At 53.3% G+C, this 265507-nt stretch overlaps 12 protein-coding genes, 1 long non-coding RNA gene and 3 pseudogenes across 47 annotated transcripts; 6 read left to right on the top strand and 10 right to left on the bottom strand.

The window, feature by feature from the left end:
* Window positions 1-17352: 17352 nt before the first annotated feature.
* SLC4A3 (solute carrier family 4 member 3) lies at window positions 17353-31197 on the bottom strand. Of its 9 annotated transcripts, none has more exons than XM_016156846.2 (23): window positions 30629-30806; window positions 30327-30470; window positions 29815-29980; window positions 28948-29228; window positions 28664-28782; window positions 28095-28294; window positions 26363-26511; window positions 26026-26206; window positions 25444-25579; window positions 24985-25168; window positions 24473-24572; window positions 23800-23984; window positions 22926-23151; window positions 22540-22758; window positions 21995-22143; window positions 21606-21800; window positions 20927-21145; window positions 20576-20665; window positions 19894-20060; window positions 19171-19424; window positions 18679-18908; window positions 18336-18509; window positions 17353-17679 (listed from the first exon to the last, which is right to left on the bottom strand). In XM_016156846.2, exons 2-23 carry the CDS (start codon window positions 30375-30377, stop codon window positions 17602-17604), a joined length of 3753 nt encoding a protein of 1250 aa, XP_016012332.1. In that variant the 5' UTR covers window positions 30378-30470; window positions 30629-30806; the 3' UTR covers window positions 17353-17601. The 9 variants fall into 9 exon arrangements, with proteins under 9 accessions (XP_016012332.1, XP_016012333.1, XP_016012337.2 ...); XM_016156847.2 differs by having other exon boundaries at window positions 18679-18848; window positions 30629-30805; XM_036237194.1 differs by lacking the exons at window positions 17353-17679; window positions 30629-30806 and adding exons at window positions 17712-17992; window positions 31103-31197.
* A 9945-nt stretch (window positions 31198-41142) lies between these two features.
* LOC107516768 (serine/threonine kinase 11 interacting protein) lies at window positions 41143-55582 on the bottom strand. 2 transcript variants are annotated; one of them, XM_016156852.2, is made up of 25 exons: window positions 55484-55582; window positions 55232-55317; window positions 52978-53183; window positions 52701-52775; window positions 52398-52493; window positions 51904-52011; window positions 51714-51785; window positions 50529-50655; window positions 50145-50248; window positions 49955-50050; window positions 49699-49740; window positions 49345-49479; window positions 49068-49152; window positions 48180-48515; window positions 47823-48028; window positions 47415-47531; window positions 47147-47324; window positions 45215-45445; window positions 44991-45094; window positions 43857-43954; window positions 43577-43755; window positions 43277-43358; window positions 42981-43051; window positions 42246-42493; window positions 41143-41537 (listed from the first exon to the last, which is right to left on the bottom strand). In XM_016156852.2, exons 2-25 carry the CDS (start codon window positions 55290-55292, stop codon window positions 41388-41390), a joined length of 3207 nt encoding a protein of 1068 aa, XP_016012338.2. In that variant the 5' UTR covers window positions 55293-55317; window positions 55484-55582; the 3' UTR covers window positions 41143-41387. The 2 variants fall into 2 exon arrangements, with proteins under 2 accessions (XP_016012338.2, XP_016012339.2); XM_016156853.2 differs by lacking the exons at window positions 55232-55317; window positions 55484-55582 and having other exon boundaries at window positions 52959-53133.
* Window positions 55583-60123: 4541 nt separating this feature from the next.
* Window positions 60124-64123, top strand: LOC107516689 (annotated as a pseudogene).
* A 7728-nt stretch (window positions 64124-71851) lies between these two features.
* Window positions 71852-71970, bottom strand: LOC118614212 (annotated as a pseudogene).
* A 132-nt stretch (window positions 71971-72102) lies between these two features.
* On the bottom strand, window positions 72103-74985 carry INHA (inhibin subunit alpha). The gene is made up of 2 exons (XM_016156797.2): window positions 74459-74985; window positions 72103-73120 (listed from the first exon to the last, which is right to left on the bottom strand). The coding sequence occupies exons 1-2, from the start codon at window positions 74727-74729 to the stop codon at window positions 72288-72290; spliced, it is 1104 nt and encodes a 367-aa protein (XP_016012283.2). The 5' UTR covers window positions 74730-74985; the 3' UTR covers window positions 72103-72287.
* Window positions 74986-75481: 496 nt separating this feature from the next.
* Window positions 75482-101969, top strand: OBSL1 (obscurin like cytoskeletal adaptor 1). Of its 9 annotated transcripts, none has more exons than XM_036236734.1 (21): window positions 75482-76822; window positions 78288-78557; window positions 78642-78893; window positions 79059-79361; window positions 79530-79826; window positions 80766-81038; window positions 82232-82504; window positions 83149-83421; window positions 86477-86749; window positions 87519-87794; window positions 87869-88156; window positions 88342-88617; window positions 89246-89515; window positions 89673-89945; window positions 90952-91218; window positions 92161-92273; window positions 92829-92985; window positions 93150-93311; window positions 93636-93740; window positions 94057-94326; window positions 101885-101969. In XM_036236734.1, exons 1-21 carry the CDS (start codon window positions 75811-75813, stop codon window positions 101926-101928), a joined length of 5727 nt encoding a protein of 1908 aa, XP_036092627.1. In that variant the 5' UTR covers window positions 75482-75810; the 3' UTR covers window positions 101929-101969. The 9 variants fall into 9 exon arrangements, 8 of the variants coding, with proteins under 8 accessions (XP_036092627.1, XP_016012275.2, XP_036092628.1 ...); XM_016156789.2 differs by lacking the exon at window positions 101885-101969 and adding an exon at window positions 94946-95080; XM_036236735.1 differs by lacking the exon at window positions 88342-88617.
* Window positions 95212-101708, bottom strand: TMEM198 (transmembrane protein 198). Its single transcript, XM_016156798.2, has 5 exons — window positions 101350-101708; window positions 100817-101021; window positions 97718-98293; window positions 96479-96681; window positions 95212-96099 (listed from the first exon to the last, which is right to left on the bottom strand). The coding sequence occupies exons 2-5, from the start codon at window positions 100980-100982 to the stop codon at window positions 95962-95964; spliced, it is 1083 nt and encodes a 360-aa protein (XP_016012284.1). The 5' UTR covers window positions 100983-101021; window positions 101350-101708; the 3' UTR covers window positions 95212-95961.
* Window positions 101928-106823, top strand: CHPF (chondroitin polymerizing factor). Its single transcript, XM_016156796.2, has 4 exons — window positions 101928-102516; window positions 103526-104099; window positions 104613-104792; window positions 105116-106823. The coding sequence occupies exons 1-4, from the start codon at window positions 102203-102205 to the stop codon at window positions 106373-106375; spliced, it is 2328 nt and encodes a 775-aa protein (XP_016012282.2). The 5' UTR covers window positions 101928-102202; the 3' UTR covers window positions 106376-106823.
* A 118-nt stretch (window positions 106824-106941) lies between these two features.
* Window positions 106942-128299, bottom strand: ASIC4 (acid sensing ion channel subunit family member 4). 4 transcript variants are annotated; one of them, XM_036236739.1, is made up of 11 exons: window positions 127350-128299; window positions 112445-112589; window positions 112227-112354; window positions 111876-112038; window positions 111317-111373; window positions 111151-111179; window positions 109909-110228; window positions 108614-108705; window positions 108458-108537; window positions 108019-108123; window positions 107381-107833 (listed from the first exon to the last, which is right to left on the bottom strand). In XM_036236739.1, exons 1-11 carry the CDS (start codon window positions 127929-127931, stop codon window positions 107720-107722), a joined length of 1815 nt encoding a protein of 604 aa, XP_036092632.1. In that variant the 5' UTR covers window positions 127932-128299; the 3' UTR covers window positions 107381-107719. The 4 variants fall into 4 exon arrangements, with proteins under 4 accessions (XP_016012285.2, XP_036092632.1, XP_036092630.1 ...); XM_016156799.2 differs by lacking the exon at window positions 111151-111179 and having other exon boundaries at window positions 106942-107833; window positions 109909-110062; XM_036236737.1 differs by lacking the exon at window positions 109909-110228 and having other exon boundaries at window positions 111151-111232; window positions 127350-127978.
* Window positions 128300-135772: 7473 nt separating this feature from the next.
* Window positions 135773-142940, bottom strand: GMPPA (GDP-mannose pyrophosphorylase A). Of its 3 annotated transcripts, none has more exons than XM_036237121.1 (13): window positions 142606-142940; window positions 141817-141877; window positions 141620-141717; window positions 140590-140693; window positions 140118-140304; window positions 139709-139768; window positions 138502-138632; window positions 137364-137498; window positions 137155-137252; window positions 136940-136986; window positions 136634-136726; window positions 136341-136509; window positions 135773-136035 (listed from the first exon to the last, which is right to left on the bottom strand). In XM_036237121.1, the coding sequence occupies exons 2-13, from the start codon at window positions 141854-141856 to the stop codon at window positions 135935-135937; spliced, it is 1263 nt and encodes a 420-aa protein (XP_036093014.1). In that variant the 5' UTR covers window positions 141857-141877; window positions 142606-142940; the 3' UTR covers window positions 135773-135934. The 3 variants fall into 3 exon arrangements, with proteins under 3 accessions (XP_036093014.1, XP_036093013.1, XP_016012355.1); XM_036237120.1 differs by having other exon boundaries at window positions 142129-142940; XM_016156869.2 differs by having other exon boundaries at window positions 142511-142939.
* A 178-nt stretch (window positions 142941-143118) lies between these two features.
* On the bottom strand, window positions 143119-145531 carry SPEGNB (SPEG neighbor). The gene is made up of 5 exons (XM_016156870.2): window positions 145440-145531; window positions 145177-145304; window positions 144559-144866; window positions 143791-143932; window positions 143119-143632 (listed from the first exon to the last, which is right to left on the bottom strand). Exons 2-5 carry the CDS (start codon window positions 145302-145304, stop codon window positions 143494-143496), a joined length of 717 nt encoding a protein of 238 aa, XP_016012356.1. The 5' UTR covers window positions 145440-145531; the 3' UTR covers window positions 143119-143493.
* A 2216-nt stretch (window positions 145532-147747) lies between these two features.
* Window positions 147748-202534, bottom strand: SPEG (striated muscle enriched protein kinase). 9 transcript variants are annotated; one of them, XM_036236596.1, is made up of 43 exons: window positions 195701-195778; window positions 194636-194678; window positions 193772-193801; window positions 193064-193153; window positions 192644-192980; window positions 188593-189896; window positions 186660-186803; window positions 186097-186279; window positions 177154-177329; window positions 176818-176906; window positions 175766-175941; window positions 173000-173260; window positions 171734-171892; window positions 171445-171634; window positions 171115-171338; window positions 168690-168809; window positions 168345-168449; window positions 167534-167740; window positions 167001-167124; window positions 166706-166881; window positions 164448-164560; window positions 163870-164038; window positions 163528-163624; window positions 163200-163400; window positions 162068-162125; window positions 161400-161477; window positions 161115-161293; window positions 160575-160601; window positions 159770-159922; window positions 159561-159603; window positions 158477-158545; window positions 156225-158211; window positions 155739-155870; window positions 153030-153146; window positions 152710-152877; window positions 152475-152597; window positions 152143-152364; window positions 151399-152020; window positions 150679-150918; window positions 150363-150586; window positions 149446-149521; window positions 149072-149221; window positions 147748-148776 (listed from the first exon to the last, which is right to left on the bottom strand). In XM_036236596.1, the coding sequence occupies exons 1-43, from the start codon at window positions 195731-195733 to the stop codon at window positions 148584-148586; spliced, it is 9612 nt and encodes a 3203-aa protein (XP_036092489.1). In that variant the 5' UTR covers window positions 195734-195778; the 3' UTR covers window positions 147748-148583. The 9 variants fall into 9 exon arrangements, with proteins under 9 accessions (XP_036092489.1, XP_036092490.1, XP_036092488.1 ...); XM_036236597.1 differs by having other exon boundaries at window positions 192821-192980; window positions 195701-195776; XM_036236595.1 differs by lacking the exons at window positions 193772-193801; window positions 194636-194678; window positions 195701-195778 and adding an exon at window positions 202021-202485.
* A 5837-nt stretch (window positions 202535-208371) lies between these two features.
* DES (desmin) lies at window positions 208372-215385 on the bottom strand. Its single transcript, XM_016156858.2, has 9 exons — window positions 214738-215385; window positions 213722-213782; window positions 213505-213600; window positions 213194-213355; window positions 212931-213056; window positions 212295-212515; window positions 211003-211046; window positions 209383-209465; window positions 208372-209175 (listed from the first exon to the last, which is right to left on the bottom strand). The coding sequence occupies exons 1-9, from the start codon at window positions 215310-215312 to the stop codon at window positions 209134-209136; spliced, it is 1410 nt and encodes a 469-aa protein (XP_016012344.1). The 5' UTR covers window positions 215313-215385; the 3' UTR covers window positions 208372-209133.
* Window positions 215386-236400: 21015 nt separating this feature from the next.
* On the top strand, window positions 236401-248270 carry LOC107516778 (aspartyl aminopeptidase). Of its 5 annotated transcripts, none has more exons than XM_016156874.2 (15): window positions 236401-236507; window positions 237130-237223; window positions 237310-237398; window positions 237500-237613; window positions 237841-237966; window positions 238191-238321; window positions 238611-238677; window positions 238794-238901; window positions 239604-239681; window positions 240681-240764; window positions 241760-241920; window positions 242306-242381; window positions 242468-242569; window positions 247600-247767; window positions 248131-248270. In XM_016156874.2, the coding sequence occupies exons 1-15, from the start codon at window positions 236502-236504 to the stop codon at window positions 248179-248181; spliced, it is 1455 nt and encodes a 484-aa protein (XP_016012360.1). In that variant the 5' UTR covers window positions 236401-236501; the 3' UTR covers window positions 248182-248270. The 5 variants fall into 5 exon arrangements, with proteins under 5 accessions (XP_016012360.1, XP_016012363.1, XP_016012361.1 ...); XM_016156877.2 differs by having other exon boundaries at window positions 242306-242345; XM_016156875.2 differs by lacking the exon at window positions 236401-236507 and adding an exon at window positions 236729-237033.
* LOC118614658 lies at window positions 244086-244204 on the top strand (annotated as a pseudogene).
* Window positions 248271-254422: 6152 nt separating the features above from the next.
* On the top strand, window positions 254423-256518 carry LOC118613830. Its single transcript, XR_004955941.1, has 2 exons — window positions 254423-254686; window positions 255161-256518. It is a non-coding gene; the product is annotated as an uncharacterized LOC118613830 (long non-coding RNA).
* Window positions 256519-265507: the final 8989 nt, after the last annotated feature.

A 265507-nucleotide genomic window follows, 5' to 3' on the forward strand; every position in this document is an offset into this window, starting at 1 on the left:
GACTCGAACACTGCAGAGCCCTCTACCTACGGTCTTGCCCATTAACCAACAAACCTCGATTCTCCTAAATCAGGAAGGGTGGAGTTTTCTTGCTCTCTCCCAAGTCAAAATGACATAGGTCACCACAAGGCTTTGGGGAGGTGAGAAAAAAGATTCCAGGAGCATATTCAAGCACTTGACTTTGCTTTAAGAGGAGATCATTATTATCAAGAGAAAGATGCTCATCTTTTACACCCTCCGCTCTGGGATGACCAGAAAAGCCAGTCCAGGACCCAGAGGTGGGTCTTCCGAGAAACTAATGTAGCCCCCTCCAAGACCCTGGGCAGGGAGTGGGGGCTCGCCAAGGACAAACAAGGTCAATGGTTTTGTAAAATTTGCAAAGGTAAAACATCATTGTGTTCCTTTTCTTAAAGAAGGCTACCACGATAGTATAAACCTCAAGACCCATAAAATTTCATTCCACCCCTGCCCAGACCTGGGACCATGCCCACAGCCACTTCTTTCTACACATGAAGGCATGCCACCAACTCTAATTGGCTGGCGCACTGACCATGGAAACCAGAGGGTGGAGGAGGGAAGAGTGGGAGCCAGGGAGGGGACAGAGCCAGAGGGGGGAGGAGAAAGAAGGGATGTACTGAGAAGCCCACCCTCCCCCACAAGGCTTCCAAGGGGACTGGTGAGCAGCAAGGCAGAGAATGTGATACCAAGTTCCTTTGGACTCACAGTGTAGTTGAGGCAACATAGTGCAGTGGAACCAGACAGCCTTAGTTCAATATGAGCTCTTCCACTTACCAGCTAGGTGACCTTGCGCAAGTTATTTGACCTCTCTGTGTCACAGTCCCCTCATTACGCAAATAATACAAGGAGCTACCTCATCGAATTGTGAGGTTGAATGAGCACATGCATGTAACATGCTTAGAACAGTGTGGGGCATATAAAAAATGCTACATGGTGACAGTGCCTTCCTGTTCTCTTAAACATCAGATGCATAGCCAAGGCATTCTGTAGAGCAAGGCCAAGGCCACTGTCCATTTCGTCACTCCAATCACCTTGCAAATGGCAACACTACCTTCTTAAAAACATCCAGCAACCAGCTCCCTTTACCTACTGTGTACTTTCTACACCAGCCATAGAGACCTGTCCGTCTTCCAGCTTTGTCCCCACTTCCTCTCACCTCTACTTCCCTTTCCGGCTGGTGGCCGCCTACTCTCTGCCATGATCAAGTCATGCTCCTTCCAACAGGAATGCCTTTCACCCTCCTCTCTACATCCAAATCTCTGAATTCCTATGACGCTCAGGTATTTTCTTCTCTTTCATTCTTCCCCTTAATGATTGCCCTCTGGCTCAGTAAATAAAGCAAGCATCACTTTGTATTTCATGGCAATTATCATCTGAGCTTCTGCCAAAGAATGAGAACATAAAAAGGAACAGGTGCTGTGGTGGTGGTTACATATATCCTCTCATTCATTCATTCATTCATTCAAACAACAATTATCAGGTGCCCACCCCGTGCTTAGATTCTATAAAGGGGCACAGTGTTAGCTAGAACAGTGAGCATCAGGATCACCCAGAGGACTTGTTAAAGCACAAATTCCCAAGTCTGGGTTTGGCTCCATAAACTCGTATTTGTAACAGGATCTCAGATGATTCAGATGGTGCTGGTTCAAGACCACGTTTTGAGTAGCATGTCATGGAAGGCAGACCTCACTCACTGGCTGAGCTATGATGATTCATAACTCATGGTCATCTCCCAAGCACTGGTCACTCGCCCAGGCATGCATTCCTGCCCGCGTCAGAGTATCTGCACATGCTCTTTCCTCTGTAATACTTTTCAACCTTCCCCGCAACCCCCACCTCCTTCCACCCTTCCTTACATAGCTGGCTTGTCCTCATCAAAAAGTCTCCCCACCCCAACACACACACGCACACACATGATATTCTCTATTTTTGCTCTCTATTTGTCTCTTTCATAGAACTTTCATGATTTGTATTTCATAATTCGTTTACTTGTCTCTCCCACTGGAATAGAAACTCCATGACAATAGGGACAATATCTATTTCATTCTTCTATGCAACCCCAGTGCCTTGCACAGAGTCTGAAACACAGTAGGGTCTCGATAAATATGTTGATTTATTAACTAATTACTTTGAAAAACATTCCATGAGTACGAACTCTGTACCAGGCACTGTTTCAGATCCTGAGTATACAACAGTGGACAAAACTGGCCAAAACCCCTATTCTTGGAACATACGTTTTTATGGGGGGAGATGAATAATAAGCAATGAGCATAACAAATAACTAAATTGTATAAGCAATAAGGTGTTAAGCACTGTGAAAAAAATAATAATAGAACAGACCAAGGGGAGCAGGAATGATGAAAGCGGGGACAAGATCGCAGGCTGAGGGTTTTAAATCAGTCTCTTGGAGAAGGTAACATTTGCGCAGAGACTCGGGGGTTGAGGGAGTTTGCCATGGGGATGCTTTTGGAAAGGCCAGCGTCAAGTCCCTAAAGAAGCACTGTGCAGTAGAACTTCCTGTGATGATGAAAATGTTCTGTACGTTCACGATCCCATATGGCAGTCACTAAGCACACGTGACTGGTGGGAATGGAACTGGGCAGCACAGCCCTACGGCATGAACGTGTGGAGTGCAGATGCGGCAGAGGGGAGTGGGGTGAGCGGGAGTAGCTGAGCTCAGAAAGGTCAGATAGGATCGGAAGGACCTTGCAGGTCATCTCAAGGACTCCAGCTTTTATTCTGAGTAAGATGAGAGGCATTAGAGAATTCTGAGAAGAGAACAGATATGATATGAGTTATGTCTGAAAAGATTCGTTTGGCTGCTGTGTTGAGAATAAACTGCAGAGAGATAAGTGGGGAGCTGCTGGAGGCAAGAAGGTCAAAGATGGTGGTGAATCAGAGCAGGAGAGTGGTGGTAAAGAAGATGCTAAGTGTCAGGGTCTAGATATATTTTGAAGATGGAGCCCAAAGGATTTCCTGGCAGGTGCTGATTAAAACATATATTAAGCTCCTAATATATGTCAGGCGCTAGCTATGAACTTCATCTAAGCCAGATTTGCCAAAGAAATGTCACCTAGGCTTTGACCGGTACCAACTCTTCCTAAGACAGATAGCGCTACGGGGCATTTCTCACTCTCGGCGTCCCACAATTTCGTCTTCGAACATTGCCTCTTCAGATCAGAGCCAATACAGCCTGCTGGCACCATGACATGTGTTGTTATTATTATTCACCCAGCATCACTCCATGGTATGAACATGAAGAAAATAGATGACTCAAGTCTTACATAAATCCTTCATTCTCCTGTTTTATTCCCCTGTCCATCATCACCTCCTCATTTATTTTTAATATTCAAGTTTTGCATCCAAGGCCAGGTCAGCTCTCTGGAGGACTTCCAGCCTCCTCCCCCTGCATCCCCGGTCCTCCTCCTGAGACCCGCACAGCCCAAAGATGGGAAATTGAATCATTCGTCTTTTGTAACCATATGGAGAAGATGTAGTCATTACCGTTGTCGGCATTGTTGTCTTCGGAAGCTAATTAAGACAATTAGCTATTTAATACCAAAAACAATTAAGCTAATTGAAATAAACCATATGCAGTTTACATCCTTGCATGGACCAAAAAAAAAAAAAAATTAACATGCGGCGAGATGGTAGCACGACAGACGTTCTGGTGCCAAAATAAATCAGGGACTATGGGAAACGAAGACAGAGGTGTCTGGGCACCCAATCAGTTTCCACCATAAAATGTTTCTCAAAACATTTGGCTTGATTTTTGGAAGTTTCTTCTATATTGGAAAAAAAAAAAAGTATATTCCTGCCCAAATGTTTCTTGCAGGCTGTAAAACAGTAGAATCACGTTGTTCTCCTGCCTCCGACTCAACTGCATGGCTGGCTGCAGCGTCCGGAGACACTCGGCAGAGGGAAGCATCCTGCTCAGAGGACCTCTGAAGATTATCTGTAAGTTAGCCAGATCTGTAGGTAAAAAAAGGGTTTTCCCATGGTTTTAGGTTGTGGCTGGCAGTGCTAGACCACATATATAAATTCCACATAGAGGGCGAGGGACCGAGAACAAGAGGAAGGAAGAAAAGTTGTGGAGACCAGAGGAGGCTCCATAACGAGTGGGTATTTATCTGGAATTTTTTTGGCTGCACATGCCAAAAAACTCAAATAGAATTTGCTATAGCCAAAAATGGAATTTAGCTAGGAAGGACGAGCTGTAGGAAATAGGACCTCAGGGGCTCTCAGGGATGCAGACCAAATAAGACTATTGTCTGTCTGTCTGTCTCTCTCTCTCTCACATCTGCCCAGCTCTGTGTTGGCCACACTCTGGCTGCAGAGAAGCCCTCTTTTTGTGGCAGTGAGCATGGATGCTGCCAGTGCCAACTTATCAACCCTAGTAGATGAAGAGTACTCCTTATACCCAGTGTCCAAGTATCCCTTGTTTGTGCATGCCAATGGACCGGTCATTATAACCACAATATGAGATAGGATGGTTGACCAAATCCCTATCCACAGGACCATCTTCTCCTTACTCCCATCCCACCCATGGCCAAACAGAAAAGCAGAGAAGAAAAGTTTGCTGGAAGAAAAAAAGCAGTGATCCCTAGATCACCATGCTAAAGACAGGATCAGAATTTGATGGATAGAGTAGAGAGGACATTGACTAAGGGGAAATGTATAGGTATCTGAGCATTCTTAAGGCTCCATTTTTTGTAGTTCCACCATTCTGCCATTCATCTGCTGAATATTCAGAAAATAAGATTGACAACCAGGATTCCTTTCCCTAGCATCCGCTTTGCTCACAATCTACAACTGCCATGTGTAAAATGAGAATAGCAATGAAGTAGAGAGGAAATAGACTGAAGAAGAAACAGCCTTAGCTTTTCCTTTTCTCACAACTGATCTCAGTCATTTTCCATTTTTGATGGACATTTGTTATTTGGTTGGGGGTAGGGATGGTCATCCAGTATCTAAACCCACTTTCTATATTTGGGAAATTCCTTACCTTATAAGCAGTGGTGTCCTGCTAAAAGTTTACCAACCTGCTATGAAGGGAGGGGAGACCCAATTTGCTCATTTCTATGGTGTAGATTCTCCCACTGTGGCTGATTTTCAGCTGTCAACATGATGTCATTGAATGCATTGCTAGGAAGACACTGTAGGACATCATTCTAGAATATCTCCACTATACAGGTACAACAAGCATAAGTCACTTTAAGAACACAAGACAATAGTAAAAGTAATAAAATAATAGGAAGTGACAAGTTTGAATATTAAATACAATTAACATATTTAATTGAATTTATATAATTTACTTTTTTAAATTAAGCTTTTTTTCTGAGATCAATATCACAGCAAGGATACTGACCTTGACACAGCCAAGATATAGAACATTGCCATCACAATAATGATCCCCATTCTGACCTTTTATGTCCACCCACATCCCTCCTACCCACATTCCCTCTTTAATCCCTGAACACTACTAATCTGTTCTCTATTTCTACAATTTTGTCACTATAAGAATATTATATAAATGAAATCATACAGTGTATAACTTTTGGAGATTGGCTTTTTTCACTCAGCATTATTCTCTGGAGATACACACAGATTATAGTGTGTACCAAAAATTCATTTCTTTTCATCAATGACTAGTATTCCAATTTATTTAACCATTCACTGAGTGAAGGACATTTGAGTTATTTCCAGTTTGGGGTTATTGTGAATAAAGCTGCTATAAACATTTGTGTACAAGTTTTTGTGTAAACATAAGTCCTCATTTCTCTGGGATAAATGCCCAGGAGTGCAATTGTTGGGGCATATTTAACTTGCATGGTTAGGTTTTTAAGAAACTGCCAAACTTGATTTTTGTCAAGATGGCATAGAAGGTAGATGCTGTGCTCACTTCCTCTCACAATCGCATCAAAATTATAGAGCGACCATCATTGGGAGTCACCTGAGGTCTCGCTGAACAGAAGTCCTACAACTGGGGGCACACATAAGAGGTCACCTAGAGACTGGTAAGAGGGGCAGAGATGCAGCCTGGTCCACAACCACTTGTGGCCACTGAGAATTGGGAGTGTCATCTCGGCTACAGAGGCCCCTCCCAGTAGGCCCTTGGACCAGTACACCCAGTGGATTGCTTCCACCAAAGCTGGAGACCTAGAGCTGAAGCACTACCCAGAACTGTATCTGAGGAGGACACACCCAAAGATCAGAGTAGGCAGGTACCAGAGCCCTGCTAAAGTAAATCCTCCATAGGGTTGACCTCTCACTGGCCAATCCTCACAACCAATCAGCCCAAGGGTCAATCCCTCCCATCAACATGCAAACAGCAGCCAAGGCTCAACTATAATAGGAGAGCACACACAACCCACACAAAGGACATACCTTGAGAGCCTGGCTCAAGTGACCAGGAAAGACTGTGCCACTGGGCCCAACCGGACACCTACTACATAAAGCCACTCTACTAAGACTGGGAGACTTAGGAGCCCTACCTAATACATAGGAACAAAAATAGGGAAATAGCCAAAATGGGGAGACAAAGAAATATGTCTAAGATGAAAGAACAAAATAAAGCTTTAGGAAAAAAAAAAAAACTAGACAAAATGGAGACAAGTAATCTACCATATACAAAACACTTGTTCAAAATACTTGTTCCTATATTTTTTATAGTTTCAAGTTTTACATTTAAATCTGTGATCTATTTTGAGTTCATTTTTATATAAAGTATAAGATTTAAGTCAGGGTTCATCCCCCTACTATGGATACCCGATTGCTCCAGTATCATTTGTTGAAAAGGCTATCTTTCCTCCATTGAATTGCTTTTGGACTTTTGTCAAAAATCAGTTGTGCATATTCGTGTGGGTCTACATCTGAGGTCTCTGTTCCATTCCATGAATCCATGTGTCTTTCCCTCCACCAATACCACACAGTCTTATTACTGAATCGATATACTAAGTCTTGAAATCAGGTAAACTAATTCATCCCACTTTATTCTTCTTTTTCATAATTGTTTTAGCTATTAGTTCCTATACCTTTCCATAAAAATTTTCAAATATTCTTGTCTATATCTACCAAAAAAATCTCGCTTAAATTTTAATAAACATTGCATTAAAGTTACATATCAATTTAGAAAGAACTGACATCTTTATGATATTGAGTCTTCCAATCCACAAATACAGTATGTTTCTCCATTTATGTAAATCTTCAATTTCTTCTGTCAAATTTATGTAGTTTTCAGGATATAGACCCTCTACATCTTTTAGTAGCTGAAAATGGTATTGTATTTTTAATTTTGGTATTGTGTTTATTGCTAGTATATAGAAACACAATTAATTTCTGTATACTTACCTTGTATACTGTAGCCTTGTCAAACTCACTTATTAGTTCTAGTAGTTTTGTTTTGTTTTGTTTCTATAGATTCCTTAGGGTTTTCTATGTAGACAATCATGTCATCTGCAAATGCAGACAATTTTATTTCTTCCTTTCTGCTCCGTATGCTTTTTACTTCTTTTATTTTCTTGCTTATTGCACTGGCTAGAACTTCCAGCACTGTGTTGAATAAGGTAGATGAGAGAGGACATCCTTACCTCACTCTCAATCTTAGTGGTGGCACATTCAGTCTCTCGCCATTAAGTATAATGTTAGCTATAGATTTTTTGTAGTTACCCTTTATTATGTTGAGGAAATTTCCCTCTATTTCTATTTTTCTGTGAGTTTTGATCATGAATGGATGCTGAATTTTGTCAAGTGCTTTTTTCTGTATCAACTGATATGATGACTTTTTTTAACATGGTGATTTCATTGATTGATTTTGAGTATTGAAACAACTTTGCATCTCTGGAATAAACCCCCTACTTGGTCATGTATTATTCTTTTTATGTGTTGCTGAATCATATTTGCTAATTTTTAAAAAGATTTTTTGTATCCATATTTATGAGGGAAACTGGTCCTTAAATTTCCCTTCTTGTATTATCTTTGCCTTGCCTTGGTATCAGGGTAATACTAACTTCATAAAACAAATAAAGGAGTGTTTCCTCTTCTTCTATTTTCTGGAAGAGTTTTTGTATAAATGGTGCTAATTCTTTTTTAAATGTTTAGTAGAATTCTCCAGTGAAACCATCTGGGTCTAGAGATTTCTTTTATGGGCATTTTTAAATTAAGAATTCTATTTCCTGAATTGTTATAGGGCTACTGAAATTATCTATTTTATATTGAGTGAGTTGTGGCAGTTTGTGTTTTTTGAGAAATGGTCCATTTCCTCTAAGTTGTCAAGTTTATATGTACAGATTTGTTCATAGTATTCCCTTATTAGTCTTTTAATGTCTGCAAGCTAGGGAGTGATATCCTGTTTCATTCCAAATGGTGGTAATTTGTGTCCTTTCTCCTTTTTTCTTTGTTAGTCTTGCTAGAGGTTTGTCAATTTTATTGACTTTTTAAAAGAATCATCTTTTTTTTTCATTGATTTTCTCTTTTTTCTGTTTTTTTCTGTTTGTCGTTTTTGGATTTTGGTTTTACTAATTTCTGCTCTTACGTTTATTATTTTCTTCCTTCCATTTACTTTGGTTGAGTTTTCTCATCTTAAATCTAGATTCTTGAGGTGGGAGCTTAGCTTATTGATTTGAGACTTTTCCTCTTTTCTACTATTTGCATTTAGCGCTATAAATTTCTCTCTCTGCACTGCTCATCTACATCCCTCAAATTTTGACATATTGTATTCTAATTCAGTTCAATGACTTTTTATATTTCTGTCAAAATTTCCTTTTTGACTCATGGATTATTTAAAAGTGTGTTGTTTCCTTTCCGAGTATTCAAAGATTTTTCTATTATTGATATTCCAACTTGATTCCATTGTGGTCAGAGAACAAACTGTATGATTTAAGTTTTTTAAATTGGTTTCAATTTGTTTTATTGCCCACGATATGGTCTATCGTGGTATATGCTTCATGAGCACTTGAAAAGAATATGTATTCTGATATTGTGGAATTACCGTTCTATAAATGCCAAATTGATCCTATTGGTTAATGGTGTTGTTGAATTCTGCATCCTTTCTGATTTGTTATCAATTGTTCTATCAATTGTGGAGAGAGAAATGTTGAAGTCTCCATCTATAATTGTGATTTGTCTGTTTCTCCTTTCAGTTCAGTTTTTGCTTTGCACATTTTATAGTTCTGTTGTTTGGTGCACGCCAAACATTTAGAATTGCTAAGTCTTCTTGGTGGATTATATCTTTTATCATTATATAATTTTTCTCTCTGCCTCTAATGGCTGAGTAATGGTGAAAGTTCTGACTCTCCACTAGGCCTCCTCGGAGACCTGCTACGTGGATAGGAAAGCCCAGGTCTCCTACTTGGCCTTCTATGACACCCCGCAGCAGGGGAGTGGAAATGCCTTGTCACGATCTGTCAAGGCTGGAAGTCTAGGCTCCCCATTCAGATTTTGTTAGCATAGGTGGGGATGGGCCCACAGTTCCCTGTGATGTTTGGAAGTTATCATCTGAAAGTTTCCCGTCTCGCTATGTTGCTCCTTTCCTGGTCCTTTGGCTAGAGAGAGTAGATTTTTATTGGAGCTTTTTTTGTCTGCACTCATCAGCATTTCTAGTCAACAGCTTCTTCAGCTCCAAGTATGGGAAATACAAGGCAAAAAGAAATCCCAAGGAACTCACCAATGGATTTTTGGGGTCCCAGCATCTCTAGCTGGTCTGCCTTCTTCTCTCCTCCTTTCAGAGTCTTCTCATGTTTCTCTTATATATAATGTCCGGGGGTTTTAGTTGTACTTTTTTTTTTCCAGGAGGAATAGGAAGAACTACACCTGCTACAACTTACATTTTAATAACAGTTGTGTTTAATACTTGGCTCAAGTCCCTGAAATTTTAACAATAGGCTCTCATAAGCTGGCTCCAAGGCGCCATTGCTGTGAGTCTCAGAGGGAGTCAGAGCCACTTCCCACCACGGAAGCTGAAAGGCCACTTTCTCTTTTCCAGCCTTCCCTGCAGCTGGGGCACAGGCACAGGACACAAGTCACCCGGGCACTTCTACCTGAGACCTTGGACCAGGTGCTAGCAATACAGAGAAGCGGGATAGTAGAAAATTTTCTGGTGGCCATTCCAGGGGCAACACGGCAGCAATGCCCATGCCGGCACCCACCGCCAGAGGCCCAAACTGGCATCTCAGGCTCAGTGGTGGCAGCTTTTTTTCTCTCCAAGCTTTTTCTCCTCCATGTCTTTGACTGTGGTTCTGACCACTATCACTTCTGAGCTGGATTTTCCCAATGGTTCTGTGAGTAGCTTTTCAGCGCTTTGTTTCTACCTAAACTAACTAGAGCTGGCTTCTGTTAGATGCAAATAAAAATTCTGACTGATGCACATTCCACTGGCTCTCAGACCCCTCTGGGAGACAAAAACCTTAAGCTCCACCATGAAATGTCCTTTCTTATTCTTGCTCAGGGAAAATGATTTGAGGAATAGCTTACAGCAAATGGAACGGTGAAACTCTACCTAGAAGGGCTTCCTGAGAGGGGCTTCTAGGAGCCCAAGGCCATCACGACTTAACGTGCTATCTTAGTTGCCAAAAACACTCATCAGCTATTCTGACCCCCCACATAGTAAGCATAGACTTAATTATAGTCTCTCCTCATGAGATGAACAATTTGGCATTGGGCAGAACATCCTAAGTAACCTGAACTTGGGAATGAGACAATCCCTAGGACACTAAAATCTATTTTCCCTTCTCCACTTCCCACTCGCCCTCCTCCCTCCTGCACCACTGAAAACCCACTCACTGGTTAGAGGAAAGGTTTTACGTCCTCAAGGGTGGCTTTCATGCACAGAAAAGACCACTCATAGCTTTACTTGGGTCTTGAAAATTAGTATTTGATTTATTAAATGTATAGTTTTGGGAATTTATGACTCTTCTTTAAGCTTTTAAAATCAGCTTAGAAATCTTATTATCCTATTTATAAGTCTAGCAAATATTAACAATCGCTTTGAGAGGGCTTTTGATTAATGTTCAGTCCCATTTATACACTTAGTTAATTAAACCTCTTCAACATTTTAAGCAGCATTTATAAATTTAATATATTCAATTCCTTTTTAAGTACTTCATCTGACTGAGAAAGCTTCCCAAGTACTAAAGGGACTCATAGATTTAAAAAATTAAGTGCACAGAAAACAATGAAACTTAAATTCTCTTAAATTTCCAATCTATATGTAAACTTACGAAGATTTAAAATCACAAATCTCAACCAATTATTCAAGTACAAACATAAAAGTAGAATATTAAAAATAGTCTATTATTCTAATAGACAAATTCTCTTTAAATTTGCATGTATATAATGTATCGTTGGCATGTACTGAATGCTTGCGTCCCCTGCCCAAAATTTATATATTAAAATCTTAACCCCTAATGTGATGGTGTTTAGGAAGTATGGTTTTGAGAGGTGATTAGGTCATGAGGGTGGAGCCCCCATGAATGGGATTAGTGCCCTTATAAAAGAGACCCAAAGAGCTCCCTTGTCCCTTCTAGCATGCGGACACAGTGAGAAGACAGATGGCCGCTTATGAAATAGGAAGCAGGCCCTCACCAGACACCTTGATCTTGGACTTTCCAGCCTCGAGAACTGTGAGAAACAAATTTGTCATTAATAAGCCACCCAGCCTATGGTATTTTGTTAGAGCAACCAGAACAGGTAAAACAATAAATATGCACATTTTATTTTAACTTGAAAAGACAGATACTCCTTAACTTATAATGAGGCTAAATTCCTATAACTCCACTGTAAGTTGAAAATATCATAAGTCAAAATGCATTGAATACTACATTGCAGAGTGTCATTCGTTTACCTTAGTAATTGCGTGCTAGGCTGGGAGCCGTGACTCACTGTTCCTGCCCAAGATCACAAAAGAATATCACACTGCATATTGGTAGCTCAGAAAAGATCAAAATCCAAAATTCAAAGTATGGTTGCGACTGAATGCATAGCACTTTTGCACCATCGTAAAGTCAAAAAATTGTAAGTTGAACCACCGCGAGTTGAGGACCATCTGTATTAATACTATGATTTTGATTCCCTTAAACACTTGTGTGCTGAATTTTAAGCTTGCCCTGGGCTATTAAGATGTCTACCCATAAGGGAGATAATTTCCTCCACTCTATAGAATACCTGATGAGACTGCTAATCATTGAGAGATTTTGTGCGCATGCTGACTGAGTCCTCACTGGTGACTCTATGAACTAGTCAGGCCAAGGCCCTATCTCCTGTCTCTAATGTCCTAACTTAAAGATGGAGGTTGCTGAGGAGACCAGTCTCTTAGATAAAATTAATTGACTACAAGTTTCAAACTACAATTCAGTCTATAACCCCCATCCTGGGCCCACCCCTGATTTTGCATTTATTTGACCCTTAAGGTATGTAACAATATATTTTTCCATCTAAGTCTAAAGAATCCTGCATTCTTTTCAGATGCTTCTTATCCTTTGGGACTGCACAGTTCTTATCTGATCGAATTCTGGTTACCTCTCAGAGCCTCATCTGATTATTCAGTCATGAATCCCAAAGTCTTTCTCCAAGGTCATTGCTCAGCCCCATCTCCTCACCCTACCTCACTCCCTGTAGTCCCTGAGTTCCTAATTCCCCTGGGAAAAGAAAAGTGGGCTCCCCCAAGATCTATGCTCCCTTCTACCTGGGAGGCTAAGGAAAAAGTTCTAAAGCCAAGTAATTTCCCCCAGCGGTTGTTTGGTAGTTACATGACACACAGCCTCCTTCTTCCCACCCTTCCAGGGGCAAGCACTGCAGTGGTCAAGGTCTGTTGGGAGAACAAGGTCCACTTAAGAGGTACTAGAGCCAAACCCCTTATCTCCCAAAAGGATGAGGGGACATAACCAAGGCACTCAACCGCAATGTCCTCAACAAGGGTCAAGTCAGCAGAGGCAGGAAGGAACTCAAATCACAGCCCCAACCAACCAGCCCAAACATTACAGTGTGCTATGGAGAGCCCTTGGGTTGCTTGGTAAACAGAATGGAACTAGGCATGTTTCCTGCCCTTTCTAAAATAAACATACATGCCATTTATTTGCATTTCTATGCTAAAGAGAAGTGATCGTAAGAAATGACTTTCGGCTATAGTGGGAATGAAAAGTAGGGCTGGGGCCCAGAGAGCAGAGGCTGAAGGAGAGAAAACGGGGCAGAAGGGAGGCCTCCAGGAGTCCTGTCCTTTGGGAAAGCTCTTCCAAAAAACGCCTGTGCCCGACGGGCCCTCCTAAAGCTAGAGTGAAGAGCTGCTCTGGCCCCCCATCGCTAATTTTGAGGAACCAGTGGTGAAGCAGGAACACACAGCTATGATGGAAAACAGGCCTCCCTGCTAGCTCGAGTCCCAGCTCCACCCCTCAGGCTCCCCATTCATCCTCGTCTTGTCCTCTACGGCTCCTGGGGCCTCCGATGGCATTTTCCTTTTTCCGCCTGCCAATGCCCACTCATCGGCCTAGTATGCAGGATCACCAATCTCTCTCCTTCCACCTGGCTGAGAAAGAAACCCACGACGTCTCTTTGGGTTTTGAGGCTATGATTACTAACTGCCACAGAGAAACTGACAGCCGTAATTGAACCTACCAAACATGATAATCAGACATTTCCAGAATTCCTTAAAAGTTCTACTGGTGTTGCCTTTGGCTTTCATTGGATCTTAAATGGGGCAGCATCCTTGATTTCTTGGCCCTTCCTCTCTGTCACCTGCTCATCCCCCTGCTCCCCACACACCCCATGATCAAGCACAGGTGTTATTTGTTAGAGATACAAAAAGAAAAAAAAGCTTAGGCTGGGTCTCTGCCCATCTTACAGCCTAGAAGGGAGACAGGCAAGGACAAGTCGTGGGCGTGCAGAGAGAGGGGACCCATGCAGGCATGCTGAGAGAGCCTCACATCAAAGTCTTGTCTCGCATACTCCTCATGCTCCGTCCTCCCCACCCCACCCCCACTATCCCAGCAGCTCCCCTACTTCCTCCCTGTCCCCCACCTCATATGGTCCTGGTAGCCTTGTCCCAGGAGCCCCCTGATCCTCCTCCAGGCCCCCAGATCCAAGTGGAACTCACCCACCACTCAGAGAACATCCCAACAGCTGTCTGCTTAGTCGGCATTTGACAAAGAGTTGTTTGACAAAAAAGAAATATTTCCAACTAAGGTAAAAATAAATCCAGCAGAGGTCTCAAATATTAAATCTTCATTCTGGAACATAAACTCTACAAATATTGGAGTTTGTGCTTTGTGCAAAAGGTGAGTTATGCAACTGAATAGATTCTCTCTCAGACAATTATATAATTTATTTATCTGGAAACCAAACTCCTCATTCTGGGTTTCCTATCTGCCATACTGATTCACTCCACTGTTCAGTGCTTGCCCAGAACCTGTTTTGTTGTTTTCAGCAACAGCTTTAAGCACCAGCTATATGGGCAGCGTTTGGTACAAGTGCCCTTGAGTTCTGTTTTGCCCTTCCATGGCTGCTCAGAATTCCCTTTGAGAGCTCTAAGTGTCAACAGACATGATCATTATTCAAGTCACCTGATAAGATACAAGAAAAGATGTCACGCAGGCTGCCAAACAGGACACATTATTGCCAGGTTCTGTGCCCTAAAGGAGGGTCCCAGAACAATCCAGGCAGATGGTCTGGGAGCTCTGACAGCCAGAAGCTTTCACGAGGGCATCAGACAACTCTGGTGAGCTGAATCCTCAGAGAGGAAAAAGAAAATGCCAGCCGCCCTCTTCGCTCAAAGTAGAAGAATGAGTTAGCACTTCTCTGGGCCTGAAGTGGGCTTGAACTTGTCCAGGGATGATGAAAGCTTTGGGCAGCTGCCCAAGACGTGGCCATAACCCCGCTCAGAACGCCACATGAGGAGGGGTGAGATGGCAATGGGCCTACTATCCTCCTTATTGGAAGGATGCTCTGCCACCTTGCACATGCCCACTTGTCAAGTTACTGCCAATCTAAAGCAGCCGGCAGTGGGGCCTGTCACTCAAACAGCCCGCGGCCTTTAACCCATCCCTTTACTCCCCAGATCCGAGCCACCAGGGCTGGATAGTGCTCTTCTCCACTTGTTCCCCTGTACACCTGGAAGAAGGCCTCTGTCAAGCTGCCCAGGAGTATGCCCCAGGAGTATGAGCTTGGAGGGTCAATGAAGAGAAAGTCAGAGGAAATGGCTTTAGGACAAACTCTGAATGTCCCAAATGGAATGATCTCTGATTGCCCAGGCCCCAGGCCAGGCTGGCTCCCTACCTATAGGTTTGCCACGGTCTCAACATCTCTCGTTTTTCTCTCTCCCATGCCTAACCCGGCCCCCACGGACACTCCTTCCCTCTCCCATCCTTCAAGGTATCCATTCCTGGCAAAGTTTTGGGTTGCTGCAGTCCCCTGCGTGCTCTCAGAGCCTCCACAGCCCCCACCCCTGGGTGAGGAAGAATCCCCCCTAACCAGGCCCGGCTCAGCATGTGTTTTGGACAGCTCTGCCCTCCGCTGCTTAAATACAGGCAAATACAGTCCGGGGACAGGGGGCGAGGGGAAGGCAGGTGAGAACAGTGATGGTCGTCATGGCTCCAGGCTCTTAGGCCTTGTTTATGTTCTTCAAATTGAGTGACATGCTCACTAGCCAGAGGTGCTACCTTTCACTAAAATTTTTCACCTGTTGTTCTGAGGCCTCAGGGTGTAGTTATACCAGAGGCCGCCCAGACACACCAGCCAGGACCAGGGCTCATTAGGTTTCCCAAGCCCCCACCTTCTATTTTCTCATTTTCCAGTTGAGGAACGCCTACACTTCTCAGCTATTTGCCAAGCAGAGATGACTGACACAAGCCCTGTCCAATGAAGAGCGGACCCTTCCTGGTTTCGCTCCTCTTTCTTTCAGGGGCTCAGAAAGAGATAGTTCCCTTCTGGGAGTGCGCAGGGGCTTGGGTCCCACATCCCCTAGAGCAAACAGGGAGCCTGCCCACACTGAGGCTCAGAGGGGGACCAGGCAACCTTATCTAGGGCTCCAGGAAGGAACGCAAAGCCTCTCTGCCAAGCCGGTCTGCATACCCCCGTCCCCTCTGCATCTTCTCTGCACGCATCTATGCTCTAGGTTTTTGCGTTTTACCTTTGCCTTGCTCCTTGGCGAAGCTCCTCTGAAATTCCACGTGGCCTTGTCCAATGTCAGGGAAAAGGGATTTTATCCACACTTAGGCCAAGGGAGTTGTCAGAGGCCAGATGCTGTTAGAGGCCATTGTGGTGCCAGAGACTAAGAGAGCCGGAACGAAATGAAATGCTTAAACCTGGGTGACAATCCAGGACAGCTGGAAGGCTACAACTCTTCCTTACGAACACCAGCCTCACGGTGGTCTGCCCCTTCTCTGCGGACCAGCTGCAGAGTTCTAGCTGTTGGCCTGAACACCTGGGAGGAAACTGGGGAAAAGGTAAGGCAGCAGGGTCGGCTCTAGAGGACACGGCTAATGTGGAGATTAGGGATCCTGGCTGTGGATGTTCACTGCCGCCCAGGCCTGTGGAAACTCCACTCATCTCTCTGGACCCCCTTGTCGGCCAAGGAGGAACTGAATGTGCTTGAATGGGTGGAATCTTTGACCGCAGAGGGTCCACCAGGTGGCAGTGCTGCTCCTGCCCGCTAGGGGCAGAGCCTGCAGTGTGAGAAAGCTACCACCAGAGGGCAAAGCAGAGACAACCGGTTCCACTACGCTGCTGGTTGCCTAGCAACTGTGACGCAAAGCGCTCCCAGTTTGCACCCGCCTCAAGGCCTCCAGGTTATTTCTGGCATAACAGACTTGCACAAGGAGTGGCCTCAGGAATCCCAGAACTGCTTCTCTTTTAAGCAGGGAGACACTAAAATGGTCCAGGGACCCCAAATCCAGCACCACTCTGGCGCCGAGGGGATTGGGTTATCCTCCCCACTACTTGGAATGCGGGGATTAGGAAAAAAAGATGAACGTGTGTCCTTCTCCCCTGTCACTCCACAGCCATTGGGAAAGCTCTGATTTCCCTAGTGGCCGAAGCAGAGAAACCACCTCCTTCTCCCCTTTCCCACCCTCCCCCATCTAAACGGGGCCAGGATTAAAGGCTAGTGACCTTGAGCCAGACCTTGAGCCTCTCTGCTCCTCAGCTGCACTTCAGCAGACTCACCGGGGTGATGATAAGGCCCAGCTCTGACCTTCTGCGGTCTCGATTCTCTCCCTTTCCCCTAAGAATTCTGTCCTTGCCTCAAACCTCTCCCCGGTTTTGATGACCCTGAAAAAAGAATTCCTCCAATTCCAGACGGGTAAGTATGACCTGAGAAACCAAGACGTGGAACCAAGAAAGTGAAGCAGACACGAGACAAGGAGTGTGGTTATAATGAGCTCAAAGCCTGTGATGGTCTGATCTGTGAAAGGACCCGGGTGAGACAAGGTCAGGGCCCCAGGCAGAGTCACGGGGCCCCTGTGGCCGAGGCATCGGTAGTGGTTCCAGGCACGTCTCTAGGTCAGGAGGAGCCCGCTGGCCCTGGGGCTGGGTTCTGACAGGGGCCCAGGTGTCGGTCACTGAGGTGTTGGGGTCTCTGAGGGGCACCACGGTGGAGAATCACACAGGCATGTGCAGCTCATTGTACTCATCCTGGCCGTCCTCGTCGAAGTTTGGTTCAGCATCTTCCGAGTCCAGCTGCAGGAGGAGCAGAGGTCACGGGAGGCAGGGAAGCACACACACGCGTGCCCTCCAGCTCCTCCCCTGGACAGCAGCCCTCACTGCTCCCAGACCTTTCCAGGCCTCACTGTCTGGAGAGACCACGACCCCAGATTGAAGCGGCTCCCTCAGGCCAAAGCCTTCAGGTCATCTTCCCCAGTGACACTTCCTGATAATAATGTTAGCAGCTGCCACACATGAAGTGCTTTCCTGGGGCCGGTCCTAGCTTCTGCGGTAGGTCCCTCTGCAGACCATGTTTGGGTGGATGATTTGCAAAAAGATGTCCCTTCCTCTAGATAACAAAAATAAGACTCAAGAGGAATTTTAGCTCCACCCCACCCCCACTGGTTGTCCCTCGGCTGTGTGCTTTTGTTCTCCAGCAGCCCTGTGCATTCATTCTTTACACCAAAGCGTTGTACTCAGGACTTTACCTGAATCACTGTTTAATCCTCACAACAATCTTATAAGGTAGAATCTATTATTAGCCCCATTATACAGATGAAAACAAGATTTCAGCGGTTACATAACTTGTGCACAGTCACACCACTAGCAGGTGGTGCAGGAGAGAGTGGAACCCAGGTCTCCCTGATTCCAGGCCCAGCCACCCTGATGCTGCCCCGAGCACCAGCCCTTACCGCCTGCAGCTCCCTGTCCTGAAAGAGCCGGGGCAGAAGGCAACGCCTCAGAGGCACCGTGAGCAGTAACAGGAAGGGAAAAGCGAGCGAGGCTGCCGTGGACTTGACCACCCAGAGCAGTGCAATGCAGCCCAGCTGGATGCAGGTGAACAGGTGCATCCGCCATGTCTTCACCTGGAGAACGGGCATCAGATCTCACCACACTCCTACCCACATCTCTGGGGACTCAGATGCCCGGATCCCAGCCCACCTTCATAGTCATCCTGTCCATCTCCGACCCAGGAATCCCTCGGAACCACCCCCCAACCGCCTGTCTCCCCACCGCCACGCTTCCTGGCTCTACCTTGGTCACATAGGGCTGCTCGGGATGGTGTTTTGCCGGCATGAGAATGAGCAACAGACGCTGGGACAGCTGGATACCAGACAGTGACGTGACCCCCATGTACAGGAAAATCCCAAAGAGCACGGCCAAGGGGATCCGGCGCAGCACAGCCCCCATGACGATGGACAGGCCTGGAGGAGGTGACACAGACCTACCTGACCCCTCAAACAGCCCTGTGAGGATGAGCGGGCCTGAGGAGGAGACAGGACATGGACCATCTAATTGATCGGCTGGGCCTCATCACCATGAACAAGAGAAGATGGAATAGGATAGAGCACCAGGAAAAGGCTTGAGGGAAAGGAGCTTATGGAGGGTCCAGAGCAGGGCAGAGGCTCGACAGTCTCATTTAGAGATTTGGAGGGGACCTGGGCCAAGCCTGGGAGACAGAGCTGATTTAAGGCCTTGGGGTCCAAGAAGGCAGGGGCCGGGGCCTCGCAAGGTGGACACTCTCACCTACGAGGCTGGCGATGAGCACCCCGGTGACTCGCTGCTCCCGCACCTCCTGAATCTGGGGCTTGTCACCAGGCGCAATGGCAGTGCGCATAACAGTCAGCGCGTTGACGTGGGTGACCGAGCGGACGGTGGCGGCCGTGAGCCAGGGCAACCCGAACAGCCCACAGAGCCCACCCAGAGAGCCAATCAGCAGCAGGTCCAGGTGGAAGCCAGAGCCTTTGAGCAGCCTCCGAGCCTTCTGACTGACGATAAGACTGCAGGAGAGGACAGACGGAAGCGGGCTGAGTGTCCCGGCAGGCAAGCCAGCGGCAGGGCGAGGCACACACGGCGGGGGGCAAGGCAGCGGGGGGAGCACGTGCAGAGAAGGGCTCTCCCCAGGGCCTGGCAGCTTCCTCTTCCAAGTTCCCAAACTGAAGTCCTCACATCGAAGTAAATTTGAGCCAAATTCCTATACTGTGGATGTTTAAAATACCACAAAAGCCAGATGCCAGATCTCACCACGTTACTGTGGTTTAACCAAAATGAGATACGTGTGAGCATCGCTGAGTAAGAGAATATGCTGCTGTGCTCAAAGACTGTCAAATGTCACCCTGTAAACGGTGGTGGCAACAGAGATATCACGTCAAAGCACCACAGGGAAACTGTGTCCCGGGGCGGTACCCCTTTGCTGCCAACCCCTCCACTCTCCACTCCTCCGCCCACGGGCCCCTCAAGCCCTCTCACGCAGTGATTTGTGTCTCCATGAAGATCAGGATGAGGACCAGGAGGGCTGGGACGGCGGCTGCCACCATCATCCAGGGCGGGAAAGGGCGGGAACTGCCCAGGGGTGGGATGAACCATGTACGCTTATCGGGGGAGGTCACCGAGAGCCCCGTGGGCACTGTCAGCTTCTGCATGGCCAGAAGGAAGACGGGACTCAGGGACACTCCATGCTAGGAACCCAGGCAGCAGCTGCTCCCATGAAAGTGTGTGTCCCCAGTACCAGGGAGCCAGGGAACTTGGGTGTGAACGGGTTTGGGGGAAATTAGTTTTGCATCCTCCAAAGTCCTGCAAGGATCCAGCAGAGGACAGAGACCTTCTCCCCAACCCCCAGAGCTGCCAGAAGAACTGCTGTGGGAACACCCGCCATCCTGCCCCCAGCCCCCTACCTGCTCCCCCAGGAGTCTTGACTAAGGGTCATTTATGGCCTCAGATCCCCTAGGTGGCCTCCTGAGCTGGATCGTGTGGCTGTTTCTGAAACCCCCAGCCTGCCACCCCTGCGGCCCCAGCAGGCCCCTGCCACGACACTAGAGAAACGGGGTTCCAGCCCCGATCTTGGCTGCCGGGGCAATGGGGACGTGTCACAGCATGCCTCTCAAGGCCCTGGGGGAGAACGAGCTGCCGGAGGGGGTGGAGGCTCACTCACCTGCGTGTAGGTGTCTGTAATGGAGTAGTCCACCAGGACCATGACCAGAATGGAGATGGGGATGCCGAAGTCCCCGATGATGCGTCGAGCCTCGAGAGAAGGGAGCAAAAGGTGGAGACGAGATGAGGGTCAGGAGACCAGCGTGGGGCCGATCACCCCCGACCACTCCGGGGTCTGACCTGGCGCCGGAAGTTCCCTAACCTGTCCCTTTAAACCCCATGGGCGCCAGCCCCATCCAGGCAGGCATTTCTCTCCTGATTAGACTTCGCTGGGCCTTCGATGAGGGTCGGGATGCACAGACTTGGTGTAGGTCCATGGGCGGACCAGGCCCCATCCCCAGCAGCCATGCACCTTGCCACCCAGGAAGCGGCTGTTCCTGAACTTGCGGAGGAAGAAGGCGATGAGGAAGGTCCCGAGCATGAGGATGAGGGACAGCAGAGCCGTGTTGGGCTGGTTCCTCGGGCCTGGCGGCCCCTCAGTAGTAGGCAGGGCACTCCCATTCAGGTCCAGCCCAGCCTCCAATGCTCCTTCAGGGGGGTAGAATGGCAGCAGTGGGTGCTCCATGAACACCTGTGAGGGTTACAAGGTTGCCCCAGTGCTCACCTGAGCAGGTGAGCCTGATTTCATCACCATCAGTAACACCCATGAGGGAGAGGACCGGCCCCTCACATACCTGACCAGACAACAGTAACACAGAACATGCAGCTACATCACACACACCCCTCTGCAAAAGGTGCCCTGAGGACACCCAGCCCCATAGGACTGACAGCGCCCCGTCTTTCACATACCTGTGCGAGTGCGTCCTGGAGTTCTGACCGATACCCTGTGAGTTTGACTCCTTCCCCTTAAGCTCAGACCTAATCCGGGGTGCCCCCAACTCCACAAACCCACACCCAGCAGAGCCCCCCTCGTTGTGCCCTCTGCCCCCAGTGCTCCGTGCAGCCCCCTCCCATGCTCTCCTCCCCAAGGCGCTGCCCAGCACCTACCCATCTACACCCACCCCGCCCCCAGGACCTCTCTGGACCTCCACCTTATAGAGCTTGTGGAAGGTCTCGTAGATGAAAATGAGAGAGATCAGGAAGGCGAAGATCTCCTGGGTGAAAGGCGAGATATAGCGGACCAGGAAGCTACCCTCAGCGGCCACCAGGGCAAGGACGAAGACCACCAGCCAGAGGCCAACCCACACCCGGCCGGTGAGGTACTCCAGGTCCTGGGCTTGGCAGAACTGGCGGCCAGGAGGGAGGGGTGGTTACCCACAGCAGTCTGCCCCGGGCATCGGGGCCCCACAGAATGGGCAGGGGTCTGCAGGGAGGTGGAGGAGGAGGGGGAGACTGCTGGGAGCTGTAGCTGGCCTGAGGGACTGGGGCCAGGCAGGTGATCCCTGGGGGAGGGGGGGGCGGGGGGGGTCAGGGCTGTCACCTTGAAGAAGGCTTCTTCAAAGACCAGCAGCGGCCCTGAGAAGCCAACCACAAGCAGCGGCTGGGCTCCCAGCAGAGAGAAGAGGACTCCGAGCACTGCGGTGGACACGATCAGCTCGGACACGCCCATCAGCCCCTCGGTCTTCTCCCCTGGGAGAAGGGTCAGAAGGAGCCGTAGGGTCAGCAGAGTCAGGCAAGGGTCAGCGGGATGGCCCTGGCCCGGTTCCCACCTGGCCCCTCTTCCTGATCAGCTTACCCTAACCTGAGGGCCCAAAAGAATGGAGCGGCCGCCCTCTTCCATCCCATCCCTCCCGCCCCCTCATCACCAGCCCCCCAAAGTGATCACAGGATCCCCCACCCCTTCTCGCTTTATAGCGCCCCAAAAGTGATCCCAAAAGTGATCCCTAAATCCCCTGACCCGGCAACTCAAGATGGTCACACGGAAGTCCAGGTCCTCTCACCCCTGAGCCCCGAAGGCGATCGCTGGGGCCCAGGAACCTTGCCGGGGACACCGAGCCCCTTCGCCTTTCCTTCGCTTCCCCTCACCTAGCAGCCCCCCAAAGGTGATGGCGGGGCTGAGGGCGGCGAAGTAGATGAAGAGCACGGCGGCCACGCACTGGGAGTGCAGAGCGTCCCGCAGGTCGCTGGGGTAACGCGGGTACCGGCGCTTCACGTCCCGGACAAGCCCCCCAAACACTGAGCCAGTGCGCCGCAGCGGGTCATCTTCAGGGGTTGCCTCGGAGCCCCCCAACTCCACTGACAGCTCTGGGGGAACAAGGTGCTGCTGGAAGGCAGGCCAGGCCCTCGTGCTGGGAGGCCCTCGACCCGTCCCTGCCTGGGCCACTGCGAGTCCGGGTAGGGCTGGGGCCGGAGCCGTAGGGGCCGTGCGGGGGAGCGTGGGGTGGCGGGCGGGGGGCCCCAAGGGGGCTGACCTTTCCCAGGGGCCACACAGCTGCCCCGGGTGGTCATCTCCACTTTGGTCTGCTCACGCTCCCGCCGCTTGCGCAGCAGCTCTCGCTGGAAGGCGGCCACCGAGCGCAGCAGGTCCCGCCCCTCCACCTCCGACGGCGGGATCACGATGCTGCCATCCAGGAACTCGCTGATGGCGCTCAGAAGGTCCTGCCGGTCGTCGGCCTGGTAGGCAGCCTCGTGAAACAGCTGGGGACAGGAGAGCAGGGGCTGAGCCGGCCCAGGGGGCCCCTGGGAGGAGGCTTCAGGGAGCAGGCTTCAGGGAGGGGGTGTTGGGACGTCCAGCAACATACACGGGTCCGGTCCAGTTGTCCAAATTCTGACTCACAGCCCTGCTGGCCAGCGAGCAGCCACAGCCCTGAACGCTGCCTCCTCCGAGGGCCCTCTAGTCCCCTGGGAGCCTTCAGACTTTTCCACGATGCAACGACTAAAGGGGCAATGCCTGGCAGAGCGGAGCGCCTACGCCCTGTGGGTTGGCGAGTATTCTGACCATCACCCCTGGCTAGAGGACCCTCCTGTCCAAGTCCAGGAGAAGCCGCCGCAAAGACCAACGTCGCCAGCCCTCCCGTTCAGGTCTCATGTCACGTCCAGCACTTGGGGGTCTGGGCTGCTTCTCCCCCTGCATCCACCTCCGCATCCCACAACCCCAGCTGTGGAGGGCCCCCTTTTCTCCCCCCGCCCAGCAGCCCTCTCCACCACGCCAAAGCACTGCCTCTACCCAAGAGGCCCATTAGCACTGGCATCTATGGGCGCCCTGGGAGCAGTGAGAGGGACAGGAAACAAGGAGGGCCAGGGGAACAGGCCTAGGGTGCCAGCCCCGCGGGCTACAGGACCAACCTTGTCAGACATGAGGGTGGCGATGGAGCGCCCGAGCTCATGATAGTCAGTGCTGGTGTGACTGGGCCCCAGCATCACGAAGAGGAAGCGGACGGGCACGGGGACCTCAAGCACAGACTCCAAGAGGACAGCCTCACTCAGTCGCACGAAGGCCGCTGCCGGCTGCTCCAGGAAAGGCACACAGCCTGCGGGGAGAGTGAGGCACAGGGCGCTGGGCAAAGGGGCGTGCCCCGCACGCGAAGGCCTGGGATGGCCCCTCCACACCAGGCGGGACTGTCTCAGGCCATCACGTACAGCGGAACCGGTTGTGCACTACATAAAGAAATCCCAACCTAAAGGAGACTTATTCATCTACGTGTTGGTGTATTCATCTCGGTTTACCAACAGATGGAAAGTCAGGGTCTTAAGGAAGGGGCGCTTTTTTTCAGATTCTCACCAAGGTGGTACGGGGACTAGCGGTTGTCCAAGGTAGCAGAAAGCTGGAAGGGAAGCAGGCAGAGAACTGGGGAAGAAAGGGCGCGGGGCAAGACGGGCTGTGAGGAAGAGCATGGGCAGGTGGGGGCCTGGATGGGGCTGGGGGAGGCAGCCTGCAAGCCAGAGCCTCGGATCAGCCAACCGCAGTGGAGCCGCCCGTGCTGCGTGGCCCCTGCGCCCAGCGCCCGGCCCTCCTTACCCACGAGCACCACGGTAGCCTCGGCGTCCTCAGGGATCTTCTCCAGCAGCTTCAGGCTTTTCCCCCGGTGACTGTCTCCCCCAGGCATGTGGAGGGGCTTCTGAGGACGCAGAACTGGAATAGGGCTGGGACCCAGACCCGAGGCCGTGGCAGGCCCTCCCTGCCCTTGCCCCAGCCCTGCCTCCTCCCACCCCAGCCAGGGTGGGGACTGTGGGTGATGTGCCCCACATCAGGAGGGGACCAGCCCAGGATCTGGACCCCTCTCCCAAGTCCCCTCTCCCCCCCCTCCCCGCCACCACAACCACCTCAGCCTTATCTTGTTGTTTTAAATGGCTCCCCTGGATCTGCTACATCATCCCATTTAAACTTCCTGTCTCCCCAGGGTAGGGTTCCCTCGTGCATGTCCCCTATAGATCTCCCACATGCCCAGTACGGTGCCAGGTGTCCACCTCCCTAACCCACTCAATGAAGCCCCCTCCGTCCCCCAGCCCAGGTCAGAGCTCGCGACTGACCTCCTTAGCATCAGGATCATGAGGCCAGAGCGGGGCGGGCTCCCCCAGGTCGTCAGCCATGGTAGGCACCGCTCCATCGGGGCCGTGGCTGGGGGTAGGGTGGTGATTGCCCAGGACCGAGTTCACGCTGGAGCTGGACGTGTTTCGGGGAAAGAAGCCACTGTCCTTGTCATCATTGGGGTGGCTGGGGAAAGGGCAGAGGGAGCAAGGCAGGTTAAGAGAGGCCTTTGGTGGCCTGAGGTCATGAGGAAATGAGAAATGGAGAGTCAGGGCCTCTATCCCTCTGCCTCACTGTAAGAAAGAACTTTCTAATGGCTGGCGATGTCCAAAACGAATCAGGAATGAGTTCCCCGTCCATTGGACTATTCAAGCAGAACCTGGAGAGCCACGCAGAGAAGTCTGTATCCCGGGAGGGGCAGCTGAACCAGGAGGGCCCCTCCCAGCACCCCACCCGGTCACCTGTGCTTCAGTAGCAGGGTACGCAGGACACTGGCCCTGTCCTCTGGCCGAATCTGGTCAGACACAATCATCGTCTCCACCACGAGATGTGCGATGCCTGGCAGAGTGGTCTGCTCCAGGTCCAGGAGGGCAGCTCCTAGGGGCACGTCAGGGGAGCAGACACGGCCCCGTCAGATAGTAAAACGCCACCCCCCCAGCTGCCTCACTGCCCCAGGGCAGGCAAACGTGCTGGGTGAGCCAAGCGCCCAGGACGCCCAGGCAGATACACAGTTCCACGTGGCCATGACCCAGCCAGAGGAACGAGGACACGGCTCCTCCTCGCCCAGGGAGGGGAGTCATTTGCTGGTTAACTCCATGTGGACTGATGCCTACTCTGCCCCAGGTACAGTGCCAGGGACCAGGGCATAGTCCAGGCCTTCAGAGCTTATAACTCACAGGCAGTTGGATTCCGCATCCCCGGAGTGGCAGCCAGACCTTGCCTGACTCCAGGGAGTGGTGCCCAGGAGCCGGGCAGCCCAGCACAGGCTCTGCAGTCTGTGAATAGGGCATGCAGCCCCAGGGCCAGGCCTGCAGGGTCCCTACCGTGGGCGATGGTCCTCCTGAGCTCCAGGAGGCTGCGGAAGGACAGCGAGGCCACGCGGGGCTTCCCCCAGCGCTCCGTCTCTTCCTCCACATCCTCCTCAAACTTGATCCAGCGAGCCGTCTCCCGCCAGTGGGGCTCCTGGCTGCGGTCCAGCATCAGCTCGTTCAGCTCCACAAACACCTGCGCGGACACCAAGGGTGAGGGCCTGGGCGCCACCAGGTGGGACCGGCTATCTTGGGGACATGGTCACAGGGCAAGGTGGGGAGGAAGGCAAAGAGAAGCTCTGGGAAGGAGAGGCCAGAGGACGCTGCGGGCCCGCCCCCTCGGGTCCTGTACCTCGTGAGGTCTCCGGTCCAGCTTCTTCTTCTTCTTCTTCCTGCGCAGGATGGGAGCCAGGCCGCCGGGGCTGCCCCTCCCACCCTGTGTCCGAGATGGCTTCTTCACTAGGTGCCGCCGCATACCAGGGTTGTCCTCCAGCCGATGACCTGCGAAGAAGGTAGGCTTAGTGGTCCCAGAGGTCCAACTTGGGGCCTCAGGGCCATGGCCAGTCTCTCCAGACCCCTGCTCTGCTCAGCCAGTCCACTTGGTGGGTGCCACAGTCACCCAGGAGCCATGTCAACAGGGCCACCTTGTCCAATGTGGAAACAGGCCCAGAGAGAAGGAAGGACTAGCCCAAAGTCACAGGCGACCAGTAGCCAAGCTACAGTAAAAAAGCAGACCCGGGCTCAGTCCACGGCCCCTGCCACGGCCACTGCCGCTCACTTCGGAGTGTCATGACTTACGCCAAGCCGCCAGACCCCGGGCCCCCCGCACTTTCCCTGAGCCCTCTCTCTTGGCACCCACGTCTAACCCCATAGGTACTCATCGGAGCAGAATCATGCAGAGCCTCTCTCCTTGCCTCCCCGCCTGCCCCTTCCAGGCCAGGAGCCTGGTTACTCACAAGCTGGTCCCCCTGCCATGGGGCTCAGCTGGCCCCTGGTGGACTCCCCCAGGTCACAGTCCTCAAGGTCCAGCACAAACATCTCTAAGTCCTCTGAGGCCAGCGAGTCTCGAGGGCTAGGGGCCGGAGCCATCCCGGAGCCCTGGCTCTCGGCATCCCAAGGCCCAGGGCTCAGTGTCCCATTGGGCTCTATGACCTCCTCCCGAGGACTCGTCATTCCCGCAACAACCAAGGCCTCGGCCCCTGCTCCCTCCCAGAGCCCCAGCTCTCCCCAGAGGAAGGAGCCTGGACAGGAGTGGTGTTCGTCTAGCCAGAGCTGGAGGTGGCTGGGCCTCTCCACCCTGACTCTCCACGTCCCCGTCCCCGGGCCTGTTGCGGGCTGCTTCCAGCCCCCACCCATGATCTGTAAACACGCCCTCCCCCTGACCTGCCCCCATCCTTGCCACCACCACTGCTGCTGCTGCCATCGGATTGTTCCTGTCCCTGTCCTCAGGCCCTGGCAACTTTCCATGACGTATTGAGCTCAAAGCCCTCCTCCCCACCCCCGCCTACACACTGAGGTTGCAAGGGGGAGGAGGGCGGGGTCGCCGATGCCCCTGGCCCAGGCGCGGAGCCCCGCGGGTGATGACAGGTGGCACAGAAACCAGGGCACTGATAAGATGGAAGGAATGTGCCGAGATCGCGGCCAGGTCCGGCCATGGGCGCTGGACAGGCGCGAGGTGGCCCCTGACACAGGGAGAGGCAGGGCCTGGCAGGGCGGCTCAGACTCAGGGGGCTGCTGTGACGGGGTAAAGAGTCCGCCCTGAGAAGCAGAGCTTTGGGTGAGGAGGGACGTAATGACATCTCCAAACATCACGTGGAAGAGGGCCTTATGCCAGGGGTGACTCAGAGGACAGAATCAGGACAGAAGGGCAGAAGTGTCACGAAGGGAAATCTCAGCTCTGGCAACCAGAGGGGTGGCTTAGTGAGGTAGTGAGCTCCCCATCACTGGCCACATTCCAGCAGGTAGGCACACTGCAGAGGAAGCTCAGCCCTGGGTAAGGGAGAGCAAGAGCCTCTGCAAGGTCCCGCACAGACTCAGCGCTCATGGGAGTGGGCCGTGGGGGAATGCCACAGGGTGTCACTCACTCTTCATGTCGTCCAGGTCCGCGGAGCCCAGCATCTGGGCCTCTGCTTCGTCAGTGGGCACCTGCTGCTCTGGGCCACCCAGGCTGCCCAGGGCACTGCCTGGGCACAGCCGCTCCCGCAGATCATAGCTGGCTGACGGGCTCCAGGGCCGGCTCTTCTCCCCAGCAATTCGGGAGGCCCGGGCCCGGGGGCTGGGGGAGCTGAGGAGGCAACACGGCAGCCTTGACGTGATGGGGAACCGCAGCGGAGGTGGGCCAGGTTAGGGGGTTCCTTTGCGTTCTGCTTGGGGCAGGGCCTGCAGTGGCCCCCTGAGCACCAGACACAGGCTCCTCCTGGGCAGAGAAGGAAGCTCACCTCCCCCTTCCTGTCCCTTCCTCTCAATCCCCGTCCTCCTCTTCGCTTTGACACCCCCTCTCCCACTTGGCCCTCTGGTTCTCTCTTCCTCGTCAATCGTCTGGACGCCGCCCCCTCTGCCCCCTCTTCCCCTTCCTTCTTCCTTGGGGTCAGAGCTGGACACACTCTCCAAAAGGAGGCCGGGACCCCCTCTGGGCTGGGCTAGAGGCCAGTACCTGACCAAGTGCTGGGGGCTCTTGTCGGAGCGAGGGTCGCCCGGGGGCAGGGGCTTGGTGAAGGTGGCGGCCCTCACCGAATGGCCGGGACTGTCGTCTTCGTCACTTCCGATGGAGAACTGTAGACAAACCAGAACTGTGGACAAACCAGGGCCCCTGGGCCCCTGCCCCAACTCAGCTCCCAACCCACTGCCCAGCCCGGCCCAGGCCCCGTCTGCTGCGGGCTCCCCTCCTCTCCGCACCCCTCCCCCGGCCGCCACCCTCCTTCGGGGGCAGACCCCTACCTTTGCTTTCTGTGGGGACCCCGAGGGTGGTGGCTCCACAGGCTCTGCCTCAGATTCCCCTTCCTCCTCCTCTTCCTCCTCCTCCTCATCCTCCTCCACCCCGGCTCCCCTCTCCTCCTGGATGGGAGGGGTCCCCTCCGAGGGGGCAGCGGAAGTCTTCTCCTTCTTCCTCTTCCCCCTGGTTTGCCGGGCAGAGGTGGGGGGCAGTCGCCGCAGCTTGTGGGGTGGAGGCAGGCGTGCTGAGAGCGGGTGGTGGGTGTGGTGGGATGTGTGCCGGTGAACTGAGGGTGCAGGAGAACCAGTTGAGGCCCCCACAGCAGAATGGGACCCCATACCACCCTAGGGGCACACACCTTATTCTAGCTCAAGGCCTCAAACAAGGGCACCCTAGTCCTTTCTCCAGAGCCTGGCTCCCCCCAACACCTGTGTCCATGTCCTGTCATTGGTGAGGCCTGGTAGAGGGGGGGGGACAGGAAAAATGGGGGGGGGGTGTCATGGGGCCGGGGTGGGAGGACACAACAGAGCAAGGAAAAGAAAAGTAGAATCTAAAAGCTAGGGAAGGAAGATGCACAGGCAGAGGAACAAGGCCAGGCGTACGGCAGCGCCGTGGGGAAGATGAAGGCCACTGAGGGAGGCCTCAGGCCCATCTCCCTACAATTCACCTGAGACTGGGGCCCAGCTCCCCTGGCAGGGGGACAGGCAATGGGTGAGTGAGGCAGGATGACCGTAACATGGTATGGTGGCCCAGCACAGCATCCAGCACATGATGGCGCTGGGCGACCAAGCCCGCGGTGAGCACGGTGATGGCGGCAATGAAGATGAGGGCGGTGAGGGCGGCCACGCTCGGGGGGGCCCCGGGCTACCCACACTCAAAGTCCCGCTCGCTGTAGCTGCGGCTGGGCTTCTCGGGGTCCCAGGCCGGGGGCTTGCTGATGAGATCCCCAAACCTGCTCACAGCCAAGGTCTTGCCCAAGTCATCATCCTCCTCCTCCATGTCTGGACTCAGAGGGGGCTCCTCCAAGGGCACCCGGACCTGCGGGCTCAGACAGCCTCTCCTAAGGCCCTGGACCCATGAAGGCTCCGCACACCCACCCCAACTCCAAATCCCGGGTGGGGCCTGGGGGACACCAGCAGGCTCCATCTTCGACAGCCCCTTCTCCCCAGACCCCAGGCTGGGGTCAGCACCCCAGGATCCCAGGGTTAGGGAGAAAGGTCAACAGATCTGAAAAAAATAGCAAAAGACCCCCTCTTTCTCCACACCCCCACCCAGCCCAGATCCATCCCTGGATCTCGGGGTCCCAGGGTGAGCCAGAGGACGCCCCTCTCCTTGGGGTGCCTCCGCCTGCCTCCTCTTCCCCCCACCCCTGCGCGTCAGTCACCTGGGGTAGGGGGGAGGCGCCCCCGGGCGGCGGGATCACTCCGTTGGCCATGGCCGGGGAGGCAGCTTCCGAGGCTCTCGCTCACTGAGGGACCCGTGACCCGGGTGAGAAGAAGGGGGCGCTGCGGGGGCCCAGCGAGGAGCCCTGGGGGAGGAGGGAGGGTCAGAATCCCCGCGGCCGCCCTCTCCCCATCCCTGGCGCGGACCTCCCGCCGGCCCGAGCGCCCATTAGAGGCCCCGCCACGCCCGGGACACCCTGGGGCCCGGCTCCGGCCCGCCGCTCCCCGCCCCGCCCTGCGGTACCTCGGGGCTCCGGAGCGTGCGGGGCCCGGGCCGGCCGCCGCGCCCCATTTCCCTCCCGCGCTCGCTCCGGGGCCTGTCGCCGCGCAGGGCAGAATGGCCGGGGGCGCCCGCGGCGGCGGCGAGCAGAGCGGGCCAGGCGGACGTAGGCGCCGGAGCCCGCAACCCGCGGCTCCACCTCCTCGCTCTCGGCACCGCAGCTCCGCCGCCGCCGCCGCCGCCGCCGCCGGGCCGCACAATGGGAGCGGGCGGGCCGTGACTCACCCCGCCCCGGCCCTCCCGGCCCCCACGCGCGGGCCTCCGCAGCACCCCACCTGCCCGCCAGCCCCTTCTCCAGGCGCCCCACGCATCGCTGGGGGCAGGGGCACAGCCTTCCAGTCCCCCAATCCCAAGATTCCCACCCCCACCTTGCTTTTAGACTCCCTTCCCCTCAAGAGCCCTGGAGGCGACCCCTCCGCAGGCACAAGCCCCTCCAACCTTGGAAAATGAGCTCACTGCACGGGGAAGCAGTCCCGATATAGCCCCAGATGCCCTGCTTCTGCCACAGGGAACCACCCAGCATTTGACCTTGGTACATTACTTCCCTTCCCCCCCCTCCCCCGCCACCATTTCCCCACCTGTAGCCTGCCGGCCTAGTATAGCAGGGTTCCAAAGTTCCACCCAGCTTTAAGATTCTGTGGCTCAGTTTCCACATCTCTCTGTACCCCCTACTCCCCAAGGAAACATCTCCTTTTCCAAGAATAGAAGTTTCTGGAAGGAACTACTGGGTCCCAAATTGACCCTCTGGGATCTCGCTGAAACTGGGCACCAAGTGCAAGGCCATGTGCACAACAGCCCTCAATAACATGCCTTGACCCTTACAATGTGTCAGGGAATGTTTTAAGTCCTTTGCTGCAATTAACTTATTTAATCTTATTAATATCTCATAAGATAGGTAACACTTATCTTCTATAAATGAAGAAAGATCACTGTAAATAGAACATGCATAAGCATTTTTAAATTTTAATAAAATGTCTAGCTTAGGAAAAAATATGCCTCGAGGCCGCTTCCTTGAATCCTTAGGAAAAGTTAAGAGGATGTCGGGGGAGAGCTTGGCATGGAGCTGATGGGCAGGGGAAGGTGGAACTGGCCAGCCTGAGAGAGGGGAAAAAAACAGGCCGGGGATGGGGGGGCGGGGGAGGCTGGCCATGATGTAGCTCCGTGTAGACAAGGTTTCACCCTGTGACCTCGGACGTGTATTTTGCCTTCTCCAACCCCAGGAAGATTTTCTAGATTCAGAGCTGCACAAGGGGGCGAGGGGGAGGGCAGCGGTTTGTCTGTCCAACGCCCTGCTTTAGGCCAGCAGCCCGGCGCTGGGACCCGTCTCAGCCTTCCCACGCCAGGGTTCAGAGAGACTTGTCAACCTGCCATGGCCACGGCTGGGGAGCAGGGTGCCAACAGGACATCACCGTGTGTGGAGGGCGACTCGCCACAGCCATTTTACCACTCCAGGCCTCTTTCACTGAAAGGGATGTGCTTGGCCCCTTGTCTCGCAGAATGTTGAGGGGATGAAATGAGACACCGGGGTGGGAGTCAGCTGTGTATAAGCAGAACATGTGAACTGTGCCCCAAAACTCAACATGTGAGACCCACCGCTTATGAGCTGACGTGTCCCCCCAAAATTCATATGTCGAAGCCGTAATCCCAGTACTTCCGAAGGCGTGACCTTATTTGGTAATAACGTAGTTATGAATGTTAAGATGAGGTCATCCTGGGGTAAGGTGGCGCCTTTTCCAAGATGACCGGTGTCCTTATAAAAAGGAGAATTTGGGCACAGATGCACTCAGGGAGAATGCCCTGTGAAGACTGGAGTTAGGCCGCGCCAAGCCAAGGGACCACTCGAAGCTGAGGGGGAAGCCTCAAACAGACCTCCCCCTGCGCCGCAGAGAAATCAGGTGACACCCCGACCTCAGTCTTCCAGCCTCCAGAACTATGAGATAATAAATTTCCGTTGTTTAAGCCACACTGTTTGTGGTGCTTCGTTACAGCAGCCCCACACACTAAGACACCATCCCGATCCCTTATCGCTCTTAGCCAGGTAATTTGGTTCCAGGCCTCTTCCCTGAGTATTGCTTAGGCAAGGCCTTCACTTCCTCAGAGATAAGCAAGAGGCTGGGAGCCTTTCCCAGTGGACACACTGCAGAAGGCTCTCTGGTCCTCAGTCCATCTCCCACAATTGGGTCCTGCTCCTGGCCCCAGTCTCCTACCCTGTAAAGTCGGACAGCAGCTACTTTAATACCAAGACAGCCTGGGGAACGGAAGGAGGGGTCTTGCCAACCTGGGACTTCATGTACTGGGCCCCGGACACTGATGCCTTACGGGCACCACAGAGCTGGTCCTCTGAGGTCCAACACCTCCCCAGGGAGCATGTTGAGCACATGTCTTGGTCTTCCTGGAGCCCTCAGACTCCCATCCTCTCCCCAGCTGTGGACTTTTACACACACACACACACACACACACACACACACACACACACCTCCCGCTCCTGTCAGCAGATCTGATCTCTAGCCTTGCAAGCCCCTTTCTCTCCTAGCCCCTGAGATGATGGAGTGCAATCTCCCCTCAAAGTATCTTTAGATACCCAAGTTCATCTCTCCTTTCAGGATGCAGATGGAAGAGATGCTGACGGCCACCAGTTGTTTCGTACAGGCTCATCCTATTAGACACCAGTGTATGCTTTCATTATTCCCACTCTGATCTCCTGGCATCCTGGAGGCTCTTGCACTGTGAGCTAGTGCCTCCGGTGATCGTCAGTCCCCTACAAGGTGTTCCCGATGGGGTCTTTCTTCATTCCTGCGACAAGAGTGCTCCTTACATGCATAAAGGATGGCCACTGTGTGCGTGTCTGTGTGTGTGAGAGAGAGAGAGAGAGACGAGACAGAGAGAAAGCGTGTGTGTGGCTGCCCTGTCAGCTCCTAGTTCAGAGCCTGTAGATGCTCAAATAGTGACAGGAAAGGTAGCAGCAAAGGCAGAGACTCAGAGCGACCCCCTTGCACCCTCCTCCGCAGCCCAGTCTGACTTGAACATCCCCACCACGAATTTCCCAGATGAACTTTTTAAGGAGTCAGCATCTTTGCTACTAGAAGTCGCATAGGGGAGTGGTTAAGCATGGCACCTGGAGCCTAGCAGCCTGAGTTCATTGCCCCGCTCGCTCTGCCGCTTGACAACTGCATGACCTTAAGCAAGTTATTTACCCCCTATGGGCCTCAGATTTCCCCATCTGTAAGATGGTGATAATAATTGGCATGTTAAGAGGATGAAATGAGTTCACCCATATAAAACAATTACGACAGTGCCTGGTGCATACTAAATACTCAATAAATGTTAGCTAGTTTCACTACTACTACAAATTGAAGACACACAAGTACCAAAAAGCCCTCAAGAAACTTGTAATGTGAAAAATGACGAATGTACATACCAGGAAAAAAAAAATGGAAGTTGGTTTACATTTCCAAGGACAATAAGTCTTCCAGCCAAATTGAAGATGACAACCATGGAAATGTATGGTTGAAATGAAAGAAGACAGAGAGATCAGAATCACTTTTATCTCCACCAGGGCAGCTTCTGATACCCCTTGGCCAATGGACCAATCTTTACATTTGTAACCCTAACATAGCAGGCTAAAGAGTTTCTGGAAGATGGTAGGATGTGGGCTCAGGTAGTCCCAGGTTGTCACTTAGACTGACCTGGAATTCTCTTTTGTCAAGACTTGCTCCATACGCCAACAAAGCAGAGCACCCAGTGCTGTTTGCTGCTGACTGGCCTCGTGGTGAGTAAGACCTTCCTTTTACAAAAGAAGTAGCATGGCATTGAGAAAGACCCTGGACTCTGGAGTTAGAGATGCTGTGTATTTAAACTACCAGTTCAATGGTTGGCGTAGAATAAGTGCTCAATAAATGTCATTCTTATTATTTACTACTGTTGTTACTCTGCAGTGGTTTATACTTGTCATAATCCATGTGTCCCTCAGGAAACTTGGACTCGGCTTTGAAACAAATCCCTTCTTAGGACAGCACCGCCTGTCCCTGGAGGTCCTTTCACTCCTGTAAAGCCCACCTTTCAGCTCCAGAGGTACGGATTCATCTGTGGCCTGGGTGACATTCTGATATATGAAGCTATGTCCCCCCAACACCATCCAAGCAGGTAGCCTGCTTCGAATGTTGTCGTTTGAGGGGATGTGTGGGACGAGAAGCCTGCAAGCCTTTCTGCCTTTTGCCCATCCAGAGCCAAAGTCTCAGGAAACCTAGGGAGGTTTGCAGAGGAGGAAAAGGAAAGGGTTAATGAGAGTAGATGGCCAGAAGCTGAGAAGAGACTGGAAAAGCAAGAGTTTGTCCTCCCCAACCAGCAAAGCGAAAGCAGAAGGATGTTTCCCCAAGGTAGTGGGAAAACAGAGGGGTTCAGGGAATGAGCGAGGCTCATGAGTCCTTCTGGGGTTTGAAATAAAAGGTGGTTTTAAAAATGCTGTAAAGTGATATTTCACACATACCCAAGAGTGTAAACCAAGACCCACGTGTTCGCTCTATAGTCTACACCAGGCGTTGGGTATACATGGGTAAAAACAACCTGATAGAGTCCCTGCCCTTGGGTAGCTTACAGACAACAAACAAGGACGTAAATTTAGAATTACAGAATATGGCAAATACTATGGAGGGAAAGCACTGTTACAGAGAACACTCAAGCAGCGTAGTTAAGGACATGCTCTGTACGAAGGAGACAAGCAAACCTGGAAGAGAAGGAATGCACCATGCAATGCAAGGTGGGCTGGAGAAGCAAGGGAGGGGAGAGCATTCTGGGCGGACGGACGAGCTCAGGAAAGGCCCCATGGATCTGTGCAGATAGTTGGGTGCTGAGGATCTGAATGTTTTTCTGGTATCCCTGGGAACTGGTGCCACAAGAGAACAGATTAGAAAGGACTAGGGGGTGAACCAGGGTGGGCATTCTGATAGGTCTAGTTTCAGGGAAAGAGTGAGCAGGCCCAATGTGAGATCCAGCATCCCTTTGGTGAGAATCATCTTTCTAACCTGAGCTTCCTTACCTGTGAAACAGAGATTGTACTGAGGGTGATAATGTCAATACCGGCACAAAGCAGGTGCTCCAAATGGCTATGATTATGATATTCTCTGGAACCTTCCCCACCTTCATGACCCGACTTCGAGGTGACTTCTTCCACTCCCTCCCTGGACTTTAAGCTCCTTGAAAGCAGGAGTGTGTCCGATTCATCCTTATATTCCACCCCCCATTCCCCCCACGTAGAACCTGACACACTTCAAGAGCTCAAAAAATATCTGTGGAATTGAAGGCAAGTACACAAGTAATTATAGTAACTAATAAACTGAAGAATGTTTTTGTGGAGGACAGAGAAGTCACCGAGTCCAAGATGATCAAATGACAAAGGATGAGCCAAGGATAAACATGCCGTGGCTTGCTCACATCCCCAGCAATATCTGAAGCACACTGAAGAAATACCCACTCACAAACACGTGGGCAGCAAGACACACGCTTTCCCTCTTCTGATGGCAAAGGGCACTTCTGGGCAACAAAGTAGGTTGCGATAACTAATTAATTAGTTGTAATAAATAACTGTTAGTGATTTAATTTTTTTTAAATATTGATTCAATGCTTTATGGTCCACATAGTGCTTCCACGTACATTACTGCACCTAACAATTTTGTAAACTGGCCAGCCTCACGCCCTCACTAGAGATGAAGGTGCCATGGTTCAGAAAGAGCAAGTTACTTGCTCACAGTTAAATAGTGAACTGTAAAAATAAGGCATAAATCCTGGCCCTTTTGAATCTAAGTTCACTCTGCTCACTCTTAATGTGACCACTACACCATAGTGACTCTTGAGTGGGTAGATGCAAAATACTGCACGCGCCAGAGGCGGGCAAAGCATCACACACAGAAGCGTGGCTGAATTTCCAGCCACAGCTAGCCAGTCAGGTCAGGTTCTTCTCAGAAGCTACCGCAGTGTCTAAACAAAGGAGGGTGAGGATGGACGCCCTCCTCACTCCGCATGAAATGACTCGACCCTCTCCCATTGAGATAGAGATGGGTCCTTCAAGCTGCCCCACGCCCCACCCTCTTCCACAGTCTTAGGAATCAGTGTTTATACTGCCCAGTTTGGCCACTGACTCCCTAGGGTCGCATATAAATTTTTAAACATAATTTTGAATCATAAAACGTTGAGGGTTTCATATTTTTTTAAATTAAAAAGTAAAAACAACTTAAAACCACCCCTATCTCCCTTTCTGCCTTGTCTTTATCTTCATCCCTCACCACCCATTTCCATTTATCTCTCTAGAATTTATTTCTACAAATAGAAGCAAATGTGAATATGTATCTTATTCCCTCACACATATTTCTTCCGCAGAAAATACGCCATCGTGGTGTTATGCGGTTTCAGGGAGTGAATCCCTTCTCTCTGCTGCCACTGCCAGCTAGCTCAAGGCCAGAGGCAAGCGATCAATAAGCACTTGTTGGAGAGGAAAGGCCAGCCTGAACGGACAAATCAATCTTGGAGGACAGTCCAGGGTATTTAAGGCAAATCCTGCTGACTGACGTCTGTGCACAAGTGTCAGTGGCAAAGCAGTCTCCTGGTGAGGCACAGAGCTAAAGTTCAGACAATTCTGGGAGTGGTAATAGCCTCATCCTTGACCACTTCCTTGGCAGGCAACACCAGCACCTGTCTTCTGGGTCGCCGAAGAAAGAGCGCGCGCAGGACAAAGGGTGCAGAGGTTGTCGTTGAATTGTTAAAAAAAAAAAAAAAAAAAAAAGTTTACAGATATCTTCAACACAAAGAAATGGAAGAAGCTCCCTCTTCAACTGCCCCAGCATCACATGGCTTTGCAAATCACCCTAAAATGACTGGAGATTATTCCGCCGCATCTGGACCATGACCTGAAGGGGCTTCTCGGAAGGTGCTTGTGAATGGGCCTGGCCCCCATGAAAGGTTGCTCTGGGCCAGAGGCGGAGGAACACCTTCCTCAGGACCAGCACTAGCTCTTGGTCGAAGATGGTGCAAAATCACTGACAGGGAAGGGGGTGTGCACACTGCCAGGAAAGTGGACTAATATTTTTGGGAAGTTTTAATTTGCTTCAATTAAAAATTCAGGCCAGCAAAACAGAAGTAGGTGAACTTCTTTTCCGAACCTCTGCATAGCCCTTTCTGGGGCCCTCCACCCCTTTGCAGGCCTGTCATCAAGGGGCCTCCACCCCAGCCAGCATTTCCCAGCTGGGCAGTTCCAAGAACCCACCATTTCCTCCCCGCTCTCCCACCAGTTCAGCCCAGGGCCCTTGTGCGGAGGGGAGAGAAAAACCATTGGACTCCAAGAGATAGGAGAAGCCCCATGTCTGGGGCCTTGGCACCGGCCTTCCAGGTCAGGGTCATGTCTGTACACGGAGGGCTCTTTTCTTAAGCTAAGTGGCTCTGTGTCTTGTGATCAAAGGAGTATGAGAAACACTGGGGAAGATTAGCTGCTTTAAACAGTGTCTGGAACATAGTAAGGGCTCACTAAGCCCTAGCCGTCAGATTATTGCCTTCGCCATTGTTTAGAGATGTTCCTCTATAAATCTTCAAGGGAGTTTAAATACCGGCCCCACCAGCCCCTCCCCCACAGTCCTGACCAAGAGAAGGGAGCTGCTTTCATGTGGGTAGTTTATGAGCCACTGGGGAAGCCCTGCTGCCCTGGCATATGCGCTAATGGGCTCTGTGGCAGGACCTGCATCCTACTAAGCTCTATTGAGTGAAGGTACAAACAAATCAATCCATTCAGTGTATTTATGAATGAACGTGTAACGCGCACATTTCAGGACAGGAATAATGCTGACTCACATGGGGCTCGGAAAAGGCAGAGCTGCTAAGTGTGGGCCCTCAACACACTGCAGTGTTCCCCTTCCTGGAGCCAGCGGTCCTCTCCCTGCTCAGAACCCAGGGGCTTTGCTATTGAACTTTTGGTCCTTCATGAGTAGGGCCTGCGGCTGCAACTGTCCTCCAGGGCACTGATTCTACCCTCCCAGGCCCCAGGGCTTTGCAGAGGACCGGCTAGGTCAAGGTTGGAACTGGGTCCCAGGGGGATTTAAGTCTCTCTAGCCTTCTACAACCACCTCCCTGTTCCCCACCCCACCCACCACCCAGGGGAGGCCCCACCTTAGACTTCCTGAAAACGAAGCTTTACAGTGAGACCTAAGCTATCAGAACACAAGTGTCTCCCAGGAAGCCTAAGTCGAAGGCCCCCTGTGGAGGGAGGAGTAACCCCAAATCTCTGTGGAAGGACCACCGCCCTTGCCCTCTAGGTCCACATCTTCCAAATCCTTCCGTGTTGACCTTTCCAAAGGTAACAGACAGGAATTCCAGAAACATAGCAGTCCCCCAAATTCGGGTATGCAAAAAACGTAACTTTTTCTATATAGCTCAACTTCAACCTTGTAATGAGTCTCCATTTTCAACCAACAGAAAAGTTAACCTGTAGCATTCAAGTAAACTGAGCCCAATCGGTGATTTAAATTTAATCGGTTCAAGTCTAATTGGGTCACATCCCTGTTTGCAGCTGGGCCCACTCCCATCCTCCTGCAGTGACCCCAGCACACTCTCCGGCAGGCTCTCAGCTGACTTCCAGGGCCCACAAGATCCTCTGGGCTGCCTCCCTTCTCCAGGCAAAAGAGATCTAGACAACTGTCACCAGCCCTATTCTGCCAGGTCCTTCCAAACTGCCATCTCCATCTGCTCCGGTAGCATGAGGAGCATCTGACAGGTCGCTATCCTCCCTAACTACAAACGGAGAGCAAGGCACAGGAAGAGCCCCCCAGTGTCAAGGCACTTGCTCCTACACTGCTTCCTCCCCTCTCCCCACTCCAGAGCTCTTCCCTATCTATGGTCCCTTTCCGATCTCTTACAGTTTAGCCCTCTCACTTGAAACCTGAAGATCTGGCATCTTTGTTCTCTCCAGTTCAGGTTCGGAGGGATGAAAACCACCCACAAATTAATATTTCACCTAACATCCCACCACACACACCCTGGAGGAAAGAGGAACTTCAGATATAGTGCATCTGAGCCTGCCTGTCCTGGACAAGCCTAGGGTTATTCAGGAGGACCAACCCAGAGCAGGGTGGACACCTACCCTTCTCTGTAACAGGGGCTGGGCACACAGGCCCATCCTTTGCAGGGAAGGGGGAAGTAGTCCAGCCCCGTGGTTTGCTGACAGCCCAGGCTTTGAAGTCATATAAGCCTAGACTCATCAGTTCTCCTCCATTTACTGACATGACCTTGAGCAAGTCATTTAACTCCTCTAAGCCTCTTTCCTCACTTGTAACAAGACGCCACCCACCTCCAAGGACCCCTGTGAGGAGCAGATCCTTAAGCACTTAGCTCGATGCCTGGCATGTAAATGCTCCCTAAATGAGATGTATCCATTGGTACTCGACATCACCGTCCCCCGCCCCGCCCCTGACATATACACACCCCTGCATACGCGTGCACACACGTGCACACACGCACAGTTAGCCAGAGCCTAGCTTTGGGCTCAAGGGCAGCTTGACTTGAGTCCCTAACGGTCCCTCTCCAAACCCCACTATCAGGACCTCTGCGCACGGCATAGGCACCACGACTCCCACTCGGGTGCAAGAAGCAGATCCCTGCTCAGGCTGGCTCAAGTCAGAACAGGGGCTGATGTACTTATATGACCCTTTTAGCAGCTCATATTTGGCTCAAATTAGCTTAAGCCAAAAATTAACAAGAAGGGGTCTCCGTTAGGTCACATGACCTAAAATTCCAGGGGTTATCTGCCTCCAGGCACAGTTGGACCAGGGACTCTGGACGCCGCCAGGATGTGGCCCTGCTCGTTCCCCCTCTCCGCTCTGTCTTCCCCTCTCTGCTGGCTGCCAGCTCAGGAAAGCTCTCCCCTCAGGGTCAGCAGCTGCAGGCTGATCCTCTCAGCAACCCTCATGGGGGAAACTTGCCTCGGCCTTAGCCGCTCCAGCGACTGGGCCACATGAGCATTCCCGAACCAATCGCCCTGGCCACAGAAACAGAGGCGAAGGAGCGGGGTGGGCGCAGCCAGGCCCCTGAGCTGAGGGAGGCAGCGCGGAGAGAAGGCAAAGGCGGAAAGCACTGGATGTCGGCCCCAGCTCCACACGCCCTCTTCCCAGTCACTCTCATAGCAGCCCCTACCGCCAACGGCCTCAGGGCCTCGGTAGTTGCCGACTGAAATGTAAGAGTGAGAGTCTAACTGGCCTGGCTATTTGTTATGCAGTGATCGCCATGCTGGGCCACGTGACGTTGTTGCTCTCTGTGACCTGGTGCCCATGGGTCAGGAGTCCCACTTGATCTCATCAGTGGGCGTGGAGGTGAGTTGGAGATTGGGTCTCACAGTACAAACAAGGCTGCCTGAGGTGCCCACTGGGGAAGAGCTGCAGGCAGGGCAATTTCTGTTAGAAGAGACAGAAGAACCACAGGCCTTACAAGTGTCACATCTAAGGACATCCGGGACACCTAGAATGAAAACAGCTTTATTGATACCTGAGAAAAAGTGCAGCAGAAACAGTCCTACTGACCACTTAGCCTGTCCTCTCGGGCCAGAGCACCCGGAGGCCCAGCCACTTCTCTTGCCCTTCCTTCGAGCTGTGGGTCGTACTGGGCCTCTCTGGCCAGGGCCCAAAGGCTGGAGAAGTCCACAGCCAGAGTCTGGAGACATCTGCAACCATGGCTCCTGAGGCCAGGGAAGGCCTTAGCGGTCAAGGTCGAGAGCTTCTTGGGTCATAGTTCGGAGTCCGATGGAAAACAACTGCTCCCAGGGCTCCCGGATCCAGGCCAGCAGGGCCGTCAGCTGCTCCAGACACACAACACGAAGTGCCCAAAAGCTCTCCAGCCGAGACACCTGACAGAACAAGCAGTGGTCAGGCAGGACTCACAGGCGGCCACACCAGAGCAGCGGGGAGGGAAGGTCCCGGAAAGGACCCGCTGCCCCTCCCCGGCTCATGGTGTCTTCCCTTCCCCAAGCCTGCGTCACTCCCTGTAAAAGATCCTGACTTTTTAAATAGAACCCAATCAACACTTACTGAAGGCCCCCGCAGGCTTTCACATTTACTATCTTGTTTCTTTAATCTTCCCTGTTTTCCAGAATGGAAGTTCTGGAGTCAACTCCAAGCAATTGCTTGGGGTTCTGTTCCCGGCTCTACCACCTGTGACCTGGGCAAGTTGGCGAACATCCCCAAACCTCAGTTTCCTCAGCTGTAATAGGACTAATGATAGCACCTCCTCACATGCAGGCTGTAAAAATCAAACGGCTGGCACAAACGCCAGAGCAAATGCAGACCTGAAGCCGCAGCTTCTGGGTGCTTCGCTCGAGGCCTCCCAGCTAGCGCAAGGCTGGGCTCCGAGTCCACGGTGTTCTCACCACCTAAAGCTGCCTCCTCCTCTACTTGCCGCTGTCCAAACCCAGTGAGCCTCCAGTTCCTTGCACCTTCCTTCTGTCCGTAGCAAGTTCCATACTGCCACGATTCCTAGCCTTCCTAGACCCATTTCCCACACTACACACCACCTCCACCCCCATTTCTCTCCCCCACACACGCACACACGCACACACCTCATCATAGAAGACCAGCCGCAGGTCCTCTGGGGCCGTGCGATAGAGCAGCACGGAGCTCAGGCTGCTGAGAGGCTGCTGCTCCCTGACACACAGAGAAAGGCCTGGCCCTGAGGGTGGGGCTTTCTCAGAGGCTTCGCCAGATGCTGCTGGAAGAGAGGCCTCTGCCTGGGACCCTTCAAGGTCCTCATCTAATAGGTACAGGGTGGACAGAGTCAGCAGAAGGGACACAGGGCAGGTAGCAGGGCCTAGAGGGAAAGAGGCAGGGTAAGACCCAGTGTGGAAGGCCATGGAGGAGCCCAGACCCCCGGGGCATGCTGCTTGGGAAAAGAGGAGCGAACCGCACTGAGGAGGCCACAAAGCAGCCTATGTCTCTGGGGACCAAGGCCCTCCCTTTTCCAAAGTCCAGGGATTGCTAGCCTCCAAAACCTGAGGCCCCAGACAAAGGAAAGCTGCCCCTCTGCTCCACCCCACTCAGAAAGAGAATCCACTCTCGCCTTCTCCAACAGGATCGGGCAGAGCAGACCCAGCCAATCTGCTCCACTTCACAGAAAGCCTGGGTCTCTGGGCACCTAAGGCCCAGGTACCTCCCAGCCCACCCAGAGAGGTAGGGAGGGGGTCTTCTGGGTATGTCCATGAGTGAGAAGAAGTCCAAACCAGGAATGAGAATTGCTACCAGGGCACGCTGATGGCCAGGCCAGTGCCCTGAGACAAGATGGGGTACAGAGGCCTCACCTTCAACCAGGAACACTCGAAGGTAGAAGAACCGGGGAGGCTCCAAAGAAGAGTCTCTTTCCAGCAGTGGCCTGGGAGGGCGGAAGGCAGCAGCCCCGGGAGGGGGTGGTCAGCTAGGGCTGGGAAGCACCTTCAATAGGGAGGGCGGGGAGGAAGGACCAGGCCTGTAGGCCTGAGGACAGGTGGCTGGCCCAGATGCTAAGGGCGTGACTATGCCTGGGGCTCGTGGAGAGAGCCTGAGCTCCCAGAGTAGCCATCTGGGCACCAACCCCAGCCCCAGCCTCCGGTTGACTCACCAGAGTCGGTGCTTTGGGGTCACCTCTTCCTCCGTGGCACTGACGTTGCTCCTCCAGGTTGGGGGCAGAGACTGCAAAACATCTGGACGGAGCCAGCCAGAGACAGGGAGCCCCCGTGACTCCACCTCCTCTGTCACAACCTCTCCACCGCTCAACACCTTCCCATTCTCCACATTTCTAGATTTCAGAAACTTCTCTGAGCATTGAGTTCCATCACCTGTCTATCTCTATTGCAGGTACCAGATTTGGGAGCTATAACCCCAACCGGCCCGACCTTCCTGCCTCCCCGCTCCCTCTCACCAGTGAGCTCGTCTAGGAAGGCCCGGCAACGCTTGGCATCTCGGGGCAGCAGGACACAGCTGCCCGCCCCAGCTGCCCACTCCAGCCGCAGGCTCTGTCCTGCCAGGCCCAGCTCTATGCAACTCAGATCCTGCAAGGGAACAGCCAGGGTTGGCTGCAGCCAGCTAGCTGGAGGCCCGCTGTGGAGAAAGGAAGAACAGAGTAGCGGAAAAGAATGAGAGTGGCATGAGAGGCACAAAGGAGCCCTGACCCTCCCCTGGCAACGGCCGTACTCACTCACCAGATCTCCCCTGTCACCTTCAACATATAGAGCCTGTGGTCAGACACAACCACAAGACAGAGACACTCTCCAGGGTGGCCTGCCAATACCAGCGGCACCTACGAGGAAGAGGAAGTTGATGAGAGACAGAAAGGACTAGGGAGACAGCTGCCAGACCGAGAGCCGAGCTACCGTGACAACGCCTTTGGCCTGGCCCTCCCCACTGCTCATCCACCCCAGCTTGTGCATCGCCCATGCTCTCTGCCCCACGGTCCCCGCCTGCACGCAGACTGCAGCAGGCTCCTTGCAGGTTTCCCTGCCCATCGTCTCGTCCTCTCCAATCCACCCTCCACACTCTGCCAGACTGTCCGAAAACACAAAACTGATCGCTACTCCCCCACTTCCAATCCTTCAGTGGCTCCTGCAGCCCTTGGGATCAAGTCCAAACTCCTCGGCGGACACACGAGGTTGCTCCTGAACTGGCCCCTGCCCGCCTGTTCAGAGTCCTCTTGGGACGCTCCCCCTCATTCTGGCTGCCCCCATCACGGGCAGTTCTCCCCTCCAGCTACTCTCTCAGGGCTCCATGCATGTGCTGCTTCATTTCCCTGGAACATCCTTTTTCTCCCTCCTCCATTACTCACCTTTCAGGACCTGGCTTAGCCGTCACCTCCCCATTAAGGGGCAGATCCCCTGGCCCACTCAGTCTGGATCAGATGTTCCTCTAGGGCCTTAGCCTGATTCCAGAACTTTTGTATCACATGATTATTGTCTCTTTCTCCACCAAAATATAAGATGGAAGGTAAGGTTGATTTACTCTAGATCCTTAGAGTCTAGCGTATACTAGGTGCTCAACAGAGGAGGTCCGATAACATGTATTTATAATAATAACAGGAGGTTCCATCTACTGAGTGCCTGGTGCTGTGCTAGGTAGCTTACAGACATGACCTCTCACTGATGCTACTACACTGTGCAAGGTAGGTATCGTCTCATTGTGAAGTGATGACTGAGACTCAAAACATCACGGAACAAGGAGTCGAAACTGGAAGCCAGACGTGGTGGTTCCAGAGTGACTGCTCTGACTCAATATGCTGTGGTGGAAATAAGCAGGCACCCTGCTCAGCCAGGGGCACGGGACAGTGCCTGGCTGGCACTGACCTTGATGCAGCACTGGAACTCCTCTTGGGCATCGGCAAACACCTCAACGTCTAGGAAGAGCCGAAGTCGATGGTCCACAGAGCGGAGGCCACAGTGTTCAGGGGCTAGGGACAAGCAAATGGGCCATCGGCCTGCCCTGGCTGCCACAGGTCCACCTCACCTGCCCCATTAGTGCCCCTTCCCTCCCCCAAACACCAGCCCCGTCTCGTTTCACCTATACTCACGGGGACTGAGGCTCCACCTGTGGCCGTCAGGGGAGACCAGTGCCTGAGATGGGGTACTGTCGGCCCTGTTGCTGTGGTCACTGTGGCCCGGAGGATCATGGACAGTGCTGGGGGCCGATGAGGGAGCTGGCAGCTGCTCCTCCTGTCTCTGCTCCCTGTTGAGGACTCCCGCAGACAGAGCCAGGAGAACCACGTGGTCACTGCCACAGTTTGGACACACAGCAGGCGATTCTGGAGGAAGGGATGGGCGCAGTCCCCGTGAACCGCACGCAGTGCCACAACCCACCGCCCTGCTTGCGATGCTCCCCAGCTACTCCCAGTCTCATCTGGACCCCCGTCTCCAGCTTCATACACTAACCCCCATTCCCAGTCTACCAGCCCCCCTCCACAGGCCCGCTGCTAACCACTCCCCATCCCAGTGAGCAATTAGCAAACCCGGACCCATAGCCCACGACATCCTCGAAATACATTCTACCTTCTCATTTCAGGCTCTCTCAGAAAGGGCCAGACTCAGCCAGGCCCTGCTCTGGTCCCCGTGCACAGCCTGGGGCTGATCATGTAATGTGACACTCTACCGGCAATGTCCCAAATCAACAGACTGGGAAAGCAGGGTGCCAAACACGGGTCCAATTCCAGCTGCATCCCTTAAAGACTGTCATCGAAGCCATGAAGACAAGTCACCTAAGCTCTCTGTGCCTGGCTCCTCCTCAGTAAAATGGGGGTGATGACAGCATCTATTTATAAGGTCGTCAGGTCGAGTGAACAGAGCCAGGTAAAGAATCCAGGACAGAGATCAGCAACGAGAGAATGACTCTTTGGGCAGCTACAGCGTGCCGGGCATGTGCAAGACAACTGAGAGTAGTGTCACCACTCCCTGTGCCATTCTACAAGCGAAGAAAGCAAAGACCACGTAACTGATGTGCCCTTCCCCAGACCCTATAGCTGGGAGTAGCGGCAGCAGCCAGCACTACTGAGGACCTCTGTGTTGAGCCTGGCACTGTGCCTGATGCCTTTCTGTCACGTTTCGATCTACCAGCACCATGGGGCAAGTTCATTCTTGTTTTCGTTCACAGGAGGGAACCAGGCTCAAGTAAAAGGTGCAAGCAGCACATGGGAATGTTCATAAATGCTGCCACCATTCAAAGAACACCAGGGGCCACATGACCCCACGGAGTATGGAGTCCAGGAAGAGGTGGAGAGATTTCAACTGCACACACCGCCCTGGGCCTCTGGGGCCTGCCACCGCCTGAGCAGGTTCAGGGTGAGGGAACAGAGAGGGGTCTTTTTTCTGAATATAATTTAAACCCCTGCTCCATCTGTGGCCATGAAGAAAGTGACTAATGAAAAGCATGCATTTCAATACAGTTATTGAATATAGAATCATCAAAAATATTTCTTCTTCAATGTCTTTAAAGACATAGCTTTTTGACTGGTCTATAATGAAAAAAAAAAAATCTGTCTTCTTAAAGCGCAGAATGTGAAAAAATGCCACAGGGCAAGACTCGATACCAAGCAGCTCCCAAGGTCAGTTGGGAATGGCAACCTAAGCCAATTCCCACAGCATCTCACGGGGGTGAGACGACAACCCGACAGCATACTGAGGGCTCATTCAGTTTTATGCAGTTTCTGAAACATTAGCCAACAAAGGGGGAACAGCCTTCAAGTTATGAAAAAATAATGAGTATGTTCAAACAGTTACAGAGATTGTATTTCCTGACTTTTAGAGGGGAGGAAAAAAAGGATATAATTTCTTCTTCTTTTACTTTTTTTGTAAATGTAGCGAGCAGATGGTTTTATTTTTCCTCTAGGCAGGAAGTTGGTACCTACTCCTTCCTTCCCTGGGGATGCCCTCCACACTCCCTCCCCTCAAAGCCATTTTCCCTGAAATGGCAGAAAGAACACAGGCAAGGACGTCAAGGGCAGGGCTTGCACCTGTATTTTGGAATAGAGGCTTCCAGCTTTCCTCGCTGTCCAGTCCCAACCTGGTGTCCCCTGGCTTGAACTCATGGCCACAACGTAGACACTGGAGTCTGCCCCCCAAAGGGTCCCTCACTTCTTCAAGCTGATGCTGAGCCTCAGTGACTGCTGGGGTCAACACAGCAAGCAGTTCCTGAAATGGGGTGAGTCGGATGCAGCCATGACCAGGCAGAGCCCGGCCCCCAGCCTTCGGACCCCCCACCAGCTTCCTGGGCCCTATCACCTGGACAGCTGCGTGGGCATCAGGCTCCAGCACCACATAGCGACGCAAGTGCCGGTCCGGGCAAATGTAAGAGAAGCGCAGAGCAAGAACCGGGGCCCCAGAGGGCAGCTCAGAGTCCTGTGAGGGCAGAGGGGACCAGAAAATCCAAGCAGAGGGATTAGGGTTACACCAAGAACACAGAGGGAAATAACAGCTCTGGACTCCGTTAAAAAGCCTTGGCCAACATCCACACTCCGGCCCAGAAGCTCTATTCCCAGGCCGGCCTCCCAAGCAGCCTGGGGCTGACTGTGCACCCCCAGCTCCCTCCTCGGCACAAATGAGAAACCATGGGGACCCAAGATTGCCCAGAACTGCCGGCTCCTGAGAAAAGCCCAGCATCTCTCCCAGAACCCCCAGCCCCAGGCTCACCTCGGGTGCCAGCTCCCTCTGGGTTTGGGTCTCGGACTCTATCTCAGCTGCCTCCAGACTCTGGAGCTCAAGTCGTTCCAGGGTTCGAGCTGCTTGGAGCTCCACCTCAAAGAGGTGGCCAGAAGTGACCCGCAGAAAGCGCTGCCTGCCCCGCACGCCCTGCGGCCCCTCCAGGGGACACACCAATATGGGGCGGCAGAGCTCCGCTGAAGAGAGACCAAGAAAGGGACCCTATAAGGAAGGAAAGATGCCAAGACTCTGCCATCCCATGAGGCGGCCCTCCAACCACAAAGGGGTCAGCCACCCCACACCTGGGTTTTCCTGACTGTCCCAAACGCACTGCCACTGAGCACTCACCTTCCACTTCATTCTGCTCCTGCTCCCCCTCCTCCTCTTCCTCCTTTCCTTCCCCTTCCATCTCCTCTTCCTCCTGTGGCTCTGGCCCCACCCTGACCTCTGCCATTTCCTGTGCTGACTTCTTTTCTGGGGGCAGAGGTCCAGTGGGAGGAATGCGCACGGTCTCCGGGCTCAGGGTGTCCGGGGACAGTGCGCTGACGGCAGGGGTCTTGGAGGGAGCCAGAACAGAAGTCCCAGAGGTCTCCAGGTGATTCCTATACTGCAGCCAGTCACAGCCAAACTGTTCCCGGAAGCTGTTCATGAGTTCAAGTTCCCGATGCTGCTGCACAAACCTTCCTGGATAGGTGGGGTGAGGACGGCTTAGCCAGCCTGCGCCCCCGACCCCTCTCCCAGCCCAACCACCCTAGCCTCTCCTCTGAGTGCTCCTCAGGGGGAAGTAAAAGCGTGTATGATGACGTGGGGGAGAGCAGAGGCAGCAAGCTACAGGCTTCTCCTCAGCAGCACGTCCCTAAGTGTGTTCTACAGAACACTGTGGTCACGTGCAATTCACAACTGTGCATCGCATGCTGCTTTGGGCGATTCACAGTACACGGGAGCACGTTTAAGGTCCTGCAATGTCCTGGAGAAAAGACGCCTATTTGTTTAACCTAGCATCTCCCAAATGTATCTGGCCACAGAATCCTTTTGACATCCCATAAAATTAATGTCCCTGTAAAACACTTTGAAAATGCTGCCCAGGAGCAGCATTTTCCCCAAACTAAGAGGAAACAGGAAAGGCTAAGAAGCCCTCTATAATACTGCACTCCGCCAAAACTAAAATTCCACCTAACTAGAAGGCTGGGAACACTGTGCTGGGGCGAGGGAGGCTGGGGAGTAGGGCTGACTTACCAGCTGGAGAGGGGTCCAGAGTCCGGGGCTCTAGGTCCGTATCACTGGGTTCTGAGATACTTGCCCGCCTCACACGAACTCGGCTCTGAGATTGGATAGAGGAGTGACATTCAGGCCTCCCACCCTGGCATCTGCGGCCACTCACCCAACCTACCAAAAGCCACCCTGCCCACAAGCAAGGATAATGCCTTACTATACTCAGTCCATCAACAACCCAGAGCCCAGCCAGGTAAAGGGACCCACCCCTGGTCAGGAGGCAGCCTAGGACAACCTGTACCTTAACCTTACGAGGTGGGGGCTGGGCCGCAACGCCCCCCGAGGAGAGGCTGTCACTCAAGTCAGCACCACCTGAGGTTTCGGTGGTACTCCCCACCGGCCAGGACAGAGGTGGGCCCTCTGAGGATGTGGAGGTCTGCGTGTGACAACAGGAAGGAGAAAGAGCTCAGAGCCAGGGGAGCACCTCTGCCCAACCCAAGCTGCCTGGGAGACAGGATCCACCCTCGGCCCCACCAGGAAGACCCTCACCCGGAAACTGTTTCCTTCAGCCGGCACCCTCCCTTCAGACCCTCCCTTCGCATCCTCCCGAATCAGTCTTTGCTGTCTCACTCCCATCACGCCCAGCCGCACTAACCTGAAAATCAGCCAGTGACAAGGCCTTGCCATCGAGAAGGAACTGAGCAAAGATAAAGGGGGAGGGAGTGTTGGTGGTGGACCACAGGCTCTGGGGGTCACCCAAGCCAGGTGGGAGCCCTTCCAAGCCTGTAAGGACCCCCAGGCTCACTGGACGCCCCTTGCTAAGGAGGGGGTGGGGAGAGGCAAGAGGTGCAGAGGTGGGGGTAGGTCTGGGCAAAAAAGGGAAGGAGAGCAGACACAGGAAGGTCACTCACGCTGGGCGTAGCATCCCTGGCTCGGGGTGACAAGTACTGGGCGGTGGCCACTTGGTGCGCCGGGTGGAACCACAAAGGGTTCCCCTCCAGGTAGAGCTGAGAAGCAGGAAGGAGAATGAGAGGGACCCTGGGTCTCCCTGTGGGGGGGACCCTTTGTGGCTCCCGGGACTTTGAGGCACCTGAGGCTCACCTTGCGGAGCTCGGCCAGCAGCCGCATGGGCGACAGCTCCCTGTGTTCTTCCAGCAGGTTGTATGCCAGGTCCAGGTGCCGCAGGTTCCGCAGCTGCTCCAGGCCTGGGGCAGAGGTGAGGAGGGAGGAAGGGCATGTGAGAGAGAGAGAGGGGGTCAAGGGCGTGTGGGGTAGGGTCAAGGGGGTGGGGAGCATGCTGGGCGAGGGTGCAGTAAAAAGACAATCCTGGGCACCTGAGACCTGCCCGTGAGCCCGCATGAGGCTCTGGAGGCACAAGGTCCCAGGGGTACCCTGCCATCTTGAGTCTCCCGCCACCCCCATCCCCTCAGTGTCTGCCCCGCCCTTCCTCCTCCCCGCCCCCACGCCACCACACCCCCCACTCACCATGCAAGCTGCGGAGCTCATTGCCTCGCAGTATCAGGGTCCCCAGAGCAGACCCCGAGGGTCCCATTCTCGGTACCAAATGCAAGCGATTATACGAAATGTCCAGATGGCGGAGCTCAGACAGGTCCTGGGAAGGGGCGGGGCGGGTGGGGGGGGGGGTGTGTGTGACAGAGTCTCCTTGACTAAACTCTAGCCAGGTTCCTGCGAGCCCTCTTCTCAACTGTGCCTCAACCATGGCCTACAAAGACTGCAGACTCCGCACAAATGATTTCATCCGCCCCTCCACTCCCCGACATTAAAAGACTTGAAAATACTGGCAGTTTCTGATAGCTCAAGCCCAAATTCCTGGGATGACAACTCCAGCCCCCTTATATTCCTGCCTAGAAAAACTCAAGGCTGCCAGAAGAACTGCGTTTGTTCCAGCTAAATCTGAGGATAGGGCCCCTGTCTCCCAGCTTCCGCGGCAGGGTAGGCGCCAGTTAGCAAACCTAAACGGGTTGGTTTCACGTGGATCAAGGTCCCCTTCCTGCTTTATGTAAAATTCCACTTCCCTGTCTTCAGAGGATACTGACCAAAGTTTGGTCGAGGAGAGAATCTGTTCGAGCCCTCGCTGGTCCCCCTCCCCACTCCTTCGCTCTCCCTTTAGTATGCCCAGTAATCTCTGCATAAATCAAACTTAAGTTCAGTTCACACTGAATAGTTTATTACTGATTAAATATCACAATAGTGTATTACCTAATAACCACCACGATACTTCACTATTATTAAAATCTGTTCTTACCACTTTCACAGTGTCCAGTTTGTTTATCTCCGACAGGGAGACACTAAAGAAGGTTCCTCATCATCATCAAATGCTACCCTCTTCTGGCTAGGCACTGGGCTAAGTAGTATCGGATACTCTTCACAATCATTTTAATACTATAGAAGTAGGTACTCCTATAATTTCCACTTTACCGGTGAAGAAACCAAGAAGTTAAATAATTTGTCCCAAGTCACACAGGGATTAGGAGCTCCAATTTGAACACTGGTTTGTCTTTTGCTGAGCCTCAAGTAGCACTGCCTCCCAGGATGTGGCTCCACTGGTGCCAAGGGCAGGTGGGAACAAAAGCAGGTCCAGGAGAGACGGTCAGAGCAGAACGATCGGAGGCCCAAGCAGTGCCAGCCCAGACGGCCACTCATACTCACCATCAGGAAGCCCTGGCAGTCCTGGAGTTGATTGTGGCTCAGGTTCAAGAAGTGTAGAGCTGACAAGAGATGCTGGGGAGGGTGGGAAGAGGAAGCAAAGGATCGAACACTTCCAGGCAGCCGGCAGACCCTCCTCCTCAAGGGCCCATCCCCGCCCTTCCGCAAACACCCTTCCCTCTGAGGCACTCACCAGGGAGCTGTCTAAGGCAGTCAGGGCATTGTAGCTGAAGTTGGCAGAAAGCAGAGCCAGCCAGGGCAAGGCAGAGCAGAGGTCACCACCACAGGCTGAGAGAAGTTCCTGAGACAAGGTTCTCGGTCACCTCCACTCTGCCCTTCTCCTCACACCTACCCCTCACTCTATGGCCCAGCCATCCATTCGTTCTTTATACAGTGAGCTTCATCTAGAGATGAAGACTTAAATAAAGCCCAAGACCCTGTCCCCAAGGAGTTCACTGTGGGGAGAATAAGGAGGCAGATAGGAGAATATTTAATTCAATATGATAGGTGTTGACTGTTAATATATGGCCAGGTACAGAGGGCTGTGGAAGCACAGCAGAGGGAGCAAGGACACTGTCCAGAGGGAGGCAGGAGACAGGGAAGGCTGCAGAGAAGAGGGAACGTGAGAGCGTGGTCCTCTATATCCCTCAAGACAAGACATCTGAGCTCATGCCCCATCCTCCTTACCTCTAAGGCCTGGATGCTCCTGCTGCAAATCAGGGTCTCCAGCTGGGAATAGATGCCACGGAGGCCTCTGAGGCAGTGGATAGGGACACCTCGAAGCTGTGGCAAAGGAAGGGAAGAAACGATGACAAAGCCAACTATGGTTCAGGGAAGCATTAAATGAGAAGCATCACTACAGAGCAATGGCACTCTCGGGCCTGCCCCCTGCCCACATCCCCACCAAAAGAGGCCAATTCTCTTTCCCCAGCCACAAAAGGCTGCCTCGAGCTGGGTTTTGTTGCACCAATATCCCCCAATGCCCTATACCTCCAGCTGCCGAAGGGACTTGAAGGGGAAAATCTTGATGGGCCCTGGGACACCAGGGCCGGGGACATGAACCAGCTAAAAGAAAAAACATTCAAGTCAGTGAGGCTTGGCACATCTCCTTTTCCTTGGCATCTCTTCCTTAGCACAGCTACCCATAGCTCTCACATCCTCTAGATCTGAGCCCTACAGACTTCTTGCACCCATGCTGTACCCCCGGCCCCGCCTCCATTATTTTTCTGGGCATTCTGTACATCCTACCCCATTCCCACTCCAGAACCTTGAGTGAAAGCGTTTTCTGCAGCACATCGAAGAGGAACTGAAGCTGGAGGATGACGGGGGAGTCGGTGGGGTGGGAGGGCAGAGCCACAAAGCCTGTCTGGCCAGGGCCCCATGGCCCCAGGTACAGCTCAAATACGTGATTCAGCTGCTGCAGTGTGGCAGTCAGCAGGCTCAGTGTGCTACAGCCAGACAGGACCACATCCCCTGCAGGTAGAGGGGCAGACAGGAAGGAGGACATAAGGAAAGGGCTTTTCCCTTTATTCTGAGCCTTTGTGACCCCGGGGTATACCCGCTCCAATCTATATTGTAGATCCTTCCCTGCAGGAGCAAACTATATCTCTGCCTCACTTAAAAGTCTTCAACAGCTGTCCTCTATCTTCGAAAAAAAAAAAAAAAAAATCCTAACTCTTTACCGATACATAAGATTACTTCACTACATGCCTCTGACTTCTCTAATTTTCTTTCCTCTTCTGCTCAGAAGAGCCTGGTCTACCCGCAGTGATGGATATAGGGTCAGCTTGGTTCACAGCTCCCTCATTTTCTGACGCCCCTTTCTACTCTGCCAGCCCCACACCTACTTCCTCCAGGCAGCTTTCTCGATACAGAACTTTTCACTACAGTCACTCGTTTTATGTAAAAGTTGTCTGGATGTTGTATCTTTTTGTTTTTTTTTCTGGTTGCAAAAGTATTATGCACACTTACAGGAACTTTCAAATAATACTAAAATGCATGTCATAAAAAGAATAACCACTCACGATAGCGCTAAGGTATCATTATTGCCCTCTATGTTTAAACTGCTCTCTCCAATGAGACTGCCATCCTTCAGGTCATCTTTAGCTATTTATCACTGCATTTAAAAACTGCAACTACAAGGTAGGCATGGAGGATTTTTTTTTACCTTTTTGAAAAAAATAAGGATAGAGTCAAAAGATGTTGCAAGAATAGTACAAAAAAGGTTCTCCTATACTTTTCACCCAGTTTCTCCCAATGGTTACCATTTATATATCCAATAGCAAAAGCAGAAAATCAGCATTAATACAACATGTGTATGTGTCTATACAGTCTTACGCCATTTTGTCCTATGTGTAGATTTCTGTAACCAAACCACAATCAAGATACCAAACTATTCTGTCACCACAAAGATCCCCTCCTGCTCGCCCTTTATAGTCACTCACACCACACACACACCATCAACCCTAACCCCGAAAGCCAAGTCAGATTTTTGCTGAATAAGTGAACAAATCCTATAACATTGCGTGAAGGATTTTTATGTACCAGACACTGAGGATAGATACAGACGTGGTTCATTGATTCTTTCTACCCTCAAAGAGCCTCCCAGTCTAGAAGAGGAGATAAGACATGTGCAGTTAATAATATAAACCAGTTTTAACTGCTATAAAGATAAATTTCAGGTACTATCTATGGGAGTGCAGCTAACATTAATTGGGTAATATGTCCCAGACAAGTCTGTTACTTCATTTAAACTGTATCCGAATCAAATAGAGAGCATAAATAACCTACTCTGACAAATATAGAAATTGGAGCTGAGAGAAGTTAAGAATCTTGATTGACATCATATAGTTAGTAGGAAGTTGCTACTTCTGTCTGCTCTCAAAGCCAAGGCATTTCTACCACAACTAACACCAACCACGTACTTAACTAATAAGGCTCCACTATGCCCAGACCCTGAGGGAAGAAATTAATAATAGCTACCAATTTCCAGCACTTACTATACATGCAAACACTGTACTAAATGATTTATGTGAATTAGAATTAATCGCCACAACCACCTTTGAGTTAAGTACAACCATTATGCATTTTGCTGGTGAGAAAAACAGGCCCAGAAAAAAACAGCTTGGCGACGTCTGAAAGAGAGTTGGGATTCCAACCCGGGTTGGTCTGACTTCAAATCGTGCTTTAAACTATGCTATGCCTCGCCACACAATAATGATTACGACCAGTCCCTGGTCTCGAGGGGCTGAAAGCCAAGTAAACGATCCCTTTCCGATCAGAGTATCGGAGCACGCGTGGAGGAAGTGGCACTGGAGTTTGGCCTCAAAGGATGGCTAAGGCTTAGCTGTCAAAGACAAAGGACACTGCAGGCAACGGCACCAAGCGAACGAAACCCGTAGGCGCAATGAAACTGACACCCAAACCCTCGTGACTCTAAACAGCTGCAATACCATAGCTCTTAGAGGGGCGAGTCTCTGGAAGCCAGAAAGCACCCCAACCTCGACCGGAAGTCCACTCACCAGACTCCCGCAGCAGCCCCGCGAGCTTCCACAACACGGAGTCCTGAGGGGCGGTCGTCATGGCCACGGGACGCTGGGGGCGGAGCCTGTGGGAAGAGGAAGAGGAAGAGCCTCAGGCGAATGGTAGTGCCAAAAGGCCAGGACGTCGGCGCAAACCGAGGCCTCTCGGGGATAACAAAAGCGAGAAAGAGAAGAAGAGCCTCCTCCATGGTGCCCTTTCGAGGAACATAAGGCCTGGTCGGCCAGACTCACCCTCCTGTGCGATCTTCCCACTGGATCTGCAGTCCAGTGCCTGTCAACGACAGACAGGAAGTCCCACCCCGGAAGGAAAACGAGCCGGAGGGATGACCGGAAAACACGCCTCCGCCGCCAGAAACCACGCCCTGGGTCTTGCAAACGTGTCGGATGGGGGAGCGCGGGGCGGTGCCCGCTGGTTGGGGCGGAGGCGGTCCTTCAGTCCGAGCGGCTCGGGCCCGAATCCCATCCCGGAACTGGGCCCCCATCGTCTCCACCTTTCTCTGGGCCCCTCACAGCCTGGACGATTCTGGGCCCCACAGCAGCCCCTCAGGGCCAGTGAGGATAACCTGACTCCTTGTTTGCAGACTGGGCGGGAAAGCACATCTTGGAGAAATGAAACTTGCCGTTAGGAAAAGACGCGGTCCAAAGCGAACATTTGTTTTCCAATGAAAGGAGTCCTTGTCTGCCATGGCAAGGAGTTTTTCCATATGTGTGAGAGACCTGGGACGGTGGAGAGGACCCTTCTGAGGTTCCTTTTGATGCAGGACAGGGCAAACTTCCCCGAATTGGGGGAGACTCAAGCCCTGCACTGAGAGAGAGAAGAGGCTTCTTGGCGGAGAATGTAGAAGTAATTCAAACACATGCCAAAATTAGTCAAGAGGAAAGTATATTACCAAAGGGATAAAGCTCCGTAGACAGAAGTGGGCCCCTCTCAGAGGCAGAGGGAGCCTAAGGGAGACGCAGAGAGAGACAATAGAGATGAGGACAGTGAGAGAGACAGTAAAGGCACTGAGAAGGACCTGAGTGAGTATTCAAGGAATTCAGTTTATATATCATTATTTAGTTTCTGTAAGTTACAGTTTAAAGATGTTTACCCGTTTTCCTTTGATAACGGATATACAGTGAGGAAAGATAGGAGTATGTAGCGTGAAAGGGTTAGAATATGTAGAATGAAAGGCCTGCTAGCAATTCCCAGCCTTCAATCTCTAGCCACCCACCCCACGCTTCCCCATGGTTTTAGCCATAGGGAATGAATGATTTTATTTTGTTAGGGCGCCACTTAAAGGCTCTTTTTTCCTGTTTCCCCTTCACGTGTGTGGAAACGGGTTAGCAATCCCAGCAGAAATCTTCCTTTGTTCTGCAGGTTTCCCCGTGGTTTGGCTGCAGAGCTGATCGACATATTGCAGTCTATGAATATAGCATGATTTAACTTTAGTTCTCTTTCCTCCTCCCTACATTACTTTGGTGCTTTTAATCTTCCTCCAAACTCATTTTTTTTTTCCTTCAGCAATATCAAGTTCTCTCATTGCTGATTGGTGTTGTTCCACATGTACCTAGGCCTTTGTTTTTACTGTGCTTCATCTCAACGCCGGCATCTCAGTTATTATCCAGGTCTGAAAGAGAAAACAGGTTCACAGAGGCTAGGTTACTTGTGAAGGTCATTCAATTAGTAACTGACTGCACCAAGAGTGCCAACATTTCTTGATTCCAAGTTCCCATTGTAGCTTTCAGCTGGCTCCTGGTCAAATACAACCTAACTAGATTAAATTGTTTAAAAAGTTACTTTTAACAGGATTTCTGTTTTTCAGGGATGGTTCGTTGGGGGAGAGGATAAATGAAGCACCCTTTTTCTGATTCATTTTCAAAATGAATGAGAATCTAGAGTAGGAATAGGTTCAAAATCATATTTATTACAAGTTGCGAAATTTGAAGGATCATATTTTCTAAAGACAAAACATTTGAAATGGCAGCTTATGCTCATAAACCACACGCTTTAGTGTTTATATAGTATGCTTTGTGTGATCTGAGCCAAAAGCCCAAAGGGCAATTAAATGGAGTAAGTAGAAGATCATCAGGAACAGCAAAGCAGTATACAAATGTAGGATAAGAGTAGGGGCTCGATATATTTTTGTTGAATTATTAATCCTTTAACCATGATGATTGGCAGTCCCTGTGTATTGAATCATCCAGAACTAGGGAGGAAGGGTTTTCTCATACTGTATAACTGTAAATTATAACCCTCTTAGGCAAGAAGACATAGATTCTTTTGAAGTTCTTGACTCTACACTGTTTCAAAACCTGTTTCAAGGGTGCCTCCCCAGCCTACAGAGTTTCTCTGAAAATTGCTCCATTCACATGGGTAATCCTTATCGCCAGATTTGTTCTACATCCCCTTGCTTCCCGGAAATGTGAAAATGGGACAAAGAGAGCAGCAAAGAAAGGTAAACTACAGAGGGAGAGAAAAACAGATCTACTGAAAAAGGCAGCAACGAGAGACTAAGCAGTTCTTTTTTCCAGCTCCCCTTGTGACCACTCCCCTTTCTGCCCTTGGCCCACAGTGGAGGCCTTGGCCACCTTCCAAAGAATTTTCTCTCAACCTTTTTTTTGTGGCCTAAGTTTGGGTGTATTTCTGTAAATTGCTACCATAAGAACCTTAACTAAGACAAAACCTTTTCAAAAGATTAAAGTCTGAACGGAAGAAAAAAAATATTCCATTCACCATAACAGGAAAAAAAAAAGTATGTATCTAGAACATTGGAGATCTATATAAAGACAACCAGAGAAATGTAAAGACATTAGAAATGACCTAAGTAAATGAAAAGATAACATACTCCTGATGAGAAGATGATTCAATATAATTCAATATTAAAATTATGTCAATTTAATGCAATTTCCATCAAAATTCCAATGTGAAGATTTTAGAACTTGACAAGTTGATTCTAAAATTCCTCTGGAAGACTAAACACATGAGTACTGCCAAGAAATGTTGAAGGAAAAAAAAAACAAGATAGCAAACATTCTATAAAGCCACAGTATCCAAAGCAGCATGATACAGACACAGAAATGGACAAATATTGATTAAAATACAGAAATAACTGATTACATGAGAATTTTTTTACTATACATAAAATTTATTTTAATGGTATAAGTAATGAGCTCTTCAATACTTTGGGAATAATTAGCTATCTATCTGGAGAAAAATAAATTCCTTCCCTCATACCATGCACATTAAATGCCAGAAGGATTAAAAAGCTAAACATTGTTTTAAAAATTAAATCTAAGAATTTTTCTAAATTTGAGGTTCAAATTCACTTCTTACAGAATAATCTTTATTTACAACGCATGCAATGACGTTTTTAAAAATCGTCTGTAAAAAGTAATGTAATATGTATGGCCTGCTACTGCATAATTTCATATTACCATGAATGAATTGTGTTTCTCAGAGAAACTCCATGATAACACGCTCTTAAAATACAAACGTTCTTCGGAATTATAGTCCCCAAGAATAACACTCTATCTAAATGTGCAGTTGGACCTTCCAAGCACAGTACAAAGACCTCCCAAGCAACAGTGGAACCAGTACTAGAGAGGCGCAACTCATCACCACAGGTATCCCACGCATGAGTGCGTGTGCGCGCGTGCGCGCACACACACACACGCGCGCACGCACGCGCACCACTCTAATAATGTGTGAGAAGAGAAGTGAGTTGTAAGCGGCTGCCACTGATAGCTTTCCTGCCACCTCTCAGATCCCTGGAATCTCTGCAAAGTGCATGTGATCAGAAAGGTAAGGAAAGGTGTGCTGGTTACTAACTTAGGCATCAGGGATGGAAAGAAAGAAGAGGGTATCTTCATACAGGAATGACAAAGTCAGCTACTGGAGAATACAGACCTTGGAGTCCTGGTCCAAAGCCTGCTAGATTCTGCCACCCTGAAGCATGTAAGTCCCCGCACTGTTGCTCACAGGAGAACAGAAGTAGTAGTTCATCTTTTAGACATGAGCCACTGTCCTGGATCTAGACCTCAACACTCAGATGATGGCCTCCTGCAGCAAATAGGATGACTGAGACCCAAGGATTCCTGCAAAATGAAAATTTCACATTTAAAATTGTGTTGTGGGTTGGAGAGTAAAACTGGATGATCTTTTCTCATCAATGAGGTATCTTCATGGGGTAGGGAAGGGGGGCAAGTGGAAGAGAATGAAGAGGTATGATTATTACCCCCAAAAATAGGGTCAGTGTGCCTGGCACCCACAGCCCCAGCATTGAGTCATCAGAGGGAGTTCTTTCTACATAAGTTACCACACATTGTGTCTCTTGGCTCTTGTTACCAAACCTAGCCACAAAAGAATCCAAGGTAGCCACAAAAGAATCCAAGGAATTGGCCCAGTCACCAAAATCAAACATATGGAACAAACCAGCAGCATTAGAGAAGTCTAGCATGAGAACTTTGCATTGGACCATAACCAAGCAAGCCCATCAGAGCCTGGTTCCAGGAGAGACTAAACATGAGGCAAACAGAGGGAAAGCTGGAAAGGCAGAAGCCAAGTTCAATGTCAAATCAGAGAAGCCAGGGCCTGAGAATAGCTGACTGAAATAGAAGAAGCAAACTAACACTATTCCAGTGACCCAGCAGTAGCTCTGATCATTCAGACTGAGGGGACTTGGTACTTCTACACAAAGTACACTGAGAGATTCCCTGAATGTCTCTGTAGTAAACTGAGGTCACTTGAGAGTGCCTTTAATTCTTTTCATTATCTATTCTGGAAACCCATGGAGTCATCTGAGAGGGGGATTAAGAAGAGCTAAAGAAAGATAGGGACCTTGTGCTTAATCCAGAACTCATAAAAAAAAAAAAAAAAAAAAAAAGATGAGATGACTACATTCCCCATTGAAGCTGATGGGTAAAGAGCAGAAACCTGACAGAAAATATAAATGGAGGTAACTATGGAGAGAGAAGAAAGCAGATAGAGAAGAAGAGAAAGTCACTGTTTCAGGCATAACCCGCAAAAGGCCTGTTGGCAAAGTCAAATACATATGTGACGTTTGTCTTCCATCTCAGTTCTCCCTGCACACAGGGCTGGAGAGAGGAGGGAAATGGTCCACAGCAAGGGAGGAAGCTGCAAATAGAATAGCAATAGGCCTGCAATGAGAAACATGGGTCAATGGGAGAAGGAATCAAGAGAAGAGTGAGATCAAAGAACTTAGGGTCTCCAGGACATGGGGAAGTGAAAGGCAGAGGCTGCTTTAGAATCTCAGAGCCTCTGTAGAACCTCAAAGTTAGAGCAGTCTTTCTTTCATTCTTTCAACGAATATTTACTGAGCCCTGACTTTGTGCAGAATCTGTGCAGCATTCCGGGTAAATAAAGGAGACAACAGTATCACTCTTATTCTCCAAAAACAGTGCGGAGGAAGAGACAGACATCAGCAATCACATTTCAACACTGTATTCTCTTTCTATGGCTGCTGCAACAATTTACATCAAACTTAGCTGCTTAAAACAACACACACTTATTATCTCATAGCTCCAAAGGTCAGAAGTCCAAAATGGATTTCACTAGGCCAAAATTAAGATGTTGATAGGGCCGTGCTCCTTTCTAAAGGTCCCAGGGGAGAATCTGTTTTCTTGTTTTTCCCAACTTTGAGAAGCTGCCCACTTCCTGGTTCGAGTCCCGCCTCCATCTCCATGGTTAACAACAACCAGCTGAGTCTTCCTCACATCACATCATCGGCACTAACTCTTCTGCATCACCTTCCACATTTAAGAACTGTTGTGATTACGTCGGTAATCCATAACAATCTCCCTGTTTTAAATGGACCAGCAGACTTAATTTCATCTACAATCTTAATTCTCCTTTGTCGTGTAACGTAACATTTCACAGGTTCTGGGGATTAGGATGTAGCCTTCTTTGGAGGAGGGGGCTGTTATGCTGCTGCCCACAAAAACAATGCACGTTATGGTAGAGAGAGTGCTGTGGAAGATGATTCCAGTCCAAGATTGCAAACTGAATACGTGCTGCAGCCTTGCCCTCCTGTCCCAAATGATTAGAAATAACAGAAAAGCTATAAAAATAAGTAACTGAATTCATAATCACCCTGGACAACAAGGAGAGCCCTTGGTGGCCCAGAAACCATGAGGAATCTCTGAAAGATGGATGGGCAGGTGGGAACTGGTCAGAGAAGAAAACCACAGCCCAAAATGTGCACGTAGCAGTGGACTGCCACAAGAGGTAAAAACAGTACCGAGAGCACTCCATGCCCAAAGAAGGTGGATACTAGGAGTGCCCGGGCTCCGGAGCTAATTATTACCAACAGGGTACTGGTTATTCAGAGTGCCACTGCAGGCACCGAAACACATGTCAACTATTCCACACACACTCGGTCTCCTTGACTGCTGGGGCCAAGAGACTCCAGCAGGAAATTCTGCCTCTAGGCAGGTGTAGTGGATGTGAGATAGTCAGGTGGAAAGAAAAGACAGTGTTCCTAGGGATTGGTAACACCTAGGAGGCAAGGGAAGCACCTACTTATAGAAGATGAGCTGCCAAAATATCTCACCCAGCAGTAGGTCCCCCTGCCAGACAGTTACTGACAGTACATTATGATATACACCATGACATTACCTTATACCATTTTTGCGAAGGAGTATACAGTCGAAGAGGGCAAACAGTCTAACAAGGAATCTCAGATAAAGAATCAGCTTCCAACCAGTAATTACCAAACATTTTAAGAAAGTCAACATCTTGAAATCCAACATATAGAACTTTCACCCAGGGAAGTTAACTAGTAGAGCAAAAAACAAGACTTTAGAATAGTTATAACATTCTTGGATACAAAAAGGTGTCATATTAATTTGTTAAAAATCACTTGAAAATGTTTATGAAACAACAAAAATTCCCTCCAAAGAATAATCAGAATGAGCACAGCTAAAGGGCATATGTGTAACTTGGAGGGTTCAGCAAATACATAGCACAAGACAAAATACAGAAATTCCTTTTTTTAAAAAAAAAAAAAAGGTAAGATACACAAAGGATCAATCTAAAATTTATCAGTTAGTAATGAAATTCTGAAATAGAAACTAGAATAGAAGTTATATTCAAATAAAATAACAAAATATACCAGAAATGGAGAAATAAATGAATCTTTGGTTTGAAAGGCCCCACCGAACGCCAATAGGATCCCTTTTTAAAACTGACATGTAGGTCTATTGTGATGTAATTTCAGATGTCATGGTAAGGAGGAAATCATGAAAACTTCCAAAGAAGAAAAAAAGTAAATGAACTTTCTACAGTTCGTGTGGAAAAGAAAAAAAGTAACATTAAGTCTCTCAAAAAAAACAGGATGCAAGAAGAAAAGGGGACATATTTTCAAAATTCGGAGGGAAAATATCTTTGAATATAGGATTATATAAATAGCTCAACCATCATTCAAGTGTGAAAATAAAAAGACTTCTTCAGTTAGGGGGCAGGGTCAGAAAGTCTATCACCTACAGACTTACTCTGAAATAAATAATAAAAAAGGGTAGATTAGCACAAAGAAAATGAAACTAAGAAGAAGTTAAAGGGGAAAACAACAGTAAAAACAAAGATTTCAGTAAATTTATTCAAACTAAAAAGCAGGACAAAATAGGCCAAAAAAAAAAAAAAAAGGAGAAAAAGAAACATTAAAAGGATAAAAGCCAGGAGACGGCAAGAGCGGCACCTAGCTAGCCCACAGAATAAGAGAGGCTTTCAGGTCCATGGCCCCCAAAACCACAGGATGTGCAGACTTTAATAAGAATGTGAAGACCTTGCAAAGAAACCCGAAAACAACCAAATTGATGATGCTTTAAGAAATAAATTGGCCCTGGCAGAATTCTATGAAGATGAATTTCTACCCAAATTTTCTTCCGAAGTTCTACCTAAAGTTCCAGTCTTTAAGATTGCATCAACACCACCTCAAAGGTTTTCCTGCTACCGGGAGTAGGTTGGTTAGGGTGCTGACCACCACGTCACTCCATTGTAAGGGTCTAGTCAAGTCAACATGAAGAGTGGATTACATTTAATTAGACCTTCTACTGGGAAAATTGTGAATGAACTTTTCAAAGAGACAAAGGAATATGAGACTGTCCCTCTGAACAAAGCCTCAAGCTTCAGGCGATAACAAAACAAAGTCATTTACACTTAGAGGATACAAACTAGGTCATTCCTTTTGTAAGCCTTTTGAATACATCTATGTAGAAATCGGCTGCAAGATGTCTAGATTTTGCATAAACTGTGGACAACAGTTTCAGTTTTGATGATGGAGAATCGAGACCTTACAATGACCTAACAATGCTAAATTTCTGGAGTTTGTTAAGGGAAGGGTGATTCTCAGTGCATGCATGCCTGAAATTCATCAACTTATATTAGAAATTCTTTAAAGTGGCATTACTGGTGGCAAAAGTTTTTGAAAGAGATTCCCTCTGAAGCTTCTACAGCTGGTTCATGTTAGCCAAGTGAATTTGGATATGGAAGACCATGAAATCGAGAATACATAAAACCTAGAATAAGGTTTAAAGCTTTTAGTGGAAAAAGCGAAAACTTGAAAGCCTTATGTCTGAAATAGTATTTTTGTCCTCTCCAGAAGAGAAGTCAATACTTAATGCAGTTTTTCCTATTGATGATTCAGTGCCCATGACAGAAATTCAAATCATGTTAGCAGACGAGGGTCGTTTGATACAAAGATGTCATAGTACACACAGGATCCTAGATGTTCCAGATTTTATTGTACAGTCCCACCACGAAGTTGCAACTTTCACTTTATTCTTGTGACTTCACTTCCAAACAGAGAGCTAATTGATCAAAGTCTGACCCAAGGAGCAGATATTCTCAACATCATGATACTCCAGCAGCTATAATAATATTGCTCCTACTCATGCAGTAACAGCTGGAAAAGATAATAGGCCATATTAATAAGAAAAATACTTCCAGCATAAAAACAAATTATTTTTTATTACTTTTACAGATACATTTGAGTTTTATTGTTATTCTATGTCCAAACTTAGTATAGATAAATTTGGACTAAGAATAGATCTTGAGATAAATATGCTTGAGTTTCTAGTTGCAGAGCTGGCTTATGCTGATAGCTTTAAATATCAAGGGAAATCATTTGTAACATGCTCGGTGTTAAGGTAATAACCCTTGTTTGAAGAAAAGAATGAACAAAACCCCTTTCTGAAAAACGCATTTGATAAAAATGAAAGTTTATTGATGTTGCATTGACCAACAAACATTAAGAAATCTTTTTATCAAGAAAATTGAAAGTTTTTTGTGCTATATACTGAAAAGTATTTATATTCTGATTTTAAAAGAATTTGATCATACAATCATTGTTTCTCCTATTAAAATTTTATACATCCTTTTTACTTATTAATTTAGCTATATTACTAGTATCAAAAATGCAATTTAACATTGTATTTATAGAACTATGACTATCATAAACTAGAAATAAAAGACATAAAAGCCAGCAATCCTTGAGAAGATGTGGTAAATAGCATGTTAAAATTGGGTAATTCCAATCTCTCCCAGAGCCTGTCGTGATCACATTCATTTACTCATTCTACACATTTTTCTAGGGGACCCAATATATATGCCAAACAGTGTTCAAACTGCTCAAGTCAGTGAATATTATACTCCAAGATGAAACTAGTATAGAAATTCAGGAATGTATTTTTTTTGTCAGACATGCTAGATCTAAGGAAAGACCAGCATAAATGTTTGCGTTTCTGCTGAAGCCAGTAGTTCCTGAATGAGGAAGGCCGTATCAGAAATGACAGAAGTTGCTGCTTCTTCCCAGATACCACTTCATCTTTGGTCACTCCTGGTTAGGTTCCTACTGCTGCCATAATAAATTACTACAAATGTATTGGCTTAAAACAACACAGATTTACAATCATACAATTCTGTAGGTTGGAAGTCGAACATGAGTCTTGCTGGGCTAAAGTCAAGGTGACAACAGAGCTGCATTCTTTTTAGGAGGCTCTAGGAGAGAAACGTTTCTTTGCCTTTCCAGCTTCTGGAGGCTACCTGCATTTCTCTTGGCTTGTGGCCTCTTTCTGTCTTCAAAACCAGCAGTGCTGCACCTCTCTGACCACTGCCAGGAAAGGTTCTCTGTGTTTAAAGGACTTGAGTGATTAGATCGGACTACCAGATAGTTCATATCTATTCCCCATCCCCATCTTAAGGTCCGTAGTAACCTTAACCATGCCTGCAAAGTCCCCTCTGCCATGTAAAGTAACATGTCACAGGTTCCTTCTGGAGGCTCCAGGGGAAAATCTGTTCTTTGCTTCTTCCAACCTGTAGATGGTTCTGGCATCCCTTGGCTCATGACCATATCGCTCCAATGTCTGTTTCTGTCCTTACATCTTTTACTACCAACTTTTATTATTCTGCCTTCCTCTTATAAGGATTCTTGTGATTACATTTGGTTTATCCAGATAATCCAAAATAATCTCCTTATCTCAAGATGCTTAACTTAATCATACCTGCAATGTCCCTTTTACCATATAAGGTAACATATTCACAGATTTTGGCATTAGGACAAGAACATTCTTGGAGAGCCATTATTCTGCATGCCACAGTCCACTTTTGCCCCAAAGATTCACGTCCATCCCAAATAAATCCACCCTTTTCCAAAGGTGCTCAAAAGTCTTAACCCATTGCAGCATCAACTCAAAATCCAAACTCTTATCTGAATCTCACCAGCTTAAAAGTCCCACATCTCATTATTTAAATTATCTAAAACGAGTAAGGGTGAGAATTTGGGTATGATTCCTAGGGTTCGATTCATTTCCATCTGTGCACCTGCAAACCTACAAAACAAGTTATCTGTTCCCAAATACATTGGTAAAATAAGCATGAAATAATAGTTACAAATATTCCCATTCGAAAAGCAGAAAAAGAAGCTACCAGTTGCAAGCAATTTAGGCACACTCCATTAGGGTTCAAAGCCAGGTAACAATCTGCAGTGGTTTGCAGGTTTGCAGCTCCATCCTTCAGACTTATGACTCCCTCTCAGAGTCTTTTTTTTTTTTTTTTTTTTGATGAAAGGTGGCACATACCTGTAGCTGAGTGGTTTTATTAGCTTGTTTCTTGCCTGTAGAATTTGGTGGTGTGGGGGGGTATCCAAATGCTTTCTTTCATTTCATACTCTCTCTATTCCTTTCACTTTAAGAGGACACTGTTTCTTCTGATACAACATTGTCAAGAAACTAGTGTGTCTCTTATGTATGTCATGGGAGGCAGGAGGCTCTGCCATGAGTCTTTCTTAAATAATATTATCTCTATGTTGGGCTTTTTATGAGATGACTGAGGGAATCTATAAGTCGTACCCTTAAACATTTCCAAGAGACTTTTGCATGGCTGAATACTCAGACCTTCTGGTCTTTTTGACATATTAGCAAAAGATTGTATAGCCATACCCTCAACTCTTTCTCTAGAGTTGGCTTTCCTGACAGTGAGTCTTATTTTTGTGTCTTTTGCCATTTGGGTAGACTGAGAATTTCCCAAATCCTCAAGTCCTGGTTTCTTTATATGTAACCATTCTTTCCTCAATTTATCTATCTCCTTTTACATTTTTTGCTATAATCAACAAAAAGAAAGAAGAAGGTTGTATCTTCCATACTTTGCTTGGAAATCTCCTTGGCTAAATATCTAAGTTTATCACTTAAAACTTCTGTTTATCCACAGAACTGCGAGACACAATTCAGCTAAAATTTTTGCCACCGTAGGACAAGAATCCCTTTTCCTCCACTTCCCAATAGCATGCTCCCCATTTCCTTCTGAGCCCTCATTGGCAGTGTCTTTAAAGTGTTTGTTTCTACTAACATGCTGTTCATAATAATTTATCCTCCATGGCAATTTAGGTATTGTCTATCATGCTCCCTACTTCCACACTAGCATTAACATCCACATATCTACTAATAGTCCTTTCAAAGCAATCTCAACTCTTTTTGTCATGTTCCTCAAAATCCTTCCAACCTCTATCTACTGTCCAATTCAAAAGCCATTTCTGCATTTCTAGGTATTTGTTAAAGTAACATGCCTACTTCCAAGCATCTAGAAAAGCCTATGATGTCTACTCGCTGACAGCTCACTTGAATATGCTTCTAAAAGATTTGAAATTCAGCTTTCTCCAGTGGCTCTGGTGATTTCAAGGAAGTGAATTTACCTTGCTAGATGTTTTGATACTGGGCATGCTACCAGAAATGCCACAGGTTAGACATGTTGCTCCCATCACCACAGAGAAACCTGTGTTATAAGTTAGAAGATCATTCCTAAGTCTTCCCCTCAAAATAGGAAGCCTTTTTCTTTACACTTATGGAAAACAAATTGGATATACATAAATATCAGTCAGTCTTAGTTCAAAAGATTACCAGGGATAAACTACATTCTCACAGGAGCAAAATCATCTTCCTAAGGGAATAATTTATTGAAAATAATGAATATTTTAAATGAAAGGGCATTGCTCTGTTTTGGATTAACTATAGGGGGGAAAGTTAACCAAACCTTATAAAGTTATTTGAAATTTTATTCTCATTGCTTCTATTTATCAACTAAGTGGAGTGCCTACAGGTGCTCATACAAAAACAACCGCCATTTTGGTTTTGGTTTATAATAGTCTTCCAAAATATAGAGGTTTATATTAGGAGAGAAATGAAACATCCAGAAGAGATCGACAATACTTTCACATGTGCCGCATAGTGTTTTCCTTATTTGGGAGTTCTTTTCCTGAATTCTCTTTATTGCCACAGTCACTGTAACTTTTAAAATTTATAATCATCTCAAAAAAGATTATGTAACAATGGGCAGTTAGACAACCATGTATGAGGTCAGTTGCTTTGCATGATGTCTGTAATCAAAAAGTTTGAAATGTCTGCTTACCAATGAAGAATGTTTCCACTGAAAAGAAAAAAAAAAAGAGGACAAGAAATTTCAGAGATTAAAAATGATTGCCAAATGTAAAGTGATTGCTATCTGCACGAGTGTCCTGGAGCTAGGGTGCCCTCTTCATCAACAAACGCAAACAGTTTCGTCTCCTCAGCAGACAAATTTGAAGAACAGAGAAGAGACAGGTAGAGGGGTGATGTAATAGAGTGATGGTGGACAGACTCTGGAACCACACCTCTGATACCCAAATCCTGGCTCCATGACTTACTAGGGATGTGACTCTGGATAAATTATTTAATCTCCGTGCCCAAGTTTCTTTATTTGTGCAATGGGTATAATAACCTCATAAGGTTGTTATAAGAATTGCATGAGTTTTTAATTGTAACATGCCTGACACATAGTAAGTGTTGTGTACATGTTTGTGACATAAATAATAAAATTAACAAAAAGAAGCTTATCTCTTGGAGACGAAAGTATGATTGTTAAGGGGGAAAAAAAGGTAATAGTAGGACTAGAATATGAAGTCAAAGAAAGCTCTGAGAAATAAAGTAAAAGATTTACAGCACATTCATAATACATGGTACCATTTGTAGGGGAGGGAAAGACTATTTCAATAAGATAGATGTATGTATGCAAACTCATAGAAATAGATTTGGCAGGATACTTACCTCCTTGGAAGGTATGGGAATTGAGAGAAACAATCAAGGGAAACTCAGCATTATTTTTAGTATTTGAATTTTTACTGTGAAGATGTATCCATGTGCTAATTATGAAATCAAAAACAAGTAATTTTTTTTTTTTTTGAAAATCAACATTTAAAAATAAAGTGCCCAGGAAGCAGTGAGAAAGTTGTTGCTGACTCTACCATCTGGAGTCAAGGGAATTTGCAGAAGAGATGACATCAGAACTGAATCTTAAAGGAGGCGTCGCCTGAAGCAAGGAGACATGCTGCAGACATGGCTTAACAAAATGATGCATTTGAGGGATGATGAGAACTTATACCAACAGTTTGGATTTGTGTGGTTGGGTGGGGAGAGGAAGGGAGGAATGGGTATAAGATCAGGTTGCAAGGATGGGTTTAGGGTCCATTGCAAAGGGTACAAATACCACACAGAGTGAGTTGAACTTGGTGTAGACAAATCTTTCAGCCACCTAAGGGACATGATCACGAAACAAGTATCACAAAAGAAGCATCCTCATGCACTGCAGGGATAAGGAGTGACTGCTTAGAGACAAGGATGGAGTCGACCCAAGGAATGCAGAGCCTACAGCTGGGTCTTCATAGCATTTTGGAGCTCAGAATCAGCAGTACCTTAGCCAGCTGTGCTCATGGACTCGATATGAGCCAGTGATGTTTTTTATTTTTTGTCTAGCCAGGTTGGGTTGAGTTTTCTGTTCAAACTGACTCTGAATGAAAGGAATTCAAAGTGTCCCTAATCATTATCACTGGGAACAGAGAGACTGTTCTTAGTCTCATGGCAAGGAATGAGGACAAAAGATATCCTTAGTCACTGTCGGCCCCTCTTAGGGAGGGGCAGCTGTCCCTTCTTGATTTGCTAAGTTAGCAGAATCTAAGGCTTTAAGCCCCTGGAAGGAGTGGGCTATACCAGTCACGTCCAGACTTTAGGATTTCACAGATTTCACACATTTGGGAATTTCATAGATTTCAGTGACAAAATTACAAAGAAAAACCTTAGTGTTCAAATTAGAATCATCCAGTTTTAGTATTGTTAATTCAAAAACTTTAAAACAAATAAACCAAAACCACTACCTTCTACCATCATCATCATATCATAAAAGAAATAACATTTGGCTACGCACTCGCAGAAAAATGATAACTTTAGAATAAAAGATAGCCCTTTAAAATGAATACTTTTGGCTTCATTGAAAGATACTATGTTGTACTCACTTTTCTCACTTCGTCTCAAATACATGAAAACCTTTTACCAGCGACACCAATCATCTAAGTGGCCTAGTGCAGAATTCTGTGCCCTCTATAGTGTCCCCAACCCTTAGATCTCATGCACACCCCCAGGACAAGGAAAGTCTGGACAACACAGGGTCCTAGGTGGCCCCAGCAAGAAGAAGAAGGATCCTAAGCCTAGTAGGAAGACTGAAGATCTCAGGGGAAGCCCCACTCAGGCAGGGATAATCTGGCAAGGGAAGCCGCAGGGAGACAGTGGTGTTCAAGCAGGCTTGAGGAAAATCTCCCATTCCCAGCAGCTGCTGAGCCCAGCTGGTCTTCCTCTGGGTCTACCACCTGAGTAGTGACCCCAGGAACCGTAAGCACACACTGGCTGCAACACTGGGTCTGGGTGAGGTACTAAGAGAGACTTGGGGCTGTGACCAGCAGGTCCCCTTCCAGAGCAGTAGCAGCCTCCCTGAGAATTCATCAGCAGAGACTGGGGCTATGGCAGGAGCATGGCCGTGGCCTGCTCTGAGGAGCTGTGAGGAGCAGCAGCTCATTCAGCTCAGCTCAAGTAGGGGGAAGGTGTTAGCCTAAGGGTGCCTGGTTGGAATTTTCTCTCTACCACATCCCCTTCCTGAGGCAGGTACTTTTACCTGCCCATCCCATTGAGCCGGGTTAGTAGAAGGGAGTCTTTAACGAGTAGCTCTGTTAGCAGAAATATACGCTGTAGTTTTGCAGTCAGTATTAGCTTTAGAATTTGTCCGAGGGTCCTGAACATCCCCAACCTTCCCCTACACACACACACACACACACACACACACACACACACACACACCCCTTACAGGGAGACTGGATGGAACCAGCTGGCTGAGAGCCAGGACCTGGGGCAGGACAGGAGGATAACAAGACTGAGGGGAGAAGGAGGAGAATTAAAAAGGCAAAAACGAAGACTGGGGGAGCAGAGCTCCCGAAGGCAAATCGAGACGGGCCATGGATTGACAGGAGACCCAATGGATAAAGAAAAAGGTTCTCTGCACCCTCTTGGGCTCTCACCATGTACACAAAGTGCGCACACAGATTCACACAAGAGCACACATATTTCCCAGCAGTAGGCTCTGACTTTCCACACTTTCGACATTAAGGACTAAGTTAACGGTTGCATAAAGACACACAGGGCACATCAAGAAAGCCAAAGATTTAAAGAACTCGTAATCCCAGCACAGCTAGGCTTCATAATAGTCGAGCCAGTGATAGATTTGAGGGGGTCCCTGGGCCCTCAGCAAATTGAAATCCTCAGGTCTTTGTTCTTCCGCCTCCTCGATGCCTTTACCAACTTGCAGATGCTGCCAACTCACACATTTTTTCACCTACGTGCCACCCAAGTTTCTGAGAAACCCAAGATCTGAGCAGCTCCGAACATCTGCCCCAAGCCCATGAGCTCTAGCCCGTCTGCCAACCAACTGACCTTGACCTCGAGCTAGATGTCTACCAGGGCGGAGAACAGTAGAGGTGGTCGCCTGGGATGTAGACACTGTGAGTGCAGCCATTGCCTTTAGGTGTGGCAGGGCAGGCAACCTGATTGGCATATCAGGTCCAGCTGGCATGCGGAGCAGTTCTGTCTCCGAAGTGGCGCCTAAAGCACCTTTGTGTCATTCCCATCCGGCCACATACACACCTAATTCCAGTTTTTTTTGTTTTATTATTTATTTAGGTGAGGCAACCCTTGGTTGACCTCACAGATTGCAAGGACCTTGTCGGCTTACGATCTCTTATTTTTTTTTATTTTTTATGCCTACAGTACCTGGTCTTCCTAGGTGGTCTCTCATCCAAGTACTAACCAGGCCCGACCCTGCTCAGCTTTCGAGATCAGACAGGATCGGGCTCGTTCAGGGTAGCACGGCCAAAGATTAGTTCCAGCTCTTGAACCTTAGATCTCTGAGGTCAAATGAGGCTGAGTGACCTACGATCCCACAATCCCCTGCTCCTGGGGCCCAGATCTCCCCACCGCCACATCATAGAAGCCCGAGAATGCGTGCCAAGTCATATGCACTAGGTTGTTTATTGTCACATTACCCAGGGGATAGGGGTGGGATGAGGAAGGGAGCCCTCAGGCAGAGAAGTGGAAGCGGGGCGGGGCGGGGCGGCAGATGGGAAACATCCATCTTCCAGATTCTGCCCTTCTTCCCAGCAGGTGATGATGGGGCTTGGCCACCAGCAGGACTCCCTTAGATGCAAGCGCAGTGCTGCGTGAGAAGATTGGGCACTGTCTCATACTTGAAAGAGTAGCCTCCATCTGAGGTGGTGCGGACACGTAGGGGCTTCATGGTCCCTGGGAGAGCAGCACAGCAGGGCTGGGCCCCTGGCAACAGAGAAAGGGGCTGGACAGGGGTAGGGGGAACCCCAGGGACTGGCAGAGGCAAGTCCGATTGGGTGGGCAACCCACAGCCACCGTGACAGTAGTGGAAGGTGAAACTGGGAGGGTGTACGATCCACTGGTCCCAGCCCAGCTCCTGGAAAGAGATGTTGAGGGCCGCTCTGTGGCAGTGAGCGTGGGCAGCAGGTTCCTCTGGAGGCCTCTGCAGCAGGCGCAGAGCAGCAGGAGACCAAGGCCAGGGCAGCGGGGGAGTCGAGCGCCGGGCTCTTTCCCCTCTACTAGCTGGCTTGGCCCGAGTGTGGGCCACCAGGAAGGGCGTGGTCTCGGGCCGGGCTGAGCAGGAACAGAGAGGACAGCGCAACAGGAGCACCAGCGCGGGGTGGGTCAGCAGAGGGAGGGCAGAGGCAGCCATGTGCAGCACAGCCCAGCGAGGAGGCGCCTGGCCCAATGACATGGGCACAGCCGTAGGACCCCTGGATGACAGGGCCAGCAGGCCTAGCAGGGGCCCAGAGCTATTGGAGGATGCTGTGCCCTGTCTGTCCAGTCCCGTGTAGAACCACAGCTGAGCCGAAGTCACCTGGCGGCTGCGTGTATGCTGGGAAGGCCGGAACATATATGTGAAGAGGCCCTCCTCAGCCTCCTGGGCCAGCTCTCCCACGGCTGGCTGGTCCTCACAGCTGGCCCCTGCAGGAGACAGAGGGAAGGGAGAGGGCAGCCCTGACTGGCAGAACCTGGGACCCCTCCTTCTTCACAGCGGGGAAGTGGCTGCCATGCAGGAGCCTGCCAAGCACTCCACTGAGTGCTTCGCCAGACTCAGGATTCTCGCCAGTCTTGGGAGAACTGACAGAGGCTCCACATTTATTTTACCATTAAAAGACTTTTTAAAAATGCAAGACATTGCCAACTTCTCTCTACAGTGGCTTTACCAATTAATGCTCCCATCGGGAATGCATAAGAGGGTCTGCCACTCTACCTTCACCAACACTTGGAATTGTTAGTTAGACTTGATCTTTTTGTTCATCCGATACTGTGAAAGGGCGCTTTAAATGGTACGTATGCAGTCATTTGTTATATTACTCTTTGTATCTTTATACATTTCAGAATCAATACACAATAAATTCTTTAAAATAATTTCACTTTAAAAAAGACATGTTAACACCGAAAAGAAGGAGGAAGAGGAGTAGGAAAAAGGATATAGCTCAGAGTAAAGGACAAGGCTTTCTAAGAAAGTGCAGCTGGCATCCTTACTCTGACAGGTACACGGACTACATTTAACAAACATGGACCAGCACCAGCGGAAGGACTGGCAGTTACATGGATTATCTCATGGATAATCTCACAACTGATCTGTTTTGCAGATAAGGAAACTGAGGGTTAGAAAGATAAAGTGACATTCAACTGCTAAGTGGCCAGGCTGGGATTCTGCCTGATCCCAAAGCCTCACTTACTCACGGTGCTGCAGGGGACTGGAGTACAGGGAGGCAGAGTTCCTCTCCAAGAGAAAGGTGGGCCAGATTACAAGGAAGTCCACACAGAGGCCTTTACTCATTGAGTTAGTGGAACATGGGGAGGTGAGCAGGGAACTCAAGAGAAGTTAGACTAGTTTCCCAGAAGTTTCCAACTGATCTTTCTCTTGCATCCTTGATATATTCTCAAGTCTCAGTTACTTGGGGCTAAAGAAACAAGGAAGCAGAGGCAGAGATAGGAGGAAAGGTGGCAGGAAGGGGCCCATGCCCAGATATCTCGGACTATAGAGACCCTTAGCCTCCTAGGCAAGTGTCTCCCACCCAAATGGCCCCTATGAGCCATGTACTCTAAGTGCACCATCTCCCTGAATCCTGAGAGGTAGGCATTATTTCCCATATTATAGATGAGGAAACAGAGGCTCACAGAGGCTTAGTAATTGTCCATTGTTGCAAAGCCAGTTGAGTGTCAGGTCTGAGATTCAAACCCAGATCTGCCGGCTTCCACGCCCATGCTATACTATGCTGCTTCTCAAAGTTGCCAGTTCCCCATCATTACCTGTAGCTGGGAAAAGGATGGCCTGGGAGACATCCCCCTCCACAGGCTCAGAGCCCCTGCGCATGAAGCCCCCCACAGCATGTCTTCGGAGCAGACGCCTGACTCCAGGATTCCCACCTTCACCAGTCACTGCAGGGGGTCCCAAGGCATCCAAGAACAGGGCCTTCACCTTGGCCAGGACAAGTTCCCGGTCCAGCTCCGGCCCATGGCAGCTCTGAACCCTCTGTGAGACCACCAGCAAGAGGAGCGACAGTGGCAGCTGGGGCCACATAGCTCACCTGTCCCTGCCAGTGGCGAATCCCCGCGCCCCTCCGTCAGGGTCTGCCCAGGGCTGCCCCTACTCTCCCCTCCGCATCCCACTACCTGCCCTCTTCTACCCTTCTCACCCCAGTCTTCCCCTAGGCCTTCCCACGCCTGCGGTCTGAGTCGCCCCTGCCCATGGCATTGAGACCTCCTATCTGTGACGCAGATGTCTGTGGCCCTGAACCTTATCTCCCACTCCTGCCAGGAATGTGGGGGAGACGGCTGGTGTTTTCACCCCAAGTGACCTGACCCCACACATACAACCCCATCCCCCTGTGTGTGTGTGTGTGTGTGTGCGCGCACACACACACACACACACACACACACAGAGTCGCATCAGCATCCAGCATAGAAGTGACATCAGATAGGACAGGAGGCTGGGAGCTGGGGCCTGCCAGCTCCTAAAAATGTCATTTGTTAGGGAGACAGATCGCACCAGACATTCTGGTGCCCCTTTCAAACAAGCAGCTGCTGGACTTGTCATGGGAGCAAGGATTGAGGCTTGGGCTAGAACTGGGGCTAGTGCTGGGGGCAGGTGGTCCCGCTTGCTCTAAACTTAGCCTGGAGGGGCCAGTCTGGGCTCTTGTCCTCCAGCTGTGTCATCAGAGAATATTTTTGGGATTGGCAGCTGCAGGCGCCTCTGCCACTCAGGCCCAAGCCTGGCGTGCGTCTGGGGACCTGGCGGCTGGAGGTGGGAGGGAGGAGGGGAAAGAGGCCCAGGCTGTGGGAGGGGGCTGGGAAGAGGCTCTTAGGAGCAGGAAGCTAGGCCGCGGGCAGAGGAGGCTGCGGGGCCCCTCGCTGTAAAGGCAAACAGGAAGGACTGCCCCCTGAGCTCTGGGCTGCGGGCCTGGGAGTCGCCGCCGCCACCGCAGAGCTGCAGCTCCCGGCCCAGGGTAAGGAGGGTAGTCGAGAGCGGGCGGCCAGGGGAGAGGTCCGCGGATCCCCACGCCGGGTCCCCCGACGCGCCCCGCCTCCCGGGCTGCAGGCCTCCGCGCGCCCGCCGCCCGCCCTTCCCCCCGCGCCGCCGCGGGTCGTCTGCGGCCGCCGCGATGAAGGCGGGCTCGGGCGATCAGGGCAGCCCCCCGTGCTTCCTGCGCTTCCCGCGGCCTGTGCGGGTGGTAAGCGGCGCCGAAGCCGAGCTCAAATGCGTGGTCCTGGGCGAGCCGCCGCCCATTGTCGTGTGGGAGAAGGGCGGGCAGCAGCTGGCGGCCTCGGAGCGCCTGAGCTTCCCGGCCGACGGCGCCGAGCACGGCCTGCTGCTGAGCGGCGCGCTGCCCACCGACGCGGGGGTCTACGTGTGCCGCGCCCGCAACGCAGCCGGGGAGGCCTACGCGGCGGCCGCCGTCACGGTGCTGGAGCCGCCGGCGCCCGAGCCCGTGCCCCAGCCCGCTGAGCGCCCGCTCCCGCCGCCGGGGGCCGGGGAGAGCGCGCCCGTGTTCCTGACGGGGCCCCAGTCGCAGTGGGTGCTGCGGGGAGCCGAGGTGGTGCTGACGTGCCAGGTGGGGGGCCTTCCCGCGCCCGTGCTGTACTGGGAGAAGGACGGGATGGCCCTGGACGAAGTGTGGGACAGCAGCCACTTCGTGCTCGAGCCGGGCCGCGCCGAGGGCGGCCGGGGCGCGAGCCTGGCACTGCGCATCCTGGCGGCGCGGCTGCCCGACTCCGGCGTCTACGTGTGCCACGCCCGCAACGCGCATGGCCACGCGCAGGCCGGCGCGCTGCTCCAGGTGCACCAGCCCCGCGAGAGCCCACCCCAGGACCCCGACGAGGCCCCCAAGCCTGTGGTGGAGCCGGTCAAGTGCGCGCCCAAGACCTTCTGGGTGAACGAGGGCAAGCACGCCAAGTTCCGCTGCTACGTGATGGGCAAACCCGAGCCTGAGATCGAATGGCACTGGGAGGGCCGCCCTCTGCTCCCCGACCGCCGCCGCCTCATGTACCGCGACCGCGACGGCGGCTTCGTGCTCAAGGTGCTCTACTGCCAGGCCAAGGACCGCGGGCTCTATGTGTGCGCCGCTCGCAACTCAGCGGGCCAGACCCTCAGCGCCGTGCAGCTGCACGTTAAAGGTACGGCGGCGCCCCCTCCCAGGCCCTCCGAACTCCAGCCCGGCGCCGCCCCTGCGCTGCACCGAAGACGGTGGGGGGAGGGGAGGAGGAGACTTAAGATCCCATTTCCTGCCCGCCTACCTCCTGCCAGGGATTCAGGTCGAGTAGGTCTCCAGGGTACCCAGGAACTTCTTAGCAAAAACTCCGCGAGCGATTCTGAGACGGTTGGCGGAAAACCTTTCTTTGATTAACGAGTGCTTGATGGACGAACAGAGAGAGGCCTAGAACTCTTCTAGTCCAGTGGTTTTCAACCTTTGTTACTTTACTTCTGCTCCCCCAGTGGAAATGCTGTCTGGGCCCCCAATATATAAGAAAGAGAAAAACATCCTTTTATGGCTGTGAATTTCTAAGTCTCATTGACAGCCAGTCAATGAGAACAAGGGAGTTTTATTGAATACACACATTGTAAATGGAAGCCGCGTTTCTCATCCGGTCTGTGGGATGGGCCTAGGCAGGCATCACGTTGAGAAACTCTTAATTCACACCAAAGGTAAACTTGAGGCATAAAACCACCCTACGCTTTTTGACTATTCTTTAATTAGAATGCGCTTCCCAGGTTTGCAAGAAGAGGAAGGTGAAGGAGAGAAGATTTATATTTCAAAGTTGAGTCACCAACAATATCTAATAAATGCTCATAAACAGAGAACAAGGAAGAAGCACCCCAAACCCACACTGAAGGTTAAAGCTCTTCATAGTAGGAATTCATCACAACTCGCAGGGTTATATCTTTACTAGTTGTTGCCCAGCTTTTTCCCTTGGAGGCAAAAAAGTTGGCAGATCTCCTGAGCCTGGCCTGGCACCCATTCAAGCATGTGGCCACCTGTGCCACAGTGGTGGCCTCATGGGAATGGTGATATGCAAACTCTGGCCAAGCGGGCAGCAGTCTAACTCCAGCAGGAGGAAAATGCCCTGTAGGAAGGCACACCTCCCCAGACCTACATGACAAATGCCTTTCCAGCAGCCCAGGTGAACCCACGGGTCATTTCCTGCACCATGCTTTCTTTTTGGGAATTGCAGTTTTGAAAATGCTTATATACTTTTAAAAGGAAATTCAACTCAGACCCTTGCAAAATTTATGAGGTGCTTCTGAGGGGTCCCAAGGAATGGTTTGAAAAATCACTGATGTGGTCGAAGCCCTTCTGTCCCTTTCCTCACTTTACAGATAAGGAAACTGAGGCCCAGGATCACTAAAATGGCCTTGCTCAAGGTGATGTGGCTGGTGAGCGTCAGGGTCAGATGAGAATTTAGGCCATTTGGCTTCGTTCAGGAGGTTTTTCTCTGATTCCACAGTGAATACTGGCTCCAGGAGAAAAGCAAACAGCGTGAGCTAATCTGGATTTATTTAGGCAGTTGACAATGCCAGGAGAAGTCTTTCTCCAGGTCTGACCCTCTCCAGAGTCTTCTCTGATCTTTCCACTTTCCATAGAGCCCCGTCTCCGCTTCTCAAGGCCCCTGCAGGATGTGGAGGGCCGGGAGCATGGGATTGCCGTGCTGGAGTGCAAAGTACCCAACTCCCGCATCCCTACGGCCTGGTTCCGGGAGGACCAACGGCTGCTGCCCTGCCGAAAGTATGAACAGATTGAGGAGGGCACCGTCAGGCGCCTCATCATCCACAGGCTGAAGGCAGATGACGATGGCGTCTACCTGTGCGAGATGCGAGGCCGGGTGCGCACTGTGGCCAACGTGACAGTCAAAGGTCAGCTGGCCAGCGGGAGGAGGCCGAGGCTGAGGCAGGCAGGTGCCCCCACCCCAGGCTGATGGACTCCCATTCGCATCTCAGGGCCCATTGTGAACCGGCTGCCCCGGAAGCTGGATGTTCTGGAGGGCGAGAATGCAGTGCTGCTGGTAGAGACACAAGAGGCTGGAGTCGAAGGGCGCTGGAGCCGTGATGGCGAGGACCTGCCAACCACGTGCCAGAGCAGCTCCGGCCACATGCACGCCCTGGTCCTTCCGGGTGTCACTCGAGAAGATGCTGGCGAGGTCTCCTTTAGCCTGGGCAACTCACGTACCACCACTCTTCTCAGAGTCAAATGTGAGGGCAAGAAAGCCCTTGGACAGACTCCTCAAGGGCTGGACAGGAGGGCCAGGACAGGAGGGTGACCAGATGCCAGAGTGTGGGTTGGCAAAGTGAACTTAAGGTGGGAGGTCAATGGGAGGCTGGAGTAAGGCTCGAATACAAACTCTGTTTTTGCCTCAGGTGTCAAGCACAATCCTCCGGGACCCCCTGTGTTGGCAGAGATGTTCAAGGGCCACAAGAACACAGTCCTGCTGACCTGGAAGCCTCCTGAGCCAGTTCCTGAGACCCCCTTTATCTATCGGCTAGAGCGGCAGGAAGTGGGCTCAGAAGACTGGATCCAGTGCTTTAGCATTGAGAAAGCTGGCGCCGTGGAGGTGCCGGGAGACTGTGTGCCCTCCGAGGGCGACTACCGCTTCCGCATCTGCACGGTCAGCGAACACGGCCGCAGTCCCCACGTTGTGTTCCATGGGTCTGCTCACCTTGGTGAGTCAGTCCTGCCAGACCCGGCCTGTCGGTGGCTCTGTCCCAAGTCACACCCCCTCCTCCCTTTTGCAGCCCTTGGTCTCTGTCCTCTTAAATGCCTTCCACTAGTGAACCTCTGCCCTCCGCCACCCCTGTGGTTCTGACGGTTGCGCTCTGTCCCTGTCTCAGTGCCCACAGCTCGCCTGGTGGCAGGTCTGGAGGATGTGCAGGTATATGACGGGGAAGATGCCGTCTTCTCCCTCGATCTCTCCACCATCATCCAGGGCACCTGGTTCCTTAATGGGGAGGAGCTCAAGAGTACTGAGCCAGAAGGCCAGGTGGAGCCTGGGGCCCTGCGGTACCGTGTGGAGCACAAGGGCCTACAGCACCGGCTCATCCTTCAAGGCGTCAAGCACCAGGACAGCGGGGCCCTGGTCGGCTTTAGCTGCCCAGGTGTGCAGGACTCAGCAGCCCTCACCATCCAAGGTTGGTACCGGGTGGGATCAGGGTGGGCACACAGGGCCAAGACACAAATCTTGTTGCAACAATGAAGCAGATGCTGTTCCCACTTCTCACGTCCGGTCCAAGAGAGTAAAGAACATCTATGTTCAGTGGTCCAGAAGGCCAGCTTCACCCCACATGCATCGTGCATGGGACCCTTTGTTAATTCATTGGCATCATATCCAAAATCTCTGGAGTGCTTTGCGGTTTATGGAATTCTTTTACATTTGTCATTTCAAAGACACAGACCCTGGCCCCTAGGTCCCTAGCTTCCTGCCCTGTTATATAATCACTAACATTGTCATAGTTATTTCCTGTGTGCTAGGCACAGTTCTAATCACTTTACATATATTAATTAACACAATGTTCTCAATAGCCCTATAAGGTTGGTCCTGTGTCATCCTATTTTACAGATGGGGAAACTGAGGCACAGAGATTAAGTAACCTGTCCAAAGAAAATCACAGAGCTAATGAGTGGTGGTACTGGAGTATGAAGCTAGGCAGTCTGGCTCCAGAATCACACTCTGTCACCTGTGGAGACAGGGAAAGACAGAGTGCCTGAAAAAGACAGTTCTCTGTGGAGGCCTGAAAGTTTAGGGAGCATGCCGGGGTTTGCCATCTCATAATCACTGGAGATTATTAGGCCGATCAAGGAATTCCTTGGCACCCGAGCACAGGGTCTTGAGGCGGTCAGCTGACAGCATCACAGGAAGAAGGCAAAGTAAGATATAGTCAGCAGCCAGAGCAGTGACTCCAAAATGCAACCTGGATCATTGACATCAGAGTCACCTGGAGGGCTGGGTCGTAATGCAGATTCTCAGGCCCTTATGCAGCTGAGCACATTCACCAGGGGGCGAGGGGTGCTTCTCCCAGGCGGAGCAGGATGAGTGCCTACTGCATGTGACCACACTTCTCCCCACGCAGAGAGCCCAGTGCACATCCTGAGCCCCCAGGACAAGGTGTCATTGACCTTCACGACCTCGGAGCAGGTGGTGCTGACGTGTGAGCTCTCCAGGGTGGACTTCCCAGCGAGCTGGTACAAAGACGGGCAGAAGGTGGACGAGAGTGAGTCGCTGGTGGTGAAGATGGATGGGCGCAAACACCGCCTGATCCTGCCTGCGGCCGAAGTCCGAGACAGCGGCGAGTTTGAGTGCAGGACAGAAGGGGTCTCAGCCTTCTTCAGTGTCACCATCCAAGGTCAGGAACCATGGCAACCTAGGCTCCTTCAGCTAAGGCGGACTCTGAGGGCCATGCAAGTCCTGCGTCCTGGTCTGCTTGCTTGAGGGGAGTCTCTTCCCGGGAGATCCCGGTGGGCCGGGGAATGTGTTTTCAGATCACTCTGCACTGGCTTCTTAATCCTCGCATGCAGCAACACCTTCAAACACTGGCCCACCGCACACTCTCTGCTAAATTCAACTAAGGGAAGGAGAGTGGGAGCTAGCATTTATTAGGCATCTACTCGCTAAGTACTATGCCAGATGCTTCGGGTATGCACTTTGATTTAATCTTCACAAACAGATGAGGGGGAGTATATCTCCAGTTCACAGATTAAGAAACTGAGGCTTAGAGAGGTTATGTAACTTGCCCATCGTCACACAGCCAGCAAACACCCAAGCTGGGTTCACACTCAGGGCTGCGTTCACACTCAGGGCTGTGCTTATCCCACTGCCCCGGGCGACCAGAGTCAAAGGGAAGCATTAAACGCAGTGGTCCAGGGGTTCTCAGCAGCCAGTCCTTGTTCTGGCTGCTTCAGAACTCCTGTGGAAACTTGTCATAAGTGCATGTGCCCGGGTCCCCCAGACTGCCAGAGGCCAGGGCTTGGGGATCCACTCTGGGAAGGCCGCTTGGGGACCAGTGACCCAGCTCATCTCACTTTAAGTGGAAATCCTGTTTCAACGCCATTGCCAGAATGTCCTCTAGCCCCTGCCTGAATGCACCCAGTGACAGGAAGCTCACTGCCTGTAGGAAGCAGCTTTCGTACTTTGGCACCCCTGAGTCATTCCCATCTTCTTCCCCACCTGGGACCAGTGCCTCAGAGGCTTCTTTGTAAAAGCAGCAAGACTGGCCTTGATGTGGCCTGTACTGACCTCTCTGCCTAGATGAAGGCTCTCTGTGTCTCCTTCCCTCCCTCCCTCCATGTCCTGACCTAGTGACCTCTGATCCTCTGGGGACTTACCAAATACACCAGTGCCACATGATTTCCTGTCATGCCCCACCTGCCACACCCACAGTATCCCATGCCATTACCCCAGAGGCCCCTGCTCGGCATGGCCGTAACCCTCCCAGTGTCCTCTGGAGGGGAGACAATGTCCTGGGCAAGTGGCCAGTGTGGACGCATGTCTCCTGTGGGGGGGGGGTATCTGCGTGACCCTCTCTTTGCTCCTCCTCAGACCCCCCAGTGCACATCCTGAACCCCCAGGAGCATGTGTTTGTGCATGCCATAACCTCTGAGTGTGTCATGCTGACCTGTGAGGTGGACCGAGAGGATGTCCCTGTGCACTGGTACAAGGATGGACAGGAGGTGGAGGCGAGTGACTTCGTGATGCTGGAGAACGAGGGACTCCATCACCGCCTGGTGCTGCCTGCTGCCCAGCCCCACAATGGGGGCGAGTTTCAGTGTGTCGCTGGAGACGAGCGTGCCTACTTCACCGTCACCATCACAGGTGGGGGTCCAGTCAGGCCCATGGGACAGGAGAAGGTACCTCCTGCCCCTGTTTGGGAAGCTGTCACACTCTAACTTCTGGGCCGCTATTCACAGCCCCTGCCTTCCTCCCCCAACTGATCACATCCTCCCCTTTTCTCCCCAACCCATGGTCTACACCCCAAGGTTCAGTCACTGCAGGAAACACATTGTCAATAAAGCACTGGTCATAGCTACACAGGTCACAGGGAAGCCCTGCCTTCTCTATTTTCCTGGAGACCCCTGCCAAGGGGAACTTGAGGGGAGGCAGTGCTACCATAAGGCAGAGTCTGGAGCGGGTGGGCACTGGAGGGGTCAGGAGCTCTGAGGCCTGTGGGAGACCCCAGCTCCACCTGGGCACCCAACCCTTCTCTCCCCAGTTTCACCCTTCATACCGTCCCTGTCCCAACCTAGAGAATGGGGAATGTTCTGCAGCCGAGGCTGACACCGTGGCCCCCACCATGTCCCTGATGTGCTTTGGTGACTGGTTTTGTCTCCAGCCGTGACTGACTCTCTGAGCAGCTAGGAGCGCATTTTCCAGGAGTAGGGCAGGCGTGGATCAGGCAGAGCAGCAGAGCCCATCGGCCTCAGCCCCTGATGCCTGGCCACACCGTCCCTGTCCTGCAGACGTCTCCTCGTGGATCGTGTACCCCAGTGGCAAGGTCTACGTGGCAGCTGTGCGCCTAGAGCGCGTGGTGCTGACCTGCGAGCTGTGCCGGCCCTGGGCCGAGGTGCACTGGACCAAGGACGGTGAAGAGGTGGCAGAGAGTCCGGCCCTGCTCCTGCAGAAGGAAGACACCATCCGCCGCCTGGTGCTGCCCGCCGTCCAGCTCGAGGACTCCGGCGAGTACTTGTGTGAAATCGATGACGAGTCAGCCTCCTTCACTGTCACTGTCACAGGTGTGGGTCTACCCGAGCTGCCCGGGGTCACCAGAGAACAGTCCTGAGCCCTTGGAGGAGACTGCCACGTAGCCCCTAGCTAGCACACTGGGGAGGAAGGAGGTGGGGCCGTGGGTGCATGCACCAGGGCTCTCTGCCCAGAAGAGCTTGGGGCCCCTATTCGAGTAAGTAGCCTCCCCAGCACCCAAGCCCAGGAATAGCTATGCTCCACCGGCTCATGTACTGAGCACGTTCGTGTGCCAGGCAGGTAACGAGTGTGCAATGCAGACCTGGCTCCTGTTCTCAGAGAGCTGCCAGTCTAGCTGGGGCAGCTGCTGTTAACCAGGGGTCACAAATGAGCAGCCCTCAGGGCCCCACGCAGCCCACAGACGTGTTTTGTTTGGCCTGCAGAGTCTTACCAAAATCAGGACAGTTCAAATAACAATCCGGAGTTATGCGTCCTCTTGAAAAAGCCGAAGACCCGGCGGCTCTGGTCTCGCTTCCCCCCATGGCGACGTACAGCTGGCGCTGAGTAGCAGCTGACCCCATAATACGGGGCCCACATTCCTTTCCCACCCTTCCCACCCTTCCTTTCTGCTTCTCCCCAGACCTCTTCAGCCACTGAGCTTACCTGCCTGGCCCCTGCGGGCATTTGAGTTTGCGACCCCTATGTTAAATCAATAAATGTGCAAATAAATGTACAGTGACACTTCATGACAAGTACTATGAGGGACAAGGACAGAGGGCTCAGGAGAACAAAGCAGGAGAGTCAGGGAGGGCCTCACGGAAAGTCACCATGCCACCCTGGGCTGGGCTCCGGATGCAAACAGACACACCTGCCTCCCTCCTGGAGCTCACAGCCTGGCAGGAAGACCAGACACTGTAGAGCAGCGGTCCCCAACTATTTTGGCACCAGGGACCGGTGCTCCTATGAGAATCTAATGCCTGATGATCTGAGGTGGAGCTAAGGTGGTGATACTGGTCCTGGGAGCGGCTGCAAATACAGATGAAGCTTCGCTCACTGGCCTGCTGATCACCTCTTGCTGTGCAGCCCGATTCCTAGCAGGACGTGGACCGGTACCCATCTGTGGCCCTGGAATTGGGAACCCCTGCTGTAGAGGGTCTTAAAAGAGTGTGGGCTGTTAAGTGTCATGATAGAGTACAGTAGGAGCCCAAGGCTAGGGGGCTGCTAACCTGGCTGGCAGACAGGAAGTACCTTCAAAACAGATACTTGGAGCAGAAGCTGTTAGCTGAGCAGGGGTCAGGGGTTGGACTGAGTTTGGGGGAGAATGTTCAAAGCGGGAAAAGCACAGGTCATCTGTGGAAGTGATGGTCATTCAGTGCTGGAAGTGTTGGGAGTGCAGCTCCCAGTACTATTCCCAGCGTGCAGGTGTTGGGGGGTGGAGGTATCGGGGTGTCATAGGGCCTAAGAAGTTTTGGGTGGCACAGAAGAACCGCACTGTCTGCATTGGAGCAACCGCCTTGCTGCTGGCACGGCCTTATTGTGTCCTCCCCTTCCCCGCCCTAGGAATAATGCCTTGGCTTAGGCTGAGCTGCTTAGGGCCCCTCTCTCCCTGCACCCCACATAGTACAACCTGGCACACACAAGCCCACAAAGTCGAAGAGGCCTTTTTGCACATGTTTTGTCCTGTAGTGAGTCCCTTCAAGCTCTCACACCCCAAGCCCTGGCCAGAAATAATGGCTGCAGCTGTACACATGCCAGCCCACATTTGAGCTCACAAAACACCAGAGTCTTCACAAGGAAGTTCACACACCTCCACCTTGGCTGTAGACTGGAGAGAACCAAGTCTAATGACAGGCTGAGGTCTCAGCTGTGCAGGCATCCCAGACGCTCACTCCACCCTGTCCTCACCCCGCTGCCCCCATGTCCTCCCCCACCCCTCGGACAGCCACACTCTGCAATCGACTAGTTTTCTGGGCCCTAGAGAATCAGCCTGCATCCTCTAGGCTCTCAGAACAAGCCCAAGTAGGGAGGTGGATTGCAGAGGCAGAGGGGACTGAGTGTGTGTGCCAGCAGCAGCATGTGGGCCCAAGCTTCCGCCTCTGCAAAAAGTGTGATGGGGAAGCTAGCAGTTCCCCAGCCCAGCCACAAGGGGGCCGAATGCTAAAGGAGCCCTAAAGTGTCCTGGAGACAAGATTCTAGGAGACCCCACCCCCCCCCCACCCCCAGGGCGGGTGGTCGTGTGGGCAGGCTCTGGCTCAGTGCACCGTCTTGTCTCCTCCGGGTATTAACATAGTTTTCTCTCTGTGGAGGAGTAACCATTTCCGAGCAGTTGGAGACAAACTCCCAGAATCAGCCAGCGTTTAGTGTCCCTGGGGAACTCTCAGACAGGTGTTGGCAACTCCTATGCACAGATGCGAAAATCATTACTGAGTTCCCGCAAGCCTTGGCTGGGAGTCCCTACCGCTGCTTGCAGACTCCGAGCCTCCCTTTAACAGATGGTAACCCGTCCTCCCGCTCTGGAGCAGGTGTAGCCAACTGTGGCCTTAAGGAAGTTGCTTAATCACTCTGTGCCTCAGTTTCCTCACCTGAAAAACAGGGATAAAACAATGCCTACCTTCTAGGAGGCTTAAATGCGTAAAGTGCTTAAGACTCCTCCTGGAATTTTGGGACGTGGTATATAAGTATTTGCTGTTACAAATCCACCGTCCCTTATCCATAATACTGAAATCCAAAAATCTCTGAGAATCAAAAGTTTGGTATTCAAAGTCATTTTAGTAAACCCGAATTAACTGCTGTAAATCTATTGGTACTCTTTAACTATCCTGCTTAGAGCGATACACTGAAGAATTGTTAATGTGATTGATTATGGGGGTTGCCCTGGTGGGGGCCAGGGGAGCTGGGTGTGTGATGTGTGATAAATGCACCATTTCTGGAATCTGAAGCATTCTGGATTTTGTCACACCGCTGGCCACAGGGATTTCAGAGAACAGATTGTAGACCCGAGTCCTTGTTGTTATCCTCATTACTCTTATCATTGCGGGTGACGGGGACTTCATGCTGCCAGATGGCTGCAGGGAGTCTGTGACAGCCGTGGTTGCCCCCACTCTGCAGAGCCCCCGGTGCGCATCATACACCCCCGGGATGAGGTGACCTTGATCGCCGTGAGCTTGGAGTGTGTGGTGCTGATGTGTGAGCTGTCGAGGGAGGACGCCCCAGTGCGCTGGTACAAGGATGGGCTGGAGGTGGAGGAGAGCGAGGCTCTGGTACTGGAGAGTGACGGGCCCCGCCGCCGCTTGGTGCTGCCCGCTGCCCAGCCCGAGGATGGGGGCGAGTTCGTGTGCGATGCCGGAGATGACTCGGCCTTCTTCACTGTCACTGTCACAGGTGGGCAGTCTCTGCAGCACTCTGGAAAGCTAAGGAGGCAGGAGGTTGAGGGACAGAGATCTAAACCTCCCATTTCCTGTGTCTTAGGGGCCCCTTCCTGGCCCACACAACCTTGCCCTTCTCTAGCCTCCTCTCCTCCCCCAGCCTCCTTATTCTCAGCCATCAGAGAGCCCTGACTGACCCAAATCGGGTCAGGACAGTGACCAGGGGCCTGGTGGAGAGAGTCCAGCAATTCGCAGCACTCATTCATTCATTTATTCAACAAATACTGTCGAATAAATGTCCTAGATGCCGACAGGCAGAGTAGTGGACCAGTAAGAGAAAACCTCCTGTCTTCACAGAGCTTGCATTCTAATGAGGGTGGACGAATAACGAGTAAATAAAATAGATGTTTTATCAGGTATTGTAAGTGCATCAGAGGCGAAGCTGGGACGGGGCAGGAAGTAGGGGTAGAGTGGGAAGGGGTGCATTGGGGTCAGACAGATCTGGGCTACCTCTTTTTGTCCATGCGACCTTGAACAAGTCACTTTCCTTGAAAGAGGCCTCAGGTCCTCGTCTGTAAAGCGAAGCCAGCAGCAGTACCCCTCTAGGGAGTCCCAGGAGTGGGGAGAAAGGAGCCGCGATGTGCTTAGCAAAGCGCCTGGCGCACAGTAAGTGCCCAGGGATTGTAGCTGGCACGCCTCCCAAGAGCTGCGCTGTGAAGGCGAAGGGCTGAGAAGCCAGCAGGTGAGACTGAGCCTACGTGCCCCTCTCTCTGTCCACCCACCAGCCCCACCAGAGAGGATCGTGCGCCCGGCAGCCCGCTCCCTGGACCTGCAGTTCGGGGCCCCAGGGCGAGTGGAGCTGCGCTGTGAGGTGGCCCCTGCTGGGTCCCAGGTACGCTGGTACAAAGATGGGCTGGAGGTAGAAGCATCGGATGCCCTGCAGCTGGGTGCGGAGGGGCCCACTCGCACCCTGACCCTGCCCCACGCCCAGCCTGAGGACGCTGGGGAATATGTGTGTGAGACCCATGATGAAGCTGTCACCTTCAACGTCAGCCTGGCTGGTGGGTGCTCCTGGCAAGCCTGGGTGGGGGAGGTGGGAGCAAGCCTGAGCTGCTCTTCTCCTCTCTCTGTCCAGAGCCCCCAGTCCAGTTCCTTGCCCCAGAGGCAGCCCCCGGCCCACTCTGTGTGGCCCCTGGGGAGCCAGTGGTGCTGAGCTGTGAACTGTCGCGGGCTGGTGCCCCTGTCTTCTGGAGCCACAATGGGAGGCCGGTGCAGGAGGGCGAGGGCTTGGAGCTGCGCGCCGAGGGCCCCCGCCGCATCCTCTGCATCCAGGCTGCAGAGGCAGCCCATGCGGGCCACTACGCCTGTCAGTGTGAGGGGTCTCCGGGAGCCCCCAGCTTCAGCTTCACTGTCCAAGTGGCTGGTGAGTACGGCCTGGGCAGGAAGCCTGAGAGTCGCACCCCAAACCCGAGTCTCCCTGCTTCTCAAGCACGCCCGTCCTCTCCTTGTCCCACCTCTCTCAATGCCTTTCCCCGTCTTGCCTCCCACTGCCCTCCTTCTAGCCCTCGAGCCGCTTCCTCCCAGTGACCCCCGGCTCTGCCCCCACAGAGTCCCCCGTGCGGGTGGTGGCCCCCGAGGTGGCCCAGACGAGGGTGCGCAGCACCCCAGGTGGGGACCTAGAGCTGGTGGTGCACCTCTCCGGGCCGGGGGCCGCTGTGCGCTGGTACAAGGATGGGGAGCGACTGGTGAGCCAGGGGCGGGTGCAGCTGGAGCAGGCCGGGGCGAGGCAGGTGCTGCGGGTGCGGGGGGCACGGAGCAGGGACGCTGGGGAGTACCTGTGCGACGCACCCCAGGACAGCCGCGTCTTCCTCGTCAGCGTGGAAGGTAACAGTGCACCCCTCACACTCTTTGGCCCCTGGTCCCCCAAGGTCCATACCCCACCCCACACACCGTTCTGGAGCCCCCTAAGTCCACACCCCATCTGGCTGCCTCTGGCTCCAGCTAATTCATGCATAACTGTCCCTTTGCTGGGGCCACAGGTCCCCCTTGTCCTGGAACCCTCGAATAAGAGGAGGCACAGCACAGTGGTTAAAAGCAGGGCCCCCCGAGTGACCCGCCCAGGTTCCGATCTGGATTCTGCTCCCCAATAGTCCTGTGACACTGCAAGTAGTAGCCGAACTTCTCTGAGCCCCAGTTCTGAAGTGTGGGCACAGTGCTTATCTCATAGGGCCATTGTGACAGTTAAATGGGATCGGTAGGGTCCATAATAAATGACTTATTATTATTAGGGAGTCAGAGAGGCGGGTGCCAGGCCAGCATTTAGAGAAGCTGGCCGAGAGTGGCAGGGAGTTGGCATCTAACCCTTTGGGACACCCCTGTGGCTGACATACAGTAGGCCTCAAAAAAAGGTCTGTTAAATAACGGGGGGCGAGGGCCTGTACCCTCTGAGGGGGTGAATGGGAGGGATGGGGAAAGACCCGGCCGACCTCACCGCCTGACTGCCTCCCACCAGAACCACCACTGGTGAAGCTGGTCTCAGAGCTGACACCACTAACTGTCCATGAGGGCGACGATGCCACGTTCCGGTGTGAAGTCTCCCCTCCAGACGCCGATGTCACCTGGCTGCGCAATGGGGCCGTTGTCACGCCAGGGCCCCAGCTAGAGATGGCCCAGAATGGCTCAAGCCGAACGTTGACTGTACGAGATTGCCGGCTCGAGGACGCGGGGACCGTGACTGCCCGAGCAGGGGGCACAGCCACAAGTGCCCGGCTCCACGTTCGAGGTTTGGTCCTGGTGGGGAAGAAACGGTCTTGCTCCCTGGATCTATTCTCCCAGTCCCAGCGCTAGCAGCTCCGCCCTTGTGTCCAGGGACAGACCTGTGAGAAGGATCAGGGGGTCAGCCTCCAGGCTCCACGATAACCATCTCCCTTCCTCCCCAGAAATGGAGTTGCTGTTCCTTCGGCGGCTGCAGGATATGCGCGTGGAAGAAGGCCAGGACGTGTGCTTCGAAGTGGAGACAGGCCGAGTGGGTGCGGCAGGGGCTGTGCGCTGGGTGCGAGGTGGGGAGCCCCTACCCCACGACTCTCGCCTGTCCATGGCCCAGGATGGCCACGTCTACCGTCTCTTCATCCGCGGTGTCGTACTGGCTGACCAGGGCACCTACGGCTGCGAGAGCCACCATGACCGAACATTGGCCAGGCTCAGTGTAAGGCGTGAGTGTCCCATCCTCTCTTAACATGTCGCCTGCCCCGTGGCACAGCCTTTCTGGGCTGGCCCAGGGCCCCTCAGACACCCACCAAAGTGCCTCTCACTGGTGAGGCGAGTCAGTCCTGGGTGACCTCCAGGAGTGTGACCTGAAGCGGCCTGCCCAAAGCAGAATTTTTCTTTTTCTAATGTTTTCTATTCACTCAGAAGTCCATGTGGATTTTGTATTCTATTTCATACGTCCTAGTTGGCTTTGGTATAAACATAAATATTATACTCCGGAAGGATTTGCAGTGTTTATCCTTTAGTCGCACGCCCCAGGATACATGGGCCCATTTCAGAAGCAGAGATGGCTGGCAAATAGCACCCCACCCCCACGCTGGAGCCCTCCATTAACCGTGTGACTCATGCAAATTATTTAACCTCTCTGAGCCAAACCTTCTTAAAAATGGGACTGATCCTCACTTCAGGCGTCTTTGGGAACATTAAGATAACATGAAAAATGCCCACACAGAGCTGGGTAAATGGTTCTTGTTGGTGTTACATAGTCTCTTCTAATTTATTTCACTCATCTAATCATCATAAACCCGTGTGTCTCCATGCTAGTCACCTTGTACAATTAGGGAAACTAAGGCCCAGAGAGGTCAAGCAGTTTGCAAAAAGTCACACAGCTCACAAACTATATGGCAGAGCTAGGGTCCAGTGCTGGCTTGCCTGACTCCAAATCCTTCCAGCATCACAGCATCCCCCACCCAGACTCCTCAGTTCTCTAACCACATCTCGTTCCTTCGTGTGCCCCCTCTTCTAACCCCAATGACCGCTTCTCTCCCCCCAAATCTGGTGAGCTGTGCTCCCTTCTTCCTGCACCCTGGTTCTGAGTTTTGTTTAATAGGTCCTTACGAGGTCGGGTGTTAGGGGTGGTGCAGGTAAGGCCAAGAGAAGCATGAGCCCACCTCAACCTGTGCTCAGAGCTGGAAGCCTCATCCTTCCTCTCTCCCCATCTCCCCCCTCCAGCAAGGCAGCTAAGGGTGCTGCAGCCTCTGAAGGATGTGACCGTCATCGAGGGGGGCAGCGCCCCCTTCCAACTGGAGCTGTCCCAGGATGGCGTGACTGGGGAATGGGCCCGGGGTGGAGTCCGGCTGCACCCAGGGCCCCGGTGCCACATTCATGCAGAGGGCCACACTCACCACCTGGTACTCAGCGGCTTGGGCCTGGCCGACTCAGGCTGCATCTCCTTCACTACGGACTCCCTGCGCTGTGCAGCCAGACTCACTGTGAGAGGTGCGGCCTCTGGGACCGCTGCCCACCTGCTGAACAGCCCGCGTGTGACTCTACTGATCCCACTACCTGTGTGGCTCCCACTGACCACGCCTGTCCCAGTGTGCCCCTCACTGACCTCTCTGCCAGTGAGTGTGTGAGTTCCCTGAATGTTTGGCCCTGGGTGGCCCCAGTGACCGCCCTGCCTGAGCGTGGCTCCCCTGACCCTCCAGTCCCTGTGACCCACTGACTGACTGTGCCACTGTGAGCTGAGCATGCCTGTGCCAGCGTGGTCCCTGTTGTCTGCCTGCCTGACCATGGCCCCACTGACCGCTCTGAGTGTGGCCTCACTGACCGTGCCTGCCTGCTGTGTCCTTCTCTGCCTGCCCGAGTGTGCCCTTCTGACCACCCAAGTCCCTGTGACCCACCGTTTGTGCCTAAGGGTGACTCCACTAGCAACTTTGCTTCGGTGTCCCCCATTTTTGCTTCTAGCCTCGTGTATTCCCCACTGGCGACACCTGCTTAGAGCCTCCCCCCATTGCTCCCCTGAATCCACTGTGTCCCCCACTGTCCAGTGTCTCTTGTTCATTCGAGCCAAGTGTGGCATCCACTGACCGTGCCTGTCTGCGGGTGACTCCACTGGCATCTCTGCTCCGGTTTCCCACCATGCCCCTCCAGCACCAGCATGTCCCCCACTGACCACCTTAAAGGGTTCCTGCCAGCTGGCTACTCCTGCCTCAATGACCTCTGTAACCCCACTGTGTCCTCCACTGGCCAGCACCCCCCATTGACCACTTATCCCAGCACGTCCCCCACTCACTAGTGGCTTCCACTACTCGCCTTGTCAGAACGTGTCCACCACTAATGCCTGGTGCCCACGTGTGTTCTCTCTGTCCCTGTGAGCCGGGTCCCCATCCCGCCCTTAGCCCTGCTCTCTCTGCACTGTCTTCCTCTTCCCATTCCCAGAGGCCCCAGTGACCATTGTGCAAGGGCCACAGGACCTTGAGGTGACCGAGGGCGACACAGCTACGTTCGAGTGCGAGCTTTCCCAGGCCTTGGCTGATGTCACCTGGGAGAAGGTCAGAGCCCAGCCCCATTCCCGACCACTTTGGCACCATAATAATAATGCTAATAATAATAACAAAACAACTAATACTCACTGAGCAGATGTTCCCGGCACTGTACTCAGATTTACATTTAATCCTTTAATCGTTACAGCAACCGTTCGAGGTAAATCTTGTTATCTCCGTGTTAGCTATAAGGAGACTGAGGCTCTACGGGGTGAGAATTGCCTAGGGCCAGACAAAAGGGGTGGGGCCCATATTTGAACCCAGGTTTGCCTAATTCCAAAATCCAAGCTCATGGCCAGTGCTATGGGTACATGAATCTGGGCTTCCCATGCCTGCGGCGCCCCTTCTCAGCTTTAACGTCCCTAAACGGTGACATCTTCCCAGTGAGGCTCCTAGCACAGCCCGCAGGAGCAGGACGGCCCGACCCCAGCTGGGGGACACAGACAAGCATCACGGCGCCTAGAAATCGCTTGACATCAACAGAGGGCGCCGCTGCCTGCGTGAGCTGCGGTCGCCGGTGCACAGCCGAATTCACCCCAACTCTCTGCCACCCCCGCCGCTTAGGACGGGCGCCGGCTCATCCCCAGCCCTCGGCTCAGGCTCCAGGCCCTCGGCACGCGGCGCCTTCTCCAGCTGCGGCGCTGCAGCCCCTTGGACGCCGGGAACTACAGCTGCGCGGTGGGGACTGCTCGTGCCGGACCCGTGCGCCTGACAGTGCGCGGTGGGTACGGGGCACTACTGCGGGGGGCCACTGCTGTGAACTCGGGGACTGCACACCCGTCTTCCCCACGGATCGACTCCGGAGCTGCCTGGGAGAGGGGCGAGGCGTGGGCGTGGTCTGCTGCCTCCGCCCCGCCCCGCCTCACGCCCCCGACTCCGCCCCAGAGCGCGTGGTGTCTGTGCTCTCCGAGCTCCAGTCGGTGCGCGCCCGCGAAGGCGACGGCGCCACGTTCGAGTGCACCGTGTCAGAGGTCGAGATCACCGGGAGCTGGAAGCTCGGAGGCCGCCCACTGAGACCCGGAGGCCGCGTACGCATCCGGCAGGAAGGTCTGGCAGACTCCATCCACTCTGGCTCCCCGCTGCCCCGCCCCCGGCTCACAGAGACCCCACCCCACTAAGATAGGCCCCGCCTCCTACTAGAATGGGCCCCGCCCCACGGCCCAACGAGCCTCTTCCCTGTTTTTCCGCGGCCCCCAGTGCTGAGCCCTCGGTCCTGGCCCGCTCCTCTTCCACCTTCGCATCCCAGTTCTGCCCACCCCAGCGCATTTATCGGGTCCGAACCGACCCAGGGATCTACTCCGGCCCTACCCTCATCCCCGAACCTTCCCCAGAGGAAGCTCTGGCCTCGCTAGCGCACCCGCCCCCCCTCAGGGAAGAAACATATTCTGGTGCTGAGCGAGCTGCGCACAGAGGAAGCCGGTGAGGTCCACTTCCAGGCGGGACCCGCCCAGTCCGTGGCTGAGCTGGAGGTGGAGGGTGAGCAACTGCGGGGGGACCCCCAGGAGTGGGCATCACCTTCCCTGGGACTGGCAGGCTAGCGGCTTGGCCCTAGGAACGCTGCATCCCCCACCTCCCTTCCTCAAGGGGCTCTCCTGGGGCAGGTCACAGAGGGCAGTGCATTTCCTGAGGAGATGAGGAGGAGGAGACTTTGGATTGGGGGTACGGAGGAACGGGCTGGTAGCATAGAGATCCGAGACCAGGAGTCGAGGCTGCAGGGGCAGGGAAGATGCATTTCTCCTCCTGGGGGCCCCGCGTGTCCCTATTAACTTAAGCCCTCGTTCTCCACCCCCAGCACTGCCTCTCCAGATGTGCCGCCGCCCGCCTCGGGAGAAGACGGTCCTAGCCGGCCGCCGGGCCGTGCTGGAGGTGACTGTGTCCCGCTCGGGGGGCCACGTGTGCTGGTTGCGGGAGGGGGTCAAGCTGTGCCCGGGAGACAAGTATGAGCTGCGCAGCCATGGCCCCACCCACAGCCTGGTCATCCATGACGTGCGACCTGAGGACCAGGGCGCCTACTGCTGCCAGGCCGGCCAGGACAGCGCGCACACACAGCTGCTGGTAGAGGGTGAGTGAAGCCTACTGGGCAGAGGTTAGAGTGGCAGGCCAGCTGGCCAGGCAGGAGGGGTCGCCTAAGAGCAGGTGGGTGGGCTGAGACGCACCTACCTGAAGGTTTTCCAGGACAAGGGATAGCAAGTTGGTTCTGGGATGTGTTGAAGGTAGGGAGTAGGTAGGCCGCAGATATCACCTAGGCTGAGGAGAGGACGGAGCTGTGTTCTCAACAGGAACCACTTGGTTTAGGGCAGCCGTTGCCACTTTTCTACGCCCCTTCCTGTCCCAACTACTCCTCACTTCCCTCTCGCCCTCTGCCCAGCTGGCTTCTTCTGCCCATCTCAGTGAGTTCAACATTAGCCTGTGCAGAGGGCTCCGGAGCTAGTCTCATTTCTTTCCTCTTTCATAAAGGAGATGCCCCGCCTTCCACTCGAATTTCTGAGTTCCCTTCAGATGCCTTGCTCCACTCCTACCCGACTCCCACTCTCCCGCTCCCCAGATAACCCCAACAAAGGCCCAGAAAGGGTGAGGCAGAGGGTGCGGGCCCTGCTCCTGTGTGGGTACTCAGGCTCTGCCAGGGGAGGAAGGTGGTACCCATTCTCTCCCCTGCCCCACGCGGAGTCATTCCTCTGCAGGTAGCTAGGAGGACCGAACCAGGCCAGGCGGGTGCCCTCGGACAACTTGGAAGGCTCGTGTCTTTATCCTGGGCAGGGGCGGGGGCACGGGGGAACCAGAGATGCTGGGAAACAATAAAAGTGCTGCAGCCCCTCTCCCCGGCTCTCTGTGTGGCGCAGGAAGGCAGGACTTGCCTGGAGCCCCTGTGTAGTGAGTGACACAGGAGACCAAGAGCGACAGTGCTTCTAACTTGGCCCGTGGAAGTGCCAGCTACTGAAGACCACCATTCCTGGCAGAAGCCACACAGTTTGGCACATTTATAAAAGATGTAAAACAGGGTGGGGTGGGGGGAGACAGAAGCATGAGGTGTCCAGGATGGCATGACAGACACCAGACATGCACCATGCATTTAAGTCCACTCCTCCCAGCTCCCCTCCCCAATCCACCCCGGAACAGCGCCCCTAACCCCATCCTCTGCCACTGCCCTCACGCTGCTGGCTTTGCAGAGGACAGGGGACCAGGGTGAGGGGTGCTGCAGTTTGCCCCATGGACAAGGACAAGGAGCCTTAGATGAGTCTGGTTGAGAGGCAGAGCAATGGGGGAAGAAGGCAGACCTCCTCCACTTAGACATGCAGGAGAGTGGCCCATGGAACCCCAGCAGTGGGGGAGGAGGTGGGGCCAACCTTGCAGAAGCCCTACCCATCAGAAATCTAAGGCAAGTGTCCCATTGTCCCCTCTAAGCCCACCCTTCCACGCGCACACACACACACACACAGGTGACACACTCACAACCCTGAGCACACCCCAATGGGGCTCACACCCCACATTCCTCAGGAGCCCCTTGGGAGCTGGGGAGGGGGCTTTCTCTCAGGCCAGGCTTAGCCTGAGACAGGTCCTCCCTTCTAGCAGCCAGGACAGTCTTCTCCAGGGTGGGGGAGGAACACCCACAGGCAGACTGGGTGGTGGCCCGGAAGGCCTCCCCAAGCTGACAGAGCTGTTGACTGCAGAGTCCAGGCAGGCAGGAGCAGCTATACTGCTATACCCGCACAGGGGGCCCTGAGCAGGCTGTCAGTGGTCCCTGGGACCCATATTCATAGTCCGTGTCTGTGGGCGAGGCCATGAAGGAGCTCAGGGAGCTCCCTGTCTGCCGATCCCGGAAGCTCTGGATATAGCTCTGTGGGAGAGTAAACACAGGTATGAGTATGGCTGCAGACCCCTGCCCTGAGAGCCACCTCGGGCAAACATTCTCTCCCTGCACCCTCACAAGCCCGAGCCATCCGAGATTGATGAAGGCTGAGGACCTCACCACACCACAGTCCACAGCCCTGAAAGCCTACCCTGTACCATCCCTCATTAAAATTAATCCTCAGACACCTTTCCCCCACCCCAGACCTGAGGCCAACAGGCTCCTGATGCAAGGGTTACAAACTGTGGACAAGCAATAGATCCTCTAGACAATGACCAGACCCTGGGGAAGGCCCAGTCCTGACCTGGACAGACTCTACAACATTCCCCGCTTCCCGATTTGGACTGGAGGGGCTCAGGGTACTCACCGGGGAGAGGACATCTCCATTGAAGCGTTTGATGGGCACTGGCCTGCGCCGATAAGCAGGGTCAGGGGGCCTAGGCCTTGGAGGAGCCCGGGGGCCTCTGGAGGGAGCCCGGGGGGGCCTCTTCTTGCGCCGCTTCTCCTTGCGCTCTTCCTGCTGCCGAATCCGCATCAACTGCACACGCCGCCGCTGCCGGCTGATGACCACTGTGACGGGCCGGGCAGAGAAGGGTCTCAGAGGCTCTCATCTCCTCCCTTCCTACCCAGGGGCTCCAGGCTTCCAGATTCCCTTTGTCTAGAACCTCTCCCTCCTTTTCTTTCCTGGTCTCACACCTCCCGAATGGGATTTCCATTGTTCTTTCCCGCCAAAAGTCTTTATGGAAGATTCCTAGACTTCCAAAGTATCCCCTCCCCAGCTGTTATCCTTCTCCTGACCCTGATCCCTGGGTGGCTTGCCGAGACCAGCCTTTATCACCTCTCTACTGGACAACCACAGCTGCCCCCTCACTGGGTCCCCTTCCGCGCCTGCCTTCCCCAGTGCTCTCTACACTCAGCCGCCAAAACGAGCATTCCAAATGCTAAATTAGATCATCTCCTCCCTGCTTTAAGTGTCTAACAGTATCTCATTGCCCTTCTAATAAAATCCAGAGTTCTCATCATGGCCCAGAGGGCATCCCTCGGCCACCACAGTCCAGCCCACACTTCCTCAACAAGCCAAGCCCGTTCCTTCTCGGGCCTCTGCCCTTGCTGCTCCCTCTTCCCTAGCTCTTTGCCTGGCTGGCCCCTTATCCTTCAGCACTCTGCTTAAATGTCACCTCTTCCATGTGGCCTTCCTTGAGCACCCTGTCTGTAATAGCCTCTATAGGTCGGTCTTTCTTTCATATTACCCTACATCTCTCTTTCATATCACTCCACATAACTGGAATCATCTTTGCATGTCTATTATCTGTCTTCCCCAACCCAAATGTAACCCTATAGGGGTAGAGACCTTTTCTGTTTGCTCTGCTGTATCCCCAGTGTCTGGAATGGGCTCCGCACAGAGCTGCTGCTCCATACATTGTCGTGGAATGAATGGTGCCACTGAGACCCTATCTTCCCACCCACCCTGAGCGAGTCACCTCTCTAACAACCCCATTGAAGCCGCCCACTGCTGGTGTGTGCAGCTTCTTCCCCTACTGCCCAATCACTCAGCCCCTCCCCCACCTCAATTCTCTCATGCCCACCCTGGCTTGTACCGTCTCACCTTCCGTGTGGGAGTCCCCCTCAGCTGTCACCCGCCACTGCACCAGAACGCCCATCAGGCTGAGCAGAGGCCAAAGTGCCAACAGGGCCCAGCTTCGCCAGCAGAGTGGGGGCACGGGGGCGGCTCGCAGCCGCTCCATCGCATAGCGTCCCAGCAGCAGCAGCTCAGCAAAGTAGTCAGCGGCGGTGGCAATGAGCGCGGCACCGGTCACGGCGGTGGCCAGGGTGGTGAGTGGGCGGGGCCAGCGCAGCGTGAGCAGGGCGCAGAGCAGGCCACCCCCCAGGAGCAGCCCCAGCGGGCCCCACACGGAGGCCGGCTGGTAGTAGGGTGCAGAGCCCAGCAGGGCGGCGGCGGCGAGCAGCAGTCCCAGCAGCAGCCCCACCAGGAAGAGGCCCACGCTGCGCACCAGCATGGCCACCAGCCCGCACAGCAAACCGATGCCCAGCGCGATGCCCGCGCTCGCGCCGGCACTCAGCTGCGTCTCCAGCACCCTCTCTCGGTAGCACAGCAGGAAGATGACCACCGAGCCAAACAGCAACCCAGTGAGGAAGAGCACTGCCTTGAAGCAGCGGTAACCTGGAGGGGAACAGGGGCTAGTGAGGGGCCAACGTGAGGTCCCTGAGCTAGAGGCAAGAGGTCAGAGGGGTCAAGGACATGAAATTACAGGGGAACCAGGGGCAGGACACTAAGATCAGAGATTTGAGGGTCATTGGGGTGCTGAGGGAACTAGCGATGGGGCCAAGGTAGGTCAGAGAGATAGGTCATTGGGAGTTATTTGGAAAATAGACAGTCATTGAGGTGAGTATTGGGTCTTTGAGGGTCAGAGGAGTCAGAGGTAGGTCACCGGAGTCAAGAATGAATCAGTGATAGGGGCACTGGGGTCTTTGGGATCATGGGGATCAGCAGTAGAGTCATTGGGGTCTGTGGGGAGGGATTGTTCAGAGAGGTGAGGTATTTGGAAATCAGAAAGAATTTGAGAGACAAAAGTCACATAGGTTCAGAAAGATGGGGTCTTGGGGGTGGGTTAAGGGCTTCAGAGACATGACACCAGGTTACAAAGAGAACGGGGAAGCAGGGTTGTTAGGGACTGGTTCCAGGACATGAGGTCTTTGCAGGTCAGGGGGATTGACAGACGTGGAATCATTGAGAGTATTAAATCATTCAGAGAGAGGGTAATATTGAGGCCAGAGAAATGGGATTACTGAGGACACGGTGGGGGAGGGACACTAAGGCAATGGGATCCTAGGGATCAGGGAGTTGGAGAAATGGAGTCAGAGGGATGAAAGGTGATGAGATAACTAGGGGTTGGGCAGGGGTCGCTAGGGTTTACAAAGGGTCATAGGGAGTCAAAGAGGATTATAGGGTGAAATAGCAGTTGTGGAATTTCAGGGAAATGGAGGTTATAGGGCCTTTGGACCCATTAAGGGTACCTGGAAGAGTGAGGGACTTGTAGATCCTGAACAGTTAGGAAGATGGAGATCAAGGGGTCAGAAAGAGCCAAAGAGAAAGGTCAAAGAGGAGATGCAGATTGAGGGGCAACATCAGAACCCAGGAGGTTCTGGGGTTAGAAAGAGGAGTAGGGGATACACAAGGGCTCAGAGTCTAAGAGACAGGGAGTAGGGACATCCAAAAGGGGTAGGGTGCCAGGGAAGCCCAGAAGAGGGAATGTCAGGATGCACTGAGCAACTGCAGAGGGAGTGGATATGGATAGGGGAGGGAGGGAGGTGACACAGATCCCATGGAGGCCCAGAATGTGTCCTGAACCCTTAGAGGGGCACTTCTTCTTGCCCACTCTGCAATCGTTCAGCCAAGAGTTTGGGGGTGGAAGGAAAGGACCACCTGGCTTCCACGCCTGCCTACCACCCAGCCATTCCAGGGGGAGGTGTAGAGGCATCAGAGCACAAGTCTCACCCCACCTCTGCCCAGCATAGAACTCAGACCTCCAAGCCTCCTTTGCATTTCTTCTAGTTGCTTATAATACTCCTGCTGGAGGCTTGTCTTGAGCCCCCAGCCCATAGAGCTCCCTTCTCTGAAGTTCTGTATCTCTTGCTGTAGAATCACTGGACACTTATTCCACTAGACCATCTGGTACCTTTCTGCAAATTAGAAAAAGATGTGCCTTCTTCTAGGTAAAGCAGCCTTGTGCCAAGGGCTGGAGTTTGGCAAGTGGAGCATGTGCTGGATTTCAGGTCCCACTTGCCCATTCAACTGAACTCCCATGTGTAGTACCCATCCTGTTCAGCTGTTCACAGGGGCCATAATTACTGGACCCTGCCTTTTAGGTGACATCCATGTGCGTGACTATCATGTAGCCTACTCTACAGTTGACCCTTGAACAACACAAATGTGAACTTTGTGAGTCTACTTATAAACAGATTTCTTTTTCAGTAAATAAACAGTCATCCCTCTGTATCCCTGGGTTTCACATCCATGGATTCAACCAACTGCATATCAAAAACAGTATTTTGGATCTATGGTTGGGAATCTGAAAATGCCAAGGATGAACAAGTTATATGTGGATTTTTAACTGCACCCCAAACCCTAGTGTTGTTCAAGGGTCAACTGTAACATGTATCACAGGTGTGAATGTTTCAGAAGTCTGTTCCCCATCTATGCCCTGTGGTGAGGGACCACGTTTAATCGCACTGCTAAATGTTTTCAGTGCCTACCTAGCACAGTGACTGAAACACATCTTCACCACAATAGCTATTATTTATTGCGTCCCTACTTATTCTCACAATAACCCTATGTGAGGTAAATATCATTGTTCCCACTCTTCAGATAAGAAAACAGGCTCAGGCAGGTTGTTGTGCCCAAGGCATCACAATTAGTAAGGTACAGAACCAGGTTCAAATTAAAGCATGCCAAATTCAAAAACCTGTGTTCTCTAGGATCTAGAGTCCAAATGGTCTATGAAAATGTGGGAAGGAAGGAAGGAAGAAAGAAAGAAAGAAAGAAAGAAAGAAAGAAAGAAAGAAAGAAAGAAAATATAGTTATTTGTGGTGGTGGTGAAGTTCTGGAGAAGATTTGGGGTGCCTAAGAAAAATAACTTAGGGAAACAATGGGGAGCCCAGGTGAGGGATGAGATGGGGGTCTCACCAAAGAAGCAGTAGACGACTCCAAACAGACAGCACATGATGCAGACGAGGGCCGGCAGTGCCTGGTACTTGCGCTCCAGGGGCTGTTCGCAGGGTGCACCCCAGAAGACATCATCTGGCTCAGGGGGCAGCAGCTGAAACCGCAGTGTCGCCACAGTGCCGGGCATAGTGCTGGGAATGGAGGGGAGTCACCCTCCCAGGTCAGCCTGACGGAGAGGAAGTTGGAGTCAAGGAGGGGCCCTGGGTCTCCACCAGGATGAGGCAAGAATGGGAGTGGGAGAACTAGGCAAGGACACAGTGGACAAAGGAGTGGTGCCCACATCAGGGAGCTCTGGGAACATCCCTAAAGTGGAGGGCGGAAAAAGACAAAGAGAACAGAAGTGCTTGGCTAGAGGGGATCAGGATGAAGAAGTTAAAAGGAGAACTGGGCGGGGGGGATGAGGGTAGTGTGCTGCCGGTGAGGAGGCTGCCGGTGAGGAGGCAGCCGGGAGACTCGCCTGTGGGCGGTTAAATCCGGGATTGTCCGAAATCTACCTGGGCTAAAAGCGACCTGAGCTTCTGAACGAAAGAGGTTATGCAGGGCCCGAAGGGGTCGGGGTTGCGGGGCACCAGAGGCCTCAGCTGACTGGGGTCCGAGAAGTCCGACGTGCGGGGAAGCGGGCTGCTGGGCCGGAGGGACCTGTCTCTTCGTGGCGGCGTCGCCACTCCGCCTCCAACACCGGCTGGCACTCCAGTCCCGCGGCGTCTGGAGACTCGGGCTGGGCCTGGGGAAGGGAAAGGAGCAGGAGCAGGAGCAGGGGCTCGGGCTGCCCCAGAGCAGCGGCCCCATGCCCTGATGCCGCCCGCGGCCTTAGGTGCTGATGGACAGCTCCGGTCTCAGCACCTGACGTCACTCAGGACGCACCATCCAGGCAGGGGCGGGCTGCTTCTGACGTCACCCGGGACGCACCAACCACGCCGGGGGGAGGTAGGGGACTCCGCCCCCGGCGTCTTCTTCTCCGGCACTGAGGAGGGGGCACTTCCGGGGGTCCTTCCCTTTAACCTCCCCCTTCTCCTCCCTCTCCGGTAGCTGGAGCCCGAGACCCCACCCCGGGGGCGGGGCCCTCTCAGTGACACGTCGGACAGCGGTGGCAGCGGCGGAGACTCCGGCGCCGAGAGCAGGGGCCCAGAGCGGTCCAGAGCGGTCCAGAGCGGCGGCCGGAGGGGAATTGGAGAGCGGCGCAGGGGACTCGGGTCGGGCCGCGGGCTCTGCTCGGCGGGGAGGGAGCGGGCCCGCTAGCTTGGCCCGGGCCCTCCGGATCCGCCCCCTCCCCGGTCCCGCCCCCTCCGAGCCTCCTCTGGCTGCTCCGGGGCTGCTCCCCGGCCCGGGGCCCGCGGTCCCGGCGCCATGCGGGCATCGCTGCTGCTGTCTGTGCTGCGGCCGGCCGGGCCCGTGGCCGTGGGCATCTCCCTGGGCTTCACTCTGAGCCTGCTCAGCGTCACCTGGGTGGAGGAGCCGTGCGGCCCAGGGCCGCCCCAACCCGGAGATTCTGAACTGCCGCTGCGCGGCAACACCAACGCCGCGCGCCGGCCCAACTCAGTGCAGCCCGGAGCCGAGCGCGAGAGGCCCGGGGCCGGCGCTGGCGCCGGAGAGAACTGGGAGCCGCGTGTCTTGCCTTACCGCCCTGCACAGCCTGGCCAGGCCGCCAAAAAGGCCGTCAGGTAGGGATCGGCCCCGCCAGCCCCACCTCCTGCGCACTGGCCGCGACAGGCACGCTGGGGAGGCCACCGGGGACTCCGGAAGGAAGGGACTGGCCGGCCAGGAAGTCTTTGGAGCCTGATAACTTCCGATGGCCCTGCTTTCCCCGGAGCTGCGGGGCCGTCTGAAGCCCACCCTGGGCTCCTTTCGGGCCTGGGCTGAACTTGCCCTCCTCTATGCTAAAACTGGCTCGACCCCATGGTCCCCTAAAGGGCCTCTTAGTTCCCTGGCTGGGCTGTCGCGTTTAGAGAAATGATTGAGATGTAGAGTAGGTTTATACAGAAAGGGAAAGAGAAAAGAGAAAACTAGGATTTACCTGTATCTCTTGTTCCAGGGTGGAACATTTCAGGGTGAGATTTGTGGGGGAGGAGTGATGTAGCCATCCCATTAATGGCGCTGCCAATGAGTTGAAATAATTTCTCCTAAGTAACACTGAGTTCAAATTCCAGTTCTGCAACTTACTTTCTGTGTTATGGAAGGTAAGTTGCTGGAACCCCTAAGCTCCAGTTCGCCCCTCCCCCAAACACACTGAATACACCGCTATGCCATAGATTTCATTACATCACTTGTGTGATGTGTTTGTGGTATCATGGCATACTTACATAGAAATTAGTACTATATACATGATGCGTAGAGTACCTACGAGCCAACCATTTGCCTAAGTGCTTTAAGTAGAAACAATTAACCCCATTTTTCAGATGTGATTACTGAGGCTCAGAGCGATGTGTTAAATAACTTGCTCAAGGATACAACTACTAAGTAGTGAAACAGCGAATCAGACCCATAATATGTCTCATATTTACATGAATATTGCCATCTCCCAAAAGCATTATGTAGATAAGGCCGACTGTTATTCGTATCTAGTTGTAGGTGAGGAAACAGGCCCAGAGGGGACACGACCTGCAGGAGTCCATGTACACTGCCTCCTGCCTGCCCCATTGTCTCATAATCTTGTGTGATCTCCTACCCTAGGACCCGCTACATCAGCACGGAGCTGGGCATCAGGCAGAGGCTGCTGGTGGCTGTGCTGACCTCACAGGCCACGTTGCCCACGCTGGGTGTGGCCGTGAACCGCACGCTGGGGCACCGGCTAGAGCGTGTGGTATTCCTGACAGGCTCGCGTGGTCGCCGGGCACCGCCAGGCATGACTGTGGTGACGCTGGGTGAGGAGCGGCCCATTGGGCACCTGCACCTGGCACTGCGCCACCTGCTGGAGCAGCACGGCGACGACTTTGACTGGTTCTTCCTAGTGCCTGATGCCACCTACACAGAGGCGCACGGACTGGCACGCCTAGCTGGCCGCCTCAGCCTGGCAGCCGCTGCCCACCTCTATCTGGGCCTGCCTCAGGACTTCATCGGTGGAGAGCCCGCCCCAGGCCGCTACTGCCACGGCGGCTTTGGGGTGCTGCTGTCGCGCACACTTCTTCAGCAGCTGCGCCCCCACCTGGAAAGCTGCCGCAACGACATCGTCAGTGCGCGTCCTGATGAGTGGCTGGGCCGCTGCATCCTGGATGCTACCGGAGTGGGCTGCACAGGCGACCACGAGGTGGGAAAAGAAGCAACCCCACTGTTGCCTCCTATCTGAGCTTGTGCACGTCCTTTGAGAGGCAAAGGGGTGGGTGGGTGGAGATATAGGCCTGAGTTTCCATGCCAGTTCCGTCCTTTTCTATCCCTGTGACCTTGGGTAAATTACTGAATCTCCTGACCTTCAGTCTCCTCATGCATACCAATGGAAATAATTATTGCTCAGGGTTGTTATGAGGATTATAAAAAACAAGGGGCCTTTGCACATAGTAGTTGTTCAGTGTTGACTATTATTTTATTTGAGCCCCCTGACAGCTCTGAGATAGGATGCATGCCGATTTCATAAATGAGCTAGTAGAGGCTTGCCCAAGGTCACGAAAGCTCACGACTGGTCAAGGCATGCAAACCCACAGAATTCTGACTCCAAGTCTACAACAGGTCATAGAATGAGTAGATGAGACACACTGCGAGGTGAGGTTAGGGAGGCTGTCCTGTCATTATTCCCATTATGGACCCCTTCCCTTTCTCTCCCCAGGGAGTACACTATAGCTATCTGGAGCTGAGCCCTGGGGAGCCCGTGCAAGAGGGGGACCCTCGTTTCCGCAGTGCCTTGACAGCCCACCCTGTACGTGACCCAGTGCACATGTACCAGCTGCATAAAGCTTTTGCCCGAGCTGAGCTAGAACGCACATACCAGGAGATCCGGGAGCTACAGGTATGGTCTGGGCTGGGAGGTCGGGAGGCAAGTCCTGAGAAGTCTTAGAGATCCCAGTGAAATAATAAATGAGCACTAGAATCACAGGATACAGCTGTCTCCAGTCCCTGTTTGTCTCTGTCTTTTCTGAAAAGCCTTTCCAGAAACCCTTTCTTTTAACTCTCAGGCTGCCTCCATCCAGGGAAAGGATAGGTGGGGGAGCCCTGGGAGGGCAGAGGTTGGCAGGGACTGGGGACCTATCCCGAGTGGCACCTACTACCCACCCAGCTCTGTTCTGGCCCCTGGAGTCTATGTCTTGCTCATGGTCTGTTTCTTCAACCCAGTGGGAGATCCAGAACACCAGCCGTCTGGCTGCTGATGGGGAGCGGGCAGCCACCTGGCCCGTGGGCATTCCAGCTCCCTCCCGCCCAGCCTCCCGCTTTGAGGTGCTGCGCTGGGACTATTTCACCGAGCATCATGCTTTCTCCTGTGCTGATGGCTCGCCCCGCTGCCCGCTGCGTGGGGCTGACCGGGCTGACGTGGCCGACATTCTGGGGGCAGCCTTAGAGGAGCTCAACCGCCGGTACCACCCAGCCCTGCGGCTCCAGAAACAGCAGCTGGTTAACGGCTACCGGCGCTTTGATCCTGCGCGGGGTATGGAGTACACACTGGACTTGCAGCTGGAGGCGCTGACCCCCCAGGGTGGCCGCCGGCCCCTCACCCGCCGGGTGCAGCTGCTGCGGCCACTAAGCCGTGTGGAGATCTTGCCTGTGCCCTATGTCACCGAGGCCTCGCGTCTTACTGTGTTACTTCCTTTGGCTGCGGCCGAACGTGACCTGGCCCCTGGCTTCCTGGAGGCCTTTGCCACTGCAGCACTGGAGCCCGGTGATGCTGCAGCAGCCCTGACCCTGCTGCTACTGTATGAGCCCCGACAGGCCCAGCGGGCAGCCCATGCCGATGTCTTTGCACCTGTCAAGGCCCATGTGGCAGAGCTGGAGCGGCGTTTCCCCGGTGCCCGGGTGCCCTGGCTCAGTGTGCAGACAGCCGCCCCGTCACCGCTGCGCCTCATGGATCTGCTCTCCAAGAAGCACCCGCTGGACACGCTGTTCATGCTGGCCGGGCCAGACACCATGCTCACGCCTGACTTCCTGAACCGCTGCCGCATGCATGCCATATCCGGCTGGCAGGCCTTCTTCCCCATGCACTTCCAGGCTTTCCACCCAGTCGTGGCCCCACCACAAGGCCCAGGGCCCCCTGAACTGGGCCGAGACACTGGCCGCTTTGACCGCCAGGCAGCCAGCGAGGCCTGCTTCTACAACTCCGACTATGTGGCAGCCCGCGGGCGGCTGGCGGCCGCCTCGGAGCAGGAGGAGGAGCTCCTGGAGAGCTTGGATGTGTATGAGTTGTTCCTGCGCTTCTCCGGCCTGCACGTGCTGCGGGCCGTGGAGCCGGCGCTGCTGCAGCGCTACCGGGCCCAGACCTGCAGCGCGCGGCTCAGCGAGGACCTGTACCATCGCTGTCGCCAGAGTGCACTGGAGGGCCTGGGCTCCCGCACCCAGCTCGCCATGCTGCTCTTTGAGCAGGAGCAGGGCAACAGCACCTGACCCAAACCTGCACCCCGGACCCCGGGCCTACTGGCGCTTCTCCCCCAACCACCCGGAGCCATGTGGCAGCCTCTCTAGACAGGGCTGGCCGGCCACAGCCCCAGACTCCAGGGTAGCCCACCGGCCCCCTCTCTCTGGCTTTGTGTGTCCTCAGGCTCAGGACGGGCCCTGGGGGAGGTGCCCTCGGAGCCACCCCTTCCTGCTCCAAACCCAGTCTTCTTGTCCTCCCCGACGCTGCTGTTTCAAGCTGTGGCCTCAGTATTTATACAGTGAAGTCTGCCTGACGCCAGCCCTGCCTCTAGGGTCTGAATCCCGGAGGCTGGGCTGTAGATGAGTAGTTGGTGAATGGGGGAGCTGAGAGGAGGGTGGGGCATCTCCCAGCTTCTCCCTTCTGGACCCCCGATGAAGCTCCCTGCCTTTAATAAACTGGCTGAGTGTGGTCTGGTGATTCTGAGTTTTTGAGAGGTAGACATGGGGGCAGGGAGCACGGGTGATGAGGGTGGAGGCTCCCTGTCCTGGCTGGGCCTGGATTTCCTTTTCCCAGGGACCAAATCATGCATATGCCTAGCCCAGCCCCAGCTCCCAGCTTGGTCACACATGCACACAGAGAATTCTTTATGCTGCTTTATTCCTAATTTCATCAGCACTTTATAAAACCAGACTGGAGGCACAGAAGCCTGAGAAGGCTTCCTTCCCCACCCCCAAACTCAGCCAGGATCTGACAGGTCTGCCTGCTCCCTGTGGAGGAGACTTGGAGTGGGGGCGGGGCAGGGGGAATTGGGATCTGGGCCAGGCCTGCTGGGCCACCCGCTCCCCCCGCCAAAAGGGGAACTGGGCCCAGAGAGGGGCAGAAAGTAAGAGCAGCCCAGCAGTCCTGACTCCTGGGCGCCAGCCTCTCCTACTGATACTCTAGGGCTGGGACCCTGGCTGCCCCTGAATCATCTACCCCCATAACCCCACCCACCTTCTATATCTGTACCCCACCCCCACCCTGTCCTCCCTAAATATATACAAATGTACAGAGGATTCCACCCCTGCTGGGGTGGGCCACTCCTCTACCTCCCTCTCTTCTCCCCTCCTCCCCTCCGCCAGGGCCCATGGCATACTCTCCAGCCCTCGCTGGACACCAGCATTGGGGTAGGGGGTGGACAAGAAGGACCCTTGTGCAAAGCAGCTGATGCCCAAGTTGGTGAGAACAGGAACTGAGTCTCCATCCTCCCAGTGAGCAGCATCCTCACCCCTCGGGCCTGCCCCCAGGCCTTCTGTCCCAGGAGCAGGAGGATGCTATGCCGGAGATTGGGGAGGGGTCCCAGACTCCTGGATCCTTTCGGACACAGCACCATCCTAGCAAGCGAAGTCTTCAAAGAGGCCTCCTGCAGGGCCATGAGGGTGGTGGTGGTTGGGGAGTAGGCTGCTGGCTCCCCCACCTTCAGCCCGGCCCCGACTTGGGCAGGGACTCTGCAAGGCGAAGAGGGAGAATTTAAGCCATGCCCATGCCTCATACAGCCAGCCTTTTCTTGTCCCCTGGGACAGAGACTCCAAGGGAGCCCAGGAACCCCTCCAGCAGGCGGTACAGAACTCATGGTGGGTACTCAGTCCTGGGAGGAAGTGCTGGCCGCATATTCTGTAGGGTTCGCTCTCACCTGCTCCTTCAGCTCCTGCAGCCCCAAAGTGGAGATGCCCCCAGTGGAGGTCCGTAGGGGGGTCTTGGGACGACGCCACGCCTTCTTCAGTCGGTCCCAGGACACCTTGGGGTTCAGGGTGGGGAATAGCAGTGGGCTCAGGAATCTTGGTAGAGAAGGGTGAACTCGCCAGGCCCACTTTACAGGACTTGCTGCCCAGGGAACTCCCACCAGGACTCCGGGATCCTGCTCACCCTTCCCCTTCTCCTGACTCCTCAGCACCCTTAGGCCTTCTAGTGGCTAGCCAATCAGGGTACCCTGACAAAGAATTCAGAGCTTGACTTCCTAGCCAGAACAGCTCCACCAGGAAGCCTGCCCTGACCCTCCGCTGTTCCCACAGCCCCTCCTGACATCCTCCACTCGCCATCCGGGTGGCCCCCGCGAGGCCCCCTTCCCTTGCCTCATAAATGTAGTCGAGGATCTCCAGCAGCGTAAGGATGCTGGCTCCGATGAATAGGCCCATCTGTCCCCCAAGGTCTCCTAGGGATCACAAGAGCGGGGTCAAAGGGAGCAGGGTGAGCTGATCCACCCCCACGGAGTCTGGGCCAGGTCTCACCCAGCAGGGCTGAAAGGCCGTAGGCTGCTCGCTGCTCCATGGCCTCAGAGGTCAAGGCTTCAAAAAAGACATCTAGGACCAGGAAGTTCTCCCTGTGGAGACAGGAAGCAGGGTATCCATGTGGGGTCAACTTCCTCAGGAGGCAGCTGGCAGGACATCCCAGGTCCAGCAGATCCTGATCTGAGAACCCCTGCACGGGGAAGCTGGTCACCACCCTCAGACGCCCAAAGGCAGTCCCAGATGCATGTTAGCTTCACACTTCGATGGTCAGCAAAGGGCCTGGGAGAGCGGAAAGGCCTGGGCCTGCAGAATTCCCTCCTTCTCTAAATTCCTGTCTTCTCTAAAGCAGCAAATAGTGTCCATGTTGCCTCATCCCTATACCTCTCTAGAATCTTCAGTAGCTCCCTACTACCCAACAGTCCTCTCCAAAATTCCTCTTCCAGATGTCCAAAACTGCTCATGATCTGATACACTGTGCCCGCTTATCCAAGTGGCTTTCTCAGCTTTTTCTTGTCCCCCTGCTCCTCAGGGCAGTCTCCGCATCATCCCACAGTTCTCTAACTGGGATGCCTCCCCTCTCTCCTCCTTTCTTCTCCTCTCTCAGACCCAAACCTGTGGTCCTCAGAGGCCCAGCTCATGCCTCCCCTGCTTCCCACACCCCATTCATGTTCATCTCTCCTCGGGCCTGAGAAGCAGTGCCACACCGTCACACATGGGATCATCCACAAATTGTAGCCTTTGTGTTGAAAACACCTCTGTCCCCACAGGACACAGCACTGGGCCTGGCACTCAGAGGATGCTCGGCATTTGTAGATTGGCTGCAGAGTACCAGACCCAAGGCTCAGCGCGGCCCGTCCTGCAGGCCACACATTATTCCTCTCCCAGCCCTTCCAGTTCCTCTCCCTCAGCACAGCATTCACTCAACATGCATTTAACAGCTCCCAGGTTGCTGGGGGAGAAAGACACACAGAGGTTCTAAAACAATGGGTACGTGCAATGATGGAGATAAATACAGGGTGCCGTGGGAGCTCAGATGAAAGGCGTTTGGATCAACAAGGACTTCCCTGGGGGTGGAGACACAGGATGCGACTTGGAGGATGGGTAGGAATTAGCTAGAAGAAACGGATTATGAAAGGCATTCCTGGCAGAAGACTCATTATTAACAAAGAAGCAGTCTATTCCCCATCTCTACCATGCACCAGGCCTATTGAGGGTGGCCTCCACCACACACACGCAAACACACACTCACACACACACAAACACACACTCACGCACACACACATGCACACACATACCGTATGTAGGTCTCATTGCGGTTGTACTTCCTGGCCAGGTACCGGGCTGAGCCCCTGCTGGGCATCCTGACCATGGAGATTTCTTTCTCGTAGCGGGTCAGGTTGCAGGGGGTAGGACAGAAACACGGGCCCTCAGAGCCCCCACCCAGGGAGTCTGCAACACAGAGGCACCAACTGCAGTGGGGGGCGGGTGGCCCAAAAGCCCACCAGCTGCAGGGAGGAGGCAGAGGTGCTGTCCTGAGACAGCCACATCCATGCTGAGGGCTTTCGCTGGCCAGCCCTGGCACTGCCTGGGGGTCTCTTCTTGGACCAGCTTCAGACTACACAAGAAAGCAGGTAAAGGCAGAACCTCCCCACACACACTGGGCACCCTCCCACAGGCTTGCCCCTCTGTCCTCCAACCCCCTGGCATAGGGAGGTCCTCATGGCTCGGAGGGAGGGCACGGCCCATCCGCCAGAGCTAATCAACAACATGAGACCTCAGACACACAAGGGACTTGAGGAGGATGCTGGGATGAGTGGGTGGATGAGAGAGGATGGATGGATGGACGGATGGATGGATGGAAGAACAAATGGATGGACAGGATTTATATGCTCAGTATGCTGGGTGTTTTCTGTTCTCCCCTTCGGATCCACTCTTCATTCTCCTCTGCGTTGTACTATGCCCAGGAAGCTGAGCTCTGTCAAATGCATCACCTGGACTCCCCTGTCCCCTGGCTCGGGTTGGGTTTGGCCTCATCATCTGGATTACTCCTATGCTCTTCTGACCAGTCATTCTGCTTCTAGTCTCACTCTCTACCTATCCATTCTCCACATCTAATCAGAGTCACCTTCCTAAAATCTTGCCTTGCCTGAAGCCACTGTTGGCTGCCCAGAGCCTCCTCTACTCTTCCCCACCCCCTCCTCTGTTCTCTGCCCTCCAGTCACCCTCATCCTTCAGTGCCCCAGACACATGCTCTCTCTGGTCACAAGGTATTTAGCATGAGCTGTTCCCACCACCTGAAACATGTCCCCCTTTTCACCTGGGCGACTGTTACGCACCCTTCGAGTCTCAGCTAATCTGTCACATCCTCTAGGAATCGTCCCCGCCTTCTCAGATGGGGCTGCGTGCCCCTCCCGGGGGCCTTGTAGGATCCCTGAGGCTCCCCTACCCAAGGAGTGACGTGCTACATCACGATCCCTGTCCATAGCCCTGCCCAGCAGCGAGCGCCACAAGAGCAGGGCTCTTGTTCCCACTCTCACCTCCAGCAGGCAGTGCAGGCTGTGAACATCTGTAGAATGAATGAAGAAATGAATGAATGAATGATGTACAGATCAGCAAGACCTACGGACAGATGGGGTTTGCCTTAGACAGAGGAGCGAAGAGGAGGGTGATGGAGAGGCAGGGAAGGGAGAAGGCAGCACGAACCTAGCGTGTGGTCAGCACACTCGATGTAGATATTTGGCGGGCAGATGGTCTCATTGCCTGAAAGGAGAGAAGATTATTCCTGGAGTCTATGGTTGCGTTCTCTCTCCTCCACCACATTCTCAAATGTGGGCCGACACATGCATGTATACATGCCCAAGATGTGCGTGTTTGCAAATGCACGTGCAGGCATGAATGTATACATGCTCATGCATATACGCATGAAAACGTGCACATGCAGATAGGCATGCAAACATGCACACTTGCATGCACACACATATGCACGCATATTTGTATGCGTATATTCAAGCCCATTCACTCAACCCCCATAAATGCAGTGTCATGAGCACATGCATGCACAGATACATACTACGCACACACATGTGTGCATTCCATACACGTGTGAACACACGCATCAATTCCCAAACACTCACAGGGGTAGAGACATGCATGCTGCACCTGTACACATGCGCCTGCCCGTGCACATGAGCTGTGCTCTGCCCTGGAGGTTCTGGAGCCTGGCAGGGTGGCATGGAGTGCTGGCGGGGAGCGGGGTGCCCACCTGGCATGTGCACCATCCGGCAGTGGCAGCGTTGAAGCACGGCCTCCTTTTCGCAGCGCAGCCGGCAGGCAGACACACTGTAGGCCGAGTAGCCCTGAAGCTCAGGCTCCCTGAGCCCACTCTCCGCCCGGCAGTTGCCCCAGGGCTGGGGCAGATAGGTCAGCTGCAGAGGTGGGCATGATGGTGTCATGCCCAGGAGCCCCACTCGGTCCTCCAGCACCCATAGCCCCAGCAAAGTCCATGGGTGGGTTGGCGGGCTATGAGCTTTGGAGGACCGGTCTGGTCAACATCCCCTCTGAGCCCAAAGGTCCAGCCCTGTGCCCAACCCATTGGCCAGCTAGAGGTGTTCACCCGCTGCTCTTGGCAGGACACAAAGGTCTGGAAGCCTGGGGACACGCCAAAGCCCAGCTGATGGATGTAAGGTGGCTCTTCTTGGCTGTGGATCTGCACCCGGATGCCAGCCTCAAACGACGTCTCATCTGCACAGTGGAGACAGGGACCTTTGGAAAACCATCCCAAGCAGACAGCCCAGGCCAGAGTCCCCAGGTCAGCCTTTCCCGCCTGCATACTTGTCTCTCTCCAGATGGGCAGGTACTCCTCCTGCTGGATGTCCAGCATGATCTCCAGGCCGCTGCCCATGCCCCCCACCCGGCTGGGAAGGGAGCTCTTTGGATCTGCATTGAAGGTATAACATTTCCCATAGCGAGTATAGACCTGGGGTGGGGGGGGGGTATGAGAGAGAAGAGGAAGGGAGATGAAAGAAGGGATTAAGACGACTCCTTAGGCTTCGGGTTCCCTGTCCCCCTGGGGCCACCAGACCTGACTGGGCAGCCCTGTCCCATATTCTAGCAATCAATCTACAGCCCAGTCTCTCATGCGAGTTCTGTCTTCTGCTGACATCCTCCCTTAGATGATTAAAAGGCATTACCAGCTTAACAAATTGATAGCAGAACTCTTGACATCCTGTCTCCTCATCATTCTTCTCTGAGTAAAGCGTCCCACTATCTACCGAGTTTCTCACATCAGAATCCCTAAAACCTGCCTCTCTCTCTCTCACACTCCCCACATCTAACCCAGCAGCTGTTCTGGGCATTTCTACTTTTGAAATCTATTTAGAATCCATCCACTCTCCTTCCATCTCGTGTACCCCGTTCCACCATCATTTCCCGCCTGGCCATAGCCGTGGGCTCCTAACTGGTCTCCCTTCAGTCCATCCTTGCCTCTCCATCTAGGTCATTCACATGGCAGGCCGGAGTGCTCCTTCTAAAATGTATAGCTCCAATTAAGTCACCTGCAGGCTTAAAGCCCAACAGTGGATTTTCATTTCCTAGAGGATAAAGCCAGACTCCTTTCCCTAGCTTTCAAGTCTCCACATGATGTGACCCTCACCTACCTCTCCCGACACTCCACTCCAAGACTTCTGACAAATTCAAACTCACGGCCTGTCTTCTTCACACTTTTGTTCACGCAGCAACCTCTCCTGGAACGCCCCTCCCCCCATCTTGGCATGGCTAGCTGTTCATCTGTTAAGTCTCAGCTCAAGTGTCCCTTCTTCAGACACACACTCACATATTCACAGCGTCGCCCTACGCCCATTAATGTGTCTCTCGGTTTGCTCAAAGTACTTATCAAGACCCGAGATCATCTTGTTTATCTATTTGTCTCCTTGTCCAATGTCCATTTCTTCCCCCTCCCATAGAGTTTATGGTGCACAGGAGCCGTGAACCTGTCTGGTGTCCCAGCACCTGGCTCAATATCCGGCTGCCAAAAGGACGCTTTAATAAGCAGTCACTGCAGCGCTGAACGAAACCCGTCTCCTTTTTCCTCTGCAGAGAGTTCTCCAACATGGCCACCAGATGGCGCTGGCGCCCCGGGGATGGAGGCTCAGGCCAGGGTCGTCGCTGCGGTGGGGATTAGCGCGGCAGCAGGGGTGGGGAGGAGGCAGACGGAGAGGCGGATGCAAGTTTCCCCCTGCCGGGCTCACCCCGCAGGGACAAGCCCCGGGGTCAAACCCATCACAGGCAGCACCCTCCCTGGGGGCAAGGGGTCAGCGCACTCAATCACTCTCTCTGGCTCCTCCTCCCCTCTCCTTGGAAACATTTGCACACTGGTAAAAGCTGGGAGAAAAGGCGTGAGGCATGTTAGGGAAAAGAGATCCTAAATGCCTAGCTTCGGAGGCAGGGTGTAGGGGGGAGAGGAGCTGGGTCGAAGGCAGCGGGAGTGAGGAGTTCTAAAAACTGGAGAGCTGGCGATGCCCTGGTGGGGCAAGGTGAAGTCTTCCATGTGCTAGGTTAGCTAGGTTAACCGTCCTGCTGATTCTCATACAGATTCCTAAATCAAAAACAAGCACCACACAGATCTCAAAACACGACGCCATCTACTGCTGCCCTGTTAGGTCCACTCAGCAACCCTGGTATCAGGTCGAATTAGCCAGATTATTACAGACCAGAAACCACAGCTCAGAGAGGTAATGTGACTTGCTTAAGGTCACACAGCTAGTCAGTGGGAGAGATGGAACTTACCTAGATGGAATACACAATCTATTCCTGGCGGGTGCCCAGCCCCCCATCACGTCCGCCCTGCCCTAAGCCCCAGCTCCTGTTTCAGCCCCGTTCAGCAGAAATGAGACAGGGGTGCGACCCAACCCTCGCCTCCTTCTCCCCTCTCCCTTTCCTTCTACTCCACTCCTTTCCACATCTTCCTCACTCTTCTCCATCTCTGCTACCTCTCGAGCTCTCGTTTCTCACTTCCTCACCTCTCCGTGGCCTCATCCTTCTGCACCCTTATCAACTTCTGGGTTCCCGTCCGCTAATTAGCCCCGTCTGCATCACCCCGGCCAACTCCCCGCTGAGTGCACATCTGTGGGGCAGGAGTGGGCATCACGGACAGTCCCAGGGCACTTTCTCTGCCCCGGGCACTGCGTTAAATGCTTAAAGCATTCTTTCCAGGTGCACTCAAAACACCCTAAATCTGACGAGGAAACTGAGTCTCAGAGAGGTAAGCTGATCTGTCAAGGTCTCCAAGATCAGTGCTTCTCGAACTTTGATATGCACACAAAGCCCCTGGGGACCTTGTCACCAGAGAGAGGAGAACCCTGAAGGAGGCTGGGTGCAAGATTCCTGGGTCCTCATTGGTGTGGGAAAGGTGGACAGGGAGAATATGTAAGTATTTGCCCCAAATCTCAAAGCATCCACTCTTGTCCTATTTCAGGCCAAGAAGATGTTGGAATCAGCTTTTGCTGATGCAACCAGTTTTGAGCATACGCTCCAGTTGAGAGGCCAAAGAAGGCATCGGCTGCGTGGGGAACCCAAGTAGTGAACTGCTCACTCGTGTCCCCCAGCATGCAGTACCTCCTCTGCAGAGCCCTGACTGCCAGCAACGCATAGTTACTCCACTCCTCAGCTTTATCCATGGACTCCCTGAAGTTAGGAGCCTCGCTTTACCATCTTGGCACCCCAGAGCCCACTGCAGATTGCAGATGGAGGCATGAGGTGGAGGAAGGAGTACAAAGTGACCAGTATCAAACATCCCACCTCGTACCAGGTCCTGTGCTAGATGCTTTTGATCCGCCTTCTCCTTTGAGCCTCTTAGACACCCACGTGAGGTAAGTATTGTTGCCCCCCATTTAATGATGAGGAAGGGCAGAGAGGGAGAGTGACTTGGCTAAGGACACACAGCAAGTAAATGACAGCGGAGGTTCAAGTAGAACTGAGTCCGACACCCAAAAAGAGTGGGTGCTTATAAAACACCTGGTGGGCATTCCGTGAATGAATGACAGGTAGATTCTTGATCCTGGGTGGGGTCGAGGCAGCCTCCCTCCCTACCCGATACCTCTCACATGGACACACAGACAGGCTGCATGACAATGAGCCCAGCCCTGTGCAGGGCCAAGCCAGTGGGGAAGGCATTTGGCTCCGATGGCTTTGGAGGGGAGCGGTTATCTGGCACCTCTGCCTTAAAGGTGGCTGTGAAGAGGGGAGGGGTGACAAAGGAAGATAGGTAGAAAAACTCTGGGCCTGATAGATATACTCTGTGGGGAATGGACAGGCCAGACTGGCAGAGCGAGGCCACCTGCATGACCCCATTAAGGCCCAACTGCTGGGCAGAGCAGAGTGTTGCTCCGGAGATGGTCCCTGGGCCAGGCAGGCAGCGGCGGGTGGAGCCGCCAGCTCCTAAGTGGCAGAACTCTTGTAGCGGCACAGCCCATAGCCTCTTCCATGGAGACGGCACGGCTGCTCAGCCACAAGGTCCCACTGGCAGTCCATCGCTCTCTCCCCACGGACGGGCCCGGAAGGAGGGCGTGTGTACAGCAGTTGGACTCCAGGGCTCAGCTACGGAAAGGGGCAGGTTCCAGGCCAGGATGTGCCCAGATCACCCACCACCAGCCCTCAGCCTCTGGACCCTGCCCCCATCTCAGACCCACCTCCTCCTTCAGTCTGGCCCTCCCTCTTCTTGGCCCTCCCTTGTTTTCTGCCTTAGCTCCCAGGTCCACTCTCCTGCCCTAAGCTAAGCATGTGGCCTCCCAGAGCCCTTCTGGACCTAGGCTGGATTCTCAGACAGATGAGAATCTGTCTGAACTGCATGCAGACCCTCGGAGTCCTCCACCGCCTTCCTTCGGGCCAGCCTCTGCCTGTCTCTCTCAGACCACCTCTCCTTTAGGGTCAGCCTGGCCCTGCCCAGGGTCGGTCTGTCTCCCTAGCCTCTGTTCCCTGATCTCAGTCTGTCTCTCAAATCCCTCCCTATCTTCCAGGCCTGTCTGTCCTGAGCATCTGATCAATTATCCATCTGGCCTCTGTTTCTTTGTCCCTTGCCCTCTGTCTGCCTGACCATTCCCCTGGCCTCTTTCTTTCCCTCCCATAGGCCTGGCTGCCCCCCAACCTCTCTGTTCCTTTGCCATCTGCATCTCCATCCCGTTTGCTTTCCTTTCTGTCAATCCCTTAATCTAGCTGTCCAGTCTCTGTCTCTTGTCCTCCTCCTAGACTTTCCCCTGGACCTGAGGCCAACCCTGTCCCCAGGGCAGGAACTCCTCCTCTGGAGCCCTCCCCTCCTCCCTCCACTTCCTCCAGGTCTGCCCCAGACAATGATCAGGGATTGAGAGAGATCTGAGCAGTGGCTTTTCTCAGTCGCTTGAATTACATCTATCCACGGCTCCCATTTCCCCTGGCTGGCTCGGCTTGCACTCTCCCCAACTCCTCCCCACCCCTCATCCTCCCTGCAGTCACAGAGCCCATGGGGTTAACAGGCAATTAGCAGGTCCTAGGCTCAGAGCTGTGAGGGAGCCCCCGCTCCCCCCATCTCCAAGAGATAAGAAGCCACCAGGAGCAGCCAGGGGCTGGGCTAATCCTGGAGCTAATCTGCGGCCCGGGCTTTATCTCCACTGCCTTCTGGGCACCCTGCCTCTGCCAAGGCCCTGGCACCTCTCCCCTCACTTTTCCATGGCAGCTTCATCCTTCCAAATTCCATCAGCCCTTCCCTGCTGCAGTCCAGCCCCATGCCTCTCACTCAGACCCCTGGGATCAATAACCCTTAACCCTGCAGTGCCCTGGGGTCCAGAGTGGACCAGTGGAAGAGGGTGATCTTCATACACCTTGGACTGTGACTAGCACCCCAGGGTCAGACAGCTCCCAGCCTAGCTTTCTGCAGGGGTGGCCGGAAGTATCCAGGTTCGAAGCCTCCTCCTTTTCTATCCTTGCCCTGGGCAAAGTAAAGAAGATGACACCAACTCAGAAAGCCTGAAGTGTCTGTGCCGGAGGTGACTCAGCTCAAATGCTCCCTGTGCCAAGGCGAAAACTCAAGCCTAGAGAGGGCAAGGTGCGTATGCAAGGGCACCTTAGAATGAGAACCCAGTTCTCCTTCCCCAGAGGTGACCTATTAACCTGGGTCGCCTCCGGGAGACACTGGTTCCAGCTCCAGCTCCACCACTGACGGCCTGTGTAAAGCGATTTTTTGACTTCTCTGAACCTCGGTTTCCTCCTCTGTCAAGTGGAGATAGAAATTCCTGCCTGGCTTATTTCACAGTTCGATTGTCTCAAAAGAGACAAAGTATGAAAGCCATTTGCAAAGTGAAATCATACATGAGGGCTCCATATTAGTCATAATAGTGCTGTAGAGACCAATAAGAATCAAGCCAGGGCAGAGACTGACCGTTGGATGTGGTGCCGGAAATAGATCCACATGAGCTTCATGACATGGGGGAAAGAGCACACGTTTTGGAGCCTGACAGAACAGGGTTCAAATCCTGGCTCTGCCACTAACCTTGAACAAACAACGGTGGGTATGTGATTTAACCTGAGCCTTGGATTTGCTCATCTGCAGAAGGGCTGTTCCTCCTAAGGCTAGTCATGAGAATCAGATGCGTAGTAGGTGCTCAAGAAAGGCGGGGAGCCATTTGGGGACCGGAGCTTCCTCCAAAGATGGTGCAGCCATTTTGATCATGGATTCCCACTGGGCCCACTGTCACAGGGCCTCACGCACTTTGGTAAAGGCTCTCTTGGCAATTTGGAAGAGACGGTGCTTCGGAGAGGACAGAGCTCTGCCGGAGTGAAACCCAATGCTCTGGGATAGGGCTCTCCCTCCAGATGGGAAGCGGTACAGAGGGCACAGGCCAGGAAGCCCAATATGGTTCACATTTGGGTCCTTCCCTCACTGTCTGTGACACAGATTCAGTCATTTACCCTCTCAGGTCCGCCATTTCTCATCTGTTAAATGAGAATAATAATAATTATAGGCACCCTTCACAGGTGTTATGAGGTGTTACGTAAATAAGAGCTACAGCTAACATTTTATTTAGTGCTTCCTCCGTGCCAAGCACAGTCCTAAGCATTGTGTATAAATAACTCCTAAATCCTCACGAAAACCCTAAACTAGAAGTCTCGTATCATCTCCATTTTCCAGACAAGATAGGAGGCCCAGAGACGGTAAGGAGCCTGCCAGGGTCACATAATGTGGAGGAACAGGGGACCGGGCAGTCTGGCGTTGAAATCTGCGCTCACAGACACTCTGTGATCAGACACACCGGGCACCGCACTGACAGACAGTAGGCGCTCAGGAAGTGGCAGGTGATCAGACAGCTCGTATTCGTCCAGCACTACTCCCGGAGCCTGCACAGTGTGTCAGGCACTGTGCTTGGTGCTGGGGATGATGCGGGGAACAAAATAGACAGCCTCCGCGGGTTGCTGTCTGTCTGCAAAGACATTCATTCATCCTCAAAGTGTTCATTAAGCACCTACACTCTGAGCCAGGTGTACAGCAGTGTCTCACAAAACCAGTAATCACAGGTAGAGACAGATCATTTGTAGTCGTAATTGCCAAGAAGGGGAGACTGGTGCAAGTCCTCTGACGGTGGAACGGGGGTTCGATTGGGTTGGAGATGAAAGCTCCTCAGAGGAGCCCAATCGCCCACCCTGGAAGGGCACAGTCCGACAGAGCGAAAATACCCGCACCCCGAGCAGGCCCGGCCCCCTCCCTTACCACACAGTCAACCACAGCGCCCCAACCTCTGTCCCTACAGCCACCCAGGTGCTTTTCAAGGCGACTTCCTCCCCAAGTAGAAGTGCTGTGGCTCTAAGAGGAAATGGGCTGCAGGGTTCGTTCAGATGTAAATGCGTGAGGGGTGGTGGAAGAGGTGTAGGAGCCGGGTCAAGGCCGTGCGACTCCAGGCTGAGGCCGAGGTGGAGCTGGCAGCCGGGCAGCCCGGGAGCTTGGGGCCACGGACCAGTGCGGTGATTCCAGGCGAGCGCCGCGTTTGCACCGGAGAGGAGAGCGCGGGACCTCCAGGACTCGGATAAACCGTCAAGCCTATTCCCAGGTAACGACCGCTTAGGCCTTAAACCCTAGAATGTCAATTTGCCTGGCGGGAATATCTTTAATTTGTAACGAAGTCTTCCTGAGGTTCCCGCCCCTCGATGCAAACTTCTGCGCTAAGAGTTTTGCTTACACAGTGGAGCACACGCCCACTGCCGGGCCGGAGTGCAGGCTCCGAGACCGAGAAGGTGGTGGTGGTGACGGCGGGCGGGTGGGTTTGCGCCGCTCCGGGCTCCGTCGCCCCCCAGTCCTGCACACGCACCTAGGCGTCCAGGCCGGGCCCACCCGCACCTAGAGGCTGCACCCTGCGCCTGGCGCCCTCGCCGCCCCCTCCTCCCTCCCGCGGGGCAGGCATCCATCACCGCTCCCCAGCGCCCTCCCTCCCGTCTCCTCTGGGCTCCTCCGCTCTCCTCCCCGGGTTTGCCTCATTTGCATTCCCTCGGCTCCCGGCTCCTCGGCAAAGTGACCTCCGCACACAGCGGCGCCGGAGGCTTCCACCGCGGAGGGAGCCGCTGCTGCCCGCCGCCCTCCCGGTCAAGGCGGGGCGAGGGGGCGCGAGGCTGGACGGCGAGGCGGGGCGCGGGGAGAGGGCTGCGGAACCCACGCCGCCTGGCGGGCCGGGGAGCGGCGGGAAAGGCCTGGTGCGCCGAGGGATTCGCGTGGGATTTGAACCCGCGACCTCAGGTGCCCAGCGGCGCGAGAGTGGGACTTGGAGGGAAGCACCAGGCCCGCGAAGCCGCGCCCCAGAAACGGAATCCCTGCTCGGAACCTGGGGTTCCCCGATACCCCGTTTCCCTCCCCTCGCACCTCCACTGGAGAGGGGCCCTCTGTATGGGGCAGTCGCCCAAGGGTCTCCAGCCCTCCTGGGGGCTGCCCAGCCCCCCTCCCTGCTCCCCCGGCCCCCCAGCCGCCTCCCCTCCCCCCGTTTGGTATTTACACCTTTCACACATTTGTAAGCTATTATCCTGTCCACGCTTAGTCACCGCTGAGCCAAGCGCCACGGATTTAGCTCCTTTAATCTTTCCTCCTAAATCAATCCTCCATTTCCCCTTAATCATCCCGTGGCTCCTCTCTGAACTCTCGCTGCTGCCTCGGCTGCTGCAGCCGATGCCTGTCTCTCTGGAACGGCTCCCTTTCCAACCCAAAACGGGTGTCCCAAGGGCACGGTGGACATTTGGGGAGGTGGGATGGATTTCCAGCGCTACCGGGCCCTCGGCCTGGGAGCCAGGGCAAGGAGGGCAGACACACTCTCCCCCTTCTGGAAAACACAGCACTCTGAACCCTCCGGGGCGTCTCTGTCCCCCTCCTGCCTTCCCACCCCCATTTACCTGGGATGGTTCCAAGACCCTAAGCCTGCACCATGATTTGCAAAAAAAAAATAAAATAAAATTACCCCAAAAACCGCCCTCGGGCCTCCTGTCCACGGTTCTGGTTGTCCCCACCCCCTCTGCCCAGCTGCTTTAAGGAGGTGGCATTGTCAGGGAGAGCCTGGAAGGGCAAGGAAACACTGACAACTCACCAGCCCGAGGCCGCCCTCTCCTCCCCTCCTCCAGGGTGGCTGTCCATCTCTCCTAGACCACCCTCGGTCTGCACCCAGCATCCACTCCTCCTCAGCCCAGGGGCCACGACCTGAGGCTCAGCCCTTGCGATGCTCCCTGGGTGCTCCCACCTCCCTGCCCCCCATGCCTGATCCATCTTGTCCTCCCCGCACCCCCCACCCCGCCCCCAACCCGACAGCCCTGCCACCAGCCACGAGAGGGAGCAGATTCCTCCGGGAAGCAGAAGGGCAAGGGTGGGGGGCCAGGAAGGAGCATGGGTAGGGAAGAAAGAGGGGGGACCAGAAGGGGACGTGGGGGCCATTTCTTCAAATGCTAATCAACATCTTCCGGCAGCGCCGGAGAAGCCGAGCTGATAATGAGCCCAGTTCGGGGCTGATTCCTGATTAATGAAGAGGCCACAGGGCGGTTGAGTGGGGCCGGGTGGGGCAAGTCCCTCATGGCCTTTCCTGCTGTCCTTGCAGACCAGCCCTCTGTAACAGTAACAGCTACTGCCCTTGGCTGCCGGGCCAACACCGCTCAAATCCTCCTCTGCCAACTCCACTGGCCAATGGGAAGCAGCCGGGTTGAGAGCGCCCCCTCCAGGAGGGCCTGAGGGGCAGCAGCCGGTGGGCGGGCAGAAGGTGAGGACAAGCACTCTGGGTTTCTGCAATCTGTGAGTTGTAGGTGGCCCTCGGAATATTATTTTTAAGCAGAAAAAAAATTATTAAAATGATCAAGGCTTAGGGCTTCTCTGGGGAAATTGGAAGATCCACCCCGCCCCCTCCACCGCCAATACTGGGCGTCCCGGATCATAGGGTAACAGCTGGAGCTGCTCTCTTCAAGGATAAGCCCCCTTGGGTTCTACTCAAACCCCTCCCCCGCCCCACCCTTCCCTACTGTGTCCCCTCCCAGACCTGACCTGCCTGGCTCCTGAAGGCAGGACCCAGCTCGAACTAGGTTTGAATAAAATGTTCCCGAGGTTCATGCCTCAGGAGAAGATGGGACCACAGGGGACAGAGGGGGTGGGGGTGGTCAGAGGTAAGTTCATCTGGTGGTAAGAGCCCTGGACCAACCCCAGTGGGAGCCCCCTCCTTTCCAGAGTCAAGGAGGAGAGGGGCTGCCCTCAGACCTTCGGAGCCAGTGGCAAAGGTATGGAGTTGAGATGTGCATGACGTGGCCCCTGGCACAATCAGGGATGGGGGCAGTGGGGGCAGGGACTATCGATATCGGCCTGACCGCAGGAGGGGAGGGAACAAGGGCTCAGGAGGAAACTGGGCCAGAGGCAGGGGATTGCTAGGGGCCTCGAATTGGGGGTTGGGGGAGCCAGAGGTCGATAGAGGGCTTGCATGCCGCTCTCCTCGCCTCAGAGCTGTCCTGGGTGGCAGCTGAGGTGGGGCTAGGAGAGGAGGGAGAAGGGCAGGGAGGGGGACTGCCCAGCTGGAAGAGGCCTTGTCTAATTGTGCCTGATTAGTAGAGAGGAAGAGAACAGGGCGAGTGATTAATAGTCGCGGCAGTCACCAGCATGTGTGGAAGGAGGGTTGGGAGGGGGAGGGAACTCAGAGCTGAGAGAGAATAGAGACAGTGAAGCGCCCACAGGTCCCTGGTCACCCGCCCCTCCAGGGGCTGCTTGGACCCCGGAGGACCCCACAGAGAGGCGTAGGGTCCTATCCCTGCCTCTCAAGATTTCTCCATCTCCCCCATGCCTCAATTCCCAAGACAATAGAATGGAAAAGACCAAGGTCATGTCCTGTACCTGGGAAGAAAGGTGTATTGCTCATGTGGTGTTTCCAGACACCCCTATGTCCCCAGACACAGGCCTTCTCCTCAGCTGAAACCTCAGCTCAGACATTAGATGCTGGGCTTCCAATCACAGCACACGGCCATTGCCTTATATCCTGTGTACCAGTTGGGGTTCCCAGGCTCACCCAGCCTGGTGGTCCGAACCTCTCGCCTAGGACCAGAGCCGTACTGTTCAATACAGCAGCCACTAGCCATGTGCGGCCATTTGCATCGAACATTCATTTTTCCCTGTCATACTAATCACATTTCAGATGCTCAGTAGCCAGTGTGGCTAGTGACGACCATGTGGGGCAGTGCAGATACAAAACATTTCCATAATCACGGAATGTTCTGCGGGATAGCACTGACTGCTCACGTGTGTGCACGCTCCTGCACCTGTGCGTGTGTGCATGCATATTTGGGGTGTCGAATAGCATAGGGACTCTATAACAGGGGAAGGGAAGAGTGTGAGCCTGCAGGTGTAGGAAGGGGAAAGGCTAGGCGATGGGGAGTAAGGAAGGTAGTGGCACATGCGTCATAAAGCAGCAGGTGGAGCCGGGAACCGTCAGGTCAAAGGGAGCCAGGAGTTGGGGTGGCGGCATTATAACCGCCGCCCCTTCCAGAGTGCACGCTACATGCATGCCAGGCAGTGTGCTAAGCCACCTCTTTAATCCTCGCAGCCACCTAGGTTTTTAAGTTCTAACATTCTATTTAATACCTATGGAAACTGATGCTTATGGAAGCTTTTGGACTTCTCCAAGGGCACACGGCTGAAAGGGCCGAGCCAGGGTTCAAATCCACATGGTCTGGCTCCAGAACCTACACACGTGGCCGCCCCACCAGATAAGTCTCCGGCCGAGAAAAGATGCTGAATTTTAGAGCCACCTTTGCAATTTATAGCTAAAGAAATGAAGCCTAAGGAGAAAGAGTAATCTCTGCCTTCTAGGAAGTGGGCAGGCTGATAGCAAGCTGCAGTGGGGAAAGTCTAGATGGGGCTTGGAGCACTGGGGCAGAGGAGTAGATGGTGGGAGGAATCAGGGAGGAAGGGGAGGACGTACAGGTAGTGGTGAAAGTAGGAGGTAAGAGACGGTGGGCATGAGACTGGTGAGTAGGGGGAAAGGAGAGAAGAGCTGGGTGGGCTAGGTGGGGGGGGGAGCAGGGGTGGAGAGGCGAGAGCATCCTCACCACCCGGGAGCCCTCTCCTCTCCAAACCTTGTCCAGCCCAGCCTGGCTCATCCCGTAAGCCTTCCCAGCTCTCTTTGGCCCAGAGTGGCCTCTCTCTCTGAACTCGGGCTCTTTCTATCCATGTACCTAGTTTGGCAGTTAATCCTGGCACCACGCGAAACCACATGGCTTACGTAGCTGGTTAATTAATTCTCGCATCGCTGGGTGAGCTTTCGAGTGTTCCTGTCCCCACTCCGTCATGAGACTACAGGCTGCTTGAGGACAGGGATTAGGGACCAGGGCTTCCCTTCTTTGTTCTCTCCTCCCGCAGCACCTGACAGGGAGCCTGGCACATGGCAGGCGCCATGTTGATTGACGGAGTGAGTGACTGATTGGGAGTCAGTGAGGGGATATCAGGGAGCGTGGGGTAGGGGGGCGGGGAGCAATCACAGTGGTAACAGAAGCCAGAGAAGCAGCTTAGGGGACTGGGGGAGGGCACATTACCCGGAGTAAAAATAGGCTGGAAAATGTGACATTTATTAACTTGGATTCCAGAGGAAAGGTCACAGCAGAGTGGGGAGTAGAAAGCAGGAAACAAGGAAAGAAACAGAAAATACACAACAGCCCCTTACTCAAAGCCTTTCTCTGTCACTGACCATTTCGCCACCCACAGCCCTCACAGTTCTCCACCAGCTGGTCCCGGTACCCACCTCTCCACCATCGGTCCCAAACCCCCATCATGGCCCCACGTTCTCACCACAGAGTTCACGATGGACCTCAGGTCCTCATCGGAGACCCTATGTCTTCCTCTTCATACCTCTTCCCTCATTCCCCCCCCCCACAGAACACCCCATCTCGCCCACTGCTGTGGATCATGGGCCCCCATCCCAACCCATAATCCTACGCCTTGAGAATCTGCAGCAGTCTCAGCCCTAAAATGCCAGGTCCGACACTCAGTTGCACTCAGCAGATGAGAGTGGGGTACAGGCAGAAGGGCGTGGGGTCTAGGCTGGGCAGGGGACGGGGAGAGCAGGATCCAAAGGGAAATTCCTGTTCCTCGATGCTCGCTTTGCCGCTCTGCCCCTCACTGTCCTGCCACGGCCCCAGGGCTGAGACCCACGGTCTTGTACTGTCCTCCTCTCTCTAGGGCCATGCACACAAGGAGATCCGCCTTTATCCCTGCCGGGGCATCCCCAGGATTCCGAGGGACTCGCCAGCCTCCGTCAGGGGACTCCCTGTGCCCATATTCCCGGCGTGTCCTCCCATCTTGGAGCCCAGGCGGGAAGCCCTTCCTCCCTCACCTTGCTTCCTGGGCCTTCCATCTCTTCCTCCCCTGCCCTCCCCCTGAGCTTTCACCACTCTTCCCCTTTCCTTTCCACCCCGAGCCGGGGCCTGGGACATACACTCCTGCTCAGGGACACAAAGCCCCCATTGATTTCTGCCCAACAGCACCTGCTAAGACTGGGCACCACCACCTCCCAATTCAGAGGGGTGAGGGTGCTGAGCAGAAGAGCCCCGAGCCTCCAAGAAGCCACGTTCACTCTCCGTACCCCATGTCTTTTGGGGGGAACCCTCACAGCCCTGGCTTTGGCAGCAGTGATTTTTTCCCTAAAAAAGAGCGTGTGTAGTCGGATGACAGGTCAGCACCCCCTGACTCCTCTCCCGGCACAGTCCTCTCCCTCCTGTCCCTTCCTCCATTTCTAACCATCTCCCCTCAAAAAACAAAAACAAAAAACAAAAAACAGTGGCAGGACTCAGAGGCTGCACGAGTGGTGAGAGCGAGGCTCCTGGTGGGAGCTGAGGCAGAGAGCGAGTGAGTAGGGGGCGCTGGGCTGCGAGGAGGGAAAGTCCCATCTCTGGGGCTGGCTCTGGAGGCTGGGCTGCAGCGGGCACCACGTTCGCAACACATATTTGCATACGTGCTGGGCAGTGGTAACACACATGAAAACGTACACAATGCTGGGAGTCAACCGGACTGGGGACAGGCATCTCGAGCTCCAGGAATAATAGATACCCCATGACCACATGAGCAGAGCTGACAGACAGACAGCATACAGGGCACACACCCCCCCACACACACACACGCACACACCGATTGCGGGAGGTGTGCCCGGGAGGGCAGCCCCAGCTGACGCTCCGCTCCCAGCGAGAGCATGTGTCTCTGTGTCCACACATGTGAGATGGTGCCAGCAAGCCCCGCATGGGAGAAGGGGCCGAGAGAGACGGCAGGGTGTCACGACAGGGGAGGGCAGCCCCAGCGTGACCCTGTCCTCGGCAGCTGAGAGCTGGGATGTGGGCATGGAGATGAGTAGCTCTCAGGGTGTGTGGGTGTGCAGGTGTGCACGTGAGTGTAGTGGCAGAGACACTGAGTGTGTGTGACAGGGAGTGTGCAGGAAACTGTGTCCCCAAGCAGTAGGGGTGTGCGTGCGTGTGTGTGTGTGTGTGTGTGTGTGTGCTGGGCAGCAGTGAGGGTGAGCCATGCACATGAGTGAATGAGTGATTCTCAGTGTCAGAGCCAGAGCCGGGCAAGGGAGCGGCAGGAACCAGGAAACAGAGGGAGGGACTGGAACGCGGGAGAAGCCAGAGGGGCAGCATGAAAGAGGGATGTGTGAGGGAGTCTGTGAAAGGGGGTGTGTGTAAGAGACACGCAGAGACGGAGAAGAGACACTGGCGCCCAGTGTACGCGACGAGCATCGATCCAGCTCGCCAGTCTGGCCAGCTCCCCAGGAGGCAGCCTGAGTTCCTCCCTTGCCGGAGCCCCCCAAACACCCTCTCCCCTTCACCCTCATTTGGTGGGGAGAAGAATCCAGTAGCTACAGCAGAAAAAGAGAGCAAGAGAAAAGTGGGGTCACTTGGTCCAGCCGTGGCATGGTGTGCTCCTTCCCTGCAAGCTGGCCAGCTTTGGGGCCGCTGGGCCCACTCCAGGACCCCCGGCCTCAGACCTGGGCACTGCAGCAGCAGCAGAGCCCAGAAGAGGAGCAGCAGCAGCGCCAGGGTGAGCCCATAAGTGTCGCCTGCTCCATGGCTCGGGAGCCAGAGGGAAACACCACCAGGCTTGGGGGCGAGGCGAGGCCAGCCTCTGGCGGCGGAAGAAAGGGAAGCCGTGTGGAGGATGCCCCCAGGCTCCATCCCCCACCCCTCGCCAGCCTCTGGCCACCCTGGGCCAGGCTGGCCGGCTGGCAGGACTCACCACGGAGAAGTTGCTGGCGGAGCAGCGATGCCCGCTGAAGTTGCAGCTCTTGAGCATGTCGGCAAGCTGGTGGCCAGTGCGGTTGAGGATGTCTACCATGTCAGGCTCCGGGTAGCGCAGGCCCGCGGCACGGTGCCCGTCCCGGTCTTTGGGGGGCAGCCCCGTCAGATTGGCCAGGTGGAAGATGTCGGCGTCGCTGAGTGCCGAATGCCGGAAGCGGTTGATGTTGCAGAGAGTGACGGCTGGGAAGCCCGCCACCGGGGCCGGGGCAGCGGGGTCCATTACCACCAGGTGAGGCCAGGTCAGGTAGCCCCGGGCCAGGCCTGCTGCCTGGTACAGGAAGGCAGCCAACGAGGTGAGTAGGGCCAGTGCCCACAGGGTTCTGCGAAGTCCACGGGGGCCTGGGCCACAGGCCCGGCCCAGCCCATGCAGAGTGCTCGTGCTGGCAAAGGTGGCTAAGTCCCTGGGTGCTGCTGCCCCCCTCGCAGCCCCCAGGAGGCTCTGCTCATCCCCTGCCTCCTTCTCCTTGGGTTTCGCATCCTCCTCTGCAAATTTGATTTTGCACACAATCTCGATCGGCATCTGTCCCCCGCTGCTGGGACCGGCCGGAGCCTCCCTGCCCCTGTCCCTCCCTGGCCAGCAGTCCCCGGTGCCCTCCGGAGTGGCGGTGGCAGCAGCGGCTGCTCTTCTAAACTCAGGGCAAGCAGGAGGAGGACAGGGACAGGGTGGGGGCCCCGGGTGGGGGAGTCACTCCCACTCCCAGCAGCTCCGCAGCCCTGGTGCTGCCTCTGCTGCTGCTGCCTCTGCTGCCGCTTGTCTCTCTCCTCGATCGTCTCCTTGTGGCTTCCCTTATCAGCACCAGCACAGCTGTCAGCCCCTGCGTGTGTCCCTGCGAGCGAGCGAGTGAGCGAGGGAGCAGCCTGCTCCGCCACGCCGCGCAGCCCCAGCCGCTCTGCTCAGCATGTGCTCCGGAGCCCACCCCGTGCTTAATAATTCAGGACATGTCAACAGCGTTTCACCGGCGGCACGGGCAGCAGGAGCCCGGCCAGGGGCGGGGGCGGCCCCCAGCCCAGGACAGGGATCGCCGGTCTCTGCCTGAGACCCTGTCGGGCTGCCCCCCAAACTCTTGCTCTATATACCCTAGTCACTCATGGGGGCCTCAGATGGTCCCACTCCCAGGCCACACAGGGAAGAGTGCTGCACCCAGCGCCCTCGGCTCCTTCTGCCACTTTTGGACCACGCCCCAGGAGGGGTCAGCCAACTCCATCGTCCGGCTCCTGGCCTCCCTGATTCCTGGCTCCAGCACCCAGCCACCACCTGACCCCACTACCCCACTCACAGTGGCTTCCAGAAACTCCTTAGGAGAGCCACTTGTTTGAATGCAGGTGGGGGGGGGCGGGGGCAGAGGAAGGCAGGATAGACAGACAAGGGGACAATGGAGAGGCCACCAAGATTCTTGGCTTCACTTAGAGCTTTGCTCTTGATTTCCACACCTACCATACCATACCCCACCCCTGACCCCCATGCTGGCCACCCCTCCACCACTTTGCCCCGCCCCCAAACTCTGTGTGTGTGTGTGTGTGTGTGAGAGAGAGAGAGAGAGAGAGAGAGAGAGAGAGAGAGAGAGACAGGGGGCACCCTGACCGACGTGCACATCTGTGGCCACCTCCTCCCTAAATGTTTCCCAAATTTCTAGCCACAGCCAGGCTGAGGGAGGTGGAAGCTGATGGGCAGAGATGCCAAATGGGGGTACTGGAGGGAGCAGAAACGTGCAGGGCTTAGATGGCAGGGAATGCAAGCCTGAAGAGACAGATGCGGGGGGTGCCTGGCAGAGGGGCTGGGTGGCCCTGGGGTGGCCTGCCGGGGGCAGGGTGGGGGGGGGGAGCCCGGCATGTGGGCTGTTATCACAGGCGGGGACAGCCCCTGGTGGCAGGCCAGGAGGACATGCCCCCAGGGTGGGGGTGGGTCACGGTGGGAGAAGCCTGTGCTGGGGGGGGGGGCGCCCTGAGAGAGCACGAACCCTCATGGGGGAGGAAGCACTCGTCCCCTAGAGGAAAGGGGGGGCTGATTAATCGGGGCACTAATGAGTAGCAGGGAGAGGAAGCTCAGAGGGGCGGGGGGAGGTGGCTCCATCGATCTGAGCCGCGGAACCAGCAGCTGAAAAAAAAGTGAGAAGGGAATCGATCTGAGGGGAACGGCGGCTGCTGGGGATTAGAGCCCGAGGGCCGCCCGCCGCCCGCCCGCCGCCCTGAGGCGGCTGCCCCTTCTCTGCATCGGGCCTGCCCCACCAGTTGCAGGCCCTGCTTCGCCCCATAGCAAGGGCCCAACGATGGCTCCCCTGGGGGGCAGGGAGCCACTCTGTCCAACCTCGGCTGGAAGACTGGTCAGCCCCGGCATCACAGACACCCCAGCGTGGAGCCCACCCACCCCTGGTCAAGCATGGCACCCTGCTGGGGCTGTCCTCGGCCTCTCATTAAAGTAGCTTCCTGGGGTGGGGGGGGGGTCACTGTAGCTGGGCTTCCCCACAAGTTGGCTCCCCCAAGCTGGGAAGATAAGACCCCTGGGGTCAGGGGCTGCATCTCACAGCATCCCAAAGGGAAAGCAGCTGCTGAGTTAGCGCTGAGTCGACTGACCGCAGATAGCACCCAGTCTCAGACCTCCCTCCAGGCAGCCCCCCTGCCGTCCTTTCCCCTCTCCCCGCTAGACGTCCAGTCTAGACCCTTCCAGCACTTCCTCCCCCACCTCCTTATCCTCCCCCAGTCTTGCTCTTCCCCTTTCTCCTAGTATTGATTTTTCTTTACTGGGTTTTTTTTTTTTTTTAAAGGTGATTTAATTGCTTTTTTAAGGTTACTTCAGTCTGGGTCTCTGCCAAGACTGAAAGTGGGGGGCTGCCCCCCAAGCTTTCCCTAGCACTTGTTGCTGCCTTGCACTCAGCACATGACCCTAAATTGTCCTGCCACCCACTGAAATCATGAGGTCATACTCCCCCCAACACGCGGGCCTCCGTCATCAGCCAAGTCCACCCTCTTTCCTCCCGAGGGCCTGGCAGGAAGCCTTCAACCTCTAGAAGGAAGCGAGTTGGGTGGTAACCCAGTGTGGGAGGAGGAGGGGAGGTTCCACACCACTGGGAAGTGGAACAGCAGTTAACTAACTGCTTGCACCTCCCCCACCACTGCCCCACAACCAGCTGTCTCCAATTGTCCCCAAGTCCCCATCGTCTCAGTCTCCCAGACTCCCAGGAATCTGGTTATGCTCGGTGGGAGTCCCCCCCACACATACCCTGTCAGCCCATCTTTTGGTCATGCCCCCACACCTCCAGTCTCTTCTGTCCCCCTCTTCCCCCTGCACCCCCTTTTTCTCCGGCCCCGTCCTTTCTCCCCTCCCTCTCCCCGCTCCCCTGCCTGCCTGCCTCTCTGCCCGGCTGCAGTTGGGTGATAATCTCCCTCATTTAGCCTCCCGGCTGCTTCCCCGGCTCATTGCCCAGCTGGTCCCTGGGGACCGGCCCAGCTTCTTCCCCACCCCCATCCCCAGCCTAGCGCCCAAGCTCCCCCATCCTTTCCCTGCTTCCCCCACCCACTCCCAGTGGACCAGCTGCCCCCTGCAGTAAGCATCACGGCCAAATGTGGCTGGCCAGGACTTGAGTTGGGTGTGAGCATAAAGGGAGAGGACTGTGGGCTGTGAGGGACTCTAGTTGGGAGCATGGGTGCTGGGCACATGAGGCACGGGGGTGGGAGTTGGGGGTGGTTGCAGGGTCTGGCTGTGAAGCCTTAGCCAGGTGTCCTCTGTCTTCCAGTTGTCCCCAGTCCCCAAAATTGTTCCCAGCCCAATTCTCCACGCCCCCGCCCAGGGGATGAACGAGGCTTCCTGACCACTAAAGAGAACGGTAGACGGACTGAGGGGTGAGATTAGAGAGGCCTCTGGGCAGCTGGACAAGGGAGAGTAGGAGGGTTCTGACTCAGAGCACCTGGGAAAGGGTAGGTTTTATTTGGGCAAAATGCCCCAAAGGCAGACCTGGCGCTCTCCCAGGATCTAGCTTGGGGGGCTCCAAAGGTGCCTCCAGACGCTTGCTACATCGGGGCTTCTGGAGCTCTGCCTTTTCCAGCACAGGGACCACCAAGCTGAGCTGCATTTGCCCCTTCCCACCACATGTGAGCCCCATACTCTGCCTGGGTGGCCCCATTCATAAATGACGTGACCCCCAAACTCCTGACAGCACTCTAGAGACTCCCTAGCCGCCCCCTGGTCCCAAAGGACACCCCCTTGCCACCCTCACTAGCTCAAACACCTGTCCCGGACCTGGCTCTGCTTTGGATCAAGGGATGAGCCAATGCAAGACAGATGTGAGCAGGAAGGGACACGGATGGGGGGTGGAGGCCAGGACTGGGCCAGGCCTGGCTGCTGAGCGAGCGGCGGTGACAAACGGGCTGTGCGGGGGCCGAGGGGCGGGGGGCGGACGGCGGCTGATTTATCTGGGTTATTTATGCTGCGGACCAGGCAGGAGAAGCGGTTAATGAGAGTCCCAGAGAAGGGGGTTGGGGAGGCCCAGCCATGATCTGAAGCGACTTAGGAGGGTTAAAGTCCCACCACCAGGCCTTTACCCCCACGGCGGCTGGCCAACACTCTGCACCCCTGACCCCATCCTAGGGGTCAGCCCAGCTCTGACTGCTCTCCCGTGGCTTGTGGCAACAACCCCCATCCCTTTTTGGGATGCCCAAGACAATGGGTCACTGGTACTGAAGCAGACCAGGGTCAAGGTTGAGGGGCAGCTGGAGGAACTGGGGAGGGGACCAGGAAAGGGAAAGCAGGGAAGAAAGATGAAAAACTTGGCTGGACAGAAACCGACCGAGTCTGTGGGGCCTTAGCAGGAGGGGTGGTGGGGAGAGGCCAGTGTAGGAGTGAGTGGGCAGCTGGCAGCCTCAGAACTGAGGCCGGAGAGAGGGCAAAGGGCATTGGGGTACGGGTCTGGGGTCATCCAGGAGCCATGTCGGGGCCTGAGAGGCTGAGACAGGCCGGGGGGTGGTGCTGGTCGGAGAGGAGAGAGCCAGGGAAGGAGAGGGGAAGAGGATCGGAGAAGGAGGGGGAGAGGGCTTTGAGCAGGGAAAGCTGCTGGGAACAGATAAGGCAGCCGGCAGCAGGAGGGATTAAAGCTGAGGGGCAGGGGCGGGGTGAGGCCTGGGACACGGGAAGGCGGGGCAGGGAGGAGAGGGCTGAGGGCAAGACATCGGGGCCAAGGAGATGAGTGGGAGAAACAAGGGCCGCCATCGGGGGCCAGGAAGTGGTCATCGCCTAGGAAAGAGGGAGGAAAGAAGGGTCCCCTGCTTATCTCTCCTGAGGAGGGGGTTCTCTTTCATCACTAGTGAGCCCCTGCAGTCAGGGGTAGCAGAGCTAAGTGGATGGGTGCATTGCTGAGGGTAGGGTGCTGGTCGATTGTTGGGGGTGGGGTAAGTGGCGGGCGCCCTGGGAGCCGCTGAGCTCCTGTTAAGAGACTGAGGGCATGCAGCGCCTCCTTGAGGTGGGCTATGAAACCCAGTGTCACGGGTAACGACTGTCCAGGGGCCCAGCCAGCCCACTCTGGGATGGAGACCCCATCGTGAGCAGGGTGGCGAGGACCAGTGTTGCAAATGGGGTTTCTTTGTGGCGAGGGGTATGGGCATGGCAGGTGGCTTCTCCAGCCTCCTGCTCGGACCGGAAGCTCCTTGCGACCCCCAGCCCTCCTGTCCCCCAAGCCTCCCAGAAGGATGCACTTGGGGAGGGTGAGACCCCTGCTCCCTCCAGAGAGTCCAGGGCAGTCCAGAGGTGGCCATGGTGGCTGGCGGCGGGGAGCCTGGAGGGGAGAGGAGGAGGAAGAGGGGGCGGGGGGAGGGGAGCGGGGGTGGTGGGCGGGATGGAGTAATTTCGTGTTTGTCAGTTCTGTCTCTGCGCACGAGGGAGCGTGTGTGGTGGTGGGTGTAGCTTCGCCTCGAGGAGTGTGTGTCTGTTGGCAGAGGTGTCAGTGTGTCTCTCTCCGGGGTTCGGGCTCTCCTTGGCCCCCGCCCCCCTTTGTGTTTTGGGGACCGTGGCTCTGGGCACGCCCAGCTGTGCTCCGTGCTGATGCGGCAGATGTGGCAGGGCCCCAGCTGTGCCTGCTTCCGGGGGAGGGGGGTGGCGAGGGGGGCGAGGGGGGCTCTGCAATCTGCTCCCCCGGTAATAGCTGCTAAGTGCCGGGAGGAGGAGATGGAGATGGGGGTGGACGGAGGCCCCAGGAAGCCCCACGGAAGGGACAGAAAGGAGATGAAGGCCCTGCCCCGCCCCGCCCTGTCCTGGCCAGCCTGTTCCCAATCTGTGTTCTTGGCTAGGCCTCTCCCCCTGGCTGGCTCCTGAAGCCCATCCAAATCGCTCTCCATATTCAGGCCCATCCCCAGCTTTCCTCCCCAGTCGCCCCATCCAACTTGGTGCCAGGGACCCACCCCCCTCCCGGCCCCTAGCTCGCTCCCTCTCGCTGATTTTACAGAATAATCTTTTTATGGAAACCGATAAAAGCACTAATGGCAGGAGCGCACCCCTCCCACACATCATCCACCCCCCCCCCCGCCCCGTTCATCCCCCACTTCCCACCCCAGTTCCCTTGGTTCTCCCTTCTCTACCCTGCCAGGGGCCCAGCACCCTCCTAACCCTACAGGGACAATGAGGTTCCAGAGGTGATAGAGAAGCAGGGCGCTCCCACATCTTGGGCCTTGAGCTGTGACCTCAAGAGATGATGGGGCGCGAAGCCCCTCCCGGGGCAGACAAGGCTGGAGAGCAGTGGGAGGCATTACAACTTCTATCTTAGTCCACCTCCCCTATGCACGCACACATGTGCGTGCGCTCACACACACCTACACACCAGTGACTCCATCAACCTGGGGGCATGGTACAAAGACCTCAGCTGCGCTAGCTCCTCCTGCTTCAAACCTTGACCCTTTCCCCTTGCAGTGCCTCACCCCACCATGTCTCCACCCCCACTGGGCCTAGGAGGGGGCTCCCGGGGGGGGGGGGCAGGGCCTGACACAGACTTATTGGATTTCACGGTGTTTTGCTGAGAAAATAATTAAATTATCATATTTATGATGGAGCTGCCATGGCCTCTGCCAACCACTCGGAACAGAAGGGTCAGGACTGGGGGTGGGGGGGAGAATGAAAGGGAGGGGACTCAGCCCCTGGCCCTGTGGCCCACCCCTCTCCCAGCCTCCTCCTCAGGGAGTTGACCCCAGGCCCAGAGTAGGGATCTGCAGCCTCCTCCCAGGATGCTGCAGGGATGATGGAAGGTCTGGGCTGTAGGCAGGAACCTGAGTCAAGGCAGGTTAGATGTCAGGATGCAAAAACCCTGGGTCATTTCACAGGTGCTCTCACATATCCTGCAGGGCCCGAGGGGCTGGGAGGTCACATCTAGCCCAATCCCCATGTGACCCTCAGCCCAGCTCGAAAGCAAGCCATCTTCCTAACAGCCCAGCTACGAAATCTTGGGTTCTGTCCCAGACCCTGGTGCTGATAACAAGGCCCGGCACCCTGCCGCTGCCACCCATGCCTGCTGCCAGGACCCCCTCCTCCTCCCACCCACGCCCTGCCCCCCCATTCTCTTCGGGTAATTAGATTCCTCTCAATTAGCAGATTACGATCATTACCAGCTCATCTGGCAACTAAGCTTTGCACCCACAGCTGGGGAAGGGGGGGGCACCGAGAGGGGCATGCGGGGGTCATGAGCCAACACGAGAGATGCCCAGTTTCTCAAGGGTTTCAGGAATGTGGGCCCTCCCAAAGAGCAAAGCCAGGGTGGTGGGAGGTGGCCAGGTACCCATCCCTCTCGGAATAGCACTGCCTGCTGTGGTTATGGAAGGAAAGACACCAGCTAGGCCCACCCTACCTGCCAGAGTGGAAGACAGACACCAGGCATCCAGTGGTGAAGGAGAAACCCCTAACCCTGCCAAAAGCTGGGCTAGGAGCAAATGTAGCTGGCAAAGCAGAAACCAGGCTGGGGCGTGGGCTGGGCAGAAACGGAAGGCGGTGGGTGCCAGGTGATCAAATCTCGGGGCTGCGGCTCCCAGTCAGTCCCTGTGCCTGCCGCCCGCACCCCACTTCCCAGCTGAAATCCTTCACCCGTCCCTTCGGAAGCCTTCCACTCTGGGGCCCAAGCCAGGCCCAGTGAAGAGGAACAGGGAGGCAGGCAGGCAGGCAGCATCAGGGTAGGGGTGAAGGCGGGGGCCAGGCAGGCTGGGAGCCTTGAGGGCCTTCCTCCGGAGCAGCAAGAGAGGCTGAGGCAGTGGGAGGGGGAGATTTACCAGGGCTCCAGATTCATTATTCATGAGCCCGCAGCGACGACTCCAATTTAAATGCTAATGTGGGGGGGCCTGACTCAGCTGCCCCCCTTCCGCCCCCACCTCCAGCCCAGGCACAAGCGGAGTCCATGCTGGCTCCAAGGTTCACGGGGTTTATTAGGGAGTGGAGAGTGCGGCCAGGAGTCTGCCCACCCCCTTGCTCCCGGTGCATGAAGATCCTGCCTGGCTTCCTCGGGTCCATTCTAGACAGAGACTGGAGGGGTAGGAGCTGGGGGGGCCTTCTGGCAGCCCCCCTCAGAGGATGATCTGGTTGGTAAAGCTTCGGCTCAGCTCCTTGTGTGGCAGAACAATCGAGTTCAGGATGAGCACCTCAGCAGGGATCCGGACTCGGCAGCCTGCAGCATGGACGAGGGCACCGGGGGAAGCCATGGGGAGGGGAGGGAAGGGGCAAGGAGGGTGGGGCCACCGCCATCGGGAGGGATCCCTCTCTGCCCATCTGTGCTCTGGCCTCATGCCCCCAGTGACTCACACAGGGCCTGGCACACAGCAGGCACTTGGTAAATGTTTGCTAAAGGAAAACACACACACGCACACATGCATGCGTGCGCGCACACACACACACGCACACAAATGCTCCCCATAGCATCCGCCCATCACCTGTGGAGGTTTCTCACAGCCCTGTGCCCCTGGGAAGCCATACCCAGGATGGTGATAGCAGGCAGCAGCTTCCCATCCTTGAAGAGGCTCTCACTGTCCATGTGGGCTCGGGGGTCATTGGGATTGGGGTCGTTGGGGGTGCCCTCCACACGGGCCCAGCGCCCCACGGTGCTCCCCCAGCCCACGATGCTGTGCAGAACACATGTGTGCTCCTGCCAAATAGAACAGTATGAGGTTAGGGGGTGGGAAGGGGCGAGATGCAGAGCCCATGGCCTGCATCTCCCCTTGGCCCCTGGGGTACCACGCCCTGCTGTGTGTGTCCAGGTGGTTGGTTACCTGCAGTGTGGCTCCATGGAGGACAATGCTCTCTCGGAGCCGCACGCCCTCGCCCACAGTCACTCCCTCCCCGATGGAGACGTTGGGGCCCAGCTGTGGGAAGGAACATAACCATAAGCCTTGGAGGGGCTTGGAGGACCCCAAATCCAATCCCCTCATGTAACAGATAAGGGGGAAGGGACCTGCTTGAGGCCGCATGACAGGCTGTGACAACGCGGAGACCAGTACTGGGGCTTAGGAGGTATCGGAACCGTCCCACCCATCCTGACAGCCACCTTCCTCGTCCTGGGCTGGGCCACCACTTACCACAGCCGATGGGGCCACCTTAGCCGTTGGGTGGATGTATACATTTCCTAGAAGCAGAAGAGAGGACCTGGGGACGAATACCCCAAACCATATTTGGTTTGGAGAGGGCAGGGATTGAAATTTCACCTCTGGACTGAGGTCAGGAGTCATGGCTCTGAGGGCAGAAGGGACTGGGGTTGGAGGCAGAGGGCTAGGAATTGGGGCTGAATGGGTACCTCGGATCCGGGGCCCCCCGGGGCTGTGCTTGGCCAGGTATTCTGGGTGAGTGAGCTGGTACCGGCCCAGATAGAGGCGGGAGGCGTAGAGGGCTGAGCTGGGGGACACGAAGGGGAGCAGGGGCTCAGGGGCCAGCAGAGCCTGTCCCCACCGCTCAGAAATCTCAACCCCTAGGTGACCCAGCCACCTCATCAGAGGGCCCCCATACCCTGCAGACTTGATCTGGCTCCAGATACCATCAGTGAGGTGCACGTAAATCTGGCCCTGCCCAGCCAGGGCTGAGAACACATCCTGCTCCAGGCGGATGGTGCCTGCCCCCCGCCACAGACCGGAAGAGTCCTCCCTGGCAAAGAAAGGATGCTTGATATCTGTTCCCACCCTGAGCCCAACCGGGGGCCAACACAGTCTCTTAGAAATGGGACTCAAAGGGAACGCCACCACCCCCTCTTGAAGTCTGGTCACATTCTCTCCAAAGGGATGCTCCTATCCCAGGAAGCTCTCCCACTGCTCACACATGTCACTCCCTCACTCTCCCAGCTGGGGTGCTATCCTAAGGGAGCCCCGGGTGTAAACCTGCTGCCCATCCTGCTCCAGGCCCAGAAAGAGTTTGACCAGACTCAGCTTCCCCCAACTTTCCCAGTCTCCTCCCCATCCATACCTCTTAACCCCACCTCCAGCTCACCCTCCCTCTCACTGGATGGAATGAAACACAGACAGACTCACCCCAGAGGAAGGCAGCTGGTGAGGGCAGAGACAGTCATAGAAAGAGAGGGAGAGAGATGGTAGAGATGCCAGCTCAGCAGAAACAGAGAGGCCAGGAGAGATGGAAAGAAGCAGAGATATGAATGGGAGTGAGAAGACAGTTATGAGTGAATGAGGCATGAGAAGGAATGAAAGCAGGGGAGCCGAAGAAGGGAACAGTTCCCAGGGCTAGGAGGACCACCGTGAGACTGAGGCTTGTTGCAAGCAGGGCTCTGGGACACTATGCTCCAAGGGTAGCTTCCTCAGCTTGAATGTACATGTGTGTGTCTGCACCCAAGCGTGTGTGTGCCCAAGTGTGTGTGTTACCATCTGTTCTGAAAGACATCTCTGGGACACTCAGGGCTTGAGAGAAATGGACCAGAAGGGGAGTGGGCAGGCGGTGACAGAGGAGGAACTGGGATGGATAAGGAAGAGGGACAGAATGAGGTTACAAGGGGAGGGACTGGGGAGGCTCGGCTGGAGATGACAAGTAGAAGGGAGAAGGGAGGAGAGAGGTGAGCAAGTTGAGATGGAGACAGCAGACTGGGGGCGGGGAGCTGTGACTGAAGCTACTTGGGGTTACAGAGCTATGGGGCCCGCCTCACAGTTGCCCGTCCTGCTGATTACGATAGAAGACATCCCGAAGGGGCCTCAGGGCTTCCGGGGAAAAGAGGTAGATGCCACAGTTGATGATGTCACTAACGAAAGTGCTGGGTTTCTCCACGTAGTGCAGGACCTGAGGACAGAATGGGCTAGGGTCAGTAGAAAAGAGGCCACTGCCATGATCCCCTAACACTCACTGATCTCTAGGTCCTCCCTGCTGCCATGGTAAGGGCTTCCTAAAATGCAGGGTGCCATCTTGCCACTGCCCTTCAACTTCACCTTCAAGATAAGTCCAAACTACACGCCTTCCCCTTCCCGATCCTCCCCACCTCCCAGCCGCTCCAAGAACACAAATCCAAGCCATTGCACGCCAGTGCCTGGAACGCCCTTAACAAACTCTTCATCTGGAAAATGCAGCTTTCAAAACCCAGTGGACATTGTCACTCCCTCTCTGAGTACACTCTTGTCTACCCCGGAGTTAGCTTCTCAGCTCCGGGCCCTCCTGTCCTCTGGCTGTACCTCGCCCGCAGCGCTTGTGTCATCTGCAGTGGTTGGTTTTTGACGGTCTCCTACTAGACTGACGGTTCCTGAGGCCTCAGTCTCAGGAGAGGCATGGATTGTGTCTTCCTGGCCGTGTTTCTCACACCTAGCTAGCACCTAACACAAAACTTAATGTGTGTATGTGTAGGTGGGTTCATAAGTATTTTTAATATTAAAGCTTGAACAGAAAAAAAGGGGTGTGTGGAAGTCAGTTAGGCTCGAGGGCGGAGAGTTTCAGAGACTGGGACAGAGACCATCTGCCTTGTCGATTAGGTTCCCACCTCCATAATTCTGGAGATACTATGCTATTTCTGCCTCTGTGCCTTTGCCGATACTGTTCCCTCTATCTGCAGTGTCTTCCGGTCTCCTTCATCTTGACAAATTTAACTCAGTTCAGACCTCACCTCCTCCAGGAAACCCACCGCACACTCCCCTAGGTGGGCTGGGTTAGGCCCCTTTTGTGTATACATCTGCTGGAGTACCACACCCATTGAAATTCACTGTTACCTCTTCACTGATCTTTCTTAAAGGCATAGAAGAGGGTGTGCCCCACCTGTTTGATAAGACTGGGGCCCACCCCATAGCATTCCAGCATTCTCTAGAGGCTGACTGGTGGGAGAATGAGGATAAACACAGTAGGCACCCAGCCAGCTCTCTCTTTGCTCTCACTTCATGCGTCTGTGGATTCTCTACGATGCAGCCATAGTTGAGAGATTGCGTCCTGTTAGCCTGAAAGATAGACGCATCAAGACAGTGACCTGCCTGCTCCAGGGCAGCAAGGTCTATTTTCTTTCTTGCTTTCCCTCTGCCATAGCACCTGGCACGCAGCTCCACCACTGACAAGCCTTCAGCTGGGGCAAGAACTGAGAGCTGCCTTCCCCCTCCCTACTTCTGAGCAACCAAAGGGCTTGGGGTCTCGACCACCACCTCCACTGCTGCTGGGGTTTCTGGCACCTTTCCCTCCTAATGCCCGTGCCCACTCCAACTCCCTGTGCTGGCCTCGCCTCCCTGACACCCTGCATTTCAGGAAACTCTGGATCATCCCCTTGACACCCTCCAGCCCTCCAGGGCCCCTCACCGTGGTGCCCAGGAGCAAGAAAGGGTGAGGTTGGTGTCTGTGGGCAGCCAACATGTCACTCAAGGGGAAGTCAGAGCAGACATCAGCGTTGAGCACGAAGAAGGCCTCAGGGCTCCCAGCCAGGATCTGGTCCCGGAAATGATAGAGACCACCTCCTGTGCCCAGGGGGGCAAATTCCTGCAGATACCTGTCCCCCGAGAACCCAGAGCCAGCTCAGTGAGATCAGAGGAGACAGATGCCATGGGCCTGGGGACCAGATCCCTCCTGTTCCTAGGATACACCTGCCTAAGGCCCACAGAGAAACAATATAATCAGGGTTTCAGGGATGCCCAAATAAGAATTTTCCCAGTGTATGAGGGCAACTTCTGGCAAATGCTGACTGAACCCACTCCAGAGAACTCAGAGAGAAAACAAAGACACCTAGGACACCACTCCCCCACCACCATGCAGCACATAAGCACAAACACCTGACCTGACAGGGAGGTTAAACTCTTGTTGGGCAGCTTCTAGGAACCGAGTAAGAGGCTCATCAGGTTGGTAGAAGCCAATGAGCAGAATCTCCTGCATCCCAGGGACCTGAAGACAAGGGAAGAGGTTGGGAGAAAAAACATATCTGATTGGAGGGAATGATAGGAGGGAGAAATCCCTGGTCCTAGCCCAAAGTCCAGAGATCACAGTTTTAATCTCAGCTGGGGGGACCTGGGCACTTACTTTACCATGCTGGCCTGATTTCTCCTTTGGACAATGAGGAAGTCAGAGGAAGTCTCAGTCTCCGATCTTGCAATCTTTTATTATTCTATTATTTTACCCCACATCCCTACATTTGAAGTGGGGTTCACCCTAGAAAAGATTTTGCCTACCATGCTGTATTAAAGAATAATCCATTCATTTCCCCCCATATTTATTATCTGTCAATCTGAGCTTGAGATCAGCGTGAGGTAAGGATACCATTTATCAAGTGCCTATATTGTACTAGGTACTTTATAAAAACATCATCTCTAAGCTTTGCTACAACTACAAAGTATGTCTAATAACCCCACTTTACCAATAAGGAAACTAAGGCTGAGAAAGGGCGAGAAATTTGCTAAATTCCTTATAGCAGGCAGAAACTGGACTCAAATCAAAACCTTGCCTGTCTCGATACCAAAAGCAATAAAAAAATTAGCTCCATAGTGAGCAAGAGTAGTATGATTCTGTGCTTTGTTATCATTAAGGTTTTCCATGTTAAGGATTTAAGTTTGTCTCTAAGATTCCTGCCTAATCTCACATTCCATGCTGTAAAAACTGGAATGAAATCAAGCAAGAACAGGGCAGATGAGAGACTAGATTAGGGGAAGACAGCTGCATTGCACAACTTAGGGGGAGCCGGGGGGACGCCATTCACATTGTCATCTGTAACTGGTGGTCCCTGGAGTTATGCCTGGTGAGAAGATATCATGGTTGGAAAGGGGAAAATATGCAACGCAGGAAGTGAGGTAGTAAAGGGGAGCCTATGGAATTACCTGGGCACAGGCTTCAATGTGGTGCTGGATCATAGGGACCCCTGCCACTGGAAACAGAGGTTTGGGCACCTCAAAAGATAAAGGCCTGAAGCGAGTCCCTGGGAGAGAGAAGCACATTTCAGCTTTCAGCCTCCCTCTGCCCCTGGCCCACCAACCACTCCAGCCCAATCTCCTCCCCTCATTCCCCGGCTCCTCACCCTTTTGAGGACCTCCAATCAGGATCACAGCTTTAAGCATGATGACGATTGCTACCTAAACCTCAAATCCCAAAAGAAAAGTCGGCTTCAGATCTTGCACCCTAACCCAGGACCCCACTCATACCTCAACCAAATCCCAAACCCCAAATAGCAACACTAGGCCCTCTCTTTCCCGGTATGCAAATTCAAAATTCAACATAGTCCCTCCCTAGGAACAACACCTCACAGATCTCACACATCTCAGATCCCCGCCCAGATTCCAGTTGGTCTTCAAACCCCACAGTGATTCCTACCAAATTCTGAAATCCACACCTGGCAATTTGATCTCTAACAGACTTCCCTCTGGCCACAAACTCGCTACACTCAAACTCAGTGATAGACCTCACATTCCAAACCTAAAAAACAAAACAAAACCAAAAACCTACCAATTCCCAAATTGTTGCATCCTCATTCTAGATGTTAATCCCTGAACCCCAATAGTGAACCCTGAATACAAATCTTGAGTAAGCCCCAAATATTTAACTACAATACTAAGAATGAATTTCAAGTATTAAACACTGATCTGCATCTGACAAATCCAAACCCTAGCAAAAACCTATAACGCTGAACCTAAATCCTAAGACTAACCTCTAGGTGACGAACCCTGAATCAAAAGACAGGTTCCCTTAGCATCCCAAACACTTAACATACCAACCTCGAGTCCCAGTACTAACAAGTGCTGAATCTCTGGATTCACAGGACTGACTGCAGACACTCTGAACCTCACAACTGACTGTGGTAAACCCTAACCTCGCGTATCCAGGAGTTGTGGGACCAGCAAAGCGCCGGATGTGCGAAGAGCCAGCCGGGATCTCCGAGCCGCCCTCTAAGGGCTGTCCCCTGCCCTCCACCGCTTTTGCCAACCCTCCATCAGAGCTTTTTACCACCACTCCCCTTTATTTCGGCTCTGCTGCCGGCTACTGCTCGCTCTTTCCGCGCACGTGTCTTCTCGCCACTCGCGAGAACTTCGCAGAGTCTGCCGGGAATTGTAGTTCTTAAGCTACTTCCCCACTTTTGAGGAGAGAGCTTGGAACTTAGGAGAGGACTCGGGGACTTGGCCAAGGGATCGGAAGGGCGGGTCTAAATGAAAAGAAGGATGGGACCTGAGAAGCAAAGGCCGGGACGCGAATTAAGACCGGGAGGTGTCTGGGAATGGGCCCAGGCGTAGCAGCTAAAGTAGAGAACTTGGTCTCAGGGAGAAGCCGGGCTAAAGACGAGAAGGGGGTGTGGTCAGCCTTGAAACGGGCGTGGCCAGCGCGCAAACGCCCCCAGCAGAGGGTGAGGTTTGAAGCATACAAAAGAAGAGAAAGCGGAGTCACAGAAGCCTCTGCCTTTCCCGCTGAGAACTGATGAAACTTCCAACCACAAGAGAAGCTTGTCCTGGACTTACTGTCTGTAAAGTGAGGCACTGGACTAGGCACTCTCAAAACTTCCCTCTGATCCCAACATTCTGTGACCTCGATGTGCAGTTCTGAAATAAGTGTGGGTGTGTGTGCTAGGGAGAGGAAACGGCACTCAAAAGATGAGAATAAATGCGGAAGGTCAGAGAGAGCAGCTTTATTAAGCAAGGTGGAGAGGGGTTGTTGGTGCCACCCACCCCCAGGCTTGGAGCCAGAGTGAAAGATCCGAGAGTCCCTTTCAGGCCACGTCCACGCGAGCGAAGCTCTGGTCCATGCCCAGGCTGTTCTCCACGTACACCTCGTACTTGCCGCTGTCCTGGGGTGTGGCCCGGCGGATGGTCAGCGTCGTGGTGGTACTGCCTATCTCGAAGAACACCCTGCGGGGGAAGGAGGCGGGGCGGGGCCAGGCTAATTAGCCAGCTCTGTACGCCTCCCAGTTCCCCGCCCCGGTCCTACTTGCACCGATTTTCTTGGCCCCGTCCCGCCCAGGCTCCCAGCTCCAGGCCCTCCCCTTGCAGCAGGTTCCCGCCCTCGCCTGTCGTCCTCCTCGATGTCCTCCCCGTCCTTGGCCCAGCCCACGTCGGGCGCTGGCTCGCCCAAGATCTCTGCAGTCAGCTTCACCGTGGTGCCTTTGCGCGCCTTAGTGTTATCTGGTCCCTTTTGAATTTTCGCCGGGACTAGAGGAAGGGAAAGGGAATGCGACCTAGTGAAGGACCTAGGGTGGGGCAGGGAAAGGACATCACCTCCTCAGCTAACACCGGTCTTAAATACGAGATGGATTTAAACTCGCAGTTTGACGTTGGGGAAGTCTTTAGCGTCTCTGGGGCTTCAATAACTCAGTTAAACGAGACTACTCTCTGCCCCTCCTAATTTATGGGGTTGAATGGAGAAGCAAAAGAATACTACGGAGTGAAAGCCCAGGAATGTTCACACATCTCAAAGTTCCTTGGAGACAGCTTCAGGTAGTGGAAATCGCCCAGGGTTGGGAGTCGGAAGACCAGGGCTCTGTCTAACCCTGGCTCTGCCTAACTCTGGCTCACTGTGACCTTCGGGCCTTGAAGTCAAGTGATTGAAGCCCATAGAGACTTCTTAGCCCGGGTGGGACGCGATCCCGAGATAGAGAAGAGCTACCCGCGCTGCGCCCTGCTCTATGCCTCAGGCTCTGCTGGGGCTGGGCTGGGCTGGCCACATCCCCACCCGGATTCGGCTAGGCCCAGCGCGGAATGCGCAGCCGGACCCCGCTGCGGACGCCCGCGGGGTGGTGCTGTTCCGCTCTGTGGCACTGCACCGGGGGCGCGCGTACCTTCCACGAGGATGCGCGCCGAGTCGGAGCACTGGCCGAAGGGGTTGGTTACGTTGATGCTGTACTGGCCCAAGTCCGCCAGCTCTCCATCGCGCACCACCAACGCGACCACATCAGGGTCCTCAAAGACGTAGCGATACTTGGGCCCGTCGCGCAGCTCGTTGCCATCCTTGCTCCAGCGGATGAATGGGTCCGGGAAAGCCGAAATGCGGCAAGTCAGCTTAGCCGCGCTGCCCTCGATCAACACCACGTCCTTCAGCGGCTCCAGCACTCGCGGCGGCCCCTTCTCCCGCAGCTCCTTCCGGGACCTACCCGCGGGCGGGATCGGGGCCCAGAGCTCCCATGACACTGTTCCCACCTGTCTGCCCGCACACCTTATTCTGCCCCCATCCCCGGCCTACTAGATCCTTAAACATGGGGTTGAGGGAATCGTTAACCTAATAAAATGATTTGTCAGTCACCCGTCCACACCTCGGTATCCGCTCTTCCCTAAATCCAGTCACCCTAGCGGTCTATGGCATTGTGCTCCGTACCTCCCACTCCCCACCCCAATCCCTGATGCAGGAATGCGATTTCTACAGCTCTTTTCCTTCCGAGGGCTCCAGGGCTCCACCTCACCTGTGGCCCCTGTAAGAAGCCTGGATACGAATGGCCGCTTTCTGGACCTGGGGATCGTTAATATCCAGGGTACATCCGGGAGGCGGGGCCGCAGCCGCAGATTTTTTGGCGGGAGCTGCTTTGGACATCTGGGGAGCGGAAAACAAACACGACGAGGGGAGTCTGGTCTGACCCAGAGATTGAGACTTTCAGGCTTTTCCCTTCGGATTAAGGACATACCTGGTGTGGGAGTGTCTAGGGCCGGTCTGAGGATTGGGACTCACCGTGGGGCAGGGAGTGATCCACTTCGCGACCTAAGTCAACTGCCTGGGTAGCGGGCTGCACGGAGCCCTTCTGGAAGGTGCACTAGCAGCGCGGGCAGGCGTTCAGCCCTGGGCCCTGGTTTTATACATGGCTCCCTTCCTTGCCTTGTTTGGCGTGGTTGCCCCGAGCCCCCCGGGACCCCAGCGCCCGCCCCCTGACCCAAGCAGGCTCCTTATTTAGCCTGAGGATGCCTGGGATGCTGGCTCAGGCACTGGGACAGGCAGGGCACGAGGGAAACCTGAGCGGCTCTGGGGTGCACCTCACGTCAGTGCTGGGACAGCTGGACATGGCCCCACCCCTCCCAGGACAGAGGACATCCATCCCACTCCCGGGAGGACCAGATGAGGCCCCAGGCCAACAGGAGATTCAGCTTCCTGTAGGAGCAACTTTACACTCAGGTCAGTCTCTGGACAATGGGACAATGTGCCCTTCCCGGAGACACCGTAGGTTAAGGGTGCCAGTATTTGCAGGGTTGTCCCTAAATGAAGCAAGAGTAGCAGCGGACTTCACTGCCTATCTAGCCAATTATACGAGGACCATGTGGCTGTCAGGACCAATCCAGAAGCACCTTACTCTCCCCCTCCCAGCAGAAGAGTCTAGGGTAGTCATTTCTTCACTGTGCCCTCTGGTGGTAAACTGAGATAAACCTAGAGGGGACCTTAAGATTTTTGAGAATAGCATCCCCTCCTGCCACCCATCTCCACTCAGTCTCCTCCATGTGACATGATAGAGTCTGGCCAAGCTGCACTGTCCTTGGAGCATGGCACTAATAGTGACTCAGAAACTTTAGGTTGGCTCGAGCTCATTGTGGGGCAAAGCTGGTGCATAGGGGCATCAGACCACTTGGGGTGAAGGGGTAAGGTTAGACCCTCTGGGACATACTCAGAGTTCAGTCTGCCCAGGCCAGGTCACCAGGTATAGCATTGCTTCCATTGACTGTAACTGCCCGCCCAGGTGTGGAGCACTGTCACATTTTGATCAGAGTAATTTTGACACAGCTCTGCTGACAAAAATTACCTTTGCTCCTCTGGGTTTGGAACAAGCAGTTCACATGTCATTTCCAATGGAGATGGGAAGGAAGCTCAAGATCAGAGGGGGGATGGTAGAGAAATTTTTACCATTTATCAAGATATGAGTTCAGGCACCTCATTTTTATATGAAAACACTTGCAGTGAATAGGGGATTAGAGATCCTCACAGGCAAACTGTATATCTTCATCACTAAAATGACAGGTGAGCAAGGTGTCTCTCTGGTCCCTTCCAGGTGCTTTAACATCCTGCTATTTTATGATGGTAGGGACTGCCTCCTCCCTGGGGTCCTGAGAAGCCAGAGAGGCTGTACTGGGCTAAGCAGAGGGTTGTTTGGGCTCTGGCCGAGGGGCCCTCAACCTTGATCGGTAACATACAAGCACCAGCTCTTTGCTCGTGGTGGACACTGTATTCCTGTCACTTTGTCAAGAACAGAGTTTTCAAGGGTTAAAGGAGGAAAGACAGTCCCTCTGGATCCAAGGAGAACTGGCTTTCCCCTCACCTCACCTCAGAGCAGGGAAGCTCAGTTCTAGGACCCAGTTAACATTCTGCGGCATTGCAGGGGAGCAGCTAGATTGAGGTGTCTTCATAACCAGCAGACCCCCAAGCTTGTAGTGGGGACCAGAGGTCCAGGCTGAGTATCCGTGGGGCCTAGGAAAATGATTGTCTGCGGCCCCACCACAGCAGACCCGCTGACCAGAGCCACTCACAGCTGCCCTGGGCAGCTGGTACCCTGATTGGTGCTCTAACACTGACAGCGTGGGCATGGGCCTGCCCAGGCCTCCTCTGCAGCTCTTCACACCACCTGCTCTCACCAATCATCATGATGACCTCCAGGGGTCAGGACCAGAGCTAGCCAGTCTTCTGAGCAGCGTGAAGGAGGCTGAGCTAGGATTGGGGTGTGGGCCAGTCCACTCTGGGGCCCAGCATCCTCCAAGGTATGATGACAGAACATGTGAGACGAGGTGGGGGCCACCAGAGTCTGGTTAGAGGGTGGTGGTGGGGATTCAGTGGTCCTGCCAGGATTCCAGAAATTTCAGAGGGAGAAGCAGACCAAAGTCTTTCCTCCCACCAGGAATAAGGGAGAAATAAGGGGCCGGGAGGGTTGAGGAAGGCGGGGGAAGAGTTTTGAAGGTGCTCCCTGGTATAGCCAGGCTCTCGCTGGCCCGCAGAAGGCTGGAATGCTCCTGCCCCAGCACCCTGCACCCCGAGCCATCTCTCCCCATAGACCACACGTAGGTCCTGCTGCTTGTTGTTTTTATTTTCTTTGTGACAGACAGACAGCTGCACAGACAGCTGGATGGCTAGGGGATGGTCAGGACAACATGAGCAATAGGGATTGGATGGAAGGGAAACTTCATAAAAGTCAATAAATAAATAAATATGAATGGGAAGAAGGGTGAAGGCCACAGAGGGGCAGTGGGGACATCCTTAGGCCAGCACAGAGTGCCCAGAGCTGTATCCACCAGGACAGGAAGAGAGTACTGGCTTGAGTGACCACTGCCTTCTGCCTCCAGCCCTTCATGTTTCTTCTGGGACGCTGGCAGCTGGCCTATCCCATCCCCACCTGAGTCCTCTCTCCTCTTCCTCACCCACCTCACCGCCTTCTCTTACCTGCTGCCTTTGGCACCTTGACATTGTCTCTATGTCCTGTCCCTGCTTCATTGACACTCATTCCCAGCCTATGGCCTTGATGCCCTGGGCTCTTTCCTTTTCCACCTCTCTAGCCACTCACACCCTCCTCTGTTGATTTTCCCCCAAATGCACTCCCAGAACCTTCCTAGAGTTTCCCATCCTTTTTCTCTCACTTCCCCATTCCATTCGTGCCCCTCTTCCTGATCCTAACTCAGCCCAGCCTGGCCAATGAGTCTCCCACTCTGGCTCTGGCCTGGTGGCATTGGCCAAAGCCCAGGGCCTCCGTCCCCACAGGTCCATGAGGTAATAGCCCGGCCGGATGTTGCTGCTGGTGGTGTCCGAAGCCCCGGGCCCACCCGGCTCAGTGTGGGCCCTGGAATGTCCTGCGGCATCAGCAGGAGCCCCGAGTGGAGGCCCGGGGCCAGGCTGTGGTCCGAGCCGCTAGGGGCTGCCTGGGTAGGAGCGGAGCAGCACCTTGTGACGGGTGGCGGCCTCGGCCCTTCGGCGCCGCTGCTCACCCAGAAACTCCTTGAGCCGGTTGGTGGTGAAGGTGAGCGTCTGGCGGCGCAGCTTCATCAGGTAGGCGTCTTGAAGCCACGGGTGGGCCAGGCAGTCCTGCAGGGAGGGCCGGCTCCTGCCAGGCCAGGCCAGGGATGGTGAGCCTAGGGGGATGGCCTGGAGCAGGGCAGGGTTCTGTCCCCCCCCCGTGATCAGAGTCCCAGGACTGGATTTATCCCTAGTGAGTGACCTTGGGCAAATCTGAGGCTCAGTTTCCCAATCTCTGGAATGGGGACAGTGATTCTGCCTATGTCACAGGGCTCTGATAAGCTTTAAATGGTGGGCAGTACAACCATTTACTGCTGGGCCAGGGCAGTCCAAGGCCAGGGGCAGGAAATGCTGAAGGGTTGGCAGGTGTGAGGCCTACTTACCAGGGGTGCACTAAGAGGACCTTTCGCAAGAAGAGGGTGGCGCTTTGGGAGGTGTTGGGGTATAGCTGGAAGGCATCAAAGCGGCCCCCCACAATACGAGCCTCTGTTTCTTGGGGGTCTGGCTCATAAAACGGGGAGTGTCCACTGAGCCTGTGGTGGAGAAAGTTAAGTTGACACATGTGAACTGAGGGTCAACTCACAGGTGCAAGGGGACGTCAGTGTGGGGGTTCTGAGGGGCACGGCACTGAAGGACAGGGCTACTTGTACCTCCACGCACACACGTGTGTGCATGCATGTGCACATTCACGTGTGTGCTGGGCAGGTGGGGAGGGGGCAGAGGGTGTAGGTAGAAGGTGGGTCTCGGGGGCACTCACATGATATAAGTGAGCACACCCACTCCCCAGATATCTGTGGCAGAGCCGATGGGTTCTCCCTTCACCATCTCAGGAGCTGACAGGAGACAGAGGCCAAGTTGAACCAGTTTCCTAGCGGCAGGGAAGTGGAGAGAGACAGGGGAGGCCCCTGGGGGCTCAAGGAGCAGGACAATGCCCAGGTCACCAGACAATAAGTCCAACCAGAGCAGCAGGCCCTGGATGACAGCAGGCAGGATGGGAGTGGGGTGGCCCTCAGGGAAGATGTGGGTCATCTAAAGAATCAGGCACCAATGGTGGGGGCTCCCAGAACTACAGAGTTACTGAGAACCAGGGTCACTGGCTCCCTTGGATCAACTCAGAGGTAGGGAGGCCATTCACAAAGAGTATGGCTAACACAAAGATTAAGAGCCTTTGATATTGGCCTGGTTGGCTCTAATTCCAAGCCTGCCCCTTCTAGCTATAAGACCCTGGGCAATGTACTAAATCTGCCTTTCTATGTCTTCATTTGTAAAGTATGGCTTGCAGAATAACTCTAAGGAATAGAGATAATGAACATAAAGTATTTAGCAGGTAGCTAAATGGTAGCTGGTTTTCCTTATTTTTATAAATTGATAATTGATTCTCCTGTCTCTCCAGCTTTATCAAATTCTGGCTTGACCATTAAGGACTCTGATATTGGACAAATAACCTCACTATGACTGTTTCCTTATCTGTAAAATGGGGGTAATGTTATGCAAATCTCCAGCACTATTATAAAGATAAATTGAAGGGAAAAAAAAAACATGGAATGGACTTTGTTCATTGCTTGCATACAGTAAGCACTCAATAAATAGCACATATGTGGGTGAAGCGGGGTGAGCTCTGGCTGCTGTCCTTTTGGCAGTACCCCAACCCCTTAGCTGCCACAGTGCCCTCACCCATAAACTCCAGTGTGCCCGTGCGGTGGCCGAGGGGCCGCAGGGCCTGGGGGTTGTAGGGCTGGGCACTGCCGAAGTCCACGATCTTGAGGGCGTTGTCAGGGGCCAGCAGTAGGTTGTCTGGCTTGATATCCAGGTGCAGCACGTGTCGGCCGTGGAGGTAGTCCAGGCCTTGCAGCAACTGCACCACGTAGGTGGCCACGTCATCCTCCGAATATCGGAACCTGGGGTGGGCCCGGGGGAGGCAGGTGATATCTCAGCCCAGCTCCCCCAATCTCGCTTGCTCCCTACTCCCCCAGGGTGCCCAGCTAGCTACCTGTCGCTGAGCCCACAGAGCAGCTCCCGGTTGCCGCAGCTCTCAGTGATGAGCACGAGGTAACGCGGGGTGATGTAGGCCTCGTGCAGCGACATGAGCCGCTCGTGGTGCAGCGTGCGCAGCACCTCGTACTCCTGCAGGACCCGCCTCTTGCCCTCGGCAGCATAGGGCACGATCTTGGCCACGAACGTGCGCCCGGTGGCATTCTCCCGGCAGGAGCGCACTACACCAAAGCGGCCCCTATGTGTTGGAGGAACACCACAGGCTCAGAGGAGAGAGGGGAACACCTCCATTGTGCCCGCTAAGGGAGTGGGGGGAGCAAGGAGCCCGGGAGGCAAGAAAGCAGTGGTTCCAAGTATGGGCTCTGGAGTTCAATCTTAGCAGTTTGGGTTCTAGTCCCAGTTCTACCACTCGGTGGCTCTATACCTTAGGCAAATCCCATAACCTCTCTAACCTCAGTTTTCCCATCTGTGAAATGGGTGATAATAATGACGCAGTGGCTCCTACTCCAAGTTGTGAAGATTAAATGAGATCATATGGGTACAGAGCTTAGCACAGTGCCTGGCCCAGAGAAAATTTGAACTCAATAGTTCTGAGGACCCAGATCTCAGCTCCTCCCCAACCCCGGCCAGGCAGTCTGGTCTTCTCCCCGATCCCTGTGTCCCTTACGCTCTGCCCACTCCCCCCTCTGCCCTCCTTCCTTTCCCAGGCCCTACTTGCCTGGCCTTCTCCTCCAGGAAGGTGTAGGGCTTCTGAGGGAGGCCCTGCCGAAGAGTAGTGCCCTCCGGCCCTGGCCCTGGAGGGCTGGGGGAACCACCCCTGGGGGAACTGACCACCTCCTTGGCTGGGCTGAGGGTCCTCACAGTTACCTTGGTGGGCTCAGGAGGGGGCTCAGGGGCTGGGGGTTCAGGGGCTGGTGGCGCAGACACAAAGGAGGTTACCATATACAAGGGAGTAGAGGAAGACACTGGTTTAACTGCTTGAGGGGTGGAGGCTGCGGTCGGGGTCCCAGTGTCAGGGACGGAAGACTCGGGCTCACTCAGGGGAACGTGGGCACTGGGTGGGGTGGGCTCTGCTTGCCGGGCAGCCTGCAGGCCCCTGTGCTTTCGTGGTGGGGTTTGGGGCGGTGGACCCACAGCCTTGAATGAGGACAAGGCCTGGCTAGGGGGTCTTGGGGGAGATGAAGGGCTGAAAACAGCTGACTGGGGGCCTGGGGGAGCAGGGGATGCAGTGGGGGTTGGGGATGGGGCTAGTGAGGTAGGAGAGTCAGGAGGTGGGGCCCTGGTTAGCCCTGAGGTAACAGGGGCATCTTGGTGAGCAGCCGGTGACAGAGCTGAGGAATCTAAGTGGAGAAAAGGAAAATCATGATCATGGCGCCCCTGAGGGCAAAACCGTGGTGCTCTGAGGAGGTGGACCATGGGTTCAGGGTCCCCTTCCTTCTCTGTTGCCCCCCACTCCACTCACCTTGCATGCCCCTGATGAAGACCTTCTCAGAAGGGTTGCTGAAAGGCCCTTGTCCAGCGCGGTTGGCACAGGCCACACGGAACCTCACGGTCACACCGATTGGTAGGTGGGTCACGTTGTGGTAACAGTCAGGGATGCCTGAGCTCACAGGGTGCCAGGATGACTCCCCTGCAGGCCGCATGAGGGAGAGGCTGAGGTCACGGAAGGAGTGGCCCAATGTTTCTGTAAGGAGCCCAGGGACGGGACCTCTGCCAGGGAAGGGCACTTGTCTCCAGGCTTCTCCGCCTTCCACCTGCTCCCCTCTCCCCCCACCAGCCTCCACAGTCCCTCACCAGCCACCCGCCGCTCCAGCGTGTACGTGCAGGGTGCCCTGCTGTCTCCTGGCTTCCAGAGCACCAGCGCTGTGTCTTGGTAGGTCTGGGGCACCTCGGGAGGAGCTAGTTTTCCTGGGACACCTGGCAAAAGGAGGGGAGCCCCAGTGAGCCCCTAAGTTCCCATTTAGGGCCCATCTAGCCCTGCCCCGACATCCTCCATCACTGCCCCCCTTGGTCCCTGCCCCGGGCTCACGAGCCACAGCCACGGTACAAGAGCTGGTGACGCTGCCTAGGACGTTGGTGGCTGAGCACTCATAGAGCCCAGCATGCCGCTTGCCCGCCCGGGGGATACTCAGCAGCTGCCGCCCGTCTTTGCAGGACACGATGACCACCGAGGGCTCTGACCGCAGGGACTGCTTATCTGGGGGCAAGGAGGAGGAAGAGGGGCTGCCGAGTGAAGGGGCGCAGGCGGTCCTCCAGTCCCCCCCGGTTGCCACTCCCCCCACCCCAAGCATCTGCAGGCCTTGTGGCCACTTGCCTATGTCCCTCTCTGAGAAGAAGTAATCTACTTACCTTTCATCCAGGAGATGTGGGGTGCAGGGCAGGCTGCCGGCAGGCAGAGCAGGGTGGCTGCCTCTCCCTCCAGCAGCACCTGGTCCTTGAGTTTGATGTGGAAGACTGGGGGGAAGTCTGGAGGGAGAGCAGACAGCCATGGGTCTGAGAGGACCCCAGCTCACTTACTGATGAGGAAGGGGAGGATTTGTGTGAGAGCTGGGGAGCAGAGTGAAAGGTTGTATCTTCCCAATCAGATGCAGAAGGTAGAACCCCATGCCGATGTTCTCTGGGGTGAGCATCACTCTCCCCAGACATTCACTGTGTGAGTCTCTTCCTTTCACTGACTATTGAAGATGCTTGGTAGTCACCTCATGTGTTTGTGAACCACTTAGAGCAGGGCCTGACACTACATTTAAGTGCTCTTATATACATTCATTAAATAAAATAAAAAGAAATAAATATTGGAAAACTGCAATGGTTAAGATCTGGCCATACCCACTCCCTCTGGGGCACCACAGGGCAAGTGAGAGGAGCCGGTGCCCAGAACTGAGACTCCTGAGGGTGAACATAATGTTCAATCAAAATAAGCAGTCTCGAAAGATCTGAAATCAAGGCAAAACTGGGGCAGAGCCCGGAAGTGTGTCAGCCTCCTCTTCCCCTCATCTAGACCTTCTGATAATCCTTCAGGTCAGCTAAGTAGTGAGAGCTTTTGAAGGGGCAAGAGACAGTGACCGCATGACCTTGGACCATGTCTTGCCTGTGAATTGAAGAAAAGAATAACACCAAGCTCACAGAGTTGTGAAAATTATAAGAAGCACGTAAAGTGTTTATCATGCGTCTCTAAAACATAATAATAAGTCTCAAGTTAGCTCTTGCTGCTGTTATGATTATTAACTTGTTAATATGCCCAGTAGAGAGCCAGGCACAGATTCCTAGAGAGAGACTGTTTCGGCAAAGCTGGCTTCTCAGCTGGCTGCTGAATGGGCCGTGGCCGGGGTGCAGATAGGCCGAGGTCTCTGCCCTAGTGTACCCAGTCTGTGGCTCCTTAGTCCTATAAGGACGAGCATTCCTGCTCCCGGGCATGTCTCCTTAGGAATATCCCAATCTGGTTCTGGCCACTAGGGGTAGGTATGGGTGGGTGGATTTTTTTTTTCATGTGGGCATAGATACCCCTGGGAGCCCCAGCTGCTGCCTGTCTGAAGGACCAGGAAGGAGTGGGCGTTGGGATGAGCTGGGCAGGAGAAGAATGCTCGGCAGGAGTGGATGGGCAGGACGGCATCATGCCTGCCCCCTGCACTCATGTTCCCCAAGGAGGGGTCTCACACTGAGGGGCCAACAACACAGAGCGAATGCATTTCGTCAGTGGCCACCTCCAGACCAAGTGAGGGTGCTGGGTAAGAGGGAGGGAGAGGGAGCCCAGGAGGAGAGGCGAAAGGTGACCCTGGCGCTGCTGCCAGTCCTACCTCTATCCCCCTAGGGGCTAGTTTAGTTGGTAAAGTGAACATGGGACAGCCTTCTGCAGGGAGGGGGGAGAGGATGAGGTAAGGGGACACTGCCTCAGCAGGAAATCAGCTGAACAAGCAAAACAGACCTGGGCGGGAGGCCCCAGATGGGAAGGGATCAGCTGTCCCCAGGCCTCTGTTCTGACTTCTCTCTCTCTATCTCATTCCCTCTTCTTCTCCACCCCTGCTCCCACCAACTGGCCTCCCTCCCTCCTCTTCCCTTACTACGGCCCCCACTGCCCACTGCCTCAAGAAAAAGGATGCCTCAGCTCCCCTGGCTAAGGCCAGACACAATCACTTCAAGCCCAGCTAAAGCATGGCTGGAAGGGTTCTGAGCAATTTTATCAGGAAACTGGAGAACAGAGCTGGTGACTGATAAAGATCCTGCATACGGCTTGGTGGGCCTGCTCCTTTCTGCATCCTGATCTGGGAAACCTGGCCTCCTGAAGCCTTTGTGTGTAGTCCTTGAGTACTGCCCCATTTTCAAGTGAGGGATTGGGGAAACCCAAAGTGGGGAATACTTGCCTCTCTGCAGCCCGGGGCACCTGGGTAGAGAAACAGACCAGGGCATATCCCATGTTCCCCTCCCCCCTGAAGGCTGCTTGACCATGCAGAAGTGCCTTCCGCAAGGGCAGGGGGGCCAAGAGGGGTAGTCAGGTATTTAGGGCTATAGAGAAATGGAGACTTGGAGGCACAGACCAGATTGTGGGCCTCTAGGAGGGGAGAGAAAGAATGTCTTTGCATGCACATTTGAGCGTACACACATCAGCATGGGGGCTGTGGGGACAGTTACAGAAACCTTCTAGACTCTCTCATGAGGGAGGATGCTAGCCAAAGAAAGGCAGTATGGTGTCCCAAAGCTGCTTCTGGGGTCTGGCTGCCCAGGGTCGCACGGTCCACGTCTCTGTCTGCCGCACTTACTACCAGCTCTGTGCCTTCCATAAACTACTTACTTAGCATGGCTGAGCCTCTGTTTCCTCACCTGTAAAATGCAGACTTCATACCGATAGTCCCTCAACACTGTGGGAGGGGTGAGTAAGGCAGTGCTTGTGAAGTGTTTAATGACACTTTGTATTGCGAATTAATGGCAGCTGCTGCTACTGTTGTTTTCCTGACTCCCAGTCCCTGGCACCTCTGCCAGGGCTCCTCAGGATGGTCCATCTCCCACCCAGCTAGGACTTTCCCCTGGGGTGGGAAGGGCCTAGTCACCCAGCAGGCCTCTTACCTGACTCGCTGCGCACATATTGGTGACCCAAATCCTCCTGGACGCTGGCAGAGAGGTCTGGCTGTGATGACCCCTTGTCCTTCCGTAGCCGAGAGAGGCCCCAGCGAAGACGGCTTCGGCTTTCTCCAGGAGCTGTGAAGACCCAGGGGCCTGAGCACCTGCCCAGCCAGTACCAGACAGCTCCCACCTCCCCGCAGCCCTCAGCCCAGACACGCAGAGAACACCCAGCTTTCGCCCATGCCTGCTTCCACTCCAGCCTCTGCCCCTCAGCCTCCGGCCGCTCCAGCCCTGCCAACTGCATCCTCAGGGCCTCCCGCACCTCCTCGGCCTCTTTCCAGTGGGTGTCCCTGGCCCTCCCCTCCTCCCGGAGCCCCTGTCCAGCGCACCCCACCTCTTCCGCACCTTGCCGCTGTCATTTCAGCCCTACATCCCCAGCCCACTCATACTCGTTCACACGCCACTGCCAGCCACGCTGCCCCTCCTCACCTGAGCCACCTGACGTGGCGCTGGCCTCGGAGCCCAGGGACTCCGCAGAAGGAGTGGCGGCGCCGGCCTGGGCGGCCAGCTGGTTGTGGGGCAGGCCCAGGCGCCGCAGACTCTCGCCCTCGGACGTGGCCCTGCGCAGCCGTCCGAAGAGCGGCGTGCTGCGGCCCGACGCGCCCCCGGAGTCCTCGCTGCTGCCGCTGCGCTGCAAGCGGCTGGACAGCCGCTCCAGGGTGGAGCTGAGCCGCCTGCGCACCGCCAGCACCGGGGAGCCCCGCGCCGAGCTGCCGCCCTCCGAGCTCTCCCCGTCCCCGCCGCGGGTCTCCCAGGCCGCGTGGCGTTGCGCAGGCGGGGTCCGCCGGAGCCGCTGGGACAGCGACAGCGAGAGGCGGCGGACGAGGCCCGGTTCCCCGACCGCCCGGAGGTCCTGCACGGAGCGGGAGCGCTCGGGCCGTCGCACCATCTCCAGCGGCGTGCCCGCCGGACTGGGCCGGTACATGCCGTCCTCCTCCGCCCCGCGGAAGGGGCCGCGCTCCTCCGAGCGCGAGCGGCTCAGCATTCGCAGCCCCCGCGACAGGGGCGACTCCCGGCTGCGCTTGAACTTGGCCTCGAACACGGCCTCTGACTCCAGGTTCTCGATGCTGCTGCTAAGACTGCTACCTGGCCTGCGGGGCACCGTGGGGACCTGGGCTTTCTCGGCCGGCGCTGGGTGAGCCGCCGCTGAAGGCACGCGTTTGTCGGAAGCTCCCGGAGGTGGGGAGGCCACCCTGGCGAACACAGCCGGGTGGGACTTGGGCTCCGTTGGAGGTGTGGCAGGGCCCTGTGGGAGGCTTTGCCCCTGGCCTGACAGCTGCAGTGACTGCATGATCTGGGCATAGGGTGTGAGGGGGGGCGCTGGGGTTTGCAGAGCCACGGGGGGCTGTGTAGGCTTGGGGGCTGGGATTGCTTCTACCTTGGACTCTGGGGCCTTCTTCTGGGCAGGCTGGGGTGCCAAGGGCTGGGGAGTGTCATTGGGTGTGGTCGCAGTAGGTTTTGGAGACTTGGGGGCACTGGGTTTGGGGACACTGGGTTTGGGGACACTGGGCTTTACAGGGCTGGGTGGCTGGGTCTCACTGAGGGCAGACAACGAGGGAGACTCCTGCAGTCTGCGGGCCCCAAGCCGGGCCACAGGGATCTCGAGGGGTGCCCCAGCACGGCGGTGCCGGCCGCGGGGCTCTGCCTCACCCTGTGAGAAGCTGCTGCTCTTCTGCAGGCCTCGAGTCTCAGGGGGGGGCTGGTGTCGGGGTGCTGCCTCGCTGGAGGCAGCCCGTGCCAGCCGGGGGTCCCGGGCACGGCTCCCCAGGCTCTCTAGCAGGGGACCTCTGAGGCCGCTGACCTTGCCATCCTCAGGGCCCCCCCGCAGCAGCCGCTGGCGCAGAGCCTGCAGCCTCTGGGCATACTCACCCTCACCCAGGCCTCCCCGGGTCAGGCGGGTGGCCCCCGGGCTGGGGCTGCGGCGCTGTGGCAGCTCCACAGATGCTGCCTTTTGCAGGCCCCGGCCCGGCTCCCTCGGCCCGGCCCGGGGCAGGGCGCTCTCAGCTGAGCTGCCCCTCCGGAGCTCTCCCCGCAGGGGGCTGGGCCCAGCCAGGGGCTCCTGGCTTGGGGAGGGGAGGGCCTGAGGGCTGGGGGCCTCCTGGTCCTGAGAAGTGGCCCTTCCCTGCTCCTGCCACTCCATGGGGGTGGCAGCCCCAGCCTCTGGGGTCCCTAGGGCCTCATCCTCAGTGGGAATGTCAGTAAGGGACACGCGGGAGCCTGAGAACTCAGGCTGCAGTGGTCGGGGCACTGAGGGCAGCTCCTCCAACTCCTCCTCTTCGGAGTCCGAGGAAGATGAGAGCCCCCCACTGGTGGGTGGTCTTCTGGGCACAGCCACCCACACCCGCTCTGGGGGTGCCCGCAGCAGCTCAGGGATGGGGCGCAGCATCAGGTGGCACTTGTAGCTGATCTGGGAGCGCTGGAGACAGAATACTAGAGTCAGACCTCGGGGACTCCTGGAGCTGGACTGACCCACTCGGGCCTACCTCTGCTCCGAGGGAGAAGGCCTAAGGCAGGCAGACGCTCAGGGGACATAGGGGAAGCTGGGAGTTGGGAGAATAAAAAGCCGATGAAGATAGGTGAGCAGGAAGTGAGAACACATGACAGAAAAGAGGTAGGCTTAGAGAAAGCTGCAGGATAAGAAAGACAGTGGAAGGCACAGAGCAGGGCCCAGCCTAACTCACCTGCCATCTCCGCCGGGAGAGGAACAGCTTCAGGTGATCTGTGCTCACCTCTGCACCCTTTGCCTGTGTCTGCGAACCCAGGAAAGAGAGACTTAGGGGAAGTCCTCTGTCGACCTAGACCCTCAATGGAGAAACAAAGTCCACAGGAATGGACAGTGGACTGAGTAGCATCGAGTCCAGGCTCCTGGGGTAAGTGGAACCCCAAGATCTGTCGCAACTCCCACAGCCAAGGTGCCCCGGTATGGACAAATTCCCCGAACTTAACAGGAGAGGCTGAAAATTGGCGGCTCCTGGGGTGGGCTTTCACCAGGGCTCGAGGCCCTGTTCTGGTTCATTGGCTGCCTTAGGAGGTCTGTGCTTAGGTCCCTGACCTGGGCCCTGCTGCCCAGCTCACGATCTGTCTCCACGTAGAACCAGCACCTCAGACATCTGCAGCCTTGGTGGGCCAGACCAAAACAGATGCTTCCCTCAGCCAACCACCCAGGCTGTCCTCTTCAGAGCTCATTTCTGATCTGGGAGACAAGGCTTGTGTTTCCAGGGACAGATACCAGAATGACCTCAGCTTTCAGTTGACCCATGCTCACTGCATAGTTTATTCAGTTGTTCTTTCTAGGTCATTTGCTGAACCTCGGCCCCCACACAGAGCTGTGCCCTGTGGTGCTGGGGTTTGAAAATGAGTGAGCAAGAACTTTGCCCACACAGAGCTTAAAGCCAAGAACCCAGGCCACCTACCAACCACCGTATGTGGGCCCAGTGCAGGACAGAGGTGGGCGCACAGGAGTGAGAAGGACCAGGGCTGATCTCAGGAGGCAGGGAGAGCCCTGCTGAGGACGCCCAGGATGGGGGAGGGTCCAGGTCCATGCCTTGGAGTCCCTGACATTCCAACGTAAGCCTCCATTTCCTTATCAGCAAAAGGGGAGTAACACCTTTCTTCACAGAGCTATTATGAAGCCGACAGATCATAAGTATATAAAATGCCTATCATGGTAACTGCACACAGTAGGTACTCAATAAATGGAGTTATATTAATAACATTCTCTCTCCCTCCGCCTCTTTTACCATGACTTTGCAAAACTAGACTCACTTTGAACCAAGGATGTTCCAGGGTCTCCTCTGCAGTAGGCCTCCTGTAAAGGGATGAGAATTAAGCAGAGATTTATCATTCATTAATTCAGTCGGTCAGTCAGTCAATGTTTGGAGGATTGAACAGCTAAGGGCAGAGGCTTGGGCAGCGGTAAAGGTTGGCATGGGGGACTCTGCAGGTGGGTGACCCCCTCGGGCCCTCACACTCACAGCTGGTCCTGCACCAGCACTGTGATGAGGAAGCTCCGGGCCTCCCTGCTCAGGCTCAGGAATGTGGTCTCCTCAAAGGCCACATTGTAGTTTCGGATGTTCATTAACGTTGTCCGATCGTTTTCCCCAACAAATGGGGAGATTCCCGTCAGACTGTAGGGGTAGAGAGGGCAGAGTGAGAGGTAGGTAGAGCCCTGGGGCTCAGGCAGTGATGACAGGATGCCTGTGGGGACATAGAGCTGGGGACAGGTGGATGCCCTGTGGCTATGGGGCTGGAGAAGGCTGGGTGAATCTGGGCAGAGGGGTAGTCTTTGAGATTCTCGCCTGTCCTCCCTCACCACCCCCCAGGACAGGTGGGGGAGGCAGCACTGCCCTGGGCTTGTGCTTTAGAGGACCTGTTCAGTCCCTCCTCCAGCCATGGCCTGTCCTTGAGGTAAGAAGTCTCTGCCCGGGGGACATGCCCCGCTGAGCCTGAGCCTACCCCTTCTAGTCCCTGCTGGACAGTCAGGACCTTGTAGTTCCCACCTAGATGGCACTGAGCCTGCACTGGCCTCTCTCCATCCAGCCAGTGTTCCCACCCCTCACGGAGGGCTGTGGTGTGGACAGACTTAGACATGCAGGCTGGGGTGTCCACATTCGTGCACATGGGGTCCCTTGCCATGCAGGAAGGAGCAGGGGGGAGGAAAGGCAAGGGGTGGACCGCAGATCCCCAACTGCTCTCTAGCCCCAGGCTGTGCAGATGTTACAGGTGGACCTGCTAAGAGACCACTGGAGACTGAGGTCCTGAGTGCAGAGAGGTCCTTACCAGAGGAAGGCAACGACACCCACAGGCCTGTGGGGAAAGGAGAGTAGGTTGGTGAGGGGACAGCCCACCTCCTACCGGAAGTGGGCAGTTCTCAGCTACCATGAATCTATGTCCTCCCTGTGAACATAGTCGTGGACAAATGAACATGGGGGCTCCTCTTTCAGGGAGGATTCTAAACCTGGAGGTCCAGACATCCCTGGAAGGGTGAAGGGTCATGGCAGGGCCAACCCAGGAAGCCATGAGTCTGAGGACCAAGAGACGGGGTGCCTGCCTGCAGGGAGGGAAAGTGGCTGCAGAGAGGGAGGCCCACCTCCAGGAGAGACAAGGAACCAAGGACTACCAGGCCTGAGGCCTTGAGTGACTAGGTCATCTCTGATTGATGAGGGGCAGGTAGTAATTGGGTCAGTGACCCGTAAGTCGACTGTCAGAGGAGGAGTCTGGGCTGAGTCAAGTTCCTCTCTGCCAGTGAGCCAAGGCCCCAGCGTGGCACTGAGGGCAGCTTCCCTGGCCGACCCCAGCAGCTCAGTATGCCAGCATTACCAGATGTCAGTGACGCCAGACACAGGGGTCTGGTTGACAATCTCAGGCGCCACGAACTCAGGTGTGCCATACTGGCTGTACTGGGCTTCTCCTAGAGTCAGCTCCTGCGCATTCCCAAAGTCACAGATCCTCACTTGCTCTTCGCCCTCTGCGCCGTCCCACAGCAGCAGGTTCTCAGGCTGCAGGACACGAGGCAAGGTATGGGAGCTGAGTGAAGAGGGGAGGACACTCCGCGGCCTGGCTTCCCCAGGGGCCGTCTGCTCCCCACCCCCGCCTGCACCTCACCTTGACATCCAGGTGTAACACATGGTTCTGGTGCAGGTAGCAGATTCCCTCTAGCACCTGCCTCATGTAGGTCCGGATCTGTGGAAACAGGTGGCCCAGAGTCCGTGGGGCAAGGGTGGGGTATTACGTTGATTACCACCAGGGCTGTGGCAAGAGGTCAAGCCATGCTTGGAAAGTGGCCTTCGATGGCTGGTGGAGGGGGTCGAAACGGATTTAGGGGCTGAGGTCCAGGACCTTCAGGTACAGCTACACAGCTCGGGCACAGCGTAACCATAGAAGGAAGCCATTTACATTAGGATAAATAGAATCGTGCAGTGTACAACGTGTACAGCTCGACGTGGCAGGACACCAGTGAGACCGAATGGAGTCCAGGTGGCGCTCCTTCTGGGACAACTGTCTGAGGAATGGTTACGTGAGAAAGATGCAGAAACAACCGTTAGGAGCCAGGGCGGGTCTGCTGAGATTCACAGAGGACGGTGCGAGCCCCAGGTTGGGGTGTGGTCTGATGGGGGAAGGAGGCTCCGCCACCTGCCCAACAGTGCTCTCCCCCACTACTCCTGGTCTGTTCATGGGCACAGATGGCACGCCCAGGAGCCACCCTCAGTTCTCAGAGCTCAAGTGGGGGAACGCTAGTGCCCAGCCTGACTCCTGCCACCCACTGCCCTCACCTCAGACTCACACACGGTGGGTTTCCTGGCCATTCGCTCCAGCAGCTCCTCTGTGCAGCTATGTCCTGGATTAAGGAGAATAGTGACCAGTGCCAACCATCTGGCCCTCCCTGGGCAGTGCCCTCCGCCCGCAGAGCTCGGGTCAGATCCCGGCTCAGCACAGGGTTCTCTCCTTCCCCTTACAGTGCGTCTGACGCCACTTAGTGGCTGTGTCTGCACACTTCCCCATCCTCTGGGTGCACAGATGGGACGACCCTGTCTGAACTCTCACTCGCTGTGGGGACTCGGGCAAGCTGCCTAACCTCTCTGAGCCTAGGTTCCCTCAAGTGTAAAATGGAGATACCTCCTCTCGCCCACCCCATGAGGTATTTACAAGGACCAAGTTAGAGTAGAATTTTATTGACTGTAGATGGAACTTCTTGATTCTATTCAATAGCCCAGAAGGTCCATGACACATAATAATAATTGGTCATTTTGCTGAGTTTGGGGTATTAACAGTGCAGACCGGGAGGCTGCTGTGAAGGACATGGTCACCCCACTAGAGGGAGTGACAAACCAATCACCCAGCATCCCTGCCACAGAGTGCTTTGTTTAACCATAGCCCTCATGCAAGGCTCAAATCCATTCTTTATGGAAAGAGCCTCCAAATAAAGCCCGGTATTGATGATGTCCAGATATACTTTACTGCATTTCGTGATAAAAATCACCTGCCTTTTGCTAGCTGTGTGACGTCAAGTGAGTTCCTTAACCTCTCTGCACCTCAGTTTCATCCTCTGTAAAATGGGGATGATAAAATTCCATGAGAATGGCATACATGAGGATTAAATCAGTTTTTGTGAAACTTTTAGGCACACATTAAGGGCTATGTAAGTTTAAGCTAAAAAAAAAAAAAATGGACTAAAAAATGTTGGTTTTCACAGAAGTCTCCAGAATCCGCTCTGTGAAGTATTTATAAGATCCTTTCAGAACTCCTAGTTGTAAATGGGCACATTTTGTAAAGGCAGTCGGCCCCTCCCAAGTGTCAATGGGACCACTTTGTAAAGTATGAAACACATTGCTAATTGGCTGTTACAAGGACCCATCATTCAGGCCACATGTCCCCCAGACAGACAGCCTGTTTGTCCCAGGATACAGCTCGGTGACAATGACCAGTCCCCGACGCCTCTCGAAGGCTTCGTGGAAGTAGAGGACACAGTCATGCTGAAGCCGGGCCAGCAGCCGGGCCTCCCGCCACGCTGATGCCTTCGGCTTGGCCTGGCTGGGGATGAACTTAGCCGCAAACTCCAGGCCAGAGCTACGCTCCACCACACGCCTCAGGTAGGAGAAGGCACCCCTGGGTACATGACACAGGGAGACGTTGGGATTCAGGCATCGCTGCAGCCCTGGCTCTCCACACCCTCCCACCCTCAGACCCAGCTGTGCTTGGACCCCAGACGCCACACCCCCTCCTCGCCCCACACCTGCCAATCTCCTGGTGGATGTCATAAAAGTCACTCAGTCTCTTTCCTCGCTGCTCCTCATCTTCCCCAGCTCCCTCCACCTCCATAGCTGTCTGAGCTGGGGAAGAGATGCTTGGTGTTAGCTGGGGAGGGTGAGAGAGGAATGAGGGCAGAAACTGGGACAGGCAGGGCAGGGCAGATGGAGGAGACAGAAGAGCAGCAAGAATGGGGGCCCGAGGGGGACGCTGGGGCTGGTGGATGTAGGGGGCAAAGAGTGTACAGCCAGGTAGGTGAGTGACTTGGCCAGGGGCTCACTTCCTGGGAGTAAGCACTCTGCCCTTCTCTCCTTGAACTCCAGCCCACCTGAATGCACAGCCAACTCTGCTTTGCAGGAAACTTCTCCAGCCAGGTTCCGGGCCGTGCAGGTATAGACGCCGCCATCCTGGGCCCCCGTGCTGAGCACCACCAGGGAGCACTCGGCCTCCTCATACACGAAGCTCACGTGGCTGCTCTCCGTCAACAGCACCTCATCCTACAGAGTTGGCTGTCACCTCCAGCCTGGGCCTGGCTTCACCTCCACCTGGGACCTAGCTTCATCTCCATGCCAGAGACGCCATCTCCCTCCTACCTCAGAGCCAGGAACCCCTCAGCCCCAGGGGCCTTGCTTCCCCCAGGGCCCAGAACTGGCTCCACCCTTATCTCCCACTGATAGTCCTGCACCCCCCAATTTGTCCCCTGGTTCTTCAAACCCCCACCAGCGTCGCCCAGCACCCTGGGTCCTTCTCCTAACTGCACCTCGGGAAACACTCTTCCGTCTGGGCCCCCCTTCTCCCAAGGCCAACGGGACCCCTCTCGCATTCTCAGGAAACCCCTCCTCCCTTCTCCCAGGCTTCCGGCCAGCCCCAGGCTAGACTCCCCTGAGGCCTTCATCACCCTCTGACCTTGTACCACATGATGTCCGGCAGTGGTTTCCCCTCAACGACCACAGCGAACCGAGCAGTTTCCCCAGCCCCCACTTCCACGTCCTCCATGATGGACTCAAACCGGGGGGCCTCTGAAACACATAGGGTGGGAGTGGGGAAGGAAGGGGGACAGGATGTTGGAGTCACAAGGGCCTGCCTCCTTAGCCGCTCTCCAACCCCTCCCTCAGCAACTGGCTCACCAGACCCCACCCGCCCACCTCCTAGAGCCCCAGCATCTCCCCCACTGGGGTTCTCAAACGTGGCCCCTGGGAACACCAGAGTTCCTTGCCTGCACCAAGCGCTCTCCCTGTAAATCCATACGTGATGTTCTACAAATCCTAGAAAACCTAAGCCAGAAGGTGCAGGCTTGCTTTGTTTGATCCTCAGTGTTTTTCTGCCAGCTTTCAAATTAGGAGATTTTCACACACAAAAGAAATCTGGATTTCCTGCCACTCTTGAAAAATCAGTACCGGCCATCCTGAGCTTCTTCCCTCATGGCATTAATGGGCTGCTGAGGAGTGGCTCAACGCTGCCCCCTGTGGGTGATCGCTCTTCTGCACAGTTCCACAGAGGGCTCTGACTATACCGTCCCGGGCCCTGCAGGCGACTTCGCCTGTGACCCTGAATCAAGCTCACAATGGCATTGCCTCTGTCTTTAAGTTTTATCTCTGAATCTTATTTAAATATTTAAATGGAGATGGCGAGGTGGGGGTACAATACCAGTTCTCAGCTTAGTTCTCCCACATGTGACTGTAATTATATTCTCTACACATATCGTGCGATGATGCTATTTCCTTATAAAGTGGCTTCTAATTCTCGTGATGGAATTAAATAAATATTACAAAGTGCTTTGCAGAGGAGCCTGTGACTTCCTGGTGCTCCCCTCTAGAGCATGTTTGAGGATCATGGCTTTTGGGGCAATGGGAGTGATCGGGCCCTGAGGGAAGAGCAGGGGCACTGGGCAGGGACCACCATCCCGCACAGGCGCACAGCCCGGTTTTACACAGGTAAAAGGGGAGGACTTCCCGGGAGCGGAAAAGATGTTATACAGTGGGGCAGACGCGGAGGACAGGGGCCATTCCACTTGCCCTGCCTGGGGGTGGGGTGCGAGGCACAGTGGGCAAGGGCGTAGATCCAAGCCCCAGTCTGGCTGGGACACAGTTTCTCTCAGTCACAATCTGTGGCCCCGCCCATCCACCATCCACAGCAGGGCCAGGTGGCTTCCCCATCTCTTCCTCACACACCTTCCTGCTACTTATCTCTTCCGCTTTAAAGATGCCTTCCTTCCCCTCTAGGAATCTAGTTTCTAGCCTGGGCAGGGGAGAGGGGGTTGGGGGCAGGCTCTATGAAGGTCAAAGAACTGGAAGGTTTCAAGTGAACTTCAAGAATTTTTAAAAAAGCAACAGAGAATGTGCATTTACCCATGATAAGCTTGCCTGTGCTAGCTAAAATGCCACTTTCTTTACATTTGGTTGGACCTGAATCTACTCAGCAGGTAACACTGTTTAGCTGGCGCAGGTCCGAAGCTCTGAGTGGCAGTTACATATGTCTAGAGTTAATTAACAAACCGAAAAACAAGACAGTTACTACTTAACGCATGCTAGGGATTGAGCAACTACATCTTTGAAGGAGAAATTATAAAAAGGGTCCTCACGACAAAGGTGGGGAGGCTCTGCCCAACAGGCCGTGCAAAGGGCAGTCAGGATCCCGGAGCTGGGAGTCTGGTGATAAGATGTGCTCACTCGGGCTTCTTTCTTTTTTAAATCAACTTTTTTAAAATCCCTCCACTTGTTACATTTGAGGCACTATTTCCTGTTGTGTTTAACACAGGAGTGAAGAGCACCCTCTGGCTCCGGAGTTAGGCATCTGGGCTTGAATCCCAGTGCTTGTACTTATTGTGTGGCCTTGGACCTGATACTTGGCACTTTCTGAGCCTCAGTTTCTGCATCTGTAAAATGAGGAGAGTAACTGACTTTTATCTTGCAGGGTTGATGTAAATATGAAATGAGGTAATACAGTAAGGTACTTAGCACTGAGCCTAGCACATAGTAGGTGCTCAATAAATAACTTATTAGTCCTATTACTGTTATTAGTAGTACTGGTATTATGATGGCCATTAGATGGATAGGCCTGAGGGGGGACCTCGGACTGGTAGGCAGGAGTGTGTCCATAAGGATGTGAGGAGAGGGCTGTAGGCCTCAGAGGGAAGAGAGGAATAGAGGCTCGCTATCACCCACCTGCCAGCGCCAGTGTGACTGAGCAGGCCTGCGTGCCGTGGCGGTTTCGGGCGGTGCAGGTGAGGGCCCCCAGGTCCCGGCGGCTCACCCGGCAGATCCGAAGACAGTGCTGGTCGTCGTCTGGCTGACTCAACTCATACACACCTGCCCGTGCCTCTAGCAAGGCCCCTCGGCAGCTAAGGGACACATGATATGGAGGTCACCCAGATCCATCCACAGGGAGGTCAGGCCAGGATGGCCGGAGCTGGACTGCCGCTTGCAGAAAGTGAGTCGGGCATGCAAACAGGGGCCCCACCTCCTCCAGACGACCTGGGCCTCCACGTGGTTGAAGGTAACGGTGACAGTGGCAGGCCGTCCCTCCACCACATACACGGTGTCTGGCTTGTCCAGCACAGCAGGTGCTTCCTCCAGGGGCGGGCCTGGCAGGAGGAGAACACATGCGCTATGCCGGGCTTGACGCCAGAGCCCTAGTACCTACCGCTCCTTTAACCCTCCCAGTCGCCAGGCGAGCTCCATTTTTACAGATGAGGAAGCTGAGGTTCAGAGAAGCTTAGCGATTTGTCCGATTTGTCCAGGGAACACAGCCAGGAAGCGGCAGCACCGGGACTGCACCCCCAGCTGGTCTGACTCCAGAGCCTCAGCCTCACCCACTGTGAGTGCTGCTTTCAGGAGCGAGAAGAAAGCACTCTGACAATCAAGGTCACGCTCAGCCATGCCGTTCCTGTCATAGCTCTCATGTCCAGACCAGCCCCTGAGCCTCCACCATGGGGACCCAGTTTCCCAGTTAAGCAGCTCCGACCCCCGCCCCATAAGACCACCCAGGCTCACCATGTTCCAGCAGCTGCACGGGCTCAGAGGGGGGTGAGGGTTTGCTGCTGCTCTTGATGGTGGCGCTGAGGACCCGGAAGATGTGGTGGACCCCCTTACGCAGCCCTGTGGCAGACCACCCAGGCTCCCGCAGGCCTGTGGCCAGAGCTGTCCACTGGTCCGAGCCCAGCACCTGGTGCTGCACAGTGTAGGTCAGGGCGTCCGGGTCTGGTAGGGAGGCAGCTGCTAGAGGTGGGCATTGCCGGGGTGCCCCCCACCCCCGTTCAGCTGGCTTGGGACCCAGGAACTCATCATTAGTCTGCTCTGAGGACCGGCCTCAGTTTCTCTTGTTGCTTCTGCCTGACCCCAATATGCTCTTGCTCAACCACTGGCCTGGCCAGACTCAGAGCCAACAAGGTGCCAGGCATGGGGTCCAGTTATAGGCATGGAGGGAACTTGACTTTATCCCAATTCCCTGCTACTATCTGAGGTGGGGAAACTGAGGCATAGAGCAGGAAGAGATCATGGACAGGGAAAGGGAGCATATTCCCAGGATCATGACACAAGCACCCAATTCCTCTCAGAGGAGGAGAGAGGAATGTGGTGGCCCCCTTATCCCCTCTCCTGACCTGGAGCAAGGGCTTCATCTTCCATGGAGAGGAGGCAGGCAAGGCAGCTCCTGGCCATGCCCCAGCACTCCGTTCACTCCCATCACTCCCCACATGCTTCTCTGGGCCTTGCCCTCCCTTCTTGGCTCCCTTGGCACCCCTGACTGAGCCTGCCCCATCCACACCCCCATCCCTACCCACAGCCCTGCGTGGTCCTGACCCACCGATGGCCATGTCCAGACTCCTGGGGGGGTTCCACGTGAGGGTGATCATCCTCCCAGTCACAGCTACCACCTGCGGGGCACCGTCTGGGGGGCCTGGAACCACATCTGAAAGCCACAGGTCAAGCATCCGCTGGGTCCTTTAGGGCCCAATGGCTCTGCAGGATCACCGAGCCTCAGAGAAGTGGGCTGGGGGAGAGGGGCAGCCACAGGGCTGGGGCAAGGCCGGATGGCTCCCCAGGGGACCAAAGGGAGGGAGCTGGTGCAAAGGCCCCTCCTTCGCCCAGCCCCTGGGTAGGCCGGAGGCTAGGCTGTGCATGCGATTGGCCAGTAAGGTGCCTGCCTCACCTGTGACATAGAGGTGGGCATAGCAGGCAGCTTTGCCCAGTTTGTTGGCGATGACACTCTTGTAGACACCGGCATGCTGAAGCCCCACGGCAGGGAACACCAAGCGATGGACATCCCTGTCTGGGAGGGGAGAGGAACAGTGACACTGGGCCTGAGCTGGGACACTTTGTGGGGTGGGCCCATGCCACCCCAGGCCTGGCCTGTCACTCCCACCCACTCGAGGAAGAGGTAAGGGGGAAAGGACGGGCCAACAAGCAAAAAGTATGTCCATCATGGGCAAACCCTAGATCCGGGCTGCCAGGCCTACACCTGCCGCCATGGCCCCTCTTGCTTGGTCCTTCTGTACTTCGGGCCCAGCGACTTCTTACTTTCCCCCCACACCGGTTCACCCTCTGCAGCCTGTTGACTGCCCCTCTTCTCCAAACCTCCTGGGCTGAGGGGCATGTCAAACCTCTGTGGCAAAGTTCTGACAAAGCTTTGTACCTAAGGCCCCTCTTCTTGAACCCCATGGCCTCGGGAGGTCCCACTGCCAGCACAGACCCCACGAACGCCCTCCACTAGGCAGCCCACACTCTGCCGACGGCACAGCCTGCTGTCTCGCGGCCTGGCAACTTTAAAGATACCTTCTGCATCTGGGAGCAGCCAAAGCCCTCATCCTAAATGCCCATCTGGCCCTGCCTCTGCTAGTCCTCCACATTTGACCCTAACAAGCCAGCCACTGGAGTCCTAGCTCCAGATCTCTGCTCAAAAAATTCCTCCTTTCTGGAACATTCTTCTCTTACTAAATCCCCCTTCTTCAAGATGCAGTTCAAGTGAGCACCAGCTTGGGAAGCCGCCTCTGCCATGCCTGGGGAGCTCCTCGGCACCCCCATCCCTGATTCCCTCCTCGGGCCTTCCAGCAGAATCTGAAGTCTTGCATGCAGTAAGTACCAAATACGTTGTATTATAAATCACAGTGAGAGTTGTCTCGTCTGTGTCTAGACTATGCCAGCTACTTGACATGCATTTTTTCCCCATAATCCTTTCAACGACCCTGCAAAATTATCCTCATTTCACCAATGAGGTCAGAGACATTAATGGACTTGTCCAAGGTCATACAGCCCATAAAGATGCTATGGCCTGAACTTAGTTCCCTCTGAATCCGAAGCTCTTTTCCCTACGCCATGCTCCCTGAATGATGATAAGAGAGCCGTCTCCAACAGGGACGTGAAGGAAAAGAGTCCTGCACGTCAGGGCTGTCTCCAAACACCCCTCCCCTCTCTTAGTGGTTATCTCCACATGGGACGGTCACCTATCCATTTATCTCTGCTGATACTATTTATAAAGGAAGAGAAACTAAGGGCTGCCGGTGACCCCAGATATAGAAGAGACGCTCAGATCCTGAGACACCCACCCAAGGCCTCCAGCAGATGCAGAGATTGGAACCTGCGGGCTGAGCAAAGACAGCCACTGCGGGAGAGGGCTCAGAGGGTGCGTCAGAGCCACAGTGGTGGCGCTGGAGATGGGTCATGGGTGACAGGAGGCGACATGGTTAGGAGGTGGAAGCCAGGATCAGACAGATGGTCCTTGCCTGCCTTTGAGCAAGTCCCTGTCTCTCTGTAAGCCTCAGTTTTCCCATCCGTGGTAAGGAAGATGAGATCATTCGGGCCCGGCCTTGAGCACTCAGAGCCTGGCACTCAAAAAGCAGGTGAGTTTTGTCACACTGCAGCGGTAAAAAGAGGTGATCACAGGGCACAAGGTGGCACTGTCTGATGGAGGATAGGTAGAACTTCCCACGGGAGACTCAGATTCCTTCAAGGATGGAAGTGAGATACTCCCATGACAAATACCCTAGTCTGAGAGGACACAGTCCCAAATACATTCCTCTATATTTTCCTCCGGCTCCTCCCTCTTTATTTGCTATTTGTTAGCAACCCCGGCCAAGCGTCCTTTTGGTGCCAGACATTGCCCACCCCGGCCTTTTCACTGGAGGCGTGAGCAGCACTGTTTCACGACAAGGATGACAAAGGTGGCAAAAACAGCAACAGCAGGAATCATAAGACTTAACACATACTGACCACTCGCTACCGGGCAGTCCCTGCTCTAAGTGCTTTACACGTATTCGCTGATTTAATTATCATAATGCGCCTGTTATAGATGAAGAAACTGAGGCACAGAGGGGCTCCGTAACTTGCCCACAGCCGACAGCAGGGTGTCCTGCCTGTCCAGCGAGTGTCAACGGAGCCTCTGAGCTGAGGCCAGAGTGGTGACTCAGCAGATGGTGCTGTGTGGGTCTGATGAAGAGACAATGAGCTCATAGTCCCTTTGGGTTCCCCTCCCCCAGGCACCCCACCGTCGACCAGGCTAGAAAAGGAAGGCCCGAGAGTGGGGGGGAAGGAAGGGTGCTGGAGAGGACGCTGCCCAGGGCCCCCTCCCGGACACATACACTGCGTCATGCGCCGGTCGTCGCCGCTCTGGATACGATGGCCATTGTGGAACCAGCTGATGGTCGGGTAGGGCAGGCCAGTCACCTGGCACTCCAGCATGGCCTCCTTGGCCAGTCCCACCTCCAGGTCCTGCAGCGGCCGCAGGAAGTCGGGCATGGACAGCCGCTCCAGCTCACCCTGCTCCGGCTCCTCGGGGATAGACGGCATCTTCTCCAGCTTCGAGCTGTAAAAACCGCATGGCTAACCAGAGTCCCAGAGCCGCACCTCCCGCCACAGGGCCGAGGCCCCACAGAGGCGGCCCCGGCAGCACCGGGGCCCCCGGGAGGTACCTGGGCCCAGTGGCGGCCGTCCGAGGCTCCTCTACATAGAGCTGGGCAGAGCAGTGGGCCTGGCCGTGGGCGTTGGCGGCACTGACCGCGTAGAGGCCCTCGTCCTCACTGCCCACGTGGGCAATGTGCAGCGAGTGCAGCCCTCCGTCCTGCCGCAGCCGCAGGTTCTCACTCTCCTCCACCGTGCGGCCTGTGGGAGGGACGGCAGGGACGTAGAGCAGACTCAGCAAGGGGCCCTGCTCTCTGGCCTTTGGGGGTCCCCCAACGTTTGCAGGGTGGAGGGCCATACCAAAATGAGTCCAGGTCACAGACGGGGGCGGGGTACCACTGATCTTGCAGTCGAAGCGAGCCGCACGGCCTTCCAGCACCTCCACGTCCTCCAGCAGCCGCGTGAACAGGGGTGCCAGCGAGGGCCGCACAGTCAGCCGGGCACTGCAGGTCAGCTCATCTGGGGAGAAGGGTCAGCACTGGGGCAAGAAAGGTCATGGAACTCCAGGCACCCCGACCTGCAGGCCTTGCCCTCATGCTGGGCGGTAAAGCAGAGCTAGGCCAGGAGCTGGAAACAGAGCCCCGCAAGGTCCCTGGGCACCGGAACGAGATAGTGGGCACGTTCCAAAGACTGGGCCTTCTCAGGAATACGGAGGTCGGCAAGGATGGCAGCAGGCTGCCACGGTGGCTAGGGAGACGAAGGGTGTCCAGGGCCCCAGCCTGGCTCTCTCCTCTTCACCTCACCTTGCCTACCCAGGGTGATGCTCAGCTCAACTCGAAGAGAAGGGCCTAGAAGCCAAGCCCCTTCCTTCCCCCACATCCCTTTTTCCTACCTTTTTAATTCTCCTCCATGCCTGGGCTGTGCCCGCGCTCCCTCCCACCGCCCCTAGACCCAGAGCACATGCACCCTGACCCTCCTCTACTGCCCCACGAGAGTCCTCTGGGGGCAGTAACAGCCCCTGACGCTGACCTGGTCCTTCCTAGCTTACGAAGCCCCTCCAGTGCCATTTGAGGTGCTCATCACCAAAACCTGGTGAGGCATCATCTCCACTCTTTAAATGAGGACAAGGACCAGGTCAGAGATGTCATTAATAATCATAACGGCTGACATTTATTAGGTGGCACCCTTCGCCATGCGCTGTGCTTTGTTCTTTACATTCATTATCTCGTTAATCCTGCTGATTCCCTACAAGCTAGGCATTATTATGATCCCTTTTTACAGATGAATAGTCTAAGCTCAGAGAGATGAAATAACTTATCTCAAGTCACATGGCTGGTACATAGTGGAGCAAGAATTGGAACCCACGTCCAGGTTTGTCTGCCACACCTCAGCAGACAGGCTCCTAACAGGAACAACAGCTAACACTGGCAGAGAAGGGCTTTTGTGCCAGGTGCTGCTTCAAGAGCTGATTTTACCCAGGCAGGTGCGCCACACCATCTCCCACCCCCTGCCCTGCCCCCAGGAGATGAGCCTATCTTACTCTGCACCCAGCCCCTTCACCCCCAGCCCTCTCCCTCCAGTTCTTGGATACCCACGGCAGCCCTAGGGCCCGAGCGGGCGAGTTACCTTTGGCCGTGCTGAGCTTGCAGGTGTAGACGCCGCTGTCGTCCTCATGCACAGAGGTGAGCAGCAGCTTGCATTTCCGGCCATCGAAATGCATCTTGCATTTGAGCAGCGCGGGCTGCAGCAGGCGGCCGCGGCACAGCCAGTCCACCTCCACGTCGGCAGGACCCGCCACCAGGCACTCAAACAGCGCCATCTCCCCGGCCCCTACGTCCACGTCCTGCAGTGGGGCCAGCACGGCCAGGGACCGGCTTTCGGGGTGTGCTGGGGGAAGCGGCCATGGGGGGCACGCATGGAGCAGAGACACATGGGGCAAGGGAGACACACACACAGGCACACACAGAGGGACAGACAGACACAGAGAGAGAGATGCATTTTGTTCCTCTGGAGACAGGGAAAGCCCGCCCACCTGGCCATCCAGGATAGCAAAGAGGTCCCAGGCCTGGCTTCAGGATGGCAACCCAGTCTGGGCCAGGGATGGGTAATTCAGGGGAAGAGGAAGGAATTAAGGACAGGGAGACTGAGGGCCATGTAGGGGCAGAGACGGCGGTGGGAAAATAAAAATAATAATAATAAAAAAATAAACACAGCACACCAGCTGGGTACAAACTGGACTTTATTTGAGCTAAGAAACAGGTAGTTCTGAGTATCTCCACACCCACTGCAGCAGGCCCCCACTGCTGCACCGGGTCTAGCTAACTCCCTTAATCCCAGACAGAGCTTCCCTGGCCCTGACAGTGAACGAGGGAGCCCCAAATGGGCCCTAAAGCTGCCATGGCCAGGACTCTGCCAGGCCTCATTAGCGCAGGACCCAGGGGCCTCTGGCTTGTAGTCTCTTGTGAAATAGAGTGTTGTGCCATTTGAAACCTGTTTCTGGAATGGTCAGTGCCCTGTCCCCCTTTATGAGCTCCTTGTCAACAACCTCCTGCCCCTCTGGGCCCCTCCAGTCTATGAATGACATGCCCTGTATCTCCCCCTTTGCCCCACCCCATGCCAGCTTGGAGGCATCCTTCCCTGACTGTCACAGACACACACAGACAGACAAACAGAGAGACAGACAGGGCCTGCAGCAGCGGTAGCACATGCGCTCGCTGGGTGCTCCCCTGTGGGGAGAGTCTGGGGGGGTCTTGATACCCCTCATGGCCACCCCTTCTTGGCACTCAGTCCATGTGGGGACTCCCAGCCTGCCCAGCCATATGTCCACTTGGGGAAGGAGGGTCCGCAGGGGCCCATGGCTATTCCAGGATGCTGCACGGGGGAGGGGAGGGGAGGGGAGGGGAGGCTGGAACAGGGTCCAGGCCGGCAGGGTCTGTGGGCAGGAGGCAGTGAAACACAGCGAGGTCCGAGAGGTGCCTGAGACAGGGGCGCGGCTCGGAGGGTAGCGGGGGGAGCGCAGGTGGCCCCGAGCTCACTCGCCTGTGTACAGACAAAAACCTCAGTCAGCAAGCGGCAGGTTAGTGCAGCACACGCACACGCACACTCACGCAGACCTGGCTAGGACCCCCCTGCATGGACAGCTGCCTCTGAAACTGCCCGAGTGGCACTGCAATAAGGTCCAGCTCCCCCGTGAGCAGCCCTGGGGCAGGGGGTAGGCAGCCGACCAGAGGACGGGTCTCTGGGATTCCTGGGCAGGTACAGGCCCTCGGCAACCAGGAAAGAGGCATTCGCAGGCATCAGGAGCACCCCGAAGCCTGAGGGACGTTGGGGGGAATCCCAAAGAGAAAAAAGCACTGAGACTTGGGTTAACACAGAGAAGCAAGGCAGAGCCAGACCCTAGAGGGGTAGGAGCAGGCCAGGCAATGGGGACTGGGCTGTGGTTGGTGGGTGGGAGAAGGGAGGTGGATACGGAAGAATTCAGAGACTGTGGAGCTGGCAACCCCAGGAACAGGAGGCCCAGGGCCAGGTAACTGAGGCAGGCAGGGCCCAGCAGAGGGGACCATAACTGTTAGGGCCCAGGCCCCAGCAGGGGTGTAAGGGGATCCTGGAAGCTCTCAAAGCTGGCCTCTGCCAGGGAGGGAGGGACGATGGCTGAGTGTGGAGCTGAGGAGGAGGTCCCGGCTCTGAACTGCCCCCAAGGACAGGGAGATAGAAGGAGAGGCAAACACTCAGCCGTTGGCAGGAAAAGCACCAGCCCCTGAGGGCAGCCTGGCTAGGGAGGCCAGCCCCAGGGCCTGAAAGGCCCCCGGCCCTTGGGTCTCGGCTTTGAGACCCAGCCCTCCCCACGTTTCACAGCTCTGTTTACCTAGGCATGCCTGGGGTCCCCGTGATGCTGCATGCCTAAGTCACCCCAAGGGCCCCTCCGGACGGGTCCAACTATCAGACTCTCCCCACTGCCACCCCCCAACCACAATAGCTTCTGCACAGCAATGGTATGGGTAGGAGGCCAAAGGGCAAAGGGGACAAGGGAGTGAATGTGAGGGAGAGGTCTGGGAAGGGCAAGGTGACAGAGGCTTAGAAGAGTGTGGGGAGAGGACGATTGGCAGCAGGAAGCAAGGTCTCTGGCTGGCATTGGGCAGTCATGATTGAGCAAGGGGAAGGCAGCACTGTGTAGTAAGCTGAGGACTGAGCGATCTGCTGCGTGGCCTTGGGCAAGTCCCTTTTCCTCCCTAGCCCTCAGTTTATTCAACTACAGTATAAGCAGCTAAACTTGGAGACCTCAAGGCCCTTTCAGTTCTGGCATCCTATATCAGGTCGTGTGGAAGTTGATACTTGGGCAGGAACACAGTCAGGGCCAGGTTGGGGAGTTCGTGGGAAGTGTGAGGTACTCACCTCGGACCTCCAGGCGGGCCTCACACTGCCGAGCGCCATACTCGTTAACCGCTTTGCAAGTGTAGAAGCCAGCATCGCCGCGCTCAGCGGCCAGGATCCGAAGCCGGCACAGCCCACCCTCTGCCTCCTCTGCGAAGCGCCGCTGGTCAGGACGCACGGGCTGGCGGTTTCTCAGCCTGTCGGGGGGGCAAGGACTCAGGCCCAGGGCCCAGGGCCCTCCCCTGAACATCCAGGGAAATGGGGGTGCAGAGCCGAGCAGCCTCTCCTCCCCCCACATCACCTGTCCCCTCCCCAGATCTGTCCTACTGACCGCAGGCACCCCTTGATTACAGGGTTAGGTCTTCATCCTGACTCTGCCATCCCACTTCCTCCAGGAACTTCCAGACCATGTCTGCCCACCTGGATCTCTACTTTCTAGGAACTTAACTGCACTTAGAGTAGTGCCATGCTATTGAGCTCTGAATAGCTCTCAAATTTCCTCATGTCTTATTTTTATTTATTTGTAAAGAACAGCAACTTTTCTACTTCCCAAAAGGGATATGAAATAACTAAAATTTTTAAGATATCACATTGGGGATAAGACAATTAAAATTGAACTCTAGAACCAAAACCAATAATAAACGAGGTGAACTAATCAAAGCTCCAGGCACTTGGGATGTAGCACTGTAGATGAGGCCCGCATCTAACCCTGGGCTCTGGCAGCTCAGAAACAAATGGTTCGGTTGGGGCCTAGCACAGGGCTGGGCGTAGGGCAGGCCTCAAAAATCACCCTGTCATCAACAGATGGGGGTGAAGATGGGCAGCCTTCCTCAGGAGTGAGATAGTTCCAGGCCATTCATCCCAAGTGAACAGACAGGAGATCATTTGTTACCCAGACCCCTCCCCAGAGCGGGAAGCCCCGAATGGGCCCTGAAACCACTGGCAGGGATGTGGCACTCTGCAGATATGGGGGAGTCCACAAAGGACCCACTCCCCTCCACTCAGAGCCAGGCCTCACAGCCCAGCCTGGAGCTGGGGGAGCTGGCAGGTGGTAGTCAGTAGCTGCTACTCACCAGGAGACCACTGGCTTGGGCTCTCCCTGCACACGGATGCTCATGGTGACATCTTGGCCTTCTCTGACTGACTGGTCCATAAGTGAGACCTGAAGAGGAACTCCAAAGTGTCAGGGGAGATAGCCAGGGCCCAGCTTTGGCTCCTGGGGGCTGGGGGATCTGGGACAGAGGCCTCTTCCATTCCAGTATGACTGAGGCTGGCTCTGGCTAAGAGGGATTAATGGGGCTGAGCTTTAAGCCATGCTGGAGCCTGGCGTGGCCCCAAGAACAAGGGTCCACATGACAGAATGGGGGTGCCCAGATGGTAGGGGCTGGGGCTGGCCTCAGGGGCCTGACCTTAAAGGTGGGGGGCGCCTTGGAGCCAGTGTCAGAAGCCTGGTGGTTCGGGCTGGGACCGAGCTTCATGGTGGGGGTTCGGGACCAGGTCTCCCCAGGCTCTGGAAATTCCTCTGGGGGGCTCAGGTACTCCTCGTCAGAGGTGATGGGGCTGCTGAAAGGGGATGTGGACCCACCTAGAGGAAAGACAGAAGAGAGAGAGTGGCACAGAGCAAGATGCCACAGGAGGAAGGGGGCAGAGAGACTGAGAGAGCTAGATGGATCAGCCTAGGGGTCAAGGACCTGGTAAGGTCTGGGACTCACAGAGCCCAGGAGCTGAGGTAGCTGATTTCACTTCCTGGGGCTCCCACTTGCTTGTTGTGTGACCTTGCCATATGTTTCCTGTCCCTGTGCCCCTGAATCCTGCTTTGCCACAGACTCTCCCCAAGACTGACCCTGCCGATCCTCCTGAGTGGGGGAACCATAGGAAACGGCCTGGGACCAAGGATTCGGGCAGCAGAGGGGCCGCTCCTGGGCCTTGTGGGAGACTTGGAATTCCACTGGAGCCAGGAACCCATGTTCCTGGCACAGAATCACAGGCTCCTAACGCAGGTGGTTCATGTTTCTGGACCCCAGAGCGGCACAGCCAGGACACCCATTCCTTGGGTGAGCTGGGCCTGCTGCAGGGGAACACACACCTCAGACAAGCCCCATCCCGACCTCGGTGCCAGGACCAATGAGGTGGCACTATCCAGCCCGCCCTTCCCCCTCTCCCTTCTCAGCTTCCTGCCCCAGACACCCCAGGGGCACCTGTTGGCCTCAGCCCTAGAGCATGGACCCTAAAACTCTCATGAGATGGGAAAGCAGTTTGAGTCATCCACAGAGAAAGGCGGCCCAGCCTACGGAAGAAGAGGGGGCACCAGTATGGCTTTGGGGGAGGGGTGTCCCCAGGGCCCTGACGCCCTCCCCTGCAACTGGCCAGGGGCCCAGCCTCACTGAACTGGCTCCTAGCCGACTACCAAATACAGACATGAATCCACCACAGCCCCCTGGTCCCTCCTCCCAGTTCCCCCACCCCAAACCCCTGTGGCCTGGCCCCCCCCACAGGGTTGCACCCCAACTCACCTTGAGACTCTGCACATGGACCCCAGCCTGCGCCTGTCCTGAAGGCTCTGCCCTGGCACCAGGCCTTCCTGCTGCCTGCCCACTACCCACCCCGCCTGGCTCCCCAGGGAGCAGGAGCCCAGCCTCCCAGCCCCACTCACTCACTGACCCTGCTGAGGCTCTGCAGAGGCCCTGGGGGAGGGGAAGGAGCCTGAGGAGGGGAAGGAGGAGGTGGGGGCTGGCCTGGTGGGGACAGGCTGGGTGGCAGGCAGGCAGCTGGCTGGGAAGGTGGTGCCTGCTGAGACCACAAGCAGCCTGGGCCTGGAGTGGAGGGGGAGGAGAGGGGAGGGACAGAGCCCAGCCCGGCTGTATTTAGCCACCCTGCTCATTCCCAAGCAGCAGGATCTGCCTTTTCTCTCCTTACAGCTTCTGGACCCTGACAAGCACAAACCCCCCTCCGTGGCATCTCCATTCAAAGTGCTGGGGCCTCAGTCCCCAGGGGAAGATCGGGGAGGCACTGAAGCATCCAAGACACTCAAGCTGACCCATTCCTTCTAACGTGCACGCCAGAGGAGGAACAGAAGGCGAATGGCCCCAAGGATGCCCCTTGCTCTGACCAAACTATCAAGATCCCTAACAAGCCTCAAATACCACGGAGCCAAGCCACGCTCTATTTCCTCTGGTGCTGAGAACCAGAGAACTGTCAGGACCTTTAGCCTCCTTCCTGGAGAAGCCCCGCTCAACCCGAGGAGGCCCAGAATCCCAGCTCTGCCTCCCCATCCTGCCCATGGCAGGGTTGGCCCAGCAGCCACCCCAGGGCATTGGGCCCTCGCCCAATACTCTCCCTACACTTGTTACCAGTTGGCAATTGTTCCTCACCCCGTCAGCCCCACCAGGGCCAACGGTCAGGATGCGGCGGCTGCTTCCCCCAATGATCCCTCACAATTAGCACCCATCTGCATTTGGGTTGGAGAAGGGGCTTGGAGACAGAGCAGGAAAGTAGGGGAGCTGTAGAGAGGTCACATGTCCTCCTCCCTCCTCCTATCACCCCTGCCCAGGGCCACATTCCCAAGCTATGACCTGTGTTTCCCAGCATTGCCAGAGAAGGAGGGGGGAGGGACTGGCAGAGGAGGGGGACCCACCATTCAGGCTGGCTGTCTTGAGGTGGGGGTGGGGAAGGAAGTCAGAATGGCAATTGGTGAGCATGCGCTCATGGCTGGGCAACTAGCTGATGCCAAGATCGCAGGCATGGCCCCTGGAGGTGTGCGCCCCCTCCCCTCTATGGAGTCTGGTGACCTCCAGGGTCACCTCCAGGTTGGACAGCGCTAAGGCTATTCACACAACCCAGGGGAAGAGAGCAGAGATTAAAGCAGATGGGCAAAGTTTGCAGGGAGCCTCAGAGACCCCTAGTGGTGGCCCAGGGAACAGCACCCTGAGGACATCCAGTGACCAAGCAAATCAGGGTCCTGAAGAGAGGGGCCTGTCAGAGAAGCCTAGGCAGGAGGCTCAGGAGACATGGGAGGCAGAACTAAGCCTCTTTGAAACAAGGCCATGGTCCCCATCTCTCTGTACCCTCAAACCTGTGTGCTGCTGATGAGGGGTCTGTCTCCAGGGCCCAGAGCCTCCAGGGTTCCACCAGGCTCTGGTACCACCCCACTTTTATCCCAGCCATGCTCCACCCATAAGCCCAGCTCTCACTGTGGGAAACACAGTTACATCAGCAAAGGAGAGGGGAGCAGGTGCGCCCCAAACCTAAGATGCACATATGTCCACCATGTAGGTGCTGCGCCCACACACAACCCACCACCCAAACATGCAGATTCTGCGCACGTGTCTGGTTCTTCAGCACTGCTCTCAGGTCAGACTCACTTGATAACAATATTGGCATTGGGGATCCCACAAATCAGGGAGCCCTCCCTCCCCAGATGAGTGTGTCCAGCTCAATACCGGTCCCAATATCCCCTGAGGTATCCTCACAATAGATACAGTCACAGCTACGTACGTGAAAGGCATCATACAAGGCCCTCTACATCAGCGCTTCTCAGAATGGTCCTTGAAACACCCACATCAGGACCACCTGGGAGCCTGTTTAACCTAGAAATTGCTGGGCCTTACTCTGACATAGAAAAAGGTAATTTCCTAAAACGGAGGTCAGGAAACTGCATTTTTAAAAAAGCATCCAGGCGATCCTTATGCACATGAAAGTTTAGGGACCCCCATAATCCTCATGGGAGAAGGATGACCCTAAGAGGTGATATCACTGAGTCCCATCTCACTCAGCCACCAAACTTCAGGGCAGGGCTCTGAACCTCGGAGGTCTGACTCTACAGCCCATGTGCGTCCTTCCCAGTGTACCACCTGGCCTCCTACCTGTAGCAAGGTCCCTAACTCTACAGCAGTGGTTCTCAAAGTGCACCAGAATCACCTGGAAGGCTCCTTCCTTGAACCACAGATGGCTGGGCCCCAACCTGAGTTTCCAATCCAGTAGATCTGGGATGGGGCAAATAATGTGCATCTCTATCATGTTCCCAAGGTGATGCCGATGCTTCTAATCTGCGGATTGTGCTTTGAGGACGACTGCTCTATGATCCCCTCTGTCTCCCAACCTCTGCCCTTAGGCAGATGCTCGTTACCCTTTGCGGATGTGTGTCTCGCCCAGCCTCTGTTACCCAGGTCATCCCAGGCGCTTGCAAAGCCACGGAAAACACTACCTTGCACATAGTCCCTGAGGTGCACACAGCCTCCAGCTATCCGGGAGAGCCTCCAGGTATGGCTGCAAGGGCTAAGAGTAGCCAAAACATGGTCATAACTGCAGGGGACTCCTGGCTGATAGGTATGACAAACCAGATACCCGTACGACTATAACAGCAAGCAGAAATAGGGTGGCAGGAGGGGCAGATAAAGGCCACAGGAATACAGAGAAGAGGACATTACTTTTGGTTCAAGGAAGAAAGGGGAAGAGAGGGAAGTGGTGGTATTAGAATTTAGAGTTTGGTTTAAGCAGGAAAATGCTTTCCTGCAGAGGAAGCCACATGAGCAAATGTTCAGAGGCAGAAAACATGTGAGAGAACTGTAGTTCAACCCTTTGATTACAGAGCTGGGTAAAGAAAAAAAGAAATGGGACATGACAATGTTCGAGCTCGTCCCTCCCACTGCCTCAGCTGCCTGCAGCCACCCCTTCAGGTCCGGATGGTGGAGGCCAGCTTCAGGAGCGTGGCCTTCACTCTGAAGGCAAAGGGAGCCCCTTGAGGTATCTGAGGAAGGAAGTAATGTGCTGGAGGTTAAGAGCCTTGTATGTGGCCTGGCCATTCACATGCACTGACACAGCAGGTTCCTCCAGAGGCGATTTCTTTAAACGTCTGCTGTAATAATCCCACCACGGAAGCGAGGGAAAAGGAGGACACACACCCGTCTGTAGGCGGGAATTTCCACGGGTGTGATCAGGGTATCTCCCCTTGGAGAAGAAGAAGAATTGTGCCGAGAATGTTTCAGTTTTGGTTTAAAAATGGACAAGGAAGCAAAGAGAATTTCACCCAGTCGGCCTGACCTAGCCATGGAAGTGGTTCATCCTACGTATGATTATTTGGGGTTGCCCCATGTTACTTGAAGCACTGGTGCCCACAGTAAATCAGGTCCCCATTCTTCTGATTGGCTGTGCGTGATGACCCCATTAAAAAAGCAGCCAGGGAAGGACACCTGTTGAGGACAGACCTGCTTCTGGTAGATGGAAGTGGGGAGGGAGGGCTGATTCTGCTCAAGGGACTATGCTGCTTTTTTAGATGCTGTCCGAACCCCAGCAAGGATGGACAACAGAGCCATGTGGCATTCCAAGATCCCCTCTATAGGCAGCCCTGCCTTCACAAGTGAGAACTTGCCAGGACCGGGGCCAGGGCCAGGAGAAGAGGGGAGCAGACAGTGGTGCTATTATTTCCTTTTATATTCATGACCCCCCAAAACCACCTCTTATCTGTAGTGATGGTGTGGGACCAGAATGAGCTTTGATAAGCCATATCCTCTGGCCCAAATGTCTTCAGCTAAATATTCGGCCTGACTGAGCCTCACAAATCTTACCGAGGAAGCAACCCAGGAGTATGTTGATCCTTGCTGTACAGATGAGAACATGGTGGCCAACTAAGGTAAAGAGGCCAAGGTCTCGGCTGGAAAATGCTAGAACCTTGGGCTCAAATATATGAAACCTGTGCTTGAGGGGAGGACTGAAGACAGCAGGGTGGAGGCCCTGAGTACCACAGCCATGGTGGAGGGGGACTCAAAAGAGGAAGGAGAGAAAACCCCCAGTATGGACCCCCCCCCCCACGGAAGGCATCGGTAGTCTCTATGAGCTCATGAGCACGATTCTACCTGAACCCTGAACCTCTTCAGATTAGAGGAAAGGGGGCAGTATGGTGCAGTGGTTAGGACTACAGTCTTGGAAGACCCAAGGACAGGGCTTCAAATCATGATCCAGCCTCCCACTGGCCCCATGTCTGTTGAGCTGAGGCCCCCCAACAGGGTAACCACTAGCCGCTGAGACTATTTAAATGTAATTAATTAAAATACAAAGAAAAATTCAGCTCTTCAGTCACACTAACCATATTTCAAGTGCTCATTGGCCACATGTGACGAGTAGCTACCCTGTTGGACCATGCACGTAGAGAATATTTTTATCATCATAGAAAGTTCTATCGACTGACGCCACTCTATAGCAATTTGCTAAAGCTTTCTAAGTCTCGGTTTTCTCATCTGTAACATGGCCATAATAATAGGACCTACCCCACAGGGCGGATGAAATGGGAGAGCCCAGTCAGCATGAGACCTGGTATACACAAAGTGCTCAGGACATACTAACCAGTCACGTTATTTTCATCTGCCCTAAGTTTATTTGCCTCACAGGCGAGTGTCACCACCGCCCTGAATCACCGTGGTTATAACATTCCTAGGCAGATTATAGATGCTCAGTAAAGGTGCTAGCTTTGTCCTAGCTCTGCGTCACTTTACGCTCCACATTTCCATCTTCCCATCTGTGAACTGGGAGTGTCATGTTCCTCCGAGGGACACACATTTGACCTGGAACAATGAGGGTTTGAACTGCAAAGGTCCATTTATAACACAGATTTTTTTCCCCCAATCATCCACGCAGTTCGAACCCGTGTTATTCAAAGGTCGATGGTGTGGTGTAGCTCAGGTTAGGGAAGAAAGCATACGGCACTCTGCAAATACGTGAAACTATTTAGAGAGATGCAGCACTTGGCATCCAGTCGGCACTCAATAAATGCCTGCGTGATGAATGCAAGCAATTGTAAAAATGCTTAGCTCCAGTGAAACACACTTCTCACTCCCCAAACCTGCTTCCACTCCAATACACACACACCCTTTGGGAGCTCCAACTGTGGGCTCAGCAGAGTTATTCAGTGGGGTGTGGCGGGGTGGGAGGGATCCAGGGCTGGTAAGGATAGACCTTGCCCCCCAAACCACAGTATCAGGTAACTACATCCTCCAGTTACCGATTCCCTGTCCCAGTGGTTCCCAGCTAGGCATTGAGATCTTCAAGCTCACAAAAGCAGACCCTGTTGAGGTGGGCACCCCAAGACAGCACTGGGCAGCCAGCCCTGGTTACCCAAAGTGAGGGTGAGAAGCAAGAAAATGAGTCGGTTCCATAAGACTTCTTCCCACTAGACACTACACACTCCCTTCCTCAACCTACTCCTACCCCACCCCCAGCCACACGACTGGACACCCTTCCCTAGCCCCACCCCTTCACTCCTTACGAACTTCAGGCCTGGGACCCTAGCCCTTGCCAAACGTCTGTGCCACCCACTGGTTCCACCCACTTCTACCGCTCTCCGGGACCACTGGCCCCCATCCAGCTGCTCGGGACCAAACAGTGCCTTGTAGGGTAAGAAAGTCTGCTTCCACCAGGAGCTGAGTCTGGACCCACGTGCCTGCCCCTCAAGCCCTGTGGCCCTGGAGCCAGCCTGACTTTCTGGGGCTGTTCTCTGGCTGTAAACTCTGGTCAACTGACTGATGAGATGCAGCCTTTCTCGTTTCCCGGGGTGGAGAAGGCAGAGATGTTGTGACAGGCTGAGGACCCAGGGACTGGGAAACATGGAGGGGCTGGGAGCTGTAGGCCTGGCAGGGGCAGGAAGGAGACCCCAAGACACAGTCTAAAGAAAGGGCAGAAAAAGAAAAGGCAGCTTCCCGAAGCTTCATGGAAACCCGAGCTCCTGCACACAGCAGCACAACGCTAGCAGCTAACATTTGTCTATAGCTTTACAGTTCATAAAGCTCGTTCACACATTTACTTTCTTTCGTGAGAACAGTATAATTATCTCTGGTTTACAAATGAGGAAACTGAAACGAAGCAAGAACTCCCAGTCAAGTGCTGACAGCTGCCTTGCCCCAAGCCTCCTTCCCAACCTTAAAAGGCTCCCAAATGGCCCCAAGCCAGTACTGGGGCACCTCCCCATCCTACCCTACCACCCCTCCCTGCCCCTCGCCAAATCTCAGTCCAAGCCAGGTATTGACCGGAGTACTGGAGCCGGCCTGGGCCCCCTAAGGGGAGCTGGGAGCTGAGTCAGAAGCCCGATCCCAGAAGTGATGGAAGGATTGAAGCATGCAGTGGAGGCATGGGTATGATTCAGCGAGGTGGGAGGGGTGAGGAGAAGAGAAGATCCTAAAACCCGGGCTCCTGGGAATGGTCCGTAAGCTAAGGAAGATAAAGACCTGCCCTTTCACAAGCCAGACAGGTGCAACCAAAAGGGTCTAACGCAGGACAGGCTCTCAGGTCAGATCGCCAAGAACTCTAATCATGAAGGGGCTAAGGCCCCGGACCACAGCAAGACAGGGTCTGTAATCTTGCCTCAGACAGGGCTGAGTGGAAAGAAATGGACAGAATGGTATGTGCTGTTCCCTCTCTTGGAACACTGGGCCCCTCCTGCTGAAGGTCGAAATCCCAGTCTCCTTTGGGGCCCTAATGTCTCTCAATCCAGCATCCCACTACTGACCGACTGACAGCTCGACTGTTCTAGGTACGGGGATTTGTCTTCTCTGCACTATATTCCAACTAAGTCCTCTAATGCAGGTTGATCACCCAGTGATGATATCCTTGAGAATTGAGCCTGTGTCTTTTCCTTCTGGAATGCCCTTTTCCCGGCCTCATCTCCCCTAAGCCCCACTGAGCACGCTGTCAGGCTCAGCGACCTGAATGAGTTGAACTGGCTAAGCACATGGACAGCAATTCAGCCCTACCCTGAACCTGAAAGAAACTGGGCTTAAATCCAAAGGAAGCAGCCCAACACCAAGTGAGGGCTTTCATGAAAACAGAACACAAGGCAGCCCCAGCCACTGCTACCTCCTGAGAGGTCCTCTCAGCTGCACCCTCTTCAGGCCTCTGGGTTCAACAGAACAATCAAGGGAGGAAGGGAGGCACTTAAAAGCATCTCTTTTTACTGGGGGGGGGGGGGGGGGGCGCTGTTCTAGAGAGGAAATGACCTCAGAGGTTTTCTGATGGCTTTTAAGCCCTCTGAGATGGGAGAGCCTTTTTCTCAAGAGACTCGAGGATAATTTGCTTTCCCCACAGGACCTCGTTCAGGAAAATGTCCTGAAAGGATGGCAGTTAGAAGACGTCTAAAGACAAATTTCAGTGACTTCACGAATTGGCCACTGGTGTGTGCCTTGAGAATTTGGCCTTTGCCCTGTGGCCAAGGCCATTTAAAATGTTTCCACCAGAGCAGCAGACACAAGAGAACAGACTGTGCATGCAAGTTGAGAGCCGAGCTCTAGGCTGGGAGTAGAAAGGGAGCTTGGGCCCACAGGGAAGGGTCACTGCTCACCCCAACCGGCCCCAGGGCCCTCGCTCCCTACCAGGTCTCACGGCCAGCGTGGCAGCACAGCTGGCCTGGCCCAGCTCGTTGGTCGCAGTGGCCGTGTAGCTCCCGGCGTCAGCCGCCCGGGCCTCCCGGAGCAGCAGGGTGTGCCGCTCACCCTCAGCCCGGATGAGAAGGTGGCCATCGCTGCGCAGGACCGACCCATCCTTCTGCCAGGATACTGCGGGGAAGCAGCAAGGGTGACTGAGCCACTGTAGCCCACAGGGGTCTCCTGGGACAAATCTCTCCCCACCCCACATGCTGTACAGAACCCAAACCACTCCTCTCCCCACCCTGGGGAATTCGGAGGATTCATTCCCCTCACTCACAGCAGCTCAGGCCTGCCCTTCCCTCTCTCAGGAGATTCTGGGAAAGCCTAAAACACACACACACACACACACACGCACACGCACGCACGCACGCGCACACACACGAGTCAGGCCAGCTCCATGGAGCAGGATAACGGATAACCTCCCCATTCCCCCATCCCTCCCTCTAAGGATTTGGGGGAGACTTCCCCCCGCACCCCGTCTCAACCTTAGCTAGGCCCCTGGAACTCACCTTGGGGTTGCGGGTTGGCAGTGATGATACACTTGAGCAGTACGTCTGCTCCTGGAGCCACCACTGCATCCTGCAGGGGGATCTCAAACACGGGGGCCTCCAGGGGCTCTTCTCCAGCAGACACATAGGAGTCATCTGAAGACTCTGCCAGAGACACGAATGACAAAGTAAAGGGACATGGTCCCTGTGGAGATGTCTCAGGGGGAGAGGGAGCAATAGCAGCCCAACTCTTGGAAAGTCAAATCCAGAGAGAGGGGCTTCTAGATGCTGGTGGTCAAAGGGTCTCTCTCTCTTGAATCTCCCAATACCGAGAAGAAAGGAAGACAGAAGGGGGTTCTCAAGCAAGACAGGGCAGCTGGGACTCTTATGTTAGTTTGGCTGTTCCTCAACTTCAACCACAATTAGAGTGTTGGTTCTGGAGGAAGGCAGGGATGCACTGTCTTTACACAAAGCAGTCATCGGGAATAGGTCAGGCCCTGTGCAAGGCACTCTGAGGAGCACAAGATTTTACAAGCTTCCATACAGACAGAACGAGCAACCCAAGACTTAAACAATAACGAATGTCACAGAGCAGCATGTGGTATACTGTCAAATTAGTGATGCCGCCAGAGTCAAAAGAGGAAGTGGCGGGTGGGTCTTGTAGCCATCTGAGAGGCCTCATGAAGATCAGCTTTGATTTTGTCCATTTACCAACAGTAACGAGCTCCATTTGGCACCAGAGATAGAACAGAAAATAAGATGTGGTCCCTGCTTACAAGACATTTGTGCACACAGAGATCTCTCTGTGTATTTTCCAACTCTGACGTCCCATGAGCTAGACAAAGCGCAGTGTCAAAAGAGCACTGAAAATTCCAATTATGTTGTCTTCTAGCTACAAAACCTTGGGCAAATTAGATAACCTCTCTGCACCTCAGTTTTATTATCTGTAAGATGGAGCTGATAAATAACACCCGACATCTTCCAGAGCTGGCAAACAGATTAAATTAAAATAACACCCTTAAGTGTCCAGTTAACACAGTGCTTGAGATACGGCTGTAGGTCCGAAATAATGGTGGCTAGGAGGACGATGGACAGGCCTTAATCACTTATAAAGATTTTGAGGCAGTAATACAAACATAGAAAATAAAGTAATTCTGAAGAAAAATACAGGGTGGTAAGTACAATGAAAGAGACCCTGACAGGGTCTTCTTAGAGCAGCTGTAGAAGCATCTGGCCTGGGGAATCACGAGGGGGTGGGAGCAAGTGAAGAACGGCTTCCACCGCCTCGCTCCAGGAGTGGGCCCCAAGTTGACGCTCAGGATGAACAGAGTTAGGGGAGGAGGCGTTTGGCTATCGGCCATCACCCACGGGAAGACTGGGAGACAACACACAGACTGGCGTGTGACCACAGTCAGCTCAGCCATGCAGGGACTAGAGGATGGAACCGAGGAGGCTTGAAGGGGCGGCTGGGTCAGACCCTTTAATGGCCACAGATGAATCAAAAGATGGTGCAAGGATGGGGAGGGCGGATGTGGGAGCTGGCTGGCCCAAAGCTTGCCTATAACAGGAACCTGACTGGCTTCCCATCTCCTCCCCCACGGAGGGGTGGGGTGTGGAGGAGCTCCCTGGATTTCTAACAGGGCCTTCCACCCGGGTTAGGTCCCCAACTCAACAGACTAGAAGGCCACTGGACCCAGGAGGTCTATGGCAGGCACCTGGGCACTGGGTCTTTACTCACACCTCGCTCCATCCAGCCTCCATCAAAACACACACTCTGCCTCACCAAAAGGCAGGTTTTTGCACAGCAACCTTCATACCCCTTCACTCAAACTTGAACTTGGATCCAGGCCTTCCCTGGGAAACTGTACCCTCGCAACTGCCTAGTAGCCTCCCTCTTCCCAAATACTCTCGCACCGAGGTCCCAGCACCTTCTCAGAGCTCCCGGAGGCCTTACCGAGCTCAGGCGATGTGGGCCGGGCCCTGCGACCTCTTCCCTGGCTGCGGGGCCCTCGGCGGTCCCAGGACCCCCAGGGACCGTCCTCCTCCAGCCCTCTGCGTAGCCTCTTCTCGGCCTCAGGCCCCGCCCTGTTCTTCTCCAAGGTCTGGGGCACAGCAGCGCCCTCCTGGCCCGGCGTGGCCCAGGGCAGGAAGCGCACGGCTTGAGCCGGGGGCTCCCTCTTCCTACCCGTGGGTGCTTTTGTCCTGGCCTCAGGGGCATCGGCTGGGGCGGGGGCCGGCACCGGGCTCCGGCTCTCCTGAATGGCTCTGCCCCGGGTCAGCGGGAACTGGTCCCGGCGCCTAACCTCCTGCTGCGGGCCTTCCCCCAACTCTGTCCTGCCGGCCGGCCCGCGGCTCCGAGGCCTCCCCGGCTCCTCCCCGAGCCTCCCCGCCACGCTCGGAGAAGGTGGCTGGGCGGCGGCGGGGCTCACGGCCCGCGAGGTCTTGGGGGTGGAGGGCCGGGAGAAGAGCGGGGGTTCGCCAGGCTCTCGAGGGGACGGGGCACGCTGCAGCGTGGCGCGCAGTGACTCATGTGAGCGCACCAGCTCCTCCCGGGACGTGGAGCGGCGAATGCGGCCCAGCTCCTGGGCGAAGCGAAGCTCGAGGTCCGAGGCCGGGCTCCGCTGCCGCGTGCGCTCGTCCAGCGAGGCAGCCTTCTGCTGGAACAGGCGGCGCCGCTCCGCCACGCTGCCCGCCGGCGCGCGCAGCTCCTCCTGCGAGGCCCCCGGCGAGCCCCACGGCGCATCGCCCTGGGACTTGGGCTGCTCCAGGGAGCGGGCCTTGCGCAGGGGCACCCACGGCCGAAGGGGCGCTGGCGGAGAGTCGCTGCGCTCCAGGCTGCGCCGTCGTTCCTCGAAGAACTGCAGCTTGTCTACGATGCGGGAGCTGGCGCGCACTAGGCGCGGCGAGCGGCCCAGCGCTGACAATCGGCCCGACGCCTCGCTCAGTGGTGTCTGGGGCCGGGACTCGACAGTGCCCCCTAGCGAGGGTCCCGACGACTTGACCTTCTTCCCTCGCTTCTCATCCGGGGTGGCGTCTTCGGGCAGCACCAGCTCCTGAGTACGCCGGTGGGGCGACGTGGGAGTAGCCGGGGGCTGAGCGCTGGGCCCCGGCGGGGGCCGCTTACCAACCCGAGGAGACGGTGGGGGCAGCAGCGCAGATTTGGAGGGAGGAGGGAGGGTCGGGCGGCGTGGGGCTTCGCTTGCTGGCTGAGGCTGAAAGTCGGGCTCCTCCCTGTGCAGTCCGCTCTGAGGGACGCTGCTGCGGATCGAGACGAAGAGGGGTCGAAGGTTCAGTGGGCCTCCCCTCCTAGAACTTCAGCTGGTGATAGGAGCTGGGCGGTGGGCATGCTGGGAAGGCTTGGGGGTGACATGGGCTAGACCTCCGCCCCCACCCCCCAAAGAGGAAAACACAGCCAGAGCAGGTGCTGGGGAGAGGCGGCGGCTCTGGCACCAGAAGACTGGGCTAGTGGCTGCGTCCTGGTACAGACTCAGCCCCAGAGGCTCTGGCCAGCCTCCTCCCCCCAGCCCCAGAAGCTGAGAAACAGCGGAAACAGAACTGAGCGGTGAGAGAGAAAAGAATGAGGCTTAGGACGAAAAGGATGAAGTGGTGAGGAAAGGCGGAAGGGTTGGATGGGGAGGGGCCCTCTCAGGAATGCAGCCTCCCACTCATTCCTGCCCCCAGCTGGCCCCCACGGCCCTGCCCATCCTCAGCAGGGCATACTCCCTTCACAGCAGCCTTCCAAGCCTTCTTTCTGGGAGCAATGCCCCATCCCTGAGGTTACCTAGCCCAAACTGAGTCCCTCACTAGTGCTGATAGGACACGGCAGGTGGTATCTGAGGTCCCTGGGGTGGGAGACCAGGACACCCAGATTCCCATTCCCTTTGATCGATCTGCCCCCAGTACAAGCCTTTGACTTTGTCCTGCCCCTGGGAAAGTTACCTGAGTCCTTGGAACTTCCCCAAGAAGCACAGAAGCTCCCCAAAGGGGTATGCTCAGAAATAACTCAGCTCAGAAATAACTACTGCGTGGGCCTGATTCGGGAGTGCGGGAGAAGAGGAGGTGGGAAGGAGCTGGTCAGCCCAGAGTACTCATCTCACCTACAGAGATTTGAGGCCCAACAGTTGGGCCTCAGTTTCCCCCATCTGGACCCTTGGTGGGCATATCAAAGGTAAAGATCAGCAATAAAAGGAATCTCAGATGTTAGTATACCTGACACGTTAGAGAGCTTAATAAAAAGTTACGAAACGGTTCACTGAGTATTTATTATGTGTCGGTCATGGACTAAACGCTTTCAAAGCAGTCATTTAATCCTCAAAATCCTTCGAGGTAGGAACTGTTAATAGGTCCATTTAGAGATGAAGAAACTGAGGCTTAAAGAGGTAAAATGCCTTACTGAGGTGAAACGGCTTAGGAAATAGTACTAGGATTGAAACCCAGGGAGTCTGACTCCTGAGCCCTTGTTCCCTCCAAAATGTCTGGGATTCTGGGGGCACAGAAAGGAGGAAAACTAGGGTACTGGCCAAAAGCATAAGTTCTAGGGGTACCCGAGTGTAAAAATGCTTTAGACTACCTGGGTCAGTCACCCCCACTGCAGACCCCACCTCTGACTGCAGTTGGTGGTGGGGACATAGCACCCTGAGGGACTGGAACCTCAGCCAGCCACCCGCAGGGAGGCAAAGTCTTCTCTGAGGGAAGGACAGCAGAGTCCCTGAGGAATGGCCACTGGGAATTGGGTGAGGCACAGAGAGAAATTGGGGACAGCAGAGGAGGCCTCTTATCGGCAGTTTCAAGCTCTCGGCCAGCCTCTGTACCACAGACATCACTAAGGAAATGGGTTCCTCTGAAGTTGCCATAGCAACTCCAGGCTCTGGCTGAGGCCTGGCAAAGACAGGCAGGCAGGGAAGGAAAAGGCAAGTCCAGGGCACCGGAGAACCTAGTCAATGCCAACCAGATAAAGCAAGGGAGCCTCTCCTGCTCCTGCCCAGACCTGTCCCCTGCCCACCACTGGTCTCTCCAACCACCCTCAAATAAGCCTCCTCACACCAGGCCCCTTTCTTCCCCTCCATGATGGTATTTTCCCCACACACCCACACCCATCCCAAATTAGGCCCCCTCTCGGCTCCCCAAATGCCCCCCAATATCTCTATCCTCAGCCACTCCCCTCTTCTACCATAGCACTCCCTCCTGTATCTGCCAGGCCCCAAACCTCCCAAAGTGGCTCCAGTGCCTCACTCGATACCTCCTCTCCTCATGGCCCCCTACCAGGACAACCTTCAACCCCACCCTCGAGTGTTTCCCACAAGATCGGCACAGCCCCCCATCACTGCAAGCCGGACTCTGCCTCCACCCCAGCCCCCTCTCTCCATCCCTCCCTGCCCCACTCCCTACCTCCTCCTCCACACCCCACATCCTCCTGCCTTCCCAGGCCCCTGGCCCCATCTTCCCCCTGACCACCTCGCTCTCTTCTCTCTCCTGGTTTCGCTCTTGCTCCCTTCCTTGCTCGCGCCTGCTCTCCCGGGAGCTGCCGTGGTTCTGTTCCTCCCAGAAAAAGGCCCACATGGGAACAGGAATGTGCAGAGAGATGAAAAGGCAGCAGCTGCTGAGACAGCAGGCACGGAGGGGGCCCCCCGAGGGGGGGGGGATCCTGAGGACAACTGGAACCTCCTGAACGGTCGAGGCAGGAGAGGGCCCCTGGGAGAGGGCAGATCTCGGAGGAGACGAGAAAGGGACAGAGGGGTCTGTGAAACCATGGAGATGGCATGGTGAGCCAGGACCGTGGGAGTGGGAGGGTGTGGGTGTCGATGGCACAGGAGGAGGATGGAGCAGTGTGGGAAGACAGAGTGAGTAGCTGGGACCAGGAGTGGAAGCAACGGGGGGTGGAGAAGTGCACACAGGGATGGATGGTGCCCTGGAGGTGGGGGCGGAGGCTGATGGCGCGGTGAAGGGCGGGGCAGGGCAGCACGGTGAGGTGGGACAGGGCGGGCCCATGTGAGGCCATTACTTACACGTGGATCGAGAGCGCCCGTCCTCTGTACAGACTGAATGCACTGCCATACAGGTCACTGGCCACCGAAAGGCTATCCTCTGACCCCCAGCTTGCGCCCACCAGATTAGCTCGAGAGGCCCGTACCAGCGGCTCCACCCCCAGGTGCCGTGGCCCGGCCCCGGCTGCCTGTGCTTGCCTTGGGCTGCCTGGGAGGCGGCTGGTGCCACCCCTGCTGCCCGCTTCCTGCTCCAGGACCGTCTGCCCGCTGCCCCACCAGCTCACTTGCTCCTCTGAGGTGCCTGTCACGGAGGTCGGGGGTGTGTCCAGGGAGGTGCCCACCAGGGTGTCAGAGCCTCCTAGAGAAAGGAGCACAGTGCAACCCAGATGCCTCTCGTGGGAGGCCTCCCTGCCTGTTCTTTGATCACCCCAGAGAGCTCACCCGTGGGGGTGCTGAAGGTCCCGTCATCCCGAAGCTCCAGGCGCTGGGTCCCCTGCACATCGCTGATGTCATCCTCGCCAATCTCTGAGTCTGGAGAAATAGGGGTCTGTGTGGGCAGGGCCCTCCTCCCTCTACTCCAACTCTTTCCCCATGTCACCTCCCGCCTCCCCTGCAGCAGGCTCCATCTTACCACTGCAGGGCTTCTGGCATCTCTCTTCTCCTCTCTTTTGCTCCCCACATGCCCCTGCCCATTCTGGGCTGCTCAGGTTACCCCCCATCCCACCATGCCATCCCTGACTCCATCTCTGGGCCCCTGGCTGCTCACCCTCGTCTCCTTGGTAGTATCCACAACTACCTATTGTCCCCCTCAGCCACTTAATGGATTACCAGGGCCTCAGCCCGTCCCTCCTCCTCTGTCAGTGATAGCTTAACTTCCCATGCACCAACCCCCCCCCCCCCCGCGCCCGCCAAAACAACAATGTCCTAGATTCCAAGGCTCTAAATTCTGGGTTCCAGTACCCCAGGAACAAGGGGAAGTCACCTCAGAGTCGTATTGTCAGGGCACTTGACCAACCGCAGGGCCAGCCTGTCCTCCACCCCAAACCAGCTGGAATACATCGGGGTGCAGCTGAGGCAGGGTGAGGAGAGGCCTGGTTGGGTAGGGAAGAAGGGAAAGCGAAGGGCTAGGGGCGGGAGCCAGTTTCCTACCGTAACTTTGCTTTCTGCAGGAGCGGAAAACTTCGCTTCCATAGGAGCAGCAGGAGAGAGACATGGACAGACTGTTATCAGAGTGTCTGTGGGGCAGGGCGTGGTGGGCAGGCAGCACAGAGGGGGTGCAAGGATATCTAGTGCCCAGAGGATGCCCTGTGGGGATGGGGCAGGGGAAGGAGACACCTGGGATGGGCAAAGCACCTCTCGTTCTTAGCTGCCTGCAGGCTCCCGCTGGGCCGAGGCTGGGGAGCCCATGTGCTGTGGCTGTTTATTCTAACTACCCCAGTTATTCTGTACTCTTGGCACTGTTACTGGTGCACTCACTGGCCACACACACACATACACACAAACATACATGCCTGCTTTGTGTGTTTTGCACTGGGCTTTGACCCCTTCTTGCAATCTGTTCTGCATCATGATGCAATAGGCACCCTCGTCCCCATCCCTCTCTTCAACTACTGAATGGTCCTCAAAAATGCCCAGTGGTCAGGCTAGGAGCAAAGCTTCCTGGGCATATTTTTATTTTCTCGGATTCTATCACGTTCTGTGCCTCAGTTTCTCTATGAGGGCCATGACAAGCAGGAGCCATGTCCTGGTGGCCAGAGCATGGTAATGAGTTCATCCCCATCTGGCCCCATTTGGCCCACGGTGGGGTGTATGGTGAGCCCCCACCCCCTTTGCTAGGTCCTTTCTCAGCTTTAGGGCATAGGGAGCCTTCTCGGGTAGGTGGGTGAGTATGGGTGCATGTTGGGGGATCCCACATCTCATGGGCTGTCTTCAGGGCCTGCGTGCCTCATGAAGGGACATGGACCAGAGGAGGAGTGGGCATGGGATAGAGCTGGGAGCCCATGGTCCACGCACCATGGGTGAGGTGGCCAAAGGCCCGGCGGGAATGGCCGGTTTTCTGAAAGAGAAAAACCAGAATGAGCTGTTGAGGGGAAGGCTTGCTCCTGATATCCCTACACCTCCTGGCCAAACATCTGTATGGAACAGAAACTCATTCCAGGGGCCAGTGAGAGGGGGAGCTGAGAGTGGGAGGGAGGTGGACAGAAATCCAGGGTGACCAGCTTCCCCCATAGGGGATGCATCCTCTCTTCCTTGCCTATCAGCCTTCCCAGCAAAAGCTCTGGGGAGGATCAGGGGAGGAAGGGAGAGAGAACAGCAAGGCTGTGGGTCCAACGCTAGGACTCTTAATGGGCTAGGCCTTGAGGACCTGAGCAACACCCCTAGAGATAGAGGCTAGGAGACAAGATAGGGAGCTGACTGACGTGAAGGAATGGGGGGGGGTGCTTGGATGACTGGGAGATGGAGGGATGAGAACACGGATTCCTGCCGGGAGGAAGGCAGATACCTAGGATAGGTGTCAAGGGGACGGGGAGGATGATGTGGGGCATAGGGCAAGTCCCCCCAAAGGACTAATGCCTCAAGAATGCAGGAGGGAGGCCCGGGTACGCGGAGGACAGGGCAGGGCTTGGGGAATTTATTGAGCTCAGCGCAGATCCCTGCGCCTGGCTTTCAGGAGCTCCGGAAGATGGAAGGCTCCAGAGCGGGGAGCTGAGGACAGCCGGGAGCGGGTCAGGGCCCGGGTTGGCCAGAGGCGAGAGGAAACGAGGTGGCCAAGAAGCCATTGGGCGCTCCACGCCAAAGACCGCGGGGACCTCCCGGGTGGTCGCGGAGACTGAGGCCGACGGGGGACTCTGCCCTTCCGCGCAGGGAGGGGTGGGGGGTGGAGGTGGGCTGCTCACTCAGATCGCAGATGGGGAACCCCCCCGGAGAGTGCCCAGCTCGTGGCCCCCGCCGCCAGGGTGGGGCAGGCGCGGCTCCAGCGCCCCCTCCCCCGGGCCTGGCCGCGGTGACCCGCCCTCCCTCCGGGGCGCGCAGCCCTTCCTGCCCCCTCCCGGAGCCGCCCGCCCCCGGAGCCCTCACCTGGAAACGCTTCTTCACCCACAGCTTCTTCATGGCGGGGGAGGGGGCCGGGCGGGCGGCCGGGCGAGGAGGGGACGGGCGGGGGCGGGGCGGAGTCGGAGGCGGGGCCGGGGGCGATCCGGGGAGCGGGCGGGAGCCAGCGCGGGTGGCGGAAGAAGCCTTGGGGCCGCGGGAGCCCTAGCGGGGGGAAGGTGGCGGCGGCGGCGGCGCCCAGAGCCTGCCCCTCCCCCGCCAGCTGGCACCCCACCTGGCGCCCCTTCCCTGTCCTGCTCTCCTGCGTCCCGTGGGGCAGCTATCACCTGCCTCCCTGCACCCCAACCTCGCATCTGCCTCCCAGGCCCTGGGCACATGGAGAAACTGAGGCACAGAAGGGGGCGCAGTGGTCCTGTGAGAGAGGGCCACTCTCTCATTGGCAGTCCAATACGACCTCCACACCACCCCCTCCCTCTTCGCGTGGTTCGGCTCTGGAAGGTCAGCCGCATCTCGACTCGCACACTCGGCAAACATGCGCACATGGGCCCTGTGCCAGGCGGTACCCAACTCGCCGTAGCACTCCGCAGGCCACAGCGCCGAGTGGGGGGCAGCCTGTCGTACACAGGACTAGGGTCCTCGTGGAGGGGGGCTACGTGCTGTGAAAACTCCCAGGTTTCTCAGGAAAGCCTGAGAGGGCACTAGAGTTTCTCAATGGTAGGTACTCTGTCCCTGCAGTATGGGGCCTGCTGGCGGCGCGCGCGCGCGCACACACACACACACACACACACACACACACAAGCTAAGGTGCTCAGAGGTACTCCTATTATTCACAATTAGGACCGACCTTCTCACTCACAATGAGAGCAAACTCACTAAACTTTGTCTTCCTCCCACTCAGCACCATGCACACTTTGCCTACACAAAACTCTACCCCCCCCCAAATAATCATTATAACTTTCTAAAGCATGCACTAAATACCAGGCACTTTATAAACGTCACCTCATTCACAACTGCGTAAGCTTGAAACCCTTCTGAGCATTTACTGTCTCCATTTAACTGACAAACGGCTAAGGTTCAGAGAAGTCTTATCACTTAGCTAAAGGCACACAGGATGTGTGTCCCCACATGCCCCTAGATCCAAATTCCCATCCCAGCAACATATGTAGTGCCAATCCTGGTTTCTGAGATTTGACTACTAAGTCTTTATTATTTACACCCAGTCCATGCTTAGTAATGAGCATTATGTCAAGCATCTTATGTGAATAAACTCCTTTAATCCTCACAACAAGGGGGGAGAGACTGAGGCACAGAGAGGTTACTTGCCCAAGGTCACACAGCCAATAACTGGGAGGACTGGGATTCTAATCCAGGTACCATGACTGAGTTAGTGACCACTATGCAACAAAGCCTTACATGCTGATTGGTCAGTGGCTCCGAAATAAATACAGAGCCAACTGATGGATTTTATTCAGCTTGCACAATATTGTAGGAGAGGCAAGCATGCTTAAGTTCAGCTGCTGACAATAGCATCGTGCCCATTATCAGGTTCAACTAGGCCCCCGAAGTTATGTGAGTTTGTGGCCCCTTTATTTGAAAGTTTAAGGTTACGTCTCGTACACTCTAGGGACATGCAGGCAGTCCTGTATCCTAGAGCCCTGGAGGCAAACGTTGCATGTTCAGACACATGCACAGGAACATGCACTGAGACAGTGCGAATGTGTAGCGTGTCAGTTCCAGCCAGAAGACCCTGGATGCCGGCAGGCACGCTCCCTGCCCACCCCCAAACACACCCACTCACAGATGGGGGAGCTGAGTGAAGAGAAGGGGTAACTTGAGCCCTTGTTCCCCAGGAGAATCCAAGGGGCTGGCACATTCCGTAGCAAAAATAACCAATGGGCAGCGGGTGTGAGTGACGGGACAGCTGGGCCGGGGACAGGCCCGCGGGATTCTGTGTTCCTTCTGTGGGCCTGCACTGCTCGCCTCCACAAGGCTGCCTGGGGCGTGCGCACAGGGTGGGCCCCAGATTGCCTCGTGTTTCCTCCATGGCTATGCTGCTGTGCCCCGCTGCCATTTCCCCAAACCCAGACTTCTCACTTCTGCACTGCCAGCATTTCCCCTTCCAGAGAAAACCCAGGTCATCACGTCATGCTTGCTCGTTCTCTCATGCCGACTCCCCTCTGAGCCAGGTACACCTACTCCCCTCCTCTTCGCCTCCTCTCTTTCCTGCCCACCTTCAGGTTCTCCCTTCCCTCCTCTTGCTTACCCTGCTCTGTATTTCTGACATACTACGTAATGTTTTCTTATTTACGATGTTTATTGCATGTTGTCTCACTAGAATGTAATCTCTAGGAGGACAGGAATTTTCATTTTTACCCCCTCCCCTCACTCATGTAACCCAAGCACCGAGAACAGTGACTGGCACACAGTAGGCACTCGATAAACATAGGAGCAGGTGGCAGAGCTGGGGATGGAGAAGGTGGGGGCGGTGGAGATGGGCATAGTAAATCTTCCTGGAGCAGCTCATTCATCGGGACCTCCTCCTTTCTCTGTCCTGATCCAGACCTTTTCCAAGAAATGGCTGGAAGAGTGACCATCTCGCATTCCACTCAAGATTTTCCTGGGAGGACATGCCTTGCTTCAGGCAAGTTCTGTGTGTGCTTTGGCTTATTTCAGGGCCTCTCTGCTCTTTCTTTCCTTCAAGAGCTCCTCACTCCTCCCGCTCTGGCCCCTCCCCCTCTCCTGATTAGGACTTGGCATGAATGGATGGCGTCACTCCACATACTCATTCCCAACTCCATACTAGCCTCCTGGTTTTTCATCCAGACTTCCAAATTCCAGGTGAAAAAGATGATTACTGTAGCATAAACCTCAGTGCAAGTTCTGGTGTATTCCTCACCTTTCCCTTGTCTAAACTGGCCCTCTCTCCCTATCCACAACTTCTCCTCTCCATGCTTTCAAGTTCCCAGTGTGGTTCACTACTATCTGTTGACCTTTGGCCCTTCTGATCAACACCAGAGTCTTCCAGACCCTGGCTATGAAATTTCTAACTAACACGGTGAGCGTCATCAGTCTGCACCCTCTCTGGGCTATGCCCTATCCTTACTCCTTGCCCCTTTCCCCTCCAGCCACATGCGTAGAGCTCCTCAGCCCATGCCGGAGGGAGCCTGATGTTTTACAAGAGAAGAATGCCTGCCTCTCTTGGAGACTGGACCAGAAGATGGCTTTGGGGATATTGACAGAAGGATGGTTACAATGACAAGTCCTTGCCTTAGTCTTCCCACACTTCCCTTTCTGAGGACAGGCAAAGGGGACCTAGATCCAGAGACCTGGCTCTGCCTCCTCACTAGCCACGTGACCTTGGGTAAATTCCCTCTTCAAAGCCCAGTTTTCTTATATATATATAACATTATAATAGTAACCTGGGGCTCTGGCGATTAAATAATGAAATGAGATAGGCTGCTTTACACATGTTAAGGATTCTATGGGCATCCTGGATTTCTGCCATTTTTACTGTCCATTTTTACCTCTTTTCTATACCTTAAATCCTACCTTCCTTTTTCCTATCTTTCAAACTCTCCAGCCTACAGCCCGCTTGTCTTCTCAAGGTCCCAGCCTCCCCAAGCCATGCCAAGCCTCCCCAAGCCATGCCAATATCCCTCCATCCTTGAGCTAACATCTTGGGCTTCAGGAATGCCAGGAACCTTAGCATCACCCCTTGCCTAGCCAGACAGCCGTCCCAGCCAGAAAACTGCCTCATTTACTCTGCAGCCAGATCCCGGCTGGGCTTCCTCGAGAACCCTGAAGTCCTTCTGCCATTGATCCCAACCAAGAAAGTTTTCCGTCAGTCCGAGCAATGCTGAGCTGCTTGCCCAGCCTCTGACCAGGACTTGTCATTAGGCAGGGACTGGTGGTGGTGGTGGGGGCGGGGGGGGGGCAATAGGAAGAAGAAGCCAGACCTCAGTCCTACAACATCACCAAAGCAAAGCCCTTCCCACCCCCAAATCATGTGGGTGGGGTGTAGCAGTTAAGCACGTTGTTCTTTGCAATGGGACAGACAGAGGCTTCCATCTCTGCTTTGCCACCTTCTATCTGTACAAGAAGACGTGCCATTTAATCCCTCTGCACCTCAGTTTCCCCAGGGTTGCTGCAGGACTTAAATGATATGTCAAAGGATATGACAGTATATTGCCTGTCATGCAGTAACATAGTAGCTATTTATACTATTATAAATTACTACTAAGAATTATTACCAATTAATAATAATTATAAAGCTGCTCTTGGGGTAAAGATTTCACTGGTGGGAAAAAGTTCTTAAATGTGACTTGCTGAAGCCCAACCCTCTTCCTGTTTTAACATGATTATCAAAAGGCCCCAAGCCCAGCGGCATGGCATCCTTTCTTCGCTCATGTACCATTCCACCAGAGCAGCCTGGAGACTGTCCCCTGGCCTTGGTCTAGGTGTACTCAGCCTGGGCTCAGCTCTGCTGGCCATGCCACCCAGATTACAGGGGGCCTGAGGAGACAGCCCTGCTGGGGGAGCTCGAGTACCCTGTTACTCTCCCTGCTTTGGGGGATCAGGGTAGGCTCGGAGGCTCTTACCTTCAGGCCTGTGCTACCTTCTTTGCAATGGACAGCTCCCCCTCCCTTTCTCACTCCTTCCTCCAGAACTCCTTGAGTACTAAAACGCTTCCAAAGCTGAAGCCAGGAGGACTGGGTTCTTAATTCTGGGGCAGCCATAACAAGCAGTATGTCTTTGGGCAGATCTCCCTCCTCTGTGGACCACAGTATCCTCACCTGTAAAAAGCATCAGGAGCTGTGGTTCTCTGTGGTCCCTTTCAAATCTAAGCAAACCTTGTGACCACCATGCTCCTCAGTGCTTCCTCTTTCTTCCCTATTATCTCTCTCCTCCAAGTTGTATTCTCATCTGTCTAGCTATGCCCTTTGATTTATATTCTGTTTTCGGCCCCATTTAGGGACCAGAGCTAAGATCCGCAAGGAGTCTGATCCTTCCCCAGCTCAGAGGTCTGCCAGGGTGGGCCCCATCTTCTGACTCCAGCTGGGAAAACCTGTACATGGCCAAGTACAAAGCCAACCAAGAGAAGCCAGTCTTTGACCTCTGCTCCAGGATTGGCCACAGGGACTCCGAGGAATCATTTCTTTGAAAACTGTTGGAGGGTGGGCAGGGTGGGGCTAGGGAAAGAAAAAATGCCGACAAAAGGAGACTGAGCCCTGCTCCATCTCCTGACTCGCTGCACCTTAAAGCCTTCTTTCCCCTCCAGCTTCAGCCCTATGTCTCCTCCTCAGCCAACACTACCCAGCCGGGGCAAGAATTTCCTTTTGAAAATGCCTAGAAACCGCCCCCCCCCCCAACCTCTTTGCCATTTCCCCTAACGGCAGCCTATTTCCTCAGAATTCTGGTTCTCAAGGCTCAGTCAGCCTGAGGCTCTGCTTTTGGCTTAGAGAAGAACTGGCTGGCATATGGGCTGAGGAGGTCAAAAAGGAAGCCCAAACAGGGGCCCGAAGAGAATCGGCCCTGGGTAGGCACCCACACCAGCCCCAGCAGGACCCTGAGCGCCAAGCCCAGTCTCAGTCCCTTTTCCTTCTGTCTCGGACCACTATTCATCCAGTCACACACAAGCCTGCAGCCTACGGCAGGGGACCTGAGCATCCCCCTTCCACGCCCTCCAAACCTCGCCAAAGCCCCATCCCTCATCTGCTTGTACCGCCAGAGTCCTCCACAGCCCATGCACACACACACAAGCACATGCACCCGCTGACGTGTGGATCCTCAGACAAGCACTTAGGTACACATCTGGGAGCCCCTAGCCCTAGCTCCACCTTCTGATGCCCTGAACCCTATGTATTCATACTTATCCACCCACTGGCCTCCTTCAAGCCAGCCTGATGCCAAGCACACCAACCTGCCCCAGCAACAGACATTGCGGAACCCATCCCCTCAGTGCTGAGGTGGGACCAGAGCGGCTGGCTCTCTCCTTCAGACGTGCACACATCTGTCGGCCTGATCAGGAGTCTCAGGAGCTGATGAAGATGATTTTCCACAGGTGGGCGCTCCCTACAGGGAAACTAGGAGGTGTCCACTGTGGAATTCGCAGAGGCCTGAGTGGGGCTCAGGCTTTGCTTACCCAGTGATGGCCCTTGATCTCTGACCTTCCTGTGGGGGGCTTCTCTACCTTGACACCCCTTTCCCTGCACTTTCCTCTTGGTGGGCACTCCTGGGTCAGGCAGCTGAAAAGCCAGAGCACCTGGGAAGAAGTCTGGATGCACCCACGTGGTGGGCAGCCCTTCTCTACCTCTGATCACCCTACCCAGCCCCCACCTTCCCATTACCTCCGACCTCCAGCACTGTGACAACAGCCTCACAGCAGGCCTGGCCCCGCTCATTCTGGGCCCTGCAGCTGTACACACCGGCGTCCTGCGCCCTGCAGCTCCGCAGCCTCAGGCAGCTGGGCTCAGGGGCCGGCGGGGGCAGGAGCTGCCCATCCTGGAACCAGCTGAGGCTGGGCTGGGGCGTCCCGCTCACCACCACCCGCAGCCGCAGGTCGCTGCCCACAAACACCGCCGCGTCCTTCAGGGGCCGCAGGAAGACTGGCGCCCCCGCCACGGCCCCTCCGCCGGCCCCCACCTTGGCCCTCTTCGGGGGCACCCCGGGGCTCGGGGGTGCCCTCGTGCCCGCCTCCTCGCCTCGCGTTCCCCGGGCTTTCTGCATAGCTTCTGAGAGCTGGGCTGGGGGAAACGCTGGAACTGACCGTCACAGGGGCACCCGGGGATGGTGCCCTGGAAGACGAGTCCTGGGGGGCCGGCGCCCTGCCTTCCTGCTGCCCGCCCGCCTTCGGCCTGTGCTACCCAGAAGGTCACCAGGGCGGCCAGCCGGCAATTGCGCCTCGGGGGCTATTTTTAGGCCCCCCTTCTCGGGTTTCGAGGGAGCTGTGGAGGGAGGGGGCAGCAGAGGAGGGAACTTGGACTCCACTCTGCTCCTTCCCTCCCTCCAGGAGCCCCCATTGCTCCCCAGCAAGCTTCAGCGGGTCCCAGCCCCCTGCCCCATGGCGTGTCTGAACCCAAGCCCACTCCCACTCAGGTTACCCCTGGGCTCAGTGCATTTCCCTTTGTCCCTACTCTCAGACCCCTGATTCCCAGGCCCACCCTGCTGGAGAGTGGGACAGGACGTCTTGGGTGAAATGTCTGAGAGGCAAGTGAGAAGTAAGGCCCAATGGAGGTGAGCAGACAGCCAGAGAAGAGAGGCGCCTTGCAGCCTCCATGACAGCATAGTGAACAGCAAGACCAGGAGCAGGCAGTCAGGTGGATTCAGACTCTCAGCTGGTCCTGCCTTTACTTGCTGGGCGACACCAAGCCTCTCTCAAGACCTCAACTGTAAAAATAGGTGGTCGAATAGGGTCCAATAGACAAAGAAGAGTAGGAGGGACATTCCAGGCAAAGAAATCACGTGACCAAAATCAGAGCATGATGACAGTAGATATGTTCTGAGAATTAGAGGAGTTTAGAGGTATTGAACTGCAGTGGGGAGGGGTGAGTGGGGTAGGAGATGGGGCCCGACCCAGGGAGCTTTGCTCGCTAAGGTCTGCATCCTTAGCAAGGTTGGGTGCCACTGCAGGGTATGTTTTGGAAAGATCCCTCTGGGAGCCACAGTGTAGAGGGGCAGGTTGGAGATGGGAGAGTTGGGGACCAGTTAGAGCTGTGGTTCTCAAAGTAGATGCCTTTAAAAGTACAGATACCCAGGCCCCACCCCCAGAGACACAGGTTCAGTAGTGGGTGCTGGGAGGGTACAGGAATCTGCACATGTAACAAGCGGCCCAGATGACTCTGATACATCTAAGGGCTGCACTTTGAGAAATAACAGATAGGGTCCAACCACTTTCAAAAGTTCAGGTGAGACTTCTGAACTTCAGTATCTTGACTGTGGTGGTGGTCACATGAATCTACGCTTGTGATAAAATTGCACAGAACTAAATGCATGTGTGTGTGTGCATGCACGTGCACACACAGATGAGTGCATATAGCACTGGTAAAATCTGAAGGAGGTGGGTGAACTGTATCAATGGCGATGTCCTGGTTTTGATATCGTACTATAGCTATACAAGAAGTTACCATAAGGGGAAACCAGGCGAAAGTTACACAGGATATTTCTGTATTGTTTCTTTAACCACATGTGAATCTACAGTTATCTCAAAATAAAAAGTTTTTAAAAGAAGTCCAGGGAAGAGGCCCAGGCCTGACCTTGAGCCTTGAGGGCTGAAGCCTGGGAAGGCAGAGAGAAGCCACAGGAGGAGCCCTGAGTCATTCGGAGATGGTGAAAGATACTCTTAATGTTCCCTGATTTTATCCCCCACCTTCACTCTGGGAGATGGAAGTCGAAGTGTGCTTGTGTGTGTCCATGGAGAGGGTAAGAAAAGAAACCATTATGTCCACAGGGATTAATAGCCTTGAGGCATGTAATTATTTTGTTGTTCGCATACATGAAAGCTTACTCTTTGTTCTTTGCAGTTCTCTAAGTTTTGACAAATGCAGAGAATCATGCATATGCTACCCCAGGGCCATCCAGAACAGTCTGATCACCCTAAATATTTGCCTGAGCATCCCCTTTGTAGTCAACCACACTCCTTTGTAGTCAACCTCCCCCAGCCCCTGGCAACCACTGACGATTAATTGAATTCTTAAATGTAAATTGAATCCTAAAAGGTAAAAATGTAGGGGCAAGGCAATGGAAGCAGATGGCACATCAAGTACAAAGGGCTGGAGACTATTTTTAAAAACCAATAACCCGAAGCCACCCAGCACTGTGCTTCAACGATTTGTGCGGAATGCAGTAGGTGGTCTGCAAATTTTGGCGGGTTGGTTGATTGCATAAATGAACCATGTGATCTTGAGAAAGTCACTTAACATCTCTCAGCCTCATTTTCCTCGTCTGCAAAATGGAGGTAACCAAACTCAGGGTTCATTCGTTCATTCATTCAACAAACATTTTTGAGTTTCTACTATGTGCCTGGCTCTGCTCTAGGCGCTAGAATTACAGCGGCGAACAAAACAGACAAGGATTCCTGCCTCCGTGTTGATTATAGTCGAGGAAGGAGACAAATAAATATAAAGCAATAAAATAATCGAGATCGTTAGAAGGACATAAGCATTGTGGGAAAAACATGGAGCAGGGTAGTGGAGATGGGAAGGTGGTGGGGGTTGCATTTTCAAACAGGGTGATTAGAGCCTTGCTGAGTGAGGGAGTGAATGGTGCAGATGTCTGTGTGGGACGGCTCCAGGCAGAGGTGGGACTGTTGCCTGGTGGGCTCACAGAAGAGCCAGGAGGCCAGTGGGGCTGGAGTGAGTGAGGGGGAGAGTGGAGGGACAGAAGGTCAAACACGGAGCAGAGGCCAGATACCCCAGCATCTTGTAGTCAATGGCACTTTTATTCCTAGTGAACTGTGAAGTCATCTCAGGATTTTGAGCGGAGGAACTACATGATCTGACTTAGGTTGTTGTGATGGCTTTAAGTTATTATATTAAATATTAAAATAAATATTAACTATTTAAAAGGGTCTGGCATGGAGCCTGGAACATGGCTTGTGCGTCTCCTGTCCGAATATTCACAATGAGGGCTTTCATTGACGTGCATGAAGGAGTATGTGGGCCTGGGTAGGGAGGGCACAGGCCCTTTCGGGTGTCTGGTGCCCTCTCCTGGAGGAGCTCACACTAGCTGTCAGAGCGGGAAGCCATCTGGCTCTGGCCAGATCCATCACCAGGCAGCTGTCTGCAAGGCGCTCATCTGTCCCTCAGAATGGGCCTCACAGGGCCTTGGGCCTGGCGCCGGGCTGGGCGTGTGCTGCCAGTCTGCCCTGCCTAGCGATCACAAGCCTGTGGTGTCATGGAAAGACATCTGAGCTCTGGAGGCCAAGGAGCCTGGGGCCCGGTCTTCTGCCACAGATACGCTGTGCGACTTTGCTAGTTCACCCTACCTCTCTGGGCTGTAGGGAGCTTCCTCCAAGTCCTAATGATGCACCACGTGCCTAGAACACTGTAAAAGCTCACTAAATGTTGATTGCATCAGCGAATAAAATGGGGGCCATCAGCCTTTCTGATAAATATTTAATTTAGAGAAAAACAAATAAAAGTGCCCAGTGGGTACTCATTCAACAAGTATTTAAATATTTAATGAGCACCTTCTATGGACCAAACACTCTTCTGGGCACCAGGGATACTGCAGTGAATAAAACCAATGAAAGCCTTGCTCTCGGGTAGCTGACATTTTAGGTGTTGAATCGAAGGCCACTGATGTATTTGTATATGTATCCTGGGCAAAATTGTGGTAAGATGAGGACAAGGAAGAGGTGAATGGGTAGAATGTGTGGTCTCGAGGGGCAGGGGCTGGGAGGGTCGCCAGAGTGGATGGGCGGGGTAGGAAGTACCTCTGAGACCTTAGTTCCTGGCTTAGGGGCACGTTTGCCTCCACAGACCTTCCTACTTCACACCCTCAGCTGGGGTCTGAGATAGTCCCGTGGGTCCAATGGGAAGCCGGTCACTCTTCTGTGAGCCCTCTTATTTCTCAATGTTCAGAGTCTTGAAGAAGATACCAAGTGTCTCCAGGAGCTGGGAGAGATTTTGCTGTGGAGCCGATGGGGTGTGTGCGTATGACCGCATGAGACCCGGATCTTTTTGAGTTTCTTTTGTCCATTCTCCAGGAGCACCACATCTGTCTCCCCGTCATAGCTTCCCTAGGTCACGGTCCAGCTCCCAAGGAGAGAGGCAAAGCCAAGGGTTTAGAACCAGAATTTCTAATCCCAGGAAGCCTCTGCTCAGAAAATGCTTCCCCACTGGGGGAGATGGGGTGGGTCTGGGACTCCTCTCTTCTCTAGGGACAGCTAGGTAGTCGTCACAGGACACAGATGTGTGCTAAAGAGGAAGAGTTTCTGACTTTCAGACCTATGCCCAGTTGGAAAGGGCCACCATGGAGGTAGTGAGTTCTCTGACACGGGAGGCATTCAAGCAGAGCTCGAAGACTGCTCATGAAGGTGCTGGGGCAAGGCCAGAGAAAGAATTTCTTTATCGTGGGGCGTCATTTCCTTTGAGATCTGAGTCTAAGAGTCCTACACTCCCTCCACCTTTGGTGACTATTCTGCACCTAAGCTTTTCTTTGAAAGGTGGGGATGCCTCTCAGACCTTCCCTGACCTATGTGTCCCTTGGTCCTTTCTGGGGTAGCTGAGTCCACATAACTCGTTCAGAGGGGAGAAGGAGGCAAGAGCCTCCAGAAATTACTCACATTTACACACACCACTTCTCAGCCACCTGGGCCAAGCTGTCCCCAGGTGTTTATCTCCAAGAGACTAGCTCGGTCTCCAGGGCTGCCAGAGGCTCAAGATCAAGGAGCCCCTCACCCATCCGTCCTCCTCTACCCCAGTGTGAAGACCTTGGAAATGTCATTTCTAATTTCACTTGGAGCTACATGTCACTTGGCGTAGTTCTGGGGCCTGAAGGGTTCACCCCATTGCAGCACTGGGGGAAAGCAAAAACCGTGAGTCACCGGTGGCTGAGGGTAGGGACCTGGGGTGTAGCCCCAGAGGCTCCCAGGGCAAAAGTGAAGAAATATCACAGAGAAGGGGGGAGGGACCACACAATCCAGAGGAAAGGGGGCAACTTGTGAGTGAGGGCCAAGGAGGGGACAAAGACACCAGAAAGGTTTTTAGAAGTTTCTGGGGGGAAAAAAAGGAACATCAGACTAAGGACCTGAAGACTAAAACCCCATTAGGTTTATTTCACCTGCAGACTGAATGTATTGTGTTTGTGATCTCTACCCTCTTCTGCTCTCTAAAGGGTAATCCTTTAAATCTCTGAGATGTGGCAGGAAGGCTGAGACCTACGCGGACCCATCAAGCTTCCTAAATTGCTGATCCACCTGGAATTTAAAAGAGAGACAGCCTTGACTCCTGCCCCCATGGCAACCCAGTTGCCTCCAAGCCCTACACTGAATGATCAAGGCTTCCCATGGAAACCTTTAACACACCTGTGTGAATACTTTATTCCACGATTTCCTAATTTTATTTTCATATGTCTTACGTTCTCCTCCCATCTTCCCACATTCTCCCAAAATTTCCCTTTAGTATTTTAATTGAGAGAGCATTGCGTTAAAATTATAGATTAATAGAGGATGAATGAACATCTTTAGAGTGTTGAGTGTTCTCCAAGAGCAAGATAGAGCGTTCCACTTTCTTAAACATTGTCATTCTTCTTGAATTGGCCCTTGTGCATAAAGGGCGTGCAGGCGGGTTTAATGGGAAGAGGCTGTAAGCTTCTTTGGGGAAGGAACTAGGGGAGCCCTACTTCAGGTCCCATTTGTGGGGAGCAGTGGCGACCTCCAAAAAGAGCTGCAGGTGGCGTCCCTGGGCCCTGATGATCCGAAGGGGCGGTAGGAGGTCCAAGGCGGGCAGTCCCAGAATTGGAGCCTAACAGGAGCTGTTTGTGGTTCCCCAACAAAAACCACCCGCCCAGCCTCCTCCCCCATATGCTGTGCCCGTAGAACGAGACTGGGAGGCTCTGGGAATAGAAGGGATGACAGGCCCTGGGGGGCAGTCTGGCTGGGCATGAGGGCAGTACGCAGTCCATCACAAGGAGTAGTGCGACAGGGCCCTGGGGGCCCCTAGAGGAGACCTGGCGGTCAAGACAGCAGGAGACATCACTAGGCTTGTGCTTATCTTTTTATTGTTTCTGTGCCGAGCCCCTGCAGTGGGGGAGGGGCAGGCACAGGGAGGTGAGCACCCCTCCCACCTGCCTGAGACCGCTCGCTCTCTGCCTCTCTCCTCTCCTTTCCTCTCAGCATCTCTCCCACCCTCTCTCCTTAATCTCCTGCTCCCACATCTGGCACCTTCGGGGGTTCCCTCTTGCAGCCACTGCTTGCTAAGCCCACCCTGGGAACATATATAGAACCATGGGGTTGGTTAGTGCCCCCCAGCAGTCTCCCCCAGTTACCCATCTGGGTTACTGAGAAGGAAGCCCTCTCTCTCTCTATGACCCAGGCTGGGGAGTAGAGAGGTCCACAGAGCTCGATCCTGACCCTGTGGGTCCCAACACTCTGCTGGGGAGCTGGGGGAAGGGCTCTCCAAAGCCAGAAGAGGCTAGAGCCTGAGGTCACAGAGGTGGGAGGTGCAGGGTCACCGCTCTCTGCCTTGGTTCCATCTGGACCCTACCCAGCACACCCCAGGGGTAGCTGAGAGTTACTCGCTTCCAACATCCAGGACTCAAACTGCTGGGGGCTCCCTGTGCCAGGCAGGGATGGGCCATGTCCCCTGTGGGGACCACGAAGGGTAGGTGGTGAGCAGGCGTCAGAGGCTGTGAGGGGAACGCTGTGACTGGGTGTGGTGGTCTGGGATGAAGGAGGCTGGCTTTAAGAGGCAGTGGGGACAGAGGCAAGGACGGCTCTGGTGGCAGAAGGGTCTCCGGCTTTAGAGCACCTCGTGTTGCTGCTGTGTGGCCTCACTGACGACCTGAAAAGGAAGAGAATCCCAGTTCACTCCAGTGCTGGCAGGAGAACGGCTCCACAGCCAGCTGCCCCCACCCGGCATGGCGGGTCTCCCGCTTCCCCCAGGCGGGGGCTTGAACAAGCACAGCTGGCGGAAAGCGCCTGGGTGACAGCCCCCCGGACACACTCCACGGCCCCCGCCAAGGGTAAGGGGACCAAGCAGACCGCTCACCTCCCCATCCCGAGTCTCGATGGTCTTGATCATCACTGTCTTCTTGGTATGGACCTCGGAACCCCTTTGCTCAGGGCTTGTTTCTGTAACAGATCCATCCACATGCTCAGCCTGACCAAGTCCAGGCCCAGGCTGCTCCAGGGGCCGGGAGACCACCTCTACTCCCATGGAGCAGAGCCCAGAAGACTCCCACCCCCTCGAGATAGGCCTGGTACTTTTTCAGCAAGACTTTTATCACAATACTGTCCTTGAGCTCAGCAGCACACCCAATAAGTGGCTCTGCAGATCCCAGAGCTCAGATGGGATCAGAAGCCAACAGATGTGCTCCAGGTGTGGACTAGTTCAGACAGGAGGGACCTGTGAGGCCCAGGTCCCCCAGCCTCCCCATCCTTCACACACCTCGCCCCTCTCCACCCCTGGGCTGCAGGAAAGTCTTGAATGAATTTGTACCCTGACAGTTACGACCCTAAAGCCCAGTCCCGAGATACTCTTTTGGAGGACCTCATGGTACCCAGCCCCCTTTAAGACTCCAGATGAGTAAATTGATGTCTTAATGTAAGAGAGATGCACAGGAGCCAGTCACTGATTCATTGTGTTGAAAGCCAGTGACTTGCCCCTCTGTGCCTTGGTTTCCTCTTTGTGATATGGTGACCATGATACTTGCCATGGCCACAGAATTATAAATTTCAAAGAGCACGAAGCGGTTTTGAATGCAAGGTTCATACGTGGTTTCTGTATAAACTAATAACTAACAAGAGAGGTTCTGAGTTTTATAGGAAAGGTCAAATTTAGGTCCTTGGTGTTAAGAGTTTGGTGTTCGTGAATCTGCTTAGTGAGCAACCAGCCTGGGATAAACGTTGTAACTCGGTGGAGCACAGCGTGTATTTTTTCCTGATGGAAATGAACATCGAAGATATAAACGGTTTGATCTAGGAAAGGCGAAGCTGCCAAGGACTCCAAATTCCTTTCCTAATGTGTCATTATAGTGTGTTTTTCTGCTCTCAGGGGTTGGAAAGCCACACAATCTGCATATTACTAATGGCAGAATGGCAGAATGCCCTAGGAGCTCCTTCTTCTAATTGTTTGGCTTTGCTAAGGTTTGGCTTCATTATTTTAAACATGCATCTAACATCTTGCTCCAGAAAACTGGAGGTATTCAACAAGCAGCAGGAGGTGGAGGTGGGGGGGGGAGGTGCTTGGCAGCTTCCCAAATAGACAATAGGTGGTGGGTGCCTTGCAGCCCAGCATGTATGGTTCTAGATGCTCCTGTTGCCAGGCCCCTAAGGACAACCGTGGTTCCTTCAGAGTTTTCAGTATATCAAGGAACAGAAGCTGTTTGCTGCTGCTCTATACTCCCAGAAGGTGCAGGGGACATGGTCAATAAAGTACCATGAAATGAAATCAAATGAAATGAAACAAAATGAAACGAATAAAATAAAATGCTCTCTGTCAGAACATGCCTCCAAACCTCCCAAACCCTTGCAGCAGCCCCGTTTTTCTTCCCCAGATGCCAGCCCTGTCCCGTGGTGCCACCCTCCCCTCCTGGCTGGCCTTGGGTGATGCCCATGCTGGACTTCTGCCCCTGGTCGCTTCGGCCTCCACCTGCCAACATGTACTCACCTCGGAAGTTGTGGGCAGAGTAGGTCTGGATAGGGAGGTTGATCCTGAAGGGGAAGAGACCAAATCCCCAAAGGGTTAGGACCCTCCATGTCTCCCTGTGACCACTCATCAACACTTGCCCTGGTCCCCTCTAAACACCATCCTCAGACGTCTCAGCCTCATGGACCTCAGCACTCCCACTATCACACTGCTCAAGGCGTGGGGTCAAAGGCCAACTCCAGCTGTCCCAGGAACTGTCCCTTCTGGAAGCATCACCCAGCCCATCTCTGACCTGCTGATAAGACACCAGGACCCCCAACCCCACTGCACTCTCCAGTTCATCAGTAAGAAGAATTTCCTTCTTACTCTCGACACTGCAGGATATATTGATAGCAGCTGTGAGAGACATCCATTGTGTGTGCCCACCCTCCAGCCAGGCTACGTTCTAGGAGCTTCCATTCCCATTTATGCCTAGTGCTGGGAAGATGCAATGTTATCTTACAAAGTTATTATATATATAGGTGTTATTCTATGATATCTGAACTCTATGTGTGAGTCTATATCTAGCATGTCTGCTGATTTTTTAAAAAAACTTTAGATGTTATCATTTTTATGAATATTAATGGGCATCATTTTTTTGAGTTAATGACCTACTTTAAATTGAGGTTAAGTTTGCATATAGTTAAATACACAGACCGTTAGTGTGTGATCCAGTGAGTTTTTATCATCTGTATCCATATAACTACCAGTCTAAAACAAGATATAGAACATTTCCTTCACTCCGGAAGGTTCCCTTGTGTCCCATTTCAGTCGTATGTTGTCTTCTGCGTCTAGAGGTGAGTTGACATGTCTGAGCATGTTATTCTGGTTCTCCTCCTATGAACACGTATGTGTGTGTGCACACACGTGCACCCTGGCCCTTAGCCTGTGTCCAAGGCTCTCTGCCTCTCCCCCTATCTCTATCTGCCCCCTCCCTTTCCCTCTTCATCATTCCCCACTTTGCTCTCATCTCTCCCCTGACTGTCGGTAATATTTTATTACCAGTTGCTGAACGTGATTTTATGCTGCTGGTTCTTAATTCTGAAGGTAGATGAGGGAATACTTACATTTCTCTCTTTATAAAAGCTATTAGTTAAATCAATTTTTACCCAGGTGGCCTTGGTTAATTCTGCAATTAATGGAGTGGTGGCCTCTTGCATAAAATTGTTTTCAGATCTTATTGAGGTGATCCTGAGCCCCACACCTGGGGAAGGAATGGGCCCCCGCCCCACACCCTCCAGAACTCTACTGCTAGTGCTGGCCTCGCCCCTCACCGGCTCTCTTCGCCCTCCAGCAGCTTTCGGTAGGTGGCAATCTCCACGTCCAGGGCCATCTTGACATTGAGCAGGTCCTGATACTCCCGCAGGTGGCGAGCCATCTCATCCTTGAGGTGCCGAATCTCTTCCTCCAGGCGAGTGATGTTGTCCTGGTAACCACTGGCTTCACTAGCAAAGCGGTCCTCCAGCTCCCGCATCTGCCTCATCAGGGAATCATTCTGCAGGGGACAGGTGCCCAGGTCAAGGTCAGGTTGTTGGGGGGGAACACTAGGGGCCCAGGACGAATAGAGACACAGACATCTGGGGTTGGGAGCAACCCCAGATATAATCAGGTCCAACAGTTGTTAAATGAGTCTCAGTCAGGGAACCTTGAACTCAAATGAAGTGTTATGTAGACACTCATCAAATAGAACCGATGAAAGAGAGCAGGGCTGTTTGGCCTCCTCACCCCCGTATAGGAGCCCCATGATTTGTTGACAGCCCAACTGGTAATCCACCTGTCTGTTTTTACCCCGTGATAGATATGAGGAGACAGAGGCTCAGAGAGGTTATGCGATGGGCCCAAAGTCAGAGAATGAGGGTGTGAGCTACAGGCAGGAAGGGCTGAGCTGGACAAGGTGGGCAGGGACTCACAGTGCCCTTGAGGGCGTCGATCTCACAGGTGTAGGACTGGATCTGGTGTCGATACTCCATCATCTCCTGCTTGGCTTGGCGTAGTGCATCATTGTTCTTGTTGGCTGCCTGGGTCAGGTCGGACACCTAAGGGCAGAGAAGGGCCCTGAGATGATGCAGGTCGGGGTGGGCAAGGGAGCATGGAGACCCCAGCTCACCCTTCTCCCCATGGATGGAGCCACAGAAACCACCTCCAGACTGGGCAGAGGAGCAGGGCTGCCCACCTTTGACTTGTACCACTCCTCAGCTTCTGAGATGTTCTGAGCCGCGATGGTCTCGTACTGGGCCCGGATGTCCCTGAGGGCGGCAGTGAGGTCTGGCTTGGACGTGTCTATCTCTACCTGGACCTGTTGTTCCTGAAGCTGGGCCTGTAGCTCTCGGATCTCCTGCAGGGTGCAGCTGGGCTTCAGTCCCTTCCCAAGCCCACAGGACACCCTCGTATCCCTATCCCCAGAGGCCACCACCACCACCACCCCCCTTGCCACCTGCTTTCACCACCATCTAAGGACTCTAAGGAGGAGGGCCCAGGGCATACCTCTTCGTGCACTTTCTTAAGGAATGCGATTTCCTCATTGAGAGATTCAATTCTACGCTCCAGGTCAATGCGAGCTAGAGTGGCTGCATCCACATCCTGGGGGAGGTCAAACAAGAGGAACAGGGTCACCTATCACCAAAGCAGGGCAGAGAGGGAGACCAGGGGCCATACGGGGGAACAGAGAGGTAAGGCTGTTGTGGGACCAAAGAGGGCTCACCCCTCGGAAGGCAGCCAAATTGTTCTCTGCTTCTTCTTTCAGATGAATCTCCTCTTGCAGCCTGGGAGGACAGATAGAACAGACCGTTGGTGGTGATAAAACTGGCCCTGGAGATGACTGGCCCGAGGCTGTTCAGGGAGTGGGCTCAGGACAAGGAAAGAAGGGCTGGCTGTTGGGTAGAGACAGGAGGCCCCGCCCACCCGGGGAGGGAACAGGAAGTGGCCCAATTTCTGCCCCACAGCCACACCCTGGAAGTCTATGTCCCTACCAGATTGTGACCTCCCTGAGATGAGAACAGTGTCTATTTTTTTACCCACTTCTGCGTTCCTGATTCCCAGCTCCAGCCTGGCCCATGTAGGTACTCAATTAATGTTTGTGACCTGGGTGGCAGGGCGGCCACTCTGTTCACTCAGGCTTTCAGATGCAGGACCCATGAGTACTTGCTGCCCTTCAGTACTAGGAACCTGGCGGAGCGCGCCTTCCGATTCTCCAAGCTTTCTGAGGGCTGCAGCCCCCAACCCATTCTCCCCTTTCCTCTGATTTACCCATTCACCTGTGAAATGGCACAGCCTTAGCCAGGCCCAGGGACGGAGAGTCCCTCGCTAACTCCCTCCCCGGGGCCCCACCACAGATGAGCTGAGCTACGCTTGGATTCCCTGCCCCCTGCCCTTCCCAGCAGCCCCAGGTTTCCTTGTCTCCTGTCAACCCCCCTGTCCCCTCTGACTGCATTGGGTCTCTTTCTTCCCCCCATTTGCCTGCCTGACCCCCAACAATGTCACCGTGGCAGCTTGAGATGCTTTTTTAGGGGGCCATCCAGAGGGCAGCTGGTCTTCCAAGAGCTCCCATTTCCACCCCAATAAAACCCCTGCTTGGCAGCATGGGAGCACAAGGGAGAGATCCTGAGTCTAGCTCCTCTCGGGGGACACAAGTAGGGTGCCTTCTTCCTGGCTGGGGCAGGAAAGGGTCCCAGGCGCCCAGCCCGTGGAAAAGGGGTTCTGGGAGCACCCGGTGCTCACTTGGCCTTGAGCCTCTGCAGGTCGTCCAGCAAGTTGTCACGCTCCACGTCGACACGGGCACGCTGGTTGTGGAGCACCTCCACCTGGCGCCGCAGCTCGCGCAGCTCCTCCTCGTAGATCTCTGCGACCCGAGTGGGCTCGCGGCCCTTGAGCCGGTTCACCTCGGCGGCGAGCGCCGCGTTCTGCTGCTCGAGGAAGCGCACCTTCTCGATGTAGTTGGCGAAGCGGTCATTGAGTTCCTGCAGCTCCACCTTCTCGTTGGTGCGCGTGGCCAGGAACTCCTGGTTCACGGCATCGGCCAGCGAGAAGTCCAGCAGGTCACCCGAGCCATAGGAGGAGGACACGCGGGCCCCCAGCCGGTTGCCCCGCAGCGGCCCCAGGCCCCCAGCCCCACCCGACGTGCGCGACACCTGATACACGCGAGATGTCACCGAGCTCGAGGAGCCCTTGGTACCGAAGCCCCGTCGCTGGAACACGGGCGAGCTCAGCGGGGAGCCCAGCGAGAAGGCGGGGGCCCCGCCGAAGGTGCGGCGGTAGGAGGACACGCGCTGGCTGGATGAGTAGGCCTGGCTCATGGTGGCGGCGCGGGTGAGGCTGGGCGGCAAAGAGGAGGCAGCGGGCAGGCGGCCGACCGGAGAGTGGATGCGGCTAGGGTAGACAGAGCCCCCAGCCGTCGGCACTATTTGTATCCCTCCTGACATCAGCCCCCGCTGCCCCTCCCCTGACAGCTGCAGGATCCCGCTGTCCTGCCAGGAAAGGGCGGCCCCTGGCGTGGGGGCGGGGAGGCCAGCTCCCCAACAAGAGGCCTGCGCCCCTTAGCCGGCTGGTGGGGGGCCCACGAGGGTTATGGGAGAGGCTGGAGGACCTAGGAGAGCAGAAGATGGGCTGGCCTGCCAAAGGCTTCACCAGGACAGAAAAGCATGTCTGAAACCCCCCAGGCAGGCCCCTCTCTCCCGTGGGTGCCTGCCTTTTCTGGGGGGGCCTTCAAGGGAGAGCGCCTGGGAGAGGCTTCTATTTAATTTAAGGGTCTCCTTTTTGCTCCAAGATGAGACTTTGAATCATTTCCTGAAGGGACAAGGCCTGTTCCCAAGAAAGGCTCCAAGTCACCTTTTTTCTAAAGATTCTCTCTCTGCAAGTGGCAGAGATTTGGGAGGGCTCTGACAAAGACCAGGAGACCACCCGCCAGGCCTAGAGGCTGAGGGTCTCTAAGCAGATCCAAAAGAGGGAGGGTGTCATGGGGACAGAGAGCAACCCTGGTCAGAGCAGGCCTGCTCAGGTATACCCATGGGCACCTGGGTTCTATCTCTGGGCCTCAGTTTCCCTCTGGATTAGTACAGGCCCTTTCCTCCTGCCTCCCCCTCCTCCCCTTACTGGTAAGGGTGAGACCTCAAGTTTACAAACAACAGCGTGATTTCTCGTAGAGTCCAAAAGAGTCCGATGGCCTATCAGTTTTCAATCACTGCGTATGCTCTCACCCCCACACCAGCAACTTCTGGCTTCTTCCCCTTTGTGCCCACCCCACCCCGCTCTGATTCATCCCCCTACTCACACCACCCACGACCATACACACCAGGGGTTTGTGTTTTGTCAGGAGCCGCATGTCAACCCAGCCATCTCTGGCAGCAACGGCTGCCAGCCCGAAATACCAGAGCTGGTATTTATAGAGGAGAATGCACGGGTCCGGGGAAACAGGCACACGGGAGAGGAGCTCTGGGGGTGGGGGCCGGGTACCTGAAGAAGCATGGGTGTGAGATGGCTGAGGAAGGCTTGGGCTGATAAGCCCCACTCACTTCCCATCTGTGTAATGGTCCAAGCCCCCAGAAGGCATGGAGCCCCTCGGAGGGTTTGCCCATCCCTTCACAGCCTCCCCTCCTTAGTACAAGGCACTGGCCGACCCCCCCCCCCCCGCCCCCAAGGACATTCCCACTTCTCCACCTCCACCTGGCACTCTGCAGGCCAATCTTACACCTGACCCTTTTGGAATGCAAACCTTGGAAACAGAGTGCTGATCCTCCCCAAGCTCTGCCATCACCAGCAGCACTAATTACTAGCAGATAAGCCTTTTACTTCTCTGTGTTTTCCTTATAAAGTGGGAATGTTAGCCTTGCCATTTCTACCCTGTAAGTGTTTGAAGGGGCTCAGGTCACGATATGCAAAAATAATAACAATACCTTACACGTACTGAACACCTACTGTATGCCACTCCGCTGAGCACTCCACAGCTCTGATCCCCAATTCTCCAACAACCCAATGAGGTAGGACCTAGTTTTCCCATTTCATAGCTCAGGAAATTGAGGCAGGCTGACTGCAGAGTCCATGCTTTGCCCCCAGGGCGAGTGTGAATGTGCCAGGTGACCTGTAAAGGGTTTCGTTACTGCTATCTGTTCAGTCATTAGATATTGTCTAATTTTCATCCAAGAGACAAGCTTGTGAAGTGGGCGGAGGAGTTCCAGATATTCTTATCCGGGCTTCGAGTCACCGCAAGCTGTTGCATTCTGGCTATTTTTGTGTCTCATTTCCCAAACTAGATTCTAGGCTCCTGGAGAATTTTGGAGACCATGCGGATTCTTAGCACATCCCAGGCAGCACTGTCCTTGCTGTAGTTCAAAGTAGCCTGCAAGCTTGCTTTCCCATCCCCCTTATTTTGGTAATAAATGCTACACACACACACACACACACACACACACACACACACACACACACCAGGAGTAGACAGGTGACTCAGCTCTCAGCCAGTCTTAGAACTGCATCCCTCTCACTGCAGTAATTGGCTCAAAGGATGGGCCTGGACCTGAGCATGGCCAACCAGAGAGCTTCCCTGGAATTTATAGATGGAACGGGGATTACTAAACCGGAGCCTACAGGCAACCATGTTTCTTGCCCTCTGGGGAGGTCCTTCTGGAATAGGAGGAAAGAGAAGTCAACTGCAAGAAGAGACAAAGACAACTACAGAGGAGGAGAATGCCAGGCAGGCCATCTAAATTCCAGCGCTTGGGGCCCTGGTTCTGCAGCTCTTCCCTTGATTTTGGGAGCTCCCTCAGGGTCCTTCCTGGTTTGGGGGCCAATAAACCTTTCTTTTTTTCATTTAAGGCACTTGGTGTTTGCTTCTGTCACTTGTCGTCAAAACTATCATGACTAATCTACTGCAGGGACTGTGAACCCATTCCCATGAAGCTGGAGAGGACAGCACATTTTTGAGACTCTCTCTGCGAACAGTCTCCAGACCACATAAGGAAATTGCTCTTCGGACCAGCCCGAGGCCTAGGTTTCTTGGTGATATGAGGCAGAAAATACATGAATATATCATGCCATCTATTCTCTAGTCAAAATCAACATCTCCCAAACTTGGCTCTGAACCACTTTGGGCTGTTTCCAAAATTCAGTTTCACCCCTGAGGATTTGCTACCATGGAGGGTAGCAAAACAACACTCCAAGGCTTGGAAGGCCAGTGAAAGAGGAGCACTCCGAAACACGTCCGGTTTCAGCAGCAGCGCCGCGGGAGTAAGAGTTTCGCCTCCTCGGGGGACTGCTTAGGATCGGACACACGAAAAATAACAATAATTTATCTGGATGGATAACATATTCAGCATAAAATTCAAGAGGTCCCATTCCGTGGGGCGCCTTTTTATTCTGTTGATAGTATCCTCGATGAACGGTTTTTCATTTCCATGGAGTCCTTTATTTTTCTTTGACTGCCCGTGCTTTTGGTGTCATATCCAAGAAACCGTCGTTAAGTCCAATGTCATGAGTCTCACCCCTTGTTTTCTTCTATGAGTTTTACAGTTTTATGTATCTGATCTATTCTGAGTTAATTTTTGTATGTGGTGTAAAGGTAAGGGTCCAACTTTATTCTTTTGCATATTTTCCAGTTTCCTCAGAACCACTTGTTGAAAAGACTGTTCTTTCCCCCACTGAATGGTCTTGGCAGCTTTGCTGAAAACTAGGCATGTATGTGAGGATTTATTTCAGGGAAATTATTCTATTCCATTGGCCTATATATCTGTCCTTATGTCAGATTCGCACTCTTTTGATTACTGTAGCTTCCTAGTAAGTTTTGAAATCAGGAAGTGTGAGTCCTCCAGCTTTGTTCCTTTTCAAGATGTTTTGGCTATTCATAAGTTTCCTATGAATTTTAGGATAGATTTTTCTACTTCTTCAAAAACATTGGTGGGATTTTGAAAGGGATTGCATTGAATCTGTAGACCACTTTGGGTAGTACTGACAGTACCAAACAACAGATTTAACAATATTAAGTCTTCCCATCAATGAACACAATGCCTTTCCATTTATTTCTGTCTTTTTTATTTGAGCAATGTTCTGTAGTCTTCGATTTACAAGTCTTATGCTGCCTTGGTTATGTTTATTCCAAAGTATTTTAATCTTTTTGATGCTATTATATATGAAATTGATCCTGTGGGGTTTTCACTGCATTCTGTTAACGTGGTGTGTTATACTGATTGATTTTTTCATATCTTGAACCATCTGTGCATTCCAAGAATAAATCCCACTTGGTCATGGTATATAATCCCTTTAACATGTTGCTGAATTTGATTTGCTAGTATTTTGTTGAGAATTTTTATATCAATATTTATAAGGCATAAGATGCCTCCCTGCCTCTTGTGTGTCTTGGTCTGGCTTTGGTATCAGGGTAACGCTGGCCTCACAGAACAAGTTAGGAAGAATTCTCTCCTCTTCAAATTATTGGGAGAGTTTGAGAAGGATCGATGTTAATTCTGAATGGTAGAATTCACCATCGAAGCCATTTTGTCCAGCTCTCTCTTCTTTGATGGGAGGTTTTGAGTCATGCTCAATATCTTCATTTGTGTTTCATTTATGGATTTGCCATAGTTTACTTGGCCAATTTTTTTATCGATAGTCATTTATATTGTTTTCAGTCTTTTGCTACTATAAACAATGCTGCTACAAACATCCTTGGGACACACTCTTGAATGTATAAATTCAGCAGTCAAATTATTTTATGGTCACTCCTCTTCCCTGAGCTAACTCAAGTGAAAAAAGTGAAGATTCACCAAGACAGACAATTTCGTTCAGCATTTGTCAGAAAAAGGGGACAATTCTCTCTCTTCCCTGAACTACTGAACCAGCAAAACCCATTCGTGTATGTGATATGGTACCTCATACAGGGGGTGACAGCGATACATTTTGTTGAATCAGTTAAAGAAGAAAGGCAGTCCTGATGTTCACTTGAGATCTTCCCAGATTACTCTTGACCTTGGAGAGTCTCAGAAACTTTTAAGATTGGAAGCAACTTTATAAGTCACAAGGTTGACCAGTCCCCACGCCCCTACCTCTCAGTTAAGACTTAAATCTTCTCTACTGTGACTCCAGCAAGCACTGCTCCAGCTTGAATCCCTCCACTGCTTGGGAAGTCGGCATCTCCAGGCAGCCCATTCCACTCCATAAAGAGTCCTGGGGTGCCTAACATGTGTCTATCATAGGACGGTGGCTAGCTCTGCTGTTAGAAAACGTTGCCTTACATTTGAACCGGGGTGATGTGTCTCTGCCATGCCACTTATTCTAACTCGTGAGCCAAACAGAGCAAGAAGAATCCCCTTTTCACAGAGCTGTCCCTCAATGCTTTCAGGGGATTTCTCATGCCTTTTGAAGATTTTGCCCGTTTCGGCATTGCCAGTTTCTCTCTCTTCCCTGAACTACTGAACCAGCAAAACCCAAACTCGTCGTGGCCTCCTAAAAGCCCCACAGGACTGGCCCTGCCCACCTCACCCATCTCAGTTCATCCTGCTGTCCCCTTTCCTGTTGAGTGACACTGCCAAGTTCTTTCCAGCCTGCAGACCTTAGCATTTGCTATTCCCTGCCTTCCCCTCTGCTCAGTGTCTGGGTGGCTTCTGGGTGCCTAGACAGACCTCTGAACCTCACAAAGAGCTCCTGGGAGACAAGGGCCCTGCCTACCCATAGGGCCTCCCAGATCCCACGGATGGCATGGGTAGGGGGCGGGTGGCTGGTGTGGGCAGATGGCTGGAGTGGACACACTGACCTGGCCAGCACAGGGCATTTGAATTGAGAAACACTGACAGAGGTACAAAAGAGAGAAGCTGCAGCAGCTCTCTCGCCTTGCCCTGTCTGGGGGTGCCTCGCCTACCCCGGGTCCGCCCCAGGAACCTGGCGCGAGACAGTGCCGAAGCCTCCCTCCATCAACGACAGCCACTTCCATGGCTGCCCTTTGCCGCTTTCTCCAGGGCTTAGCCTCCTCCTCCTCCTCCTTCTGTTTCCTAGCCAAGGATCTCAGGCTTCCGCCCCAGCCTGGGTCGGTCCAGGAAGCCATCATTGCATGAGAGCCTCGGGGATGGTGTGGCAGGTGTGAACTCCCGGAGCCTGGCTCTTGCCTCAGCTTTAGCACTTGGTGGAGAGGTAGGAGGCCCTAGCCTGGGATGTGGGGCGGGCTGGTCAACCAGAGGCTAAAATATGGCACACATCCAGAGAGTTCACCAACTAACCATCTGTGCCGCCAGGGCGAGTCCCATTTCCACTCTAGCTCTGTCGTGACCAGGTGTGAAAGGGGACCAGGCCTGGTCATCTCTGAGGTCCCCTCAGCTTCTGACATCCTGAGTCTCTGGGCTCAAGGGTTGGGACAGTGAGTGGTCCCCAGGGAGCCCTTGCTCCCTGATGCCTCCCTGCCTCAGTGCTCCCAGAGCCCCCTCCCCACAACAGCCCCCTTCCACATCTCCTGCTCCACCCACCTTCCCTCAGCTGTAAGGCTGCTTAACCTCCACAGGCCGCTGAGGAGCCGGAGTGACTGTAAAAGGGAAGGAATGTCCAGAGACAGTTGCTTCTTCCTGATATCACCAGGGGGGAGGCTGAGTTGGGGGGCCCAGCCTGACAGTGGCTGCCGAGGCCTGAAACTCATCTCTCTCGAGCTGCACTGCCCCCCCTCCCTTCCCCAGGCTCAGCAGGCAAGCCACCCCTTTCTCATCTGCCACCCTCGGCATCTCATTAATTTAAGACCTTCAGGCTTCCCTCTTGAATCTTTCTCCATCTGACCCCAGACCCTTTCCTGGGCCCCTTCCTTCATTGGCACCCTCACCCCAATTCTCATAAATTTCTCCTCCCCCTCCCCCTCCTTACCCCCACTAGTCAGACCAAACTCCTTCTCCAGGGAGGCCCCCCAGCCTGGCTCCTACCCCCTCCTGCCCCAAGTTCCTTTTACAGACATGGAGCTCTAAGGGTTTTCTGCCAAAGTAGGAGAAGTCTGAGGCCAATCTCACCTCCTCCCAGCCTCCAAAGTCTCCTACCAAATAAAACGTCTCCCGGCTGGGGCTGAGGGGAAGGAGGAGGTGCCGGTTGGGAAGGAGATGGGGGGAGAAGGACTAGGAGGGGGAAGAGAAAGCTGAGCCTTAAAGGGGAGGAGCTAATGAGATGATGAATGTGAACTCTGTGGACTGTGAGCTTCCTGTAAATTTCAGGTGTTATTTGCATCAATAGGAGATGGGGGTTGGGGAAGGATGGGGATGGAAATCAAGTCAAGGGAAGGGAAGGAGATTTTGATAGCATTAAGAGAAGGTTCCTGGGAGAGCATCTTGATGTGTTGGGAGCAGCACATGGATGGGAGTCAGTAGGCCAGAGACCTGGCCACCTCTGGATAAGCTGTGTGACGTTGGACCAGTCTCATTCCCTCTCTGGGTCTCAGTTTCGCCTTGCTTAATGTGAAATATCCTGGACATCCCTCCCTTTTCTGGCCCCAAATTGAAGAGTGAGAGAAGCCCTTTCTTCAGAATCAAAGGTGTGGTGGTGATTCTCAGGGTAGTCTTGCCCAAAGCCTCTCTGCTCACCACAGACTCACCATCAAGAGGGACCCCGATGGTTGGTGCACCCCCAGAATAGTCCTACCACACACTGGTAAGATATGGCTACCCTGCCAGCAGAAATGGAATCGGCTCCTTCCCTAGATGCACCTTCCCCCAGATTCCTCTCCGCCTGCCAGCCCTGCCTCTCCTCCCTCTCCCCAGGTTTCCATCTTCAATGTGTGATCGCTGGGTCCTGCCAATCAAAACAAATGCAGCCCCCCCCCCCCCAACCTTTACAGGCTCTCAGAGTCTCAGGTGTCCCCTCACCACCTCCTGCCACAGTTTCCCCACAGTCCACAGGGCATACCCCTAAACTTCCCCAAATCCCACCCATCCCGAGCCATTTCCTGAAGAGACAGAGACCGAAGGCAGAGGGGCCCCACCGGAGATAATGCTCTTTAATCAGACTCAGGGGAAGGGGCGTCTGAGAACTGGGGTGAGTTGGGAGCAGCCGAGATGTGCAGGATGGCGCTCAGCCCGCTCCGGCCTCCATGGAAGATTTCACAGGCTCCTTCACCTGCTAACGGACTCAGACCCTAGACAGCTTCTCAAGGCCTCACTCTAATCCCTCTGCTGAACTGTAAGCCCCTTCTTTCCTAGAACTTGACATAAATGGAGAAATGCAGCTTCCTCTCCTCCCTAGAATTCTCTGTCAGGTTCTTAGTGCCATCATTCGGCCCTCTCTCCTCCCTGATTCACTCATTCCTTTTATCTTCCCTCATAGGCTTTTTTTGGTTCCAGCCCCTCCAGTTTGGGCATATCCCTGCTGTCCTGGGCCCTTTCCAGGTTTCCTACATCCCTCTGAGGCTGTGGGGTGCTTTAAACAGGGCCTGAGTACGCTGGCCATGACCTCACAGGGCCACTATGCACAGTTGCTATATATAGCCTTATAGGCTCATCTTCCTCTTCCTCCGACCAGCTGAGTCACAGTCAGCTTGGGGTCCACTCAGACCCCAAGGCCTTCTCTGCCACTCTAGACTGCAATCCTCCATGGTACCCTGTTCTGGCTGTTGGGCAGGATGCCTTATTTTCCAAATTACCCAAGGACACAGCGGAAGTGAGTTTTGGGTTCCAGAACTTACACCTCCGTGGGTCCCCAGTCCTTCAGCCCTCTGTCTTCTCACACCTGTCCAGATAGCCAGCCAATGGTCTAAATCCCATTTGACTCCACAGAGGTATGGACGAGGGGAGGAATTTGGGGGGCGGCTGCTGGGTCGCCACCTGGGTCTACCACTCTTGGGTGAGTTACTTCACCTCTCGGAGGCTCACTTTCCTTGTCGGTAAAGTGATAACAGCCTAGGTTCGTATGGAGGATTAAATGAGAAATTGTCTATAAAGCTCTTAGCACAGTGCCTGACTGATAATGAAACTGGTTCATGGAGGTCCAGGGGCTGGCTTGAATCACTGCTTCAGGTCAGCAGTCGTGGGGCCAAGATTAGTAGCCAAGGCTGCCTAACTCACAAGCTCTCATACCATAGCTCTCTATCAGAGGCTATGCTGCCTTTGAAAATAACGTGGTTACTACTGATTGACCACCTACTGTATATTAGGCATGGTATTCTGGACACCTGCCATATAAATTCACTGTATCTCTTATCCTCACAACATTGGAAAATGACTAGTATCCTCGTTTTACAATTATGGATACTAGGCTCAGAGAGGTTGGGTAAGTTTCCTAAGGCTGCACAGCAAGTAAATACAAAGTCTGGATTTGAACCTTAGTTGATGGCTCCCAGAAGACCAGCTCATCTCTCCGCGTGGTCTCTAAGGCCTTGCCACAGATTGACTTGGCAGGCTCAGTTCTAGGTCCCTCCCCTTCTAACTCGGCCCCATCCCCCCATCGGGCATCTCCACTGAAAAGCCCCTTATCCAGTAGTGCACAAGTCCCTCCCAACACTCTGCTCTGCTCTTCTCCTGAGTCCTGAGAGGGGCCTGGGCCTGGAGAGGCAGGTGGTTAGGGAGTCAGGCCTCATCAGCAGAGTCTGGCCTTCAACCCACAGGACCTGGGGGGCACTGAAGACCCACATGGGAATAAAAAGGCCAATGGGGTCTGTTTTGCCTTGTGCCATCCTCAGGCCAGCCATACACTGGGGCTCCCCTGCAGGCTGGAGAGGCTCCCCTGAGTGCGCCCTAGCCCCAGACTGCCCCCAGCTGGCCTGGGAGAGGGCCTCAGCAGCAGCATCCACAATTCTGTCCTGGAGAGGCTGCCTGGAGGACTAGGACTGGGGGTCAGTCAGGCTTGATCCTGCAGCCTCAGGGTTCAAAAGAAACTGGGTGGGAGGAGGGGATCCACTGTCAGCTCTTGGGGATTTCCAATGTCCTGGCTCCCAGGCCCCAGAGCCACCTAGAAACGCTCCAGATACACTCCCCCTCCCAACTTCGGAGATGCTGAGATACAATTTGTTGAAAATGGAGCATTGGAGGTTTTTCTCCCCACCCACAGCAGTTAGAATCCTGTCCCCCAACAGTCCCAAAGAGCCCGCCTGGTGTCCCCTCCCCATCCAGCCTCAAAGATATGGGCCAGGCTCTCCCCCTCCGCCCTTCCTCAGGCTACCCAGCCACTCTGAACACCAGAATAGACCACTGACCACCTGCCCTGGGGACTGGGAGGGCCCACAGCGGGTGCTGCCACTCAGGCCCGGAGAGGGGGTTGGGAAGAGAGGCGAGTGCAGCCCGAGGCTGTGGGAGGGCACTCCGAGCGGTTTCCAGTTGCTCCTCCGTGTTGTGCAAAGAGCCCCCCTGACCAACACTCTACAAACACCTGGTGCCCCCACTTCTCTGCCAGGATGAGCTTGGAGCTCCAGAGGGCCCCCCAGATTGGGACTCAGGCTGTCTCCACCCCAATTTCTTCCCCCTCTCTGGTGTCTGCCCGCTTCCCTCCCTCTCTGGGTCAGGTCTGTTCCCCTCTCCTGCCAGGACACCTCAACCTCCAGGTTTGTCTCCACTTCCCCAGTGGTCTCTGCCCCTCCCCCTCTCTGGTGTCAAGGTCTCTGCTCCCACCCCACCCCCGGCTCCATTGAAGAAGATGCTCTTGCTTGGTGACCCCGCATTACAGCCTTACTGGGGTTAAGAGGGCTTCCTGCCGAGTGCGAGATCCCTGCCCCCATCCTTACCTCCCGCAGCCTTTCCCGGCTGTCCAGCTGCTGGCCCTCAGCAGCTCCCTTCTCGGACACCTCCCCCAGCCCCAGGCCCAATTTAGCTCCTTTAATCTTCCCTGTAATCCAATCTGGCCGTTTCCTGAGCACACACTGCACTTCCCAAACTGCCTGTCCCTGGAGAGGGGCGGAGAAGGGTGGCCTTAGCTCTTTCCTGGACCGGAGCACCCACCACCCCTTCCCCTGGGCCCTCCTCTTTTCCCTCCTCTTCTCCCCACCCCTAGGAGGCCCCAAGTAGCTTCACTACACAGGCCTCTGCCGTCTGGCTCCATGCAGCCCAGGCCTGAGACAACCTTGACTCTTTACCTCCTGCTTGCCTACCTTTGCTCAAGGCCAGCCGGACTTCCCAAATTTCAAAGCACAGACTGGAACCAGACCGCCTGGGTCCCTAATCCCAGCTCTGTCTCTTACTAGCCATGTGACCTTGGGCAGTTTGCTTCCCTCTCAGAGTCTCTGTTTCCTCATCTGTACATGGGAACTGCTTACGGCAGTTCCGGGCACACAGTAGGTGCTGTTAAGTGGTAAACAAAAATTCTCTTTTCCTGCCTTGTATTACAATGACTTTATTTCCTCCAAGTTAAGACACCATGAATTGTGAAACACTTCAGTTATTTAATAACATCATTTCAAGAGGAAAAAGGAAACATTACCATATGAAATGTAAGCCATCTTCCAATTTCATATATGTGTTAATCGCTCAGTAGCAATATTTGTATAGCATACTTGGCTCTCTACTTTTACCCAGATAGTCCCCTTTTCAGCTTCCGTGCATTCACTGTTGATGGTCGGTGCCCAAGGGCTTGGGGTTCAAGTCCTTACTTCCAAACTGCGTTTAGCTGAGCCACCTTAGGTAAGTTCTTTGGCTTCCTTAAGCCTCCGTTTTTCCTAAATAGATAACTTCCAAGATAACTCACAACAATTGTAGTGAATATTAAACGAGATGATATAGTTTAAAGCGTTTAGCGCTGTATTGGATATTCAACACAGGAGGGCTATCAATATTGTGATAATTTTAAAACGTTTTTGTTGTGTTGAATCGCGCCTCTCCGAAGACGGAGGTGAAGATCTGGTATTTCGTGGTCGAAGTGCCCTCCAGTGGCCATATCGGGAAACTGCAGGCTTCCTGATGCGCTTGGGGAGTCCCTTTGCTAGCCCAGAAACCAATTCAGCCACCCCACCCCCAGACCAGGCTTATCTAACCCAACTGGAATTCTTCATTTTATCTTTCCTTTTACAGAGGCCTTAATGGGTTTTTAAAAAGTACTTAATAGGATAAGAGACTAGGGGCCGAGCTTTAGCCCAGGAAGGCCATAGCCTGGACTTAACACTGTCTCTGAAAGCTTGGGCAGAGGGCCCTGCAGCAGGGAGGTACGATGATGGATGCTATGTGCGGGACATGAGTTCTCTGCTGACCTGGACACTGTGGGATCTGGCTAGTGAGAGACCCCTCTTGCTGCCAACATCCAAATATCTAGCATAGAACAAGCGAAGCCTGTTTCAGGTATCTGCTTCTAGGCTTTAGCAGATCTGCCATTTGTCCTTCCTTCCTTCCTTCCTTCCTTCCTTCCTTCCTTCCTTCCTTCTTTCCTTCCTCCATCCATATTTATTGAACACTGGCTGTGTACCAAGCCTCACATCCTAGGTGCTGGGGTTTAAAAAGATCAATCTAACACAGACACAAACACTGCCACCAAGAGTTGTTCACAATGTCCCAGACACCACATGCAGAGTTAATCCTCGCATTTGAGTGTTTATGGCTTCTCTGTGGCTTATTATGTGGCTGAGTAGGAGGGCAGAGGCAGGAACATCAGATCCAGGCTGCCTGATAGCCCCGATAAAATGCGTCCATAGAGGAAGTTTTGTCTGGCTGAGTTTGGGGCTGACTTCCTCCTCCTGGGCTACACTGCCCCTCTGAGAAACACTCCCCATCTCAAATATTAACCAAACTCCTAGCTTCTCCTGCATTGGGGTCCCTAATCTCCCCTCCCTTCCCCATCACTGCCCTATGCCCAGAGCCCAGGGCTGGGAGTCAGGGAGGGGTGATGTGTTTTTAACCCACCTTGCGATGGATGGCCTGGGGAGGGATTATGTAGCATCCAAACCCAGCTCACTGGCCAACTCTGCATTGTCCAGAATGGAGAGGAAGGAGCCTTACTCCAGAGTTACTGGATATGAGAGTGGCTAGAGGTGTTCGGGGTCTATCTTTTCAGAAGATGGTATGAGGAGGAGAAAGAGCGGGTCGAGTGTCTGCTACAAGTGCACATTGATCCTGGGACTCTGTTGCCTCCTTGAGCTGCCATCCTCCCTTCTTCCTTTCATGGTCCGACTTCTCAAGTGTCTTCCCAACCCTTCCTCAGTTCCCCCTCGTCTGCTCCTGATTGTTCCATTTCCCCAAAATTCTTCCTAGCTGCCGTAGCACCTGTCCCTCGCTGGGTCCCCTCAACTCCTAGACCAGCGCTGTCCAATAGAAATATAATGGGAGCCATATGTGCCATTTTAAATGTTCTGGTAGCCACATCTGAAAAAGGTAGAGAAAAGATGAGATCAGTTTTAATAAAATAGAGTATTTAACCCATAGAATCCAAAATACTATCGTTTTAACGTATAATCAATGTTTTAAAATTGAGAAATATATATTTTTTTCATAATCTGAAGTGCACAGTATTTTCTATGTCTGGCTCCTCTCACTTTGGACTGGCCACATTTCAAGTGCTCAATAGCCACAATGTGGCTGGTGGCCACCATACTGGGCAGCGCAGTCCCGAAGGCTTCATTCACGACTTGGCATACACACTCCCACTATGTGTGGCTAATCATCTCATTCCCGCATGTTCTCTCTCCCCAGGGAGATCGGAAGTCCCCTGGCTCAGAGTCCTCATTTTATTCATCCTGCATCTCCCACGGCACCTTACAACGGCGCACCACACCCAGGAGGACCTCCACATGTGTTTGTTGATGGCGGTGAGTTGAGGATTGATTTTCGTGGTTTAGCTATGGCTGTAAATGGCGTTTTATAGATTGCTTCTGTGTATGCACCCTGCTGCAATATTAGCAGAAACAAGCAGCCGTGGTTGTCAGCAGGGCCAGAGGCCTTGGGGCAGATGAGGCTCCCTGCATTAGGCGTGGGAAGTCCTGCCAGACCACATACCATTTCTCTGGTTTAAGAGCCTGTCATTGCCACCCTGTGCTCCTCCCTGCAACCCCATCTCTGTTAAACCTCGGATATATAGCCCTTGTCAGGGTGCATTACACAAAGGATGTGTCTCCGGCGTTCCACCACCAGGCTGGGAGCTCCTCAGGGCAGAAAAGGAGTTATTCAGGTTGACAAGAGCCTGATCCACGACAGATGCACAAAGCATGCTTGTCGAATGAATAATTGAATGGATGGCTGGAGTCAGTGAAGCCTCTCATTCATGTGTTTATGTACCCCCCCCAAAAAAAATCTTTATTGAGCATTTACTATGTGTCAGGCACGGTGCTAGGCACAGGATTTTCAACAGTGAACAAGACAACTGTGGGCTTTGCCCTCTTGGAGCTCACCTTCTGGTGGGAGATGCAAACAATAAACAAGGAAACACGCAAATAAAATAATTAGCGCACAGACTGGGGAAGGTTACAAAGAGGCTGAGCTGGAGAATGATAGGGGAGCCTCCTGGAATACAAGAACCTTCCCCCAGCTCAGAGAACATCGTTTAGACTTTGGCCACAACAGGCCAGCCTAAGGGCCAGATGCTATGAGGACTTCACCATATCAGATTGCATTGATGATGTCACAATGGGCCCTGTGAGCTGATGTGAGGACCTTGCAAGTTGGAGCAGAAGCGCTGAGCCAGTAAGAGAAGCTGGCAAAAAAAAAAAAAAAAAAAAAAGGCAGGAGATCCAGACCTTTTCCACCTGGCCTCTGAAAGACCCGGCCTGAGAAGAAGTGACCAGGCGACCATGGTGTTCAGCCTTGTCTCCTGCCTCCCTCCCCAACAACTGGTTCCCAGGCTACCCTGAGGCTACTGGACCTGTCTTTACTTTTGTCTTCAGTGGGAGTGTCCCAGCCAGCGCAGAGCACCAACCTGTGAGCCATGCACTGTCTTAGGGATTGTGCAGGATAAAAAGATGAATGAGACATGGCCCCTGCCCTCAAGTTACTGACAAATTAGACCCTGAGCAAGTGGTTTAGCAGAACAATGCCCATCATCCTCTTGGCTAACTTTGGAGGAGCGGTGCGCTAAGAGTTGGTGGAATCATTCTAACTAGCCCAGTCTTGGGTCCTAAGCTTCTCTCCCCATGTTCACCCACAACATGGCAGTGAGATCAAGGGCAGCCCACCTGTGGCAGGAACGTGTTTGAGATTATATATGTATGTGTCTCAAGGTGGTGGTCTAAGGATAACAGAATTATTTGCAGCATAGGTTAAAAATGCACATCCCTGAGCCTTGGCCCAAACCTTCCAAATCAGAATTGTCAAGTGAATCTGCATTTTAAACATCACTCTAGGTCATTCTTACCCTAAACAATGCCTGAGAGTTGAAACACCTACCATAGTTCCCATGTCTGGCTGACCAGGGGGTGTTGGTTTCTCTGTTCGAGATGGGTGTGGGTGTTTAATATTTTTATTTCTAATGAAAAGCCATGATTCATAAGCTGCTAATAGCCAGCTGTCAGCTTGGAAGGAATCAGAGGCCACCGAGAACAGAATCCTCCGTCGTTTTGACCCATCTATAAAATGCTTACCTGAGCAGACAGTGTTAAAAGGCCATTAAAACAGCAGACACAGAATAACCTAGTCCCTGGAACTTTATAGACATATTTGCTCAAACCCAAGTGCTTGCAAAGAGTAAATAAAAGGGAAGCAAAATGAACAAGCGCCCCTAGAAATACGAACTGAAAGTAAACAGCCTTGTTCACTAAAATAAACAGGACAAATCCAGCGAGGATTAAATGACCTCTAGTCAGACAGACTCAGAGCCAGAAATGCCCCGTTTTGGCTCCTTGAGGAAGGAGAGGTGAGGGGCCATCTCAGCCACCTGGGGGTGTGCTCCCGGAGCACTGCCTTGGGAGGCCAGGGACAGACCTGCAAGGGCAGACATTGCTTGTGGGCAGTGTGAATGCTCTGTAGACCTCCCTGGCAGACTGCCACAGGGCCTGAAAAATCTCATGATTAAGAACAAAAAGAGCGCCTTAAAAGGCCTCTGATAAAATGCAAATTTTCTAGAGGCCAAGTACCTCAAGTCGCTATTATTTGCCATTTATTCATTAATTTAGTGAACATTTGTTTAGCCCTTGCTGTGTTTCAGGCCCTGTGCCAGTAACTAAAGATATCAAGATGAGTTAAGGCATAAATCTGGCCTCAAGTTGCTCATGGTTTAATATGAGAGATAATAATAGCTAACATTTATTGCTCACTTCCTATTTGACAGACTTCACAAGCCCCCTAAAGGCATTATCTCATTTAATCCTCATAACATCACAAGGTGATTACTGTTATCTTTCTCCATTTTACAGATGAGAAAACTGAGACTCAAAGTCTATGGTATAATAGTAAATACCTAACAACTAGCTCTGTGGAAGAAAAAAAAAGCCCTGATTTGTCATGTTTGCCAACATCAGTAGAATAAATACTGCCAGGCTGGTTTCAAGCTACCAGCCTAATGTCACTGAATGTGGAGTTACAAAGAGACGAGGTGTGAGCTGTCTCCAGCATGCCACCGCAAATATGGCCCACAGCTAATCAACGGAGGAGCCAGTATTTGAACCCACGTCTGTCTGATCCTTCGTGCATAACCACTGTTACACTGTCAATAACTACACAAGATCGTTGACATTCAAGAGAGATAGATCTTAAGATCTTTGCAAAATGCCAATTTTACAATACTCCATAAAACTTCCGAGATTCATGATGAGTGCTTCCCTACGTCTCCTGGTTTTTATCACCAGCTGGAGCAGCTGGTTTTCTTTTGAGAGCCGTTTAAAATCCTTTTTATTTTGAAATAATTATACATTCACAGGAGTTTACAGAGAGGTCCTGTGCACACTTCACTCAGTTTCCCTCAGTGGTTACATCTTACATGACCACAGTACAATCTCACAACCAGGCAAGAGAAATTAGTACAGTGTGTGTATATAGTTCCAGGCCATTTTTTCCCCCTAGGATTGTAAGATTTAGCAAATAAAAATATGGGAAATTTAGTTGATTTTTTTTTGGGGGGGTGGGGGAGACATACTTAGAAATTATTCTTTGTTTATCTAAAATTTAACTGAGTGTCCCTATGTTTTATCTGGCAACCTTAATTTTATCATATGTAGATAAAATTTATCATGCAGCCGCCACCATAATCAAGATTCAGAACCACTCCATCACAAAGATGTCCCCTGCGTTACTCCTTTAGTCACACTCATCCCTTCCCCCACCTTCCCATCTTATGCCCATCTCTCTAATCTGGTCACTTTTTTTCACTCATCATAATGCCTGTGAGATCTAGCCAACTTGTTGCAGTTAGCAGTAGTTTGTTCCTTTTTAGTGTTGGAGAGTATTTATTTTCCACGAAAAAACAATTTTTTAAAATTTCATTCGTTCAATAAATATTTATTGTATATCTGCTATGTGCCAGGTACAGATGTGGAGCAGGTTGCCTCAGGTTGGGGTTTTTGCCCAGCAAGTAAGTAAATCCAGGGTGGGCAAGGGACTTGAAGGTATGTGCAAGGGAGCAGTAATAATTAATAATAGAGTACATGATGCATGCTGGGAAAGAAGGAAGTGGAGGCCAAAGGAGTGAGGAATAGGGAAAAGGAAGGATCAATAGTTTATAGTTCTTGTGTAGGTGAAGCATTAATGGAGTTGGGTACCTTTTTTTGAAGGTTTCCTTATCTAATCCCCAATTTATATTTTGTTTACAATACTAATATCAAAAGAAACATTCCATCCACTCTTCCTTCCACATGAAGACACAATTTCCATAGCAAAAGTCAATACAGCTTTCCGTGAGCATTTTGAAACTGAAAGCTTTAGCATTTGTAAGCATGCTAACCAACAAATGCTTACTAACTTAATCAGGGCATAGAAGAAAACAAAAATTACTTTCACAGAAAGTACTTAAAATTCATCTTTCCACCTATTACTTTTTAACCTCGCTTATTAGGTTTTTAAAAGTAGGTAATATGTGCATGTTAAATTCAAAAAGTGCAAAAGGAAGTATCCCTTCCATCCCAGACCTTCAGCCCCTCCATTTCTCCTTCCCAGAGTCAGTTACCATCTTCTTGTGACTTCTAACATAATTTAAACATATAAGAACACATGTGTGTGTCTGTGGTTCACACACACACACACACACACACACAAATGGCAGCATATCATAAATGTTATTCGGCTCCTTGTTTTTCCACTTAGTAATGTATCTTGGAAATTGTTCTTTATCAGTACCTATAAAGGTGCTTCATTCTTTGTAACTATATAAAGTATTTTTTAAACCTCCCTCCTAGAACATAATTGGTTGAACATTATAATCTTGCTTGAGCTACTCACCTCAAGGCATCCTGGGATTTGTAGTTCTTAATCGGTGCTTGCTTGGAAAACAGAACTCGAGCAGAAGACATGTGTTGGAAGCTAAAGTGCCCTTCCAACAACATTGTCAGATGACAAACTGTACCGTGCTATGCAAGTTCCTATCATTATACCCAGAAGAAAATTATTAATTATTTATACATTTAAACCACCAAGATCACTCATTTTAGCAGACAGCAGCAGGACTCCCCCCGCCCCCCAGCATTGCTTTGGTCTTCTTTATTCCTGATCACCCTTAACATTAACAATTATGTGACAAATTACTTCTTAGGAAGTTTTTCTCATCAACTGATGGGTCAGAAGGGACATGCATATCAAACCAACTCACACTGAAGTGTGTGTAACTGATTGTAATGTTAACTCATAGGTATTTGTTAAAAAGATAAGTAAATGGTAGCATTGTGAACACAAACTAAGGATTGCTGGGGAAGATTTTCTTAGGAGGCTGAGGACAAGAATGATTCTCGGAAACTCTTTTGGGATAGCAAAGCTTCCCCCTTGATCTTCCCACTTCATATCAAATAGCACCCTCTTGTACAGAGATAAACACTCTTCTTCCAAACCTGTTTCCATGTATTTACATATATATTTTAAATAAAATCCAGAAATTTAGCTCAGTTTTACATAAATGCTCTTGTCCTATAAAGATTATTGCGTGAATTGCTTTTTTTCACTTAACAATATATTTGGAACTTTTTTCTGAAATACATAAAGATCGACTTCACATTATTTTTTATTGCCACATGGTATTCAAACACTCTGCCTCAAACTTTAATGTGCATCCAAATCAGCTAGGGATCCTGTTAAGATGCAGATTCTGATTAGGTAAGTCTGGGATAAGTGCCAGGGTTCTACAATTCTGAAAAGTTCCCAGGTTAGCAAATCACACTCTGAGGAATAAAAATATCTAGTGTAGGTGAAATTGTGTGCTAGAGCTGACTTGGACTAGCTCATAGAAACCAATAGTCAAATTTCCAGGAATTTTGTGATCCCATTGTTAAGCACAGCACTCATTAAAAACTTAAATCTTGTAAACTTACAATTAAATTAAATTAAATTAAATTAAATTAAATTACAAAGATAATAAATACGCAAAAATCATTACTTTTCTAATTATCTTACTATAAATCTATGCTGTCGAGATTATGTCTATTTTATCTCTTACGGTGGAAATCCACATAATGCTATGCTTTTGTGCATCTCTTCCCAACTCCACATTCAGTTCATGCTGGTAATTTGGAATTGTCACAGAGCTTATACAACAAAAATTGGGTATAAAGGCTTGGGGTAATGCAACACTTGATATTACCAATCTCTTTCATTTTTTTCTACTCTGACAAATCAAAATGGTATCTCGTTTCTAACTTGCATCTCCCTGGTTACAGTGAGATTGAGTCTTTCATACGTTCATTCCTAGGAATTTAATAGTATTTCCTGTAAATAAATGTTTTTACAATTATATTTTCTAGTTGATTATTGTACAGGCGAGCAGTTCTAAAAGTTTGTCAGTTTATTTTCTTGGAGGTCCTACATCATGATATAATCTACAAATAACGATAAATTTTATAATTGTTTATTTTGTTTTGTGGTGCTGGCTCTGACTGCAGGTCCACATTGCCTGTCAGAGGTAATAGCTCATCAGAGTCTTACTTCTGATTTGAATGTCTGCTATACTTCTGGCAGATAGCCTTTATCCTTTCTCTTCCAGGTTTCTTAATAGGATTTTGTTTTGTTTGCCAAGAATGAGTGTTCAATTTATCATTTACTTATACTTTCTAAGTTAAGCATTTTGATGATATTTTGAATTTGTCACATTAACATGTACTCTTTTTGTAATCAGAAGAACATTATAAAGAGTTTTCTTTGTCTCCTTCCTTTATACAATGTACATCCATTTCAGCTCTTTTCAAATGTGTCCCTTCCCCAGTGGCTGGACAAGAACGTTCTCTCCATTTCCCACTAAGCACTGAAACTCTCTCATAATGTCATCGCAATAAATAATTAGAGAATGCCATGAATTTAACCTGTCACCTAGGGTGTATATTCTTGAACAACCCCCTGCAATAGCTACTCCTTTGAAGTGAGCTGCAGGACCTCTCCAACTATCCCTCACTTCCGGACATTCCCATCAATACATAAACAAAGATTGCTCCATTTACCTGTCATTCCTGGAATGCTGATAACACCCCTGGTAGACGGACCAAGGGACCGCCAAGAGCTCTGATCAGAATCTATAGCTAGGCCGGTGGGTGGGTTTTTTAAATTGCTACCCACCACTCTTGACATAGATACATTGGAATTGCCTCCAACAATATATGAAACTTGATTTTTCTGTCATCTTAAGATGTGGAAAGAGTACAGATATCAGACTCAAATCCCAGATGCCTCCAAACAGCTGTGTAATCTTGGGCAAGTCATTAACTTCTCTGTCCCTCAGGGATCTCCCATGTAACATCAGCACTTACCAAGAAAAAGGGCCAGAAAAGATCTGAGAGTGGTTTTTCCAGGCCCCTGGAATGAATTCAGTCCAACCCCACCTTTACCATTTACTACTTTCAGCAGGTTATTTGTCTCTATATTTAGATTTGTTTGTGTTTAAACGATGACAGTAAAAATACAAAGTTGATAAGTCAGTTGTGAAGATTAAACGGGATAACACGTTAAGCTTTATCATAAAGCTAAACTCATGACGAGCGCTCCACGACCATTAGCCATGTTGCTTTATCACAAAGGTGCCTGTGGCGAGAGAGAGTACTTTGTACAGCACCCGTCGGACGAGGGGAGCTGCCAGAGGCGAGTCTTTTCTCGGACTTTCTGACCTCGCGGAGGGGTGGTCGGCGGCTGCCTTACTACCTCCCAGACGGCAGAGGGCCCCCGCCACTGTCTCAGAGGGCGCAGCGGGGGCGGGGCGGATGGCAAGGCCTGGCGCAGGGCGGGCGAATGGCAGAGGCGGAAAGGACGGTGAGGCCGGGTGCCGGGCGGGAGGGGCGGGGCGAACGGCGGGGCGGGGCGGACGGTGAGGCCTGGAGCGAGGCGGGAGGGGCGGGGCGAACGGCGGGGCGGGGCGGACGGTGAGGCCTGGAGCGAGGAGGGAGGGGCGGGGCGAACGATGGGGGCGGGGCGGACGGTGAGGCCTGGCCCGGCGAAGGGCGGGGCGAGGCGGGCCTAGTGGCAGGAGTAGGGCGAACCTAGTGCAGGGCCTGGGCGAGTGAACGCTAGCCCGAGCGTGGGGCCATGCAGGTACGTGGCCCCCGCCCGACCCGCTCGAATTTCTATCTCAGACCCGGCCTCGAGCCCACTCGAGCTCAAGCTCAGCAGTACGCTGAGGTGGGGGCCGCGCCCGACCCAAAGAGAAACCGAAAGCCCAGCCCCGCGTGACCCGACCTTCCAGGAGTTGGGAAGGCGTGTCTGCGAGAGACTGGGGTGGGCGGGGGAGAGGGGCGGAGGGTTGGTGGGTCATTCCCTGGAGAACTGGGCTTCAGTTCCGGAAGCGGGTCGCGCACGGGGTGCTGGCCGCCTTAGAGTTAGGGACGGGTCTGGGGTCTCGGACTTTGAGACCCGGCCGGGATTTCCCATCTGGGCGGGCACGTGGGGGTGAGATTTAGCCGGCCGAGCTAAAGCTCGGATTAGGGGCGCGGCGTCTTAGACTTGCTGGGCGGGAACCGCAGCGGGGTTCGTGATACTTTGGCTGGAGGGCGAAGGTTTCAGCGGAGAGAGGTTCTGCCAGCGTCTGAGTCTCTCGGTAGGGAAAGAGGTGGAAGCAGAGGTCTGAATCTTGGAACGGTCACTTTGGGGGTTTGGGGCTGAAATCCCCGGAGCCTGGATGAGAGGTCAGGGGTGTCTGAGCGCTTCCTTGTCCTAGGTGGCTATGAGCGGCAAGGCCCGCAAAGAGGCGGTGCAGGCTGCCGCCCGGGAGCTTCTCAAGTTCGTGAACCGAAGCCCCTCTCCTTTCCATGGTAAGTGACCAGGGCAGCAGAGGCGGATAGGAGCCAGTGTGCCTCCTACCGGCTTCTTTCGCTGTAAGAGGGTTCTTTCCCTGCAGCTGTGGCCGAGTGCCGAAGCCGCCTCCTCCAGGCTGGCTTCCATGAGCTCAAGGAGACTGAGAGCTGGGATATTAAGCCGGAGAGCAAGGTACTAGGGGTGAGGTGGGGACCAAAAGGCAGGTCCCTAAGCTCAAAGTACTGTGTGCCAGTAGGCTGGCTAATCCAATTCAAGCCCCTGCTCCTCCTCAGTACTTCCTGACCAGGAACTCCTCCACCATCATCGCTTTTGCTGTGGGAGGCGAGTATGTTCCTGGCAATGGTTTCAGCCTCATTGGGGCCCACACGGACAGCCCCTGCCTCCGGGTAAGGAATTGGGGTTGCGCTGGAATGGGGGAGGCATCAAAGAATATGGGGGAAACAGGGCAGAAGAGAGCTGGGAGGACACATTGGGGACTCTATTCCATTGAGCAGGGACCCTTCTCTATCACTAATATTCATTCTGTGTGACTTAGCTTGTGAACAACCTGTCTCATCTCCAAATCCTGTCGCGCAGCTTTCTCTGACTCCTCACTCCCCATCTTCACACTCAGGTGAAGCGGCGATCTCGCCGAAGCCAGGTGGGCTTCCAGCAGATTGGTGTGGAGACCTATGGCGGTGGAATCTGGAGCACCTGGTTTGACCGGGACCTGACCTTGGCTGGACGTGTCATTATCAAGGTAGTAACTGGGGTTGAACCTGGGAGGTTCTCATCTTCAGCTCTCTGAAAATTGATTGTCATTTTCCTTCAGAGTATCTGTGGAGAGCTACACCCCCACTCTGGGGGCAGGGGGGAAAGGGCAGTCCAGAGCAGAGGACCACCTTGGTTAGTTCGTGTGAAGTGGGGCTTTAACCAGCTGTGGTTGGGAGGCGCCCTGGGCTGACCAGGCTCGGTCGGCCACAGTGCCCTACCTCAGGCCGGCTGGAGCAGCGGCTGGTGCATGTGGAGCGGCCCATTCTTCGCATCCCGCACCTGGCCATCCATCTGCAGCGAAACATCAACGAGAACTTCGGGCCCAACATGGAGATGCACTTGTGAGACTGGGGCAAGGGCTTTGGTGACTAGGAGGGATAGGGTATGGCACCAGGTGACGGAAGGGGCTCCAGTGGGACCTGAGAGACCATTACCAAATGGTGGCCACTGTCGGGTTCTACTCTTGGGACCCATTTGATGTCCAAGGGCCCTTACAACTCTGCTGTTTGGGAGGACAAATTGGGAATTGAAGGGCAAGGGCCGTTCCCCATCAGATGCCTGAGTCCAGTGCCCCTCCCCTCTGTGCCCTCTGGCCCTCCCCACAACTTGTTTTCACGTGTCTCCCCACAGAGTCCCCATTATTGCCACAGCAGTCCAGGAAGAGCTGGAGAAGGGGACTCTTGAGCCAGGGCCTGCAGTAAGACACTCCTCTACTTATGGGGAGGGTGAGCAGGTGGAGAAGGAACCGATCCCCTGAGAAGGGGACAGGCGGGGAAGAACAGACCCTTCTCCCAACACCCTTCTGCCCTACAGGATGACCGGCACCACTCCGTCCTCATTTCCCTTCTCTGTGCCCATCTGGGGCTGAACCCTGAGGACATCTTGGAAATGGAGCTCTGCCTTGCAGACACCCAGCCTGCGGTGAGGAAGGGCTGTGGAAACTTGGGATGGGGACCGCTGGGATACCAGCCTGCCCCAGTGTGTCCCCTGACGCACTCATCACCTTTGCCACTCTCCCAGTATTCTCATTCCTGTTCTACCCAGTAGATATCCCGTCCTTCTGTCTACAGGACAGTGGTTCTCAAAAACGGCAGTTTCCTGCTCCAGACCTGCCTCTGTGGATGCTCTTGGCGGGGGGCCTGGGAATAGGTTTTTCCACAGATCCCCCAGGAGTTTTTGCTACAGTTGGTCCTGTCTGTTTTGAGCCCCACTGACTCTGAACTTCTGAGGGCGAGAGGCCTCTCCACATGGCCACCCTTTTCCTGGAGCCTGTCCTCGTGCCCCTCCCATTTGCCAACTACTAAGGCTTTGGATGTTCAGTTCTCTTTGAATGTGCACCAAGTTTCTGTGTCTCAGCGGGTTTCCTCCTCTCTTATTCTTTACCTTTTTTTGTGACCATTCAGCTTCTCCCTTTTCTTGTCTCATGGGAATTGGTCAGGAACTGTAGGCCACAGCCCAGCCCCATTCTCCAGCCCTGCGTAGCGGATCATAGTCCTAAGCCAGGGCTCAGAGGGAGGTTATGTTGGAACCAAGGAGACAACTCAAGCTCAGGCCATTGGGAGCTAGGAGAAGCAGGTGAGCGGTATGGGGTTAAATGTCAGGCTGACTGTCTTGTCTTTCTAGGTCCTGGGTGGTGCCTATGAGGAGTTCATCTTTGCCCCTCGACTGGACAATCTGCATAGCTGCTTCTGTGCTCTGCAGGTGAGGAGCTGGGGCACCCCCAGGCAGCATGCAGCACGCACTGGGAGAGGCAGAGTTTTGGGGCAAGGGAACTGCTGCCTCAAGCCCCAGCAAGTGGCGAGACAGCCACTGGCCGCCCCCGGTCTGCTGGTGGGCCGTGGGGCGAGGCCTAAATGCAGCAGCCTCAGTATCACTCCTCTTGGCCCCAACCTTCACCAGCCTGGGGCCTGGAGCTGTGTGAGGAAGGCCGAGAGGTGGTTAGGGCACCACCGTGTCTTGTCCAAACCCTGTTTCTGCTGCCTCTCCTTTAAGTTAACCTCTGCTTCAAGGGAAAGGTCTTAACAGCCCATCAGGCAGTATCATCCCTTCCATCTGCTCCCCACCCTCAGGCATAAGCCCACTCATCCTTCTCTTCGTGCCTTGGAATCTCAGTGGGGTTGTCTTTTCTTCCTCTTAGCCACCTTAATAGTCCCACTTTCTTTCCATCCTAGTAGATTCCCTTCCTCTCCTCTCCCCCTCACCCCTCCCTCTGCCCTCTTCACACCTCTGTTTCCCTCCCCCTCCTGTTTTTAGAGATAGGCTTTGGGCTATAAATGAGACCAAAGCTAGGTCTGGGACTCACATTCACTTCTGCTGCAAGCCAGCCAGTCATGTCTCCTTGATTGAGTGACAGTCACCTCTTTGAACCCCGATCTTTTCACTGAGGCCAGTTAGTTTGCATAATCTTTGTGGTCCTTTTGACTTTATGGGATTCTCCACCCTTCCCCTCCACTTTACACATCCTCCTGTCTTTTGCATGGGAGTTTCTCCCAAAGGGTGGCTTCTCCTATCCCGTTAGAAAGGTCCCCCACTGCCCTCCACCAGGCAGTGCCCCCAGAGATGAAGGCCAGTGAAAGCACAAGCCCCTTTCACTGCAGCCATGATGTCAGAGGTGGGGATGGGCAACTCTAAGGTGTTAGTGGGCTGAGTTACGGAAGCAGACGGAGTGAGGATGATGCTCTCGATCCCTCTGTAAACCAGGCCTTGATCGATTCCTGCGCAGCCCCTGCCTCCCTGGCCGCGGATCCCCATGTGCGCATGGTTGCTCTCTATGACAACGAAGAGGTACACAGAGGGCTCTGGGGAGGGTCCCCTCTGGGCAGTCTTCCATGGCCGGCCTGTGCCAGTACAGGAGACGCTGCCTGTGCTCTCTAGCACTTGGTCTCCTCTGGCTCAGCATTCATCGGCCTCCGTTGTGACATACCTCCCATGTTTCTCTGCGTGAGCATGGTGAGCTCCTGGACGACACGGGCTGTGCCCTTTCATCCTCAGAGCCCCAGGGGTCGGCATGTGGTAGGTTCTCATCATGCCTGCCTGTGTTAGGGTGCAGCCCTAGATGCTATGATGGACCTTGAGCAGCTGGACAGTTCTCTCATACAACCACACAGGTCAGAGTTAGCAGTTCAGGACAGGTCTCTACTCTCCTGAACACATAGCTTCCATTTCCGGATCCAGGTGGCTGTTCCAGGTTGTGCCATCTCTTCTATACTGAGTTAGTAGGAAGGGAGAAAGGGGCAAGGGGGAGTGTCTGCCCATCCATTTAAGGGCATGACCCAAAGGTGGCATTCACCACTGCCTACATTCCATAGAACTCAACCCGGCCATGTTTAGCTGCAGGGGAAACTAGGAATGCCATCTCTGCCTGCATAGTCACGTACTTAGCCACAGCCTGTGTGTTACAGAAGGTATGAACAGTTAGCAGTTGGTCTCTGTCACACATGTAAAAGAGGACTGACCCTTGCGGTGGGGCATCCGTGCTGAGCCCCAGATGTGAGGGTCAGGGGACAAGGAGGGGCAGTGCAGGCCGCCACCAGAAAGTGCTGTTTCTGCCCCAAAGGTGACTGAGGATTAGTTTGGCCCTGACCTACCTTCGGGTTTTGGTAACACAGGGTTGAGAAGTTGCTGATAATACCCCACATTTCTCATCCATGGACTCAGTGGGATTCTGGGCCAGTGTGGGTGTGGGGCTCCTCTCCCGGGCCTCTAGCTCAAGCCCCTCCCGGGCCTCTTGCTCAAGCCCCTCAGCCCAGACCCCAGAACCAGGTCTCTGCTCTTGCCAGGTGGGGTCTGAGAGTGCCCAGGGGGCACAGTCACTGCTGACGGAGCTGGTGCTGCGGCGGATCTCGGCCTCGCCCCAGCACCTGACAGCCTTCGAGGAAGCCATACCCAAGTCCTACATGATCAGCGCAGACATGGCCCACGCTGTGCACCCCAATTACCTGTGAGTGTTCGTGCCAGGCACGCAGTCACAGTCCTGACGCAGCCGGAGACCCGGGTGTAACCCTGGGCCCCAGCCTTTCCCCTTCCCCTTCCTCATTCACCTGGGAGGTTCAATGGGGGCTTCCTTTTGACTTTCCAAGGCCCAGCTTGGTCAACATCATGTAATGCCTAACCCAGGTATATTGAATAGGCTCTATCTACAGATTTAATTCCATCTATCTCTAGAGGCTGCCTGGAACACTGCTTAGCATACCTCTGAGGTCCTGCAGGGCTGGGTGGGAAAGCATGCTGTGATCCATTAGTGATGTCTGTTGTGAGAGAGGCAGTGGGTGTAGACAGGCCCAGCTCCTGTTCGCCATCGCTGGCCCTTAACCTCTCTGTTACAGGGACAAGCATGAGGAGAACCACCGGCCCTTATTTCACAAGGTGAGGTGCTTCTGTTTCTCCTCAGGGACCTGGGAGGTGAGTTGGCTCTGGGCCTCATCGTTCCCTGTGGGCCTGTCCCCCATCTCTACCTCACCCTTGATTCCTGGTTTCCATCTCCCCAGGGCCCTGTGATTAAGGTGAACAGTAAGCAACGCTATGCCTCGAATGCAGTCTCAGAGGCCCTGATCCGTGAGGTGGCCAGCAATGTTGGGGTGCCCCTGCAGGTGAGGGCAGGCCCTGCCTGGGAAGGCGGGAGGGGAGTGAACGGGGAATGACACAAGCAGACTGGCTCCCAATGAACGGGGAGCCCAGCAGACAACCTTCAGCGGAAGGGGTCCCAGTAGAATGAGGAGAACAGGGGTTTTGGGCATAAGCAGAGCTGGGAGCTATGTTGGTGCCGCCAGCTGTGTGACCTTGGACTGGTCTCCAAAGTTCTCTGAGTCTCAGTTTCTACACCCGTAAAACAGGGCTGATAACAATGCCTGTTCTGTTGGATTTCTGTGAAGATTAAAGGTGCGGTGTGCTCATGGCACCCCCAGCTCCCCTGTGTCTCCCTTACACACCGTGGGGGCTTCCATAAGGGTACCTAGGGCTGGGAAACTTAGAACTCCAACTGCTCACTTGCATTCTTACCTTGACAGTGGCTCATCTTGTCATAGGTACAGGTATAGACACAGGCAAGCCTCAGAGATATTGTGGGTTTGGGTCTAGACTAATGCAATAAAATGAATATTACAATAAAGCAAATCACCTGAATTTTTTGGTTTCCTAGTTCCTATAGTTATGTTTATACTACATTGTAGTCTGTTAAGTGTGCAATATAGCATTATGTCTGGAAAACAATGTATATACCTTAATTTAAGAATGTTGCTAAAAAGTGCTAATCATCATCTGAGCATTCAGTGAGTCACAATCTTTCATTGGTGGAGAGTCTCGCGTCGGCGTTGATGGCTGCCGACCGATCAGGGTGTTGGTGGTATCATGAGGTTGTGGCAAGTCAGTCACATCTTCGGTTCTCTAGCTATTCCCACCACGTCTACCGTTATTTCCTCCACTGAAGTCTCGAACCTCTCAGAGTCATCGATGAGGGCTGGAATCTTTCCAAACTCCTGCTAACGTTGATATTTTGACTTCTTCCCACGAATTACAGATGTTCTTAATGACTTCTAAAATGATAAGTCCTTTTTAGAAGGTTTTCAGTATACTTTGCTCAGAACCATCAGAGGAATGAATCACTATGGTAGCCTTACAAAATGTGTTTCTTAAATACTAAGACTTGAAAGTCAAAATTCTCTTTGATCCGTGCCTGTAGAAAGGATGTTGTGTTAGGCGTGAAGACATTAATCTTGTATATCTCCATCAGAGCTTTTGGATAACCAGGTGCATTGTCAATGAGCAGTAATATTTTAAAAGGAATCTTTTTCTTCTGAGCAATAGATCACAAATTGGGCTTAAAATATTCAGTAAACCATGTTGTAAACAGATGTGCTGTCATCTAGGCTTCGTTGTTCCCTTTCTGGAGCACAGGCAGAGTAGATTTAGCATAATTCTTAAGCATCTCAGGACTTTCAGAATGTTAATAACCGTTGGTTTCAACTTAAAGTCTCCAGCTCGTTAGTCCCTAAGAGAGCCACCCTGTCCTTGGAAGGCAGGCACTGACTTCTCTCTAGCTATGAAAGCCCTAGACAGCATCTTCTTCCAACAGAAGTTGTTTTGTCTACATTGAAAATCTCTTGTTTAGTCTATGGTCATGCTACCCTGAAAGTGCCCAATCTCGTCCGATCTCGAAAGCTAAGCAGGGTCGGGCCTGGTTAGTACTTGGATGGGAGACCACCTTGGAATACCAAGCGCTGTAGGTGTGTGTGTTTTGTTTTTTTTTTAAAGGGGAGGGGGGAGAAAATCTCTCGTTTAGCGCAGCCACCTTCATTAATTACCTTAGCTAGATCTTCTGGATAACCTGCTGCAGCTTCTTCATCAGCACTTGCTGCTTCAGCTTGCCCTTTTGTGTTACAGAGACAGCTTCTTTCCTTAAACCTCACGAACCAGCCCCTGTTAGCTTCAAACTTTCTTCTGCAGCTTCCTCACCTCTCTCAGCCTTCACAGAATTGAAGAGAGTTAGGGCCTTGCTCTGGATTAGGCTTTGGGTTAAGGGAAGGTTGTGGCTGATTTGATCTTCTGTCCAGACCAGTAAAACTTTCTCCATATCTGAAATAAGGCTATTTCACTTTCTTATCATTTGTGTGTTCACTGGAGTAGCATTTTTAACTTCCTTTGAGAACTTTTCCTTTTTATTCACAACTTGGCTACCACCGCAAGAGGCCTAGCTTTGGCCTATCTTGGCTTTTGACATGCCTTCTGCACTAAGCTTAGTCATTTCTTGCTTTTGATATAAAGTGAGAGATGTGTGATTCTTGCTTTTACTTGAACCTTTAGAAGCCATTGCAGGGTTATTAGTTGGCCTAAATATCATGTTGTTGTGTCTTGGAGAACAGGGAGCCCCAAAGAGAGGGACAGAGACAGGAACGGCTGGCCGGTAGAGCAGTCAGGACACACTGCATTCGCTGATTAAGTTCACTCTCTTCTATGGGTGTGGTTCGCGGTCCCCAGAACAACTACAGTGCTAACATCAAACATACTTAACTGATCACAGATCACCATCACCAATATAATAACGAAAAAGCTCGAAAAATGTGACAGACACTAAAGTGAGCAAATGCTATTGGAAAAATGGCACCAGTAGAGTTGCTCCACTCAGGGTTGCTGTAGACCTTCAATTTGTAAAAAAAAAAAAAAAAAAAAGCACAGTAAGACAAGAAGTATGCCTTTGTAGACAGACAAAGATAGATTAGATAGATTAGACAGAGGCAGGCAGCTGTGGGGAGAGCATCCTGGCCAGAGGGAGTGAATGCAAAGGCCTCCAGTGGGGCCGGAGTAAGCTTGGGCTGTCAGGAGGAAACAGGGCCACAGTGGCAGAGCCGGGGCTAGGAGAGAGGTGCCCACGTGTGTGCGTGCACACACGCCCCTCTCCATCTAGGCCAGTTGTACAGGGCCTCCAAGGCCATGGAAGCCTGTTTCAGTTCCCTTCTCAGGCAGTGGGAAGACATTGGGGGATTTTTCTTTAATAACTTATGGCAAAAATAGGACATGTGTACTTGAGAAAATTAGAAGATAGAAATAAACTAAAACATTAATCCCCTGAGATTTGTGTATATTTTTTTCCAGATTTTTTTCCATGCATATACTTAACACATTTTTTAAAGAATGAAATCATCTTGGACATGTCTTTTGCTTCCTCTTTTCATTCAGTACTCTTTCCCTTTCTATTTCAGTAAATTTTCCTTTGAGTAGATTTGTATCTCATGTAAATACACAGATCAGTTTCAGTTTACCCCACTTAACACAAAAATATTTTTTGGTATCCAGGTCAGGACCACGTTATTTCTGGTTTATACGTTGCTTAAGTGTCTTTTAATATAGCACACACCTCCCTGTTTTTTTAAAAAATAACATAGGCTTGTTGAAAAAAGACAGGCTGATCATCCCATGTAGTTCTCACATTTTGAGTTTGCCTGGTTGCTTCCTCCTGGTGGTGTTTAGCTTGTATTTCCTGTAAACTGGAATTCATATCTGAAGGCTTGATGGATCGAAGGCTTGAAACATTTTTGGCCAGAAGACATCATGGCTGGTGTGTCTTTCATGTTGCGCCATATGAATATCATCTGGGTGATCCACCCTTAGGGATCAGCGTGACCACTGGATTGGGGGTGCCCTTCGATCCCCCCATCATATGTGAATTTTCCTCAGACTGGACAGGAAACCTGTATGAGAGATCAAGTCCCCATCAACCAGCCACGTAAAGGTTTTAACACCAATTAATAATCGTTGCCTAAATCAATAATTTCATTAGAGTTTACTGAACCCCCTCAATTCCTCCTGTCTGCATTTCATCCCTTTTACATTTATTAGTGAAATGGAAATTTCTTCCTTATCAACTAGGGCTATTTGGTTGTTATGAAGTATGGTTCCTATTGGAGAGGCAGGATAAATGCTAATTCTTCCCCTTTAATAGCCAATTTTCAAGATAAAGTGTTTTAATAGCCTCCTCAAATGGTAACAGTTTTTTTCCCTTTTTCTTGTCTATGATTATAAAATCATAGATTTTCATTGGTTCAATCTGATGCGCTATAATCATTTTATTTCATGCTTAAATTAGAGTAACTTTGACCAGTGGGAACCCTTTCAATGTAATTCCTGTGTCCTTTGACATAACTCTTGAAAGTTTTCTTTTTGGCACAATGAGAAATTGCAGTCTAGTCTTGTTCATTTCTCTTCCCCGACTTGTTAGCTTTTTGTGGGTAATGATAGAGACCGTGATCTGGCACCATGAGTGTTCGTTGTTATTGGTGTGGGTGTGGGCTGGCTAGAAAAAAGTGTATGTGTTTTGAAAATCATGATTTTTATTTAAAATCATGCTTCTTATTCAAAAATTAAGAATTATTACTTCATTTACTTGATTTTATAATTGTTTTCCTTTACATTGAAAATCTTGATATCTAACAAATAGTTTTCTTATTTATCTTTTTACTAGAATATGAATAGTTTCAAAATACCAATAGGAATATTTTTAAAAACAATAAAACTACTGAGTGATTTTCCTTTGTGTGTGTATGGGCTTTGGGGGTGGTGAGTGCGTGTTAAGCAAGAGGGTAGCATAAGCAGCAGTCCCCAACCTTTTTGGCACCACGGGCCGGTGCTCCTATGAGAATCCAATGCCTGATGATCTGAGGTGGAGCTGAGGCAGTGATGCTAGCGCTGGGGAGTGGCTGCAAATACAGATGAAGCTTCGCTCGCTCCCCTGCTGCTCATCTGCTGTGCGGCCCAGTTCCTAACAGGCCATGGACCAGTACCGGTCTGCAGCCTGGGGGTTGGGGACCTGTATGATCCTTTATGATCCTTCTTATTTTAATTCCCCTGCCTGCAATGTGGAGAATGGATTCTTTATGGGAGGCAAGATGATGGTAGCCGGAACTAGGGTGGTGGCAGTGTAGATGGAGAGAATAGGACCAATTCAGAATACATTACCCTTTGGGCCTGCCATTTAATGTTGGTGTTGCGATTTTATGTTGGTCACATCCACTCTCTGAGGGTAGACCATCCGCCAGGCCCCTTTCATCCCTGCGGTCATAAGGTGACTTCCTCCTGGGCCTTAATGAGCACATACTACATGTTGCTCATGAACCTCTTCTCTCCGCAGGATCTCATGGTCCGGAATGACTCCCCCTGCGGGTCCACCATTGGGCCTATCTTGGCTTCTCGGCTGGGGCTACGTGTACTGGATCTAGGCAGCCCCCAACTGGCCATGCACTCCATCCGGGAGACAGCGTGTACCACAGGGGTGCTCCAGACACTCACCCTCTTTAAGGTAGCTCCTGCCCCACCCATCACCCTCCCCGCTGGGTTCCTTCCCCCTCTAGTACCTGGGTGGGTTGCTGCGACATCGCCACCACTAAGTGACTTGCCTGGGTGATGGGGTTGATTGTCTTGGCAGTACCACATAGAAAAAGAATGGTCCCTGTTCTTCTCAAGGCTCAGGTGCCCTGATGAGCCCCCAGAAGATAATGAGGGGACAGAGAAGTGATCAGGGATGAGGAGACTGGGGTGGCTGTCAGGTGTGGCAAAGCAGCTATATCCTTGTCTTGCTGGGGCCTATGTTTGTGGGAGGTGGGTGGCGGGGGACCCCATCTGGTCTCCACTGATTCCAAATCCCAAATTGTCTCCCATCTAGGGCTTCTTTGAGCTATTCCCATCTCTGAGCCGTAACCTCTTAGTGGATTGAGACCTTGTGGAAAGAATTCTCTTGCATTTGAGAGGGGAAGTTCTCACCTGAGCTGAAGCTGGATTATTAAAGTGGGTTTTTAACTCAAACTCATTCTGTTGTGCTTATTTGGTGATTGTAGGAGTGGGGTTTAGCCTGGCTTAAACTTCTGGAACCAGAACAGAGGGGGAGGTTGGGGTATAGATAAAGGAGTCCACAGCTCCTGGGAGCGGATGGAGGCCTGATTGCAAACTTCTTTTCCTTAAGTTCATGCCTGAAATGGGCACAGGTTGGGTGGGTCCATAATGGGAAGGTCATTTCTCCCATCCTCTGTTCTCCATTCTTGGAAGTGGCCTCAATATTCTTCTGTACTTCTGTTCCCAGAATAGTCCTGAAGCGAAGCTCAGCCCTCTGAGGTCTCAGCACTCAGCGTTAGACCACCCCAGAGCTGCCCTGTGCGGCCCGGGCTGTTTCCCACTCTCCCTCATCCCTCCCTGCCCCTCCAGGCACCACAGAGAGGAGGACACAGTCTAGGCTTAGCATCACCCTTCATCATCCAGCTCACTTCTCAACAGCTGCTGGCATTATTTGGTTAATATATTACCAAGAAAAATGATTACCACTGAAAAAAATCAAAGTAGGAAAAGTCACAGTCTTCTTATAAACTCTTCCATCAAAACAATTGTGACGAACGGTGTTTTTCCAATGTTTTGGTTACCAGTATGAAAATTTTTTATATAAATGTGACCATTTAAGTTTTTTAAAACAACATGATGCATAAAACAACAATGCTTGTGGGGTTTAAAATCGATATAATTAAGCTATATGACCACAGTGGCACAATACTCAGGAGAGGTCAACAAGTTCATGTGTACTAAAGTTTTGCAATGTTCAGAAGAGAGTGAAGGAATCTATCAATACTGAGAAGTCAAGGATACATACTGTAATTTTTAGGAAAACCATTAAAAGAATTTAAAAAGCATGTAAGTTCTATTATAAGTTGAATTGTGTCCCCTGAAAAGATGTTGAAATCCTAACTCTGGTACCTGTCAGTGTGATCTTATTTGGAAATAGGGTGTTTGATGATGATCAAGGTGAGGACAGTAGGGTGGGCCCTAATTCAATACGAAAGTTCATACTGAAATTTGATACAGAGACATGACAGAGGGAAGATATGAAGACAAAGAGGCCATGTGAAAATGAGGGATCAGAGAGATGCATCTACAGGCCAAAGAATGCCAAAGATCACTGATGAACCACCAGAAACTGAAAGAGGCAAAGAGGATTCCCCTACAGGATTCGAAGGAGCATGGGCCTGCCAATACCTAGATTTCAGAATTCTAGCCTCCAGAACTCTTAAGACAATAAATTACTGTTTCAAACCACCTAGTTTTGAGTACTTTGTGACAGCAGCCCTGGGAAACTAATACGACTTCAGACTAATGGAGTAGGGAAAACAGGATCATGAAAAAATAATGGGTACATTCTACAACTTCTCTTCAAATGATTCAGCAAAACCATATTATGTATATATGTGGTGGCAATATAAAATAGTAAAATGGATTGACTCTAGGTCAAAAAGTATTGACTTAGGTGGAGAGACGATGGGTGTTCATTGTACTATTTCAATTTTTTTGTTTTAACCTATGTTAAAAATGTGGAGGCAATTTTAAAAATTCAATCCAAAATAAGGGGAGAAATGAGAAAAAAAGTGAAGCAATAAAAAGCACTAAATAAGATGTAAGACCGAAACTCAAATATATCTAGTTATATATAACATTGAATAAGTAGACTAATTTTATCTCAATAAGGTTATTTTTTTTAAAAAAGTAAATAGTTCAGTTAAAATACAAAGATTGTCAGATTCAATATAAAAAATTATAACTGTTTACAAGTGATGCACCTAAAACATGAAGATACAGAAGTTGACAAAACATTACTATAGATTTGTTTGTTTTTAAGTTCCACAAATTTCATATACGGAACCATATGTACTCTTTTTTTGTACAGATTCTTTTTTCCCCAAAAGCTTGTCCGGCTTTTTTTTGATCAACAGTATTACTGAGATTTCTCTGTGTTGTTGCATGTAGAAATAGTTCTCTTTTTTATTGCTGAATAATATTGCTTTATATGAATACACCATGATGTTTTTCATCCATTTTCCTTTGAGTTGTTTCCAGTGTTCGGTTATGATGAATAAAGCTCTTATGAACATTCTTATACCAATATATTTGTAGGCAAATATTCATTACCTTTGGATATATACCTGAGTAGAATTGCTAGATTATAGGGTCGATGCATGTTTATCTTTATAAGAAACTGCCTAACAATTTCACAAATTGGCTATGCCATTTTACGCACCCACCAGAAATATATGAGAGTTCCATTTGCCCTATACCCTCACCAACACTTGGTATTGTCAGTAAGAAAAACCAAACATCTAAAACTTTGAAAAATAAAAGAGGAAAGAACACCAGTATTACCCTGATACCAAAACTAGACAAAGACATCGTATGTAAAAGGAAGAAATTTGTTCTTTATGAATATAGATGCAAACATTCTCAAACTAGCAAACTGAATGCAGTAACAAGTAGAAAGGATCATATACCATGAGAAAGCGGGATTTATCCCAAGAATGCAAACTTGTTTCAACTCATGACAATCAATGTAATGTACCATATTAATAGAATAAAGGACAAAAACCATATGATCACCTTAATAGGTGCAGAAAAGACATTTGACAAAATCCAACATCCTTTCATGATAAAAATATATATATATTTAACACTCCTAAATGGAAGGGAACTTCCTCAATCCGATAAAAAGCATCTATGAAAAACCCACAGATAACATCATACTTACTGATGAAAGATTGAAAGCTTTCCTCCTAAGATCAGGAATAAGACAAAGGTATCTGCTCATCACTTTTAGTTAACATTAGAGGGAGAATTGGACGCACAGAGACAGGGAAGAAGGCCCTGTGAAGACGGACACAGACATTGGAGTTATGCTGCCACAAGCCAAGGAATGCCAGCCGTCTTCAGCATATGAAAGAAGCGAAGAAGAACTCTCCATAGAGCCTGAGCAGGGAGTGTGACCCTGCCTACACCTTGATTTTGGACTTCCGGCCTCCAGAACTGTGAGAGAATACATTTCTGTTGTTTTAAGCTATTCAAACTTGTGGTGATTTGTTGCAGCAGCCCTAGGAAGCTAATACACTCTTTAGAAATGTTTTCTTAATTGCTTTGCACAATAACTAAGATAAGTTTGAAGGATGCTTTGCCCACAGAACCAGGAGAGTGATTAATTTTGGGAGGAAGGAGAGGAGGGCGAGGGCTGTAATCTGGAAGGGACAGGAAGTGTTTCTGGGGTATAGGCAGTGTTGTTACCTGGAGAGTATCACATGGTGGTTCACAATGACAATCTATTGAGCTGGACCTTTACATCTTATCCACTTTTGTTTATCTAGATTACTTTTCACGGTCATAAGGTAAAACTACTTTTTCAAAAAGGAAAAAGGAAAAGAGCACAAGGGCCTCTAGACACAAAAGTTGACATTAGAAACATTCTAAATTGAAAGAAGCGTTTTTCTAAGATGATTAGAAAGGGGAAAAAATGTCCCTTTCATGCCTAGAAGCTCTGGGATTGGCCCTGCGCAGAGAATAGATGAGCAAGAGGGTCAATTGGGCTTTCCAGGAAAATCCCCTTCCCCTGGCTCATCTCCCTGTTGCCCCCAGGGGGCGCTGCTCTCCATCGAACTCGGCTTCGGGGGAGACAAGAGTCACCCCTTCCTCTCCGCCCTTACTGTGTGGCTGGTGGCAGACTGAAATGTTCAAACAAAAATGAAGCGAAGAGAAAGGCTTGATGAAGGGGAGCCAAATGCAGAGAGGACTGGGAATCTACATACTCTGGATCTGAGGGAGAACTTGTTCTCTAGGCTCTAGATCCCCTCCATCCATGTACTCTCAGGAAAAAGAGGGACTCCTCCCCTGAGTGGCCCAACTCTTGGCTCCTGGCTTTCTGCCACATAGCAAGAGACATTTCTAAGCTTGCATGTGTGGGCTAGCACGTATTTATACAAACACAACATGTTCATGCTCATGTACACATACAAACATAATATACATATACACACCTACACATAGACATACACACACATATATGCACATAAATGCAACTATAAAATCATATATGCACACGTATATAACCTTCATAGGCACGCACATATACACACACAAGTAAGTACATATAACACAAAACATCTAAACATATCCATCCATCCATCCATACACAACATATAAACATACAAACCCACATATACACACACAAACATATACATACACACACACACACACACATACCTGCATCTACATACTGCATGTGGAACTTATCTTTCCAGATGGCCTCCCATGATCCATACCTCCTGCTAGTCATGCTTTTGTGTCGTCTTCTCCCACGGTATATCTGGGTTGGTCTGTGTGGCCAACAGAATATGGCAGAAATGATGGTATACGAGTTCTGAGGCCAGGTTATAAAACTCTGGTGGCTTCTTCCTTGTTCTCTCTCTCTGGTCACTCACTCTAGAGGGAGCTGCGTTGTGAGGACACTCAAGTGGCCGTATGGAAAGGTGTATGTGGCAAGGAACTGAGGTCTTCTGCCAACAGCCAGCACCAAATTGCCAGGAGGGTGAGTGAGCCACGTAGAAAGTCTGTCTTCCAGCGCCCGTCAAACGAATACAGCCCTGACTGACATCTTGACAACAATTTCATGAGAGACTCATGGAAAGGAGGCTGGTGTGACTGGAACAGAGAGGAGGAGGGGAGAAGGAACTAACTGGAGAAGAAGACAAGGTTAGATCATGCTGAGCCTTAAGGCAGTGGTTGGGGGTTTACTGTTTATTTGAAAGTATAGAGGAAAACCATAGAAGAATGGTAAGCAAGGGGGAAACATGTTTCAGTTCATATTTTAGAACTTTGGTGCATGTGCAGAGATTATAGGGAGACAAGAGTGGGAAGACAAATATTCAACAGGTATTTATTGAGCGCCTACAGTGTACCAGACACTATTCTAGGCTCCCAGAATATACCCCAAGTTATCAAGCAACCAGTTATTCTAAGCGACCAGAAGAGATGCAATCCTGGTAGCTGGTAAAAGATGATGGTGGTTTGACTAGGGTGGTGGGATGACTTTTGGGAAAAAAATATGGATGGAGAGGAGAAAATTTTTGCAGGGAGAAAGCATATCACTGCCTAGGGGTGCCATTGATAGGAAGGCAGGGTAAGAGAACAGGAATGGCACACGTTAACTGAGCGCTTACTATGTGCCTGTCTGTCATATTTCTAAATGTTTCCTGGGTAATAAATCAACGCGTCCTTCTAAGAATACTGTCAACTAGATAGATACTGTTCTCCTCACAGCAGAGATAAGGAACTGGGGCACAGAGAAGTGAGAGTGCCTGCAGGTGCGTGGATTTGACCCCAGGCAACCTTACCGGGAGCGCACTATCTTAAGGAGTACCCAGGTAAGGGACCCGACTTCTCAAGAGCTGCTGTTTACCGATATGCAATTCAAAGCAGGACTCTGACGCCAAGACAGGGAAGAGCTGGAGTTGGGGGCCTTGTCATCACCCGCCGCGATTGGCTGCGCTGCCGCTGCGGTCCGGCGGTTGCGGCAGCGAAGCGAGTGTGCCCGGCCAGACCCTGCAGAGGCCGCCACGGGCGCGGTGGCCCGGGGACCCGCGGGGGTGCGTCTGATTCCGTCTGATTCGTTGCTTCCTGCTGTTGAGCAGCCTGCGGGGGGCCGGGACGCCATTAGTCCCCAGGGTTAGGAGGAAAGCCGGGGGAGGTGTGGGCGGTCCCGGGAGGAGGGGTAGCGAGGCGGTGGGTGCACAAAGCACGGAAGCCCGGGAAACTGTGGGGGGCGGGGAGAGGAAATTAGGTGGCGTCTTGGAGGCGGGGGAGGGGTGGGAGGGAGTAAAAATCGGAAGATGGGGTTGGGACCAAAGAGAAGCGGGCGATGGGGAGTGAAAGGGACCTCCGAGTCCGCAAAGGGACACAGATCCAGGCCACAAGGCCACGGGAGAAACAGCACGTGCCAAGGGGCCAGGGCGCAGATGCCCGGCGCTGTGGGGTTGGCAGGAGCCAAGCCGGCGGGCATCCCGTCCTGACCGCGGGAAGAGGCCCGGGCCCAGCCAGGCGCCAGGGCTTCCGCTCCAGCCTGGGGAGGTGATTGGGTGGCGCGAACTCTGGTGAGAGGGGCGACTGCGCGAGGGAGCCGCAGAGGATGCGGAGGTCTCCTAGCCCTCCCCGCTCTCGCGCCCTTGCCTCTCCACCGCGTCTCCGCGGGTCTTTGAACTTGGAGACCAGCGCAGAAGCCTTCCTGCGGCATTAGGGGTTGGAAGAAGAGGGCCGAATGCGCGTGAGGGGTGCCAGGCCCTGTGAGAGTGCCTGCGTCCTTTCCACTGCACAGCCGGGCCTCTCTCCCGGAGCCACCTCCAGACCAAGCCTCTGCCACGCGGCGGCTCCTGGTGACGTCAGGGGCTGCGCTTAGGGTCGCTTGCTTTACCCTTCCCATAGCAGTCCTTGAATTGATACAGGACATCACTTATAAAATTCTTAATCTTTTAGTGGGAAATGATATGGGACATCTCTTGCAGAGTTCTTAATCTTTTGAGTAAAACTAGTTAAGTTGTCTTCCCTCCTTTCTCTAGGAAAAAGGCCCTATCCCTCAAATCCCAATAATTACCCCAAAACTGGTGACTCAGATTCTCTGGCTATTGATAAGTGTCATCGGCCCATTGATGGAAGAAATAGCATTAGGCCAGACAGGGCCCCTGGAGTCTGAGAGGGGAGGGGACTTTAGGCCAAAGGTCTTTTTCACTCTTTAAGAGATATATTAACCAAGACTGTTTCCCTTTACTAGGTTAACAGGCAAATCAACAATAGAAATTAATACACATCTGATTTAAATAACAAGTTTGTATCTTCTTTTCCTTGTCTAGGGCCTGAGGCTACACTTCAGCAGGAAACCCAAGACCACAACCTGACTAAGGCAGAAAGGAGAAGAGCTCAATGAAACCCCAGTGGGCATGCAGGGACAACAACCCTCCTCAGCAGGAAGCAGATACAGAAGAGACCTCCCATCCCTGAACATCGATACTACTAATAAGGGGGTTCATGGCTCTTAGAAAAGAGATAGGCGGAAAAGGTAGTTAGGGGGTTTCAGGTCTGCCTGCAAAGACACTGAGGTTGTCCTATTCTAGAAGGGGTCTGTCCTAATCCACCCATAATTAAGCAAGCCAGAAGGCATTTTTAGGCTAAAAGTAACTTCCACAAAAAAAAACAGTAAGCAGAGAATTAGGTACCAATTTAAGCCAGTGACTCGCACTTGCACAACGAAGACCCAATGACCTTCAGTTCACCTGAGCCTCATTACACCATCATTATAATATGATGCAAATGCCCAGAAGTTCGTTAACATCATTATAACAGACTGGATTCTGGGAACGAACATGCGCAGAAAGCAAACGATGAATCACTGAGTCCTGTCAATCTTAATTGTCAATCAAGGATGCCCACCCCCCTAAGAAAAGTAACCAGCCACGGCAAATAGGCACAAAAACCCCAAAGGCTTTGTTACCAGGCCTTCTGAGCCACGCTTCCCTTGCTCAGGTCCGCTTCCACGTCCGGAAGTGCACTTTCCCTTCTATAGAGCTTTTCTTTTCTGCTATGTTTTGGTGTCTCGCTCACTGCTTTGTTTGAGACATCAAGAACCTGGACAATGGGCCGGGAGAGAATCCACATTCTCCAGTAACAGGGTCGCTGCCTCAAAGACCCAGCTCCCCTTCTGAAGCCGCCTCCCCCATGGCAGGGTGCCGGGGTCTCTCGCTCTTGCGTGTGCTTGCTTTAAATTCTGTTTTTTGATAATTATCTTCTATGTCAGGAGATAGCGGTTTTCCATTTACAGTGGCAAAGTTTCCTTTTAAAATAATTTTACTTGAATACGAAACATGAGTCAGCTTAAAAGAGTAAGCCAATAGTACAGTGGTACAAAGAGAAGCCAAAACATGCTGGCGGTTCTCAAATAACTGAAGTTTGGGAAAAGTTGTGTTAAGCTACAATGCTTCCATTCTGTAAAACTAAATTTACTGGTGACTTATAAATAACTTTACTGAGATGTAATTCACCCATTTAGTGGTTTTTAGCATATTTATGGAGTCGTGCAGTCATCACCACAATCAATTTTATAGCATTTCATCATCCCCAAAAGAAACCCTGTGCCCTTTGGCAGTCACTAACCATTCCTCCCTCTAACTACCACTCCCCCAACCCCTGCCTCAGGCAACTACCAATTTACTTTCTGTCTCTATTGATTTTTCTATTCCGGATGTGCATATAAATTGAATCACGCTATATATAATCTTTTGTGACTGCCATCTTTCACTTGGCATAATATTGTCAAGGTTCATCCATATGGTAGCATATATCAGTTCTTCATTTTGTATTAATGAATAATATTCTATTGTGTGTATATACCGTATTTTATTAATCCATTCATCAGCTGATGGACATTTGGGTTGTTCCCAATTTTTTTAGCTCTTATAAAAAATGCTGCTATGAACCTTCATATAGAAATTTTTGTTTGGACGGAAGTTTTCATTTGTTTTGTGTGTATCCCTAGGAGTGGAATTGCTGGGTCATGTAGTAATGGTATGTTTAACCGTTCGATGAACTACCAGACTGTTTTCCACAGCAGCTGCACCACTTTACATTCCCACCAATAGTTTATAAGGGTTCCAGTTCCTCCACGTCCTCACCAGCACTTGTCAGCACTAGTTACTATTTCTTTTTGATTCTAGCCACCTTAGCAGGTGTGAAGTGGCATCTCGTCATGATTTTGATTTGCATTTCCCTGATGACTAATGGTGTTTAGCATCTTTTCATGTTTATTGGCCATTTGAATATCTTCTTTGGAGAAATGTCTATTCAGATCTTTTTCCATTTTAAAATCGGGTTATGTGTCTTTTCATTGGGGTCTTCACTTGTTTGCATAATTGTTGGGATCTAATTGTGAACTGGAAGAGGAGAGAGGGTCAGGATGGAAAAAAAAGCAAGCAAATTGGATTCTCTCCTGCCCCATCCCATCTACCTGGATCGAGGAGGGTCTGTATAGTAGGTGGGTATATTGCGGTTTTCAGGAAAAGAACCTGACTCCCCAGCTCTGTCTGAAGCCAAGTTTCATGCTTTACTCTTCCAAGGATTCCAGAACTCATTGCAGCTATCCTCCCTGGAAGCAGCTGAAGTTCTTCTCCATCCCTAGCCTGTCTGTCTGTCTGTCCATTCAATCTTTGTAGCCGTCTGAGGCTCTGCTCACCTGTCTGTCCACAGGCTGCCTCATTGCCTGAAGATTCTGTTCTGACCTGGAAGTCTGTGACAAGGATGAGTGAGACCCAGAGGATGAAGAGGCAAAGGGTGGAAGTGAAGGGAGAGTGGGGAAAGCAGACACTTGGGAAGGGCGGGGGATCTGGGAGCAACGGTGCCCAGGGTGCTGCTTCTCTGCAACCAGGGCTTTTTGAAGGCTTTTGGCCAAGATCTCTACTAAGGCCATTTTCATGCCCTTAGACATGAGCAAAGTGGGCGTGTGGCCGGCCAAGCTCTTCCAAGAGATCATCAACCCAGTCTTCTGAACCTGGCAAGGTACATTTCAGCAGCTTGTGCCTCGAGGTGAGACCAGAGAAGCTGGAAAAGAGACACTGGGCCTGTCAGATATAGGGTTAGAGAGGGAGCCTCTAACTTGACATTAAAAGCTCCTTCCTCAAACTTCCCTGCCTGAGCTTTCTCATCATACCCACCTCTGGAGCCTCACCTCCCCAGATCCTGGGTGAGATAGGGATGGTGGTCTCCCAGCCTCTGCAGGGAGCTGTTCACTCTCGGACTCTTTAGCGGAGCACAACAGAGGTGACTAGGAGTCCCTGGAAGAGGCCAGCATCCATCTCCTTGGGACTGGCCCAATCCCCTGGTGCCGTCTGAGTTCTCCAGAGCCAGGAATCATAGGGTCCCCAGGCAGAACCCCTCCCCTCAACATATCCCAGACTTAGAAGTGGGGCAGTGGGCAGCTCAGAGCATATGGCAAATAGAAGACATGAAAAATAGGAGTGAAGAGGGGGAGGTGATTCCCCAGAAAACTGTCTAACCTTTCTGAAAGCAGAGTTTCATGGTTGCAGGGTTCAAAATGGAGATCTGCTTAGAGTTCAAATTACCACTGATAATAATCACAGTGTCTAATGTATGAGTAATACCTCAGTGTTTTAAAAGCACTCTTTCCATCCTCAACCTCATTTGATTCTCACAACAGCATCATTATTAAATTCCCTTTCGATCATTTAGTATATGACAAGCACTGTGCTAAGAAATATGCATTATCTCCTTAATTCTCTCACCAAACCTATGAGGTTAGTCATTTCATGGATGAGAAAACCGAAGGTTGGCAAGTTTAATTAAGTTTCCCAGGGTCACAGAGCTACTAAGAGCAGGGATTCAAATGCTGAGGTGGGCAGAAGGCAAACTCCTGTACCCCGGCCAGTCTTCGATCCCTCCAATGCCCCGTAGTCCCTATGTACAAGGCCCTGCTGCAGGCGAGAGCCTGGCCTGGCCCAGGAAGGCCGAGCCCACCAAAGGCCTATTTAAAGAGGGAGGCAGGGCGAAGGAGGGGATAGATGTTGGCTGGCGAGAAATGGCAGGACTTTCACTGAGCCCGATGGAGGACCTGGAAGGGAGGGCCTGGAGGGTGCGACAGAACAGGGCTTTCGGTACAGACAGAGCCGGCCCTGCTTGGCTCTGCGGCTGCCCCGCTGTGACCACGGACACATTACCTAAGCTCTTCAAGTTGCTTCTTCCGCATCCGTGAAATGGCGACTCTCCCAGGTTGCTGTGAGGATTAAAGACGGTGTATGAAAACTGCCTGCCAGGGTCGGGGGATCGGAAGGAAATTCTTTCTTTTCCCACTGGAGGGCGCCCCCCACTTTTTGGTCTGTCACAGGAATATTTTACAGATTTCGGCAACTGTGGGATGCCAGGGCTGGGGGCCTCGGATGGCTTCTTATTCTGTGGAATCGAGCACAGGCACGGAGCTGAAGGGCCTGCAGAAATCCACCTCACAGGTTGTCCAAATTTAGGAAAATATATGCGCTCTCTGTTTTTCTAAGAAAATCTTGAGTGTAACATGACACTAATCCCCACTTTACATACATAGAAAGTGCCCTTTAACAGGAGAGGCATCCAGAGCTCCTCACATTCGACCTCCCTTTGCTCTGTGGTGTTGAGGACGTCACCTGGGCAAGGCTCTCAGACATCCCTCGGGACCCTTGAGCTCTCTGGAACCCAGATAAAAAACCACCCATCTAGTAGTTATCTACTTCCCAGCTGAGAAATAGAGTGGGCAAGCATGGAACAGGACTACACAAGGTCTCCTGACTGAGCCTTCTGCCTGCACAGCCCCCAGCTCTCCTTCATGGCTCCCAGGAGATGGTGGGCTGCTTCACGCATCACACCTCTCTACACGAAGGATAGCCCGAGCAGGTGACATTTGAACTTTGACCTAAATGACACAAGAAAGCAGCCAGGGGAACATCTGGAGGAAGAGCCCCCAAGGCAGAGAAAATTACAAATACGATTGCCCTCGTGAGGTTGCAGGGCTCCTTAGGAGAACAGACAGAATTATCTGCGGTGGGAGATGACCTTGGATCAGGACTGCTTAAGGCTTGCAGTCTATAGACGGGTTTTGGGTTTCGTTCAAAGTGCAGTGGGAAATTATCGGGGGGATTTTAAAAGAAGGAAATAGGACAATATGATAAACATTTTACAAAGATACAGTGATGGTGCTGGAAAATGGATTATGAAACAGACAAGAGTAAAAGCAGGTAGACCTGTTTAGGGCCGTTGAATCCAGTTCGGATCTGGTGGTACCTTGGGCTAAGATCATGGCAGCATCACTGGGAAGCTCCTAGCTGGGCTCTATCCAGAGGCAGCCGGAACCTCAGAGGTGCTCCAACCCCTCACCCCTTTCAAGGAAACTGGTTTCCATCCCTGTCACTGTGGCAGCCAGGCCTTTGTAGCTTGGATTGGTTGCCGGACCACATTGTTGGTCTTATGACTGATCTCAGGATAAGGATTGGTTGCCATGGTTCTATCAAGTATGCAAACAAGGAGCTGCCATTCTCCTCCAAGGCTCAGGGGACCAAACAGGTCTAATAAAAAACACTGAAGGAGACAGGACTAGAAATGAGGCCCAGGGAAGAGCCTGAAGAAATGTACTTCAGAGGTCTTCCAACTTTTAGAAGTGCTCGAGTCACTCATCTCATGGCTTATTCTATTCAGTTCAAGACTGCTGTGGAGACTTGTTTTGAATTTGATGGGGCTGGGGGCTGCGCAAGGCGTGGAGTAGGAAGTGGCGACCCTTAGTGCATTCATTGAAAACCCCTTGTTCCTCCCCATTTGAGGATATTTTTGAGCCTTTTCCTATTCTGAGTCACAGCCTTGTGGCTGATTAAGGATTCTAGGGAGCCTCTTATCCTGCACACTTTCCCTTGGGCTCTCAAGGACAATTTCAGGCTGACCCAAGTCTGGATTATTAAAGCTGGTTTTCAAGCAAGTTCTTTCTACAGATTTTTCTGGAAGCAGAATGGGTGGGCTTTGGACCTGACCAGAATCTCTGAGGTGAGATGGGAAGTTTGGCATGTGGCGGGGTGGGGGGGGGTATGAAGAACTAGCCCCTGATTGTGATACGGGACAGAGCAAATTTCTCCAAGTGATAGAGCGATCAAGCCCAGCACCAAGAGAAGAAGAGGGTCCTTTGGCGGAGAGTGAAGAAAGAATTCAGCACACACGCCAAAGTTGGAGTCAAAAGGAAAATTTATTAGAAAGTGGGTAACACTCTACAAACAGAATGTGGTCTCCTGTCAGAGGCAGAGACGATAGAGATAAGGAAAGAGAGAGACAGAGTGAGGCACTGAGAGGGGCCCTGAGTGTTCAGGGATTTCAGTTTCCATGTCGTTCTTTAGTTCCCATTGCCTAGGCTATGGACATACAGTGAGGAAGGGGAAGAGTGTGTAGCCTGGAAAGGTAAGAACTTGTAGAGTGAAAGGCCTGCAGGCAGTTCCCAGCCTTAAATCCATAGGTTCCCATGGTTTTAGCCAGAGAGAGTGACCCTGCTGGTTCCGGTTTCCTCTTCACAGGTGTGGGGAATGGGCTGTTAGCAATCCCAGCAGAAAATTTCCTTTGTTCTGAAGGAGTCCTCCTGGCCTGGCTACAGGGTGTATCAGCACATTGCAGTCTTTGAATGTGGCATGATTAACATTTTAATTCTCTTGCCTCCTCCCTACATTAATTGTGCTGAAGGCCTGGTTTCAGAACCCTTCTGCCTCCCACAGATCATTTCTAAAGTGGGTGAAAGGCAAGGTGGAATCATGGCTGGAATAACAGTCATTCTACCCACAGCTTTCAAATGTGTCTCCTTGGTCTTCCTTCCGTTTGTAGAAGGAAATCCTTCCCTTCAGATCCCACGTCAAGCAGGCCTAGGACCTTGCTCTGCCTTCTGATGTTCACAGTGCTCTCCAGGCATTAGGGTCTCCTACAGAGCAGTCATGCCAGCCCCGACCCCCAGGAAGCACACTGAGAATCTACAACCAAAGGCTCTCACATTTAACATTTTGATGCCTATGGCCAATTTACCCCTGGGAAAGTGGAGACCAGCTGCCGTTGCTCAATCCATCCGAACTTCACATGTCCAATGTCTCGAGCTTTCTATTTCTCAAAGCACCTTCATAATTAGTTCATTGGATCCTCGCAATGAGAGCACATGGGAAGGTATCCAGACCATGACCTTAGTCCATCTGGGCTGCTATAACAGAATACCATAGACTGGATGGCTTATAAACAACGGAAATTTCCCACAGTTCTAGAGGCTGGGAAGCCCAAGATCAAGGCACTGGCAGATTTAGTGTCTAGTGAGGGCCTGCTTCCTGGTTCCTAGAAAGTGCCTTCTTACTGTAACCTCACACGGTAGAAAGGAAGCAGGATCTCTCTGGGGTCTCCTTTATAAGGGCACTAATCTCATTCATGAGGACTTAGAGACACTCCTCTGGTAATAGAGGCTTAGCCGTGCTGCCAGTACAGGTCATTTACCCTGCATCCTTGTGTCTAATGACATAGTTAAATGTAACACCCAACTCATCATATCAATTTATATAGTACCTAGTTCTTATTAACTAGGTTGACCCCGACCTCCTGCCCAACTTTTTCCCATATCATAGATTCGCTGTGCCTGGACACTACAATACATGGTTCCTGCCTCAAGGCAATGAGGACTAGTCAGGAAAGTAAGTCATACATATAACATGATCCTGTACCTGTGTGGCAGACCCCGCATGTGCCCTGCCTCATCCCCTAGCCCAGATCTGAGCTCACCTGCAGCTGCAGGTGGAAAGTGCCTGTCCATGCTGGCATTTCCCTGCCTGAAGCTCTGGGCTCTCTGCTTCTCATACTATGGGTTTTCTGGAATGCCGGAGGAACTCGCTTACCTGGCTCAAGACAGCCCAGAGTGTCTGGATTTAACACCTCCAGAGGCAACCATCAACCAGTTAAGGACTGAGTTTGGTAAATCAATATTGCAGCATATCATTCCCTGGGTAGGGTATGTCTGAGATAAGTCCTACACAGATCCTCAGGAGTCCCCAGCAGGGTTCATTCCTAGCTGCCCACTGTAATGGTTAGTTAGCTTTATGTGATAATTTGCCTGGGCTAAGGGATGCCAGATAGCTGGTGAAACATGGTTCCTGAGTACATCTGTGAGGGTGTCTCTGGAAGAGATTAGCATCTGAATTAATAAGCTAAGCTGTTGGGCATCATCCAACCCATTGAGGACCCAAACAGAACAAAAAGGGAGCATTTGCTTTCTACTTGAGCTGCCCCTGGTTCTCTGGCTTTTGAACTCAGATCAAGACTTACACCATCAGCCACCACTGTTGAAAAACATATTGGTAGAGGGCAAGAATGGAAAAGATAGACCTGTTGGGAAGTATTGTTTTGGTCTGGGGGACACTGGTGGCTTGGACTGGGCTATCGCAGTGGAGCTGAGCACTTCCAGCTGGCCATGTACTCTACCAGTGGCAGTCTGAACCTCAAGGGGAATCCAGACCCTCATGCTCTCCAAGGAAACGGCTTCTGACTCCTGTCACCATGGCAACTGTGCTTCATCTGTCTGGATTGGTCCATGGATTGACATCATCAGTACTAAGTGACTGATCCCCATAATGAGAACTGGTTTCCATGGTGTTAAAGTATGCAAATAAGAATCTGACATTCTTCTCCAGGTCAAGGTCCTCGACCAGCTCTAAACTTAAAATAAAATCATGGGAGGGAGAGAAGATCTGATGTGGAGCCAAGAAGAGATCAGTTGTTAGGCGGTTGCTGAGTCACTATGCTTCAGGACTTGCCCAAGTCAAGACTGCTATTAGAGCCTGCGCTTTATTAGAGGAGGAGTTTTCATTGTAGAGAGGAAGTCCTCTAGCACATTAACACACAAATTCCAAACCACATGTTTCCTCTCATTTTAGAACTTCCTTAAACCGTTTCTTTCTCTCAGCAAAACTTTGAGGTATCCTGCATCTCCCAACTCTGCATCGCCATTCAGAGGGACAATTCTAGACAAACTGCTTCTGGATTTTTTAAGTGAATTTTCTTGAAACCCTTTCTGTAGGCTTGTTTGGTGTCAGGACTGGTGGGCTCCAGCCAGAACCATTGAGGTAAATTATGCAGGACCAGAACAAAGGGGACCGCTGGGGTGGGGGTGTAGAATAGATCCTTGGTGCAGATTGAGGCCTGGTTTCTGAACCCTTTCTCTTTCCAGACATCATTCATAATGCGAATGCAATGCAGGGTAGGACCACAACTGAATTGCAACCTTTTCTCAGCCACTCCCTTCCCTCCGTCCACAACACTTCATGGTAGTCTTTTTCTCCTTGGGAAAGAAACTTTCTTTGAACTCCAAGTCCAATAGGCCTGAGACCCTGCTTGGTCTTCTGATAATATTATTTTCAGCATTAAGGACCCCTCCAATGGATAGCAAGCAGAAGCACAGCATCAATGCATATGTAATTTATCATCTTGATACCTATTTCCCCGGTCATGGGGTCTCTTAAAAGGGAGAGAGAAGCATACCCGCCTATGCTCGACCCATCCATTGTGTCCCTTTTTCCTGTAGCACTATCCTTCTCAAATAAGTTTCACACTCATTTGCTCCTAGTCCTCAAATTATTTCTCTAAATAATTTTTAAATGTTATGTGTAACATAAATCAATGATAATCAGATAAGACTCCAGTTCCTGGCATGGCAAAACATCTCGTGTCAGATCCTCCTGCTAACAAAGGCAAATATATAAAAATAACTGTATGAAAACATTCAGACCAAGCAGAAGCAAGAAAAATTAGAAGGAATGTAAATCTTGAAGAAAAAAAAAAAAAGGGAGGGGGAAGCCTACTGGGTAAGTTGCACATTTAACAGGACTTTCCCTGAGGACACTTCACCATTTCCTGTAGCATGCAGAGAAATAGCTCAGGCAGGAAGTAGCTGTCTGACCAGCGGAGGAAGCAGAGGTTGGAGTACAGAAACACCGGAGCAGCTGGAAATCAAGGCAGAAAGCTAGGAAATAAGTGAGTTACAAAGAGGGGAACCCAAAACCTACCTACAAATTCTCCTCAAATTCTTAACTACTTTCTAAACGGCATGTGTGCAGGGTGATATTTCAAGAAACTTAGTGGAAAAGTTAAATATCTTAACAGGGATTTTGGAAGCTGTCATAGTGTTAGGGAGACCAAGTTTGGGGTTCACGGCCTATAAAATTAGAGGGTTTTGGTAAACACCTTAGGGTTTTCATTGAAATCATAAAGGACCACACCCTAGGTATACTGTAAATGCAAAGTCCCAAGACTAAGGGATACAGACTAAGGTTAAGACAGAACTGAAATATTCATGCCCTAACCAGGCTTCAAGTTCTTCTATTAAAAATGTAATTGCCTGCTAGAACAAAGTCAACATTCTTTAAAGGAAGATATATATTTCACAATCTCTACCATGCATCAACTCAAAATAGCCAGTATATATCAAAAAATTAGTTGCCAAAGAAGCAGGAAAAGGTAACCATAATCAAGAGAAAATTGTCAATAGATGGAGACCCATAGGTAAGCTAGATATTAGAAGAAATGGAATTAGAAATGATTATTATAAATATGTTAAACTAATTTACAAGAAAAAATAAACAACTAGGGAATCTCAGCATAAAAATAGAAACTAT

The sequence above is a fragment of the Rousettus aegyptiacus genome, unplaced genomic scaffold (assembly GCF_014176215.1).
Source record: "Rousettus aegyptiacus isolate mRouAeg1 unplaced genomic scaffold, mRouAeg1.p scaffold_m13_p_2, whole genome shotgun sequence".
Taxonomy (NCBI): domain Eukaryota; kingdom Metazoa; phylum Chordata; class Mammalia; order Chiroptera; family Pteropodidae; genus Rousettus; species Rousettus aegyptiacus.

Coding starts and splice junctions, on each gene's coding strand:
- INHA (XM_016156797.2), bottom strand. CDS start 74,729: ATGTGGCCCCAGCTGCCACTGTCGCTCCTCTTGCTGGTGGTCTCACAG. Junction 73,121..74,458: donor CATCCTTTTCCCAGCTACAG/GTAATGATGGGG, acceptor TGTCTCCTGCAG/GGGCCAGCTGTGAGGACCAG.
- DES (XM_016156858.2), bottom strand. CDS start 215,312: ATGAGCCAGGCCTACTCATCCAGCCAGCGCGTGTCCTCCTACCGCCGC. Junction 213,783..214,737: donor CTGCAGAGGCTCAAGGCCAA/GTGAGCACCGGG, acceptor CTGTCCTCCCAG/GCTGCAAGAGGAGATTCATC. Junction 212,516..212,930: donor TCGACGCCCTCAAGGGCACT/GTGAGTCCCTGC, acceptor TGTCCCCTGCAG/AATGATTCCCTGATGAGGCA.
- ASIC4 (XM_036236739.1), bottom strand. CDS start 127,931: ATGCCGATCGAGATTGTGTGCAAAATCAAATTTGCAGAGGAGGATGCG. Junction 112,590..127,349: donor CCGCCAGCAACTTCTCCGTG/GTGAGTCCTGCC, acceptor CCCCCACCCCAG/GTCTATACTCGCTATGGGAA. Junction 112,039..112,226: donor TGTCCTGCCAAGAGCAGCGG/GTGAACACCTCT, acceptor CCACCTCTGCAG/CTGACCTATCTGCCCCAGCC.
- LOC107516768 (XM_016156852.2), bottom strand. CDS start 55,292: ATGACGACCGCCCCTCAGGACTCCGTGTTGTGGAAGCTCGCGGGGCTG. Junction 50,249..50,528: donor TGAGCTCCGCAGCTTGCATG/GTGAGTGGGGGG, acceptor CCTCTGCCCCAG/GCCTGGAGCAGCTGCGGAAC. Junction 43,052..43,276: donor ACCCCAAAGCACCGACTCTG/GTGAGTCAACCG, acceptor CCGCCCTCCCAG/GCCACTGCTGGAAAGAGACT.
- SPEGNB (XM_016156870.2), bottom strand. CDS start 145,304: ATGTCCAAAGCAGCTCCCGCCAAAAAATCTGCGGCTGCGGCCCCGCCT. Junction 144,867..145,176: donor GCTTCTTACAGGGGCCACAG/GTGAGGTGGAGC, acceptor GCCCGCGGGTAG/GTCCCGGAAGGAGCTGCGGG. Junction 143,933..144,558: donor GGCGCGCATCCTCGTGGAAG/GTACGCGCGCCC, acceptor CCCTTCCTCTAG/TCCCGGCGAAAATTCAAAAG.
- CHPF (XM_016156796.2), top strand. CDS start 102,203: ATGCGGGCATCGCTGCTGCTGTCTGTGCTGCGGCCGGCCGGGCCCGTG. Junction 102,517..103,525: donor GCCGCCAAAAAGGCCGTCAG/GTAGGGATCGGC, acceptor CTCCTACCCTAG/GACCCGCTACATCAGCACGG. Junction 104,793..105,115: donor AGGAGATCCGGGAGCTACAG/GTATGGTCTGGG, acceptor TCTTCAACCCAG/TGGGAGATCCAGAACACCAG.
- GMPPA (XM_036237121.1), bottom strand. CDS start 141,856: ATGCTTAAAGCTGTGATCCTGATTGGAGGTCCTCAAAAGG. Junction 141,718..141,816: donor GATTGGAGGTCCTCAAAAGG/GTGAGGAGCCGG, acceptor TCTCTCTCCCAG/GGACTCGCTTCAGGCCTTTA. Junction 139,769..140,117: donor TCTTGCTCCTGGGCACCACG/GTGAGGGGCCCT, acceptor TCTATCTTTCAG/GCTAACAGGACGCAATCTCT.
- SPEG (XM_036236595.1), bottom strand. CDS start 202,399: ATGCAGAAAGCCCGGGGAACGCGAGGCGAGGAGGCGGGCACGAGGGCA. Junction 186,280..186,659: donor TGCCAACCCGCAACCCCAAG/GTGAGTTCCAGG, acceptor GCTTCCCCGCAG/TATCCTGGCAGAAGGATGGG. Junction 159,604..159,769: donor GTGCTGGTGCAGGACCAGCT/GTGAGTGTGAGG, acceptor ATCCCTTTACAG/GAGGCCTACTGCAGAGGAGA.
- TMEM198 (XM_016156798.2), bottom strand. CDS start 100,982: ATGCCCGGCACTGTGGCGACACTGCGGTTTCAGCTGCTGCCCCCTGAG. Junction 96,682..97,717: donor GGGGGACTCCCACACGGAAG/GTGAGACGGTAC, acceptor GGCCCGTCACAG/TGGTCATCAGCCGGCAGCGG. Junction 96,100..96,478: donor ATGGAGATGTCCTCTCCCCG/GTGAGTACCCTG, acceptor ACTCTCCCACAG/AGCTATATCCAGAGCTTCCG.
- OBSL1 (XM_036236734.1), top strand. CDS start 75,811: ATGAAGGCGGGCTCGGGCGATCAGGGCAGCCCCCCGTGCTTCCTGCGC. Junction 76,823..78,287: donor CGTGCAGCTGCACGTTAAAG/GTACGGCGGCGC, acceptor CACTTTCCATAG/AGCCCCGTCTCCGCTTCTCA. Junction 92,986..93,149: donor CGTGCGCCTGACAGTGCGCG/GTGGGTACGGGG, acceptor ACTCCGCCCCAG/AGCGCGTGGTGTCTGTGCTC.
- LOC107516778 (XM_016156874.2), top strand. Junction 237,224..237,309: donor AAGCCCCTCTCCTTTCCATG/GTAAGTGACCAG, acceptor CTTTCCCTGCAG/CTGTGGCCGAGTGCCGAAGC. Junction 239,682..240,680: donor GCTGCTTCTGTGCTCTGCAG/GTGAGGAGCTGG, acceptor TCTGTAAACCAG/GCCTTGATCGATTCCTGCGC.
- SLC4A3 (XM_036237194.1), bottom strand. CDS start 30,377: ATGGCCAACGGAGTGATCCCGCCGCCCGGGGGCGCCTCCCCCCTACCC. Junction 25,169..25,443: donor ACCCTGCTACTGAAGCACAG/GTGACCGGGTGG, acceptor CCCTTTCCCCAG/CCACCCCAATGATGACAAGG. Junction 20,061..20,575: donor TTACAGACACCTACACGCAG/GTGAGTGAGCCT, acceptor CTGGCCATGCAG/AAGCTGACAGTGCCCACGGG.